Genomic DNA, 287,032 nt, shown 5'->3' on the forward strand with positions numbered 1-287,032 from the left:
ATTTTGCACAAGTGAGGTAGGCACTCTTTTTCAGTCTTGTTAACGTTTCCCCATCTATATTCATGCATGTTGTCAGTAGCCAATGGTTTAATACAGGCACAATGGTGAAGGGTGGGAATTTGAGTGTCTGACAGCTTGGGTTTGGACTAAACAACTCAGTTTTATCTCTTTTGCCAATCCACCAGTGGAATGGTTGCATTTCTGATCTTTTTTCCTTTCTGAGGTTGATGGTTGGGCTTCCCTAGCCAGTTTTTCTAACTTATCACTTGGGGAAATCTCCCTTCCGGACTGTGACAGAGGTTTGACTGCTGTTCGTTCCTTTTAAGGGTAGCATTCCTTGCAGAAATATGAGCAAGGTGATTTCCCTTAGCTTCCAGAGAGTCAAGGTTAGGATGCTCCAGAATCTTACTCACTAAAGCAGCAGGTAAAAGTACCGCATCCAATAATTTCTAAACGTAGGGACCATTTTAAATTATTTCCACTGGAAGTAAGGAAGTCACATTGCTTCCACGACATTCCAAAATCATGAGCTATTCAGAAAGCATGTCTACTGTCAGTGCCCTTGGCCAATGTACAAGCCCATGTAAGAGAGTATAATTCAGCCCATTGGACAGACGTAGCCATAGGTAAAGGTGCTTTCTCAGCCTTAACCAAATGGGCAGTGGAAGTAATGGCTCTAAGGCAAGGGGGATCATCTGGGTCACAGGGTCCCCTTGCTGTCTATAATATCCTGTGGTTTGATGGTGGTCCCTGTCTTTTTGGGTGAGTACCCCAAGGGCATTCCCTTTTCATATACAAAAAGGAAGAAAGAATCTTGACAATTGGGATACCCAAGAGTCTGTGAGTTCATCAAACCTATGTCATCCAGCTCTTTCCCATAAAATTCTGTAGGGGTGGTGATTCTTTAGTAAAATGTAGAGGTTTGGCCATAAGAGAAGTTTGGAATACAGTTTCAGCAATAACCAACTAACCCGAGAAAAACTTGCAGTTGATGCTTAGTTTTGGGTTTGGGAGAACTTAGATACAGACAGATTTCATGGCATCCTAAGTGCAGCTCTTGTTCTGATATCAGATGCCCTAAATGGCAAACTGCAATTCCAGTGAAACCGCCCCTGTTCTGAAAGGAATCAGGCTGAAGGCTAGTGCAGTTCCAGTTGGAACACCGTGATTTCAAGAGTCAGGTCGAAGTGCTAAATGAGTACTTGAGATACGGAAAGACTTAACCAGAAAGGATGAAGCCTCAAACTAGATCCTGAATAAAACCTGGAGAGCTTCAAAATGCAAACAGGGTGGAAGTTTGGATCCAGGAGAAAGACCTACCCTCAAACTGCAGGGCCAGCGAGAAAAGCAGCAAGCATCAATTGGGTTATTATGGGAACTGCACCTGTTTGTTCACCTGCCTCAGTGCCATCAAGGGTCTTCTCTGGATCCCTATATGGGCCATCAAAATGTTAACCTTAAATACACTGCCAGGTATCTCTCCAGAAAAATTGGGTCTACTCGGGATTGGCATAGAAGTGCCATTCGGGGTCTGCATCCCTGGCAAGCCACATGTAAGTCCCGTGCAACAAGGAAAGAACTCTTTTGTTGAGGGGAAAAGGAAGTTGGGAGGGTTATAGTAAACAGTCCATTGGAGGAATTGAGTGTCTTTTCATTGGCTGAGTTATGACAGTCTCTCATTGGCTGAGCTCTCGCCATACAAAAAGCGTTCATCCTGTTGGGTTCGAGTATCATTGTAGGGTATGAGATTCCTCTTCTGGTCTCCTAATTCTAATTGAGTTTTTTTTTGTTGTTGTTTTTGTTTTGTACTTACCAGTAGGAAGGGTCTAATTTTTCACATTATGGTCACCAACTTGGAAAGTCTACATGGTAGAGCTTTGCTTCTGGCCACCTGACAGAGTTCCTGCATCAAAACATCACCACTAAAGACCAAACACCACCTGTGGGTTTGCCTCTCTCTATATGTTCTCACTGTCACCTCCACATGGAGGTGGTCTTTACCTTGGTCACTTCCAAGCACTCCATGTGTCTGGAAGGTAGGACGTAGACGGTAGGTCTTAGGTCTATGCCCAGCCTTTCTTACCATGGTTTTGTCAAGGTTATGACATTCTAATCCAGGATGTAAAGGGAAAAACTTGACCCTTCTACTCAGTACTCTACTACAATAAGGTGACCCTTGAATAATACAGATTTGAACTATGCAGGTCCACTTATGCTTTTTTTAATGGTAAATAACTTGATACTACATGATCAATGGTTGGTTGTATCTGCAGATACCAAACCACTAATACGGAGGGGCCAAGTAGATGGAGAGCTAACTATAAGTTATATGTGGATTTTTTTTCAACTGCATGTAGGGTCAGTGCCCCTAACCCCTGAGTTGTTCAAGGGTCAATTGTTCTACTTCACCCAGATGTGTGGTTTTTCCACACATAAAGCAATTCTGCATCACCGTCTGGGTGTTCTATCATTTAACTCAATTCTGACACCATCTACCTGGAGAGAAGTATCAGATCCCCCATGGGTTCAGGTCTCAGTCCCACAGGACTGTTCACCTCCTACTTCAGACACCAATCATAATTCCAGGTTGTTACCTGTGCTTCTGATCGACTGGCTCTTAATCGGTGGTTCCCATGACCTCCTCCTTGGGGTCAGTAAACTTGCTAGAGCAGCTCACAGAACCTAGAAAAACACTTACTAGCTGGCTAATTTATTATAAAAGGATACAACTCAAATCTCCAGATGGAAGAGAGATATAGGGCAAGGCGTGTGGGGGAGGGGCAGAGAGCTTCCATGCCATCTCCAGGAGCATCGTCCTTCCAGCACACGCATGTGTTTACTGACACGGAAATTTCAGCCAGCGCTACCCATCACCTCCACCTCCAGGGAGGAGAAAGAGGCTGGAGATTGATTATATCATTGGTTCTTAGTCATCAGGTCAATCATGCCTACATAAGGAAGCCTCTATAAAAACCCAAAAGGATGGGGTTTGGAGACTTCCGACTCCCTAATCCTAAGGTTGGCTCCCCTGGCAACCAACCCCCATCTTAAGGGCTCTCCAAAAGTAACATCGTTAACATAACAGTGTGGTTGAAAGGGGCTTGTTATGAATAACAAGACACCCATTTTACCTCTATAGCTCTAGAACTATTTCAGGAACTGGGAACAAAACTAAATACTATAACAAGATGCTCCGACGGCTCTTGTAATTTCCTATAGAAGGGTTTCAGGGGCTGTGTGCCAGGATGAGGACTAAGACCAAATGCATATTTATATTACAATATCACAGGGGATAATCTGCAAGATAACCAATATAGACTCTTCAAAAAGTCATTGGCTCTTCCTTGCACACAGGGCTCAGCCACAATCCTTATAAAGAGGGACCCACATATCAGAGGCTGCGATGCTCTGTTGTACATTCTAGGCTTTGTCTTGGAAGAGCTTCTTGTTTTTGCTGTTGCTACTTTGTCCTTTACTGGCATCTGGCTCATCTGGCTCCATGGAGAAGCCTGGAGAGACCTCATGAGAAGAGCCAAGGATTAGCTTTTTCAGGCCACGTAAAGTAAAGCCTTCCCTTATGTTAGTGGGAATCAGGATTGGGGGCATCTCAAGCTGGAAACCAGAGAAGGTATAGTTGGTGATTCTCTCATGTCTTTAGTGCCGAGGACTTAGCGGTAGGATAAGGGGCCAACTCTGAAAGGGTGAGGATTTGACTGCAGTGGCAAATGAATCCTGTCGTAGCCTCACCTGTGTGCCCTTCTGGCTATTTGTACCTGGTTCTCTCCTTTATATCTTAGTTTTATCATTAAATCTGGTTTCTGAACACAAAGAACATGCTATACTGTCCTCTTAGTCTGAGGGTGGGGGATTGCATGTGGGTAACCTCTTCTAGAACAATCTATTTCCCTTGATGCTGGATTGGTGTAGTTACCTGATAATCAAGTTTTAGGTGAACTCAGCCATTGGTGTCTTCTGCAAAGGTCTCTATCATAACACATACCATCTTGGTCCAAATTCTTAAGTTAAAAACTCAGAAGGGGTAATAAAACTCACTGAGGCCACTGCTGTTAGGGTGTTTCGATCTTTCTCGTCTTAAAGGCAATGTCTTCAACGACTTTGGATTAAAGGGTTCCCCTCAACTCTAGAAGCCTGGTGGGAAGAAGGGCCCTAGTAAGAGCTTTTGTTGCTGTTCTAAGCCTTTCCAGAGGCATTGCCAAATGGCTCACCATTAAGGCTCTCCCTGAATGTGACTTTCTTGCCCATTGCTTATGGGGGAATCGCTCTGGGGGAGAGATGAGTGTACAGTCTCTACATAATGTCTCTATTTGATTCTATTAATCAAACGAAATTTCAAACACCACTTCCTTAGCTATTTAACATTTAATGAGCTACTTAATGTGTATATGTGGGCAGTACACAGCTGTGCAAGGGACTGAGTCTGTTATGAATTGTGACTTCCTTCTGTACTGCAATAAAAATACTGCAGATAAACAATGTGACAGTGCAAATAACACACGTTTCAAAGTGAAACTATGGGCTTAATAGGAAGTAGAATGGAGTCTATCTATCATCAGGATTTCTGTGCAGGTGGGTGAAGAACAAATGAATAGTCCATGACCAAGAGTCAACCATGCCTGAAGCCAAGGAATGAACGGACAGTCCTGTGGCCCAGAAGCAAATGAATGTGACCCACCATCTGAAGCCATAGATGTAGCAATAGGATGAAAAATTCAGAGGATGCCCATTTTGTCCTCTCTTTGCTTGCAGTTGAAAAGTTAAGAGACCCCATGTGCCCTTGCAAGTGAGTGACGATGACAAGAGCAGAGACATGACATTCAACCTGCAATCACTTGGCAGTTTTTTAAAACTTGGCCTTGAGTATCTGGCCTCTTTAATAATGAGTGTCGAGTTGAGTGAGTTCCTCGTTGGCGATTTCTTGGCTGTTGCTGAGGTGACTAGATTGAGTTAAATGTTGAATTAGTCAGCACCACTTGGAATTCTGCAGTCTTGGGAGTTCTTGTAGGAATGGCAGGATTTGCCAGAAGCAGAGGGACAGACCGCACTTCAAGAATGATAAGCTTTGACGTCTTGTTTTAATGGAGGAGATGGAGGAACAGAAGTGAGATAAACTTAGAAGGTACAAGGACTTCAGATTCTGGCTGATCCTGCATGAACGCAGTAGAGCAAGTTCTGCTGGAATATTCTGAGACCATAGACCCAAGTTCCCAGCAGTGGGGCCTTGCTAGGGATGCCCTTGACTTCAGAAGTGAGGTCAGGCTCCTTGGCAGAACCTAGGGAATCTCCTGTCCTATCCTGTGGGGTCCAGGATGGTCCTAGATGGGCCTGAAAATGGACTCTGCACTAAGTAAAGTACTCCTCTGGCTCTCTTCCTGGGGGCCTTCCCAGCGTGGATCAGGAGAATCAACTTGCCCTTGCAAAGGGACCTGAACTGGAACTCCTCCAGAGAGTCACCTCCCCCTAAAGAGGATAAGTCCCTTCTTAAGGGGATTCCCGCACTTCTTCAATGGATGGAATTCTTTCTCTTTGGGGAATCTCAGATTTCTGAACAATGCTTCTGTGTACCAAAGCTTGCATCCTGATTAATCTGGAAGAAGGACCCTTTGAGTTCCAGTTTCTTCATGAAGTTATGCCCTGTTCTTCATCCAAAGGTCTGCTGGTCTATGAGCTGACCCAGTCGTTGTAGGAATCAGCTCGCGTTGCGCACATCTCTTATCAGCCTGCACACTACATGCCTTGAATCCTGAAAACTAAATGCCCTTCTTCTCCATGAGGGTCCCAACCGGAGATAGAATCCATGTCGGATGACTACTCATAGGCATGGGCTGCATTGAGGGAACCAATGAGAGATGACATCCCTCTGCTAGTGTCTCAAGGCTTCATCACACCACTTCCCCTCCCAGAACTGAAAAGGCAGGGGAAATATCCAGGGTTCATTGGGCCCGATTGTGAGCTGGAGCCATGGAAGCTGAAGTCCGAAAGAGATGCAGCCAGTGGTTGGAGGAAGGGGACTAAATACCCCAACCTCTCTCCTCTTGTCTATCATCTGCTGGTAACTCTCACTGGGTCCATCAACTGGTTCTTTTGCCCTCTGTCTTCCAGATGAATATAAACAAATGATCCTCCCTCTCAGAGCACAGAACCAGGGGCAGGATGCTAGAAAGAGTGGATCTTTGGAGGCAAACGAAATCAGGCTGACAGCAGGATAGGAGTGGGTGTGCTATTTCTTGGTTTATGCTCAACTGTGAGGATTGACAGTTTCTGGTATATAGAGCAATGTATGGTTCTCTGCCGCTGGGGACCTTTGCACTGAGCTGGCTCCTGTAGATCTGGAGCCTTTTCACCTTTTTATTATAGTTCTCCTGCCTGACGCAGTCATAAGGAGATTCCCTCCAGGCTGCTCCCAATACACTGCCCTTTCTGCTCTATCGACCGCTGTCGCCGTCACAGCTACCCTTCCTGTTCCTACTCTTGCTTCCCTCAGGTTCCCACTGACACAGATCTCGCAGCTATGCCATCGGCTCCACACCTGCTGTCCCTGACAACAATGCAGATTAGAAATCAAGTGCCTGGTACGTTTTGCAGTAAAATTATCCCTGGTTCTTAGTTTTCACCAGAGCATTGTTCTTTGGCTGTGGTTCTCAGCACGATGAGAGCCACATGTAAGAGGGTGAGACTAATCCGTGGCTCAAAAGGCTGGCAAGGGTACAGGGATCTGGACTCTCAACCCCGAAATGGTCTCTTCATGAACTATAACAGGAATTATCTAGCGTCTCGGAAATGTCTATAGTCTCTGTGGTGTGTCCTAGTGTGGGGGGGAAGCAGATGTCCCGTGCAGTCTCTCTCCTGGCATCTCTTTGCCATTTTTGTGCCCAGTGGCTCCTGAAGCACTTCTAACAGCCAACACTGGCATCTTATTGTTAGAGGCCAGAACTCAAGGTGTGGTCAGTACAGACGTGAAGTATAAACACCTTATCCAATGACTGGTGGCTGCAGGGGTATAAATACTCCAGCTCCCTCACCACCATGAGGCCAACTTGGGATGATTTATGTGGTCTCCTGAGCTCGCCTGTAGAACTGAACGCGTTACCCTCTGTGGAACCAGGCTTGATACTAAGGCCTCAATGCTTTGCCTTCCTGGTCCCATTTCCTTGCTCCCTGACTGATGGGTCCGGAGGCCACTTTCTAATAAGGTCCCCTCCGAGATTCAGGCCAAAGTTAAGGCGGTAGGCTACCTAGGTTTCTCACGTGGTTGTTTTTGCTTGGAGTGTAGCACTTTGGAAATTGTCAGGAGTGGATGTAACTGCTAAACTCAGTTTCCTGAATTTTAATATGGGCCTAGCGCCTTTAAGACAGAGGCAGAGATGGGCTTTAAACTTGGAATTCCCTAGATCCTGGCATCAAACAACAAGTGTGACGGGGTTGAGAGGAAAACAGAAGTGAAGACAGCAAGAGGAGATGGCAAAATTGCCGACTAGAATACCAAATAATCCTAATTCCAAGGGACCCCAGGCTGTGACTGACTCCTTATGCTGGGGTCATCCCCTCACCAGGTAGCTAAAAAGCCTGTAAAGTAAGTTGAATAAACCAGGCGAGATTTTCTGCACGTAGGAAGGAAACCTATGGTAAATTCTACTGGAAAGCCGGTCTTTAAAAAGAACACTAAAAAACCAACAAACAAAAACACTCATCTCAACATATAAGGAGGACTTGCTTAATTACGGCCATACGCAAGTGCATTCACTCTGAAAATTCATCAAGCTCTATACTTATGATTTGTGCACTTTGCTGTATGTATGGGATAAAAATTTACTGTAAAGAAAAAACATAGACATAAAAATACTGACTTGGGAATTCTGCCCACAATCCTATTGCTGCTAAAATGAAAAAAATAGGGGCCAGGATTCAATCATGGGGAAGGGGGTAGGACCTCACGTGCCTCCTTCTCATGCCACTGGCCCATGCTTTGCCATGACTTTCCCTCTCTGTCCCCCTTTTCCAAGGTCAACTGACTTTGGGTAGAAATAAGGGGGATGCAGAAAAGACTTGTTTCTGCCTTAAATAGATAGCTTGGCTTGGCCTCTGTCCTTTCCCAGACACCAGCAAAGATTTCAACTTCGAAATCTCCTACTTGATGACAAAGCCTGTGGTCCCCCGGCCATTGGGGGAGGCTGCCATTTCTTTCTTTTGAAGCACCCTCCTCCCTGGTAACCAGACGCAGTGGCTGAGAACTAGCCGGGCATCTGTTCATGAGGCCATAAATCAGGAGGCCTCAGATGGGGTCAGGCCTGGTCAGATTGCTGATGGCATTAGGGTAACGAATGGGGAGTGGGGTGTTTATATTAGTTTTGGCTCTCGAGTTGAGGGGAAAATGCCAGCGTTTAGCTTCATGATAAACTCAGCCCCAACACATCCTGGGTCAGCAATTTATGTTTTAAAGATCCCTTGGGAGGAGCCGTGGCGGAAGCTCCCTGGGAAATCATGGCCACCTGAGCAGGGCTGCCCTGATGTGGGAGGAGGATGAGGCGAGACACGGATGGAGGGAGGGGGGCTGGACAGGGGACTGGAGCGGAGACTGGGCAAAGGTGCTTGTAGGGGGGGTGGGGGATGCCTGTGTGAAATAAAGGGAGAAGAAGCAGGAACAGGCAGGGAGAGCCTCAGATCCCAGTGCAGATCTGATAAGGGCTCAACTCCATAGGGCCTCCCGAGAAAAAACTGCCCATTCGGGAAGCTCCACGGGGATAGCAATGGCCAGGCCCTTGGACCACCCCCCGCCCAACTCTACTCAACCATCAGCTGGGGTGACCTGGGAAGACCATGGAGACATCATGGGTGCCGTGATGGGTTGCAAAAGCACTGCTGCTCTGTGCTCTCCTAGGACTGAACATCAGGTTCTTTCTTGAAGGGCGATGGACATCCGTGGCTGCCACATGGAGATCTCCTTACTTGCACTTCCCCTTCCAAGAATTCAAGTTCTTTGGAGAGTCTGGCTGATGCCTGCAGAACAAGTGCCCATCTTAATGTGACCCTTGTAGAACACGTGGTACCTGTAGCTCATTTACAACTGTGTCTGCAAGCCTAATGGCAGGTGTCGTTTGAGAGGTACCTTAATCACCTCACACAGCTGCAACCCCCTTATAACTCTTTGAAAAGCCAAAAGTCAAAGGGGCTGAAGCTCTGTATTTAGTAAACCTTAGTGTCTCCAAGCGCCTGCTTTGTCGACCCAAAAAGCATAAGAGGGGGGATGGGAAAGAGCCAGTAAGGTTACGTGTTGGTTGAGGTTGCCCTCAGAAGTGTCACATCCCCAGTGCTTTCAGGCTGGTGCTGAGTGCTGGCTTAGCCCAAAGCCAAGCAAGACGGAGAAAGGTAACAGGCAAAGAGGCAGAGACTCCAATGCTCACTGTGGCCAGCTGAACTGAACTGAAGACAGAGTGACAGATTGCATTTTCCAAAAATGATCACAGTATTTCCTGTCCACTTTGCCAAGCCCACTCAATGGCTGGGAGCTACATCCTCACCCCTGGAGCCTAAACCAGGCTTTGCGGCTGCCTCGACTGATCAAATATGGCAGAAATGACCCTGTGTCTTCCAAGACTACATCACAAAAGAGGACATAGCTTCCATCAGGCACTCTTTTAGGATGCTTGTTCTTGGAAACTGCAACCATGCTGTGAGGAAGCCCAAGCATCCCCGAGGAGAGGCCCATCTGGTAAGGAACCAATAACCAGCACCAACTCATCAGCCATTTGGGGTAGGGGGAAAGAATCCACTTCCAAGAGTGCTCAGTCAAGTTGTCCCAAGTGATGACATGGGGAAATGTTGTCCCCACCCCCATCCCATGTCCAAGCAGATCCATGGACAAAATCAATGGCTTCTCTTTGGTTATGGCATTCAGTCTGGGCAAAAGATACAAAGAGCATCCCAGCTCTGAAACACCAATTGTGAGATCTAGGAAAAGAATACCTAATTTTATAGATGAATAAAGGTTCTGAGAGGTGAAGTCATGTGCCCGAAGTCACAGAACTGGTAAGAGAACAACTATTCAAGCCCAGATCTGCCTGACCCTAAACCCTGTACTTCCCTATGCTACTAACTAATCTGATCATTGACTGTCTTCATGAGCTTTCCAAACAGAGGTCAGTCAACCCCACATTCAGCACACAAAGTACTTTTTGGCCTCTCGAAATCAAGGATTCTTAGGACATACAAGATATGAAAGATACTCTCCCTCTCTGCAGACTTCACGTTATGGAGAGGGGGCACCACCATCTCTAGTTGCTGAGTCTCAGAATCAGACACGGGGTTGCTGAGAAAAGCGTGTGTGCTTCATAGAACTGTAAATCAGGGACACTTTGTCTTCATGACAGAAGATAAGCAATGCCTGCCCATCTCCTAGCTGAGCCTCCGTTTTCTTGGCTGTAAAATGGGGATGAGGAACTTGCCCAAGTCTACGCATCCTGGAAGGACTAGTGGTTCAAATCCTGACCTCCTAATCCATTGCTCTCCCTACTACATCCGAGCTGCCCCCAACGCCAAGTAGAAAGGATATGCCAATAATCTGAAACTTATTTCTACCCTGAGCCCCAAAAGGCTCAGCCTATAGCTTGCTAGCAAATGCTGTGGACCCTTGTTGCTGGCTCAGACCCCAGAGCTGGTCCCCTTCTATCATACATTCAAGTCCCTACAAGCACAGGCACCTTGGTATCGTCAAGATGGAAGCTAGCCCACACGAATGCTGTGTGATGGTGAACAAGACACACTCCTTCTCTGGGATCCTGTAGTCTTTACAGATGAAGGTGTATTCATTCACCAAGGGACAGGACCTTTGCTGGTAACATACGGTGGTTATGGGCTCTGCACTGAGAAGCGCGGAAAGGAAACATAATCCACAAGCCAGGAAAACTCATAAGGATGGGACATGGGATGGTACCAAGGAAACTAGGTAATGGCTGATGACGTGCTGGTAGTGTCCATCCCAGGCTCACAGGTACCTTGGAGAGAAGCAGACCCAACTCTTGGGGTACCTTGGAGAGAAGGTACCTAGGAGAGAAGCAGACCCAGCTCTTGGGGGCCATGTAAGTGGGAGGCCAAGTCAGTGACCCATCCTGGGATCAGGAATGAGACAGAGATAGGCCAGCCAAGAAATAGGGAGCTGTGTTGATTAGTGCCTGAGGCCCCAGGTTTGGTGTCAGACCCTAGCTTGCCTCTTATCTGCTAGGAAACCTTGGGTGAGCTACTTGAGTCCTTTTCCCCCCAATCTATAAAATGGGGATAAGGTTACCCAACTCTGAGCACTTGATGACAATCTATGTAATCACACCAAGTCCTTATTAGTGCCTAGCATGCTGAGTGCTGAATAAACTCTCTTAATGAGACTGCAACTGTCTGCTTGTTCATGGCTGCTGCTACAATGGACTGTGACAAGGGCCACTGGAAGGTCACAGGCTGAATTTCCTAGGAAATGGACTGAAGTGAAGTTTAGAGAGTGACCTTGGGATCAACCCCTATGGAAGGGGGGAGAATTGATCTCCAGTGTGAACCCAACGACAATGTTGGCCAATCCTATGGGAGCCCTGGAATGACCCTTCTGAGGTATCCTGGGATGGTCTGGCCAGGCCTTGATACCCCTGCACAGGCATGTCACTGGTTGTGGGCTACACAGGGAAGAGCATGACCTTGGGTTAAGCAGCTCTCTGCAGCTGATGTGATCTATGAAAGGGGATCTGCGTGGTACCTCCCAGATATTTGGAGGTGGGGTGGAGCAGGGAAGGCTTCCTGGAGGAGGTGGCATCTGAGCTGAGCTCTTAAAGTTTCTGTGAATAGGAGTTGGCCAGGTGAAAGGTCTTGGAGGGAGAGTCTAGACAAAGACATCACAAGTGAAGAGTAGAGGGAAGGTGGGGGAAGAAAGCAGATACCAGTCCCATTGATGACCTTGGACATACAAAGCGTGTTCCTATTTCAAGCCTCTGCCCTGGGAACACACTTTTCCTAGACACCTGCGTGGCTCACTTCCTGTCTACATACAGGAAGGCTTCCTAAGGAGGCTGACGGCTCCCTAAAATGGCCCCTGCTGCAGTCCAAGCCTTACCCTGCTGGACTTCCCAGCTCTCGTTGTTCCGTGATAGGGAGGTAGTTCTGTCTTCTGTGATGCTCGTTTCTCCCCCCGGAATAGGAAACTTCCCAGGGACACTGCCTTGGGCACGCACTTTGTGTTTTCAGCATCCCCAGCACACACACTTGGCTGCAGGCAAGGGCTTTGCCCGAGTGAGGGAAGACATTGGAGAAAAGCAAGGGCCAGGTGGTAAGATGAGATGAAGTCATGTGCGGAGAACTTGGTGTGGAGGAGCTTGTTTAGAAAACAGTTCAATGTGATGCATTGCCAGGTGCGTTGAGAACTGGAATGGATGTCCTGGGGGGGACAGAGTGGCCTTCCTCCCAGAGTCCTGGAGAGACAGGGACTTGCGCTGCCGCTGACAAGGTCCATCTGCCTGTCTCCAGGCCAGATGGCACCTTAAGCCATCCCAGGTGTGGACCGTGCCAGACTCCCCAGAGAAGGCCCTTTCAGAGGTCTCTCATCAGCTTGCCTTGAAGTCTCACACCTTCCCGGGCAGGATGTTCCTTTATTGCAAACTCCCCAACTGATTGTTCTTAGGACCAAGCCCTTTGATGGTTTTATTGTCCCTAAATTCACACCAGGCCCCAATAACTTCAGAGCAGGTAGAGAATGCAGAGCAGGGAGGGTGCGGGAAGTGAATGGCCCAGGATCAAGGCAGGAGATTGCAACCTATAAATCTGCGGGCACAGACTTGCCTCTGAAGGCTTCCACGTGTGGGGCGGGGCAGCTCCTGCAGTCCCCGGCCCAGGATGCCAGGGCTAAGTGGATCAAGGTGGTCCTCCACCTTCCAGGGCTCCTGTGCGCACCTGCTTCAGCTGCATGGGAAACGGTAGGTCCATGCAGCCAATTGCTGCTCTGCCCAGCAATGACCAGCTCTAGAACCAAGTGTCACTGGAGGCTTGAATCGGCGAGGCTTTATATTGGGTCCCACACATCCAGCTCGTGCTGGGACCAGCTTAGCCAACTTGCTGACTCAGGGTCTGTCTGAGGGATTCCAGACTGAGAGAAGAATTTGGGTACAATCACGTTTGCTAATTTTCCTCCCTTCTCTGTCACATTTCCCCACTCCGTCATGCTTTCTGGGATGACCGCCCATTAAAGGGGCCTGTTAATAATGTGACCACCTTTGACATGTAAGGTTTATCCTATTGGGAACCTCTCAAGAAACTGCTTAGACCAAACCTCAGGATTGTTCCCTAAGAAGGAAGCTGGGGATATTTAACCACTAACCCCGATCTTTCATCGGCTGGGAGGATCACTCTGGGCATTAACTTATCAGCACTTCTGGATCGTTCATGATTATTGCGGCCAGAGAAAGCCCTCAGGCAGAGGTGCAAGAGCTTTAGAAGTTGGGGGGCAGGCATCAGCATGAAGGCCACAGGATGAGAGCGGTCCACTGATGTTGCAGGTAAATTTCAGGATGGGCCAAGAGGGTGTAGGGAACGTGTTCTACATTCAGAAACTTGGGTTGATGAGGTCTTGCATAGAGTTCCAGCTCCGTGAACTCCAGCTTGGGCTTGGAGTTTAGCAGCCTTCATTTATTCAGCCAACAAATATTGAAGCAACTGCTATGTTCCAGCACTGTTCAAGGTACTGAGATTGTAGACCTAAAGAGTATAGGTGCTGGGCTTCCCTGGTGGTGCAGTGGTTGAGAGTCCGCCTGCCGATGCGGGGGACGCGGGTTCGTGCCCCGGTCCGGGAAGATCCCACATGCCGCGGAGCGGCTGGGCCCGTGAGCCATGGCCGCTGAGCCTGCGCGTCCGGAGCCTGTGCTCCGCAACGGGGGAGACCACAGCAGTGAGAGGCCCGCGTACCGTGAAAAAAAAAAAAAAGAATATAGGTGCTATCTCCTATCTTCAAGAAATAGCCCTAATTTTCCTCACCCAATATTATAGAGTCACGCTTCATCATATCGCCCTACTTTGCCTCCATGGATACTCAGACAAACAAGAAAATATCAAAGGTGGCCTGCAGCTGATTAGGCTGAGATCTGAAGAAGAGGAAGCCAGATAAGCCAACAGCAGGAGTGAAGAGCATTCCAGGTCAAGGGAGCAAAGAGGAGGGGAGGGTAAGATGCGACTGGGTTTGGCATCAAACTGCAGGAAAGCCAAATCTGGCCGGCGGAGGATGGGTAGGAGATGCCTTTGGAAAGGACAAAGGGAGCTGGATTGTGCAGGACTTTGTAGGTTAGTTAGAGAAGGGAGTTTAGCTTTTATTTTTAGGCCAGTGGGAAACTAGTAGAAGCATTAAGATGAGATTTTCAAACATCATCACCATAGATGAAGCCACCTGGTCTTCCTCCATTCTCTCTAGAATAGTCAGCAGGAAGGAAGTGGGTAGATTCTGGGTATATTTGAGAGTCTGTGACTTGCGGATGGATGGGATATGGGAAGAGAACTTTGTAAGCTAGGATTCTCGAATCTGTTAGTTTGGTCTTTCAGAAAGTAAGGGAGGGACGGAGTTCAAAGGGAAAGTGTCTTATTTAGGGCAATTCCCAGTGCTAAGCTGGGGCTGACATCACTTCTCAACTCTACGTTCAGTGATACCCAATGGATAGGCTGAAACTGGTTGGGGGTGGAAGTATTTACACCAAAGAATTTGGCAAATGCCGTAAATCAGGGCCAGTTGTTAACCACTTTCCAGAACACCACTGATATGCCTCCGAAAGACAAGGGTGGGAAGAAGAGTTGGCAGGGAGAGCCTCAGCCTCTGAAGCAGAGCTGACGAAGTATCAGTTAACCCCATAGGGAGCTCGAGCAAAGATTGTGAGACCCTTCTAGTAGGCAGAAAGGGCGAGACCCCAGTCCCCCTGCCTTGCTCCATCACTGCCAATGAGTGGCCCAGGAAGAGCACGATCTCAGCTTGAAAGCTGAGGCTGATCCCAAATCTGTCAGCTAAACCACGTTTGTGCAGCTGAACAAAAATCTCTTTTTTTTAAAGAGATCTGGGAGGTACATCTCCACGGCAGGTCTGCTCTGCATATGTGGGAGGGGGAATCGGTTTTTGTCAAGTGAGACGCACACGTACACAGACCTACTCACTAGGTCCTGCTGTGAGACAAATGGGTATCAATTCCCACTTCCGTATCTCCACGTCCTATCTGGACCAGACCTATTTCATTTCCTTCCCGTGCCAGTTACACTCTGTTCTTTTGCATCCTATGGAGTCCAGCCAGTGGACGCAGGAGCAGATCAGCATGTGACAGAGGTGGGGTCACTGACGGATTCCAACAGCAGAACTTCCGTACCTGCTCTTCCCTCTGCGGAGGCGTTTGCCCCAGATGTTAGCGTGGTTTATGCTTACTTCAAGCCTTTACGCGTGAGAACTTTCCTAGCGTATTTTAAATTGCCACCCTACCTGCATGCCCCTGCTCCGCCTCGACCCATGTTCCTGCTTTATTTTTCTTCATAGCTCTTATCACCAACTGAAGTTGCATATGTTTGGCTTACTTGTCTCCCCCAGTATGGGCAGTACGAGCTTGGAAGGTGAGCACTGAAAGGATGAGATTTCACTGTGTTCACTGCTGCGTCCCCAGCACCCAGAGCAATACCTGACGCAGAGCTCTGGCACTGAATAGGTCACAGCAGGCACTATGTGAGAGGTGCCCTGGATGTGTGCCTTGTATACCCGAATGGCCCAATAGGGTGGCCCCATCGGCAAGGTCCCAGGCAGGGGGGAAATGCCAGGGAATTTAATACAGAGAATCCCTTTCACAGCCCCTAAATGGTTGCTGGAGTACACAGGGTAAGGTGAGACAACCCAGGGATGAGCAATAGCTGGGGGCCCCTGCTGCGGAGGATGGAGGGCAGAAGAGGTGGCCTTAACCTCTTCCTTTGGTTGGAGCCATTGGGCTGAATCTGGAAAGGCACTGGATTTCCCCGGCGGTGGCTGGTGACCAGGGAGGGATGGAGTTGGTGTCGGGACCTGGAAATAAGAACAAGGCAGCACCTGAGGAAGAGAGGATGGGGTAGACATAGCCTGGTTCTCCTGCTCTCCTCTGCTGCCATTGGATGGACCCAAACCGAAGCCAGCTGCCAAGGAGCCTAGGGAAGTCTGCAGCTGTCTTTACAAGCTGAGCAGAGGGAGGGGTGAGGAATTGATGGAAAGGCAAACAGGTAATGACCAGCAAAGCAGTGCTGGCCTCGCACACAGTAGGTATTCAGGTATTTGAAGACTGGCACTTTCTATCCTCTCAAGGAGGAACAGAATGGAGCAGACCTCTAGGGATGGAGGGGAGAGGCCATGCGGGCACAGGGAGATGGAAAGTAGCCTCTGTTACTGACAGTCTTCTGACTCCTAGCAAGCCCAGACATCTCATTTCTTGTCCCTAGATTTTGAGAGCCACACCCTTTAAAAAAAAAAAAAAAAAGGCTTCCCTGGTGGCACAGTGGTTGAGAGTCCGCCTGCCAATGCAGGGGACACGGGTTCGTGCCCCGGTCCGGGAAGATCCCACATGCTGCGAAGCGGCTGGGACTGTGAGCCATGGCTGCTGAGCCTGCGGGTCCGGAGTCTGTGCTCCACAACGGGAGAGGTCACACCAGTGAGAGGCCCGCTTACCACAAAAAAAAAAAAAAAAACAAAAAAAAAAACACAAAAAAAACCTCTCTCCCTTCTACTTTTAAAAACTGTGAGCTGGCTTGAGTGAATGTTTCTAGTGCCCAAAAAAGTCTTGATTGGAACAGTTTCTGATTCCAGAAAGGCAGCACTTGGGAAGGGATACCCTCCTGCTCAATAATCTTCTATGGCTCACCACTACCTTCAAGATCAAGTCCATTCTTTTCTCTGAAAGGCCTCCAACGTGGCCTGTCGAGGTTCAACTCAGTGGTCTAAGATAAGTGTGTATGATTGCTACTGGGATTCGTCTAGGTGTGTATTTTGGTGTCAGCTGGGCTTGCTCATGCATCTCTCATCAGCTGGGGTTGCGTGGGCAGCTCTGGGCTTTCTCGTGTATTTGAGGATCAACTGGCTATAGGTTGACCTTGGCTGGGACAGCTGGTTCTCATGGTCACTCTCTAGCTTTAGGTTCATTCACATGGTGGTAGCATGGCTACTCCTTAGACTCCAGCTAAAGTAGTAGATGTCCTTAGTGTGCTACTCAGATCACCTCCCTCAGGACTGAAACAATCCCCCAAGTGCTGTGAGTTTGGGCTGCTAATGGCTCACAGATCAATTGTCCTCTGGGAACTGGCTTCTGGCCCTAGAGAGCCACTTTCCCCCAACATCTACCTTCTCAGGGGCAACCTACGTTCAATGCCTAGTCTGTGAAGGGCACAGAGCTCATCTCTTCTCCACTTTGAAACTGGAATGGCCTTTCAGACTTGCCCCAAGGCTCCCCATGGGGCCCACTGAGGCCTCCGCAGCAGCATGTCAGTTCAGATTCTCCCAGAAGAAGCCCAACCCTTCTTCCCTGGCTTCCACAGGTGCTACTGCTAAGGGTTCTCCCCAGGAAACCCACCTGCTTGCAAACCCCAGGAAACTCAACCTACAGCATGTGACTTTCTTACTAACAGGTCGAAGAGTTTGACACCCGTCCTTAACACTGACCAGACTACCACTAGTTACGCGTTAACAACCACCTCTCCCTGGGGAAAAGTTCTGATTTGCCAGTTTCCAATTTCCACGGTGTAAATACTCCCACCATGCCCAACTTCAGATTACCATCCTGAAGTCACCAAATGTGGAATTGGGACGAGAGGGGCAAGATGGGCTTATAGGTCCGTAGAGAGTCACCCCAGGACCCTGCATCCCCACACACGTGTGCGTATGTAATTAAACAAGTATCTTGGAGCAATACCTGCCCTTACTATACGGGGTGATGCTGATTTTTCTATCTTTTCACTTTTAATTTTAAAGCACGTCTCAAGTCACGGATTTAAGACCTCTAATGGGTCCTGACCGTGGTCTGAAATACGTGTGTTAGGAGTGTCCTGCTTGGCAGAGCAAGCAGCGGCTAAAGGCTGGAGGGAGGGAGTGTTTGGGGACGGGAATCTTCCTGCCCCTCCAGGGTGATCCAAGAGGTCTTAATTCAGGAGGTGGGGAGGGTAGGATGAGTGGAGAGTTGGTGTGTTTTGTTTCGTTTTCAAACATTGAAACGCTTACAAAGCGTCCTTACTTTTCTTGGTATAAGCCCCCCTACAGAACTGGTTTCCGCTGGACAACCTAATTCTCCCCACTTGCAAACACACTTCTCAGGGCTTTAGAAGACTGAAAGGTAGATTTAGTTCCCAAAAAGTACTCAAGACTCTCTCTCATCCAGTACCTCCTCCTTCCCCAGCTTCATAGAACCCTTGGGTTCTTCCAACACCACGGGTTAGGCCATCAAGCCAGGAGTTTGTTGGATAAATAAAGCCATATTCCGCCATGAATACTCTGGCGTTGATTGAAGTCACCTCCCTCAAGATGGTGTAAGGCTTTCGGTACCTCCAACAACTGGCCAGCTGGCTATAGCAGGGCTCAGTTCAGCTGGAGGCGTGTCAGTTGGCTTGTGCAAACTGGAGAAATTGGACACAAACCTGGAGATGGGCTTCTTGTGAGCAAAGTCTGGCAAGACTGGGTCTGTGCTCTTGCCTGGCCATGACCTAATGGCCTTAAACTGGAACTCTCTGCCCTGAAAACCCGGGTCCCAAGAGGGGGCAAGAGTTTGAGACCCCAAAAGAACAGGAGTGAACATTTGGTCATTACAGCCCTGGGGTAGATTGGAAACCAGCGCCTTTCCACGGCACGTGGCTGGATCTGAGTGCAACACCCAAGGGGCAATAGCTGACCTGAGCTAGGTAGGAATATAACTCGTTCCCAGCCCAAGGCAGTCCACCAACTACAGCCCTCACTTTAGCTGTTTGCACTTGGTTAGAAATGGTGCTGTCCCGGGGAAGTTTCTCTCTTCCCCGGGCAGCTGAGCCTCTTCTGTCTCTTTGAAGATTATGGGGCTTTAGCCTGCCTTTAAAGTGAATTTTTCCCCCTGTGTTTTATTATAATTAATGACCAGAAAACTCTTCTCTCTTTTCCCCCTCCTTTATCTCTTAAATATGTTGCTTTCCTCTTTAAAAACGCAATATTTCTTTTAACCCAGGATATGGATGAGCCTGTCCCTAGCAGGGCAGGCCAGGCTTCATCTGTCAACTTGATTATGCAAAGCCTCTGTCTTCAGCCGGCATCTGAGGTGGATTTCAAAGCCATGACTCACTTGCGCTTCCAGGCTTAGGACTGGAGAGCGACCTCCACAATGAGCTCTCCACACAGGTTTCCCTTCTTGAGAGGTTTCCTCCAAGGTCCCGGGTGGCTAAATGATTCAGACGACTCTCTGAGTACACACGCGTGTAGACACACAACCACACAGCGTACAGTTCTGCCGCCTGAGCTGCTTTTCTGTTAGTGGTGTTTCAGAGCCATCTCTCTTGGCTACAAGAGACACATCTGCAACAGCTCAGATGACTCGGGGATTCAGTGGGTAAATGTGCAAAGATGTAGGTAATAAGCACTAGATTATTTCCAGTTTTCTAAAATGCTCTATGGGACGTACATTCATCAGAACAACAGACAGATGTCCTCAATATTGAGTGCAAAATAGCAGAATTCAGAAGAGTAACAACATGCATGCCCACGTATGTGTGCACAGAATAGATCTAAACCAAAGTTTCTCAGTCTCAACAGTAGAGGTATTGGGGGCTGGATAAGTCTTTTGGGGGTGCTGTCCTGTATGTACGGTGTAGGATATTTCACAGCATCCCTGACCACTATCCGCTGACATCAGTAGCAACCTTCAGGTGTATCTCCAGGCATTGCTGAATGTAGGATAGAATAGTGGTTCTCAGCGGGGGTGATTTTTGCCCTGGAGACAAAGATACATACCAAGATATCAATCGTGAATTCTTCCGGGTAGCGGAATTGCGGGAGGAGGCTCTTTTACTAATTGACTTTTTAAAGTTGTATTCCTTTGGTTTGGGGAGGGGGGAGATGCTGAGACAAAGCTGACATACCCAATTTAATAAATATAATTTAAAAACTAAAGGCCAGGTATTTAAAATTCAGAAAGCCCGTGTACTTAAAGGTTCTTGCTGACACTATTCGTACCCAAGTGTATATATTACTTTGATTTAGGAACATGATTTACATACTGAGCCCTGTGCATAGATAGGGCCCGTGAAGTTTTTACTTAGGGCATAAGTGTTCTGAACATGAGGCAAAGTGTGTGTGCACATCCTTCGTTAGTCACACTGTGCACTTGACCAAAGCTTAATTTGGGTGGAGGAGCTTTTGCGAAGTTGGATCTTTTACATACTCTCTACAAAGTACCATCGTTTCATCTTCATTGTTTGTTCAGTAGGTGGGATGCGGTTTCCCATCAATACAGTGAAGAAAGTGACGTGTTTGCTGTGTCTCCAGCAGGACCCCTGAGTGTGAGGAGAGGTACAGGAATAACACCAGGCAGAGGCCCAGTCCACACAGCACACCCAAGGTATCTTTAAGGAGGCCTCTCTTCCCAAACCACTCCTTGAAAAGATTTCTGTAATCTCGGGAAATATATCCAGGATCATGCCTCAAACTGGCTTTGATCCATCATTTGAGAGACTGTAAAAATCCAGAGGCCAGAGCCCCACACCCGGGAACGATGATTTCACTGGGTCTGGAGCGGGGCCCAGGCCTCTGGACGCTTTGAAAGCATCCCAGGGGATTCTAATGTAACCATACCCGATTTCTTGTGGACCATTTTCTGCCTGAGCCCGTGGTTAGAGGCCCTCTGTGATAAATGAGGGGTGGAATTGAAACCACAATAAAATATTCTTCCACTATGACAAGCCACGTTGAGGATGCCCGGGTTGGAAGTTTTACAGGTGGGCCCCATGGCCTTTGGCCATCTCGGAAGATGGATCTAGGTTGAGGGGCCGACCCACGCATGCTGTGCAGTCAGCAACAGCAAACGTGCTTCTGGAGGGTTTGCAGACCCCGTATCTGAGCCATGTGGACGAATTGCCAGCTGAATTTGATCAGAAGCACAGAGATCTAGAGGTCCAAACCTTCCAGGCCCAGGGTTTCTCAGTTATTGAGTACTAAGTCTCTCTGGGCCTAAAATTGTGCTCCCTGGGAGGGAGGGCTGTGACAGACGGAGACACAGGAGGTCTCTGCTCAAAGCCAGTGATGAACCCCATGCCCTGCCCCCCACCATCCTGCCCATTCCTTAAGGCCCAGTTCTAATCTCATCATTAGAATTAATGATGGGCACCTTGTGAGCACATCGTTACATCAGCCGGTGAGAATACAAATGCAAGATCACTCAGCAAGGTCAGGTCACCGTCTGGCTTTGGACAGGCCTGGGTTGGTAAACAGAGTTCCCTGAGCCTCCTCCTCACCCATCCTTTGCAAAATGGAGCAAATACCTACAGACAGGAGTCTGATCCGTGGTAAGCAGTGACAAGGACAAGAGGGGAAACACTGCCGAAATCCAAATAGTCGGGGTTTCAGTTAATGGTAATAGACCAGTGCTAACGTTAGCTTTTATAAGTGCCCTGGGGACGTAAGACATTAACACTAGGGGAGGCTGGGTGAAGGGTATATGTATTTCTGTGCTATTTTTGCATGCCCGGTCACAGGGGAGGCACAGGCGGCTGGCATGGGTTAGGACCATGGGCTCCATGTGGGGTTCGTGTCCCAACTCTGCCACTGAAAGCTGGGATTTTTTTTTTTTTGAAGAAACAGAATGGGGAGGTTCCCTAACCCTTCACCTCAGTTTCTCCCTCTGTAAAATGGTGATGATAGAACCTACCTAGTGGAATCGCTTTGGATTAAATGGCATTACGTAAAGTGTTTGTACACTGCTGCCACACAACTGCTTTTTTAGAACCAACTACTGCTATTTCTTACTGTGTCATTGGTATTTGCCAATCAAACCATGTAATTCAGACCCCCAGATACTGGCTGGATGCCGTTTTCTAGTCTGGGTATCACAATGCTTTACCTGTGAGTGGCCAGATGGTGTCTCTGGCTCACGCCTCTCAACAGTGGCCTGAGACACACCTGACCTCTGGGCAGCCCCTGGCATCCTGCCCACACTGAGGCATGACTGAGCTTCTCTCCTGTGTCCATCTCACTGAGGGGTCATTGGCCTGAAACACCGTTCTGATGGTACAGAACTCTTCTGGGGGAGTCTCTCTTATTAGCTAAGGTCACTCTACTCTGAATTAAGTCAATTTAGAGTGCTCTTAGAAAACATAAGGGATATTCCTTGTAGCCTTTGTTGTAATAGGTTGTTCCCAATTTCCTCCTAAGTGCTCACGAAGAGGAGATGACTTATATGATGGTAACCCTCACTATGGGCCCCCATTTGCTGCCACCAAAATGAGGCAGATTAAATGTATACACTACTGTATATAAAACAGATAACCAACAAGGACCTACTGTACAGCACAGGGAACTCTCAATATCTTGTAATAAACGATAATGGAAAGGAATCTAAAAAAGAATAGATATATATGTATAACTGAATCACTTTGCTGTACACCTGAAACTAACACAGCACCGTAAATCAACTATATTTCAATAAAATATAGTTGAAAAAGGTACTGATGTGGAATGATGACTAAAACACATTAGGTAAAAATGTGATGTGCTGTGCAGCCTACAATCTTTATGTCAAAAATTAAAGGCGTGTATTTAAGCATATATTTGTAGGAAAGCACATAGAAAAAGATCCAGGACAGTGCTATATGATAGAACTTTAGGTAATAATAGAAATCTATATACACCTCTGCTGTCTGGTGCCATAGCCACTAGTAACACACACCGTTGAGCACTTGAAATGTGGCCAGTGTGGCTGAGGAATTAAGTAGAATTAACATTGAAATGGAAATTGCCTCCTTGGCTAATGGGTACCATATTGGATGGCAGAGGTCTAGAAGGTAGGGAGCAAACTTAATCATGGCATTGGGGCAGTAGAATAGGAGTCCCAGGGCTTTCCCTCTTTTTATCTGGCTTATTTAGGAAATATACTACAGTACTATATTACATAAATGAACATTCTTCTACATGTAGTGTGGTGCCCTGGATTGAACCCTGGGACAAAAAAAGGACAGCAGTGGAAACACTGAAAATTTGAATAAAGCCTGGAGTGAGTTACTATTAATGGACTCTCTTTTTAGTTCTGACAAATGTTCCATTGTGACGTAGAACATTAGGGGAAGCTAGGGGAAGCGTGTATGGGGTATGATTCTCTGGACTACCTTTGTAACATTTCTGTAATCCTAAAACTATCCCAAAATAAAGCTTATTTTAAATAATACTGATAAGTTTGGTGCTCAGTCTTTCCTAGATGTTAAAAAATCAGACACTTGCAACTTCTCTGATCAAGGAAAAGAACACACACTTGAACCTTTGTTGGTTCTGGGCTCAGGATGTTTTTGGAACCCTTGACTAATAGGGGGTAAGCTATTCAGCTGCTCAGGAGCACGATGGGAAGTGTGATACCTGCCTCTGCCTGGTGGCTGGTCTTACGCCCCTACAGTGGCTACCCAGAGATGAGGGTGAGAACCCAAGACACACCTGTCCTGTTGGCCACACCTCCATGAAAAGGTGCCACCAATGCTGGTGCTGCTTTGAGGTCCCTTTCAGCTCGTTCTGAATGTACCTCAAATTATGAAAAAGCCTCGGACATAGCACTCCACATTCATCACCTGTGCTCTTGACAGAGCCACCTACTGGTAGATGCAAAGCAGTTTCACTGTTTCCGTTTTAATGAAGAAATTGAACTGAACTCCCATCACCTCTCTGAGCTTCCAGATCCCAGGCCTGAGCTCTCCTGGGCCCGACACTGTCCTACAGTGCGGAAGACAGGCAAGGTCCCTGCCCTCATGGAGTCACAGAATCAAGAATTGTTGGATCCCAGGATGCACCCTCCACAGGGATGTAAAGATTTGGGGTGAGCCTGCCCCATGAGCTTCTGGGAGCCTCCGTTTTCTCGTATAATATGAATGATGACGCTCACGGCCACTGGGATAAGAATTTACTGTGCTTGAAATTAAAGCATCAATTTTAAAGACCTGATACATCATGACAGCTACCATTTCCGACATCCACCATATTCCCCTAAGTGGAAGGAGTCTTGAACCACATACTCTTCTGGAAAGTTCCCTGGTTGAGCTGGGAATAGGGGAGGAAAAAGGCTGTAACTCTTGATGACTTAATTTCTGGCTTGATCCTCAATAACGTAGCAATAATAAACCCAAAGCTGGAAAAGTCTGGAATCCGTTTTAGTTTTGTCTTTGGTAAAAGGTCCATAAGCATTCTGAGTGGGCTCTCCAGTCTGAAAGGCTAGAGATCAGTATTTTCCTGAGAGGAATAAGGACATCTTGTGATAAGCGTCTGTTTCAGTAGGGGCGTTGCAGGGATTTCATGAGGCCTTCCAGCCATGTCGGGATCATCGCACAAAGTAGAGGCAACATCAGGGCATCGCGACTTTCTGGGTTGGCAGGGCTGCCGGCTCCCAACCCAGCCTGTGGGTCACGTGACATCTGCCTTCCCCAGCATTGTTTCTGACGTGAGTAAATGATGGTTGTTTAATCAAAACCAGACCCTGCCTCTCACCCGGCAAGCACCTCACCCACCCCAGGCTTCCCCCCTCCGCCTGTGAGCTTTTGTGCCAAGGGTTTTTGTCCTTCAGGGAGTTGCTTCTCTCTCATTTCCTCTTAGCACAAGCCAGCCAGGCTGAGGGCAAGAGCGGGGAGGCAAGTTCCTGAGGGTCATCTGCCCGTCCCAGTTTCACAAAGTGGGCTACTGGCCACCTCTGGCCCTGCTTCTTCTGCAAGGATGATCCCAAGGCTGGATTAGATGATACAGGATGTGAGCAAGGATGTTTGAGATGCATTTGCTCCCACGCCTCGTGGAGTACCCTAATGGCAGAGGAGATCGAAGGCATACCCTTATGTTCAAAAATAATATCATTGGGGCTTCCCTGGTGGCGCAGTGGTTGAGGGTCCGCCTGCCGATGCAGGGGACGGGGGCTCATGCCCCGGTCTGGGAGGATCCCGCATACCGTGGAGCGGCTGGGCCCGTGAGCCATGGCCGCTGAGCCTGCGCGTCCGGAGCCTGTGCTCCACAACGGGAGAGGCCACAACAGTGAGAGGCCCGCGTACCACACACACACACACAAATAATAATAATATCATTGACTGCATGATGCTAAAATCCGCTGGCTTGATGCCAGTGGGCCCTGTTGTCCTGTTATTGGTGGCCGGGCCTGTAGGGGCAGCCGGGATGGTGTGAAGCAGGTCCCAACTCTAGGCCACTCAAACCAGAAATTCCAGCAACCCCTCTATCTCTGGGAAACCCCTTGCCCCATTCCCACGAGGTCCTGTAGAGTCTCTGGGAGCTGCTGGACCACTTTCCCTGCTGCCCCTGAGAGCCAAGAGCCCAGTACTAGACTTGCTTCTCCCCCAAGGAGCAGCCTGACCTCGCCTGTGTGTTCCCAAGGGAGCCCCACTTTCTCCTGGCTCTTGTGGGCCCCTGAGGTCCAACACCCAGAATCTGGCTGGTCCACAGCCCTTCCAACAGGACTTTGGTCCCTGCTGCTGCAGGAGAGGTGAAGTGGACAGCCTGGGTCACCTCTTCGCTGAGACTTGAGAATTTCCAACCCTCACCTCCCTGTCTGCAGTCTCCGGCCGAGGGCCTTGGCATCCTCCTACACCTCTTCCAGAAGAGTCATCTCTCTGCCTGTTTGTGCACCAAAGTACCCTGCCCAAGGGGTTATAGCATGAAGCAGCCCACGTATTGCAATTCTGAACCATTCTTGAAGACACGAACATGAGAAATCTTGTGTCCAACCTCTGTGTGCGCCCCTCTTGTGTGTCCTTGGCAGTGTTATTCTGTGTAACCTTATTCGTTTCTGAGCCTCAATTTCCTCATTTGTAAAATGAGGATAATAGCGCCCATCTCAGAGGCTTGTTCTTTTTTTTAAATTAATTTTTATCGGAGTATAGTTGCTTTACAATGTTGTGTTAGTGTCTACTGTACACAGCAAAATGAATCAGCTGTGCATGTACATATATCCCCCTTTTTTGGATTTCCTTCCCATTTAGGTCACCACAGTACATTAAGTAGAGTTGCCCGTGCTATACAGTATGTTCTCATTAGTTATCTATTTTATACATAGTGTCCATGCTGTATATGTGTCAATCCCAATCTCCCAATTCCTCCCACCCGCCGTTTCCCCCTTGGTGTCCATACATTTGTTCTCTACGTCTGTGTCTCTATTTCTGCTTTGCAGACAAAGATCATCTAGACCAGAGGCTTTTTCTAAGGATTAAATAAGCAAATATTTTATCAAGCAGTGAGGACAGTGCCTGGCACATCATGTTATATAAATGTTATTTAATAAAGAAACCCCCCGAGTCTTCACAGAAACCTCAGGGAGGAAGGGACAAGGGTCTCCCTCTTACCAATGAGGAAACCGTAAGCTGGGGTCTCTGTGCCTCCCGGGCCCCACAACCAGCCCACGGCAGCCTCCAAATTTTGAAGCTCGGCGGTCTGACTCTAGTCTTTGCCTCAACCCCCAGCTTCACATTGCAGTTAACTGATTTGGTGACTTGACGCCAGATGGCTTTTCTCCTTCAACGTGGGCATTTTGCATTCTGTAGCCTCAGTGTCCCTCAGTCTCAACACTATCCATTCAAACTACTGACTTTTTAAGTCCACAACTTCTCAGACTATTGTCCTATTAAAACAGATTATGGGGCTTCCCTGGTGGCGCAGTGGTTGAGAGTCCGCCTGCCGATGCAGGGGACACGGGTTCATGCCCCAGGTCTGGGAGGATCCCACATGCCGCGGAGCGGCTAGGCCCGTGAGCCGTGGCCGCTGAGCCTGCGCGTCCGGAGCCTGGGCTCTGCAGCGGGAGAGGCCACAACAGTGAGAAGCCCGCGTACTGCAAAAAAAACAAAACAACAACAACAAAAAAAACAGATTATGGGGCTTCCCTGGTGGCACAGTGGTTGAGAGTCCGCCTGCCGATGCAGGGGACAGGGGTTCGTGCCCCGGTCCGGGAGGATCCCACATGCCGCGGAGCAGCTGGGCCCGTGAGCCATGGCCGTTGAGCCTGCGCGTCCGGAGCCTGTGCTCCGCAACGGGAGAGGCCACAGCAGTGAGAGGCCCGGGTACAGCAAAAAAAAAAAAAAAAATCAGATTATGAAATCATGTCTTTAGCTGTCTACCAGTTAACTAAAATATGGGGGGCGTCGGGGTGGAGACAGCTGATGTTTAAGAGGGGCCACGGTAACCCCGTGTAGCCCTTAGCCAACTGCTGGTTTTCAAATAACGTTTATATTGGCCTTACTAGGTACTGAGCACTCATCTAAGTTCTCTGCATACGTTCACTTCTTTGAAGCGCAGTTTCTCCATCTGTAATGTGGGGAAGGAGAGTTGCTTTGAGGATTAGGTGAATTCACTTGCCCGTGATGGTTGCAAAAGCTAGTAAGAGAACTAGCACTGGAAGCCCGTGGTTCTGGTCCTGGTCTGTGCTCGTACCCAGCCCTCTTGAAAATGAGGGGGCCACGAGGATGCTCAGCTGGGCCCAAGGCTTCTCGGAAAGCCGAGTGCACCACGGGGCCCGGGGGAGATGGGCGTGCCTGGCCGTGGGCGGCGTGTGTGTTATTCCTGCCCCACGTTGTGGAACGAGGGCATTTGCTCTGTAGGGGACGTTGAGTAATAACCAGAGAAAGGGCCACTCTGGTTCCCAAATAAACAGCCTCATGAATGATGAGGGGACCCCCTCCCCGCCAACCGCCCCCGCCCCGCGCCCCTCGCCAGGGCAGCTGCCGCCGCCAGCACTGTGCACACGTTTCCTACACGAAAGCGAGTAAACACCACCAGGATCCACTTCAAAAGGCTCCGTGGGCAGCCGCGGCTGATGGAACCGACGTGCCTTTGGGGGGCTGGGGTGGCCTCCCGTAACAGACGGCCCCAAGATGTCCAAATACATCAGCGTGGAGGCCTCAAAGGCCCGGAGCCTGAGAGCAGGAAAAATAAATAATTTCGTTATCTCTGATGAAGTTTTGCCTTTGATCTCACACCCCCCTCACCTCCTTCCATCTCTCTTTCTCCCCACCCCCTCCCCTGATTTTTCTCTCCCCACTACCTTTTTTTAAAAAAAAAAAAAAAAAAAAAAAAACCTTTCCTCCTCGTGGTTTGATTTATGCCCCAAACAGCTCCGAGAGGCTGACGTCCCCTGATGAATCGATGGGGTTGTTCTGTTCCGAGACCCCGAGCAGGAGGCTGGGAGGGGGCAGGGGAAGAGTTGGCGGGTTCGTTTCAAATGGAAAGACCCGGCTCCAGTGAGGGGGTTGCTGTGTAGACACACGTGGGCACGCGTGGAGACCCATGTTCCATGGCACATCTGGGTACCTCGAGCTGAGGCAGTCTCTGCTCCCCCTTGTCTACGGGGTTTGAGCCAACCTAGGGGTGGGGAGAAAGATGCTTTCCTGCCTTCCCTTCCTCACTTGAGGGCTATTCATTCAGAAACCATTAAGTGCTTACTGCATGCAAAGCCCTAGGAATCGAGGGCTCAAGCAGGGCAAGACGGTGCCCAGATCTCAGGCTGTGGAGCCAGACTGCCCAGGTTCAAGTTCTCACTCTGCAATTCACTAGCTGAGTGACATTGAGAAAACTACTCCACCTCTCTGTGCCCCAGTTTTCTCACATGTAAAATAAGTAATAGGGTCCACATCATAGGATTAAATGAGTTAATACTGAAACCAGTGAACAGCAGCTACTGGGTGCTGAGCACATTTCTATGCCCTATTAGTGGGGGAAACGGCAGAAAAAGTGAATGATGCCAACCTGGTTTCCAAAGCAGTCTGGACACTCCTGCTCACCGTTCATGAGAACCGCTGACCCACACCTCGGCCAATGCTCATCTGCTTGGAAGCAACCCGTTCCTCTATCTCAGCAGGTCCTACACTTTTTTTGTGTTTTTTTTTTTTGCAGTACGCGGGCCTCTCACTGTTGTGGCCTCTCCCGTTGCGGAGCACAGGCTCCGGACGCGCAGGCTCAGCGGCCATGGCTCACGGGCCCAGCCGCTCCACGGCATGTGGGATCTTCCCGGACCGGGACACAAACCCGTGTCCCCTGCATCGGCAGGCGGACTCTCAACCACTGCACCACCAGGGAAGCCCCAGGTCCTACACTTTTGATACCCCTTCCGCACACCCCTGTAGCTACCTTCCTTTCGTGGTCTTCGTTTTATCCCCAAACCCATCCTCTAATGGAGGACTTAGTAGAATCCCTGTGTCAAGAACAAGCAAACTGAGGAGGAACCCAAGTCACACTGATGGGAAGGGGGCAGATCCGGATCTCATTTCCACCTCGCACTTAGTAACAATCATGACCTTCAAGAAATCACAGTCCCTCAACCGTATAAGGGCATCCTCTGTACCCCCTGGAATGTATAGCTCAATGGTCCCTTCCCCAGGTAGGCAATAACTTGCATGCTAGGAGCTTATCTCCATTCTAAAAGCTTGTGGTGGCATGCTGTTGTGGCTTCAGTGATTCCAGACCATCGCAAGGCTAGTCCCACACTTCGGGCTATTGGGCGGGCATCCAGAGGCTGTGAGAAACCCACCCTTTAGAATGAGACTGGGTGGGTAAGTGCTGCCCTCCATTAATGAGGGCCACGTGACCTTGGGCCAGTTCCTCAGCTTTGCTGAGCCTCCCATCTCCAACTAAAAGTGGATAGAGCCCCTTGCTGCTAGAGCCACGGTGCAGATTAGATACAACCTCGGTACGTTTGCAAATGTCAGACAATCTCACTTAGGACCTTGGGAACACGCAGTATACGCCACCACCACTTTAAAGAAAAGAGGGAAAAAAGCATATGTTTGAGAAAGTAACCTAGTTCCAGCAGTTAAAGTATAAATGCTGAGGAAGTTGTCTTCTTGATAACGCAGATCCCACAGCGTTTTGAAGTGTGTGTGTGTGTTTGGTGAGTTACCAAGAGCTGCTGGAAGGCAGCTGAAGGGCCACCTTGATTAGAGTGTGGAGTCTCCTTGCAGCGGTCACCTTATATCCACACTTCCTGCCTGCTACTCCGTCAACTAAGAATACAATTCTAAATGGATAACATTCCAAACAAAGGATAAAATCAACCCAATTAAAGAGGTGGATAAAAGTAGAAGAGGTTAGAATAACAGAATTAGTGTAAAATAACTCCCTTGAGTAGGTTAAGACCCCTGGCTGTCGGTCCTCAAAGCACCCACACTCCCCTGGCTAGAACGTCTCACAGTCATAAAGGACATATATTTGCTGACTACCCACACCCAGAAGAATGCCCGGGAGAGGGGAAACGTAGGGACAGTGGCTGCCGCCTTCAACGTTGTATCCCACACACATAGATTCTCACTAGGCATTTTCCCCTTTTTCCTGCCTGCAGTTTTATTTAGTGAGCCCCCCGGACCCAAAAATCTCCAATGAAAGGATAAGATAAAGCTTAGAAACTGACATAAGGCATAAGCTAAGATGATAAATGATGTAATCATGGTTTGAAATAAGGAAAATAGGTGAAACAATTCTAAAGTCAAGTTTAGAAGCCAAGAACTTAATCAGCTAAAAGGAAGCAATGGTGTCAGTCCTGAGCACTTTTTCCTTTGTGTGTTTAAGCTCCCAGGGGACCCTCTAGGTTCAGATGCCTGGATGTCTTCAGACCAAGGTAGCTTGACTCCAGAAGGGAGATACTTTAGCTCACCTGTCTTCCCAGGGTTGGAGTTGTCAGCAAGAGGCCATGGAAGCGCTGTCTCCTAACTTCTGGCTGAGCAGGACCCTACGCCACTCTCACCTCATGCCCCGGCGTGAGCCTGGGTGTCAAACTCTCAGGCTTGGCTTTTCCTGGCAAATCTCCCTCCATCAAAAAAAAAAAAGAAAGAAAAAACAGGTGTGTGCCCATAATTCCCAAGCATGGCTTCCTTCCTGCAGCTTCCCTTCTAGAAAATCTCTTGTCCTCCCTTCCTGACTTAGGTGGTGTAGCCTGCTACAGTTATTCCCTCTTTAAGGGATGTTTTCCCACTCAAACCAGTTTGCACTGGCCTCAAAATGTCCCTGTGGTTTCTAGGGGCATGTGTAGGGGTGTCTGGATGGGTCAGAGCAGAAAGGAAAAGGAAGGTAAGTTGGCATGTGATTCCATAGGGTCTGCTGCAGCTGGGCATCCAGAATTGTTCATCCATGAGCAACAGGTGACCCCACTGGAGAAAGACCTTGATGTTGGGGTCCTGCTGACCAGGGTCTGCATGGGAAGGAGAAGAGTGTGACAGTCACGGATGACATGGGCTTACAGTGTCAGGTGGCTCTGATTTCAGCCTGTGTTTACCACCCACCAGCAGTTTGCTGTTGGACATACTTTATATCCCTGAGCCTTCTTTTTCTCTCCTAAATACAATATTATTGTTATTTATTGTTATAAATAACAATAATAGTACCATGAAATAGTATTTCTTTTTTTTTTAATTAATTTATTTTATTTATATTTATTTTTGGCTGCATTGTGTCTTCGTTACTGCGCCTGGTTTTTCTCTAGTTGCGGCGAGCGGGGGCTACTCTTCATTGTGGTGCGCGGGCTTCTCATTGCGGTGGCTTCTCTTGTTGCGGAGCACAGGCTCCAGGCCTGTGGGCTTCAGTAGTTGCCACACGTGGGCTCAGTAGTTGTGACTCAGGGGCTCTAGAGCGCAGGCTCAGTAGTTGTGGCGCACGGGCTTAGTTGCTCTGCGGCATGTGGGATCTTCCCAGACCAGGGCTTGGACCCGTGTCCCCTACATTGGCAGGCAGGTTCTTAACCACTGCGCCACCAGACAAGTCCATGAGATAGTATTTCATGGGCTTCCCTGGTGGCGCAGTGGTTGAGAGTCCACCTGCCGATGCAGGGGACACGAGTTCGTGCCCCAGTCCGGGAAGATCCCACATGCCGCAGAGTGGCTGGGCCCGTGAGCCATGGCCGCTGAGCCTGTGCGTCCGGAGCCTGTGCTCCGCAAGGGGAGAGGCCACAACAGTGAGAGGCCCATGTAAAAAAAAAAAAAAAAAAAAAAAAAGTATTTCATGTGGCTGTTGGAATTAAATAAATCCATAGGTGGTAAAGGGTTTTGAACCGCCCTGTGCCAGACACTGTTTAGTGTTGTTATATTATTATTCCTCCTGTGCTTGACGTTTGCTGACTGTGTGACTTGAAAAATGAAAGTCGCATCCTGAAAATCATATAAAATGGAGGAGGGTCCATTCCTTCCCTGAGGCTACTGTGAGGATGAGGTGAAGTTTACTCAGACCTGCCTCATGCACAGACCTCGGAGTCTGTGGCGCTGTGTTTGGACCCTGGACCCTCCACACTACATGTAGCTTTGGGCAATGACTCTGCCTCTGTTTCCTCACCTGTAAAATGGGGATAACAGAACCCCAACGTGCGGCAGTAAGGATTAGCGGAGACAGCACTTGGTGCGTGAGAAAAGCTCTGCAAACATAAGCTACAGTTAAGTGCCGGGAAGGCCTTTTTCTGAAAGTGCAGTAATGAAGGTTTTCATGATGATGCGTCCAGCATTATAATCATTGAATGTGTGTTTGGCTTTTTCCTCTCTTCTCTATGGAGCTCTCCTCCACCCCATCCTATCCTATCATTGTCTTTCCTTTCTCTCCATTCCTTTCCGTTGAGAAAAAAAGGACACCGTCTGAGAAGCTCCCAGCCCATCTGTTTCAAAACTCAGGGAAAGATGCCAAGCAGCCTTCCCATCTGGGGACTGGCTCGCCTCTGATAAGGATGGAGAGAGGTGAATTCTGAAAATTAAACAAATCCCGGTGTCTTTGAAAGGTCACCCGGCTCTGAGGTTGACCATCCTGTCGGTGACAGACTGCAGGGCTGGCCAGCCGGAAGCGGGGGGCCTCGGGAGCAGATGAAACCAAAGTCTGGGGCGGCCACAGAGAGAGGAGGTCCCAGGATGTCACTCTCTGTAGGTGAGCCGCCCAGAGGATGGAGGGACCTTCCACGAAGCTGGACGTTTGCCAGCGCATGTGGAGCGCCTGCATCCAGGCACCGAGAGTGCAGGAATGACTCCATCACCCCCCCCTCCTGGAAGTGCTCACTTTCTGGCAGAAAGTCAGCGCTTTTCCACTGCCCGGTGGCAGACAAGAGTGCTGCGTCCAGAGGTGGGCTTCGGATCTCTCAACAGCAACCCAGAGGATGGTGCAGGGGCTTCCACTGAGCCCGCTGTCGCTGCCCCTTTTCCCAGGAACCTTCATGAGACTCACGATGCCCATTGCTTCCGTGGCAGTGGACGTGGCAGTGGGGATGTACTACGTTTCCCGGCAGCCTTGCCCCTGGGCACAGGATAGAGGGTCGGCTCTGAGGGACATGCTGTGCTCGGGGGGTGAGAATGGAGGACGGGCACCACACGGGCAGAGGAGGGAGCCCAGCTCTTGGCTACAAAGTATTGAAAACTTCCCATAGCCATAAGGAGGTGGCTAGAACCACACATTTCCTTCAAGAACTTTTCCTGCATAGTCACAACTTGGCCAACTGTCAGGCCAAAAGCTAGGCTTCTTGTGCCGGTCTTGGCTTTGGACATGCCTTCCTCACTAAGTTAATTGTTCCTTGCTTTCGATTTAAAGTGAGAGACGGGCAACTCTTCCTTTCACTTGAACACGTAGAGGTCACTGTATTAATTGGCCTAATTTCAATATTGTTGTGTCTCAGGGAATAAGGAGGTCCAAGGAGGGGGAGAGACTGGGAACGGCCGGTCGGTGGAGCCGTCAGAACACACGCAACGTTTACCGATTAGGTTCCCCATCTTATATGGGCGCGGATCATGGTGCCCCAAAACAAGTACAGTAGGAACATCAAAGATCACTGATCCCGGATCACCATAACAAATAGAATAATAATATAAAGGTTTGAAATATTGTGAGGATTACCAAAATGTGACACAGAGACAGGAAAATGAGTAGAAGCCGTTGGAAAAATGGTGCTGATGGGCTTTCTTGATATAGAGTTGCCACAAACCTTCAATTTGTAAAAAATGCACTCATCTGTGAAGTGCAGTAAAACAAGGTATGTGTATTATATACATATGTATGTTATGTGTGTGTATTATATATGTTATAGTCATGTATGCATATAATATTATACACAATACAATATAAAATATATGTGAATGTATATCCATACACATACATTCATATAGATGCATATGTATATATGAATACATGTATCTATTCACTTATGTGTATATTGTACATATGAACACATGTATTCATACATATATGTATATATATGAATGGATGAATGAGTGATATGGATTGTGTCCATCACATGGGATGCCATGAAGTTTTCTATCTTCCAGTGGTTCCTGGATCAGTGAAATAGTACCTTGTACAAGGTAAAGACATAATATGTGGTTTTGCCATCAGGAAATATTCAGTGGAGCTGGGGAGATAAAATTATACAAGTGTTTTATACACCTTTGTGGCCCACCATCTTATTTTCGTGTTTGTATTTAATAGGAAAGAAGGCAAATAAATGATACTGTGTATCACCTGCTGTTTCTATCACGGGGGACTCACGGGGCCAAGGAGAACAGGACATCACTGGGGGAAGGGCCTGGGTCATCCCAGGGTTAGAATCCCAACTTGGCTATGGTGTGACCTTGGATACATCACTTCCCTTCCCTCAGCGTCTCTAAAAAGATCATGAGGATAATGGCCATGTCACAGGTTGTCCTGAAGTTTTGAGATAAGGTACTTAGCAGGCGGACTGTCAGCTTTTATATTGTCTGCCGTGTGGCATGGTGGTGAGACGGGGACTGCAAGAGCTGGGTGGACAGGGCGCCAACTCAGTTCTGTCACTTGCTAGCTGTGGTGGACAGAGAGGTGAAGGGACCTGCCCAAGGTCAGTGTCCTCAACGGTAAAGATGAATGACAGGGTCTACTTCACAAGATGCCTGCGAGGTTTCAGTTAGTTGGACCACAGAACAGTGCCTGGTACATAACAAGTGTCGGCAGGCAGTTCTTCATAGGCATCTCATGGTTCTGCCTGTCTTGTGCATGAGGCACTCAGTGCCCTTTCACTCTGGGCTAACTTTTCAAGGATGTTTATAAAGCACACTGCCTTGGAAGAGAGAATTCGTATCTCGCTCCAGAGCAGGGAATAGTTTTGTTTGGTGTCCAATGTAATAAAGGTAATGTTTCATCTGGGGCAATTTCAGGCAGGTTTGCTTGCAGCCTGTTTTAAAAGAGTCAGCCTCCCTAAGCTTGGGGCTTCTCAACTGGGATGCCAACTCACTGAGTGTGCAGTGCTCACCTGGATCACTCCTTGAGGGATGAGGGGGACACCATGATAGTGTTGCTTGCAGTGCTGTGACCCAGGAGTCTCATGACCTCTTGACAATAAGTGTTCAAAGTATAGCTTTAAAATAGCCGTTATAATAGCTATCATTTGCTTCCCATTGCAGATAAGGCCAACCTGGGATCATTTTCATCCACAGAGATGGACAGGTGACGTTTAATTCATCCATCCCTTGTGGATTTCCTCTGTCTCAAAGGATGTTTTGAACCTACATGCTTCCAATTATCTGTCATCTGCCAAGAATCAAATTTATGCCTGTAAAATGGTGGCAAAGGGATCGTGTTAAGGTGGGGACAAAATTCTGTCCCTCTAGCTACTTGGGTCAATTGGTGGAAAAGGAAGACTTCAACAATCAAGTCATAGATCTGCATCTGGAATATTAACACAAAATGGGCTGTGAAGTCATGCCCGGTTACCAAACCCTAGCCCCACAACTAACTAGCTCTGTAACCTAAGTCATTTCACCTCACTCAGCCTCAGTTTCCTTATGTGTATCATGGTTATAATGCTTACATCATTTAATACTTGAAGCTAAACAATCATATAAACTTAGATATGTATCATCATAAAATATCCTTCCCACCACCACCTAAAAGTATACCCATACCTCAGCTGTGAGCAGCATTTCACTCATCCTCCAGACTTTTCTCTCTTTACTGTGTTTAATATTTATTGCTGAGTGTATCACTATCTGAAGTTACATGTCGAGAAAGATAGTCTCCAAAATTGGTCACCAACAACTCCGTCTCCCCCCCCCAGCACCGATGTATGCACCTGCCACTCCTCATAGTAAGAGGTGGAGTTCTTTTCTCCTCTTCTTGAGCGTGGACTGGCCTTGGGACTTGCTTTAATCAGTAGAGAGTGGAGGAAGTGATGTTCTGGGACTTCTGAGATTTTAAAAGGACTTGAGCTGCTGCTTTCCCTTCTTGAAGCCCAGCTTCCATGTTGTGAGAAAGTACAAGCTGGACCACTCAGTGATGAGAGGCCCCATGCAGAGAGACCTTGGAGGATGAGAGGTCATCTTGGCTTCCCATCCGAACCACCAGGTAAATGCAAACACACAGATGACTCCAGCTGACATCACCTAGGGCAGAAGAATCACCCAACTGAGCCCTGCCCAAATGCCAGACCCACAAAACAATGAGCAATCAGTATTTTTTGAAGCTACTAAGTTTGGGGATGTTTGTTACTCAGCAATCATGATTCCCCTCACCGAGATGTGAGCCCAAATGCTAGGATTTTGTCTTGCTTCTACTGTATCCCCGAGTCTAGCATGGTACTTGGTACTGGATAATTACTCAAGTGTTTTAATAGGTGGTTAAAGCCCTTCAAGTAGGTGCAGTGTCTCGTTCACCACTGTATCTCCAGTTCCTGGGCAAAAAAGGTTCCTGCCCTCTTATTGATTAGAGATGACTGTGTACATTCTTTATCTGGAATTACCTATTCCTGTTTAGTAAGGGCAGACAGACCATGGTATAAGGCAGACCCATGAGGCAGGACAATCTGGGAGTATCTTCACATTTAACCCAGGCTGCCAGCGCCTCACATGTCCCCTTTCCAAAGGGTATACTTCTCCCTAACATCTGATCCCAATTCTTTTAGTTGGTGGACTGCACCCCCTTTCTTCCTCTACCTTATAACAGAAAGGGACCCTTCTGCTTCCAATATGTGCTGAGGAGGTGTGCCCTCCATCTCAGCTCCCATGGCACTGGTTTTCACTAGAAAGAGGGTGTCTGAGTCTGTATTTCTCACTGGTTCATCACCTCTGGGTCCTAAGAATAGGAAGATCTGAAGAGAGGTGGTTTCTGCTCATCCTGCCCCTCATCTTCCAGCCCATGAGTGCTTTGGAGAAAGGCTGTGGACAAGAGGTGAGCAAGGGAAAGAGATGCCCAGCTTACTGTGGCAGCTGCCTCTCCCTTATCTGTCCCCCAGCATCAGATCACTGCGTCAGCTCCCCGAGCTGAGTCTGACAAGCTTGTACGTTAGCACATTTCAAAAGCAGTGTCCACTTTGGGAACGGTGCTGGGGCCCAAGAGCAGTCACTTCCTTTGACAAATGCCAGTGCTGACAGCTGGACGGTGTTTTACATACCCTGGACCCCTGCTGCTCCCCGGGTGGTGCCGGGTAGAACAGGAAGGAGCTCAGAGGCAAGTCATTCACCAAGGGGAGTGACACTTGAAAGGACATCCACTTGGTGGAAATATGTGCACACAGTGGAGGGGCAGTTAGGTCCGATGCCTGACAGTCCTCAGGCTGCCAGTTTCCTAGATGTGTCCCTTGGGCAAATTAGCTCACATCTCTGAACCTCACTGTCCTCACCTGTAAGACAGAGGCAGTTATCTTGCTGTGTAGTTATCTATTGCTGCTTACCAGATTATATCAAACCCAGCTTAAAGTAGCACATGTTTATTCTCTCAGTTTCTGTGGGGAATTGGTATACTGCTTGGCTGAGTCTTCTGAGACAGGGTCTCTAGTGAGACCACCAAACAAAGTGTCAGCCAAGGCTGGGGTCTCAGCTGAAGGCTCAACTGGGGAAGGATTGGCGCCCAAGCTCCTATGTTGTTGGCAGGACCCCATTTCTTGCAGGTTGTAGGATTGATGGCCTCCGTCCCTTGCTGGTTACTGGCGGGAGGCTGCCCTTGGTTCTTTGCCACGTGGGCCTTCCCAGCATGGCCGTTTGCTTCATCAGAGCCAGCAAGGGAGAAAGTCTGCTAGCAAGATGGAAGTTACAATCCATGTAACATATCACAGATGTGGCATCTCATCCCCTTTGCCATGTGCTGTTGCTTAGAAACAAGTCCCAGGTCTTATTTACACTCAAGGGGGTCAGGGTGGTAGTTTTACAAGGGCATAAATACCAGGAGGTAGGGATCATCGGGGACCAACTTAGAGCATGTCTGCCAGGCTTACCTCACTCACAGTGAGGGAATGAAAGAGCTGATGTATGTGAAGAACTTAGTGTAGGACCTGGATTGTCTTTTTAATTCTCCTAGCATTCAGGGTCCCAGCAGGACATGGATGGCACATTCAAATGATTAAACTTTCCCCCCAAAGGGGTGGAAAGGGAGCATAGAAAAAAAAAAGGAGGATGTGAAGTACCCTGGGGCTAGTAACAGCAGACACTGTTAATGCCCCTATACCTGAAGAGTATATACTTGTAGACTGAATATTTATATCCCCCCAAAATTCATGTGTTGAACCCTAACCCCCAAGGTGATCGTATTAGGAAGTGGGCCCTTTGGGAAGTGAATAGGCCATGAATTGGAGCCCTCATTAATGGGATTAGTGCCCTTATAAAAGAAACCCCAGAGAGCTCCCTCACCCGCTCTGTCATGTGAGGACACAGTGTGCAGATGGTAGCTGTGAACCAGGAAGGGGCTGGTTCCTGACACTGAAACTGCCAGCACCTTGATCTTGGACTTCCAGCTTCCAGAACAGTGAGAAACAAATGTCTGTTGTCTAAGCCCCCAGTCTGTGGTATTTTTGTTATAGCAGCCAGAACTGTCTAGGAAGGAGGGTGCAGTTCCTGGAACTGGAAGAAAAGAGCCATACGGGGAAGGCTGCCTGATGAGAGCTGTAGCCTTTGGTGAGGAAGCAGTGGATGGCCAAACCAGTGACCCAGCAGGGAGGGAGCCAGGGGGAAATACGCTGCCCTCTCTCCTCCTCTCCCTGATTCACGTTCCAAAGCAGAGCCCCACTGGAAGTCAGAGGGCAAGTGAGCCCAGGTGATCAGTGCTCCCTGGTCAGCCTCTCCAAAGAGATGCAGGGAGGATCTGGGGGTCAACAGAACATCCCCTGCAGTCGTTCACACCAGCCCATTTCCAAGACAACCAGTGAACGGAAGGAGAATGTGTGTTTCCTGTTTCCAAAGATTGGAACATCTGCTTGGTTTGAGGATCACGGAGATCCAAAGACCAGTACAGCATAGTTCATGATCTAGTGCAAGGTCAGCATACTACACCTTGTGGTCCAAATCTGGCCCACCGTGTATTTCTGCAAATAAAGTTTTATTGGAACCCAGCTGTGCTCATTCATTAACGTACAATGGCAACACTGAGTAGTTGTAATAGAGAATGTACGGCCCTCAAAGTCTAAAATATTTACCGCCTGGCCCTTCACAGAAGAAAAATTGCCAACCTCTGGTCTAGTGGAAAAAAACATATTATGGTTAGTAAAATAAGTTTAAGCTGTTTAGAGGACGGGGTAGGAAGAAGTTAAATGTAATCCCTGTTTTTAAAGGTAAGTATGTGGTTGGTGATTAATAGCGTCTGGTGTCTGAATTAGCTGCAACACATCATGAAAGCCTCCAAGTGACACTGCCTTTTATTTTATTTATTTATTTATTTATTTTTTGCGGTACGCGGGCCTCTCACTGTTGTGGCCTCTCCCGTTGTGGAGCACAGGCTCCGGACGTGCAGGCTCAGCGGCCATGGCTCACAGGCCCAGCTGCTCCGTGGCATGTGGGATCTTCCCAGACCGGGGCACAAACCCGTGTCCCCTGCATCGGCAGGCGGACTCTCAACCACTGCACCACCAGGGAAGCCCGACACTGCCTTTTATGGGAAAGAGTTCACATGCATTTCAGAGGTTTCTATTTTATTTTTATTTTTATTTTATGGCCGTGTGTCGCATCTTCCAGGATCTTAGTTCCCTGACCAGGGATTGCATCCGGGCCCCGGCAGTGAAAGCGCCGAGTCCTAACCACTGGACTGCCAGGGAATTCTGTGATTTCTATTTTAAAAGGTAAACGTGAAATGGCTTCATTCAAGGCACACTGAATCCTGGCATGTAGGTGGCCCATGTGTACATATAGCCCTGCGTGATCAGCGACAAACGTGGGAGACCCAGCAAAATCCAAGAAAGCCTTCTGAATTCGCCATGAACTTGATTTTACTCAAGCCACCACGTTTCTATTACCCAAGCTTCCTTGAATAGATTCCCCGTCTTGTCTTAGCAAACTCATTCTTATCCATCATTAAAATGGGAAAGAAAATAGTCCACAGTTTACTTACTCAACAAATATCTCAGCATCTTTTACATGGCAGGCACCAAGACAGGTGCTGGGGAGATTTGGAAGCTACAGTCATTCATTCCTCTCGGAGACCTTGATCTCAGAGATGATCCCCCCACCTCCATATGTCCCCTCAGTCCTGTTCCTTTCTTTTCCAGCCCACCTTCATGGCTGGTGGGTCAGAATGTTCCACAGCAGAGTCAGGATGGTCTCCTGGTCTCCGTGACTCTATTGAGTGTGCCATTGACTTACTAGGTGTGAGATTCAGGCTCAGTGACTCACGCCAACCCTCAGTTTCCTCATCTCTACAATGGGACTAACATTTCCTGCTCCATCTGGTTCAGAAGGCAGTCGTGAAGATGGAAAGAGATCCTGGAAGACAGATGCTGTGTGATTCCACTCATATGGGTTTCCTAGAGGGTCAAACTCAAGGACAAAAAGTAGAATGGTGGTTGCCAGGGGCTGGGGAGAGGGGAGAATGGGGAGTCATTGTTTAGTGGGTACAGAGTTCCAGCTTTGCAAGATGAAAAAGTTCTGGAGGTGGATGGTGGTGATGGTTGCACTACAGTGTGAAGGTATTGAATGCCACCCAACCGTACACTTAAAAAAAATTTTTTTAAGAGAGATAATGGCGTAGTTAAGCTTTTGTGAACACTGCTGCAGGAAGAGAGGTGCGCCTACTCTCTCGTGGCTGTTGGGCTTTGCTGCCACCCACAGTGGACTCTTGAACCCTGAGCCCTTTGCTCCTTGCAGCTGTCAAGCAGCCTTCCCCACCCCAGCTCATCCATCACTGGGTCCCTGCTCTCATCTGTCTCCTCAAGGCCATCCCAGACACCACACGCTCATCTATCAGTGATGCTGATACCATCCGCCTCTCTCCCACCTTCCCCAGCCCGCCAGCCCTCCTCCAACCTCAGGCTTGTCCCTGAGCCATCTTTCTGCTCCACCTAGCTCTCCCGCCTTACCTCCGTGACCCTCACTTCTGCCCTTCCTAATCGTCCTCCAGCTGAGCAAGATGCAGCAGGTGCGGCATTGATAGAGATGTGACCAACCCCTGCTTGGAGTTGATCTCCCTGCCCCGTTTCCGGAGACCCTGGGATCCTAAGACAGCACTTCTCAAGTGATGGACCTGTGCCGCAGTCACCTTGGGGGTGACTTGTTAAAATGCAGAGTCTGAATCAGGCAGTCTTGGTGGGGCCTGAGTCTCTGCAGATCTGACCAGCTCCCAGGTGATGCTGGTGCTGCTGGTCCAGGGGCCACAGTAGGAGAAGCCGCATCTAAGATGCTACCCAGTTCCCCTGCTGATGCCTGACCCCGGGAGGATTTCAGAGAACTCTGAGAAGGAGCTCAGGGGAGATTGGGGATCTTGCCTGAGAACTTTTGGGGAAACTCCAATCAATCAATCAAATTGAATGAAATTGGAGTGTGGGGTGGAGATCTTCAATTCATCAAGCATGCTGTTATCCATCTTGGAGAAAGATAGGTATTTTAGTGGAATTTGAGAAATTCTCTTTTTACAAAAGTGATTGATGAGGGAAGCGGGACGAACCTTCATTACAGGAGAAACCGAAGAGGAATAAGTAAACGCCTCCCTGTCCAGGAGGCGGGGCTTAACCCCTTCCCCTCGTCCCCCCACTCCCCACAAATAAGAGAATGTGGAAAGGAGGAAAATGCTAGCTTTACAGTGAAGACAGCGGCAGACATCACCTTGACCACGTGGTCAAGGTTACCCCCACCTGTGAGGGCAGGTGAGCAATGGTGTTCGCACGTCTGCGGTCTTCCTTCCAGTAACCCATCAACCCAGTCTCATCATGAGAACAACACCAGTGAAACCCCAGTTCAGGGACATTCTACAAAATGCCTGACCAGTAGTAGTCCTCAAATCCGTCAACGTCACGAACAACAAGAAAAGACTGAGAAGTTGCCATAGTTCGGAAGAAACAAGATGAGTAATTACAGTGTGGGATTCTGGATGAGACATTGGAACAAAGAAAAAGAAATACGATTGTGTAAAAGGTGGTGAAAGCTGAATAAAGTCTGAATAACATTTAGATAATTGTTATGTACTGAAGTTGGTTTCCCACTTTTTTTTTTTTTTTTTGCGGTACGCGGGCCTCTCACTGCTGTGGCCTCTCCCGTTGCGAAGCACAGGCTCTGGACATGCAGGCTCAGCGGCCATGGCTCACGGGTCCAGCCGCTCCATGGCATGTGGGATCCTCCCGGACCGGGACACGAACCCGTGTCCCCTGCATCGGCAGGCGGACTCTCAACCACTGCGCCACGAGGGAAGCCCTCTCACTTAAAAAAAAAATTTTTTTTTCAGCTGCGCGGCATGTGGGATCTTATTTCCCTGACCAGGGATCGAACCCTCACCCCCTGCAGTGGAAGCGCGGAGTGTAAACCACTGGACCGCCAGGGAAGTCCCAGGTTTCTTAGTTTCGATGAACGTTCCATGATGTTGGAAGATGCCAGCACAAGGGGCGAGGAGATATGGGAATTTTCTCTATTATCTGTGCAGTTGTGACATCAATCTAAAATTATTCCAACACTTTTAAAGTTGCTTTTAAAGAAAGTAATTAACCTCTTACATTGTAGGCAGAAATATAACTTGGAACCAGTATCGTACTGGGAGGGGTGGTATGTGCAACAGCAGAAAGGAATTATTTTTATCGTTGGTATTGTTTTAAATTTTACTGTCTCCTGCCAATTCTCCAAAATACTTGTGTGCCAATCGCTGGAACACTGTGGGGAGCTTAAGGGAGGGGCACCGTGAAGGAGCTGCCCCGGGCCATCAGAAGACACATTCATCTGTAAAGAAAAACAACAATAAAATGGACTAACGGTTGGTCTGCTTTCTATTATTGCTTGCTATATGCTGGCAGTTCTAAGCAGTCATACTTTTGACCCAAAAATTTACCTTGCAGGCATTGAAAACTGAAACCAACATCAATTTCTGTTCCTGTGTGAAACAATGCTGAGGCCAAGCAGAAACCAGCTGGTGGTTTTAGGTCATACTTGCCCCTTGAAGACAAGACTAGACAACTTATCAAGACCATTTGCTCATCAAGATTCACCCTAGGGCTTCCCTGGTGGCGCAGAGGTTGAGAGTCCGCTTGCCGATGCAGGGGACACGGGTTCGTGCCCTGGTCCGGGAGGATCCCACATGTCGCGGAGCGGCTGGGCCCATGAGCCATGGCCACTGAGCCTGCGCGTCCGGAGCCTGTGCTCCGCAACGGGAGAGGCCACAACAGTGAGGGGCCCACATACTGCACACACACACACACACACACACAAAGATTCACCCTAAAGCCTAGCCTCACTGTGTCCACCCATCCAGAGCCATCATGTCATAAGCTCTGCCAAATTCGAAACCGTTCCCTGCCCTGCAAGACCCACTTTAGAATCATCCAGCCCAACTTTTAAAACCCTGTCAATACTCTGCCTTACTTCCCTTTTGAGACACGGCTAATACTGTCCCTTACTGCAGTCAGTCTAATAATCTTAGCCTTCTTGGTTATCTATTTTAAACCAACAAGGACCTACTGTATAGCATAAAACAAAAACACAGACCTAGAGAATGAACTTATGGTTACCAGGAGGAAAGGGGGGTGGAGATAGATTAGGAGTTTGGGATTGACATGCACACACTGCTGTATTTAAAATAGACAACCAACAAGGACCTACTGTACAGCACAGGGAACTCTGCTCAATATTCTGTAATAACCTAAGTGGGAAAAGAATTTGAAAAAGAATAGATACATGTATATGTATAACTGAATCACTTTGCTGTACACCTGAAACTCACACAACATTGTTCATCAACTACACTCCAATGTAAAATAAAAATTAAAACAAAAAACTTAACCTTCTTGACCTACGGTTTTCTCTGTGGGGTCTTTAGGGGGAGTCAACAGATGTATCATACAGAAATACCACCACAGGTGCACAAAGATAAACAAGCACAAGATGTTCATGTGCAGAATGACTTCCAAAGGAGAAAGTAGGGAGTCACCTAGGTGTTCATCAAAGGGGGAACCGTTAAATGAATGCTGACTACCGAGTGGTATTTCATAGGACAAATTGCTAACGGAGCCATAGATATTGATGCTGAAATGTTCTACCCCATTCTGAGATGCATTACACAAAAATCACTAACTGGCAAAATAGGTAGAATAAAAGATCCTCTTTTTCAAAAAACATACTTTCCAGACTAGATGTACATTTATATTTGAAATATTAAAAAATGCATTGAAAGAAAGACTGGAGAGCTCCCCAAACTAGTTACAGTGGTAACATCTGGGGAGGGTCAACAGAGGCTTTTGTTTTCCTATATTTATTTGTTTGGCTTTCTTTTCTCTTTCATTAAAACTCTGCTGGGGCTTCCCGGGTGGTGCAGTGGTTGAGAGTCTGCCTGCCGATGCAGGGGACACGGGTTCGTGCCCTGGTCCGGGAAGATCCCACATGCCGCGGAGCGGCTGGGCCCGTGAGCCATGGCCGCTGAGCCTGCGCATCTGGAGCCTGTGCTCCGCAACGGGAGAGGCCACAAGAGTGAGAGGCCCGCGTACTGCAAAAAAACAAACAAACAAAAAACTCTGCTGAGTTTTTTCATAGATTGTCTGTTTTTCTCTCCTGGTCCTACTTCTGGTGTGTCACTAGGTTGCCCTCCTGTGCCCAGGTGATCATGAGCTATGACAGAGCTGGGAACTTAACTCCATGCAAGGCCATGGTCATGACTTTCCACTTCATGCTCATGACAGTCCTAGTGAGAGAAGTAGCTGTTTCTAGTCATAGAGGGGAAAACTGAGACTCAGATGTTATCACATGGAGAGTGAGTGGTGGGCTAACCATCTGACCCCACGTTTTCTTTCTGCTGAAACAAACACTGTAGAGACAAGCATGAACCTCCAGCCCAGACTACAGCTGAGCTCAAGCCTGGGAAAGCCCCAAGGTCATTCCAAGGTTACCCCAGTCATGTCCCCCACCCAGACTCTTCCGACATAGACCCCTGTCTGACCAGTTATGACTCCAGCATCTTGTAGATTTGTTAGAAATGCGGTAAAACATCTCCTGGAACCCAGACGGCGGTCTCAGTCAGCACTCAGCCTCTGACATTATAGTTGCTCAGGGCCAGGCAAGGGGGCTGCCAAGTTCTAGCATACTGCTGAGCAGAGGTCCTGACCAGAGCTCTAGGGATGACATAACCTGCTCCAGGACCCACTTCAAGCATTACTTGAAGTGGCAGCCTAGGAGGGCGTGGTTTTAAGTCAGCCAACAAGATCGCAGGTGAAAATCTAGTTCCAGCTCTAGAATGACCCAGGCCTAAGAGAGAGGGTCTGAGTCTAATAACTTCTCCCCCAGGGCCCACCACGGCTGTCTCCTGTGTCAGCCGAGCTGACCGTGAAGCGCTGCAACTTGGCCAGGTGTGTTCCAGACCCTGAGCCCCAAAGCCCTTGTGGGTTCCATTCAGGGACTCCTAGCGGCAAGCTTGGAGCCTCAGACCTGGAGCCGAAGGCCTTTCCAGTGTCCTGGGCTAGGTCATCACTTCCCCAAGATTCAGATCACATAGTTCATCAGCTTCAGAATCAGAGACTTGGTCCCAAGCCCTGGAATTTTCATCCCCACGGTCATTAGTCCAGCACGTGGATGAGTAAGGTTTCATGGATTGGAGGACCAGTGCATTCTATAATATGTGCTCCCAAAATGAATGTTTTAAAGCTATCAGTGTCATGAATGATTAAGAGCATGGACTCTAGAGCCAGTCTTCCAGGGTTCAAATCCCAGATCTGCCTCTTGCCAGCTGGGTGACCTGGAGCAAGTTGCTGAGCCTCTCTGTGCCTCCTCTTCCCATCTTTGAAATGAGGATGATGACAGTAGTTACCTCACAGAGTTGTTGAAAAGATGAAATGATTGAATGTTTCTAAAGAACTTAGAACACTTACCATGGGCCGGGCCCTGTGTCATCACCTGGGTAACTCCTGCTGACACTGGGGTTATACACTTTCTGATGGTCTTTTTATTTTTAAGACTGTCAGTACAGGGGCTTCCCTGGTGGCGCAGTGGTTGGGAGTCCGCCTGCCGATGCAGGGGACACGGGTTCATGCCCCGGTCTGGGAAGATCCCACATGCCGTGGTGTGGCTGGGCCCGTGAGCCATGGTCTCTGAGCCTGCGCGTCCAGAGCCTGTGCTCCACAACGGGAGAGGCCACAGCAGTGAGAGGCCCGTGTACCGCAAAAAAAGAAAAAGACTCAGTACGAAAGGGAAGGAAATCCAAAGGAAAAGTCCTCCCTATCTAATCACCACCACCCACCTCTCCTGTTTCCCCAAAATAACCAATGCTAAGAGTCCTTTATATTCTTCCAGGAAAAAAAAATTCTACTTAATAATATGCCATCATATTATTATGATGGCATTTAATAAGAAATTGCCATGACAGTTTATTAATCCCTGAGTTTGGGAAACATAAATGCCCACCATGCTGTGAGCAGGATATACAACAGCATTTATTGAGCATTTACTCTTTACTCAGGCCCTGGGATGTAAGCGATGAAATGCATTATCTTATTTAATTCTCACCGGTTCATGATATAGTCACTATTACTATTCCATTTCACCGATGAGGAAACTGAGGGTTATAAAGAATGAGCAAATTGTACAAGGTTACCCAGTTGGCAGATGGTGGGCTGAGTGACAGCTCTTTTTTCAGGCTGCATTCTTAGATGTAGAATGACAAGTGCAAGAAGGATACAGTCTTCAGGCTTCCTGGTTCACACTGTCAGACTCGCTTTGGGAGGCTGACTTTACCTGCTCTGCAGCAGCGTGTGGGAGTTTGACATCTGGAGTTTGGATGATGGCTGAATGAAGACAATGTTCCCAACAGAGGGCTTCGCGGTATTGCCAGCATTCCGGTGCCTCAGGTCTGCATAGCCCGAGACAGGACTTGTGTGCAAGGTATTTATTAATGGGTTGCCCCCAGGAGAAACCTGTAAGGCAGAGGGAGAGGCAGGAGAGAGGGTTCACCAAGGATGCAATTTCGGGCAAAGTCTCAACCTGATCCCAGAGGGCACTCTGGAGTGTGAACTACACCTCTGAATTTGTCCCAACTCAGGCGAGGGACCTGAGCTTCTCTACCACCCACCAATCCATCACAGCCTAAGGGCTGCCCCAGAAAAACATGGAGTCCTAGATTCTTCAATCTGCCTGGCAACGAAGGCAAAGCAACTCCAGTGCCCCGGGCGCCATCTCCCTGAGTGAGGTCTAGATTCGGGCCAATAGAAGCACAAGGGCACAGACGCTGGTGGTGATGGGGACTCAGGCAGAGTAAATGGCACCCCAGGGACCTGGGGGGCAAGCCAGTGGAGTCTTTTCCACCTGAAGATTCTCACTCCTTCCATCCTGGGCACTTCATCCCACCCTTTGGATCATCAAGTTGACGGCAACGTGCACCTGAGTCCCCACCTCCACCCCCATCCCAGGCTGCGTCGTCCCTTCTTCTGGACACCACTGTCCTAGTCGCAGGGCCAAGCCATTCCCTTTCAGATTGCAATCTCCTTTGTGAAACAAGGCTGTAGTGTGACTAGAATACTATGATTTTTATTTTCTTCTCCCTTTAAAAATGGCAGAAGAACATTTGCTTACGAAGGCATGTGACATAAAAGTCTTAAATATAATTTTGTTTTCAGTTTTCATCTAGAAGATTCATTGATCCTTGATATCCTCTCTCTCTCTCTCTCTCTCTCTCTCTCTCTCTCTTTCTCTCTCTCTCTAACGCACACACACACACACACACAGAGATAACACTCAGGCTGTATAGAAACAAACACTTCAGCGGACCAAGTGTAAATTGCCAGAGCCCTTTCAGCAAGCAGTCTGATAAAAATCGACTACAATTCAAAAATTCTGTGGCCTCTGACACACTTCTGGACCTCTAGAAGTAGCAGTGAGGGCTGAAGGAACACGGGCAAGGGTTTCGATCGTAGCACGTTTTATAACATGAAAAAAAGCTGGCGTGACCTTCCTGTCCATCAGCAGGGAAATGGCTGAGTAATGACGCAGACGCAGTGTGGAATATTACGCGACGCCTAAAAAAGAACGAGGCAGACCCATGAATTTTAACTTGAAAAATGTCCAGGACCTATCAGTGAAAAAGTCATGCCACAGAATAACAGTTTGGTGTGACCTAATGTTTGCAAAAGGGGGGAAACCCTATGTGTCTATATGTTTCTTATCTGGAGGAGGAAGAAGTTTGGAAAGGTCACACGTCCAGCAATTCTTGTTGTTTAGCTCAGGGTGATAGGATGGTACACCCCCTCTGCATTTCGCATTGTTCCTTAAAGAGAGATCATGAGCGCTATTCACAGTTACAAAATGAAGTACTAAAACCTTGAAGAGTGGCTGGTCGAAGAGGGAGCACTGGGGAGGGGGCAGCACTGGCCTCCCGCCTGCCCCCCCGTCCTCAGTCTGCTGTCCCAGGCTGGAGGGTGGATTGCAGGGCATGGTCCCCCCCACCTCTCTGCCGCCCCCTGGGCCCTCCCCAGCGGTCCTCCTGGGATGTCTCACGTTGACAGGCTCCATGCTGCCCAGCCCTCCAGCCCTCAGCAGGCCTGCTGCCCCGGCCCTGACCCCAGCCCTCCCAGAGGTTGAAAGGCCACAGTGAGATAACCCAGCTCCACGCCCCCACCCCGCAGAAGGTCAGTTAAAAAGCATCAGCCTGGAGGAACCCCCTCGGCTGCCTCTCTGGGCTCTTCAGAGCCTCCTAGGAAAACAGCCACCAGGCACTGAGCCCTTTAACGCTCAGTGCCAGGCACTGCACGGACCCCTTTAATGCTTTACCGTGTCACAGCCTCCTCAGCAGAGGGCACGGTTAAGAGCATGGACTCTGAAGACAGGCACCTGATATCTCTGGGACTTTGTTTGCTCATCTGTGAAATGGGGATGAGGATAATAGTACCTTCCGCAGCGGGTTGTTGAGAGGATCAAAAGATTGTGTGTGGGTGTGTAAGATTATATGTGTACATGTATGTATTCATATATTCTTTCATCTAACCTCTTAGCTATATCCTTATAGATATAGATATACATATATTTATATATATTCTCTTATCTATGTTTATGTACATATATATGTTTTATACATATTATATAGCATATAATATTGGCTCTGTTCTTATTACAGATAAGAACAGAGCCAATATTTATTAAGTGCTTACTCTTTCCAGTAACTTCTCTTTCAAATAGTATTTAAGAGCTCTGGTGTTGAGCTCAGACTGGACCTGGTTTCAAACCCCAGCTCCATAGATAACTAAGTCTCCCCAGACGATTGCCAGGGAGAGGCTGGGAAAGCATCCCTCTATTACTACCCCTTGGAGAGTTGGTGTCAGGTGGGAAGTGTCCCTGCAAAATGAGGGACCACTTGGATGAATTTCCCCAACGAGAGAAGACGGTGTGGGCAGGACTGTTGAAGGGGCTTCTGTGCTGCAGGGTGGGTACTTGGTCTTTTGGGGAGACGGGCGAGAAGCTGGGTCATTTTGCTGCAAAGCTGCGGGGGAGGATGCCACTTATACTTCACGCTGGGGGGCCTCTCTGTGACCTTGGGGCAGCTGCTGCTCTTGGGGCAGCCAACACGGCAGTACTATCAGGACATTTTTAGTAGCTGCCACTGGGCAGTGAGCAGAGGATGAGGGGGGGAAGGGGGATCATTTCCTAGGCCCCCAGAAAGCTCACTGCCCCTTCTGACCTCCTGTCAAAGGCTCCTTTCTTCTTCTGTAAATGGGGACAGCAGCAGACAAGGACCTTACAATAATAAAACCCACAAAATTATTTATTAATGGTTAAAAAGTTAACAATTCAATCAACTGAAACTCTTGGCTTGGTACATTATGTGTACTATCTCATTTAATCCTGCCTACGACCCCCATGATCTGGGGACTCTTCTAATGCCCATTTTCCAGGAACTAGGCAGCAGAACTGAGCACATTATAAGGAGCTGTCACTTACCCAGTACCCGCCATGCACTGGGCACCACGCCAAATGCTTTCCTTTCAAGGTGGCTATGACGCTTCGATAATGTGGTTCAAGGGAGTGTTCTCCCCAGTCCTCAGACAGGAAAACTGAGACGCATAGAGGTTGAATCCCTTGTCCAAAGCCTCGGAGAGAGCGAGTGTCAGAGCTGAGCTGCAAACCAGAGTTTCTCAGGCACCAAATCCCTTTCTACTCGGAACAAAGGGTTGCTTCCGCCTAAAGAGTATGGAGGACCCCTTGTGGCAAAATTCTGCCTCACCTGAAAACAACTGCAACAGAAAAGGGCACGATTGAAGGGGAAAAGGAGAGGGACATTTTTCCCCCTGTGTGGAGAGAAAAGAGAGGCTCCCATGAATGCAACTCAGCTATTCCATCCCAGCATCTATAAGAAGGTGAAAAATTAAAACAACACAAATGTGCCACAACAAGAGATTGGTTCAATTGATTCATTTATGTGATGCAATTCAAGAGGCCATTCAACCTGATGTCACAGCTCTTTGAAGGATTTGGAAAAAGAGTCCGTTGAAAAAGTTCATGAAAAATTGGGCGGGAAACAATCATGGACAGCCGATCCATCTCTAATAGACACAATCTACATGTTACGTCCTTTGAGTCATATATTAAATCAACGTTGCATGGTTATACCTGAATGGTAAGATTCATTATAGGCAATTTTTAATATCCTTCTTATTTGCATTTTCCACATTTGATAAGCCTAAATGCTTTAGTTTTCCTCTGGAGAAAAACACTGTCCTACAAAAAGATTAAAAATTCTTTTTATCATACTATTACAGAAGAAAGCCTCCCCTGGGGGGCCTCAGTCTACACACCTATAAAATGAGGTTGGACTAGATGAGCTTCAGAGGACTCAGTTGTGTCCGACAGAAGGCGAGTCACTGCACTCTGGTTCCTCAAAGTCCGTTCATGACCTGCCGCTAAAACTCCTCAAAAGTGGGGACTTTGCAGCCCCCGCTGGAAGTGGAAGGGCAAGATCGTCTGGGGACAGCTTTCCGGGGGTTGGGTCAGTTCTCTGATCTGGGCCAGTGGCTGCCAACGTGACAAGGATTTCAATCCTGTAGACACAACACGCCTCGATGTTGCTTTCTGTTAAATGGGACAACAACTTGCCTCTTGAATCCTGCCCACTGGAGGTGAAGGGAACAGGCAAAAATTACACTGTATGTGGCTCATCCAGGGACCTGTCCTTCCTCTAAGCCTGTCCTCAGCATCTGTGTGGAATGTGGTAAGGGTGAAATCTGGAGAAGGGGTGGGAACTTTGAAAGCCCCTAGGGGAAACACCCATATGCATTTTAGAATGTCCCCCACATGGGATGCTGTCACACCCACTGCCTGACACTTGGGAGGTGCCCTGCAGGTGTTTCAAGAAATCCAGCCCTGCCTCACACTCCGTCAGCAGCCCCATCCTCAGGCAAGCGGTTGGCCACTTGCTGTAACCAGCAAGCCCCTGCCCACTCTGGCATCTTCTTCCTTCCAGACCATTAGGTAGGCTTTCTACTAATCTAGCCTGCCACCTCTTCCTGCAGGAGCATTTTTAAACCCATCCAACAATCAACTGACTGATATTTCATAGGACAGTAGGAACCTACCTACAGAGCTGGTAAAAGTTGTGCATGGGTGTTAGAAGGCTGGCCCTCACCCTGGCTCTGCCCTTGCTGTTTGTGAGACCTTGGGCACTTCCTTTCCCCTATCTTACCTGGGAAGACACTGAGGTTCAGAGAGAGGCAGTAATTCCACCAAAGTTCACACAGCTGCTAAGCGGAGGACTGAGGGTTTGAAGCCAAGTCTGTCTGGATTCAAAGCCTGCCCTCCTCCCGTTCTGCCACCTCTGCCCTGCATCCTAACACAGGACCACACCTTCAATGTAAAAAGAGGGCATTCCAGGTTAGAGTAGGGCGTCTGGGTGGCAGGACCCTGGCATAATTTGAGAGATACAGGGGTGTCCCGGTCCTACCACCTCCCCAGTCTCTCTGCCAACAGTCACCCACTGGAAGCTAGTACTGGATTTGAGATGCTGCCCCAGCCCTTGGTCGCAAAGGCTGGTGTGTGGACCATGGAGCAGAGTCCTTGGTCTCACTCAGTCCAGCCCTCCTGAATCCAAATCCTGATGAGAACAAGATATCAGGGGATCTTGCGTGCTGCCCTAGACACCCCGTGAAATGCAGGTGTAATTATTTTTACCTCTGCACCCCACTGATGTTTGTTATAAGCCCCTTGACTTCTCCATGGAGGAGGGAGGGGGAGACATGAGGCATCCTAAAATTAAACCAGGTGTTAATTTTTGAGCCAAGCACTCACCTGATTTATCGAGCACTTACTACATAGTACGAGGCACTGTGCTTGACGCGCCACATGATTCACATCAAACTCTCCAGCCTGATAACGAAAGAGAGGCACAGTTAGCTGAATAGCTCTCCCCAAATCCATGCCGTAATCGGCAAAGCCAGGACTCAAACTCCCACACTTTTTCTAGAGTCTATTCCTCTGGGGCTGTTGTGCGCCTTCTGTGAACACTTGGGCCCCTGAACCCTCATGCTCCCAGTCATGGGCCCTAGACGCCCCTTCCAAGGAAGAAAGATAAATTGAACCGCTTTTGCCCACACTTAGCCAAAAAGCAACAAGTTCTTCCCAATCAGTGTCTATCTGTCTCTGTCTCTTAGATAGATAGACGATGGATGGATGGATGGGCAGGTGGATAGACGGCTAGATGTCTATGTCTTCTCTCCCTCCCCCATCCATCCATCTCTCTCTCTCTCTCCATGCTCCCCACATACACATAAATCTTAGCCTTCAATTCTTCAACTGTACAGTGGAGGTACTAAAACTCCATACCTCATAGGTGTGTTGAGGATTAAAGGAGTTGATACAAGTAAAGCACTTAGAAGGCATTCATCCATCATCATAAGCACTTAAAGCCCCTCATCACCATCCTTATTATCCTTAAGCACTCAACAATGATGCTGGCAGACTAAGCCAGAGCCAGTCCTCAAACCCAAGCCCTCTGATCCCAGGTATAATGCCCCTCCAGTCACTGGATTCCCTGATTTTTTATGACTTCGTTTCTGATGATAGGGCGTCAGCACAGAGGTGGGCTGGCATGCTGGAGAGATTTGGGAGGGGGATGAAAAGAGCTTCCCAGAGGCCTCTGAAGCCCCTTGGGGAGATGACCACAGCCCCCTGCCCTCAGCACCCTCCAGCTTCCGTGTACTCATCTCCGTCCTTTCTTGGCTGCTGAAGGTTTCTGTTTCCCTGATTCCGGGGTCCTGTTTCTGCCTGAGCAGCCCAGATCTCTATGCTTGCATTCCTAGCTGCCTGAGAGAGGACCAGGAGGGCATAGAGAGCTTTTACTTCTGAGAATAACTCAGAAGTGACAGCAAGGGCAAGAGGAAAAGGAGGAGGCTTCCAATAGGACACGATGCCCAGCTCCCACTCTGTTCCCCCAAGACTCCTGAGGAGGATTCTCATCATCGGGAAAAGATGGGGGAGGGAGGAGAGCTCAGACCGCTCTCTGCCTAGCCGGCCAGAAGTTTAAACCATAACTCCACCCACCAGGGGTTTGCTACCTAAACTGGGGCTACACCGAGGACACCCATGTGCAGGGCTGAATTTAAATGCTACAAGATCCATGGAACACAGAGAAGTGGAATACAGAGTGTGAGCTCAGAACGGACTTAGAGAACATGACACCTGTGTGATGGTTTAAGGATGGCTGCTCCATGGAGAGATGGAGTCTTATATTCCTCGCCTTGAATCTGGGCTGGCCTTAGGGACTGATTTGATCAGGATAGTCAAAGCTATCATAAGAGGTCATAAGAGGCCTTGCACCTGCTCCCTGGGTCTCCAGAACACTTGCTACAAGTCGCTGCCCGCATGCTGCGAGGAAGCCCAAGCTACACGCGGAGGCCCTGGAGAATAAGACAGCACATGGAGAGTGGGGTAGGCCACAGAGCTCTGAGGCTCCAGATATGAACAAAGAGTCATCCTGCTGTCCCAGCCCCCCCAGCAGACCCAAGTGGATCAAAGAGAAAATGCCCAGCTCATCCCTTCCTGAATCTCTGACCCACAAAAACATGAGCAAAATAAAATGCTGTTCTAAGCCACCAAATTTGGGAGTAGATTGTTATACAGCTGTAGATAAAACAAACGGTCATTTGTCTACCATTTTAATAATTTTGTCACACCAAATTATTTACGTATGATCTTCCTCCTTTAAATGGACTGACCTTTTTTACTTTATTTTTTTAATTTTTTTTACCATGCCGCGTGGCATGTGGGATCTTATTTTCCTGACAAGGGATTGAACCCATGCCCCTTGCATTGGAAGCGCAGAGCCTTAACCACTGGGCCGCCAGGGAAGTCCCTACTTTATTTTTTAAATACTTAATTTTGGGAATTCCCTGGCAGTCCAGTGGTTAGGACTCCACCCGTTCACTGCCGAGGGCACAGGTTCAATCCCTGGTCGGGGAACTAAGATCCCGCAAGCCATGCTGTGCAGCCAAAATAATAATTATAATAATAATAAATACTTAATTTTTTATCAGTACAATAAAATGGAAAACCAGTATTATTAGTCACAAACAAAAGGTAAAAATGAAACTTTTTCCTTTGTTGTATTTTTATTATGCCTCCCGTGGTAAGTATACCACACTTTGGGAAAAACTATGTATTCTCATCTCTCCCTTGGGCTGTCTGGGAGATCTGAAAATCATAATTACACATGCGATACTCCCTGTGTCTGCACTGTCCCTTCTCTTCTTTGTCCCTGAGTATTTTGCATTTGTCCTCCAAGATTTATCTTCAATGTCACCACCTCTGTGAAGCCTTCCAGGGTTCCCCTTTCCAAACATCTGGCAATGGCTCCTGTCTCCAAGCCCCCATACTATGTTGTACCAATTTCTTCTTTACACTCAGACCCCTGTCATACAATGACATTTCAGCACCCTGGTCCAGGAGATGTGTCCCCACATGGAACTGTGTCTAATCCAACTCAGAGTCTATTCCTTGTGCACTAATTCATTCAACTGCTACTCTGTCTACAAAAACAGGTCTGACTCCTTGATTCTTTTTTTTTTTTTTTTTTTTTTTTTTTTTTTTTTTTTTTTTTTTTTTTTTTTTTTTTGTGGTACGCGGGCCTCTCACTGTTGTGGCCTCTCCCGTTGCGGAGCACAGGCTCCGGATGCACAGGCTCAGCAGCCATGGCTCACGGGCCCAGCCGCTCCGCGGTATATGGGATCCTCCCAGACCGGGGCACGAACCCGTATCCCCTGCATCGGCAGGCGGACTCTCAACCACTGCGCCACCAGGGAGGCCCTGACTCCTTGATTCTTTTGCTCACAGGCGAATAAACATTCCCTGATGTGCAGCCCACCAGAGAGTTTAGGGGAAAGGATTTTTTTCCTAATTGAATGGTGCACAAAATGGGGTCCATTTGCCCCAACGGGTGGAATCTTGACACAGAGGTGGTTGGTGAGGATGGGAGCCACTGGGCATTATGTAACTACAAGCCTCCATGGCGGGTGGCCCCATGCTACATATGCACAAGTTACATAGTCTATACAGGTGTGTGAGTCTCGTGTAAATCCCAAAAGCACACTTGAACATAATCAGTAAGAACAATTTCCTGTAGAGACTCAATGTCAAAATGCTTCCCATCAATGAACTCATTTGAATATCACAACAACACGGTGAGGTTTATCCCATCCAGACTCCATCACTGTCTTTTTCCTATTTCATCTTATTATATGCACACAACCATTATTATTAATAGTCACTAGAAAGGTATGTGATGAGAGTTAGACTTTTACTCAATAGTACACCAGATTATCTCTGATTTGATTGTGCAAAAAACAAAAAGAAAAAAGTCTTTGCAAAAAGTGTTGGCTTTTAACCACTGTCCTGTCCATGTATATATCGAGTCTCTATCCCGAGCTGGGATCCAAGTCCAGGTGCCCCTCCCCTCAGCTTCCACAACATTGCATAGGATTCCCCGGTTGCTCCAGGTTATCCCCCCGCACCAGGCACCTGGGAAGAGTTTGCTCATGTTCTTCTTCTAGAACAGAAGTTCTTAACCTGAGCCTGTGGACCCCAAGGGGCTTCCCTGAACCCCCTGAAACTGAATGCAAAGTGTACATGTGTACACATGCCTATGAGATGCTCATCTGGGCAGAAGCTACTAACTTTCATTCAATTCCCAATGGGACCTGTGACTCCCTCCACCCCCAACCAATGTTTATAATCCCTAAACTTCTCAGCTTTGAAACTATGGACATTTGGGGCTGGAATAGTTCTCTTTTTTTGCCAAGTGATCATTCATTAATTCATGTATTTACTCGTTCTGCAAGCATTTATTTATCACACACTGTGTATTGAAAGAAAACTAACCATCACTGAATATTTACCACGTGTCAAGTAATTGACTATGTCATTTGAGAAACGTCATCACATTCAATACTCACCCTAGCCCTCTGTGGAATACATTATTCCCATTTTCAATCGAGAAAACCGTGGCTTAGTGGGCATGAATAATGTGTGCACTGTCCAGAAGCTAATAGCTGAGCCAGTGGCTGAGATGGGCTTTGAGTCCAGGACTGAACGACTCCAGAAGCAGGACTGTAATGTGTGGGGCGGGGAGTTGATCCAGGCACTGCAGAAGGGGACAGCAGTCCCAGGAAAGGGTACAACAGAGTTTGGGACCACAGAGAGCTTTACTATCTGGTTAAAGAGATACGAAAACAACAAATATCAGTCTCATAGTAAAGAGAATGTGGTATACATCATAACTGAGATGCAATATCTAGATCTTCAAAGGAGGGAGAGATTACTTCCAGCTATGATAATTAAAGAAAGTTTCTGGGAAAAAAAAGTTAAGTAAAGATCTGAAGAATACCATGTAAACTAAAACCCATGATCATGTGTTCATACAACAGGGCCTGGATAAGTCTTGGTGATGGGGGCTGTCCCAGGCATTGGAGGATGTGTAGCAGCATCCCTGGCCTCTGGATGCCAGTCATATTCATTTTCTATTGCTGCTGTAACAAATCACCACCAACACAGCAGCTTAAACCACACACATTTATTATCTCACAGTTGTTTAGATCAGATGTCTGACAAGGGTCTGACTGGGTGAAGGTCAAGGTGTCAGCGGGGCTGCATTCCTTTCTGGAAGCTCGAGGGGGGCATCCATTGTCTTGCCTCTTCCTGCTCTGAGAGGCCACCCACATTCCTTGGCTCTGCCTTCAAACCAGCGACAGCGCGTATCTCTGACTTCTGGCCCATGGTCACATTTCTTCTGACTCTCTTCTGCTGCCTCTCTTCCCCATTTAAGGACCCTTGTGATTCCATTTGCCCAACCAGATAATCCAAAATAATCTCTCTATTTTAAGGTCAGCCAACTGGCCACCTTAATGGCATCTGGAATCCTTCATTCCCCTTTGCCATGTAACATATTCACAGGTTTCTAGGGATTAATAGATGGACATCTTTGGGGCAGGGCGGAGGGGCATTATTCTGCCTACCACCCTTGTAGCTACCCCACCCCGAGTTGTGACAACCAAATATGGCTCCAGACATTGTCAGATGTCCCCAGGTCACCAGGGGCAGGGGTGGTGGTGGATCACCCCAAGTTGAGAACCACTGATTCAGAAGATTCTCAAACATCTTAAAGCCCTGCTTCTGAGAGTCATGCTATTTTTTAGTGAGCTCATAAGAATTGCAGAGTCCGAGGGAGAAAAGCATGTGTCCAGCAAATAGTAAGTCTCAAATCGTGGAAACTTCCCAAGACCCCCGTGAAGTCATTGACACCAGATGAGCAAGTGACTTAACCCTTCTGAACCGTCACTTCCTCATCTGTACCGAGGGGAAAATAAGAACTACCTTAGGATCATGGAGAAAACGAAAGGCTCCCACGGTGCCTGAGAACAGAAAGCCTCATCGGTCAGATGCTGAGGAAGACTGTGAAATAGATAAACAGTATTAATTTTCTTACTGGAGGTGCCCTCAAGCCAGAGCCCAAGATGAAGGTTATTTTGGGAAGTGATCCCAGGTAGTTGGAGCAGCAGGTGGTGTGGGGAGGGACCGGATGGGTGAAATACAGATGAGGAAAAGCCAACTCAAAGGTGCATTATTGAGCTGGGTGCCCTAAAGACACCTGGGCTCAGTCCCACCTGGGCCCCCTTTGAGGAACCACGTAGAACACACCTCAAATGTTTCCACCCAAGTCACAGGAGGAGGGTATGGGGAGTATTAATCCACCAGCTTTTGACCCCGTGAGTCAAGGGTTTTCCCAGAGAATGTTAACTCCTGGATTTTCCAAGTATGTGTAGGTGCCCACAGGGTAGAAGGATTTCTTGCTGTGGGCAGAGAAGCCCAGAGAAGAAAGCAAAAGATGAGAAAGACAGATGAGGTGAGGTTCTGTCTGGCTATGGCTGCATGAAGCTGGTTTCCATGGCAGTGGGATGCTGGAGCAGAAAGGGAGATGGAAAGGAAAAGAGATGGGGCTAAGAAGTTGCATTCTGTACAGCATAGGTTAGTGAGTCACCGTGCCATAGGAAGCCCTAGGTTCAAACCGCAGCTTCGCCTCTGGATGGCCATGTCACCTTGAGTAAGACACATCACCTCTTTCTGCCTCATCTGTTAAATGGGGATGTTGATGGTGCCCATTTCATGAAGTTGTTGCAAAGATGAGATGGCCTCGTGTATATTAAGTGCCTAGCAGCATGCATTTAATGGAAGGAAGTTCATGATATGGAAGCAACTCGAATACGCATGTTGAACCCAGTATCTGGAAAAGGACCTCCACTTGCTCTTCTTTTTGGAAATATCTGCAGAATGGATCTGAGTCTCCTTCTCTGTAAAATGGAAATAAAAATAAAACTTACCCTCTAGGGTTATAGTGAGGGGCAAGTGAGATAAAGCACGGACACAGTGAAATGTGTACCCAGCACATAACAAGTGCCAGGCCTTGGCACTAGTTAATTACACTAAGGATCAGCTTCAGGGAGCTAAGGTACTGGGACTGGGTTTTGTGTGTGAACCCAAAGTAAGCCAAAAGCAGAGAAAGGTTCTGCCCCAGACTCTGAGGTGACGGGGACATGTTGGAGGGGGCCAGCACAGAGCTGATGCCCTCTCATCTCACATCTCTAGGGGAAGCTGGAAACCCAGGCAGTACCTACGGTAGGGTTCAGCTGCGTATAGAAAGGAAATATGGGGGACCCACAGGGATGCCTCTGTCACTGAAAGACCAGAGTCCCAGTCCCTGCTCTGCCCTGCCCTCGTTGTGTGACCTTGGGGGAGTCTCTTCCCCTCTCTGGTTCAGCATTCCCATCTGAACAGTGAGACTGCAGAACAGCCCAAGATTCTCCAACCAGACACTTCAGGATCTGTTTTCTTCTCTCTCTTCCCTGCCGTCCATCTCTCCTTCTTCCATGGATGCTAGCCTGATCCTGGGTGGTCTCGGACACCAGGAACCTCTGGACTATCAGGTCCCTGGCAGGGTTTGCCCGTTTTGTGACTGTCACCTGGCCACCTAGTCTTCTCCACCTGTCTGTCTGATTGGATGTGGTGCTCCTTGGTCATCTGTGTCTCTCTGCTCTTGATTTCCTTCCTTTCCCTTTCCCCAGCCCTTGGCTGGCTCTGGTCTCTGGGGAACAAGTGCCACCTGGGGACATTAGCAACTCCATGACCACTTTTACGATAGGTGGAATTTAACCAGACCTCCACCTGGCCTGGGGGGAGGTCACCCTGCCTTCCCTCTTCCTCTCTGCAAGGTTGCTGCAAGGCAGGTGTATTAATCACATTTTTTCATTTGCTATATTTTCTGATGTTTTGATGTTGGGAAGCCATACTTATTCTGGAGAGACCGTCCTGCCCAGGGCTAGCTGATTCCTAGAGACAGTAAAGGACTTGCCTGCAAGTGTATCTATGCAAACCAAACAATCCAGAACCCACACACCAACCTTCTCCTTTACTGGGCTCTCACACTCCAGGTGACTCTCCCCCGGCCCTAATCACCCCCAGGGCCAGGTTCCAGGCAACTAGGGACAGTCCCTATGCCCCAGAACCTGCTGAAATTACTCAAACTAGCCAATCTTGAGCCTCCTTACTGTGCCTTGTCTTGCCTTGAAATCACAGGAAAGGCTCTTGCCCACGTTTTCTGCTCACTGACTCTGCCTCCTGACAGACCCTGCTGCATACCCATGGCCCCGCAGTGCCATGCCATGCCTCCTGCTTCTCGGATGTTCTGAGTATAAATGCTTTCCTTCATGGTAGTCAATGGCTGTGTCTGCGTGTCTTATGAGACCTGATTAAACCAAAACCCAGGTACATTTTAAACTATATGTGCATCGTCTCCCACGGGGGATTCAGGAAGGGATATATTGCATGGGCACAGCATCAAATAACATTGGGAAAGTCAATTCCACGTTCACTAGCTCATTCGTTTATTCCCATTCCATCTTTTGGATTACCTGGACGGGAGAGTCTCAGCTTGGTGCTGGTGTGTCATGAATACCTCTTGATCACCTGTTCATCTCTGGTTAAACACACAAATAAGCTTCAAGACTTTGGCTGAAGAGCATACGGTTAAAAACATATCACATTATTTTCATGGCTTTCATGAAGGAGGAAACTTCAGTCACCCCAAGACAACCTCCCAGGGAGGGAGCCACACAAGTCAATACCCCGATTTCATTCTCCCTTTTCTTTTCTCCTGGCAAGGCTCCATTATGGCCAGAATCATCCAAAAGCCAAATGTAGGGGGACCCCTTGATGATTCATATAGGTCAGCCTTGCAGGACACAGAACAGAATGGAGAAGGAGGGCAAGACGGTGTGGAGAGGTGGAGAGTAGGGGGAACAGAGAGATCATATAGAGAAGCGGAGGGGTGGGGGGGCAATGGGACCAACTTACACGGAAACCACATTACTGCTGGTGCCTGGGTAGAGGGCAAAGAATCCCTCCCCACCCTGGGAATAAAACCCCCAAAATCCCTTAAGGAAGAGTCATTTGCATTATATACGAATTATCACAGAGTCTCTTTATGACGGGAGCCTTCTCAATTCTTCGACTTTGAACCACAAAGTATTATTGGGGGACACATTGGCCTAAAAAAGGTGTTTCTCAAGCTTTGGCAGTACACTGGAATCACCTGGGAAGCTTTGAAAAATTCTGATGCCCGGGTCCCACCTGCAGAGAATCTGATGCAATTGGTCAGGGGTGGAGCCTGGGCACCGGGATTATTCAGAGTTCCCCCCGTGACGCTTACATGTGTCTGAGTCTGAGAGCTATGGATTTATGACAATCTCAGTCCCTGCAGACGATGCTCGTGGAAGCCACCGGGCATTTGTTCCTCCTCCTTCACCTAAACCCCTAATTCCAACAGGGATTCAGTAACTATTCGCAGGATGATGGCCTCAGCATGGCATATGCTGGATGTCACAGACCAGAAGTCTCTTTTTAAAAAAATTTTTATTGGAGTATAGTTGATTTACAATGTTGTGTTCCTTTCTGCTGTACAGCAAAGTGAATCAGTTACACATACATCCACTCTTTTTTAGATTCTTTTCCCATATAGGTCATTACAGAGTATTGAGAAGAGTTCCCTGTGCTATACAGTAGGTCAAGTCTCTTAATGAAATACAGTAAATGGCTGCATTGTAGAGGATAAATATACCCCCAGGGATGAACTGGTTGGTAACTCAACCATCCTAATATTGGGTAAAAGGGTTCCTACAGTTTGCAATCCAATTGCCAGTGTCAACGTCTGTTATGGGTGGAATTGTGTCCCCTCGAAATTTATATGTTAAGCTCCCAACCCCCAGGACCTCAGAATGCTCTGGCATTTGGAGACAGGGTCTTTAAAGAGGTAATTAAGTAAAAGGAGTTCATTAGGGTGGGCTCTAATCCAATATGACTGGTGTCCTCATAAGAAAAGGAAATTTAGACAGACATACACAGAGGGCAGCTGATATGAAGACACCAAGAGGAGACGGCCGTCTGCAAGCCAAGGAGAGAGGCCTCAGAAGACTCCAACCTGTCGAGACCTTGATCTTAGACTTCCAGAACTGTGAGAAAATTCATTTCTGTTTAAGGACTTTGTTATGGCAGCTGGAGCAAACTAACAATGTCATACACGTATTCAAACAACGCTGCATTTCAGACAACCTAGTTTTGTTTTTAAGCACAGGGCTGCCCAGTCACCAAACCGAGGCTTTTTCCACTGGGAAAGGAGAGTGAAAGGCAGGGATTCTGGAGCCTCAGGCCCGATTCCCTCTCTGACCAGTTGCATCTTCCCCATCTCAATGCCCTCCCCTCTGCCCAGGGCTTCCTGGCATCACCTCCCAAACATACTTTCACTTGATTCCTTGGCTCAGGGTCTGCTTCTGGGGGCATCCAGCCCAAGACACCTCCTAGCCCAGGAACCTGAGTCTTTGATCTGTCCTGACTGGGGGCTGAGGTCACTTTTATGTGTGTGATGCACTTGGCCCGGTTGCCTCAGCCACAGCAGCTAATATTAGGAGAGGACGGTTTCCCAAGTGATATTTGGAGCTGCTCAATTTCACCACTTTCCTCTGCAGCAGAAGGCAGCCTCCCCTGCTCCTGTCTCATCTCACACAGGCAAAGCGCCTGCCGTTCTGGACATCACAGACTCAGGTGTAGGCTCTCAGCCTTCACACCTCACCCATCCTCAACATGCTACATTTGCTGTGACAGGTTCCTACTCAAATTCCATTCAAAAGGGAGGGACCATAAGCCGACAGAGTCTTACGGAGGAGAGGGGATAAACTGGGATATTCCCAGGATCTACAGACCTGGGAGATCACTAAAGTGACAGAGAAAGACAAATATCATATGATATCGCTTATATGTGGAATCTTAAAAAAAATGATACAAGTGAACTCATTTACAAAACAGAAGCAGACTCAAAGACATAGAAGGCAAACTTACGGTTACCAAAGGGGAAGGGGGAGGGAGGGATAAATTAGGAGGTTGGGATAAACAGATACTACTAGGTATAAAGTAGATAACGAACAAGGACCTACTGTACAGCACAGGGAACTATATTCAATTATCTTGTAATAATCTATAATAGAAAAGAATGTGAAAACAAATAGATTTATATATATATATATATGTAAAACTGAATCACTTTGCTGTAAACCTGAAACTAACACAACATTGTAAATCAACTATACTTTAATGAAAGAAAGAAGGAAAGAAAGGAGAAATAAAAACTTCCCTAAAAGTTGAGAACGGAAAACCAAGTTGCTGTCAACTTTCTCAAAACACTAGGCAGAGGGGACTATAATATTTAGAATGGATAAACAGCAAGGTCCTACTTGCTGTGTATAGCACAGGGAACTATACCTAATCTCCTGGGATAAACCATAACGGAAAAGAGTATTTTTTTAAAAGAATGTATATATGTGTAGAACGGAGTCACATTGCTGTGCAGCAGAGATTGACACAACATTGTAAATCAACTACACTTCAATTAGAAAAAAAAACAAAACACTAGGCAGAAGGGAGAAAAAATCTCTCTTCATCAGCTTGCCCATACATGGGCGGTCCCCAACCAAGATGCATTTTCTTTGGCTGTGAGAGTGTTTTAGTGGGCTCTTTTTGGAAAAGAAGTCAAATAAGGTTTTTGAAAATTGTCATCAGGTGCTTCCAAGAAAACTCAGAACTCTAACCAGAGTGGGAGGCAGGAGCCACCCAGGAGCCTGGGAGAGTCAGGCCAGCTTTGGCCGGAGCTAGCTGAGCCCAGGGCAGAGGAGGTCACTCTCTTGGACGTGCCAATGGACCTCCCCAGGCAGGGCTGCCCTGTAGGACTCACAGGCGGCTCATTCTCTCCGAGACAGCTGGGCACCAGGCTCGGGAGGAAAGGTGGTGACTGTGTATCTTGGCAAAGCAGGGAAGAGGGTCTGGGAGATAGTTCACAAGATGGGCATTTGCATCTCCTGTCTATGTAGGAGGAGCTGATTCAAGGCTGGAGCCACTGGTGGAGCAGAAATTTGAAACCTTCAGGATCTAAGTCGGTCAGTCTCTCTTTTTAGAGAGAGAGAGAGAGAGAGAGAGAGAGAGAGAGAGAGATTCTGGGGTTAAAAAAAAAAAAGGGATATGTGGGAAGTCTGAATTCCAGGATCCCTCTAACTTCCAGACCGCAGTTAGAGAGCAGATGCATGAGGAGGGGCCTTTCACTTGTGGGCCATGTGACTTGGGCACTGGAGACCTTAGGACTTCGTAAATATCTTCCCACCTTCAAAACAGGGGCTTGAATTAACCACCACCAAACTACCATCTTCTGATGTCTTTAGGAGGAAATTTAGGTCATGTCTGGAAAATGCTTCCCGCTGGTCGGTTTATCACCACATAAATACTAGAAATAGACTTTGTAAAGGCATGTCACCTGCATGCAGTCTGTAGGTAAAGCATATTTTATTATAATCCTATGTATTAGGTGCCTTGTCAATTTTCACTAACAGGGTGACTACTGCCTGGGACCCTCCTGGTTAGCACTGAAAGTCCTACATCCTGGGAAACCCCTCAATCTTGGGAAAAGCAGCTGGGTTGCTTAGGCAACCCAAACACACACACTCCTAGGCCACCCCTGATCTTTTCAAGGATTTTGGCGGTTCACTTGCAAAAACTAGCCCCACACCCCTTTGGACCTGTTAGACACCACTTGGAGCCCTATGTACATTCCATAAACGTGATAGATGGAGCTGAAGCCCCGCCCACATCCCCTTTATCCCTGATGCACCCGCCCCTGAGCTTCTCCGAGTGCTTCAGGAGGCTCACAACCATGCAACCTTCCCTGGGAAATTGACCTGGACTGAATCAAGCCACTTCGCCCAGAGATGGACACCCCTGGGAGGCTGTGCCCCACCTACTGGGAGCAGCTAATAATTGACTGAACTGGGGGGCAACTCTGTAATGCAAATTATGCTCCAGAGTCCCCCGAGGGTGAGGTCGAGGCCAGACTTCACCTGAGGCCACACCCTGACTCGGCCCCCATCCCTGTCCCTTCCTGCTTGCCTCACTCCCTCTCCCTGACACAGCAGTCTCCAGCAATCAATCAAGTTCTCCTGAATCCCTTCCTCAGACTCTGCTTCTAGAAATCCTGACCTAGGACAATGCATATGGCCGGGTGCACTCCCTTCGATGTCACCTTTCCCGCCACAGTATCTCTCTTTTTTTTTTTTTTTTTTTGCCGTACGCGGGCCTCTCACTGTTGTGGCCTCTCCCGTTGCGGAGCACAGGCTCTGGATGCGCAGGCTCAGCAGCCATGGCTCATGGGCCTAGCCGCTCCGCGGCATGTGGGATCTTCCCAGACCGGGGCACGAACCCGTGTCCCCTGCATCGGCAGGCGGACTCCCAACCACTGCTTCACCAGGGAAGCCCCGCCACAGTATCTCTTGAAGCTCTACCCTTCTTTCTATGGCCACCACCAGCATTGAGGCCACCAGCATCCCTCACGGCCCGCTCCCTGGCCTCCCTGCCTCCACTCGGGCCTCCTGCAGGCTACTCTCCTCTAAACGGCCAGTGGAGGCTTTTCAAAGTAAAGGTCAGCTCAAGGCGCTCCTCTGCAAATCCTTCTGGAATAGAACACTTTTGTGAGGTAAAAAAAAAGCAAACTTCCTCAACCTGATTACAAGAAACCCTCAGCAAGCAACAGGCTTAATGATGAAAGACTAATTAAAAGCATTTCCCACTCTCCCTAAGATCAGGAGCAAGACAGGATGGCCACTCCTGCTGTGTTTATTCAACACTGTACTGGAGGTTGCAGCCAGGGAATTAGGCAAAAAAGAAAGAAGGAAGGAAGGGAGGGAGGGAGGGAGGGAAAAAGAAAAGAAAAGAAAAGTAAAGAAAAGGAAAGGAAAGAAAAGAAAAGGCAACCAGATTAGAAAGGAAGATGTAAAACTGTTTCTGGTTGCAGATAACATGATCTCATGGGGCACATGGTGGGGGAAGTCCTGATGTGCAATATTTACTGATTTCTGTGGCTGATTTCAAAACATCAGTATGACGTTCCTGAGTCTGGAGCTGGGAAGGACAATTTCATACACGGAGGTGACCTCACCACTCATTGTGATTCTTCCTCTGAAAGCCCTCCTCTGAGTTTCACTTACATGGTGTCTGGCATGGAGTAGACATTCAATAATTATACATCGAATTAGGGAGAAAACACTTCTGTGGCTTTCCATTGCTTTTAAGTTAAAATCTAAAGTCTTTGCTGCTCAAGCCCCTGCGTGATCTGGCCCCTGACCCCCCTTCCCAGCTTCATCTTGGACCATCTCTTCACTCACTCACTGCTCTCAGCCACATTAACCTACCTTCTCTTCCTCCAGTGATCCGAGTTCTTCCCACCTCAGGGACTTTGCACAGGCTGTTTCCTCTGTGTAGAACGCTGCTTTCATTGACCTAAGTCTTAGTCAGCGCTCAGGTCTTGGTTTAATACAGTGGTTCTCAACTGGAGGGCATCTGCCAATGTTTGGTGGTCACAACTGGTCACTAACATCTAGTGAGAAGGGGCCAAGGATGCTGCTCAATACCCTCCAATGCCCAGGACAGCCCCCTGCCACAAAGGATCACCCAAGCCCAAATGTTAATAAGTGCCAAGATGGAGAAACTCTGGCTTATTGTCAGACCTCTTGCCTTGATCACCTTAGAATGGAAGGAAGTTTTCCCTAATAATAAAAGTTTTCTCATAATAATATCTCCTGCTATTCTTTCTCCTCTTATCACTTAAGCACAGTCTGGGTCAGGCCCACAGGAGACAGTCCAGGATATTTGAGAAGATATTTGGGGTCCTCTGAATGGACTAAACCGTCCCACTTATGTCAGACTCGCAGAAGCAGGAACGGACACTAGGAGTCTTCTGCATGTGATTTATTAAGGAAATGCTCCACGAGGAAGCAACAGGTGATGGGGGAAGCAGAAGGGGGACAGGGAAGAAGCCAAGCCAGGGTGAGGTTTCCACGAAGCCTCAGATTAGCCTGATCCTGTGGGGAGCTTGGGAGCGTAAATTATACCTCAGAGCTCCTCTCAACTCATCGAGGCAAAGAAGCCGAGCTTTCATGCTTCTGGACCAGTCCTGTCATCAGCTAAGGATGGTGCCCGGGGTGTAGTCTATCTCCTGGCACCTCAGGCCTCTGGGTTTGCAGGCAGGGCAGCCGGTAGCCTGGGAGCAGACCTCCAAAGACAGCTCCAGGTGCAGATGCCAGGAGCAAAAGTTCACAGAAGCTAGAGGATGTTCGCACAGATATGCAGAAAAATAAAAAAGCAGGGTGGGGGGGGTGGGGGAGGGAATCTGGATGGAGCACTGACGGTGCAAATCTGCTGAAAATCTGGGTAATCTGGTTAAAATGAACAGCTCCATGTAACTTTTTCTGGTCTGCAAGTGCCAGATCCTGCTTACATGTCTCCCTTTCCTGGGGGCCAGCAGAAAGGGACCAGCATTGGTGGGCCCCTCTTGGGAGCCGGAAGCTGTGACATGACTCAAGGGGCATTATTTGTGCCACCCCTTACCCACAGTTCTTGCCGTTCACACTCCTTCCATCGTGAAAGGTTCTGGGCTTCTCTCCCTTCTCATGATTTATGTTCCAACAAAGGTTGTTCATACAAAGAACATCTGTATATCAAATCCACTTGACTTAATCAGCTCAGAGATGCTTCCTCGTGTCTGCCTGAAACTGCTCTGAGCAGTTACATGTCTCCAGAATGTCTTTTAAGACATGGATGGGTTTGAGGATATTTGGGGACTGCCCAAAGTTGTTTCCAAAATCCTCCGAGCACATGAGATCTTTGTAGAGAGGGTCTGTTGTTTTGTTTGATGATGCGGCTCGCCCATGACCCAAAACACACCTGAAGAGAAGCTCCTCTCCTTGGCAGCACTGAATTTTTCTACTTTAGGATGTTTATTAGTTTGCTAAGGCTGCTGTAACCAAGTACCACAAACGGGGTGGCTGACACAATAGAAATTTATTCTCACGGTTCTGGAGGCTGGAAGTCCAAGATCAAGCTGTCGGCAAGGGTGGTCCCTTCTGAAACTAGGAGGGAGGATCTGTTTGCTCCTTGCCTCTCCCCTAGCTTCTGGTGGGTTGACTGGCAATATTCAACATTCCTTGGCTTGGACATATTTCACCTGGATCACTGCCTTCATCTTCATGTGGTGTTCGCCCTGCGTGCATGTCTGTGTCCAAATTTACCCTTTGTAGAAGGAAAACAGTCATGTTGGATTGGGGGCCCATGCTACCCCGGCATGACCTCATCTTAACTAATTATATCTGCAATGACCCTATATCCAAATAAGGTCACATTCTGAGGCACTAGGGTTTAGAACTTCAACATGGGAATATTTGGGATACACGATTTAAGGAGGTCCTAAAGTCAGGCAGGTGCCATCCTGTGCTGTCAGAGGCGGTATGGAGGGAGTATGTTCGCTAGGTTAGAGGATGGGAGGAGGAAGGACTGATACGAGTGGGGTTGACCAGTTGGCTACGGAGAGCATGAGCCAGCCCCAGCCCATGGACTCTGAGAAGAGTGGCATCCAGGGTTTCAGGCCTTCTGTGAACCTCCTATATCTACTCAACCCCCCCTCTTACCCCTGCCACTGATGTGGGGACCGGTTCACCAATGTACAACCTAGAAGTCGGTGGCAGTTAACAGTCATGAGGTCCCTTTGACCAATGCGGGGTAGGAGCCGATGGAGGAACGCTTCCCTTCTTTAGGCCATGGGTGGATGCTTCTGAGATGCATTTCATGAGGCTTCCTAGGTCCTGCAGAATCCACACCAGTTGCCTGTAGTCATAGCCAAATCAGTAACACATGCCCACACTGGCTCTCCTTCCTTCCCTGTCCCTCATTCCTGCTCCTTGGGATCAATTCCCAAGTCAAATGCCTGCACATGAATCCTTGCCTCAAGCTCTGCTTTCAGACCCAGGCTAAGGTATTCTGTAGGCTAAAACTACAGGGAAAGGGGAGTGGGCTTCTCCCTGGTGCGTCGGCCTGTCCCCTCTATGAACTGATGAAGCTCTTGGAGGAAAAAATTGGTGAGAGGAGAGAGGTCCAGGGGCTGCATCCAGTCCCTCAGAGCAGGCCACTGGCCACTGCTTACTGGGAACTCAGGAGCATCCCTAAAAGCCCACAGGGCCACTGAACAGCTCTATTTCCTAAAAGCCCTGATGCATCCCACAACTATTGTACGTAAGCTTGCTTCTTCCCTAACACCCCTTCTCCTCCAAAAATTAAAAACGCTCTCCCTACTGACCCACTTCCAAGAGGCATCATCCCTATAACAGCAAGAGCTCACAGTCCTGCAGCCAGGGCTTAAAGTTTTGAAGCCTCACTGACCAGTGTGTGACCTTGGGCAATTTTGTTAGACTCTTTGTGCCTCTGTCTTCTCATCTGTAAAATAGGGATTTTTAACAGGGCTGGCCTCAGAGTGTTGTTGCAAGGTTTAGGTGAGGCCAGTGCCTACCAGGCCATTTCCTGTCCCTCCTCGTTCCTGGTGAGCATGCAATACATAAAAACAACTTAAGCAGTTCCCATGGAGAGGGTAGTGACTGGAAGGGCTCACGTGGGAGTTTCGGGAGTTGGGGAAGGGGGCAGCTGGGTATGTTCTGCTTCTCCATTTGGCCGCTGGTTCCATGGGTGTGTTTGGTTTGGGATAATTCAGTGTGGTGATATGTGCATTCCCCTGTGTGTATGTTATACTTTAATAAGAAATCAAAAGCCTAAAATAAAATAAAATAAAATTATAACCTGCTGCTGTTGGTAGTAATGTTATTGAACCCAGCCTGTAGGAGATGATGGGAGAATTCTTGGCTTGAGCAAAAAAAACCAGTGACTCAGCATTGGGCCCACCAAGCAGCAGCCCAACCCTCCAATTAGGGCCAGCTCCCAGGTGGTGAAACACTGGGCTGGTTCCTGGTTGCATGACTTCCCATCTCGAGACCTCGGTTTCTCCATGAGTCAAATGGAAAGCAATAATCCTTACTGAATTCCAACATCTTGTGTGGTTCTCCGTTTTACTGATGGGGAAACCGAGGCTCAAAATAGATCATTACAGATTAGTAGGCACTACAGCTTTGGGGACTATGCAGACTTTATCATTCCCACCCAGACCTGGCTCTAGGAATAAGAAGAGCCCTAATAGCACGGCAACAACAGCCGGCATTTATGAGCTCAAACTGGGATCCAGGCTTCTGTTCTAAGTGCTCTTTCTTTTTTGAACTCATTTTGTCCTCACGTTATTATCCCCATTTTGCAGAGGAGGAAACTGAGGCACCGGGAGTCAAGGTCAAGAAGCAAAGCCCATGCTCCTAACTGCCCCCGCCGCCAAGCCCCTGCGGTTGGGTGGGTTGCTCCTCGCTCCCGCCCCCCAGCTCCCTCTGTCTTTCCTTCCCCTCCCCCACCAGTGCATTTAGCCGGGCTGGGTCCTTGCCAAGTCTCCGCTGTCACAGCGTTCCCATCTTTGATCACCAGTCAGCGTTCTTGAAGTGCCGAGTCTCCCAGATGTTGGGCTGATCAAAGGCAGCTGCTGCCCGGACCCTCCCCAGAGCACAAGATTATAGACGCACGTAGGGTAGAGGCGGGAGGGTGGGAGGGACGCGCACGTGACCGATGGAGCACGGCAGCCCTAGGGGCGGGGCTCGGCGGGGCGATGGGGACGCCCCCCCTCCCCCGGCCGGGGTGCTGGTCCTGTCAGTGCAGGTCTCAGAAGGACCGGGGTCCACCGGCGCTGCGCAGCTTAGATATGCAATGAGCTGAACTTTGAAAACGCAGGAGCTTCAGGGGCCCGAACCTTCGAAGGAGATCAGAGGCGAAATCTCAGAGATTAATGTAGAGGTTGCCAGTTGCTTTTATAATGACAATAATTCCCTGCAGTTACATGATTCGCCCCATTGACTCCATCTTTTCTTGCAGGTCGTCAAGAGCTGAATTTTATGTTTACAATTAATTAAGTAAAAAGCAGAGCATGAAACAGCATGTACAAGATAATCGTGGGAGTTTTGGTTTTGGGTTTTTTTTGTGTGTGTGTTTGTTTGTTTTTAATACAGTTATGGGAACAGGGTAGAGGTGCGTACACCAGAAAACCTACAGTAGTCGTATCTGGGCTGAGAGAAAACATTTACTTTTCATCTTCTTTTATCAGTTCAACAAAATGTATGAGCATGTTCTCAAATAATAGTACCTAAGTTTAGTAAATGTTTGCTGGATTCCAGAACTGGCTTATCTCTATTTTGCAGACTTAGTATATGCTATTTTTGTAATAAGAATTTTGAAATTTAGGCAAAATATAAAATGGTGTAGATACTTGGATATCAATTTTCTAGATGATATAACTATATAAATGATAGGTAGATAGATGATAGATACATAGATAGATACATAGATAGATAGACAAGATATAAGGCTGGAAAAATTGAGCTGAAGTACACAGGGAGCCCCCAGCACCTGTCATCCGACTGGCAGTGGCAAACCCATCTCCCTGCCTTGTTCCAGTTTCTGTTTCCCATGGGAGAAATGGAAACATATGGTGTGCTAGAAAAGCTGTGTCCCAATCCTCAGAAACCCCAAGGCCACAAACTCTAACTGAACCTCAGATAATGACAGCTCCGATTTTTGAGTGTCTGTTCTGTGCCTCGCCCTGTGCATACATTTTCTCTAACCCTCACAACTACTGTCATCAGTGGTATCATCCTGGCTTTACCAGCTGCAGAAGCTAACACACAAAAGGGCCAGGGACAGAGGTGTGCTGGAGCTGGCCACACCCACTCTTGAGAGCTGATTGTTCGATTTTCAGGAACTTTTGTGAGTTGTTAAACACGGCCATCATTCAAAATTAAATTATAGAAATTTATAATTAAGTAAACTATGTTACAAACAAAGGCAAGTACTCCAAACTCATCCCTTCCTAATTGTCTTATGACATTTCGCCATTATCTTTGCTCTTGTGGTTACTTCTGGCTGGTAGAAATTTTATACAGTGGGGCGTTACTGTGTATCTCTTCCCAACTCCACATCAGTGACATGGGTAGAAATCAGCCACAATGGAAGTTACACCATGGTAACTGGCAAATGCTACATGTCAGGATTTTGTTTCTTCCAGAGAACCATTATGGAACATTTACCAGCACATACTATAGGCAGTGGTAGAATCAGGATTTGAAATATCAGTATATAAGCACAGAACCTGTGCTCTTAATGTCTGCACTGAATTGCAGTCACCCCAGCCCCGATCAGAGTTCCACACTGTCCTCTAAGCCTGGCCTCAGAGCCACCAGGATGCCTCGTCTTCCAGGTACCTAAAGAAATAAAATGCAAGTTTCATGTAAGCAGAGAGAAATTGTTCTATGGGGAATAAAAAGTACATGATTTGAATCCTGTTCTATTGATGCTACAAGCTTTAAACGAAGGTCTCAGCCCCGACTCCAGCCCTGATGGGGGGGATGGATGGTGACCTCACTGGGCAGACAGCTGAGAACTACCCAATGTTGACGAGAATCATGGCTCCCTTTATTGAGCACTGACTGTATGCCAGGGTGTGTGCAGAGCCCTTTAAGGGAATTATCTCATAGATTCTCCAGGACGCACATTTTTCCATTCAAATATGTTTAGGAAAACCCAGCCACTTCATTTTTCTTTCCCCTGATCAAGGCCCAAACATCACATGAATCCTGAGCCTTGGCAATAGAAGGGCGAGCTGAAGCACACACCCTAATTGTGATTCCTCACTAGGTGCTGTATCTGCCTTCAGTCCCCAGATATTTCCTAAGACACAAGAGTAGTGGTAGAGAAGTCACTGCTGTATAGTTTGGAACCTGAGAACCGTGTCCTGAAGCAAGGAGCTGACTTCACATGGTCCTGGGAACTGTACACGGTCAAGGCGGTTGAAATTAGCTCTACCATACCCTCCCCTGCCCCAAATTTTGATGGGGTAACCCAGAGCTCTTGGGTGAATGTCCAAACGCCCTAGCAAGGTCAAGGTCCACTCTGGACCTGCATCTATGTGTCCAGTGTGATCTTTCAAGCACACCAAGGATCTCAGGACCTCGAATGCCTCCTTCATCCACACCTCTGCTCTACACACACGGGTTGTTCACCCTCCCTAGAGGTTTATCTTCACTGAGCAGCTTAGAGAGGTAAGGGCCTCCTCTGTGCCCTCCAAGCATTCATAGAAACCACCAAGAGTGAGTGATATTCGAAATATCTAACCAACTGGTCAGAATGGCCATCACCAGTCTACAAATAAGAAATGCTGGAGAGAGTATGGAGAAGAGGGAACCCTCCTCCACTGTTGGTAGGAATGTAAATTGGTCCAACCACTATGGAAAACAGTATGGATGTTCCTCAAAAAACTAAAAATAGAATTACCATATGATCCTGCAGCCCCACTCCTGGGCATATATCTGGAGAAAACTCTGCATGCACCCCAATGTTCATAGCAGCACTATTTACAATAGCCAAGACATGGAAGCACCCTAAATGTCCATCAACAGATGAATGGATAAAGAAGATGTGATATATACACACACACACACACACACACACACACACAATGGGATGCTACTCAGCTATAAAAAAGAATGAAATAATGCCATTTGCAGCAACACGGACGGACCTAGAGATTATCATATGAAGTGAAGTAAGTCAGATAAAGACAAATATCATGATATCACTTATATGTGTAATCTAAAAAAATGATACAAATGAACTTCTTCACCAAACTGAAATAGACTCACGAACATAGAAAACAAACGTATGGTTACCAAAGGGGACAGGGGAGGGGAGAGATACATTTGGAATTTGGGATTAACAAATATACACTATAAAATAGATAAACCAGAAGGACCTACTGTGTAGCACAGGGAACTATATTCAATATCTTGTGATAATCTGTAATGGAAAAGAGTCTGAAAAAGAATAGATATATATATATATGTATAACTGAATCACTTTGCTGTACACCTGAAACATTTTAAATCAACAATATTTCATAAAAAATTTAAAATTAAAAAAAAAGTCTAACCAGTAAGCCTGGGATAAAAACCCATCAAAACTGACTTTGACTCAATCAGACAGGAGTATTTCTAGTATAAACAACTGGTCTACCCATACTGAGCATCCTCTCTGCCTAGCCCTGTCTTAATACTCATCACGCTGGATCACAGGGTCTCTTTCTTTCTGTCACCCCCTGAGGAATGTGAACAACTGGAGGATAGGAACTGTGTCCCATAATCTTGCTCAATCAATATTTGCTGAGTGCTAAGTGGAATCCAGCCTCCCTGGTTAATAGCTCTGTGCTCTTAGCCTCGTCTGTAAAATGGGTCAATAAAGATACATGCCTTGTGATTTGGCTTAAATGCATTTAAAGTGCTTAGCGTGATTAGCATAATCCATCAGTAAATGGTAGTTTTTCATTATTATTTTGTGAGTGTTGGTTTTATGGGCTTGTCGGCTGAAAGGGGAGTTTTCTAGAGGCTGGAGAAAGTGTGACGGTGCCAGCTTGGTAGCCCACTGCTCTGCCTTGATGCTCCAGAGCTGGAGTCTGCCCACCCCTCCATCCTGGCCCCTGAGAGCATGAGACCAAAGAGGGAGCTGATCAATCACCAGGACTTGAAAGGCCAGTCGGCTTTCATACACCGTGTCCTCCCAGTGTTTCTCTTAGCTACATGCTAACACCCGTTTGTTTAGAACTCGCAGCAAATACATCTCGGAGAGGACTTTGATCCCTGGCAGCTGTGTGAGTGAGTCTGGGTCCCAGGGGCAGACAGAGTCTGGAAAGGAGGCAGGCTGGACTTGCCTCTCTCATGCCCTCTGGGCTTGGCACTTAATTTCCCAAGCCCTGCCCCAGTGTGCTGTCCTTGTAGACAGAATCAAAAGCAAAAGCCCAAGCTCCAAAGTCAGAGGGTCTCCGGTTCACATTCGTCTCTACCACCTTCCAGCTGCATGACTATGGGAAAGTCACTCTACCTCTCTGGGCATCACTTTCTTCATGTGTAAAATGGGTATAAGAATAGTTCTTGAAGCCAGTAGTTCGCACAGCAATAAGTAAGATCGCACATGGAAAGCACTTGGGATGAGCTAGGAACTTAACAAGTATTTGAATGGGCAAATACTTTGCCTCTGCTTGTGAGAAAGGCAGTACAACATTGTAATTAAAAGCACAGGATCTGGGCTTCCCTGGTGGCGCAGTGGTTGGGAGTCCGCCTGCCGATGCAGGGGACACGGGTTCGTGCCCCGGTCCGAGAGGATCCCACATGCCGCGGAGCAGCTGGGCCCGTGAGCCATGGCCGCTGAGCCTGCGCGTCCGGAGCCTGTGCTCCGCAACGGGAGAGGCCACAACAGCGAGAGGCCTGCGTACCGCAAAAAAAAAAAAAAAAAAAGCACAGGATCAAGTGCCAGATGGCACCACCACTGTCTAGCTGTGTGACCTCAGGCAAGTCACTTCCCCTTTTCATCCATAAAGTGGAAATCACAATAGTACCTCCCTTATAGGGAAGGTTAATATGAAAATGAACCAAGGCATCACCTTAAAGTGCTGCGAACAGTCCTCAGCACGTTGTAGTCAATAAACATGACTGTTATCTTCATGATGTGCAGTAGTAGTGTCCTGCTATGCTGTGTGACCCCAGGCATTGCTCCCACCTCTCTGAGCAGATTCCTATCACAAAAGGATAATAATAATAATAATAACAAAGAACTCACATAGCTGGGGAGAGCACTGCATTAAGGCAATCCCATGAGAACAGACGGTGTGATGGGTCATGGGGTCATTTAGGGTTAATTTCTTTTAAGATCAGGAGAAAAAAATGAAGATAATAATAATGAATATAAAGTAGTGAATCCAGCCTGGATTATATTTATCTTTATATCAACGCAGTCATAAAATAGGTATATGACTACTGCAATAGTTATATGACTATAATGTTACACATCCTATATGTATAACATATATATGTTATGTAGTATATACACATATATGTTATATAGCATGTGTTATACTTTTGTGTATATATAAAAATATTGCTATATGTATCTATGAATATATGTGAAGTTATATTTATATATATAGATATATAATGTATGTATAACATAGTTATACATACATGCACAAAATATATGTATCTTTTATTATGCACAGGACATATACATATATGTATACACATGTATATAGCGATACATGTATATATACACACAAACACACACATACTTATATATATAATTTTACGAATTGGGGAAGAAGTCCTCCAAATGTGTCCAGGGCCCAGAGGAGTCATGAGTCCCGATGTGGTCCTGGTGCTGCTGTGGACAGTGGCTGCTCAGCCCAGTTGGAAGTGTCTGGGAGACTACATAGATCACACCTCAGAGACGTCCCCTCTCACCGAGGGACAGGGAATCTGGGACATTTATCCATCCACTTCAGCAGGTGAGAATGATTGCAAGAGCCTGCCTGGTGCAAGGTTGTGTAGGGCCTGCACTTGTAGAAAGCCCTCCGAGGGGAGACACAGGGCTGCAGAAGCAAGCTGTTGGGATGTCAGTGCCGAGGGAGTGTGGACGCCCTCTGTTATAAATGTCACCGTTGCCAGTTTCTTAGGCATCTTCCCAGAAGTAGTCTATGCATAGATAAGCATAAATGTGTGTATTTGATATATTTTTACACAAATGGTCCCCTCATAAAAAATGGATACATTTATGAAGTCATCATCAAGACACTTGTTACAGTAAAAATAAAAGTGTACTGCACGGTCTTGAAACCAAAATGGAATTACACTCTACATAATGTTTGGAACAAGGCTCTCTTCCTCCGTTAATATGTGTCAAACGTCTCTTCATGGCATTCCTTTCAGGAATTCGGTGAATTTCACTGTGTAGCTAAACCAGAGTTTTAAAATTTCTTCTTAAAGTATTAAAGTATAAAGTTCTTGACGGTTGGACATTTCTAGAGCTTTGATTTTTCACTATTGTGTACAACACATACTCAAAGCTTTCATGCATGGGTTAAATAACTTCCTAAAATAAACTCCAAGAAATGCAACTGTTGTGAAAAAGTCTCCTATGTGGTTTTCAAATCATGTTCCCCCCAAAATGTAACAATTTTGCACAACTTTTTTTCAGAATATTACAGAATGTCCATTTCCCAACACCATCACCAATACTGATTATTATATTCTTTTTTTATTTTTACCAAATCAGAAAAGATAAGTTAATCATTAAAGATAACTTCAAGAAGGTGTTCCAGAAGCATCGCACTGTGGGGTATATATGTTGTCCTGTGAAAGAAAGGAAAATCCACCAAAATATGGGGCTGTCCTGGGAATGGGAGATCTTCGCTGTGAGCACAGAGCTGGCGCGCTGGTTATGGTCCATTGACCCCCAGGTCCCACCCTTATCCATCCTTCACCCGCCTGTTGGGCTCAGCCAATGGGAGGCACCATCAGGCAATCGGAGGCGGGAGAAAAGGCAGTTCGGTCCCGCCCACGCCCAGCTTGGACCGTGTCATGAGGCAGTGGCTGAGTCTCACTGTGCCCATAGCTCCTCTCTAAGTGGCCCCCCGTCGCCCCCCTCCCTCCCTCTTCCTCTTCAGTCCTGGAGTAGCAATGTCTCTGTATCAGTCTCTTGTGACTGCTGTAACAGATCACCACAAACTTGAGGGTTTAAAACAGTACGCGCTTATTCTCTCAGTTCCGGAGGCCGGAAGTCCGAAATCCGGTTCACTGGGCAGACACTGAGGTGTCAGTGCGGCCAAGCTGCCTCTGGAGGCTCTGGGGAGACTCCGTCCCTTCCCTCCTCCAGCCTCGCGTGTCTGCCAACATTGTCTGGCTTGTGGCTGCCTCGCTCCCATCTTCAAGGCTGTGCCTTGAAATCTCCCTCCTCCCCATCTCGCATCGCTCATCTTCTCTGTGGGACTCAAACCTCCGTCTGCCTCCCTCTTCTAGGTACACACAGAAATCTCAAAATAATCACATCTGCAAAGACACTTTTATTTCCTGTTCTTTTTCTTTCTCTCTTTTCTTTTCTTTTTGCCACGTAAGGGAGTATTCTCAGTTTGCAGGGATTAGGGCGTGGCTATCTCGTGGGGGGCCATTTCTCAGCCTGTCGCGTGCATATCCGGTGCCTTTGATCCTTGGCATCTCCTAACCCTGCCCATGACTCTGTAGATGGTCCCTACCTCACACTATCTTCAAGACCTCCATGGTCTTTTCCCTGCTTGCTACCCCGACCAGCAGTGTCCTTGCCTTCCTTCCCAGACAGAACTCTCCCTCTTGCTTTCTGCAGTTAGACAGCTTTCTTGCACTTCCTCTGGGTTCAAATCCACTTGTTTATCCAGAAATATTTACTGACAAACTCTAGCCAGGCGCTCCGTTGAGCAGGGTTCTGCTGGCAAGGATGCAGGGCTCTGTCTCCCTAACGGGGTGAAATCAGGAATAAGCCCCATCCATTGTGACCAGGTTAGGCCCGTATGTCTGGGGGTCCTTCCGCCCAGTGGATAGGGTCCTTGAAACCTTCCGCTCTGCGGAGTCAGGTTCACAGGGACTTTCCCCTTGTTTCCGCTGCTCTGAACGTGTTTATACATGATCCTCTGGCGCTATCTGCTGGCCAGTCTCTAGAACTGCAGACAGGCTTTCTAAATGGGCAGTGCGAAGACCCATTGAGTAAAGAAGCCTCTTACCCCATAAAGAAAAGCAGGAAAAGGATGGGGGTGGGTGGGACATGATGGACATTGACAAGAGCACTGATCTTGGGAGCAGGGGGAACCTGGGAAGGGAAGGAAGCAGGAGTGCGCAGAAGGAGAAGTCAGGCTGTGCTGCGGTGTCACAAGAGGCTTCGGCTGACCTTCCAGAGAATTCTGAAGATGGGCTGAGACTTCAGGGTTGCCCCTAGTTGGACAAGGAGGCTGGGCTTCTATAACCACTCCCACACACACATCCAGCAGTCAGTGGACCAGGGCCACGCAGGACGGGGTGAGGCAGCCTCCTGCCATGGAGGAGGAGTCCTACAAACCATCCTGAATTCATGGAAGGAGAGCTGGGAGGCCCTTCACATCACCCACCCGAGCAAGCAGAGGCAGAGGCAGCCCCTGCCCAGTGAGGCTTCTGTCTGGGGGCAACAGGCATTAAAAATGTGGACAAGCGAATATCTATGGGATGACAAATGGCTGAGGGAGGTGGAGGGTGCTTTCAGAGGCCAAATCAGCGTGGCCCTAACGTAGATTGTGGTGCCCTCTCTGGGGATGGGGCATCTAAGCTGAGGCCCCAGGGATGAGCTGGACTTGGGCAGATGAAGAGTTGAAGGGGGAGCCCAGGATATGCAAAGGCCCTGGGGTGATGTGTCTGTCTCCGAGGGCTGCTGTAACAAATCACCACAATCTGGGTGGCTTAGAACAACAGAAATGTATCCTCTCAGAGTTCTGGAGACTACAAGTCTGAAATCAAGGTGTGGGCAGGGTCATGCTCCCGCTGAAGGCTCTGAGGGAGAATCTATTCCTGGCCTCTTCTACTCTGATGGTTGCTGGCAATTCTCATCCTGTGGCTGTATGATCCAGGTTCTGCCTCTGTCACCATGCAGAACTCTCCCCGTGTGTGTTTCCACATGGCCTCCTTGTAAGGACACCGGCCATTGGAATGAGGGCCCACCCTAAATCTAAAATGACCTCAAATGACCTCATCTCCAGAACCTTCGCTTAATTACATCTACAAAGACCTCATTTCCAAATAAGGTCACATTTACAGGTTCCAAGGACTTTGGGGGGGGGGACACAATTCAACCCATGGCAGGTGAGAGCAAGGTTTGCACATCTGAGACGCAGAAAGTGGCTGGTATGGCCAGAGCTGAGTGGAACGGGAGCAGAGGTCAGCAGATGGACCTCGTAGGACCTTGAGGCTGAAGTCAAGAAGTGAACTGTCTTTTCAAACCAGATCCTCTTTGGTTATCGGGTAGCTGTCACCGGGGGCAGTGGAGTGACCAGGCCATGTGTCTCTCTTCCTGCAGGTTGACCTGGCCTTGTCCTCAGGGTGTGTGGGGCTCCCAGAGAGCGTGGCAGCACACGGGCCCCACGTCGTCAAGGCTCAGATGTGGTACCGCTGCTTCTGCCTCATTCTGTTGCTTAGTACCACTCTCCCAGCGGGTCCTGATGCAAGAAGGGGAAACGGGCTCTCTCCCAATGGGAAGAACTCTGAGGCTCCATGCCAAGGATGTGGAGAAAGGGAGGGAACAACAGAGGTCATCCTAGCACTCGCTCCGTCAGAGCTGGATTGGAATCGTGGCTGTATGACTTCTGAGCCGTGACATGTACATTCCCCTTTCCTCCTCTCAACAAACAAACGTGGGTACTAGCTAGTTTACAACACTGTTGCCACGTGGATCAGGGACCACGTCCAACAAAATGTGGAGTCCCAACTCTTCCTCCCCAACTTAATCACATCATTGCCTTAAGCCCCTTCTCCGCATAACCCTCCAAACAAGTCAATTGCCAGCTTTCAAGGCTCACCGCCTCCAGGAAGCCTTCCCTGATAGCACGCCGACCCACCATGACCAGAGCACTACCTTTGGAAAGCCTTTCTAAACAGTCAAATAAGTGAAGCCTAAAATGCTTTGGGGCGTTACCTTTTCCACTTAAAATGTCTCAAGCCCCCAACCCATGCGCCCCAAAGAGCCCAGCTTCTGCATTTGGTAAATGAATTAGATTTTTTAAAAAATAGATCAAACACTCACCCCTTCCCCCAGCCATCCTCTTTGTCTTCCTAGAGGAAATCACTGTTACCAATTTCTTGTCTATTCCCCCAGAGATAGCCAAGCACAGGATCAGCAAACATTTTCTATAAAGGGCCAGGCAGTCAATAGATTCGGTTTTGCAGGCATATGGCCTTGGTCGCAACGACTCACCTCTGCTGTCTCCAAAAGCAGCCACAGACAAGACATAAGTGAACATGTGTGACTTGGTTCCAATAAAATTTTATTGATGGACAGGGAAATGAGAATTTCATATCATTTTCATGAGTCATGCAACATGATTCTTCTTTTGATATTTTTTTCAACCACTTAAAAATGTGCAAACCCTTATTAGCTGTGAGGCCATGACAAAAACGGCGACAGGCCACATCTGGCCCAGGACACGGTTTGCTGCGCAGCGTACAGAAGCAGGCGTGCAGAGAGACCCCCGGGCCTTTCTTTTCTACACCAAAGGGAATATCCTTGTGCACTGTGCTTTTTGCCCCTTTATAATATGCTTTGGCAATTACTCCACCTCTATAAGTACTGACCTCCTTCATCCTTCTCTTTTAAATCTTCAAAAATGTCTTTTTAAAGAGATAGTTAATAAACTCTTTATTTTAGAATTGCTTTCAATGTACAGAAAAGTTGTGAGGATACTCGCGTTCCCATGTACCCTGCAGCCAGTTTCTCCTACTGTGAACATTGCTGTGGTACCTTTGTCACAAGGAACGAACCCATATTGATATGTTATTACTAATGGAAGTCCATGCTTTGTTTGGATTTCCTCAGCTTTCCCCTGATGTCCTTTTTCTTTTCCAGAATCTCATCTGGGATCCCACATTCCATTGGGTCATCCTGCGTCCTGAGGCAGCTACTGGTTGTGACAATTTCCCAGACGTCTCCACAATTTTGAAGAGTTCCAGTCAGGGATTTTTGTAGGATGTCTCCCCTCCCACCCTATTGGAGTTTGTCTGACATTTTTTCATAATTAGACGCCTCATGTGGAGGAAATCAAGGGTCCAACTTTCTCTCCTCTCTCCATCCTCTAACCCTTCCAAGATCTCTCCCCACGGCTGGCCTTTCCCTGGTGGGACATTAATTACTGCAGAGCCTAGACAGACTTCTCATTGCCTCAGTACATTTGTGAAGGCAGCCGTGATTGATTGGAGCTAGTTTAGATTTTAGATTTACCTGCTTTTTTTTTTTTTTTTTTTAATCCCCATGTCTAATCAGAGAGCCCAGCCTGGTGGGGGCCAGGTGCCCCTGGATAATCTTTGGTAAGAGAGAAAAGGAGGCCGGAGACAAAACGGGAAGGCAAGAAAGCAGGAAGGCTAATAATAATGTTACAACCTAGCTGTTTATTAAAAGCCCAGGGATATACAGCCCAGGAACGGTTCTTCCTTTCCTCGACATGTGGGGACCATATTTTCTTGGCCCAGAGTTGGGTCGAGCGATTAGCCGAGAGCATTCCATTTTCTTTTAATACCTTTGAAAGGCCTTCTGATTTGTGAATTTCTTTAGGGAAGGCTACATTTAGTTGCACATTTTAATAAAGGCAGTTCCTGAAAATAATAAAAGAAAAGTACGTGAAACCAGGCCTGGCTGGGCAGCCCACACTTGCCCTCTCATAAAAGGCTAAGATCTCAGCGCTGCCTCGTAAAGCTTGCTCCGGCCTGTTCTGACCAGGGTTGCGGTGTGCAGAAAACAACCCCCTAATTATCATTTAATTAAAGAGCACTTTCATACATATCAATAAATAGCTGTTGAATAAATGAATGACTTGGAAACACAGTGACCCCTTGTCACCTACTCTAGGCTTGAGGGTACATTTTTACATGGGTGTGTGCATTTTCTTTGAATAGACAGTTTACGTAAGATGTGGACAGGGCGAAGTCTGACCTTCAGAGTAACCTACTACCAAGCAAGTAAACCCTCAAGTAATAGGTTGAAGAGACACGCCCACATCCTTCCCCTGGAACCTGTGAACATGACCTTACTTGGAAAAGGGTCTTTAGAGACATCAAGTTAAGGATCTGGAGATGAGACCATCCTGGATTTAAGATGGGCCCTACACCCAATAGCAGGTGTCCTAATGAGAGAACAGAGAGGGAGATAGATTGATTCAGGCACCAGAGGAGGGAAGACCACATGGAGACGGAGGCAGAGATCAGCGTGTTGCAGCCACAAAGCCAAGGCTCCCCTGGAGCCCCCAGAAGCTAGGAGGAAGGGTCCTCCCTCAGAGACTCCGGGGGCAGCTCAGCCCTGCTGCCACTTTGATTTTGGATTTCTGGCCTCCAGAACTGTGAGATAATACATTTCTGTTGTTTTAAGCCACTAAGTCTCTGGAAACTTGTAGTAGGTGGTAGGGAACCAATACACCCCATAATCCTATGTCGACTGAAAAAAAAAAGCACAATCTAAAAACTGAGAATTGTGTTTTATTCGGCAGACTTACTGAGGACTTAAGCCCAGGAGGATACAGCTTCACAGATAGCTCTGAGGGACTGTTCCAAAGAGGTAAGGGAGATGACAGGATATATGACTTTTTCCGCTGGGGGGAAGAAAATGTAGTTGAATATCAAAAGATGACTGCTAATCACAAAAACAGACATCTCGAGTTAATGATTTGAGCACTTTTAGTATGTGAAGATGCAAGAGCCTAGGCGCATTGAAATTATTCCTTTGATTGCATCTTAACTATCTTGGGCCAGGATCCTGTTTAAATACAGGAAGTGGCTAAAACGATTTCCGAGCCTAAGCAGAGCTAAAACGCTGTTCTGCCTACGGGCAATCCCCCGCCAATGTTAGGGACCAGCGCCCCCTGGCGGCCTGGCCACTACGTTGGTCTCTCCAGGCACCGCCCAACAGCCTGCGCCTGCGCAGAATGCAAGCGCTCAGGCCCACCCCTTGTAGGGTGTAACTTCCTTGGGTTGCTCCCTTTGGCCGCGCCTACTTCCGTAAGGGCGGGCTACGCCTGGAGCACGTGACTTGGTTCCGGCTTGCGGAAGATGGCGGCGCCCAGAGCGGTAGCGTGAAATTTGGAGGTGGTAGTCGCAGGCCATTCGTGCCGGAATCAAAACAGTGGGACCGTGCGCCATGTCGCGACTGATCGTGAAGAACCTCCCAGATGGGGTGAGTGCAGAGCCTGGACTTGAGAATCTGAAATTGGGACCAGCTGGGAGCTGGAGGTTGGGAGGGAGGTGTCTGGGGAGAACTGAGCGGTTTTCGATCTTGGGAAGGATTCCCGGAGGATTCAGAAAGGGGCAGGCTTCCCGGCACATTCCCCGTTGACATTTGGGAGAGAGGGACAGTGCCTGCTCAGGGTTTCACAGCCGGCCCGATGGTACGTGATCCCAGCCAGACACCTCCTTCCCCGGGACATGCCAGCCCCCACGCTGTGTCGAATGCCTTGCTCCCACAGCCCTCTTGTCAGTCGCTTTTTTTTTTTTTTTTTTTTTTTGCGGTACGCGGGCCTCTCACTGTTGTGGCCTCTCCCGTTGCGGAGCACAGGCTCCGGACGCGCAGGCTCAGCGGCCATGGCTGACGGGCCCAGCCGCTCCGCGGCATGTGGGATCCTCCCAGACCGGGGCACGAACCCGTGTCCCCTGCATCGGCAGGCGGACTCTCAACCAGTGCGCCACCAGGGAAGCCCTTGTCAGTCGCTTTTTGGGGTTGACTCGTGACTGGGTCAGACACTGCGCCTGTATCCCTCTCCCACTCGGGACACTGGGAGGAAAGTGGGGAGCAATAGACTGAGGACCTGCGTTCCAGTTCCCACTCCCGCCTTTAGGGAAGGTAGGAATAAATAGTCTAAGAAAACTGAGTGAGCGTGCAGGGCTTTAAACAACTTATCCAGTAAGTGGGGAGGGGTGCCCCAGTCATACTTGTCTCCGCCTAGAGTCCGCACAGAACGCGGCACGTGGTAGGTATCCAGTAAATACATGATGAATAAATGAGTGAAGAAATAGTTGAATGTGTAGTGTCAGACGGTTAGCGCATTGTGCCCAAGTGAATATGACTTTTCTTGGATAGAGAGGCCCCTACACGACTGGTATGGCCAGTATACTCATTCCCAAAATACAAAATGTGCCGTTTGGATGGCATGAGATTGTGTACTCCTTAGAAAGAGTGAGAACATAAAACCGTTTCTGTTTCATTGTTGTGGTTTTTTAATTTTACCTTTTTCCCGCCCCCTGGCGGATGCGGGGGGGCGGGCACCTATCATACGATTTTTAAAATTCAGTATAAAACGAGAAGCACAGTCCTTTGTTCCATCCTATCCTCCATCTCTCTCCAGGAGTAACCATCCTTACAGCTTGCATCTCTTGACAAGTTCCTCATCTCAAAACCCTTACTGTAATTACATAGTAAGCTCTCAAAGCGTTAGCTACTACTACTACTGTTATTAAGTCTTGCATTCATCAAAGACATGCAATGGTAAGAGACGCAGCCATACTGAGAAGCAAAATGAGACAGTAGCTGAGAGGCGAAGGAAGGGTAGCCATGCTAAAATCCTCATCCATCAGAGTGAGGCATCAAGAGACGCTACCTAAAGCTGATGGATGGATCAATAATAGATACTTTTTAAGTGTACTATTTAGGATAAATGATGGAAAAATTAAAAACAATAAATAACAGGGTGAAGGGAAGGGATAGTTAGGGAGTTTAGGGTTGACATGTACACACTGCTATATTTAAAACAGATGACCAACAAGGGCCTACCGTATAGCCCCGGGAACTCTGCTTAGTGATATGTGGCAGCCTGGATGGGAGGGGAGTTTGGGGGAGAATGGATACATGCATATGTATGGCTGAGTCCTTTTGCTGTGCACCTGAGCCTATCACAACATTGTTAGTTGGCTATACTCCTATATAAAATAAAAGGTTTAAGAAAACCAATAAATAACAGAGACTGGAAGGGAGGAATAGATGATGTAGGTTTCTTATTTTTCATAGTGGAAGTCAGCAGATAGCCATTGGGTAAATAAGCCAAGAAATGAAAGTGAGAGCTCAGTATAGGGACATAGAGCCATGCTTATGAGGAGTCCTAAAAGCAAGCTCTAAAGATGGATACTCCTCTCTACGACAATTAGCAGGCACTGTGTAGTTTACCATTTCCTTAGTTCACACATCATTGTGACAGGCATTTATTAGGTGTCTACTATGCAGCAGCCATGATGCTGGGCTGCTTGTACAATAGGTCTCCTTAGCCTCCTAGCAGCCCATGGGATAGGAAGATTTCTGTGCAGTCATTCTGAGTCTTGATTTCCTCATCAATGAAGTGGGGAAGGGCCTTGCTCAAGGTCACACAGCGAGTAAGTGTTGGAGCCAGAGCTGGAACCGGGTCCAGCTGCAAAGCATGCTCTGCCACCGCCCCTTCTAAGGTCACCTCCGGGGAATCCCAGGGCCTCAGGGTCCCAGCCCTTTTTGTCCCTTTGGCTCTGAGGGCTCCCCGGCTCCCCACCCCCCATCATCCCCCTTCCATCCTAGATGAAGGAGGAGCGTTTCCGGCAGCTGTTCACCGCCTTTGGCACACTGACGGACTGCAGCCTCAAGTTCACCAAAGATGGCAAGTTCCGCAAGTTCGGCTTCATCGGCTTCAAGTCCGAGGAAGAGGCCCAAACAGCGCTGAACCATTTCAACAAGAGTTTTATCGACATGTCCCGGATCACGGTGAGTGGGTGTGAATCTCGCCCTCTCCTGCCTGTCAACAGTGACCCACTGCCTCTTTCTCTCCACGCTCAAGTCCAAAGCCTGTCCCCTTCCAGACCGTGACATCTTTGGTCTTCCTCACTGTTCTCAAGCTCCCATGCTTGTGAATCCCCTGCAGCGTTTGCGGAAACAGTTTCCCCAGAGTTTCTGATTATGCTGGGGAAGGGGATCCAGGAATTTGCACGTCTCACAGGCTTAACAGGTGATGGTGATGCTGCTGGTCCCAGGATGAGAAGCACTGGTCTACATTATGCATCCACTTGCCCAGTAGTCCGTGGCTGAATTGCCTGTGCCGGGCGTGGTGGCAGGTGTCATCATCCCCCTCTCTGTCCCTCGCAGGTGGAGTTCTGCAAGTCGTTTGGTGACCCGACAAAGCCCCGAGCCTGGAGCAAGCATGCCCAGAAAACAAGCCAGTCCAAGCCACCTCCGAAAGACAAAGACTCCATCTCCCCAGAAACTAAGAAGGTGCATGGGTGGTCACTCCTGGCCGCCTCCGGGTGTCAGCAGGGTGGTCACCCCGGGAAGGCAGGGGAGGGGGAAGGACCTGAGACTCCCTCTCGGATGGTTTCCGAAAGCAGCCCTCCCCGGGCAGTGCGTTTCCATCTCCTTTCATCGTGACCCTCACCACCTGTGCCTTCTGTTTTTAGGATGACAAGAAGAAAAAGGTAGCAGGTGAACTGGAGAAGGTGAGTCTGTCGTGGTGACAAGCGGAGGGCGGGCAGCAAGGGCGGGCCCAGCAGGCAGCGCCTTGCCATGGCTGTGGCTCCTTCGTCTTTCTGTCTGATGAAGAGTCCACGCCGCCCTCCCTGGGACTGACCCAGCTGGCCCCAGGGGTCCTCTAGAGACTGGGGGAAATGGCCTCGGAAGATGTGCTTACCCTCCGAAGAGTTAGCAAGGGTGAGCCCTGCCTGAGCCTCCTCTGCCTGTTCTCCCTTCTTCCCGCTTCCCTGCCGCCCGGCGCCTGCAGCTGAGGGAAGATAACGAGTTCCAGGAGTTCCTGTCGGTTCACCAGAAGCGGACGCAGGTGGCCACCTGGGCGAACGATGCCCTGGACGGTGAGCCCTCGAAAGGGAAGAACAACTTGGCCAACGACTACCTGAACTTCGACTCCGACTCCGACTCCGGGCAGGAGAGCGAGGAGGAGGGAGCCGGGGAGGCCCCGGAAGGTAAGGGTGGGCCCCCTGCCCGAGTGCGCGCCCTGCAGCACCCGGGCCTGTGCGCATGTGACTTGGGGCCCCTCTGCGCCGGGCCCAGGAGACAGCGAGTCAGGCGCTGCCCCGTGGAGCAGTGATTATCTGGCCTGCGGGTACGTCGGCTTTGACCGATCTTGGTTCCTTATTCAGTCAGTTGATTACTCACTTAGATATTGATTGAGCACCAGCTATATGCCAGGCGCTGCTTCAGGCAATGGGGATATAGAAGTGAGCAAAAGACAGGGAATCCTGCCCCCGTGGAGGTGTCGCCCTGGTTGGGGAGAGAAACAATAAAGACATTGGTCTCCTATTTAGTGTATGATATGAACATGAGTGCTGCAGGGAGAAAGCAGGAGAGGGAGGAAAGTAGGAAAGGGGGATAGGAGAGTCACCAGGGAAGGCCTCCGAGGAGGTGGCCCTTGAGCAGGGGAGGTGAGGGAGTGAATCTCTGTCCTCAGAAGGGGGTCACGGTGTCGTGGGGGGGCCCGTATGGACCTGTGAGCGATTGTAGCTCAGAATGGTGAGTGCCGTGGTTGTGGGGTGGGAATCGACTCTGGTTAAAAGGTGAGGGAATGAATTTAACGTGAGTTTTACGGCTGGTAAAGTCTCTGTGCAAAGCTGGGATCCGAAGGACTCACTGGGAGTTGGTGTGACTCAGAAGGGATGGGGAGAGAGAAGGGGTTCCAGGCAGAGGGAACAGCATGGCAAAGGCGCAGAGGGAAGGAAAAACAGGAACTTGGAGGGGGGGTTCCACATGGCTCGGGTGGCTGCAGCAGGGGGAGCCGGCGGAGAAGCCAGTGAGCTCACCGGGCCCGACGAGGAGTTTGGGTTTCACCCTGAGAGAATCTGGGAGCCCCTGGTGTGTTTTTTGTTTTGTTTTGTTTTGTTTTTTTGCGGTACGCGGGCCTCTCGTCGCTGTGGCCCCTCCCGTCTCAGAGCACAGGCTCCGGACGCGCAGGCCCAGCGGCCACGGCCCACGGGCCCATCCGCTCCGCGGCATGTGGGATCTTCCCGGACCGGGGCATGAACCCGCGTCCCCCGCACCGGCAGGCGGACTCCCAACCACTGCTCCACCAGCCCCCCCTGTTGTGTTTTGATCAAGGAGTGAGTCCTCTCTGTAAGCTCGAAAAAGTCACGCAGCCTCGCAGCTGGCGAGGCTGGAGAGGGAACCCCGAAGTTCTCAGTGTGTAGCACAGAAACTGTCAAAACTCCATCAGTTTCTCCCCACTTGGCGGTATTTATTCAAGGACCTACTGGGGACTGGCTGCTTGGCATGGGGCCCCTGGTCACCTCAGGCTTGGCACCTTACGTGCCACCCACCGGTCACACCCCCACGCTGTCTGCCCTCCAGCCCTCTCGTTTGCTCACAGCCATCACCGGCTCCCACCCTCTCCGTTTTTCCAGAGGAGGACAGCGGCCTCGAACCCAAGGCAGCCGTACGGAAGGAGCTGTCGGACATGGATTACCTGAAATCCAAGGTGGTGGAGGCCGAGTCGCCATCCTCAGAGGAGAGTGAAGATGAAGCCGTGAACTGCGAGGAAGGGAGCGAGGCCGAGGAAGAGGGTTCCTGCGCCCCCGCCGCCCAGCAGGACAGGGAGGCGGCCCGAGCCGAGGTGCGTGTGCATCGGGGTGAGCTTGGGAGCCTGGGGAGGGAGGAGGTCTGCTTGGCTCTCGCCCACGTTCCCTGCAGCCCCCTTGTCGGGGCCTGTAACGTCGGGGAAGGACAGCTCAGCGGCCCAGAGACCTGCCTTCAGGTCTCGGTACTGCTGCTTGCTTGCTGTGTGACCCTGGGCAAGCATCTGCCCTCTCTGAATTTATTTCCTGTCGCTAACGCAGAGACTGCCTGCCCCTCTTGACTTGGCGGGGAGGGGGACGTAAATGAGCTGAAAAAGTATCCCAAGCATGTTGTACTTCGTAGTTAACTAGCAAGGTAGACAGGTGTGAGCCCGTAATCAACAATAATGGATGAAATTAATTGAGCACTTACTACATGTGAGGTTCAGTACCTGGCGTGTCATTTGTCATTGAATCTCACGGGAATCTTGGGGGCTAGGGATTCTTGTCCCCTTTTACAGGTGAGGAAACTGAGGCCCAGAGAAAGGAAGTGACTTGCTCAAGGTTTCGGCTGGGAAGCGGTGGGGTCAGCACCCAGACCCAGGTCTGCTGGGCTCTGGAGTCTAGATCATACACGTGGGTGCTTCCTCTGGGGTTGGCCGCCCCATCTTCCACCTGGGGGTCCTCTCTGCTTAGGGCAGCTTCACACATCCTTTGGGTCTTCATTCCTTCATCTCCCTCCTCCTCTTTCTCCTTGCCCCCTCCCTCTGTTCATTCCCTTTCCCTTCTAATTGCCACCTCCTGTCCTTTTCTCCTAGAGATTCTAAAGAGGTAGTCGAGTGTGGCTAAGCCAGGGAGCCATGGGTTCAAATCCCAGCCCTGATGTGGAGTAGCCATGGGATGGGGTGAGGTGCTTCGGGCCTCTGATCTTCATCTAAGGTGATGCTCAGCAGAGCACTGGTCTCTGTCCAGTTTCCAAAACCCCTGCACCTGGGTGTGCGCTGGAAATCAGAAGTTCCAGATTCCAGGGAGATACCCCATAACTTATACAGGGCAGCACCCCATAAAAGCACATGACTGTTTCTGCAGTGAAGCTAGAAATGATCGCTCATCTACTTGGGATAGACATAAACCCTAAGTTGTGACGTGACAGCCCAGAGCAGGCTTTGCCGGCAAACGAGTCTAAGTCAGGGCAGGTTTTGTTACCAAACGAATTAACCAAGAGATGAGGTTTTTCAAAAGCTGTTTCGATTCTAAAACGACAGAAGACTTCCCAAACCCTGTAAGATTGTTTTAAAGATTCAAGAGGACAGCTGTGTCTGCAAAGCGCTTTGCGCAACGTCTGGCACAGAATACGCCCTAAATAAGTGGCAGCAAATGTCACCGTACCTCAGGGCTCCTTCCCAGGCTCTGCCCCTCCGTGTGGCCTGGCGCCCCTGCGAGCAGACCCCCAGCGAGCCGGCCTATGGTTCCTGCCCTCATCTCGGGCACATGGAGGCTTGGCACCTCCTACCGCAGGCTCTGGCCAGACTCCATGTCCTTGGCAGGCACAATGCTTCCGGCGTTGCCAGCTGGCCCTGGCGCCAGGGGCCTTGCAGCGTTCACTGCGACGCCCGGGTTGGCACCTCCTGCGGCTGCACCAGGGAGCTCACTGTGGCCGTTTCTGTTCTTTGCCATCACTCAGACCGAGAAACCAGCCAACCAGAAGGAACGCGCCACCACCCACACCGTGAAGCTGCGGGGAGCCCCGTTCAGTGTCACAGAGGTACGCGCCAGTAACAGGACGGGGTGATGAGCCCCCGGGGAGCGGGAGACAAGGGTGAGGGTCCCAGGAGCCTCTGCTGCACGGGAGCTTCAGGATCAGTTGAGGACTTCAGCTGGAGGGAACTGGGGGCCAGAAAGACGGATACATAGGATCTTGGGCATCGTCAAGGTCGGGAAACAGGGCCGGCTATATTGAGACCGAGAAGGACTGGTCTCACTCACCAGTCACCTATGCTAGGGGTGGGCATACTTTTTCTGCTAAAAAATTTAAAAAGGACCAGCTAGTAAATACTCAAGGCTTTGTGATCAGTATGGTCTCTGTTACGACTACTCAACCCTGCTGTAGTAGCACAGAGGCAGCCCAAGGTGAGAGGTGGCCAAATAGGCCTGGCTGTGTGCCAATAAAACTTTATTTACAGAAGCAGGCAGTGGGCCACGTTTGGCCTGCGTACTGTAGTTTGCTGACTCTGGGTCTACACAGGAGAGAACACTTTGTCAATTTCCCTCAGGAAAGTAGTAGAAGTTCAGCATAGGAAATGTTTTTTAATGTAGCTAAATAACAAGAAGTAAAAATTACCTATTACTCTATAAATTGTCAACCAAACTGTGTTGAGAGAGAAGTGCTAACCAGATGGGGTGCCAGGATGCAGAGCTAATTACCTACCGGTCTGATTACTATAGGAGTAAAGACTGTCCCAGGCAAACTGGAGCAAGCTCCCCTCAGTCCCCCACGTCTATATCCCATACACTGACAACCAGTAATAAATTCTGAGTATATCTTCTTAGACATCTTTTTCTTTGTATAGAAACGTTGACCTGTGTTTTTTGGTTTTTTTTTTAAATTAATTAATTTATTTATTTTTGGTTGTGTTGGGTCTTCATTGCTGCGCCTGGGCTTTCTCTAGTTGCGACGAGAGGGGGCTACTCTTTGTGGCAGTGCATGGGCTTCTCATTGTGGTGGCTTCTCTTGTTGTGGAGCACGGGCTCTAGGCACGTGGACTTCAGTAGTTGTGGCATGCGGGCTTAATAGTCGTGACTCGCGGGCTCTAGAGCGCAGGCTCAGTAGTTGTAGCGCACAGGCTTAGTTGCTCTGCAGCATGTAGGATCTTCCCGGACCAGGGCTTGACCTGTGTTCCCTACGTTGGCAGGCAGATCCTTAATCACTGCACCACCAGGGAACTCCTGTGTCTTTTCTTTTTAAAAAGCAATCCTACAGTGATGTGCCTGATGTAGAAAATACTTGTGTTAGATAAGCTTTGTTTGGGTGTGAGTTATAGTGCTGTCTACTGTAAATTCAGAGTTAAGGAATCAATTATATATTACATAAGATATTTTTAAATAGAAAAAAAAAGCAATCCTACTACAGTAGGAACTATTTTGAAACTCTTTTCCTCCCTCATCACATTATGTCATAAATATCTTTGAATATTGAATATTCTGCTACAGCATCATTTTTCACGTTGCATGCTATTCTTTACTCTGGACACACTGTGTTACGCTCACCCAACCTCCTAAATTGAGACACGGGGATTGTTTCCAGTCTTCTGCTGATTTGAATAATAATGCAGTCAGTGCATTTCTTGAGATCAGAGGTCAACAGATGTCTTTCTATCAACATCATTTAGTGCATATTTTAGGCTTTGTGAGCTATATGGTCTCCATTGCACTTTTTTTTTTTTTTTTTTTTGATAATCCTTGGAAAATGTAAAAACTACTCTTAGCTTGCAGGCCGTGGGCAATATTTAGCCTGTGGGCTATCGTTTGCCAACCCTTGCTCCAGATAAGTACTGTATACAAGCACGTGCATGTATTCAGTACATTTTAAAGTCTTGGATACAGAGTGCCAGTTGCCCTCTGGAAGCCTGGCCAGTTTATACTCCCTCAGCAGAGAGTGAGAGTGCACACTTTTGTGAACCCTGAGTATTAATCTTTATTAACGTGACAGGTCAAAATGGCATCTCATTTTGATTGATATTTTAAATTATTAGTGAGATCAGTCATTCTTTCACATTTGTATATCATGTGTGTATCCTCTTTTGGAAAGTGCCTGATTATATTTTATGCTCTTTTTTTCTCAAAGTACTCACCTTTTTTGAGTCTGTATATTTGCTAATTATTTTTTTAAATAAAACTTAATCGGATTTCGGAGTAACAAGCATTTGGGTTCTGCTGGACTATCTGAATTGTCTGCTGATTTAGAGTCAGAGTTCTGTCAGAACCAACCATGCAGAAAATCATGTGCTTCAGTGGGGACGGGGGACATTAGACGGACTTTTGCAAATAAATACACAAAAAATGATCACTTCTTTCCTCTCCACAAACAGTAACAGAAAATGTAATGGAAAAAAAGATTACTTTTATGAAAGAGAAAGAAAAAAAGGAAGGAAGGAAGGAAAGGAAGGGAAGGAAGAAACGAAAAGACAGTCTACTTCTAGATATTCTAATGAAAATTGTGTATTGGGGGCTTTATAGGTATTCTAATAAAATATAGGTTCTAGATAAAGAAAATGTTCCATTCCACTGAGGGATTTAAAAGAATGCTTACATAAATGTAAAGCCATACATTCTTAGAAAGTAAAAATGCCAGTTCCTCCCTAATTAGTGACTAAATGAATAAATTCAGCGGGATCACAGAGTTTCGTCAGGATTGGGGGGGTGGGGGTGGGATCCCGGAGAACAACTGGGAACATCCTGTGGGAATAGACCCTTCCCCTGCAAGATGTTGAAACATGTTCTGAAGCTACAGTAATTAAAACAGTTTGGTTCAGTTGAAGCTGTTGACAGGTTAATGGAATAGAATCGAATTCAGAAATAGACTCACATATGTATAAGCATCTAATTTAGGATAGGGTGTCTCATATCAATGAAGAGAAGAGAGATTTTTCTATAAATAGTCGTGGGACAACCAGTTAACTTTTGTGAAGAAAAAAAAAAAAAGGTGGAGCCCCGCCTTACTCCTCATAACAAGCTAAATTTCAGATGGATCAAGGATTTAAGATTAAAAACTGAGACAATAAAGGTTCCAGGAGAAAGCACTGAATTTACTTGTAATCTTGGAATGAAGAATGCCTTTCTGTATTCCGTATCCTGTAATAAACCATAATGGAAAAGAATATGAAAAGTATATGTATACATACACATATATACATGTATGTACACACATTATATGCGTATACGCATACGTATATATATACACACATAACTGAATTGCTTTTCTGTACACCAGAAACTAACACAACATTGTAAATCAACTACTTCAATTAAAAAAAAAAAAGAATGCCTTTCTAAGCAGTTTGCAGAACTTGGTAGTCATAAGGAAAAGATGGATTAATTGACTAGATAACATTTAAAACTTCTCTAAGGCAACTTTTTGTCATAAAGTCAAAAGACAAACAACAGACATGTATAACACAAACAACAGACAAAACCTGCTTCTTTAATTTACAAATAGGTAAGTAGATATTGGGACCTACGTATGACCCAATAGAAAAGTGGACAAAAGATAGGAGGAGGTCTTCTAAGAGAAAGAATTCAAATGGCTGGGAAATATGCCCGAGTTCACTCATAATTAAAGAAATACAGATCAAAACAGGAAGGTTACATTTTTGCAGAAATTTTTTAAGTTCAGTAATAAATTGTTTCACGCACTCTTGGGGGAAGTGTGCGGTGAAGCCTTTTGGAAGGCAGTCTGGAAGCATCAGTCAGAATTTAAAATATACGTACGTACCTTTGACCTAGCAATTACCTTGCTGGGAATTTGCACTACAGGCGAATCAGCCAGGTACACCAAGAGGTCAGTGCAAGAATGTTCATTGCCGCATTTTCTAATTCTTATTTTATTTATAAATTAATGTATTAATTTGTGTCATTTTATTTATAAAAACAAAAAACTGGAAACAACCTCTACGCTGTATCACTAGAGAAGTGGTTGAATTAGTGGGTCTCAGCTGGGGACGGTCCCCCCCACCCCCATCAGGGAACACTTGGCCCTGTCTGGAGTGCCAACAAGAGTGATCTGGGCCTTGCAGTTAGGACCGTTTTTGTTTTCTTCTTGGGGCCTTTCAGTATTTGCTAAATTTTGTACTCTGTGTGTTTGTGCATTTTTTAAAAAGTTTAAATCACCCTCACGTCCAAAAAATAGAGAAGTAGTTAAGAAAATCGGGAACCATCTACAACAGTACTCTATGTGTATCATCCCCATGAAGTAACGTGGACAAATAATCATGCTTTGATGAGACATGACAAAAGCTGGATTTAACCCCAGTTAAGTAAAAAGGTACTTAGGAAAAAAGAGATCAGAAGCAATACCTTAAAATACTAATGGTGCCATTACTATTCTGTATTTATATTCCTTGTTTCTTCTCCAACTTAAGATTTCTTTTCCAAGGCGGTTTTAATTTACGATGGAGAAAACGTGTATAACTTAGAGGAAAGAGAGAGACTACAAAAGATCAAACACTTTGGTGTCCTTTCTGAATTCAGAAATTTGACTCACGTTTCTTTATTCGGTTTGCGCTTTTGGGAAAAAACTTTTCTTCTGCTCACAGAAAAATGTCATGGAATTCCTGGCACCCCTGAAACCGGTGGCCATTCGAATAGTGAGAAATGCCCATGGAAACAAAACAGGTAAGGTCTGGGCTGTTTCGAGGGGGCTGGAGAGGCAGATGCTTGAGCTGGAAGGTTGGGGCAGTTGAACTGTGGAGGTGTTTGGAGGGCAGCTACTTTTTTTCCTATTTGTGGTCCCCACTTCTGTGGATGTGGTGAAAGTGCTCAGGACAGGGGTCTGCCTCTTGTCCCCTGCCGCTGGCAGCCTAGTATGAGGTTTTCACCTGTGCAGGCCGGGCCCAGCCCCCAGGCCTGGGGGCTCAGTAATGACTGCGGCCTTCAGCCCAGATGCAGGGGCCCACCGGGGGCTCAAAGCAAGGGGAGGCCGTGATCAGATTCAGGATGGTCCCCTAGCTGGTGAGGGAAGGGTCCAGGGGCAGGGCCCAAGGACAGGTGGGCTGGGTGGGGGCTTTTGCAGTCCCCCAGGGGAGGGTCTTGTGATAGAGACCAAAACCCGTGGGCTTTGGTGCAGGTTACGGCACTGCCACGCGTTAGCTGTGTGTCCGCACGCACGTCACTTAACTCCTCTAGAAAAGTGGGGAGGCGAGGTCTCTCGTGTTTAGGGAAGACTCCACGTGCTCGTCTGTGCAAGTCAGGGCCGCGGGCACTGACGGGCAGTCACTGTGGAGGTGGCCTCTTGGTGCCGAGCTGGGTTGCAGCACTGCAACCACAGGCATTTGTCCAGAGAAGGTCAAAGAGCAGGCACTGGTCAGGACAGGGTGAGGCTGGGAGGCAGGCCAAGGCCCTCCCGTTTCCGAACGCTGCCTACAAAGGGAAATTTGCCTGGGGGCATCAGGGAGTGTCTGTATTTTGGAGATTGGGCAAACAGTACAGGTTTCCCCCCCCACTTTCTGCTCAGATTCCCCCAAACACCTAGCGCGGTGTGGGTGTTCCTCCGTGACTCCCACGATTGTCTGCAGGGCCTGCAGACCTTACCTCTGTCGTGGTCCTTTCACAGGGTACGTCTTTGTGGATTTCAGCAGTGAAGAGGAAGTGAGGAAAGCTCTGAAATGCAACAGGGAATACATGGGTAAGGATGCCAGGCGGTCCCACGCCGCATGGTGGCCGGGGTTCATTCATGCAGTTGCTCTGTAAGGTTATATTGAGGGCCTGCTGCGTGCCTGCCGGGCACTGCCCTGGGCACGGAGGATACAGCCATGAGCAGAACAGACCAAAGCCCCCGCCCTCCTGGGGCAGAGATTAGGCTAAGTTTCCTTTAGAGGAAACTGACATCGAGAGGGGAGAGAGGTGGTAACCAGAGGGCCCGTGCTGTGGGCAGGTGCAGGAGAGGGCCGGGATTGGAGGAGGCGCATTTTAAACAGGATCGTGTCAGCTTGGACCACACTGAGCTGGCGACACTTGAACAAAAGCCAGAGGGGTAAAGGGAGCCAGCTCTGGCTTTGTGGGGCGGGGCCGTTCCAGTACAGGGAACAGCAAGTACAGGGTCTGGAGCTGGGAGGTCACCTGCACAAGATATCCAAAGACGTGCTCTTTGGCCTGTCCGTGGTATGGACAGGTGATTCAGGTCCAGCCATTGACCCCTTGTGAAGACACAAGTTCTGTTAGGGAAGAGGAGAAACCTAAGCAGTCTTGCTAGCAAGTCAGGTGGTAGGTGTTTCCTGAGCACCTACTGTGTGCATGTGGAGGTGATGGTGGTGGTCGTGGTCTAATCAGGTGCCCGGGGCAATGCATGGACACAGCTCAGCAGCAGCACAGGGTGGCTCTTCAGGGTTGGGCTGTCACATGAGATGATTCCCAGGGCAGTGCCAGGGGCCATGCCCTGAAATTGGGAAGATACAGCCCCATGGACCAGGCGGCCCAGGCAAGCTCCCCCCCTGAGCTAAAGCCGAGCTCGCAGGATGAGTGAGATTGAGGCCTGGCTTTGGCTGGGGCCTCTACCCTGGTTAACAGAGCCTGGTGTCTGGCGCTGTCACCAGCCACCTTCACCGTGGCTTCCAGAGGCAGCCACAAAGTCTGGAAGCTGGCAGGTTCTGGGCCTCCCGCGGGGCCCTGACTGCTTCTCCTTGTGCAGGTGGACGCTACATTGAGGTGTTTAGGGAAAAGAACCGCCCCACAGCCAAGGTGCCCCCAGAGAATAGCGCCAAACCCTGGCAAGGCCGGACACTCGGGGAGCATGAAGAGGAAGAGGACCTGGCCGACTCTGGGAGGCTCTTTGTGCGAAACCTGCCCTACACCAGCTCTGAGGAAGACCTGGAGAAGCTCTTCTCCAAATACGGTAGGGGCGTGGCCTCCGGCTCACCACAGGCACCTGCAGCGGGTGGTCCGAGTCCCCACATGCCTCCTGCAGCTCTTGACCTTGGGCGAATGACGTCCCCCTCTGGCCTCAGTTTTCTCATCCATAAAATGGACCTCACCATCTCTGAGCCGCTGTGAAGGTTCAAACAGTATGTAGACAGCGGAACTCGAAGTCCTAGATGGCATCACAGGCACCTTTTGTGGTCTGAACCCAGACTCCCTTAGCTTTCACTCACTAAACTCAGAACTGACGGGGTTTGGGTACAGTTTTCTGAGATGTCCCTGGTATCCGAACCCTTGCTCTGGTCTTGGAAGCCCACTCACTGTGTGTGTTGATACGAAGTGCTCCCTAGTCTGAACTCTGCTGTCTAAATAGTCTTGCTCTCCAGACCAAGCATCCAAGTGCGTTTGCTAGCAAGGGCCATTTTCATTGCTTTCGTGGTTGCTAGCATTATTTTGCAGGACACGGACTTGAAGGCCTGCAGTTCACCTTGGCACATGGGGCTGTGCTTGTTTGTAAGGTCGTGGTTGTTGAAGGGAAGGAAGTTAGGGCTCAGAATGGCGGGGCGAGGTCTAGATGCTTTTAAGATCCCCTGGAGCGTGTCCCCGCTTCTCTTCGGAGACCAGTTGTGGGTTGCAGGGGATCCGAGCTTGGTCGAGTGCTTGTCTTCCGGACAAGGAGGCCCTGAGTAGGATTCTGCGATCAGGCAAATTGGTGTCACCTCCTGGCCTGTGTCCTGCTGTCCTGCCGCCAGATCTTCCCGCACAGGCTGGTGCCCTGGTTTATGTGGCAGGGCCGGGCAGCACTGGAGAGGGGGTTGTCAGTAGACTCGAAGTATCCATCCGGGAAGATAAAGCCCGGGAAGGAGGACTTAGTCACACCCTGGTGTTCACAGTGGAAGGTGTGTACTTTAATGTGAGCATCGTAATAATATCCCAGCAGACACTTCTGTGGCCCTACGTCACCAGCAGGCACTGTTTAGTACATGACACGTATTAGTGCGTTTAACTCTCCCCGCTGTCCTCTGAGCTGGGTATTCTTTTTCTTTTTTTTTTTTTTTTTTTTTTTTGCGGTACGCGGGCCTCTCACTGTTGTGGCCTCTCCCGTTGCGGAGCACAGGCTCCGGACGTGCAGGCTCAGTGGCCGTGGCTCACGGGCCCAGCCGCTCCGCGGCATGTGGGATCTTCCCGGGCTGGGGCACGAACCCGTGTCCCCTGCATCGGCAGGCAGACTCTCAACCACTGTGCCAACAGGGAAGCCCCGAGCTGGGTATTCTTAACGATACCATTTTACAGGTGAGAAGCCTGAGGTCCGTAAAGCCCTGTGGCTTGCCCGAGGCCACACATATAGTATGTGATGAAGGCAGGGTCCAGGCCAGACACCTCTGCTCTCAGAATAGACACACGAAGGGTTGTGGAAGGACACCCAGACCCATGAGGGGGTCTCACGGCAGCCCCTTGCCACCTTCTGTCCTGGGCCAAGTGGCAGCAGCAGCTCCACGCTCTCCCTGGTTAAAACCCATCGCTTGACAAGTGCCCAGAATTTTCTCACCTAGCTCTGGCCTGCAGGACACTGACACCCTTCCTACCCTCAGGTCCCCTGTCGGAGCTGCATTACCCCATCGACAGCCTGACCAAGAAGCCCAAGGGCTTTGCCTTCGTCACCTTCATGTTCCCGGAGCACGCCGTGAAGGCCTACGCGGAGGTGGACGGGCAGGTGTTCCAGGTGATGGCCCGCGGGGTGGCGGGCGGCTGCCGGGCCCAGGCGATGGGGAGAGGCTGTGGGTATGTGTGCGTGCGTGCAGGCACGAAACCGCACCCGTGCTTCTAGGGAAGCACACCTGATGCACGTGAAGCCGCCTCTTGATCCGAGCTGCCTCCATGGGGCAGGGTCTGCTCTGTCCTGTTCACTGGTCTGTCGTTAGCCCGTAGAGGAGCACCTGGCCCATAGTGGGCCCTTAAAAAGTGTCTGTGGATTAAAAGAACACGCTCTCTCAAAATACCACTTGGAAGAGGAAGGAGTAAGGAAACAGAGAGTTTTGACCCAGGCATTGAAATGGCCACAGCAGAATGTAAGAAACGCTTCTTTCTGACAAATAACATGCTGAGCACACAAGCCAAAGCCCCAGGCTGCCTCGCCTCCCTTTCCTGTTCGTTCATTCATTCATTCATTCGTGATTTATTGATCCCCTGTGACTGCAGGCTGAACCTGGCTCCTGCCCGTGTGGAGCTCACACTCTCACAGGGACAGGGTCGGGTGGGGAGCCCTGCAGGTATTACTTACAAACCGATCAGCGTCCTCTATGAAGCTTTGTCAGGTGGCCCCCGTCACAAAGTCAGGCCCCTGTGCCACATGGCCAGGCCCCCGTTCTGGGTTCAGGGCGGCCTCATGGGCATCCTGCCCGAGGCCCCCATCTTGCGACAAGGGTCTCAATGCTGGGTCCAGCCCCCTCGTGGAGAGGCCGACGTACCCGGGGCAGGATGTAGAAGCGCCTGCCCCCTTCCTGTCTTTACCCCCTTCCCCTCGTCCTCCTCCAGGGCAGGATGCTCCACGTGTTACCATCCACCATCAAGAAGGAGGCCAGCGAGGACGCAGACGCCCCAGGATCATCGTCTTACAAGAAGAAGAAAGAGTCAAAAGACAAAGCCAACAGCTCCAGGTCCATACCTGCCTCTGACCCAGGCTTTGGCTGCCCTCGCCCCTCCTTTCCTAGCCGCCAGGGTACCCTGACTCCTCGCGGTGGCTTTAGCCCCTCATCCATAACTTTGCTGAGCCTCAGTTTCCTCACCTGCAAAATGGGAAGAATCAGTGGTGCCTCACTTTTGTGGTGTCATAAGGATTGAGTCAATGTAAGCAAAGTGCTTGGTCCCTGGTGCTGAGTAAGCGCCTGACAGACGTTAGGGCTTATTAATATCATCATGGCTCTTGTTGTCTTCAGGCCCTGGTACTTGGCCCATGCCAAGTAAGATGGGGGAGGAGGAGGCTTCGGGGACTTAGGAAGGCAGGCCCACAAGCTCATTTCTCTCTTTTTTTTTTTTTTTTGCTGTACGCGGGCCCCTCACTGTTGTGGCCTCTCCCGTTGCGGAGCACAGGCTCTGGATGCGCGGGCTCAGCGGCCATGGCGCACGGGCCCAGCCGCTCCGCAGCATGTAGGATCTTCCCGGACCGGGGCACGAACCTGTGTCCCCTGCGTCAACAGGCGGACTCTCAACCACTGCGCCACCGGGGAAGCCCAAGCTCACTTCTTACAGGCTTTGCATCTGAAAAAAATTGCCCCATTCAGCCATGGTCTGACCTCTCTGTTCTGCCTCTGACTCAGCTCTCACAACTGGAACACGCTGTTCATGGGCCCGAATGCAGTGGCCGACGCCATCGCCCAGAAGTACAGCGCCACCAAGAGTCAAGTGTTTGACCATGTGAGTGGGCGCCCTGTCTGATGTGCCCCCGGCTCTGGGCAGGGGAGGGGGTGGGATCGGGCTGGGGTTATCCACCAGCTTGTCCTCTGGGGCCTCCCCCATGGAAGCATCCACCCTGCCCTGGCTTCTCGTGGGTGAGTGTGGAGCCACGTGGAGAAAGCAACTGACGGTGAGCACTTACCACGCGGTGCTCCTCTCGCCCCACTTCCCAGATGAAGAAATCGAGGCCCAGGGACACAAAGGCACTTGCCCAGGGCACACACCTGGAAACAGGCGGAGGTGGGGTGACCCCAGGTCAACGCGAATCCACTGCCCTCGCTCTGAATCACTCCCCAAAGGTGGTCCCACCCACTTCCTGGGCTCAGCCAGCCCAGGTCTTTGAGACAAGCACAGGGTAGGTCGTAGGTCTCTGACCCTCCCCCTGTCCCAGGTCTAACCTTGTTCCTTCCGACCTTCCCCCTCCGTCCATTTGGCTTCTCCAGATCACATACCTTCCTTTAAATGCTGTGTCTCCAGTTAGCCTGTGGCCAAGTTCATCTTTGGCAAAACCTGGGAGTGTGTTTTCCAGCCAGCAGGCAAAGGACATCCATAGATTTGATCCATAAACTCGCTGGCCATCGTCATTTACTGCCCCTGCCCCCTGCGGAAGGTCAGCGCTGTCCCCCAGAAGTAGAATGCGAGCCCCACACAGAACTGTAAATGTCCAAGTGGCCACATTTTTAAAAAGCAAAAAGGAACAGGCAAAGTTAATGTTCAAAGTTAATTTTTCAGAATAGAATCTATTCTATTAATTCGATACGACCAAGATATTATTAGTTCATTATTCACAATATAAAAAAATGACAAGCTGTCTTGCATTGCTTTCTTTCCCCTGACTGAGTGTTTAAAATTCAGCGCGTGTCTTACACTGGGTTCGGACGTGCCGCGTTTCAGGTGCCCAGTGGCTGAGCTCGTGGGCACCGTGTTGGCCGCACAGCTCCGGACCTCAGCCAGTCGGGAGGGGCTGCAGCTGGTTCAGATCCCATCAGTGCTCTGAGCACTGGGAAGAGAGCAGGGCCCTAAAGGGAAGCAGTCCTGCTCTTCTAGAGCCTTCCAGCAGAGGAAGACACTAGCTCATTAACAAAGATGCCGCATGTTGGTGTGATGGCTTGAAGGAGGCTTAAGCTGAGTAAGGGGACAGGGTGTGAGAGCGAGGCAGGCTGCTCAGGGGTGCGACATTCTAGCAGAAATTGAATGGAGGGCAGAGGTGAGCACACAGAAGCCCTCAGGTGGGAATGAACTTGGCATGAAACCCTTACATACGACTGGAGGGGAGGGAGCAGGCAGGAGATGGGGGAGGGGAAGCTGGAGGTGAGGCGTGGGGTTCTTGATTCACCCTGACAGATGTGGAACCCAGAGCCATCAAGCCAGAGTGGGTGTCCACGGTGGGAGCATCCGCGGGGGCCATCCACGGGGTCCGGCTCCGTGCAAGCCTCCTCCTCAGGCTGTTGGGAGATGGGACAGCCGACCCGTCACCTGCCCGACAGCCGACAGGGCATCTTCCCTTTCCCTCCCGCAGGAGACCAAGGGCAGCGTGGCCGTGCGCGTGGCCCTGGGAGAGACCCAGCTCGTCCAAGAGGTGCGGCGCTTCCTCCTCGACAATGGGGTCAGTCTGGACTCCTTCAGCCAGGTGAGTGCCCACTGCCCAGCCCAGCGAGCCGCTCAGGGCTCGGGCTCCCCCGCCCGTGGAGAGCTGGGGGCGGAGTCTTATATCAGTGGACATGTGGATGGGTGGAAGGGTCAGGCCTTTCAAAGATGATTATCATTAACTTTGCAACTGTCGCTTAAGAAAGAAAGAAAGATCATCAGCTCAGACTCGTGGCCCAGTGGCCCATCGGACCTGGATGGTGTCCCTTGGGGGCCATAAGCAAGAGTTTCTCCACACAGGTCGGGAGGGCGCTAAGCATCCTGTTCCCCCACCTAGCACCTTACTAAGAGCACCTGTTATCTGCTTCGGGATCGAGACCTTTCTTGAGTCACATAGGGGAAGGTTCCTCCATGTGCTTTTTCCTTACCAGGTAGAAGTTCTTAGGTGTCTGGATGATGAAGTCTTGGAGGGCCCGCTGAGAACACCTGACATCCTCCCCTGTGTTTTACAGACTGGGAACCTGAGGCCCAGAGAGTGGGGAGGGGACTTAAAGATCGGACAGTGAGTCTGTGGCAGGGGCCTGGACTCAATCTCAGGGCTTCTGACCCCAAACTGCTGTTTCCTCAGCCTCACCAAACCTTAAGAGTTTCACCTTAAAAGGACGGTTAGGATGCATGCACCCCAATGTTCATTGCAGCACTATTTACAATAGCCAAGACACGGAAGCAACCCAAGTGGCCATCGACAGAGGAATGGATAAAGAAGATGTGGTACATATTAACAATGGAATATTACTCAGCCATAAAAAAGAATGAAATAATGCCATTTGCAGCAATATGGATGGACCTAGAGATTATCATATGAAGTGAAGTAAGTCAGATAGAGAAAGACAAATATCATATGATATCACTTACATGTGGAATCTAAAAAAGAAAAAACTTACTTACAAAACAGAAACAGACTCACAGACTTTGAAAACAAACTTATGGTTACCAAAGGTTAAATGTGAGGGAGAGGGATAAATTAGGAGTTTGGGATTAACAAATACACATCACTATATATAAAATAGACAGTCAGCAAGGACCTACTGTATAGCACAGGGAACTCCACTCAATATTCTGTAGTAACCTATGTGGGAAAAGAATGTGAAAAAGAATGGGTATAGGTATATGTATAAATGAATCACTGCTGAACACCTGAAACTAACACAACACTGTAAATTAACTATACTCCAACGTAAAATAAAATTTGAAAGAAAGAAAACTGAGGCCCAGAGGGAAAGCACTCGACCCAAGGTTTCAAATTAGATTGGTGGCCAGGTGGAGACTCGTACCCAGACATGCCCTATGCCTGGAATTCTCCCGTTGATTTTTTTTTTGGCTCTTTTATGCTCCATCCAGCATGCTTTAATAATAAAGTAATTGCTGATGTTAGCAATTGCTAAGCAGCATGCTTACGTCAACCCTTTTGATTGACTCCTTTCCTGGGACGACCCATGAAATCGGTGCCATGTCCTCATGTCAGGTGAGGGGGCTGAATACATTTCAAGTGCATTTCTCAAGGCAGTACATCTGGTGTCTTGGTTTGGGTTCTTCCAAAAGCCGACTGAGAGAAAGATTCAAGCGCAAGTAGTTCACTGGACAGAAAACACTGGCGAGAAGGGACAAGGGGAGGGAGGAGACCAGCAAAGGGCGCGCTTGTCCCAGTGCCACTGGTAGAACAGTGGGCTGGCGCCTTCCCCGGGGGACACCGCCCAACTCGGAGTTGTCCCACCCAAAGGACAGGGGACACGCCAACTCCTGAGAGCCACGGGCAGCTCCCACGGGGTGTTAACTTCTCACTTGTGGCGTCAGGTGTTCTGCAGAGCTGGGAAAAGACCCCTAGCACAGAGATGCAGATCCCGGCCCTGGGCTGGAGTGTCCTGGAAGGTCCAGCGAGGGCTGTGGTCGGGCGCCGTCAGAATTTGCCTCGGCTCAGTAGTGGGGGGGCCGGGATTTGACCTGGGGGGTCCAGTTCCAGAGCCCTCTCCCTCATCCACTCCTCGGGGCCGCCTCTCATCCACAGGGTGGCACGACCGAGAGGGTGGGGTCTCCTGGACCTGCTTCCTGAGGGCCTGGTACCCGAGGTCCCACGTGGCCATGTGGTCCAGAGTCACCCACCGATCAGTACTGGCTTCGGGGGTCAATGACCCTCCTTTCCGTCGTCCCACGTGGGCTGTCCCCTCCCTGCAGGCCGCCGCTGAGCGAAGCAAGACCGTGATCCTGGTGAAGAACCTCCCGGCCGGCACCCTGGCGGCCGAGCTGCAGGAGACCTTTGGCCGCTTCGGCAGCCTGGGCCGCGTGCTGCTGCCAGAGGGCGGCGTCACGGCCATCGTGGAGTTCCTGGAGCCGCTGGAGGCCCGCAAGGCCTTCCGACACCTGGCCTACTCCAAGGTAGGGCCACCCGAGCCCCGCTTCAGGGAGAGGACGGAGGGAGCTGACGGGCGGACAGTCTTGGCAGAGACCTGGCACGTGCGAGCACTTGCTGGAAACCAGCCATGTCTGTCGGGATGGTGAATGCCATCCCGCCCCTGGGAGCACCTCTGGACGGGGCAGTGTGAGGGGCAGGCTCAAGGCATCCTCCGGAAAGGCTGCCTCGGTTCCCTGCCGACTCCGGCTTTCCTCAGCTTTCTAGTCCCCCAGGACTGAACCACCATCCTCGGCGCTTTGCATATCTTATACCTACAGTTAGTTGAAAGTCAGTTCTGTAGGTGGGCTACCTCCTGATTTTTGGTCATAAGGAAGAAAAAGTTATATGTGTTAGTGTATTCCTTTCTGTGGCTGCCATAACACGTTACCACCCACTTAGTGGCTTAAAAGGAGAGAAATGTATTCTCTCACAGCTCTGGGGGCCTGAAGTCTAAAATCCAGGTGTCCAAGGGCCATTCTCCCTTGGAAGGCTTTTGTGGGTGGGGGGAGGGATCTTTCCGTGCCTCTTCCGGTGTCTGGTGGCTCCAGGTGTCCCTTGGCCTGTGGCCACATCATTCCAGTTTCTGCCTCTGTCCACATGGCCGTCTTTTCTCCATCTCAAATCTTCCCTCTGCTTTTCTCTTAACATGGACGCTTGTCACTGGATTTAGGGCCCACCCAGATAATCCAGAATGATCTCATCTCAGGATCTTTTATTTAATGACATTTGCAGAGGCCTTTTTTCCAAATAAGGCCACATTCACAGCTTCTGGGAGTTGGGACGCGGACATACCATTTGAGGGGCCACCATTCAGCCCACTGCAAGTAGCTTCTCTTTATCAAGGACTTGAATGCTTTGCTGTTTTTCAGTGTCTTGTTTATCCTTCTTTTAAAAAAAAACTCTCTGCACATACGTACGTATGTGTATACTCACTGCCTGTGAGTGTACGAATGTGGAGGGAGAGAAAGCATGGTTGGTGTCCGGCGACCCTGTTGCACTTCCTCCAGGAGGGCTGCCCTGTATCAGTGATTCTGCTCCCCCGTCCCACTCCCTGTTCACACTCTTGATTAGAGAAAGTACAGGGGGATGCAGACGTATTCAATGACAGCAGATGCTCCACCCTCTCACCTGAACCGTGAGCTGCAGCAAGGGGATCAGGCGGCACATAGAGTTCTATACTCTGAGCCTCAGGCTCTTCGTCTGTGTCGTGGACTGAGTCCCTCCCCCGCCCCTGTCTCTGCAGTTCCACCACGTCCCCCTGTATCTGGAGTGGGCTCCGGTGGGCGTCTTTTCCAGCCCAGCCCCACAGAAGAAAGAACTCCAAAATGCACCAGCAGAGCCGGCCGGAAAGGACAGGATGGAGCCAGAAACAGGTAAGAGCTGGGTCTGAGATCAGGATGTCCTGGGGCAGCAGGCAGGGGAAGGATGCAGGGCTAGGGGGCAGCACTAAATTGTTTATCAGGTATTTCTTTTAAAGCTCTGTATTCATCCTGAGACTGGTGGGTCCCCGTCTCTTGAATTTTATAGGCACGTAAAATGTCCTTTAAAAAAATAGAGCATAAAAATTCTGGATACAGCATAAGGTAGCCGACTATCTTGGCTTATCAGGTATAGGTTGTGAAAGGAAAAATTTAAAAACCCACTAGAATCTATTAATAGGGATTCGGAACGGAGCAAGAGAAAATAGCCTTCCGGTTTGTATTGATACATCCGCCAGGGTGGATGAGCAGGGCTGTTGGAGAGGTTTATTCTCCGGGGTCCCTGGGATGGTATGGCGCCCTCTGGTGCCCAGTGACTGCAAAGGCAGGAAAGGGAAGGGAGGCGGGGACCCAACCCTCAGCTGATGGCTTCACACTCGGGTGAGGAGGGGGCCCTCCTGGCACTCACGGCAGCGCAGTTCTTCCCTGTCGGGGCTGTTCTGCAAATGGTAAGACATTTTGCTGACCCTGCCCACTGAATGTCAGGAGTGCCTCTGTAATTGTGGCAATCTAAAATACCCCTTCCCTGTATGCCAGATGCCCTCTAGGGGGCAGTGCAGCCCTCAACTGAGAACCACTTAGGGGACCATGACTCCATCCTAGAAGCGAAGACTTTTAGAAAAGCTTTGAAGAACACCCTTACCCAGACATTAAGATCTTGCCCATCGGTAATATCCCTCCTCCGTACCTTCATCTCACCGTAGGGTTGCCAGTTGATTAAAATAAGGATTAAAAGAAATACATCTCCCGTATACCCTCTCCATCGTCCTCATAAAAGAATGGGGGTGGGGATGCGGAATTTTCAGATTAAAGAACAGTCCTTTAATTGAATAGACCTCACCGTCCATAAAACTCCCTAGGCTGTCTGTGTTTCCCAGTTCATCTTGGATCGGTAAAACCTCCTTCACGACTGGCCCAAGTCCCTACAAGGCATTTGGGAACGCCTGCTCCAGAAGCCTTGTTTCAGTCAGGAAGGAAAATTCTTCAGTCTCTGCTTTCCGAGGCCCCCGAAAGCATCCCTCAGCCATTGGGGTTACCTACTGACCATTGATAGAAATCTTTCAAAAGCCCCTCACTAGCCCCTATTGATGAGTTAATTTTGTCCACAGATTGGATTAGCATTCTCTTCCACTGTGCTTATGCTTCCATCAAAAAGAATTCTCTTTATATAGTCACGGTTTCTTCTTAACTAGCCATCACCCCCAAATTATCAGCGACTTTGGTTTCAACTTCAGTTATTAAACTTGGACATGACTAATGTTTTTCGGCCAAAAGCAAGTCCTCCTTTAAAGCACAGATTTGCCAGGAGCGAGGGCCCTGCAAACAGATCCAGCAGAGGCCTCTCCTGGCTTTGGCAGAACCACTAAGTAAGGCGCCTCCCCGGGGGGCCGCTGCCCTGTGGCCACTCTCCTTTGCAGGTGTCCTGGTGCTTCCCTCCCTTCTCTCTGTTGTTTTCTTCTGTGACACTCGTCACAGTTTGTATTTATCCTGTTTATTCGTTTGTTTTACTTGTTTAACCTCCGTAGCTGCCAGACAGTGAACCACGAGGGCAGGGAGTGGCCGTCTTGCTCACTGCTGGGCGCAAGCATCCCGTAGGGCCCGGGGCATGGGGTAGCTCAGGAATGTGAGTTGAGGGAGTGAAGGAATGCAGGAAGAAGGGTTTCTGTGCCTCTCTGTCTCTCTTTACCTGTGAAGAGTAGGGGCTGGGCCATCCTCATCCTTGTGTCCCAAGCCCCGGCACGTAGTAGAGCTTGGTGACATTGGCACGTTTGTTCTCCATCGTTAGTTAAGCATCAGAATGTGGCCCCATCCATCGCATAATCGCCGTGGCTCCCTTCATGGGTACTGATTTATACCCATCGCCTCCCCTTACCCTTAAACTTTGTTTTAAAGGCTTATTGCTTCCCAGAAGTGTGTCATTGTGGGTTCCCTTCCTCAGTGTCTGTCTGACTCCCTCACTATACGTCCATCCCGCAGGGCAGGTACCTCGTCTGCTTGTGCACTGCTGTGCCCCGGCACCCAGGAAGGTGCCCGGCTTCTGGTGGGAGAGCAGTCAGTAGGTGCTGAGTGAATCCACAGGCAAAAGCAGCATTTCCTCCATGCCAGACTCTGCACTAAGCACTATGGGTCCTCCGTATGTGAGGCTTACAGCTCCTGGGGGAGTCACTGTCTCCTTGTCCTCTCCTAGCCCTGTGACTGGGCAAGCCACCAGCCTTCTCCGATGCTGTTTCTGCATCTGTAAAATAGGCAGAAGGCCTTTGTGAGAGTTCACTGAGAAGCCGCCCGAGTCACCATTACTCTGACCCTCGTCCTAACTCAGCAACATAAAGGGAAGTGGATGGTCTCTAACTCAGCCCTGAGCACCAGCTGGATGCCAGCCACTGAGCTGGGGCCGCCAAGATGGGCCCAACACTTAACACTTCCCCAGAAGCTCCCGGGCTGCTAGGAGGGCCGGTGGGGCTGTTTGGGGGTAGCTGAGATGTCACAGTAATAGAAGTGGGCCCTGGGTGCAGAATGATCTGGAGCACAGCCAGGGGAGGCTTTGCAGAGATACGTGCCCTGGTCGGAAGGTAGAGGGCTGCCCCTGCCTGCCCCCAGTGTCCCCTGGGTGCCCGGGCCTAGGTTCCGGTATTGAGAGCATCCCAGACAGACTGTCCCCAGCAGGCCCTGCCTCTTAGGGGGCTGCTGTCCAGGGTCCTGCCGTCCCTCACACAGATGAGGCCTCGGAGCTAGGAGGAGGGAGCCAGTAGTTGCAGCAAATAAATCGGATCGGGGGCCAAGAAGCTGTGCACGCCTGTGCTGATTTCACACCCCGCTGGATCCTGTGTCGTCAGGCAGATCCCCACAGAGCTCATATCCCGAGCCTCCTTTGGCCCTTTTTTGTTCCTTTTCTTACCTGTATCACATACACGGTCCCCTCCCTGGTCCCCGAGCTGTTCCTTTTCACCTGCTCCTCCCCCACGCCCGCCCCTCTGCACACGGTTCCTGAAGCTTCCCCAGCTCCCGATCCCCACTGCGGGGGACTCAGCCGGCCCCCAAGCCCTGGATTTTCTCAGGCTCCGCAGGAAGGCGAGCAGGAGGGAAGTGGACAGAGAGGGTTTTTTTGTTCACCAGCCCCCCCCAACCTTTCTTTTCGGCAAAGCCCTCCGTTCCCTGTACCGTTCTCGAGGGAGGGGGACAGTGTGTTTTATCTCCCCACAACCAAGACCCTCACCTCCAGATAAAGGGCTCCAAGTCGGGGGAGGTCCTGAAAAGCTGCTTGCAACTGATAACAGTCTCTGCTGTCAGCCCTCCGCGCAGGGAGCCGGAAGGGGGAGGGAGCGACCGTAAATTCTGCGGCCTGATTATAATAAAGCCCCATGTGCTGATGCGTGACTGGATTTTATTGTGCCAACTACAGATGGACGCATATTCCCCCCTGCCTCTCCCAGCCCCCTCCAGCCCACCTTGCTTCCAAGCCTTCCTCGCACCCGCCCCCGCCCCCTGCTCTTCTTCCCACTTTTCCTGGTTCCTGGTGAGGTCGTTGGCAAACATCTGTTCGTTTTGTGATACCTCCTTTTTCCTCCCTAGTCTTCCTGTCGTCACCCCACTTGAGGCCAGGGGCAGAAGCGCTTTTCTTTCTTTCTTTCTTTCTTTCTTTTTTTTAAAATTTTTTAAATTTTTTAAAATTTAAAAATTTTAAAATTTAAATTTTAATATAATTTTAATTTTAAATAAATTTTTTAAATTTATTTTTTTTAAATTTATTTTCTTTATTTTATTTCTGGCTGCGTTGGGTCTTCGTTGGCGCGCGCAGGCTTTCCCTAGTTGCGGCGAGCGGGGGCTACTCTTCGTTGTGGAGCGCAGGCTTCTCATTGCGGTGGCTTCTCTTGTTGTGGAGCATGGGCTCTAGGCGCGCGGGCTTCAGTAGTTGTGGCACGTGGGCTCAGTAGTTGTGGCTCACGGGCTCTAGAGCACAGGCTCAGTAGTTGTGGCGCACGGGCTTAGTTGCTCCGCAGCACGTGGGATCTTCCCGGACCAGGGCTCGAACCCATGTCCCCTGCATTGGCAGGCGGATTCTTAACCGCTGGGCCACCAGGGAAGCCTGGCAGAAAAGCACTTTTAACAGTGACCTTTGGCTTCGTCCTTGGCCCTTGGCCGTTTCCACACCTCTCTGGACATGGGCATGGGTCGTAGCAGGGCCTGGCCACTTGAGCGGGGCAGAAGCTCTTCCCAGGGATGTGGCCCACAGAGACACAGTCTCCTGCACTCAGACCTGCGGCGCTGGCTGTTCTTCTCAAAAGCCTGCAGCCGGCTGGCCTGCCTCTTCCGGCAATGGGCCTGCGGAGGTAGGGATTCCTGACATTTTCCCCTGGCCCAGACACTGTTTTATCTGGGTTTCTGTGCATTAATTCTCATAGTTGTCTTGCAAGTGGACCCTGTGATTGTTTTCCTCCTTTTTTGAATGGAAAGAAGGAAGCATAGAGAGGTTGAGTGACTTATGCAGAGTCACACATCTGGAAAGAGCTGGGCTGTGCCCAGAGCCACCAGCTCCCAGGTCTGTGCTCTTAGCTGTGACGCCACAGCTCCTGTAGGTCACACTCAGTGCCACTTGTGTAGCAAATCATCATCCACCAATAGTTTTGGAGCATCTGCTCTGGGCCCAGTGCTGGGGATGCAGAAGTTACTGAGTCAGATGTGGTCTCATCCTCAGAGAGCTCCCCTTGTAGTTGGGGGACACAGAGAAGTGAACCGATAAGGTGATTCCAGAAAGGGGTAAGGCCTCTGAAGGAAAGGTACCCAGGGGACTCTGATGGCAAGTGGCCAGGCCTGTGCTGGGGACAACTGCACAGGAGGAGCTCTGAGGGGAGGACGTTTGAGCTGAGACCTGACAAGAAGCCAGGCCTGGGAAAACGGGATGAGCAGAACAGGGAGAGGAGACAGATGGCAAGTGCAAAGGCCCTGTGGCAGGGGTGGGTTTTGGCAGGCTCAGAGGTCAGAATAGAGGCTGGTGCAGCTGGAATGGAGAAGGTGAGGAGACAGAATGGGAGAAGCTGGCAGGCCAGGGACAGGTGCCGACGGGAGACCAGTGAGGAGAACACCCGATCATCCAGACAAGAGGCAACGGTGCCCCGGACCGGGGACCCAGCGTGCGGATGGAGTAGCAGACATTCGAATTTCCAAAGAAGCCAGCAGAGAAAAAGGGGGCCAGGGCACACAGCTAGTGAGTGGTGGCCTCACCGCGACCCTGACCCAGACCACTCTCATTTCTAAGGCCATGCGCTTTCACAGCTCTGTACTGCCTCCTGACTGCGGTCTGTGGGCCCCCTTCTCGTTTTCTTCAGGCCCCCTTTTTTCAACAGATCTCGAGACTGGGATGCCCTTGTCTTGTTAGCTCTTCCAGCATCCCAGGGGGAGTTGCAGACTGGGGGAGGTGGTGGCTGGGTACACAAAGGTTTGGAGAAACAACGGACATCTCTGTGCTGTTGGAGCAAAGCCAGGCTGCATTTAATCGTGTCTTATTTCAAGCTGGATGTTCTCCCGGATGTTGGGGGTCAGGGGTGTTGGCTGACTTAATAGAAGTGGGAGGAGCCAGGCCAGCTGCCCCCCTGGGTAGGTGATAGGTCCTGGCCGTCCTCGCAGTCCCCTCTTGTTCCCCCTGGGCTGGGACTGAGGGCAGCTCACCCACCGGGGAAGGGATCTGTCTGTTCCTGGGGTGCCAACCCTGACTGCAAGCTCATCTCAGCTCTGTCACGAAATCCAAACATCACACTTCCTGGCCAGGGGCCTGTGACCTTTGAAATAAGTGCTTTGAAGCAGACCAGCCCTTGCTCCTGGGGCAGGGAGGCAGGAAGGAGTGGACTCTGGCCCTGCTCACAGGCCCTGGGCTCCCCGGAGCTGTTGTCCTTGTGAGGCTTCAAATCCCTGGAATGCCACACTGGGAACTGGCTGGATTCCAGGCCCTTGGGAGAGGCAGAGGGAAGGGTCGTTGGGGTTTGCCAGGCTGGAAGTGGGCAGCAGAGCACAAAGGCGCATAAGCTGGTTTAAATCAATCTGTTGACCACTGCCTGGTACAGAAGCCACATGCCGCTGAGTTAGTTGCCAAGAGTTTTAAAATGTGGGTTTTCCCATGAAAACTGAATTTTCAGCTTCTCATGAAAGCTCTGAACACCTGACCACACTTGGGTTGATCTGCCCCCATGGCAGCAATCGGCCGGTGCCGCGAACGGGCTGCCCCTTAAACCGGCACGGCGCTCTCCCAGTCAGCATCATCCCCCCCATTCTTTTCTCTACAAAAACATTTTTTCAGTCTCCCATGAACCTCTCTCCCAACCTGAAGATGCCTGAGGTTTAGAGTTCAGATGCAGCGAACTCCAGAACTTTCCATGGACCACCGGTTTACTGTGATGCAGCTGCTATGGTCGGCGGTGAGATAGCATCCTCGCAGGCCTAGCCCAGTCCCCGCACACAGTGGGGCATCTGATTGGCATCCCTTCCTCTCTCCTTTTATCTCCGAGACGTCAGACGTGAGGCGAGCCCGTGGGGTGGGTGTCCTTCACAGCTGAGGGGCATGGTCTTCCTTTCCATTGAAGTTCTCATTCAGAACCTGGGGTCTTAGCCTGTCTGCTTAGCTTTGCTTCCCCATCATTAGTAATACTTTTTCTACCCTGCTTTGCTTTGAAAGTTGGGTTTTGAGGACAAATGGCCACACCACGGAGTCCCCTGTTGGGTAAATTGCGTTCGTTTCTTGGGTGGGGGAAGGAGCCTTTATGTAGATTTCTTCTTTTTTGTCCTGGAGCGAGAGTCTGGATTCTGGGTTCACCTCCGAGGGAGTGTGAAGGGTGAAGGCTGCCCGTTCAACTGATGTGAAACGGGCAACCTCCTCACTGTGGCTCTTTTCCATTCGGGCTTGAAAGGGTTGTTTTATGACAAAGCGGTTGAAGTTCAGTTAGGACTGGCCAGCAGTAGGCTTGCATCAGAAAGGGCCGGGGCAATGGAGAGGGCTCTCGTGCTCGGCGTGAGAGCGTGGGGGATGGGTTTGAAACCCCAGAAGCTCCCTTGGCCTTGAACTACTTGCATGCAAGTGGGCACGAGAGAATGGAGCGTCCCCGTCTGCTCCAGGTTGGCACGTGCAGGGCTCAGACCTGAGGGGAGGGTCGGGGCCACATGCTCAGAACCACGAGGGTGGGAGCCGGCAGGCATCTTGGAGAATGGCTGAGGTGGAGTTTGATTTCCCCACGGGGGTACGGGAGGAGCTTCCAGAGCTTGAACGTGGGGGAAAAGATGATTGTCCCCAGGCCCTGATCGTGTGAAAAACTGGGGAGGTTGACCCAAACGGAACACATTTTTCCAGCAGCGGAACTTCTCAAGAGGTCACGATGCCACCTCCAACCTCGTGAGGCTTCCGGCACCCTCAGGTGACATCCACGTTCTCCACCAGGGCTCCATCCTGAGCTGCAGCCACACGCCCGCCCTGCTAACTCACAACCTCACGATTGTCCTTCCCTCCTGCAATGCTGTTTCTTCAGAGTAGGCATGTCACAGGGGTGGGAGTGACAGGATGGAGCCCTTTGTAATTACAGTCTCCAGACATAACCAGGAGCACGTTATTTTCTCTTCTCGTGTATGTGTCTCGTAAGCTCTGGGTACAGAACGTGACTGGGGTCACGTTGTATGTTGTTTTGCACCTTCATCTTTCTCTTAATTTTTCTGTCACGAGCATCGTTCCACGTCTTTAAACATTCTTCGGAAACATCATCTTTAACTACATATTAGTCTAGCCTTTGGTGGCAGTATAACTCTCCAGATCTCTTGTTTATGAATATAGTGGGTTTTTGTCTTTTTTTCAGTTTTTTGCTGTTACGTGTAACTCTGAATTGAATATATTTTGTGGGGATGAAAACATACTCTTATGTGTATGCTTCCTGAAGTAATGTATATTGGGGATTTTAAATGAACGTAACATCCCTTAGGTTCAAGGGGTATTTAGAACGTTCTGAGTTTTGCTCCCATTCTGTAATTTTTGCAGTTTTAAGTTGCATTTTATTTTGAAAGTTCGCTAAGTGCTGGTTTTTGAGGAAAAAGAACATGTCGCTTACGTTTGCAGCTCACAGTAATTTATTTTGAGGTTCAAATTATATGGGTTATATAATGTGGGTCAGTCTAAGTGAAGGCTCCTGGGTTTTGGTCTGTGCTTCATACTCTTTTCTCTTTAAAACAGAGGCAGGAAGCACGGCGGTCTCTCCCCTCCCTCAGCCCACCCCCCAAGAGTTGCTAAAACCCAGCACAAGCTGTCCCTTCCTGACGCTGCCCACTCGGAGACAGAACACCCTGGGTCTGGCAGGTTCTGTGCGTTAGGTCCCAGGGCTTAGGGAGATAAGGCATCATGTAACAGATTTGTTTTGGTCAGGGGGTGCCCATGCAGACGGCAAGACCCCAGAAGGTGAAAAGCAGACAGAGGGAGAAGTACACGACACTTCAGCAAAGATGGAGGAGGAAGAGGAGGAGGAGAGCCTTCCCGGGTGCACGCTGTTTATCAAAAATCTCCACTTCGACACAACCGAGGAGACGCTGAAGGGGGTGAGTGACCGCTTGGCCTGGAGGGAGCCGGCGGGGGTGGGCGGGGCGGGAGACCCAGTCTGCTGATGTGGTCACTGTGTTTATCCTGCCTGGACGAGTGACTCGTGGCAGCGTGTAGATTAACAGCCAACAGCCACCGCATTGACACCTGCACCGAGCTGTCCAGTAGACATCTCACCCGGAGATCGGAGCCCTGGCCAGACCAGTCGGGGCTGGCAGGGGCGCCCGCGTGCACTTGAAGGGGACCTGTAGGGATGTGGTGTGAGAGCTGTAGTCAGAAAACAAAGCCCCTCCTCAGATGGTGTCTGCGAGGGTAACCACCCAGAAGTAAACGCCAGCACACCCTCCTGGCCTGGTGGGAACATGCAGAAGACACAGCACTGAGTGAATCTGGAGGAGGGCCAGTCCTGCCTGGAGTCCCTGATGGGCTGAGAGTTTTGCACTCATAGGAAGGGGGCGGAGGGGAAAAGGATGGGGAACTCCAAGTACGCGTTGGGAAAATGCCAAGTGATAGGTGCTGGGGGGCTTCTAGAAGGAATTGGACCAGAGATCTGGAAATGGGGACTCTAGTGCCAAAGGACTGGGGTCTGCAAGCTCCCCCACTGGACTGAGAACTGTCCATGGGGAGAGTCTCCATTTCTTTAAACTGGGTTTGGCACAGAATAAATGCTCGATGCCTTTTTTTTTTTTTTTTTTTTTTTTTTTTTTAATGCATGAATTGGTGATTGGCAGCCTGACAGCCATGAACTGGTTCTGGAAAGGAAGAAGGCCGTGAGGATTGAACTGATTGGTTTCTGCAAATTCTTTTGAGCTCTGAAATCCTAGAGCTGGATTCAAGAGGGGAGACGGGGTCCACTGAGTCCTAGAGGCAGGAAGGTGGTGGTTGGGTGGAGAGGAGGCCAGCCTGCATTGGGCGGGAAAGCCCAGGGTGTCAAGGTGAAGCAGGGGGTCAGAGCCTGCACGCTGGGACCCTCTGGCTACATCTCCGATGTGACTGTCACTTGCCAGTTAGAAAAGCCACCATGGAAGCAGAGGTGCCTGGCAAAAGCAGCAGCATTTTAAGGGCAGAGGTCCACCCTCTGGGGCAATGGGAAACCCACCCTTGGACTTTTCCTGAATCCGTTTTGGTCTGGTTTGAGTTTGCTTTTACAAACAGGCACACACTAGTAGTGTCCAAAGGCTAGATAGCTTTGAAGAGGTCAAACCAGCTTGCAGAGGGTTTGTTTTTTATTTCTGCTGTGCTGGCCCCCCTGTATCTGGTACGGGGATGTCGTCAATGGGAACCATTTTTTTCCTGGAAGATGTGCCCAAGCTTCAGCCTAAGAGCATCCTTGGAATTAAAGAACTCTGGAGCTGGAAGGTACAGCCAAAATGATCTAGTCCAGGTTCTTCATATTACAGATGTGAAGACTGAGGTTCAGAGAAGTCAGTTCACCCACCTAGGGTCACACAGCCCATTCGAGACACTGTGGGGCACAGCGTCCAGCTCACAGGGCTCCTGTTAACAGCATCCTGAGCGGAGAGTTGTGCTTAAGGGTCAGTCTGCCTGGACTTGGGTCCCAGCCTCCCTCCTTACTGACAGTGTGACCCTGGGCTGGTCCTTTAGCCTTTCTGTGCTTCAGTTTCCCCATTTGTAAAAAGGGGGTGTTACTAGAATCTTCTCTGGAGCTGTTTGGAAGATCTGATTAGAATGAATGAGATAATTCAAGTAAAGCGTCTGACAGTCGGAATAAGAGAGTCAGTGGATGTCGGCTGCGTGCGGTTCTTGTTTGCTGGTCCAGATCCCCCCTCCCCGCTGCTTCCCCTTCACTCAGTCGGTGAACAGTGACCGGCACCTGCCTCTCCCTGGGCCCTGTGTGTGCCGTGGAAGACACCACAGTGAACCAGAAGGACAGGAATTCGCACTGGTCAAATTCTAGCAAGAGAGACAAAAAAAGTAAAGGGGAAAATAGAGCAGAATGGGATTTTTGAAAGTTTTACACATTAGTTGGCGTTAGGTGCAGGGGCAGTGAGAGGGTCAGGACTGGGGTCAGTGGACTCCAAGCTTCTAAATGTAGGCCCAGCTTCCCCACTGCATGACCCTCGGTGATTCCCTGGAGCGTTCAGTGTCCCAGGTCCTTCTTGGACACTGGGAGCCAGGACCCAGCCCAGCGGCCCTTACGGGGAACCCTAAGGGACCGTCCAAGCTACTTAAAGTAGGCCATGATCCAGTGCCTCCAGATATTTTGGGGACCCCCGAGATGATATTAGGGGAAATTTGGCGAGCCTAGTGTCTGACCAGCACCCCCACCTGCACAGTGTTTAGAACCTGGGCTCTGGCGCCTGGATCCAAATATCAGCTCCGGGGCTTCCCAGCTTTGTGACCCTGGGTGTGCATCTCTAACCCCTTGGGGCCTCAGTTTTGTCATCTGAAAAATGGGTCAGTCTACCAGGTAGTAACACCTACCTGGTAGAATCACTGCAAGGGCTGGCTGAGTTCACGCAGGCAGAGGGCTCGGGCCAGGACCCGGCCACGGAAGCGCATCCAGGGGTTTAGCTCTGCTCTTACTCTTGCCCTCTCCATGCCTGCAGTTGCCTGGTCCCCTGTGTCTTTCAAGACACGCCTACACCAGGTTGCGGGATTCGCCCAGAAACTCTGATAATACATGTCGACGTTCTCTTCCAGGTGTTTTCCAAAGTGGGTGTGGTGAAGAGCTGCTCCATTTCCAAGAAGAAGAACAAAGAAGGTATTTTGCAGGAGATCTCAGTCAGATAGAAACAGTTCTGAAAGAAACAGTGTCGCTCTGGGTAGGGGGTAAGGGTACCTCTCTCTCGCTTATTCTGAGGGTCTTCTTTCAATCTGAAGCATTGGCAGCCCCACGCTCTCTCGTTTGGCTCGTCTAAAATGGTCCTCCTTTCTGGGTCCCTGGAGACTCCTGGTTTCCGGTGGGAGCAGCCATGCATGTCAGATCCTTCTGAACCTAGACCCTTTGCCACCCTGGACTGTCGGGTGGTTTCAGAGCAGTGCGATTAGAGGGCTGGCAGGGTTGACACTGTTCCGTGGCAGAAGCCTCTCCCTGCCCCCGGCATCTCTGTGCTCTGGAAATCTCCCAGAGAAGAGCAAGAACAGACCCGTCTTGGGCTTTCCCTCTTCCCTTCCAAGAGAAATGACCCCGATGTAGAACATCCGGAACATTCCACTGAGTCATCAGCCATGCACCTCACTGGCCCCTGGGTGCCTGGGCCACGCAGACCCCACCCTCATCTCTCCTGTCAGCCTCAGGCGTTGCCACGAGTCCCTTGGCGTCTCTCTGTTTCTTCTCCAGCCCTGGCTTCCTGTACACGATAGGCCATTGTTGCTTGCTTTCTCACAGCTGTGCGGTCCCCATCCCTTCAATTTGGCGGGACTTGTAGGGAGGCCACGTGGGCTGTCCCATGGCTGTGTCCTGAGAGACTAATGAGCTAGTGGTTACAGCACAGAGCAACAAGGGGTCTGGTAGAGGGGGCCCTGGCTGGACAGGAGCCCAGGCCAGGAGTCTCCACGTCAGACCGCGACTTGCAGTCATCTGGTGGGAGCGGGGTGTGGGTGACGGAGGCGGGAGAGAGCGTAGTAGCAGGTCGGGAATGTTTGAAGAGGCAGAAGAGGCACCTAGAAAGGTAGGCTGAGTCCAGATCACAGAATGGCTTTCTGCCAGGCAGAGGAGTCTGGGCTTTTTGCCAGAGGAGCCTTGGAGGGTCTGAAGCAGACGGGTGGCATAGAATTTGGGGAGTTCCTTGTATTCGTTTGCTAGGGGTGCTATAATAAAGCACCACAAACTAGGTGGCTTCCACCACAGAAGTTTATTACCCCACAGTTCTGGGAGCCAGAAGTCCAGGATCAAGGTGTGGGCAGGGTTGGTTCGTTCTGAGTGCTTGTGAGGGAAGGATCTGTTCCAGCCTCTCTCCTTGGCCTGTAAGTGATTGTCTTCATGTTCACATGGCATTCTCCCGTGTGCACCTGTCCTGTGTTCAGAGTTCACCACCACCCCTTTTCTTTTTTGTAAGGATGCCGATCATACTGGATTAGCGCTTAACATCATGACCTCATTTTGGCCTTGATTACCTCTGTAAAGGATCTGTCTCCAAATACGGTCACATTCTGAGATGTGCGGGTTAGGACTTTAACGCACACTGGGGGGCTGGGCACAGTTCAAACCATAACATCCCTGTTCACCAGGAACCGCAGATGTAGTTTGGGCTACGAGGAAAGGCAGCTAAGCACCTAGTGAACGACATGAAGGCCCAGTTTGGGGGGGCTGGGGACGGAGTTCAGGAAAAGAGGTGACCCCTGAAGTCTGGGGGGTGAGACAGGCTGGCAGAGGGGTCGCCAGCTCCATCCAGGGCTGTCCCTGCAGGTTGTAGTGTCACCGTGCCCCTCTCCACAATCAGACGCTCCGTGGAGCCTGCCTCTCGGCCCTCGGGAGCGCTCTTCAGGGTGCTTTAGAACAGTTATCTGATTTTTCAGTGTCATGGGCAGCTCTTGAAGCTACACTGTCTTTTTTAAGAGCCTGTATTTGAGAGCCCTGCTCTCTGGGGCTCATCCATCACAGCTTGGGGGGAATCTAGATGGTGTCTGTTATCAGCGAGGGTCTCAGCAGGAACCAGAGAGCACGCTCAGCGGGGGTTGTCACAGAGATGTTTGTAGTGAGGGGGCCAAGTGCCCAGGTGTGGGCTGGGCTGAGGGGACCCACAGGGGAATGTCGAGGCAGTGGATCATGTGGGAGAACGCCCCTCCCCTGCGGAGCCCAGAGGCCGCGGGGAGGGAGTGGTGTGACCAGAGCCACAGAAGAAGGGCCCCAGCAGAGGCAAGGGTGTGGGTTGGACACTGGCGCTGCCAGAACCACGCCAAAGCGGGGAGGCGATGGGGCGTGTGGAAAGAACCGGGGCCCCAACTCTCGCTCCTCCACCCGCCTGTGTCAGATCGGACCTTTCCATTGGGTAAACCGAACAGGAAACCAGAAGGCTGGGGAGCCCAAGTCATGCTGTCTATGGACATCAGCGTTCCAGGGCAGGAGAAGAGCAGAATGGATCTGCACAGCGACAGTGAATCGGCAATGAACTTGACTCTGTAGTTGCCTTTAACACCATCTTAATGAGCTTTTTAAATATCCTACGGGCACAGACCCTCCAGCCTTGGCCCTCAGAACAGTTTTCACATATCCACTGGAAAACACTGAAAGTCACCACGGGGTGGCGCTACCCACCAGCCATCCGTTCTGTCTGAATCTCCTTCCTGTCGCCCGCAGAACCATGTCTGGTCTGTTTGTGCAATTTCTTCCTGCTTTGGGCCCTCGGGGGTTTTTTTTGTTTTTTTGTTTTTTTTGCGGTACGCGGGCCTCTCACTGCCGTGGCCTCTCCCGTTGCGGAGCGCAGGCTCCGGACGCGCAGGCTCAGCGGCCATGGCTCACGGGCCCAGCCGCTCCGCGGCATGTGGGATCCTCCCGGACCGGGGCACAAACCCGTGTCCCCTGCATCGGCAGGCGGACTCTCAACCACTGCGCCACCAGGGAAGCCCTGGGCCCTCGTTTTATAACACATAGTTGTGAGCAGAAATGCAAACAAGCAGGGGCACAGCCTCACAAACGATACAGACAAAGATGAGGACTGCTGGGTCAACAGTGGTGAACTCTGAGCCTCATTTGGGCCCATCAGCCTTGAGCCGACCCTCTTTTGAGTTCAACTGTGAAAAAAAATAGTAAATCAGCATGAGCCGCGGGGGCGGAGGCATGCATCACATTTGTGTCAAAGAGCAAGGTGTAATTAGAGACCTTATTCTTGTGTGCCCCCAGTTATACATATTTACAGTCAGGAAGCAGAGTTCTCTATAAATTTTGGAGATACCCCTGGCTATCTGAACTCTTGCTACTCACGACCCAGCAATAGGGAACCAGAGGAGTTCTAACGAGGTGGTCACAGCCTCCCTGTCCCAACCTTATGTCTGAAGCCCAGGAACCAGGTGTAACTGGGTGGTCAGAAATACTTTGTAAAGAGTAAGCCCTTGGCATGCTTGACTTTGATGCATGTGTTCCTATTATGCATTATGTATGAAAGCAGGGGACTGCCCGGGTAGAGGTTTTACCGCCTGTCGTGGCCATGGTCATCCCTCCCTCCCAAAGGCGGAATTCTATTATGAAGTTAATTATCACGTCGATCATCTGTTAATTAATAGTCAACTGGGCCTCAGGTGGCGGCTATATAACCTCGCTGGCTGATTCTTCAAGACGACTGGTAATAAATGGCCAGCCGGGAGCTGGGATCTTTTTGGGAACAAAGAGGGGCATGAAGAAATGAGAATGTCGAGGGGCTGTCCAGGGGCCCCTTGGAGCCTTTGAACTTGGTCTGGTGCACCTTCTTTGTTTTCCTCCCTGCCTGACGCCCCAGTACGATTCCCACCTCTCTCTCTTTCAGGAGCGCTGCTGTCCATGGGGTTTGGATTCGTGGAATACAGGAAACCGGAGCAGGCCCAGAAAGCTCTCAAACAGCTCCAGGTAAGTGGGGATTCTCAGCCGAGGTCCACGGGGGCACGAGGCAGGTGGGGCGGTATCCCGTCAATCTTCTGAAATTGAGTGGGAATGCAGATCAGCCCACATCTTCCCAGGCCCATTGCTTTCTCCAGTTCCCTAGGGGACCGTGGCCCACGGCCTTGAACCTTCCTCAGCCCCCCACAGTCACTACAAGGCATTCCTTCAGTCTGCAACTCTTGATCAAGAGCCTGGTTTGTGCCAGACCTCAGGGAGATGGGTGAAGCAGACCTCTGAAGAAATACGCCAAGACCAGGTCATGAGAAGTGCTCGGAGGCAGATAAAGCAGACACTGTGGTGAGAGGAAGGCTCCTTTAGATCGCGTGGTCAGGAGAGGCCCTCTCTGAGGACGTGACAGTTGAGCTGACACCTAATTGACAAGGAGGAGTCAACTACACAGAGATCTCGGAACAATACGTGCAAAGGGTCTGGGGTAGGGGCTCTGAGGCAGCAGTGAGCTTACTGTGTCTGAGGAGCAGAAAGAGGCCCGTGTGGCAGGGACAGGGGACAGGGCGGGAGGTATGTGGAGCTGGATCTTGCAGACCTTTTTTATGGACCGTGGAATTCAACATAGAGGCAGTGTGATCCCATCAGAGGGCTTGGAGCACTTTGGGGAAGGATCTGATTTCTGCTGCAGAGCAATCTCTCCAGCTGCTGTGTGGAGGGTGCATCATAGGAGGGCAGGTTGGAGACCGTTGAGTCCTCCAGGCACAGGTCAGGGTGGACGCAGTGAAAGTGGGGAGAAGGGGGCTGAACGCAGAGGTGTTTGGGACACAGACTTATGTCCTACTGAGAAAGGAGCGATGCCCTCCTGCTAGGTCGAAGTGCAGGAACAGATCAGGGCCCTGGATGGCAGGAAGGGAGCTGAGGTTACAGGGAGCAGAACAGAGCCCCAAAGTGGGCCAGGCCTCAGCTTAAGACAGTGTCCTCAGCACCTTCCCTGACACCCCACGTCCCCAGGCCCTTCGATAGCAGGAAGGGGACAAGGAACAATGCTTTCTCACGAGCCTCTTTCTTTCTGGAGGCCCGCTTGCTCCAGGGGGTCCAGGATCCCTTTTAAACCCTATTCAGGATGTCAGCGTGTCTGTACAGGCCATCCAGGCAGCGGCAACATAAGATGGAGTTGACCAGGGCCAAGTTTACAAGCGAGTGCGTAGCAAGCTGCACGCCCTCCCAGCTCCCATTCTCTCTGAGACGTGTGCTTGGGCCTGCACAGCTGGGCTGGATACCGGGTGAAAAGGGCACCCATACCGGCCCACCTCCCTGTGAAGCCTGGCTTTATAGGGACCCTCCAGGTGATGGAGTCTGTCCCAGTAGAGCTTGCTAGTCAAGCGAAAGGCCTTGGGGATTATAGGAAATGTAACTGGGCACTTAGCCGATATGATCGTTTTTGTAGAATTTTGATGACCCTCCCCTTGGCCCAAAGCAACTCCAGGGAGGGCTGAATTGGGTTTGGGTGGGGTGATGGGGAGGCATGGCCTCTGGGGCCTCTGCTCTCACTTGGAAAGTCTCTCTGCTCTCCACCTCACATGCCCATGGGGCCAGGCTAGCTGTAAACTAGCGACGGGGCCAGCATCACCCAGAACAGAACCTGGGCACCTGCGCCCCTTCTAACGGGGCAGCCACTTCTTGGCCTCAGCCAGTTACTGCCTGACGGGCAGGTGGGCCCCAGCCATACCAGATCTTCTCTGGTTTTTTGTTTTGTTTGTTATTTTTTCAAGAGACACTAGAAATCCAACTTTGTCATTAGATGCTGTGTACTCATTTAACTGGATTTCAGCTCTGCACGCCCAGTGGTCTGTCTTTCTCTTCCGTGTAATTCAGGAGCCTGTCAGATTCTACCTTGCACACATTAGAGTTATGTTCTGTGCCTCACTGTGTGCTACATACGGGCATATTGTCGCAAAGAACTGTTTATACGAAGCTACGTGTGCTGTATTTTATGGGAGACTTTAAAGGATTTTCAAGGGTAATTTTGCTAATACACCAGTTTTGCCTTAAGGGACCAGAGCCTAGCTTTAGATGCATCTCTGCTGTGATTTAGATTTTTTTTTTTTTTAACAGCATACAATCCAAACCAAACTCTCTCTCTGCAAGCCAGACCAAAGGGGCTTACTTTGCCTGAAAATGCTTATAAACAATGGAAAATTCTGTGCCCCTTGAATGGCTTAAAGGTCAAGGCCCACTCGTGGCTCCAGAGGACTTGGAAGGCTGGGTCTCCGTAAGCACCAGCTGCTGCCCGGGCTCAGCGGGAACCACTTCCAGGAAAAGCCCTCCTCTGTCCTTGACTCCAGCGGGCTTGTCTCCTGGGAACAGTCAGTGCCCCCTCGAAGTTCTCTCTCCCCTCACTCAGCCGAAGCCCTCTCCGGTGAAGGACAGGGCTACGGGTGAGTGCTTCTAAGAGGACAGAGGGACAGGCTGTGTTGTCTCATCTCTCAGGGTCACGTCATGGACGGCCACAAGTTGGAAGTCAGGATCTCAGAACGAGCCACCGAGTGAGTCTCCCCTGCCCCCTCTTCCTTGGGTTGAGTCCGTCCCTTTTGTGTTGGTGCCACTGCCCTGGAGGGTGTCTCATGGTCTTTGAACATCCTCCCCGACCCAACCCCCCCTCACTCTGGGACCCCTTCCTAATTAAGCAGGTGTCCCGCATGCCAGCTCCGATACCCATTTCCCTGGTAAACTGGGACCACGCCAGTCCCCGGAGTAAACGTGTTAGTACACATCTATTATAGCAAAAGGAACACAGGTGGGAGAAGCTAGCAAAACCCACTTATCTTGGCCCTATAAATAAACCCAGGGAGACTTGCAAGTTGCTGGAGCCTCGGACGAACCAGAAGCAGTGAGCAAACCTAGACGTCTCGCATTATGGGGCTTGCTTTCTTGGAGCTGGACAACGGTGCCCAGAGACAGCCTCCACTTAATTTGAAAGAGGTTCAGTAGATGTTAGAGATGGAGACAGACCACTGGACCCAATGACCAGTTTCCTAAAGTAGTGGAGGTCTCTTGGGGGTTTTAGTTTTGCCCCTACATCTTCACCCTTGCAAGTCCTAATTGAACTAATACACTGGAGGTGCTTTGAACAGTGCCCGGCATGTAACGTGTACCTGGGGTCAGCCTTTATCATTGTTGTCATTGTCAATCCCATCTGTCCGCCTCAGGTGATGAAATGACTGCCTCTAACAATCCTTGGGCTGGTTTAAGATGTTTATTTGATGGTTTTCAGCAAGTCGGTCATTTGTTGTGGTCGTTGAGCAGATTAGCTGCCAGTGAGCTGACCTGAAGCTGCCGCTATCTCTTCCTTCTCTCTCTGTTTTTTAATGCTAACCTGTGAAGCCAGCCTCGGCCACCTCTGGTGGTGTCCACCCATCCCAGTCCATTCCATGCTGAGCATCCTTAGCCAGAAGAAGGCTTGGTGTGGGAGCCCCCAGAAGCTAACGGGCGTTCTTGAACCATGAATTAAGAGTGGGGAGGGGCGTCCAAGCTTTGTGCCCTGCAGCTTTGGGTTCTAATCCAGAGGCTGTGTGACCTTGGGCAGCTGATTTTGCCCGTAAAGTAAAATGTGAAAACTGGAGGTTGTGCATGAAGCATCTAGCACATGGCCAGCACGTGATCACTCAGCCAGTGGTGCTGGTCTGTCTTCTCAGTCCCCTGACTCCAGGGAGTCAGGCTGAAGTCACCTTGCAGGCTCTCAATTCCTAGGCAGTGTTCATTTAGTCTTTCTTTTATTCAACAAAAAATTACAGAAAGCCTACTGGGCACCAGACACTTTTCCCAGGAGCTGGGGAGGGAGATTCCTCGTGGGGTTGACATTCTAGGGCAGCGCTATTTGATAGAAGTTTCTGCGATGATGAAAACATCCTATAATGTTCTACATCTGCACTGCCCAGCGTGGTAGCCCCTTGCCACACATGGCATTTGAGCTCTTGAAACGTGGCAGCTACCACTGTGTTAATTATCTATCGCTACCTAACCAAGTATCCCAAAACTTAACAGCTTAAAACAGCAAACATTTATAATCTCACAGTTCCTGAGGGTCAGGAATTCAGGAGCAGCTTAGCTGGGAAGTTCCGTCTTCGTATCTCTTATGAGGTTGCAGTCAAGACGTTGGCCAGGGCTGCAGTCTCATCTGAAGGCTCAACTGGGGTTGATGGCTTCACTTGCAAAATGGCACATTCACATGGCTGTTGGCAGGAGGCCACAGTTCCTCACCACGTTGGCCTCTCCCTAGGCTTGCACAAGTGTCCTTACAGCCTGGCAGCTGGTTTCCCCCAGAGCGAGTGATCCAAGAGAGAAGAGGGAGGAAGCGGCAGTGTCTTTTATGACCCAGTCTCAGAGCAGGAGAGGAGTACACAAGGGGCATGAATACCAAGAGGCAGAGACCATTGGGAACCATCTTGGAGGCTGGCTAGCCCAGCAACCGAGGAGTTGAATTTTTAATTTTGTGTCATTTTAATATCGATTTAACTGTTAGCCACGTGCAGCTGGTGGCTGCTGTGTCGGATAGCACAGCCCTAGAGGACAGACCGTAAAGAGAAACATGACTGAATATGTAATATGCTCTTGGATAGTGATGAGTGCCAGGAACATGGAGCCAGGGGTGGGAGTGGGAGTGGGCTGCTATTTTAGTGGAGACAGTTAGAGCAGACTTAAATGAAGTGAGTCATAACCGTCCTCATAATCACAGCTACCGTTTATGGAACGCTTACCCTGTGCTAGGCACAGTGCAGAGTGTTTCGACGTGTCTTTCATGAAATCCTCAAACAATCCGATGAGGTTGGCACTATTATTAGGCCTGTTTTACAGTTGAGAGGCCCAGAGAGGCCAAGTAATAACTTGTCCAAGGTCACACAAATCCTAAGTGGCCGACGCGGTATTCACACCCATATTGTCAACTCATGGCTGTGCTCGTGACCCTCCCCTGCTTCCATGGAGTGGAGGGTTTCCCTGGAAGAGCAGGGGGACAGGTTAGGGATGGCCTTGAACCTCAGGTAGAGAGAGTTTTGTCTCACAGCCCTGACCCCCCTCCGTGGTTAGAAACTGCTCCAGGCCCCTGGATGCTGCGCTTCGGGTTCGTGAGGAAATGTCTCCAACAAGACCTTGGGACAGCTGGCGTCTTTCTGGGCACCTGCAAAGAAAGAGACAGAGGAGACTGGGTTTAGGGAGAGACTGCCCCCACCCCCCATCAGAGTTCTTAAGTCCCTGCTAGTCCCTGAGTGTCTCAGATGAAAGGCAGCAGACACCCCAGGTCAGGATGTGCCGACGGGACATCCACAGCTGCTGGAGAGAGAAGATAATTAGGCTGTGTGCCACCCAGGGGGGCCCGCCTCCTTCCCCTTTCCTCTCAGCCGCGTCCACGCAGAGCCCTCGAGTCCCTCACCTGAACAGAGGACAAGAGCGTCGGTGCTGGTGGGGGGAGGGTGGCCGGTGGAGTCAGCAGAGGGCAGCAGCTGCCGAGGCCCCGAATAACCTGAAGCCTTTCCGCCGACCCTCCAGGCCGGCCCTGACCTCCGCTCGGAAGAAACAAGTGCCCAGAAAGCAGACAACCTCCAAGATCCTGGTGCGGAACATCCCCTTCCAGGCTGACAGCCGCGAGATCCGCGAGCTCTTCAGGTGAGAGGCGCTGGTCCGGTCCGCGGGGCCGTCGTGTCGCGGGGAGCTGCTGAGCCTTCGGGTTCTCGATGGTCTGCCAGAGGCCAGCGCGGTGGCCTCTCAGAGGTCATCTTCTGGCTGCCTTTGATGTATCTCCCTTAGTCTCAGACATCGCCCTCCAGACCGCTGGGCAGAAACATGTCCAAACAGGGCAGTCAGTCTTCTTCATCCCCACCAGCGGCCTGCAGGCGGGGCAGGGACCCAGGCGGCTGACGCCCAGCTCTGCCCATGGTCTGCCTGAAATCCTGCCGCCCGAGGCATCCTTTGCTTTAAGCCGGTGGCCCACTACCTTCTCCGCACCTTTGAATCACCTGGTGACTTTTATAAATACACCTTTGCTCAGGCTCCGCCCCCAGAAAGGTGCATTCAGTTGATCAGGGGTGGAGCCCAGATGTTGGTATTTGGATCAGAGCGCCCCAGGGGATTCTGATATCCAGCCAGGGCTGGGCAGCGCTGGTCTGCACTGCTGTCTATGGAAAGCCTACTTTGAAATGAGGGGGGACCACCTGCCTAAATAATGCAGTCCACCAGCAGACGCTATAGCACAGGAGTCAAAACTCAGAGATCTCTTGGGGGCCAGGCAGCAAACAGCCTGGCAGAGCAGACTGGGTGGGAACTGACGGACTGGAGGGCCAGCGGTGATGCTGGGCAGGGACGCAGATGTCATAGGACCAGTTCTTCCCGCGTTTTGGAAGAGAAACTGGCAATCTGGATTCTTGAGTGGGCAACTAATTCACTTTCTAAAAACACTCTGTGTGGGACGTCTACCTGAGGGCTGGATATAACCCAGGGCCACGGGTTTGCAACCCCTGTGCCAGTACATTACACTGTTCGGTTTTTCAGATAAGTTAGGTATCACCCAGCACCAAGCCTTGGATGAAACGTCTTTAGAGAGAGGGTATAAGGGGGAAACGTTTATAAAGCCAGGGCACTCTCCAGGCGTGTGCTGTGTGGCACAGAGAACAGACCCTTCTAGCTGTCAGAACCTAAGGCAGATGACATTGGCCCCAACCAAGCAGATCATGTAAGCTCGGCTGCAATCTAAGAGTATTCTGGGGACCTACAGCTCTGTGGCCTGCACAAGGGTGAACATTTAGAATTCTGTGTACTAGACCTTGTTTGTTTAACCTGCATTTGTCCAGTTCTGGCGTGAAGATCAGGAGAGCTAGATCCCGATTAGGATTAGCAATTAGCATTTGCCAGGTCAGCTGTGGTTGCAAAATGTAAGTCCTAGATTTTGGAGACTGGGAAGCGTGTATTATCTTTGCGTGAAATCTACCCTCTTTGCTCCTGCTCCGTGGTGTGAAGAATGGGGAACCACTCGAAGGGTCTGCTGTAAAAATCCCTGTCGTCCTCCCCCCCCATTCTAAATCATACACTGGCACCCAATTCATTAACAGACATGAGCCTAGTGCTGATGCAAAGACGGGGACCCTGTCGACTTCTTAGTAGCAGGGTCTTAGCTATGATCCCAGGGTCCCCTGCGTGGTAGTATCAGCCTGGTAAGGTGGGGTCACCATCTGCAGGAGGCTGTTTTCCATCTCCCAGCATCTGGGGAGACGAGTCAAGAGGAGTGGGTCGCCGTCACGAGAAGGTATGTATCCCGAGCCTTGCACGGCTGCTGGTTTCAACCATGCTCCTGCTTTTTAAAGAGTCCAATTTAAGAACTGCCAGATCAAAACGGGATTGCCCTGAGCAGCACATGTTGAGCAGGAAACAGCATCCTGCCAAAATGACAGTTTCACTTGGTTCCGCAGCCTGTTGAGGATGACACTTACCCAGGGAAACAAAAGACCGCAAGGCAAAGGGAAAAGCGCTTTGTCTGATCTCACGTTTTATGTTTATTTTGAGAAGACAGGGAATTAGTGTCCCCCGAACATCATTACCTGTGGTGTCTCTTCTTCCTGCCATTGTTCTGGTGGTAGTTTTCATCAACCCCTGGAAATCCAGAGCCTGCTCAGAGCCTGGCTTTGTTGGGTGTTCTGGCCGGGGGTTTGAGGCCGTTGCGAGCGCGGGCAGCAGGGGTCGCTGTGAACCTTCTCTGGGAGACGAGCTCCGCCAGGAAAGCACAGACCTAGTTTCAGACAAAGCCAGTGGCCAGCAAAGGTCAGAGCCAGGGGAAGATGTCAGGGTTTAGGGGAACCAGTCCGGTCCACTTTGCCAGGCAGTTTTCATGGAGTTATCCTACCAGGCATGATCAAAATCACCAGCTCACTGTGTGTTGGCCTCTGCTACACACCTTCCTATGCTGTATCTTTTATTAAGCAGCAGAGGAGGGTTGCTGTTATCCCTTAGTGGAACCACCATCCCGCACATGTGTCGTTTGTACCAGGCACTGTGCTAGGCGCCGGCACGTAGCCGTTTCAGGAGAGACAGGCTCCTCTCTCAAGGAATTCACTGTTTGTGAAGGACCAGGAAGGAAAGCGACAGTGACAGTTGCACAGTGACACACCCGGGGTGTGAGGGCATGAGTGCAGCGCCGTGGGAGGGCATGGTCTGGTTCTTGAGACAGCCCGCTGGGAGACAGCAGCTCACCCACCCTCCCCAGCCACTGGGGGCCCTGCCCATGCACTGGGGGCAGTGGTTTCTCAGCCGAGGCAGTGTTTGCCTGGGCCTTTCCTGGAGGCCACCAGCCTTCCACCCAGGCCTCACTGCACCACACCCCAACCCCTTAAACCCAGCCCGATGGGTGCCAAGAGGCCCTGCAGATCCATGCCTCTGCGGGATCGTCCTCTGGGACAATTCGAGGCTCGCCCTTTAGAAAAATCAGAGAGTAGACACAGCAGTGAATTAGGAGACAGCAGTTCTCTCTCTGCCGCCCCCTTTCTGGGCCTCAGTTTCCCCTGGCATAAATCAGTAGTCATAATACTGGCGATGACATGTGCTACGAATTTTGATAATGATGCTAGTATCTATCATTATCATGAAGTAGATTTTTCGAGCGCGACCTCTGTGCCAGGCACCGTGGGCTGAAGCGCTTTGCCTGATTACAGCCCCACGGAGTGGTTGTCGTCGGCTCCAATTCCCAGTGAAGAAACCAGCTCCAGAGCCCAAATTTCCTACCCACTGGGTTGTCAGATGGCTCGGGCTGGCACCCAGCTCCCTCACCATGTGGCTGCCTCAAGGGCTGTTAAAAGGATTAAGTGAGATTATGCATGTGGGGCACTTAATACAGCACCTGGTATGGAGTGGGTAGTTAACTAGCATTAGCTGTGGTTATTAAACAGCACAAAGCCAGCGGCTCCAGGCTTTGAACCCAGGGCAGGTCTGACTCTAGACAGAGCCCGTGTCACAGTAGTGCTGAATCCTTGGAAGTTCTCTGCAGCATATCCTTTTTTTTTTTTTTTTTCCTCTTTTCCCTAATTATCTCCCTCCCTCCCAGCTCCCCGGGCCCTCCACTGTAGTCCTGTCCCCCTCCAGCTAGGTTCTAGGGCAGAGAGGGTCAGTAAGGAATGTGAGACACAGGGCGAAGCCGAGCTGCTCCTCCTCAGTCCCTGAAAGGACATGTGGAGGACAAACCGGGGTTCCCCAGACTGTGCAAGGGTACACATGGATGCGGGGAGCAAACGCCTCAGCCCACAACCAGAGCAAGGATGGGAATGGTCCTTGGCTCACCCAGCAGGTGCCCACAGTCTTAAGTCAGTATCGATTCCAAAAGAAGAAAGATGTAAAGTGGGCATCCCCCTGCTCTCTGGATTGACTGTGGGTTAGGTGTGCGCATGTGCATGCCTGTGCTAAGTTGTTTTGCTCAGTTGTTTTTTGTTTCACATCTTTTTTTTTTGCGGTACGCGGGCCTCTCACTGTTGTGGCCTCTCCCGTTGCGGAGCACAGGCTCTGGACGCGCAGGCTCAGCGGCCATGGCTCACGGGCCCAGCCTCTCCGCGGCATGTGGGATCTTCCCAGACCAGGGCACGAACCCGTGTCCCCTGCATCGGCAGGCAGACTCTCAGCCACTGTGCCACCAGGGAAGCCCTATGTTTCACATCTTTATTGGAGTATAATTGCTGTACAATGTTGTGTTAGTTTCTGGTGTACAACAAAGTGAATCAGCTATATGTACACACATATCCCCATATTCCCTTCCTCTTAAGCCTCCCTCCCACCCTCCCTAAGCTGTTTTCTTTATTCTTTTCCCGCCTCCATCCGAAAGGCTGGGTTTGAAAGACCCCAGGGCAGAAATGTGGTTCAGAGAACAGCCCCTCGGATGCTTCCACGGAGCCTCAGTCTGTTCGCTCAGTGGAAGCCTCTGCATTCAGGGCCTCCCGTCCTGACGCACAAGTGCGTGTGTGCGGAGCCAAAGCATTTGATGGAAGGGTCTCATTCCCACCCACATGTCAAGCAATGGCCCTGAGATAGCAGAGACCCCTTGGGAACCAGGTGGCTAGTGCCCGCGAGCACTTAGGAGGCCTCGGACACTGAGCTGGCCACATCCTGGGCACTCATGGTATCAGTGTATCTTCAGAACAGCCCACCCTGGTGGAACTATTGTTGTGTCCATCTTCTAGATGAGGAAACTGAGGCACAGAGAGGTCAAGGGGCTGTTGCTAGCAGGACCCTCAGCTTGCCCATTTCTTTTGTACTCCAGGGGCAGCCTTGATTTGAGGCACCTGGTTTCTGGAAGGCAGTGATCTTCCAAGAAAGAGGTTCTCCAGACAGGTCCAGCCTCGTGAACATCTGACCCGTGTAGCCCCTCAAGGCCTCACACTTGCCTTCATGCTCTCCTGTCGCCATCTTGAAATTCTTAATTTTCCAACATGGGGCCCTCAATTCTCACTTTACACTGGGCCCAGCAAACTATGTAGCCAGTCCTGCCCGCAAACCAATGGAAAGATCAGGAGATTCGGAGCCAGAGTGTAGCTTGGCAGTCGGCCAGCCTCCGCTTCCTCATCTGCAGGAGGGGATTGACAGACATGCCCACTTATCCTGCCTCCCCAGGCAGTGAAAGGCTCACCTAAGAAGCAGGTACTGCCGTGGATTCAGTGCCTCTCTCCTCACTGCCTCTCTCCTTATAGCAAAGGTTGCAAATTAGCAGGGTGGATGCGGCCCCCGGTGTGGCTTACTTGGGCCCACACAGTGTTGGGGACAGGGTGGTGGGGACGAGTTGGTGTCCCATATTCGCAAAGCATGGGGTTTCACATCCAACCCTGGTTTCTGACCTGGGAACAAACATGGAAAGGTCTGACTCCATCAGGCCCGGGTTCCTCCGGGGCTGTTCCGCTGTTGCCCTTTGTAGCGGCTGCTCACACCTGCTCTTGAACTTCCCACCCGGCCCTCTTCACTCTTCCTTACCCACCAGCCTGGTAGACACAGAGTTTATGATCCCTGGCTGAGCGTCACAGCGGATGTGGGGACTAGACAGCCCCTCTCTGGCCCCTCCCCTTCCTCCGACTTCACTTACAAGTGCCCCGAGTAATGTATCGCATTCAGCCATCCTGCCCCTTAAAGGCTGGCCTCGGTTTGAAAAATGTCCACAGCACGGAGGCATCCTTCTTAGGTGATGATGATGGTATAGCTTAAGTCTACAGTGCAGTCAGATAAAGACATGCAGCTTGGGTCCAGCCCGCCTGGGTTCATGTGCCACCTCCACCACTTCCTAGCTGTGTGACCTTGGGCGAGTCACTTACCCTCTCTGTGTCTCTGTTTCCTCATCTGGAAAATGGGCGTAGACCTCCAAATGACACATAACCTCAGCAGGCAGTTATAAGGAGCTATAAGGATTGGTTTTGGGAACAGTTCCTGGCACAGAGCAAGCAGAGTTAGCTGGAATTCTTGCTGTTGAAAAATGAGGCCTTCAGCTCACCCCTCCGCTGGCTCACTCCCGACCCCCCAGCCAGGGTAGCTTGGCCTGTCCTCTTCTCCCACAGCCCCCATTCCCGTTCCACCCAGCCTGCCTCACAGCTCCCCTTGGAGTGCTGTCCATGTGGCTGTTTCATGTCCCTCACCCCCCACCCCCAGACACGCTGTCTGGTTTGCTGCAGTGGCCACAGGCCCCTGGTACGTAGATGGTTCTCAGTTAACGTGTGCGGATCACATAGATTTCACTGTGCAAAGCCATGCCCTATGGAATCTGATACAGATAGGGCGTGTGAGACACAGAGAGGCTGAGGAGCTTGCCCAGGGTCACACAGCTCTGAAGCGGCACAGCCAGCTCTTTCTCACTCTGGGGCCCCTCACCTCCGCCCCTGGGGTACTGTCCCCGGAGGTCAGGGATGTCAGGTGGGAGCCGCTGGCGGAAACGCCGCCACCTCTGGCGGGCTAGGCCTTCGGCTGCAGGCTACAGGTGGAGAGCTTTTCATCTGAGCCTTTTTTTTCCCCCTTCCTCAGAGGTGTGAACCACCTGCCAGGGGTGTGAATGGGTGAGCTCACAACAGGTGTCTGGAGGCCTTAATTACTGGGTTTGCATCTCCTGTCCCCGGTGCACCTGTTGTGCCCACTTTGTGGGCAGCGTCCGTCCGTCCCAGGCCTCCTTTCCTTCTCATTTCCTCTCGCAGTGACCGCGACCGTGGAGGAAGGGCTGAAGACAGCTTGCCTGCCGAGTTCCTCTCACGCGCTCCCCCCTTGTCCCCCGCCCAGTGGCAGGGTCACTGCCCGTTTAACTCCTGGTTGTCAGCAGCACTTTTCCAAAAGCTGCAAGCCCTGTAACCTGCTCTCCGCGGGCGGCCCGGGACGCATGGGGCCACTCCCCCGTTCATTAGGGAGAAGCTCTGCAAAAAACAGGCTCGGGCAGTTCACAAGAGCCAGCCTGGACCATTCCAGAAGGGGGGGTTGGGGTTGGGGGGGTGGCGGAGAAAACCCTCAGCCAGGTTCTGAAAGGGGGCTGGGTTAAGGAGGGCACAGCTGTCCCCAGGTGCCCCCCCACCCCCGCTCCTCTCCCGCCAAGTGTACCCCCGCAGAGCGACCCTAAAAAGAAGGCACTGCATCCACTGATCAGACCCAGCCATGCTCATTCATTGTCCTATTGTCCCTGGCTGCTTTTAGGCTGCAGCAGCAGAGTTGGGTAGTTACAACAAAGACCAGAGGATCCACAAGGTTATAAAATACTATCTGGCCCTTTATGGGGGAAAGTTTGCTGACCCCTGGACTAAATTAAACCCAGGGCCTGCAGGGAGATGGGGCATGCCCTAAGGGGTTTTGGTTCTGTCTTCTAGTTTTAATTACACACATAAGGTATTTTTTTCGTCCCCCTTTTATGAAACATACAAACATCACAGGTAAAGCTATAGCCCCACTGACCCTGCTGAAGATAAGGTCTCAGCTCAGAGAACTGCTGTGTTCATTTCTGCAAACCACGTCCCCACTCTGATTCGTTTTTCTCATTAGAGGTATCCCTGCTCCTCTGACTTTGCTGGGGTTTTTTTTGGTTTGTTTTGTTGTAGGACTGTTTTCTACAAGCAGTTTTAGGTTTACAGCAAAATTGAGAGGAAGATATAGAGATTTCCCACATGCCTCCTTGCCCCCGTGTGTACGTAGCCTCCCTATCAATCAGCATCCCCACCAGAGTGGGACATTTGGACTCACTGAATGTGTAGTTTGCAGCATTTTGTCTTTTTTGAATAACACATGCTCCTGGGAACATTCTTGTGTATGTCTGTTGGTGGCCATGTGCATGCTTTTCTATAGGGTGTACCTGTAGGAGTGGAATTGCCGGGTCATGGGGTGTGCGTGTTTCAGCTTCCGTAAATATTGCCAAGCAGGTTTCCAAAGTAGTTGTATCAGTTTGCCCTTCCTCCATGAGTGTTCTGGTTGCCCCTTTTCCTCGCCAGCACTTGGTAGTGTATGTCTTTCTCTTTCTAGGTGTGTCTGATGAGTATACACTGGCATCATCACGTAATGTGAATTTGTGCTTCCCTGATGGCTAAGGAAATCAAATGCTTTTTCATACATTTATCATGATTTGGCTGTACTCTTTTGTAGAATGCCTATTCAGGTCTTCTCGCCCATTTTTTAACATTGGATTGTCTTTGTTTCTTATTAACCTTCTTCATTACTTTGTATATGATCTTATATATTCTGGGTTCAAGTCCTTTGGTGGATATATGATTGCATCCCCTCCCTCTCCCATTCTGTGGGTAGCTTAGTGGCGTCCTTGGATGAACTGAGTCTCTTAATTTTAAATATTGTCAAGTTGTCATTTTTTCGCTTCCTGGTTAGAACCTTTTGTGTCCTATTTAAGAAATCTTTGCCTCCTCCAAGCTCATGAAGACAGTCTCCTATGTTTTCCTCTAAAATCTTTGACCTTTCGCAGGTAGGTATGTAATCCATCTGGAACTGATTTCTGTGTACGGCGTGAGGTAGAGATCAAGGGACATGTTTTTTTCCCACATGGAGATTCAGTTGGTCCAACATCATTTATTGCAAAGACCATTCTTTCCCCTCTGCTCTGCAGTTTTGATTGTGTCATAAATCAGGTGACTGTGTATGTGAGGGTCTGTTTCTGGACTCTCTCATCTGTTCCACGGGTCTGTTTGTCTACCCTTGTGCTAATACGCGCTGTCTTAAGTACTGTGGCTTTGTAATAGCTTGCTCTGTGGTGTCTCTGTTCTTCAAGACTGCCTTGGCTGTTCTCGGCCCTGTGCTCTTCAGGTCTTTGGGTTTTATTCCTCAGCAGCTGGAGGTTCTGAGCAGAGGGAGTGGTGGGATCTGACTTCTATCTGTGAAATATCTCTTGAGGAGACCCGAAGGGAGGTTTTTGCAGTCCCCTGGGCCAGGGGTGATCATGGCTTGGACCAGGTGTCAGCCGTGGAAGTGGGGCGTCAGATCGGTGCCGGGGGGTGCATTTTCAGAATCCTGCTGATGGCTTTAGTGAGGACTCTGATGCAAACAGGAGTCAAGAATCACCCCTATATTTAGGTCCTAAGCAACGAGCTGGATGATCTGGGGTCAGGGCAGTCCGAGGGAGGCATCAGCTCCACTCTCCACGCCCACCCTTTCCTCACCCTCGATGCATCACACATAACAGGGGCCACAGCGTGGTGCCAGAGTTGCGCTTCTCAGTTGATCTGTCCACGTGTGTGCATGTGTTTGGGGGCTCGGCAACACCTCCGGTTCAGGGCCGCCCGTTAGCTGCGTGGACGTCAGCTGTAGCAGCGGCATCGCTCTGTCAGTATCCCTCATGGGCGTGTTCTCTGCCGTGAGAGGGAGGACTGTTGACAATACTCCCGGATGTTTGCACAGCCCTTACCAGCGGGCCCTGCCGGGGCCTGAAGTGCCTTTGTGCTCATGATTTCATTTGTTTCTTCCCCCACAAGCCTGGGGAACAGCCGCTGATGAGGCAGATGGCTGCACAGCCATAAAACCCCGAGCAAGTGGCAGAGTCGGATTCATGCTCCCAGTCACTCCCTTTCTCTGCTGCTGTTCCCGTGGCAGATTCAAGGGATAGAGACGTGCCTTTTCTCACGTATCCATGTAGCTCATATCTATTAAGTGCTTGGAATATGCCTGTGATTTTCCATGTCTATGATGCTTATCAAGACCAATCTATAAATACGTAACATGTGCTCACTGTGCGCTAAGTACTGTGCCCGTTTCAAAGTGCCCGCTTCTGCCTCTGGGATCACTACATTCTAAGAAAATGAGGGGCCCACCTGGGAAGATGATTATAGTTACGAGGCAGAAACAAAACAATGCGGCGGAATCAATTCTTCCATTAAGGGACCGTCCCAAAGACAGAATGCAGGAGTCGTTGCCTAACCTCTTTTTATTTGGGAAAAAGACCTGGGGTTCTGAATGGACTCCAGGGTTCCCACGAGCCAGCTGTAGGATGCAGCTCAAATGACTTACATGGTCCAAATCCCAGAGGTCCCATCCCCACCCTGTGGTGTGACCACATCTTGGATCCAGCTTTTAATGTAGGGGTCCCTTGGTTTAGAGGGGAGAGGTGTGAACTAACCAGGCTGTAGCAGATTAGAGGAGCCTGCGGGGCGGAGACGCACAGCAGATGTTACTGGGAATCAGATTTCTGCTCAGAGGAAAAACATGCAGATACACACTCCTATCAGAATAGCTAAAGAATAAAAACAAGAGTAACACAGAATGCCGGCGAGGATGCAGAGAAACTGGATCCCTCGCGCATTGCTGGTGGGAATGTAAAATGGTACAGCTCCCCTGCAAACGAGTGTGGGCAGTTTCGGGCAGACAAGACAGGCACTTAGCACATGACCCAGCAGTTGCCCTCTTGGGCATCTATTCCAGAGAAATGGAAACTTGTGTTCATACAGAAACCGATACACGGGAATTCCCTGGCAGTCCAGTGGTGAGGATTGCACGCTTTCACTGCCCAAGGGCCCGAGTTCAATCCCTGGTTGGGGAACTAAAATCCCAAAAGCCGTGCAGCGTGGCCAAAAAAAAAACCCTATACAGATGTCCAACCACTGATGAGTGGGTAAACCAAATGTGGTCTATCCATACACTATTCTGCCATACATAGGAGTGAAGTACTGATAGCTGCTGCACCATGGATGAACCCCGAAGACGTTAAGTGAAAGAAGCCAGATACAAAAGACCACATATTATATGATTTTATTTATATGCAACATCCAGAATAGACAAATATAGAGAGAAAGAAAGTAAATTAATGGTTGTTTAGGGATGGGGAAGGGGTTGGGGGTGACAGCTAAAGGATATGAAGGCTGATGACATTTTCTAAAATGGCTATGGTGGTGATTGTACAACTCTGAATACACTAAAAGCTGTGGAATTGTACACTTTGGGCGAACTGTATGGTACATGAATTGCATCTCAGTAAAGCTGTCGGAAGGAAGGAAGCAGCACACAAATGTTCATAGCAGCTTTATTCATAATGTCCTTCCGTGGGCATGTAGTTAAACTGTGATGCATCCATACAATGGAATATGACTCAGCAATAAAGAGGAACAAACCACTGATACATGCAGCAACGTGGATAAATCTCTAGAGAATTATGCTGAGAGGACAAAGCTAATCCCCAGAGGTTGCATACCGCATGATTCCATTTATATAGCATTCTTCAAATGACAGAATTACAGAGATGGAGGGCAGATTAGTGGCTGCCTGGGATTAGGTAGGCAAGAAGGGAGGGAGGTGTGGCCATAAAAGGGTAGCACGAGGGATCCTGTGATGAAACCATTCTGTGTCTTGACTGTCATGGTCACAAGAGCGTACATGTGATAAAATTGCATAAACTAAATACGCACACAGATGAATACATGCAAAACTGGTGACATCTGAGGAAGGTCAGTGATAGTATTACTGTCAGTTTTCTGGCTGTGATCTGTACTATGGTTTTACGAGACGTTACCATTAGGGGAAACTGGGTGAAGGGTATATAGGCTCTCTCTGATTATTTCTTACAACTGCATGTGAGTCTGTAATTATCTTAAAATAAAAAGTTTTTTGAGGGCTTCCCTGGTGGCGCAGTGGTTAAGAGCCCGCCTGCCAATGCAGGGGACATGGGTTTGAGCCCTGGTCCAGGAAGACCCCACATGCCGCGGAGCAACTAAGCCCAGGTGCCACAACTACTGAGCTTGCGCTCTAGAGCCTGCGAGCCACAACTACTGAGCCTGCATGGCACACCTACCGAAGCCCGTGCGCCTAGAGCCCGTGATCCGCAATGAGAAGCCACCACAATGAGAAGCCCGCGCACTGCAGTGAAGAGTAGCCCCCGCTCGCCGCAACTAGAGAAAGGCTGCGCACAGCAACAAAGACCCAATGGAGCCAAAGATAAATAAAATAAATTAATTTTAAAAAAAGCTTTTTGAAAACGAATATCCCAATCCATAACGGTTTAAAAAAGGCCACTTCTTGAATTAGTGAATTGCCCGTTACAAGGCGTAAGCAAATGAAGGCTAAGGTGACTGTTTGTTAAGGATGCTATGAAAGGGATTTCTGATGGAATGGGAGGCCAGGCTCACTCCCTTTGAGACACTTCCACCCTTAAGTATGTCAGCAGTAGAGTCCGTTCTGCCAGAGAAAGGAAAATCCTCTGGGCTGTGGTGTCTGCGGAAGGTGGTCTGATTCTGTGGTTAGAAGGAAATGAATGCTCAGCAGCCTCACAGTTAATAGCCGGGGTGGAAGGGAAATGGGAGAAGAGAAATTATCCCAACTCGTATAAAGATTGTATCCTTGTGACTTAAATCTAGGCTAATTGAACCCCAGGAAATGAAAAGACTGGTCTAGTAAGTATATTTCACCTCCTAGGATCTATTTTCATTTCGTAGGTTTAGGCACGAACCTGGCTATAGAAAACTATTAAGCTTCAGTTGTTTGCCGTGTGAGGCTGAAGTGTTTCTGCACCCTTTTCAGAGAGCCAGGGGAACCCAGGTAACCCCCCCATCTTGTCCATCTGGGCGGCTCCAGGTTCTCTGTCCTGCAGGCTGGGCACAGAGTGCTGTCTCTCAGAGCAGGCCTCCCCCCATTTAAGATCCTGGGAACATAGCCCCGAGGAATCTGGTAGAGATGTGTTCTGGGTGATTCTTTCTTCATTTCGGAAGCCTGCTTTGCAGAAAACCCCACACCAAACTCTTTGCTTCCCTCTTTGAATGGTCCTGCTCCCTGCCTACCAGTATGTCCACCCAGGGCTGGCCAGAGGATGTAAAAGTGACTGCAGCACAAACCAGGACAAAGCAGCACTTGCCCAGGTGAGGTACTCAGGTTACCTGAGTTCTCCTCTTCCATGCTGTCTTGTCCCCCGGTCATCAGAAGTCGGCTGTCAGCTCGGAAAGGAGCCAGTGTGATTTTCCAAGTGAGACCACCTGGCCAGGGAGTCAGGAGACCTGAATTCTGGCCCAGCTCTGCCTGGCACCCGCTACATAACCTTGGGCACTTGGTGACTTCTCAGAGCCTCTGTTTGTTGAGTAAATCAGTGATGGGGTTGGGTGAGGCCAGCCAGAGCAGATAGCTTCCCCCTCGCAAGCCGGTGCAAACCCATTGGTCATGGCTGCTAGAGTTCTGTCTTGGAGAATTGTGAGGCCGCCTGGGCTCCGCAGGAAATGGCACTGTAATTGATTAGCGATGTCTGCCAGGGACACGGGCGCAGCGTCTGTGATAGGCAAGCAGCTGCAGGTATTCGCCGAAGATTCTGGTATTTATCGCATGTCGCTAGAGCTTTTACGTTTCTGTCTGCCAGACTGACTGGTAGAGCAGTCCCAAACCACAGCCCCTGTGGAAGTGGACTTAGCTTTCCTCTTTAAAAAAAAATAAAAATAAACTGAAAGTCGAGAGGATATTTCTTTTCGTTGTTTTCTTCCTTCCTTTGCAATTCCATAGATATGGTCTTCCATCACAGCTGACATTTCCTTTCGCCCCAGGCCTAGAGTGATTGCAGAGTAGTTGACAAAGCCCAGACGGTGGAAAGGGGCACCCTGGGGAGAACGTGCGGTTCCCAGGGGAGGGTGGGAGGGTGAACAGGAAGGGTGCTTTGTGCCTGATTCCCACCACAGCCGCCTGCTCTCACATCCTCTCTCTGCACTCTCTCTGTAACCTTTCAGTTACAAGGTCTCCGCGCTTTGTCTGGGCTTGTTGGGAGGGCGGCCGTCAGCTCGTTGTAGCCACCCGTAATTGTGCTGTGTGTCACCAGCACCCTGGTGTTGAAAGGCAGCGGGGAGGGAGCCCCAGGAAATCTTGGGAGGCTTCTGAGTAAGAACAGGTTCTGAATCCTCTCCTGTCTCAGAGCTTTCCATGGAAAAGGGGTCTTGCCACACTGCTTTTTAGTTAAGAAATAACCCGTGGGTTTAGCAAATATTTACGAAGCATCTCTAATGAGGCAGGGGCTTTGCCAGGTGCTGGGTTACAGAAACAAACGTGAACTCCCAGAAGGGAAGGGACTGTCTTGGTTTAAGGAGAAGTGGATACAAGGTTCACTCCATTAAAACCCTCACAGCAGAGGCCAGGTCATACACGTCGTTGGTCTGGTGACAGCTTCTCCAAGACTCAGTGTTCGTCTTTGTAGAATGGCAAGATTAACAACTGTATCCAGTTTGCCGTAAGGACAAGGTCAACGATATTGGTAAAGTGCTTGGCCCTTTTCCAGTCCAGAGGATGTTGTATCTGGTACCCAGAACTCCTAGAATACACTAGGAGGGCACCGCTTACTCCCAGCCCTGCTACTAACTAGCCGAATGCTCTTAGGAAGCTTACCTTATCTTTCTGGTCCTCCCCAAGGACGCTCTGAAGTGATGGAGCTTAACAACAGGAAGGTCTCTGGAAGGGTCTTATTTTCAAGGAGCATTTCATAAAATCATGGGCCATGACCGTATTTCTCAAACTTGAGAAATGTATAAAGAGCCCTCCATTTAAAGAAAAAGAAAAATCTCGTGGTCCTTCCCCACACAGCGATGATGTAAATATTTTTATTATTATGTTACTTAACTATGTACAGATGTAAAACCCAGAATAAACCTACAACTTATGCTTATGGTTCTCTTAGGACCATAAAACCAAAACACATTTTCAAATTAAATACAAACAAAATTTAAAATCAATAAAATTCAAATTAACAACATTATTTTAGTGTGATGGATGACGTTGTTTTACGGAAACCAAATTCAGAATGTGGGTTTTAATATTAGAAAGTTGTAGCCTCAAGTCCAGATCTATAATCGGTTTTGCTACTTTTACGTCAGTCATACTAATGCAGAGGATGCTTATTTGCATAAGTCAGTATGTGCAGGACGGGAACACCGGTTTGAAGGCTTTATTTGCCAGTTCAGAATAATCAGACCTCTCACTTGTCTAAATCTCAGCCAGTCATCAGACACCCCTTTTCAGGCAGTGTCGCTGAGTGGTTCTGTAAAGCCATCTTGATCACTTAAAAATAAAAATTAGCATTATAGTGTCATTGAAAATATCAGTGAATGGATAACCAATTTCTTTCAGACTTGAGGACAGAAAAGTGTTTCACTGTTCATTCTGGCTAATCGATCTCTTCTTGCAGGTCAGTACATGTAAAGATAAGTTCCGCACGATACAGCATCTGCTCTTACCCTGAGTGCTGTCTACTCCAGTTACAGGTCTTTTGAGGTCAGCATGCTTGTACCAAGACTCTTCACAGCCCTGTTACAATGCACATATATATGCACATATATTAAAAATTACATTATCTAAATACAAACAGAAAATCTTAAGATTATCTTACAAAAGCAGCTAATCCTCTCCACATCCCTGCCCCTACCCTCGTACACGTACCCAAATCGATCTGAGAGGCAGCAGACCTTATGATGAGAAACTCTGTTCTATTAAGTAGGCTCTTACCATAGTACAAGTTTTGAGTCTGGGGTACTTGTGGGGTCCACTTAGACCTGTAGATCTTTTTCCCTGCCAAGCCTACTTATGGTTGAAATGCCACTGGTTTTTATGCAGTTCATGCTTGTAGGGGTCACTCATTTGGCTACTTGGTCACCCAAAGTTAAATGAAGCTTTTGGAGCTCTTGAGCTTGCCCTCCCCATCTGAATTTGCTGGGGAAAGGCTGGGGGCCGAGGTGATCATAGAAGGCAAAGCAAAAGGCTGCTCAGTGTGGGGGCTTTGTGCTAAATCCAGCATCACCCGTTAGCTTCATGATTCAGAGCACCAGCACTGTAGTCTGTGACACCCTCCAGAATTGTGCAGTATTCAACCTGTACAGCTGAATGTGGTGGCCCTGGGAGTCCATCAGATCGGTGTTTCAATGTTGGCTCCTCCATCACCCGCTATCAGACTTGGACAAGTCATTTAAATACCCCGCGTCTCAGTATCTGCATCTGTAAAATGGGGACCATAGTACATACCTGTCAGGGTTATTGGGAGAATTCAATGAGGGGATGAAAGTAAAGCAGTTAGCCCAGTGACGTGGTTTCCAAACTGCACCGAGGCACCTTGGGGTGCCTCAGTGAACACACAGGTGCACTGCGGGCTATTTTAGATTTTCAAGAAAAACACAGCAACATCATCAGCCATGGTGCCAACCACTACTATTTAGTTGTTTAGACCTGTTAATGGTTTAGACTATCAAGCTGTTATAACCAAACTGTTAGGTGTTTCTTTTGGCCTAGAAATGCCGTGAGAAAATTACTGAGGCATCAGGGCACGGTGCATGAACCAAGAAAGTTTGGGAACCTGTGGCCTAGTGTTTGGTACACATCACAGCTCGATAAAGAGTAGGGATTGTTTTATAATAATATAACCAGAAAGGCTATGCTGGCCACAAGGTTCCGTTTCAGCTCTTGAGACGTCACACTTGTGGGATTGGTACCCAAGATGACTAGGCTGCACCTCCCGCCTCCCCTCGTTTCACTTCTGTTCGCTGGTAAAATGCCTTTCACAACATTGATTTCCCAGCTCAGATTTTGGAACAACCCCAGGCTGCCCGCAGTCATCTCAGAGGGGTGTCGTGAAGCATCCAAAACATAAAAAAGTCTTAGAAGGAAATTAATTCACTTGAGTATCCATACCTCACAGAGTTCCTGGCAAGGGCCAGCACCCGCAGTCTGGACCCCGGCGTGACCGCCCTAAGCCTTTGAGGTGTACGCGGCCCCCAGCTGAGAAATCCCTCTGAGCTCTCGCAAGGTCATATGTGATGGGCTGCAGCGCGGGAGGATTTGCCCGGCTTTCCCTGCACTGGCGAACAAAGCACATTGCAGGGAAGATATGTGAGCCCAGGGCCCAGGGTTTTATGTGTGTGGTTTGGTGTGGTTTGTTTTAATTCCCTTCCTCCTTCTAGCTGCCTCTGGCCGTCTGGCGGGATTGGAGGGTACGCCTTAGCCTGCAGATACTAGGTTAAACTGTATGAGCATGCCAGTATGTGGTCAACTTTGACCTGCAAAACACTTTTACTTAGTTCAGCCCAGTGGTAATTGTTCACCCTTAATTGAATCCCTTCCACGCAACCATCAGTTCCTCGTGTGTGCACTCTCTCTTTTTATTAATCTTTTTCTTTAAAAAAAAAAATAAAATTTAGTTGCATAACTAAAACAGAAATATGTTTTTCTTGTTGAAAGAAAGATTGAAGGCCAAAACCCTTGTTCATCAACTGCCACCCCTGGTCGGTGCCACCCTCCTCCCCAGAGAAACTTACATTATCCGTTTGGCAACCCTCCTAGATCCTTCCTTGTGCATTCCATATATATGCGAACCTGAAGACAGCATACACAATTGCGTTGGGTCCATTTAGACCAAAATGGTGCCACGTTTCATGCATCGTTAAGCGTTTTTCCCTCCTCTGGAATGTATCTTGGTGATCTTTCCGATTTAGTCCCTGTAGCTCTACCTGGTTCTTAATGTCCTGCATTATCTCTTTGCTCTGAGGGAATCATGCAGCCCATTTTACAGATGAGGAAAGTGGAGTTCAGAGTGGGGAAGGTCACAGAGCTGGGAGGTGGCAAAGCCACTTCTGAGTCCCAGCCCAGGCTGAATTTTCTCCCCGCAGCAGCCTTCCCCTGTTCCCAAGCCTCTGGCAACCTGCCCCGTCATCCTTTACAGACTGATGTATTATAACTCCCTCCAAGCCAAGCCAAGTTGAGGGATGGGGCTTCCTGGCAGACCCACCATGCAGGTTAATGGAGAGTTACCATCAATACCATGGATGGCCAATCCAATTTCCAAGGAATTAGAATAGAGCAGAATCTACTTAAGGTTGGAACTCGGTGGAGAGTAATTGAATGTTTGACGATCAGGGCCTGCAGGGCCCCAGGTCATCATTACAAGTATCAGTTACCACTGCGCGAGCCGGGCAGAAGCCTTGGTTAATGGGGCGTCCTGGCTGCTGGCCTGAGCGACTCTCATTGCGTATGGCATCCCCTGGGACAGGCCTTGTCCTCTGGCCAGAAAAGCAGGCTTAGAGAAAGGGGCAGTCCTTATCCAGTATCGGAAAGCTCAGGGACATCTGGGGGTGCATCGCGTGACTTTAACATCGTCCCACTAGGTGCATCCCACTTGAGCTTCTGCAAAACACTTTTGGCCAGAGTTTGGACTCTGCAGTCAGGCAGCAGTGGCCTGAGTCATAGCCCAGACCTTCCCTTGTTTGAAGGAATAGGTGTACAGTTTCTTCCCTTTTCAGGAAAAGGAACCTCTGAGAGCTGAAGGAACTTCAAGGTGCCAGCAACTTGCCTAGGAATCTGTATAGGAACCTTGTCTTTTTACCTCTACTTGCAAGTAGGTTCTTCACCTACTTTCAGAAGGAACAAGACCTCAATTCAGTCAGTATAGAAGTTTAAGAAAAATGTCAGTTGGAAGAAAATTATGTTACAACTCCCAGGCTGAGAAGTCCTTCAGTAAAGCAGTACTTAAGTCTGAGCTCCCTAGCAACCAAAGCAAGAAGGGGAAAAAAGCACCAGCGCCTGCTAATTCTTAAGCTACCACCCAGCCCTCTAAAGAGATTCTGCTCCCATGGAGGGCTCCCAGGGGCCTGACAGGATGAATTTTTTTTTAATGTTTTTGCACAAATTTACAGCCCTGTTGTGGAATAGAATGCAAAGTTTACCCGAAATGTTAAAATGAGTACAAGATAAGTTTGCCTTATACTCACTGAGTCTTTAGAAGTGGGCATTTATTCTCATCTGCCCTTTGGGATAAGGTGCATCTCTGAGAAGTTTTGAGAAGTCTTAAGTCATAAGTGGAGAGAAGAGAATAGAAAGAGGGAAAGAAAGAAGGAAGATAGTGCCAGGTCAGGAAAAGGTGGAAGGCCCAGTGCCAGTCACGAGTGCCAAGCTTGTGATACGGCGCTAGCCCCCGCTGTGAGTGTGTAGTGCATGCCAGGGGCAGCACAGTCCTGTGGAACTCTCTGCAACAATGGAAACGTGTCCAATATGGCAGCCATTAACCCGTGTGGCCATTGAGCACTTGCAGCATGGCTTGTGCAGCTGAGGAACTGAATTTCAGTGCTGTTTAATTGAACCTTAAATAGCAAATTCAGTGTTTTTCCTTTTAATTCGAAACAGTCACGCATAGTGGTAGCTGCCATATTGGACAGCACTGTATGACAGTGTTCATACCTTTTGATCTAGTGATTCTGTCTCTATAGAGTTTTACCCTAAAGAAATGATTGGACGTGTCAACAAGCTTGCTGTGCGGGGATCTTCCAGGAAGAGTTGTTTAGGGCAGGGGAAAATTGGAAATGTTACTATTCAGCGGTGAGAGAGGATGGGTTAAGCAAATTATGAATGGAATGCCAGAAAGAAGACATCAACAGCATTCATGAAGAGTGTCGCTGAGAGGGGAAATGCTTTTGTCCGGCAGTTAGGTGAAGGAAGCAGGAAATCCAAATAGGGTACCATGTGATCTCCGAGTAAACATGCGTAGAAAAAAGACTGGAAGGAAATGCACCAAAATAACAGTTAACACGCGTAGAAAAGAGACTGGAAGGAAATGCACCAAAATAACAGTTAACACGCGTAGAAAAGAGACTGGAAGGAAATGCACCAAAGTAACAGTTAACACGCGTAGAAAAGAGACTGGAAGGAAATGCACCAAAGTAACAGTTAACACGCGTAGAAAAAAGACTGGAAGGAAATGCACCAAAGTAACAGTTAACGCGCGTAGAAAAAAGACTGGAAGGAAATGCACCAAAGTAACAGTTAACGCGCGTAGAAAAAAGACTGGAAGGAAATGCACCAAAGTAACAGTTAACGCGCGTAGAAAAAAGACTGGAAGGAAATGCACCAAAGTAACAGTTAACGCGCGTAGAAAAAAGACTGGAAGGAAATGCACCAAAGTAACAGTTAACACGCGTAGATGAAAGACTGGAAGGAAATGCACCAAAATAACAGTTAACACACGTAGAAAAAAGACTGGAAGGAAATGCACCAAAATAACAGTCGCTGTTGGTAAATTTAATGGCACTGCTTACTTCCTTCTCTGTATTACTGTGTATTTGGCAGATCGCCTACGTGAGCATGAAGATTGCTTTAGATTCAGAAGGAAAAGTACTTCTTCAAAATAAGACAGCTGTCCGTTGCTCTATCACAGTTTCAGGGGCCAGCGGGTCGTGGTGCGTGGAGGGTGTTTCCTGAAATATTCTGGTCAAACTCCAGACCCAGTTCACTTGTAATAAACCCTCTGAGTAGTTCTTAGTTTTCTCTCTCTTCCCCATCTCTGTTCCATATTGCCCTTGAACTCCAAAGCCAACCCGTTAAAAAAATCTAATTGCATTGAACGGAGACAGGACAATATACCACTTTAGTGGGGTTCTTTTGCTCAGCACTCTATAGAATTTCAAAACTCTGTCATATACGGAACTCTCTTGAATCTTTCTTTGTTATTAGCAAGGCAGAGTTTTACTCTTTTTCAAATTCTCTCTTCCGATTAGCAAAGTAACCTCATTCCAGAGTCTTTGGGAAATTGAGCAGAAGCCAGAGAAAACCGCCCATCTCCCCACCACAAGACACAGCAGTCCCCTTTGTGGGTGCCTTCCCTCATCCTCTTTCATATGCCTCTGCAGGCAGGGCAGGTATTAATATCACCATTTCACAGATGAGGAGACAGCGGGTCAGAGAGGTTAAGTGCCTCGCCTGAGGTCTCGTGGCTGGTTAAGTGGCAGAACGGAGGCCCGAGCCTGAGTTCTAGTCTGCGTTCTTCCCCCAGCCCTATAGGTGAGGTTTGACGTAACCCCCAAATAGCCTCCTCACCTATTCATGGGATGCTGAGAGCCTCTTGTCCTTCCGAGTGTAGCACTTAAAAGCCTTCTATAATGGCTCAGCTCACAGAGTAAGTTACACTGGGCTGATCCTTTCTTTATGGGAGTTTACTCTTTAAAGTAGGCACGGGTGACACAGGCGGGGTTATTCAAGATGTGCATTGTCGCACACAAAACGGAGTAAGCTAAATGTTTACCCGACACATGGACGGAGGAATAAAGGCTTTCTGCAGGGAAATGAGTGGGAAGAAAGAGTCATGTGGAAGAGGTTTTAATCCAGGCAGCATGATTGCACTTCCCTGGGACAATTATCTTCTGCCTACCTTGAATTTAAATAAGGTCCCTTTCTTTAGTGGCTTGTTGCAAAAGCGCTCTTTTTCGCCGGAGCCTAAGCCATCACCTTGGCTTCTCTGAATATAGCCGAGCTCAACCCAGAAGGGTTTTTTAAAAAAACACAAAACAGGGCTTCCCTGGTGGCGCAGTGGTTGAGAGTCCGCCTGCCGATGCAGGGGACACGGGTTCGTGCCCCGGTCTGGGAAGATCCCACATGCCGCGGAGCGGCTTAGGCCCGTGAGCCATGGCTGCTGGGCCTGCGCGTCCAGAGCCTGTGCTCCGCAACGGGAGAGGCCACAGCAGTGAGAAGCCCACGTAATGCAAAAAAAAAAAAAAAAACAAAAACCACAAAACAGTGGATTTCTACGGGCCTCCTGAGTATGGCATGTACTCTGGAATTTTCAGAGGCATTCTGTATCCTCAAGTAAATAAAGGTTACAGCCCCTGCCTCCTCTCCCACCTGGATGATCCTGGCCTGCCTTAGATCCCAGGCAAGGGCTGGCCCTGGCAAAACGAGAAGGAAGTTTCAGATCCGCCTGCCCCTCTTGCTGCCCTAAGCCCCCTCCGTCCTAGGAAACACGGAGAAGTGCTGACCACACGCTTTGTGTTCCCTGGGGCTTATTTGTGCTTTTCTAAACAAGTTGTGCTCATGTTGGCCTCCCCAGGGGAGGGACAGCTCAAGTTTGAAGGAAAAAGTTGGCTTGATAATAAAAACACAGCCCAGAGGCCTGGCTGTGGACGGCGGGGAAAGGGGGCAGGGCGGGGAGTGAGGTATCCTGGGAAGGAGCCCCTCTCCCTGGGGCTCCTGATACAGCCTCCCTGGATGGGTGGACAGAAAAGACCCCCGCGGGTTGTTTCCACTCAGAAGATTCCATCAGCACATCCAGCTGCATCTCGGAGTGTGTAGCATCCCTTCGGGGAAGGATGTCGGACCCATTTTAAAGGCCTGTGGGATCCCCTTTAAGGGGAATGGAATGGGGACAGTCTTCCATGTCTAGCTGGCTTGGGATTTTTTTCCTAACCCATCTGTCCTCCACCGTGGCCAGTGCTCATCCCTAGCATCTCTGAGCGTTCCCCCCCATGCTCGGAAGCCAGTGGGGTGGGGGGGGACAGTGGCTCGTCCCCGCTCACGAAGTCACTCATTTGTCTCATTTTCGAGTTATTATCGAGCCGCCGGTCGTGAGGGTGTTTTGACAGCAGCTGTCAGCAAGGTGCAGGCAGCTGCCATCGCCTCCGATTGGCTGAAGACACCTATGGCAGCGTGTCGAGTAACATCCCAGCCTGCCCCGCCCCCTCCCCGGCCAGGAGCAGGGGGGACCAGGGCACCAAGGGACAAAAAGCAAACAGAAGAGCGGAGAAGGCAGACCACCCCAGCTACTTCAGGCCCCAAGGCAGCCCCGCAGCCTCCGGAATCCTTAGCATTTTTCCGACTCCCGCTAGAGAAGGCGGCCGTAAAAGACTCAGATTGTGTCTCGTGTTTTGTTTAATTTATTTTATTTGAGGTTTTGGGCAGCGAGGGAGGGGGAATGAGAGGCGATGCATCCCCCTAAACAACCATTTAGACGTGTCAGAGTTCATTTATTGAATTAGGGAGGTTACCACTCTCGGGGTCCCAGCTGCCATCCAGCAAAGCGGGGGTGGATGCAGCCCCTGAGCCGGGAGCCGGGGGGTGGGGGGGCGCGCCAAGCAGAGAACCAGGCGCTCTAAGCTCTGATCAATTATGGTTACTTCTTTTCTCCCTCTGCTCGACTGAAGTGCAGAGGAATGCGTGCGTTTTCCCTTCTCCCTTGAAGAGTCTCCCCTCTTCATAATATCAGTCACTCCACGTGTTTCTTTCTAAGCGCTGTGCATCCAGGCAGAGGAATAAATAATACTTTGTATTCACTGCCTTTTACCTAAGCCATTTAAAGTTCATTCTTTTCTCTTCCTTTTTTTTTTTTTTTTAAGTATGGGGGGAAAATGTCAGTGACATCAGAAAGCAGATGTTTTGTGATCAGGAAGCGAGCACACTTCTGCCTTAAATTGAAGGCCTGCGGGGCTAATCTCAAAGGCACAGTGACTGCAAGAGAATGTAATCTCTGTGTACCCGACAAGGGAGACCATGTGTCATTCTTGTTCCCTACCCATAAAATTCCCAGATCAACTCAAACTTCCACAATGGGGGTCTCTCACTTTGGGTTTCGGCTGCTGCAGTCAGACTTGGGGCTAAGATGGTTTGGGTGTTATAGACGTGCACCCACCTCATCCCTACTGATTTCCCTTGCCCGTTGGTACCAAAGAGCTGAAAAGAGCTACATCCTCATGATGCATCTATTTATTTATAGCAGGAGTATTCAACCAGGGGCATTGGTGCCCATCAGGGGACACTTGGCAATGTGTCTGGAGTCACTTTTGGTTGTCACAACGTGGAGGGTGCTAGTGGCCTCTAGTGGGTAGGCGCCAGGGACGCTGCCACACATCCTACAGGGCACAGCAACAAATTATCCCACCCAAGATGTCAGTGGTGCAGAGGTGGAGAAACCCTGGACTGTAGGGAAAGGGACCTTTTGCAGAGGAAACAGCAGAGGAGCTGTGAGTGTCCCAGTGATTCTAAATAGGGGTGCTGTTGGCATGCGAAGGGGGGTGGCTATCTCGTGCCTAAAGAGCATTTCACCTGTATAGCTGCCACTTGGTCAATACCAGCGATGACCCCCTTCATTGTGACAACCAAAAACAGCCCCCACAGATCCCTCAGTGGGGAAGGTGCCTCTTCCCTTAAAAATCCCTGCCTTTAATTTTGTTTTTAGTGATGACCACGTGTCCAGTGCCAACGTAAGTTCTCACACATCCCTTTTCATACTTAATCTTCACAGCAGTCCCAGGAGGTCAATGTTTTTACCTCCATTTTAAAGATAAGGAAGAGCACTGAAGCTTAGAGAGGTGACATCCCTTACTTGCAGCTAAGAACCAGGGAAGCCAAGAGTTAAAACCCAGACCTGTCAGAGGCCAAACCACTCAACCACTCTGCTCACTGATCCTCTTAGAGCCTCAGTTTCCTAATCTGTTAAATGGAGGGAAATGATAACTGTCCTCCCACCTCAGATGTTTTTCTTGGGACTCTTAAGAGAGAATGCACATAAAGGACCTTTGAAAAAGTACAGAATACAAATATAAGGAAATTTCAGTGATTGTTGTACCTGCCAAGAATCTAAAACCACGGGAATAGTGAAAAGCATTCTTCATGAACCCGTGTCGTCAGCTGAGTCAGTGACCATTGGAATGTGGACTTAGAAGGTCAGGTTTAAAGCCAGACTAGGTTGGGGCCAAAATGTGCAAAGTGGCTGCAAAGCAAATACCCTTTGGTTGATGTGCTGTTGGTTTCTTGAGGATTGTTTACATGCTATGTCATTAAACAGACTGGTTATATAATGGCATTTCAAAGGGGATGTTTTTAAAGCATTGAGTTTTTACAAAAAGCATCACAGGCCTAGTGGTAAAGTCCCCCAGCTCAGAATCTCAGTAGAGCAACATTCTGTGCCGTCTCTCTCTCTCCCCAACTTGGATGGATGACGGTGGGGGGGGCGGGGCTGCAAGTCGGGGGGACCAACCGCAGATCTGGTTGCACATCCAGCTCACCTTGGAAGCTGTAGGGAAGCCTGAGCCCCACCCCAGACCAATTAAAGCGGAACCTCTGGGTACTGGCTTTTTTTTCTTAAACACCTAAATATTTAATAGTGTATTCCTTCAAAAACAAGATTCTCTTTATCATTGTGGTGCAGTTCTCAAAATCAGGAAATTAACTTAGATATAGCCGTCTTATCTAATCTGCAGACCTTATTCAGATTTTTTCAATTGTCCTAATAATGTCCTTTGTAGAAAAAAAAAGTCTGATTCAAGATCCAACCCCGGATCACGTGTTGCATTTCGTTTTCACGTGTCTTTAGTTTCCTCTAATTTTGGAACCATTGCCTGGCATTTCTCTTGTCCTTCATGCCCCTGACAGTATTGAAGTCTACTGGCCGGTTGTTTTGGCTTGGGTCCCCCAGTTGGGTGTGTGGGATTAGATTGGATTAGATTAGATTGGATTGCGGCTCTTGGGGATTAGACTGGATTGCGGCAGAAGGGGCGTCCTCCACAGTGCCTAGTGTCAGGATCATCCCATCGTCCCGCTGCTGGCAATGTTATCTTTGATCACTTGGATAAAGTAGTTTCTGCCAGCTTTCTCCACTGTTAACCTGTTTCTGTTCCCTTTGCAATTAATAAATATCTTGGGGGATGCTTTGGGGCTCTACAAATATCCTGTGTCTGAGCTCGCTGTACTGCTTTTAGCGTCCACTGACGGTGCATGCCTGAATTATTCATTACCAAGCTGGCTACCAAATGGTGGTTTTGTAATTCATTCTTTCCTCACGTTTATTAGTTGATATTCTCCTCCTGGGAAGGGCTCTTCGACCTGTTCCCCCCACCCTATATTTATTTATTATTTTTTTAAATCAGTGTGGACTCGGGTTATTCAATGAGTCATAACCCATGATGATCATTATTTATTGAGTTATTGAAATTGTCCCCAGTTAGACCAGTGGGAACCCCTTCAAGCATGGTTGTATCCTTTTGACATGTCCCTATCTTTTTTTCTTTTTCTTTTTTTGAGTACTTCCTTATTTTCTGGCCTAGCAAGATATTGCAGACTCATCTTGTACTCTCTCAGCTCCAGCCCTGGAATCAGCCATTTCTCCAAGGAGCCCCATTTCTTCTCAGTGGGTGGTGGTATTTAGATACCAAGATCTGGGTGCCAGGTGTGCTCAGGGGTCTCATGGCCTCTGGGCCAGGGTTTTAGCACATTTGGGGCCGGATAATTTTTTGTGATAGAGGCTGTCCTGCACCTTGTGGGAAGTTTAGCAGCATCCCTGTCCTTTACCTGCTAGATGTCGGGAATCTTAGTGTCTGGAAGCAGTGGGGGCTCCAGAATTTCTTCAGTGGGGGAGGTAGGGTGTTTGCAGGCACTCATCTGGGAGCTGCATTCACATGGTAATGAAGCACATGTCTTACTTAGAGAATGGGTGGTTGACCAGTGGAAGTCCTGAAGACTAAGGTACCCCCAGGCCACTCCTTGGAGCCGTCCCTGGTCTTGGTCCCGCTCCCCTCCCCATAACTCTCTGAGCCCTCCCTCTCCCTCTGGCTAGAGCTCTCATTTAAAATTCACCCCAGGTCCAGAACCTTCTCTCATTCCTCCTGGTACTAAGTAGGCTTTGTCTTGCAACTCTTTTTAGTACGACCTTTGAGCGCTTTTAAAGTAAAATATGCTGGTCCTTTACCCCGGAGGGGGAAGAGTATTGCTAGAACACAGAATTATGTCAGATTGGGATAAGGCTTTACAGTTTGCAGAGCCCTTCCATGAACCCCTGTGGAGGTGACCCAGCCTTTGAGGCCAGTTCACACATGGGGTCAGTGACTTGTTCCAGGTCCCAGAGCCCCATGGGCCAGGTTGCCGATGTCCCTAAACGACTGGTTAAAACGCAGAGAACCAGGCAGCCTGTTAATCTGTCCATTCCAAGATGAGTGAGGTTTTCTTTTCACCTTGAGCCAGGGGTGCCTCTCCTCCTGTATTACTGCCATCCAGTGTCTGGCACCCCGACTTCCAGCATTTTCTCACCTGAGAGCGGAAGACACATCCGCAGACAGGTCCAAGCTGGACCTCGCAGAGAACAGAGGCCGCCAGGACCCTGCCTGCTAATGGGGCCTGGAGGTTTCATGGCGGATTTTTGAGTATGAGAGGGTCAGCGACCCCGGGTGCTGGCCGGGTGCACAGTCAGTAAGGTGCAGTCCTGGACACAGCCCCGGGGGACGCAGGGTGTGTGCATCACCTGTGTGATGGGGTGGGGTTGGCTTCCATCCAGAGGGGTAATTGGCCACCTGCAGAGCCATTCCCCGTCCCCTGTTATCTCAAGAGTCAGTGGTGTAAGGAAGCAACAGTGGTTTGTAGAATGAGGGGTTTTCTCCAGCTCCTAGAAGCCACCTCCTCTCAAGTCAGGGAGACAGGAGGTCACGGGGCCACAAACGTGGCTCCATTTCTTGTCCACACCCACTGTCCAAACTGCTACTTAGCACAGCATCTTGCCATCCTGTCCTCTCCTGTTCCCAGCTTCCTCTTCCTTTATGCCACGGGCCCCTGAAGGAGGGAGGAAGCCACTCAGAGGCTTTGACAAGCAGTGGCTTTAAAGAAAGACCCTCCAGGGCTTCCCTCGTGGTGCAGTGGTTGAGAGCCCGCCTGCCGATGCAGGGGACACGGATTCGTGCCCCAGTCGAGGAGGATCCCACACGCCGCGGACCGGCTAGGCCCGTGAGCCATGGCCGCTGAGCCTGCGCGTCCGGAGCCTGTGCTCCAAAACGGGAGAGGCCACAACAGTGAGAGGCCCACGTACCACAAAAAAAAAAAAAAAAAAAAAAAGAAAGACCCTCCAGGCTCTGGATATAAAAGGAACGTAACTGGCAGCCAGGGGAAGGCACAGTTAGGAGTAGATGTCCCTACGATTTTTCTAATTCACTAGTTTCTCTCCTGCAAAGATAGCTAGGTAAGGCATGCCCACCTGGGTCCTTGTAAGAAATGTTCTCACCCTCCCATCTTTCCAACCGGGGACCTTCTCTGGCTGCGGGAACTTCGATTATTTTTGGGAGGTGGGGACATCAGGCCACACGACACTCATCCTCCTTCCTCCCTTCCCATGACAGATCGTTAAATTATTCCAAGGGAGCCAGAGCTCAGGCTAAATGACTGCAATGACCATATTATGGCAACTGTACCTGCCTCTGGTTCTTTCACTTTCTTCCACCGAGAAACTTGGTCGAGAAAAGCCATTATCGGGGCCAGGCAGAGAATCCAAGACAATAAGTGTCTGAAAGCTCCCTCCCATGTCCACACACCCATTAGGTTGCCTGTGTAACAAAGCAAATTGGGAGGATGGGGCATTTGGGGGTGACTCGTAGGTGTCTAAGTTGACAGGCCAAAAACTAAAGGGCATTTGCAGGCTAAGTGAAATTTGATGACAGCAGTGTTTTCAGGAAGAGGGGAAGGCAGAGAGGGTCCCTTTCCTTTTGCAGTTCTGATTTTTACCCTCATTCATTGGCTTCTCGAAATATGGAGTGCATGGTAGGGCCATGGAGGGTACGTAGGTGGCCAAGACCAGTGAGATTCCCACCCTGGCAGAGCTGATGGACACGTGGGGAAATGGACAACAAACAGGGGACATCAGACAGTGATACACGAAAGGCTGACTCGTTTTGGGGTGATGGGGTTGGTCGTGCCTGGGAGCATAGCTCATGTGGTCGAGGAAGTCTTCCTTGAAGAGGTGACTGTGACCTGAGACTCGAAGGATGAGAAAAACCTAACCTTACAGAGACGGAGGCAGCAGAGCTCCAGGCCTGAGTCAGTGCAGCTCTAACTCAGAGTCTAACCAGGCGTGGCAGCTACATCATCCTGCGCCCAAAGAATTTGAAGCCACTTGAAAGAGGACCCTCGTTCGGACAAGACTAACAGAACAAAAACCTTCTTATCTGCCAGGGTGCCAACTGGGAACGGAACTCATGCCTCTGCTTTAGGTACTCCAGTGAACTCATTCCTTACAGGTGTGGGCAGGATTCTGGAACCCACAAGGAACCGGTGGGGGGTGAGGGAGGAGGCACCCAAAGATCAACAGCAGAAATCTGTCGCACAGGGGTGTCAGAGGTAGCAAGTGAAAGTACAGGATGCCCAGTGTCATTTGAGTTTCAGATTTAAAAAAATTTGTTTAATAAGGTGGGTCTTTAAAAGTGTAAGTATGTTGCATGCAGTATTGGAGACATACTTATCCCGAACAGTTATTTGTTCTTTATTTGAAATTCTTGTTTAACCGAGTGTCCAGTGTTTTATCTGGCAGCCCTCATCACTACCTCTGGGGCCAGAGTGACAGGATGGGGAGCCAGTCTGTGGTCCAGTGTGGAGGAGGGGCTGCCTGGGGGGGCTGTCGTAGTAGCAGAACTGCTGCCAGAGAAGGGCCTGCAAAGCACAAGGACGCTGGGAAGAAATACTCTAACCCCTCCCTCCAACCTGCCCACAGGGGAGTTAGGTGATGCCCTCCATAGCACATCTGAGAAGGGCAAATGGAGGAGTCTGTGCAAGTGAGGGCAGTATTGGGGCCAGAAAACCTTGGCCTCTGGAGGGTTCGTGCAGTGGAATATTGGATGTAGCCTGAGCTCCCTGGCAGCCTAGGGAATAAGGGAAACAAGTGGTCCCACTGGGCTTCTTGAATACGTGGATCAAAGGGAGAACATTATTTTCTTAGCACTAAACTCTCAAGAGGAAGAAATGAAGTAGCAATCCAAGAATGGTTGAAGGGATCAATATTTGAGGTGTCAGTGGGTCTCCTTTCTCCCCTTTAGAAAAATATGTACAGGGAATTCCCTGGCAGTCCAGTGGTTAGGACTCTGCGCTTCCACTGCAAGGAGCACAGGTTCAATCCCTGGTCAGGGAACTAAGATTCACAAGCCACGTGACGTGGCCCAAAATATATATATATGTGTATATATACGCATATGTATGAGCATATGTATATATATGTGTATATATACACATAAATTGTATATATGTATATATAATTGTATATATTGTATATATTACATATACATATGGTACATATAAATATGTATTATGTTTATACATATGTATGATTATTTTTATAGAACATGCACATAGTATAACAGCTATAAAAAGGGATAGAATAAACGGCAAGTACTTATCTTCATTTGGTTCTCCCCACGCCAGAAGCTTGGAGAAGGATTTAGGTACAGAGGGTGTATTGGCAGGTGACCCGGGGAGGTCGGGGAAGAAGCAGCCATACACAGGGGTGTGACCGAGGCCACTGCTCTGAGTACCAGGGCCTGATCCCACGGAGACTCCTGAGAACAGCACAGAAGGCCTTTCCAGAACAGTCCGCCTGAGAGCCTGTGTCCTGCTAGCTGAGCACTGCCCCCCGGGGCTGGGGTTGCCCTGCACTTGGGATTGAGCAAGCACCTGGGGCAGATAGGAGGCCGCTGGAGGTGGGACACTGGCAGGGAGGGGGAATCTGAGCGCTCATGAGGACCGGCCACCATAGCTTCAGCCAAACGCCAGCATGGGGCAGGGGAGGTGACACAGGGTCTGGTCCCTTGTGCTGCTCCCCACAGGCAGCCACTGCAGCTGATGTCTTACGTTTCTCTCCAGAAGTAATACTGTGTGCACATATACACACCTGTGTACTGCCTTCTTCCCGCCACTTTTCGTTTTAACTCTCTGGCACTTGTTGTTTTTTTGTTTTTCTTGTTTTGTTTTGTTTTCCACTTGATCACCTGTCTTGGCGAGGATCTAGTTAGGGGAGCAGTTTTCTAACATTAGAACTAGATGACCCCGGACTGCCTTCCTGCCGCCTGGGAGGTCACTGTCCGTGGGAGGTCACTGTCCATGGTGCGCTGGCTGGGTGAAGGTCAGGCTGAGGGTGTTTGCGTGGCGGGGAGGTGTGGGGAGCACCCCGTTCTTCCGAGCACTGCGTCTCGTCGCTCCCGGGGCAGAGTGACCGGCTGGGTCTTCCCTTCTCCTGGTCCTGTGGAGAAAAGCTGGGTGCGGGGCTGCTGGGGTGACGCCAGGCCCAGCCGTCTGCGATGACAGGCTCCCGGGAAACCGTCCCTCATTAGGCCCCCTTGGGCAAATGATGCCTTGGGAGGGCCCAATGGAGAGGCCTAGGGATGCTTTCTGCAAACCTCGCTAATTACCAGCTGCCTTGTGTTTTCTCACGGCCTCTAATAGTGCCCCATGAGCATACAGGCAGACCTCGGAGATACTGCGGGTTGGGTTCCAGACCACCTCAATAAACAGTATCACAATAAAGCGAGTCACACACATTTTTTGGTTTCCCAGCGCATGTAAAAGTTATGCTTTCACTCTGTTGTAGTCTATTAAGTGTGCAATGGCACTGTGTCTAAAACAACAATTAAAAAGTACGTTATTGGGACTTCCCTGGTGGTCCAGTGGTTAGGACGCGGCACGTTCACTGCCGAGGGCCCGGGTTCAACCCCTGGTCGGGGAACTAAGATCCCACAAGCCCCGCGGTGTGACCTAAATAAAGCAATGTATAAAAAGTGCTGTATTGCTTAAAAATGCCAAAATGGTTACAATCATCACATCAAAGATCACACTGATCACAGATCACCATGACAAATATAACGATGCAAAAGTTTGAAATATGGCGAGAATTACCAAAATGTGACACAGAGACACAAAGTGAGCAAATACTGTTGGAAAAATGGTGCCGATAGACTTGCTCAATGCAGGGTTACCACAAACCGTCAATTTGCTAAAAAACAAAATGCAGTATCTGCAAAGCGTAAGAAGACGAGGTCTGCCTGTAAATACCTGATCAGGGAAAACACCATCGGCTCCCCTAGTTCTCAGACTCTTGGACTTGGCCCGGAACTAGCTTTCCTGGGCCCCCAGCTTGCAGGTTGCAGATTGTGGGGCTTCTCAGCCTCCATAAGCGTGTGAGCCAGTCCCTCTTAGGAAATCTCTTTCTGTATATCTATATATAACCTATTGGTTCTGTTTCTCTGAAGAACCCTGATACAGAGCCAGAAAGTAAATATTTTCAGCTTTGTGGGCTGCGTGGTCTCCATCACAGGTACTCAGCTCCGTGCAGCTCGGAAGCACCCCTAGATAAGACATAAGCACATAGGCATAGCTGTGCTCCAGCACAACCTATGGACCCAAACAGGTAATAGGGCAGGTTTGGCTCCTGGGCCATAGATTGCCAGCCACTGGTTTAAAAGAACCAGTCACTTTTTCCTCATTGTCATTGAAAATCGGAATAGCCATGGATACCGGAGAGCAAGTGACATCTCTGCCACAGTAACTGACCTCCCCACCCCCCCCCGCCCATCCACCTTCAGTCAGTGACCCTGGAACACAGCAGTGGTGCTGGTGGAGAGGAGGGGGTTCTCCCCACAAAGGAAATCGCTCCCCCAGAATCATGAAGTGCAAACCATACCTTCACGGAGCTTCCCAGTTTCGAGTTGGAGAGGATGAGACGGAGCATCTCCATGGCCCCAGGACAGCCCATTGGGTGAATAGGGCATCAGTCTGTGGGTTCCAGTCCCATCTCTGCCACTTGGCCTTTTAAAGGGAGGCAGGGCCAGGGGCCTTCCCCTTTCCTCATCTGTGAAGTGGGAGTCCAGTTCTGGCCCAGGACCCCTCACCGCTGGCTCAGGACAGGAGAGAACCCAAATACCAGAACACTTCCCAGGGAGGATTATCCTTACCGGCCTCACTTGATCCCCTTTATTGACTCTGTCATTCACGCCTGCATTTGTTCCTTCTGCTTCTTAGCACGCACTAGGTGCCCAGCTCTGTGTGAAGCGCTTCAGATATAATGTCTCTTCTAAGCCCTACCACAGCTCTATTGGGTGGGGGGGCGGTTATCCCCATTTTACAGATGAGCAAGCCAAGGTAGAGAGTGGGGGAGGCAGCTTGACCCCCAGGCTTGTGCTCGTAATCCCTGTGTATCCCTTGTAGCACCGTCTATGCCTTCTGACCTCTGACCTCTCCCAGTTTGAGTGGGGGCCGTCCCAAATATGGGGTGCTTTATCTCCCAGCTGCCTTGGTGCGCAGGAGAGGGGCTGGGGGTGTGAATCTTGGCTGTGCCTCCCTCACCTTCCCCGCTCCCCCGGAAGACGGGGAAATGTGGCTGCAGCTTCTTCTGAGGCAGTAGGCCTGTGGCAACGCACAAAGCCAGAGACAGGATAACTTACCCTTCCCTCCTCTTGAATTTTGCAAATGATGCCCTTTAACTCGCTGGTGAGATAAACAGTGCTTGTTGCAGAGGGGACCTTGCCCTACTGACTGCTGATTTTTCCCCTCTTTCTCCTCCCCTCTGCCTGGGCCTCCTTGGTTTTCTTACACCCCAAATCCTGTCTGGCCCTGATTGGGTTTCTTATCTCGGAAAGAGCCCCCCACACACACCTGCACGCACCAAGATATGCCCCACGGCGGGACCCGTCATGGCCCTCACGTCCACACACCTCAGACTCATTCCCTCTCCTCCCGGGGCCGCTGGAACCAGCCCTCCGGAGCCCATTTCTCTCTGTCCCAGACTCCAGACCATGCAGAGCCCAAGTCAGGCCCCTTTGGCTCTCGGCCCCTGATGTCTCATCAGATTCTTTTTTTGCTTTAAACATCTCTATTGGAGTATAATTGCTTTACAATGGTGTGTTAGTTTCTGCTATATAACAAAGTGAATCAGCTATACGTATACACATATCCCCATATCTCCTCCCTCTTGCGTCTCCCTCCCACCCTCCCCATCCCACCCCTCTAGGTGGTCACAAAGCACCGAGCTGATCTGGCCCATCTTCGTCTTCTCAACTAAATTCCTCTTCCCTCCTGTAATTGAATCGAGCTCCACATTGGTTTATTTGGCCCCAAACAAATGGCTCTCCCTCACAAATCCATTTTCCACCTCTCCCTGTCTCTGAAAACTCGCCAGCCAGCCTGAGCTCAGGTTGTTTTATTGTTGTTTTCTTTCCCAGGCTTTTAAAAATCATGTCTGTCCCAGCCGGAGTGAGCACCTCCCCTCCCCCTCGGCGCTGGCAGGCTCACCAGCGTGAATCACCATCCTCCACTCCGTCTCCCACAGGCCCCTGGAAGGGCCTCCAGGGCCTTCCATCGAAGGCCCATGCTGTGGATTTACCTCTCTGGATTTACCTCTCGCATCTTCTGCAAGGGTGTGTCAGCTGTTATCCCCTGGTGACGACAGGCAGGCTTTCTTCGCAGGCTCCAGTGCTGAGGCTGGTTATCTGAGGAACACTCCAGTCTGAGCCCCACTGGACCAGAAAAGTGGTCCCCTCCCAACTGTGACTTGTCGGTCTGGGGCCTCCTGGGGAGACACAGTGACTGCACTGTCTGCCTCTTTCCAGCCATGAGTAGGGCTAGATGGATGCTCGGGACTCTTGCCAAGGGGGTGGAGAGCTTTCTAATGCTGTGGGGGTCTGGAGTGTTCTTCCTAATGGCAGGTGTCAGAAGCTTCTAGAATGCTGAGCTCTTCAGAAGCTGCCTTCCGTATCTGTCAACATCTCCTTGGCCTCTTTTTCTCTTTCCTCCATCATTTGCCTGACGGCTTCCCAGTGGCTGGCGGGCTCCAGCGAGAACCTGAGGCATAGGCTGGCAGGCAGAAGTTACTCCACGTGGCATGGGGACATAGCACAGCAAAGGAGGAAGTCGGGGAACTCCACGTCCGTGGTCAGACAGCCCTGGACGCAGCCCTTTGAGCTCAGACAGACGCCCCCTCGGTGTCACATGCACCCTGGGAGTGCAGCCACCCCGGGCCTTGCTCTGAGCAGTGAGTTAGAGCATCCGACAAGGCATCAGGTACCTGGTCCCCTCCCCACTCTCTGTTTCCTGTTTCTGAAATTGAGGACCTGGGTCATAAGAGGGACCACATGCGGTTTGTGCTGAGCACCTACTGCACGCCAGGCACTGTTAGCCCCATCCTGGGCGCTGGCCAGTCCAGCAAGGAAGAAGGACCATACGCAAACAGAGAACAAAATGCACAGTAGGACGTAACGTCGATGACATCCAGGAAGAGGAGTGAGTCGGGTGATGGCAAACGCAAGGCCGGTACAGGTCGGCAGACCAGGCGGGAAGCCCTCGGCATCCTCCACCCCCGCAGTCTGTCCCTCTGCCCCTTTGCGGGGCAGCGACCAGGCTTGTGGGTCTGTATGTTTGCCTCAGTGACGCTGAGCCCAGGCCGCACTACACAGGGCCAGATCGGGGCTGCGTAGGTGCGTCTGCTGTTTGCCCAGCACCTGGTAGCCCCGGGCTGCTGTGCTTGTCCAGTTATTTTAATAGCACGTTTTGGTTTTTTGGACTAATGTAGGGGTCAGCAAACTAAGGCTCACACGCCAGCCCCGTCTTTGTAAATGAAGTTTCACTGGCATGCAACCATGCCCGCTCGTTTGCGCGTTGTCTGCGGCTGCTTGCACGCTGCAGTGGCAGAGCTGAGTAGCTGCAAAGCCAAAAATATTTACTATCTGACCCTTTACAGGGGAAGTGCGCATGGCCCTGGTCTAATCTGACCGTCAGCCCTCCCTTCTTGAGGCCTTTTAGGAACCTGCCCCTATTAACCCCTTTGCCCTTCTCAGCTGCTCTGGGACAAGAAATTAAACAAGTTTGTAAAGTAAAAGTTAAATAGGCTTTCAGTGGGAGGGGCCAGGGTCAAGGGCTTTCCCATGGGTGACAGGCAGAAGCTTAGTGCATGGGCTTCCTGGCGTCATTCTGTTTTGCCCGGGGGGTTCTTTTCTTCCTTCTGGATTCTCTGTAGAACGAATGCGCACAGCATCTCCTTGTTCAGGCCGCAGGAGCTGCATGGCGTTGCTGACACGCGACTTGCTGTGCTCTGAGCCCCCTGCTCTCCGAGTCTCTGTCCTTGGCCCCTAAGTGGTGGCATTGGCTCACATCCCATTCGTGCTCTGGTTCCTGAACCCATACAGGGGGCTGCTGCCACCATCCCGCCCCTTTTCCTAGAGATGCTGTCGGGGTACCAGGGACTTGTCTGGATGTTGAGTTGCCACCTTGTGCTTCTCCAGAGAGATGGGAAGAGACGGGGCCCTGCGGCCGTGATGCAGGCATGCGCATTGCTGCACCCTGACAGCCCCGAGCTGCTCTGTGGTCCATCTCCAATCTCCCTGGGATAGCTTCCTCTTGATGAGTCAGAAGTGGAAGGCAGTGTTGGTGGCTGTGGGCTGCTGCTTGGCACTTATAATAGGGGGGCCATCAGTGGAGAGTTTCTAAACCCCCGGCGACCAGAACCTTCTGCCTATCCACATGTGCCCCTTAAGATCCCTGCAGAACCTTACAAGCTCACTGGAAGTTCTCCCCATATTTGAAAGACCTGGCTTCTCCTTTTGCCTTCACGTCCTCCTTATTCCCGTCCACCTGCCCTCCACAGCCTCCAGTTAGGGCCACTTAGGTCACTGGAAGACTTGTGCCCTTAGCTTGAGATGTTAGAACAGGCCGTGTTAGTTTGGGAGAATGGTGTGGGCCTGATGAGAATCAACCGGAGATGATCTGGGTTCATGACATGCAGTCCTCCTTAGAGTTCTGAGCGGTAAAACGGATCCAAAAGAAATGACACTGAGGGACTTCCCTGGCAATCCAGCGGTTAAGACTCGGCGCTTCCAATGCAGGGGACGCGGGTTCGATACCTGGTTGGGAAACTAAGCTCCCACATGCCATGCGGCGTGGCAAAAAAAAAAAAAAATGACATTGAAGGGGCCCTTTCTGTGTATGTGTAGATGTGGCAGAGGAGGGGGCAGCCGCTGAGTGGAGGTGGTGAGGGCTGAGAAGTGGAGGGGCCACCCTTCATTCAGCCTTCTCAGGAGGCCTGGCCGTGACCTGGCGGCGGGCGGCATGAGGGGTGTGGCGAGGGGTATCTCCCTGCCCAGCACCCCGCACCCACCCTGGACAGGGGGTCTAGCTACCTGCCCCGTTTTTCATGGGAGCTAACCCCACCCTCTCCTGCCTCATAGAGACCTCAGGGATGTACAATCTAATCCAGTATCAGAGGGTTCCCAGTGTGGTGCTTAAGTGGAGGCCTGGGAGTGGCCCTTCTCTGAGTGGCAGCAGCAATGGGCGGAGCAAAAGGTATCAAGTTATAGACAAGTTTAACCCTGCCTGCAGACTTCCTGGATTCTCTCCACCTCCTCTCATATTTTCTGGAGTTACTATGGCGATATTGGGTACCGCGGAGATAATTGCAAGAAGCAAGACATGTGGCAGATGAATTCTTCTTTTTTTTTTTGCGGCACGCGGGTCTCTCACTGTTGTGGCCTCTCCAGTCGCGGAGCACAGGCTCCGGACGTGCAGGCTCAGCGGCCATGGCTCACGGGCCCAGCCACTCCGCGGCATGTGGGATCTTCCCGGACCGGGGCACGAACCCCTGTCCCCTGCATCGGCAGGCGGACTCTCAACCACTGCACCACCAGGAAAGCCCAGATTAATTCTTTAATCAGATTTAAGCCCACCAGAAAGAGGCTGGGTCTGGGAGAGTTTGGTTTTTTTTTTTTCTTTCTAATTTTTTTTCCTTCCTCTCAAACATTTCCTGTACTGAGAATAACGACACCAAAGGGTGTTAAATTCATTCTGAAGGTCCACCTCTGGCTGGCCACATTCTTGTAACGATTTCATTAGCCTGAATTATCCACTTTATTTTCTTGTAACGGGATTAGCTGTACTTGAGACCAGAGAGGGAAAAGGTGGCGGAGAGCGTCCACTGTGTATTCTATTAACTTACCCTGGCAGAGGCGTGGAACCAACCAGAATGAACGCCCCAGGCCAGAGGTTGCGTCTTGATGCTCTCCTTCCGAAAGGAAGAGGGAACGCGAGCTGTTCCACTGGGCTCGCTCGGCCCGAGGGAAGACACAGAGGCCTGGGTCTGGCTGACGGATGCCTCCTTGGGGACGATTTCTTCTAATTATCTTGCAACACTCGTAGTAGGACACATGGATAAGATGGAGAACTGCTTCTTTTCTCGGGGCTCCAAGAATCACAAAATCACGTCTGGCCCTCTTACTGGATCTCTTTGCTGGAAACCCCTGGGGTGCCCCCAGGAGAGGCAGCCCAGCCCAGCCTGCTCCTTGTCAGCTTCGACTTGACACATCGTAAGGGCTCGGAAGGTGTCACTCACTTGGCGCCAGTACAGATCCATATAAAGGACAAGGGCATTCCTGATAACAACTTCTACATGCCAGGAACCGTGGCATCAGCAGCCTTGTATGGCGGGCCGATTATTCCCATTTTACAGGTGACAGCACTGAGCCTCAGAAAGGTGACGTCAGGTGCAGGGCTGGGATCTGAACTCACATCTGACTCCAAACTTAGGTTCTTTCAGTAACATGTGACTTGACCCCCACTGTCAAAACTAGACTCCTGCAGCATTTCCCCACTTTGCATGGTCCCTGGCGAATTCGAGGTTTCACCTGAGTGTTCAAGGCAAAGGCCTTTCACCTTGAGGTGTGTGACTGTCTGTCTTCTTTTTCTCTTCCAAATTGTATTTTCCAACTGTGTTCCGTGGAATAACAGTGTCTTAGGAGGTGCTGGTAGGTTTTCTTGTTTGAGGGGAGGAGGGGTGCAGTGGCTGGATGAGTTTGAGAAATGCTGTGTCTTCCCTCTCGCTGTTCCAGGTAAATCCTCCCTGCATCAAATATCTTAAAGGGATTGACAAGGTCTGCAGCGGAGAAGCTTACTGAGATCTGTTTAGGCAGATGTCTCCCAAATTTATTTAATTTCAGAATGCTTTTTACATAGAATACCGAATAACATCTTTCAGGACAAGTTTGAGAAATGTTTTTTAAAAGTTACCTCTGGGGCTTCCCTGGTGGCGCAGTGGTTGAGAGTCTGCCTGCCGATGCAGGGGACGTGGGTTCGTGCCCCGGTCCGGGAAGATCCCACGTGCTGCGGAGCGGCTGGGCCTGTGAGCCATGGCCGCTGAGCCTGCGCGTCCGGAGCCTGTGCTCCGCAACGGGAGAGGCCACAGCAGCGAGAGGCCCGTGTACCACCAAAAAAAAAAAAAAAAAAAAAGTTACCTCTGATTTCAAAAATTTTTTTTCTGACGTGACCTGCCTGAGGAGTATACTTAGATTCAGCAGGCAGTGTTCAGCCTTCAGTTCTCCTGAAGCCCTGCAGCTGTGCACGGATGGCCCCCGTCTACTGTAGAGCAACAGTTAAGAGCACAGGCTTTAGAACTTCTTCAGGCCTAGGTTTGAGTTTTGGCTAATCCCTTAAACAGCTGGAGCCTCAGTTTCCCCATATGTAAATGTGTGCATGATCCATGCCTCACAGGACTGCTGAGGACGGCATGAGGTTACACATGAAATATACTTAGGACAATACCTGATCCGCTGAGTGCCTTCAAAGGGTGGGACTCTAAAACGTGCCTCCGACTGTCAGATGGGGAAGCAGTAGGAAATCATTACAGTTTCCGTTTCTATTTGTTTTATCTCATTCTTTTAAATGTTTTAAATATCTAAGGATGAACATATACAGTGAAACAGCAGTACATATGCACGTCACTTATCAATTAAAAGTGTACATATATTGGAGATGAATGCTCAAAACTGTTTTACTGAGGATGTGCACCAACCCTAGGGGGTTGAAAAATGAAAACCACCGGCTTATAATCAACAAGAAAGAGGCTGTGCCCCATGGAGGCCCGGGCACGTCTGGCCCGCCGTTCTTTCCCAGCACAGAGCACAGTGCCCACACATGGGACATGGTCAGGAAATAGTCGCCAAGTGAACGCAGGATCCATAATACCCGAATGACAAGGCACATTAAAATTCCTACCATGCTTCATGTCTGGGGCTGGGTCCTGGAGAATGGTGAGGGGCAATTCATTCAGTGCACGTGTAGCCAGCCACGAAGGTGTCCACGCCTGGTTAGACGCTGCAGGGCAAATGTGATGGGAGAACCCTCTCTGTCCTCAAGGAGCTTAGAATCCCACATTCCGTGAACATAGACAACCAAGGGGGCCGACAGGCTGCAGGGGGCCAGGAAGGAGAGGGCGGGGCCCCAATCTGGGGTAATAAGGAGGGGAGGAAATTCCATCACTTTGGAAGTAGACCAGCCCTTCTGATCTCTTAGAATTGAATCAGAACGGAACTTGCATGTGCAGATGCTACAGGCGAGTCATCTGGTATCTTTGGCAACACAGTGTTGAAAATGTTTTGACTTTGGTACCAATATTTAAAATCCCGTTTCTTAAAAGAATCTGGATTGCAGGGCTTTCTTTAGAGGAAAGATCTGCCAGCCCTGGGCCTAGCTGGCTGTTCAGGCTGGGCCTGAGGGGTCCCTGCCTGCTCGAGTGGAACAGTGGTCCTCAGCCTGGGGCAGGATCACCGTCACCTGTTACAGGTGAGCTTGTTACCACATGGACTGCTGGGTCTCCCCCAGAGCTTCCGATTCAGAAAGAGGGGAGTGGGCTGAGACTTTGCATTTCTGACAAGCTCCTGGATGACACTGATGCTACAGGTCCAAGAAGCGCCCAGAGCTGGGGGCATTTCTGCCAACTTGGCCCCAGCTCTCTTGGTTCCCTCCTATCATGTGTCTGGCCCCAGAGGTCTTTACTTGGGGACCAGTGTTTTGTCCCCTGCATTATCCTGGCTCTGGCACGTCTCAAGATGTTTTTGTACGGCTTCCTCCCTCCCTCCCCCTCTCTCTCTCAATCTCTCTCTCTCTCTCTCTCTCTCTCTCATCAGTCCAGCCTGGAAATGACTCAGCCAGGGTCACACGGCAGGTGAGGGCAGCGCCACTACAGGAAGCCTCTATTTTCCAGCGCCAGGTCCCCTCCCCGCCGAGCCTCTCAGGCGAGTCTGGGCTCTGCCTGGAGCTCGGGCCCAGACTCTGATTCAGAGATAACATTTAACTGCTCATCCCCGGGACTCCTCATCTAGAAAACAAGAGGGTCACGCTTGCCTGCAGAGGACCCTATGAAAGGCTATTGAGAAAAGCTAAGCACTGTCCTCCACACCTCCTCTCTCCCTTTCGTGGAAACCAGGCCATTCTTCAGCCTCCAAGAGGCAAAAATGAAAGGAATAGTGCGCCAGTGGTGATAAGGTAACCTTTCTACATCCAGTTCTCACCGTGATGAGCCGTGCGTAATTGGAAAAGTTCAATCTGAAAGGTACTCTGTAAAAAGCGAGAGAGAACAAAAGAGGAAGAAACTCTGAGCTTAAATATACCTCCATGAAAGGGCTCCCAAAGCCACCGTCCCCTCCCCACGTCCCCCGGGCGGAGTAGAGACGCGATCCGGGGTCAATGCACAGCTCACTTGTGTAACCTTCTGGGGGAGCAGCTGCCACAGGGGGAGCCTCGCTGAGACTCCCCACTCCTGTCTGCAGCTCCGCCAGGGCTGTCTGGAGGGAAGATGTCTTTTCTCTCCTACGCAGCAGGGCAGGAGTCTGAACCCCGTTGTCTCGGCGCTAGTTCCTTGGTGAGTAATCCAGCCGGCCCCCTTTTGGCTGGCTCTTACTCTGCCTGCGATTGAAGGAATCGTTGCAGGTACTTTGGAAGGAGCCCCTGGGGGCCAAACACTCCTTGTAATAGCGTGTGGTTGTAGAACATGAGACAGTGTCCTGAGGACAGAAGGACTGGGTGTTCCGGCCCCGGACGTGCCGGTGCCATCGCCATAGCGTATGCATCGTGTGAGACGATTCGGGTGAAGGACGGAGACCTGGCGCTTCGGGAGGACTCGGGCAATGTCAAGTGCGTGTTTCCATGAATGTTTGTAGAGTGTTTTCTGTGGGCTAGGCACAGGCCTAGGGTCTGCAGACACAACAGAGACTAGACTCTGCCGTCTTAGAGTGTTCTTTGTGTCTCTAGAAGAGGGAGGGAAAGACAAATAAGTAAACAAGCCATTCCAGACGGTGCTCAGATGTGACAGCGTGGCTGGTGGCGCGGGGAAGCGACGTTAGATAAGGTGGCAGTGGAAGGCCTCCTTGAGAAGGTGGCATTCGAGCTGAGATTGAATGACAAGAGGGCCTGTGGTGGGAACGGCTAGGCATGGAGAGTTCTGGATTACGGGAAGAGCAAGGTCATAGGTCCTGGCCTACGTTGGGTGGCTTCATGAGCAGGAGGAGAGCCAGTGTGGTTGGATTAGCCTCCGTCTCCCCGTTTGTGAGGCTGGAGGATGGGACGAGGCAGCCTTGACCAAAGCTTTTGCTTTGTATACATTCCAGGAGTGGGAGGTTTGGATGATGGGTCCTGTTGCCCAGCCTCCCCGCGCTGCAGAAACCACCTGTCGTCGATGGAGGGGTGGGTTTGTCTCTAGGTGTCCTTTTGTCTGTGGGGCAGCAGGGGGCTCACTACCTGCCTGTAGCTCTTCCCTACCAGCCAAGGGTCCCTAAAGACAAAGCTGATGTCTGGCCCACCGTTGCCTCCCCTAAGCACCTTGCACACAGATCCCTTTGGCCAATTATTAATAGACAAGACAGACCACACAAACTTCCAGTGAGCAAAGCACAAGTTCAGGGACAAACTGCCCACTTGGAGTCCAGCTTGGCTCATTCCCACCTGTGGGGCCTTGGACAAGTCACTTCACCCCCGTCGTAGGTAATGACTCGGGGTGACCTTGGAGAAATCACATAACTTCTTTGAGCCTCAGTTTTCTCCATCTATAAAATGGGAATAGCATGCCTAGGTCATAAGGCTGTTGTAAGATCATGTATAGCCGATTTTTTTTTTTTTTTTTGCGGCACGCGGGCCTCTCACTGTTGTGGCCTCTCCCGTTGCGGAGCACAGGCTCCGGACGCGCAGGCTCATGGCCATGGCTCACGGGCCCAGCCGCTTCATGGCATGTGGGATCTTCCTGGACCAGGGCACGAACCCATGTCCCCTGCATCGGCAGGCAGACTCTCAACCACTGTGCCACCAGGGAAGCCCGTAGCCAATATTTAACACACCGTGGGGCACGTGGCACTGAGAAGGACGGAGGGGATAATGGATATTACGTGTGTGTGTGTGTGTGTTAGAAAATTGGTGGTGGTATATGGGAAAGGCTTTTTGATGCCAAGAGATTTAGCCCTTTTTTCTTACTCCAGAAGGAACAGAAAGAAGCCTGTAGTTTATTCTTATCACAAAACCACCCCTTTATCTCATTGTTCACACCACACTGTTATGGCAGCTGATTTTTTTTTTTCCCCCTTAGCAGTGCCTTGAGTGCAGGTGTAGAGAAGTCAGGCCAACAGACTTCCCCACGTGACTCAGCACTTCTGCTGGGACTCTGGTTCCTCCAGCGGATCCAAATAGAGTGATAAGGACTTGTGTCCAGGGAGCAGGGGGCCCTAGGCTCCTTGGGGTGGGCCCGACCCCTACTTGGTGTCAGCGTGCGGGCTAGAAGGTTAGGCCGACCTCCCAGCCTGCCCATTAAACCCCCAAACCCAGGCATCAGCACAGCTGCACAATCATCAGGTTCGGCATCTCTGGAGGCCTCTCTCTTGTCTCCCCCTCACTTCCTCGTCCCCACCGCACCCCACCCCATCCCATCACTTCAGTCAAGGAGGAGAGAGAGGATGGTTCATCCCTTTCAGTAGCAGAGCCAACCCCCCCACCCCGCCATCCAGCAGCTGCCATCCAGGGCTGTGGCAGGTCCAGTCAGAGGGCGCCAGGGGAGGGGATCCCCTCACGCACGCAAGACACACACACACACGTATTGTGTCTGCGATCAGGCCTGTGTGCCAACGTGATTTGCATGCCTGGACTTGTTTAGGAGGCCCAGGCATAATTGGCTTGCCTCGCTCCACACCTTGGTGTGCCCTCCCCACCTCCTCTTCCTCTTCCCCCTCCCACCCCCACTGCACCTCGAAAGAAATTAAAAATGTGACAACAAACTCCAGTTGTCAAACACCCACGGATCCCCACCAGTCACGTGCTCCTGGCGCGGCGGAGCGGGGTGGGGCTGCAGCGTGGAGGAGTAATTGGTGAACCCGAGGTGAATGAAATAATTGGAAAAGTGAGGTGTGAGTTTGTCACTGAAGTGTGAGCATAGTGGGGGAGGGAAGGAGGGCCATGTTTAAAAGCCCCGTATGTCCTCTTTATTCACAGCTTCTGATACAGTAATTGCTATTTTGTGGTTTCTATTATCTACACAGTGGGGAGCATCCGTGTCTCCTTCCCAAGTGGTAGAGTCTGGCTGGCGGGGGGGTGTGTTGGTTCCTGGGTGCCATGTCATCTTCCTCCCTCTCCAGTCCCTGGCGGCTCTGCCCAGCCATGCCCAGGCCTCTTCTCCCAGGTGACACGCAGAACTTCCTGCAAAAGCCGCTCTTAAAAATGGCTCCGTGGGCTTCCCTAGTGGAGCAGTGGTTGAGAGTCCGCCTGCCGATGCAGGGGACACGGGTTCGTGCCCCGGTCCGGGAAGATCCCACATGCCGCGGAGCGGCTGGGCCCGTGAGCCATGGCCGCTGAGCCTGCACATCCGGAGCCTGTGCTCCGCAACAGGAGAGGCCACAACAGTGAGAGGCCCGCGTACCACAAAAAAAAAAAAGAAAAGAAAAGAAATGGCTCCGTGGGCTTTGCTGTCAGATGAGAACTTCAATAATGGCTGGTATTTATATATCGCTTATCTCCAAGGAGCTAAAGGTACTTCATCGATTGCCCCGCCCCAACCTTTTTTTTTCTTTTTAATTCTCTTTTGATATCTCTCTGAGATCATTAGTATCGGCTTTATTTTCTCCCACACAGTAGTTACACAAGCAACGGAAGCCGTCCTTCCTGAGCCGGGAGGGAAAGCTCACCTGAGTTTCGAGTCCCGGGCCGTGGGGCTTGGGCAGGTCACTTGGCCTCTTCAGCCCTTGGTTTTCTCATCTGTAAAAATAGGAGGCAGTGACTCTTACCCCACAATTGTTGTACCTAGAGACGGTATATTTAAAAGGCCTAGCACGCCACAGGCACTCTGTCATTGGTCACTGGGGTGACAGCCACAGTGACGGTCTTAAAGCTCCAGCCATTCATTCCGAGGCTTCACGGGAATCGGGAAGTTCTTTCTAAGGTCTAACCCTAATCTTCAGCTGCTCTGGAAGCCCTCGCTCTCTCGTGTCTGGAGGAATGGTGGGATTTTTTAAGCTCCTAGGGTCTTGGGACACAGCATTTCCTTGGCCATGCAGATGTCTGTCTGGACACCCCAGATGGGCAGTGACCTCCCCCACGGCCCCCCAGCTCCCTGGTCCCCACCCTCACTCCCTCGTGGATCAAGGATGCCCCTCCATCCTGGCTTTTCCCTGCCAAGCCCCCAAATGCCACTTCTCCAGGCCACGTAAGCATGGCTCCTCAGCTTCTCTCATCAGCTTTTTTTCTCCACCTTTTAATTATTTTCCTCGCCTTTCTCCGGACCCTCAGCTGCTTACCATGCATAGAGCGTCCACAGCTTGCAGCGTGCTGCAGAGAGGGAGGAATTAACCTCACCAGTCTCTCCCTCTCTCGGTCTCTCATGCGTACACATACGGGTGAGGTCCCCAGAAATGAGCCACGGCTAAGAAGAACTGGGCAGCATCAAGGGACGGCATCTGCCCCTGTGGGCAGAGGCAGGGGGTTTGCACCCGGTGCAGGCAGGAGGGACCGGGTCTGAGTCGGCCTCCCTTGCCCTGGGATCTCGGGCAAGTCACTGGACCCCTCAGAGCCTGCACAGCGCAATCCTCTCCATCCCCGTACATGGCCTGCCTTCTTCAGGCCAGACAGGGCCAAGCCTCAGAATGAAAGCCCCGCTCCGGAAAGTGGCTGGTCCCCTCCAGATAACTGAAGCGGGTGAAACATCCTGCAGCGCAGAGAGAGCTCCTCCGGCTTCGCATCAGACACTCCCAGGTTCACACTCTGGCCCTGCCACCTACTCGCAAGAACCGCTACCTCCCTGAGCCTCAGTTTCCTCATCTGAAAATGGGGGCGGTGAGACCAATAATACTTAACATTTGTGCTCTTCGTATGTACTCCGTGGTCTGGTTCGTGGAATCCTCATCACCACCCTCTGAGCGTAGGTGTGATATCCCAATGGTCGTGTCCCCCTTCCAGGGCTGCTGTTTCTTCGTTCCAGAACTACCTCCAGGCGTCCACTCTAAACCAGGCCTGGGGCACCTTGCTGCAGATCCTGTGATGGGCAAGATAGATGTGGTTTCCACTCTCGCAGAGCTGACTTCCAGCCCCAGGGGAAGGCAGAGCGTTACCCAGGCGTCCACACCACAGCGCCCTGAAGCACGGTGGGCCCTGACTGCGGGGGGGGACATGCATCCCCACCCAGAGCAGATCAGCCAAGGCTGCTCACGGAAGCCGAGGCCTGAGAGCCTGGAGGCTGGGGCAGGGGTGGAGAGTCAGGCGGAGAGACCGGCACACCCCATAGGTTGTCTGTGGCCGTGTCTGTCCAGCACCCAGCATGACCCAGACACACAGCGGGTGCTCGGCAAGGCCTCCCTGTGCCCTTCAGCCTCCTCAGACCAGGTCTGAATCCGTCAGATACACTGTCCTCACAGTCCCCGTGACTCTCTGAAGAACTTGGTGCCAAAGCGCCATTTATGTTTACCCGAAGGAGGCTGCAAGAAAATACATGCGTCCCCTGCCCTCCGTGTCCAAGGCCAGCCTTGACAGAGGCTGCGGGGCTTCGCTGAAAAAAGAGGCAGCGTGTCTGTCATGGGGCGTGTCGGCCTTTAGGTGGCAGAATAAAGCAGGGTTTGTGAGCAGGACTCCGTTGGGTTCTCCCACCTCACCTTCGTGCTTGTCCCCACCTGCCCAGCCTTTGGGCCGCTCCAGGTGGGCCACGAGCCTCAGCCGGGGGCTGGGATGACTGACAGGCCTCCACTGCCCATCCTCTGCAGCCCCTCCCCTCCCGGGAGGCTGGCCGTGGCTCCAGCAGCCCGGTTTCCGTGGCTTGCTCAGAGAGGCTCCAGGAGCGGGAGCGGAGCTGCCGGGGAGAGTGCCGAGGAGACGTGCAGATTCATTTTGAGGCTTCATAATGCCGCATTTACACACCGCCCTGCCTCCAGAAATTGGGCTGGCAGATGCCTGGTCATGCTGGCAGGGTTGCGGGTTAACTCCACAGATTTAGCTTAGATCATTTCACGAGAGCTCACGGCCTTTACCGTGCCTTTTGCCCTATCGGTCTCTGGCCCCGAGGCATCCTGCACCATCGTGTGTAGGTGCGTGTGCCCGGGTGCCCGCAAGTGTGCGTAGATTTTCAAATAAAGTAATACCTCTTTTCAGATGCCGCGCACATTAAATATTTATCGGCAGCAATTTGTGCGTATATGTTTGATAAATGGACCTGAGGGTGGGCTGGGGGCAGGGGCGTGAGACAGGAAAGCAAGGGAGGCCCGATCCTTTTGTCCGGGAATTTCTCAAAGGTTTATCCACGGGGAGAGGGGTCACTGGGGAGATGGTTGGAGGCCGTGTTTACCTGTTTGATCCCTGTTGGCGGGGAGGGGGAACACCTGACTTTTCTCCTCCAAAGTCAGCTTTGCCTGACTTTGGCTTAGCAGGTATCAAAACCCTGAGGCAGGAGGAGTGGGGTTTAGAGGGCGCGGCTGTGTGGCATTCAAGCGCCAAGCGCTGAAGAACCATCCCAGGTCCCAGATCTGGGAGAAGGGACTCACCCTGCTTACTCAGTCAGATTCGTGGGGGTCCGTGGGGAGTCTGTGCTAACCCCGAGTCCGGGGCCCTGGCCTGGCCAGTGCCTCCCCAGCCCAGCCCTGCGTGCACGGGGCTGCATCCGCCTTGCTGAATATTCATTCACCCCACGCCCTCACCCCCGGGAGGACCGGTGTGCCTGCCCGCCCGAAAGAGAGGAACGGAGAATTCTCCGTCCCCAGAGGAACGGCATCCCCAGTCTGATGGTTCCCTCCCTGCCGGCGTGATGGCCAGGCCCGGAGGGAGAAGGCCACCCACGCCCCCAGGACACGTGCTGTCCAGTGGGGAGCTGACACTGACATGAGTGTTCGTGCACGTGGCTGTGCACACATACCCCCCATGTGCATCTGCGGGCACTCCTCTCTTCTAACTGGAAAGGGTTAGCGGGTGAGAATCGGTCCTGCCTCCCGCCGCCCCCTTTGCAGGCCTCGATTCTGAAACTCCTGTGTTTTTATTCCCAGCACCTTCGGGGAGCTGAAGACAGTCCGCCTGCCGAAGAAGATGACGGGGATGGGCACGCACAGAGGGTTCGGCTTCGTCGACTTCCTCACCAAGCAGGACGCGAAGGTGAGACCAGGGCCCGTCCCTCCCGGCCTCTCCTTTCTGGGTCCTTTGTGGGAGAAGCAGCACGGCCTCTTCACAGACGTGGGCGCGTCCCCCGCTCCCCATTCAGGTTTTCTCTCCCCTCCTCTCTCAGCCCTGCTAATTTGCACAGCGTCCTTCTAAGAAAAGACCACGGGCCTTGTGTTTGGAGGAAGGGGCAGTTCTGTGTCCCGGGCCGCTCCAGGTCAGACAGAAAGCGTGGGAGATGCTGTGCAGAGTGGAGGGGAACCAGGGGACAGCGCTCGGAGGGGAGGCCGCCAGGCACCCCAGTGGGAACCCGCGGGGACAGCTCTTTCCCCTCTCCTTCCTGCTGGTGCCTGGGGCTTCTGTTCTGTGCTGATTTCAGGTATGCTCAGGCCAGGCAAGCGCTGCTGTGTGTAAGCACGTGTACGGAATTCCTTGGAGACAGAACCACCGTTTATTTTTGAAGCAAGGCAGCCTCTCCGGGTGTGGGCTTGGTGCAGTAGGTCCTGGGTCCTCGTCCTCCGCGGCAGCAGACAAGGGGCAGAGGCTGTGTGACTGGGGTTCTGGTTGCGTCCGTGGTTGTTGCTCTCACAGTCCCAGGTCAGGATCCTGGGGGGAGGGGGCCATGGCGCTGTCTTCGTGGGCTCCCTCCGAGAGCCTGTGCCACAGGCAGCCTTCCCCCGTCCTGGCCTGTCTTCCCTTGAGGGTGCAGTGAAGCAAGGGGCACGTGTCACTAATGGCTGGGATCCCCTCCGCCTCTGAGGAGGCATCTTCAGAAAAGCGGAGTATTTGTTGGAATCATACTCTTGGCCTGCAGCAAATTGGCGTTGCCAGAGGCCCTGTGGGTGGAGCTGAAGGTGTCATCTCAGGGACACAGCTGTGGCCTTTGTGGGCCCTGGGAACACGCACAGGCAGAGAGGGTGCCCCAGGACTTCAGCAGGCCTGCCAGCCACCTTTGTCTCAGCGTCTTGAACTCAAGTGCATGCTTTGTTGACACGTGGCCATGTCTGTCCAGACATCTGCGCCTCTTTCTTCTCGGCTGGCAGTCTTCCCCTCGCCTCCTGTCAGGACAGGAGGGACCGCAACCCCTGCGTGCAGCCGGCCCACGGCCTTGACGCTCACCAGCAAGGCAGGCACCTGCGGGGGTCCCCCCCCGCCACTGGCTGAGAGAGAAGCCAGGGAACAGCCGTCCAGAGCACTGCACTTACTGCTGGCTGCTTGGCTTTCCCAGCCCTGCCCTGTGCCTCAGTCTCCTCATCTGTAAAATGGGAATGATGACAGGTCCCACGCCCACAGGGTGAAGGCAGATGGTGACACGGGTCCTGGCACACGGTGCTCGAGATGAGTGAGCTATTTCCTCCTCGTTCCCACCAGCCCAGGTCCCTTCAGAGCCCCCAGCCCTCCATCTGTGGACAGAGAAGAGAGGGGTGCAGGCAGCGCTTTCTCCACTGCGTCCGTCTAGCCCTGAGCTTCTGTGAGTGTGTAGGACCATTGTCATCTGTTTTATGTCAGGGTTCCTGTGTGAGACTGCGAATAGGGGATAAATGAAGGGGGATTCATTCCCTGCCCCAAGAAACATCTCTTATTAAGGGCCAGTTCAAGGGCTAGCTGTTAGAGCACAGACTCTGCAGCCAGAATCCTAGCACTTACCTGCTATGTGACCTTGGGCAGGTGACTTACTTTCTACGTGCCTCAGTTTCCCCCCTTATAAAACGGTAATAGAATTTCCCTCACCGAATCGTTGTGAGGCTGGGATGAGATGATAGTCTTAGAACGGGATCTGGCCTCCGTGAGCTCCATCTGTTAGCTGTGACGAGGAGGATGGTGATGGTGGTGATCTAAGAAAAAGGGAAGGAGCAGAGAGAAAAGTTGTCCACGCCCCTCCAACTAGAAGCTTCTTCCACGCGGCAGCCTCCCTCCAGAGCTTGAAGTCAGAATTAACGTGGCTCTCGGGACCCAGAGGGCTGGACCAGGCATGGACTGCCAGCCTTGAAATTCCACGCTCCCATTGCCAGGATGCAGTCAATATAGCTTTGGTTCCCTGGGGTCACTGGAACGGGGCGTGGGGGGGTAGATTCTCAGGTAGCCGGGCAGTGCCAGTGCCTGCTTGGCTAGCGCCTGGCACCGGAGGCCAGGCTGCAAATGTTCTTTGCAGAGCCTAGCACAGCCTTCTGCTGACTGGTGGAGGTGGCTCCTCCCCTCCGTCCCTTCCATCCTGGGCTCCAGGAAGAGAAAGGGCAGCCGAGGACAGCGAGGGCTCGACCCACACCCCCTCCGGGACTGGCTCTTGCGGCCCCTCGCCTCCGACAGGCGGCAGCCTGGCTCCGGAGCTGTCCCGGCCCCGCCATCCCCGCCTCTCACCGCACCAGGACGGGCCCTTTGTGCCGCCGCTGAGCGAGCTGGTCTCCCATGAAGTCTGAGCCCACCGGGAGCGCACCTCTCCTGCAAAGATCCCTTTGCTCTTTTTGCTTCCCGGAGAAGCTGCCGTGACTTCTCCTTCTCCTTCTCCCTGTCTGTCTGAAGAACTTTATTGTCCCCCGAGTGGAACATTTAGCGCTCTCCACTGAGCCATAGAGCCGTGCGCGCTGCATGTTGGTGAATAGAATTCTGAATATTGTAAATATCTGGTTAGCTCGAGGGCGGGCGTGAGTTTGAAGAGGGAAAGCAATGCTGGAAGGAGACATTGAGTTAGAAACCCCCAGAGACCTTTTTTTCATTTCGAAAGAAGGAACTCGTGGGAATCCCAGGGCTGGTAGGGGAACCTCCAGGACCCCCAGTTTCTCAGGACAAGCGCCGCCCACCCCCAGCGGTTCTCCCTTTGAAACGCTTCAGGAAAGAAGACCTGCTTTAGAAATCCTTCCCGGGGCTTGACTGAACCCTGACCACTCGGCTCCCTCACCGAGGGCTTCACCCCCGTTTCCTGCCGTGGGGCGTCCTCCAGGAAGATAGTGGTCAGTAAGTCTTGTGGCATCAGCAGCGCTGGAACCTGGAGGTGTAAGCCTCCTGTGCCCCGGGGTGCCAGGCGGTCCTCAAGAGGGTAGAAGAGGAGACAGGGAGGAAAAGATGAGGGGAATGGACACATATTAGGGGGAGGAGGCAGGGAGGGAGCACAGGCTGATTGTAGAACCTTGGGTCTGGAAAGCAGTGGAGAAACTAGCAGTTTCCAGGCTGGGCTGTGAACCCGGGGATGTGACTCACAGCACGGTACTCTTTCCTGGGCACCAACCAGTCCACTTTGCCAGCTGGCTGAGGAGAGAATTAGGCACCCTGGTTGGTCCCTGGAGGCATCTGCTCAGCACCCCCATCTCTCTCTGGGCCCCAAGCATGGGTCATCTGCGTCCTCCCCGCCCCCAGGGACCCTGAGTCTTCCGACCTTGCTCCATGACCCCGTGTTCCACCCCGCACATCCTCGGGAACTCCGTCATCCGTCAGGCCCCTCTGGGTCAAGCACACACCCCAAACAGGGAAGAGAATCCTAGCGCAAGGCTCCACGAAGAGCTCAGGGTAACCAGGCAACTGATGACAATAGCCAGAGGCTCCCGCGACCGGCCGAGCTGGCTTTGTGTGTGACATGTACACCGTACACGCATTGTCTCGTCCCAACCTGCAGCAGCCCCGGACTCAGCTGGAGATTTGCATAACTCCCTCCCCGGTTTCTCCAGGCGCTTGTTAAGCTCCGTGTGTGCAGGGTCCTGGGAACCAATGGGAAGCCGGGACCTGGCTCTGTTGCTGAGATGCTAAACCAGGGGTGGGACCTGGCCGTCAGCCCCTGTCATGGGCTCCGTGAGCTGGCATGTTCTCCCAACCTAGGGCGTTTCATCAGCCCCCGATGTCCCAGGCATGAATGGCAGTCCCTCTGAAAGGGCTGCTGTTATTATTATCTAAACCTCCAAGTGTGACGAGCCCACATTTCTCAAAGAACCTTCTCCCACGTGCTGGAGGGAAGCAGGGACAAAGGTCGATGAGGGCAGACAGGAAGTCCCAGATGCGGTGGTCTTCCCCGGTGGCCTGGGTCTGCGCTTGTGTGTAGGGATGTTTGTAGTGTCTTAGGTGCCACGTGGTTCTCTGGGCCCTGATGATGTTTCTGGAAGGGCAGCCTCTTGGCATCAGTAAAAAACCATCAACTTCTAAAAGCCCGTCTTCGGCAGGGGCGGCGCTGGGCATTTGTACCATCAGTGGTAGGAAGCCATTTGACAGATGGGTAAACTGAGGTTCGAAGGGATGGCGCCACTTGCCAGAGCTGGGAAACCCCACGTGTCGATCTGATCCCAAAGTCCACGGATTAGCACTTCCTCCCTTCATTCACGTATTCACTTAAACTGAGTGCCAGCTGCGGCCAAACCGTGCGCCAGCCCCCTTCTCTCTACACCACACCCCTCACCTCTCACCCATCCCCAGCAACTCACCAATTAGACATTTTGGAGGAAGGCCAAGAGGTTGGCCCTTAAAACATCTCCTGGGAACAAGCCCAGGATGAAATCAGCTCCTCTGGGGCCCCCAGAGGAGGAGTGGGCATTCCTTTAGGGGCCTCCGGAGCCGCACACTGTCTCCTGCCAACCCTCCCAAGCCTTGGAGGCAGCAGCTTTCTACCTGGGCAGGTGACCTGGGATTCCCAACCAGCTGTGCCCGTGCCCATTGGCCAAGAGGCCACCAGTAGTCATTGGGATTCCATTTAGAAGCCACCACCTCCTCTGTCTTTACTTGGACTGGCTGGTCACGGAGGAAGAAGGGAAAGAAGGCAAAGAGCAGACTTGCAGCCCGGAAACCAGAACATTCTTCCCCCTCCCCATGAATGTGCCTTTAATTTCTCCCTTCCCCGAGCCCACCGAGCCTTTGTACTTTTGCAGTTGCAGCTGTTTTTATTTGCCGCCGCTGCTGTTGTTTTAAAAGGTCTGTTTTCACATGGAATGTTATCCAATTAGCAGAGCAATGTGTTGGCTTAAATAAACACTTGGGGGGAGCCGGCAGTAGGGAGATGGGATGGCGGTCGGCGTTGGCAGGCAGCGCTCTTCTCACTGGTAAACAACCGCAGCTTTTAACTGGGGAGTCGTGCCAGTTAACGGCTCCGTTCTCGCTTCTCACTTTTGTATGGTGCCGGGGCAGAGGGGGGCGTGGACGCAGCCCCAGGCCCACCCCGGTTGGGGTAATGCTGAGAGTTTCGTAGGGGGGTCCCATCAGGCCTCTCCGCACCCATGGCCTTCGCCTTGCAGATTCCGCTGAAACAAGACCAGTGGTGGGAAGAGGTGACGATGAGCAAGACAGAGCTTCTTAAGGCAGGGACAGCCGCCTCCTCGCTGGGTGCCCAGCCGCGGTGCAGGCGCCATAAACGGCGATCGCCATCAGACTAGCGACGGACGGCGTGCACTCTCCACACACAGACACACACACACGTTTGCTTATCTGAGTGCAAGGAGGGCATAGAGTACAGCCTCCCCGGGGGCCCCGAGGGTGTGCAGCCAGGGTCTGAAGGGGACACGGCCCCATGGAAATGAAGACTCCGTGGGCTGTGTTCTCCCTAGACAGCCCGTGTTCTAGAAAGGCAGGGCGGCACAGTGGTTAGCAGCATGGCCCGTGGAGTCAGAGCCGCCTCCTTCCGTCTGCGTGAACGTGGGCAAGGCGCTTCATGTCCCCACACCCCAGGCTGCTCAGGCCCACAACCGGAAATGATCTGCGCTTTGAGGCAGCCATGAAGATTAAGTGGAAAGCTGCGTGCCAAGCCCTCACCACAGGCCGCGGCACAGGGCACCAAAGGAGCAGAGGCAGGGGAGTGTCCCGGGCCCCGCGGGGCAGAGGCGCTCTGCTTTGAAGCCGAGGTATCAGTTGCTTTTTGTCTCCTGAAATGTTAACTGGACACAAATGCAGGAATTGGGGCGCTATCCCCACTTGTCTGTGTTAGGGGTGTGCACTCGTGCTTGTGTTTTAATTGCAGGTTTTGCATAGTTCCTATCATCAGGGCCCAGGGGTAAAGGGAAACGTGTTTGAATCCTGAGCCTTGCATTTCAAGGCATGGATTCGGGCTCAGCCAACACATTTATGGGCTGAGAACCCGGGATCAGGACAAGCCACCCTCCTCAGGCTAGCAGATGTGCCCCCCTCATCTCTGGGGTATGAGCAGCCCCGCAGTGTGCCCATCTGCTGGCTGCATCCCTCTCTCCCTCCGTGTGCCCTGAGGCCTGCCCAGCCCCTGTGGGGTCAGAGTGGGAGGCCACGGAGCTCCACTGCTCTGAGAAGGCCTCAGGTTCAGATGTCCTCGTTTCAGATTTATTCAGCAATCAGGACCAGTTCCCCAGGAAAAGGTAACCAGCCCAGCTGAGCTGGACAGCCTTCCTCCTTCCCAGCAGCACTAAGTAATCAGCATTTTAAAACTTAACTACTGGGAATTCCCTGGCGGTCCAGTGGTTAGATCTCCACGCTTTCACTGCCAAGGGCCCGGGTTCAATCCCTGGTCAGGGAACTAAGATCCCACAAGACGTGCAGTGCGGCCAAAAAAATAAATACATAAACTAAACTACCAAGGACAACATCACAGGTCCCGGGAATCAGGCCCTGCCCGCCTGCCGGGCGCTGGGTTAAATGAATAGTCATTATCTTATGTATTCTCAGCACCAAGAAGGTTGAAGCACCTCCACTTTGTAGTTGAGAAAGTGAATACTCAAAAGGGTCTCGCCAGATCAAAGCCAGAAAGCACACGACTGTGCTTTGCAACCCCCTGTGGAGCCCAAGGCCATTACTGGGCCCCACGGCCTCTTTGCCTTGTCACTTCTGGCCCTTGGCTACCTGGGTTGGCCCTCTTTTCCTAGTAGTTCTTTACTCTCTCCCCGAGATCAGAGGTGGTACGTCACCTTCCTGTCCCCTAGTTTAGTCCCCTCATTTTGGCCCATAGTAGGTCCTCCAGGGATGTTGAGTTGAATTGGATTGAGCTGAGTGGATGGATGAGTGCAAGGAAAAGACATCTATTCATCTGAAAGCTTTTAGACACCACAGCCCGGAAAACCAGTCCCTGGGTGTTTCTCTTAGAAACTTGCCCTCAGCTCCACGGCATCGTAAGTCGGAGGGGCCCAAGGTGCTGAGTGGAGGCCCACAGTTGAAGTTATCGGTATTGTGCAAAGAGCCCCACTTTTTCTGAGGACCAGCTCTTCCCCAGTGTAGGCCAGAGGTGGCTGGAAGGTTTGCTGGGAGCTCACTTACAGGAGTCCGGGAGCATTGGTACAGGGACAAAAGTGATCCCCCGCTCAGAGCACAGCATGCTGTCCACAGGGAGACGATACAAAACATCCCAGGGCAGCAGACTGTCCTCCCAGAAATCATAGGCCTCTGTTTTTCAACCCCCTCGGCAGAGAAGGAGCCGAGCCCCCAGCAGGCCCAGCTGGACCAGTGCTCCCTTACCCTGGGCTTGGCTGCTGTGCTCTGAGCCACGTGGTCGTTCTTGGCCACACTTCCTCCAGGATTCAGGGGCACAGATGGTTTAGGACAGGTTGGCGTCGTCCGTGTTCAGGTGGATTTGGCATCTCCCGAGAGATGCAGCCCTCCCACTCGGCAAGAGACAGCAGAGGGGCTGAGAGATGCCCTGGACGTCTCAGGACAGGAGGCCTGGCCTTAGCCCGGCCCGGGAGCCATGGCCCTTGGGACGGGAGTCCTGCCAAGGGCATCAAATGGGCTTTTGTTGCCAGGAGGCAGAAGCCCGTCTTCCAGGGAGAGCCGCAGAAAGGTCAGGCCCGGCACTGAGCTGGCAGCCTTCCGGTGCCTTCCCTGTTCTGGAAGGGTGGCTGCCAGGCCTGGTCACAGTCTAGCCGGCTCTCGGTGCCCACAGTTGGTGGCTTAGGTCAGAGGAGATGAAAGAGGTGTGTTTCCAAGACAGCTGAGGCAGAGAACCGGGTGATGGGGCAGCTCCAGACTCCGGCTAGACCTGCTCAGAGCAGCCCTTGTCGGGCCTCACGTTGTCTAAGACCTGCTCTCTGAAGGGGGCAGTCCATCTGCCGCGGGTCAAGGCAGAGGGACTTCAGGCGACCATCTGTGTCGGCAAACAGAACCTAACCCCAGATGGTTCAAGTGAGGAGCGATTCATGGAGGGGCAAGAAGGGCTCGGGGGGGCTCGCCAGGGATGTGACCCACCCCCACCAGGGCCAGTGGCAGTGGGAGCTGTCGCCCCCTTAGGCTAAGGGACCTTGAAGGGACAGGTGAGAGCCTGAGCTGTCAAGCAGGGGCCACCGGCAGGAGCTGTGGTCCTGGAGGGAGGGATCCAGGGAGTCCCCCGGCCTCTCTGCCTCTCCCTCCAACCTCTCACCGGCGCCTCCCATTTGCTCGTCCTAAATGGAACCCAAGGCCAGCGAGCCCTGGTTATGCCCTCCAGGGGAGTCAGCTCTGAAAGCCCGGAGAGGGGGTGCAGGGGGGGATCAGGAATAACCAGCACGGGCCCATCGGATGATGAAGGAAGTGGCCCTGAAGTAGCCGGCGGGGGGCGTGGCCTCGTCTTCTACAGCATCCTCCTCTTTGCCAACCCAGTGCGCCCTTAAGAGTTTTGTTCTAGACCTTCAGGCTTCGGCAGTGACCCAGCTGGGCGATCGGGTATTAGAGGCACAGGTGACTCTTCCCATCCCGAGGTCCCAAAGTCATGCATGTTGGGAGCGGGGCCTCCTGTCCGTCTCTGTGCCGCACCCAGGACTGTGTATGTGTCAGCTCTTGTCCTGACCGAAGGCAGAGCCTCCCACTCATACAGGACAGGACAGTCGTGGGCGAGACGTGCTCCTTTCCCTGCTGCCCTCGTGGGCTGAATCTCAGGGGTTGGAGGAGCCAGGGCAGGACATCTAAACCAGCCCTCCGTCTCCAGCCGGGACCAACCTCAGCGGCCCTCCCGGTCTGGAGACGTGCTTTCACGACCCTCGGTGAAGGTCTTGCTCCATGGTTCGCCCTGCAGGTATTTACCGAGCACGCTTTGTCCCGAGCTCTGTGCCAAGGGTAGCCAGGATAGAGGCCTCCCTCCGAGGTTCAAGGTCAAGCCAGGGAGCCCGGCACACAAGCAGGCATTAACGGGGCAGGTGCTCTTAAGGAGGCTGGGGGCGCAGGGCACACAGAGGGCACCTGGCTGCAGTCTACGAGGGGAGCCCTTCCGAGGCTGAGGGGGATGTTACGAAGGCCCAGGGATGGAACACATAGAGGCTGAAAGGAAAAGTAAGGAGGAACTTGACCTGCATACCAACCTTGGCCTCAGTTTTCCTTTCCTTGAAATGGGAGAATGGTGTCTGTTCTCATGAGAAGGTTGAGGTCAAGTGCTTAGAGTTCTCTGGAACCCAGGACATCTCTAATCCATGGTATGAAGGCCCTCGGATGGCAAGGGAGGAACACAGGCAACAGAAGCAGGATTCGGAGAGAAGCAAAGGGCTGGGAACAGCTAACTTTCCACTTCCTCCATTGCAGCGCCCAGCACTCCGCGGAACCCTGGGCACCCCAAGGTGACCGCAGCCCTAGAGCTGAGGTTCGGGAAGTCTCCGGGGAGAAGGTGGTGTGGGTTTCGGTGGAGTCTAGTGTAGGCACAGAGACCTGGGAGGAAGCTGCTAGAGGAGGGCAGGCCAGAGAGGCCGGGGCTGTGCCTGAAACCTTCCCCTGCACTGGCCCGAAAGCCCCAAGGCCCTGGGGCTGTGTCTCCCCGTCCCCCTCCCCGGGTCTCACATATAACAGGCTCCTTGCATGAAGCACAATTACTCACTCGGAATTATCCAAGGCCAATTTTAGCCAGGAATCACTGTCCTCCTGCCTGCGATAGTTTGGGGCCACCACATTCCAACCACTAGGGCTGGAAACACAACCTGATTTCCTGTTAACCTGAGGGGACTAGAACCGGGAAGGGTAATTCTGCTATTTTTGGAGATTCACACATTGTGCTCTAACCTCAAATACAAAAGAGCTTTTGTACCCTACTTAGCATTCTTCCTGCTCTTTAGCGTGACAATGGGAAGTTGAGGGCATACATCCTAATAATAACAACAGCCAACATTTAGGTGAGAATTACCATGTGCCAGGCAGTGTGGCAGTCAGACTTAATAGTTCATTGAATCTGCGCATCCATTCTTTGCTGCTGCCTCTCATTTTACACATGGGGAATCTCAAGCTCAGAGAGGTTAAGCAGCTTGCCCAAGATCACACAGCTTGTAAGTGATGAAGCAGGGATTTGAACCATAGTAGCCCAGGTCCAGAGCCCCCAGTCTTAATTGCCGTGCCCCCTCACCTCTTAGAGTGAAAAGTCCTTCCAAAGAGGAGTTGAGAATTTGCAAGGGGTGATATCAGAGAGAGGCTGGGATAGGGAATTTTTAGCAACTCCTATAATGAACAGAGACTGCTCCAGGCTTTGCGTGGCACAGGAATGGAGAGTGGGTTTCCAAGGGTAAGAAGGAAACACAGATATGACGGCTGGAGTTGGGGCATCTCGCCTGGACTCACCTGCCGGGCTCCAGTACCCCCTTGTTCTGACTCTGACTTAGTTCCTACCAGATGCCACCTCTTGGCCGCCCCCATCCGACCGTGTCCCCGGAACCGCAGCTCCTCAGGGACCCTGGCACCAGGATGGAGTACCCGCCATGCCAGACTCCCGACCAATTTCCCTCCCCCCTCTTAAAACCCCAGCTCCCCCAGTCAGGCTGCTTCTCTGCCTCACCAGCTGAGAACGCGTGTGTTTTAAAGCTCTGAATGGGCCATTCTGGCTTGGAATCCAGATGCATTTTTATATCCGCATGGAAAAAAAAAATGCAGAGGCTCTGCTGGCAGTCAGAAAGAGTTTTTTAAATTAACGTTAAAAAAAAAAAAAAAGGAAAGAAAAAGTTTCCTGCACCTGGCCCTTCTCAGAAAAGCACGAAGGAGAACAAAAGCATTTCTTTAATTTGGCCCCATGTCTAATTTTTAAAAGATGCATGTCCCACCCACCTCGCACCGGTGCTTTTCAGATACAGCCGTCTATCAAATACCTACTCTCTGCCACCCTCGGGGCTGATGGTGTGTAAGTCTCACAGTTAGCCCCATTTTACAGGTGAGGAAACTGAAGCTCATGGTGGGGGGCAGTTGGCTTACCCAAGGTCACTGTTGCCTTCCTAGGCTGCTGTAAGAGACTGGGTGGCTTAAAACAACAGAAGTGTCTTCTCTCACAGTTCTAGAGGCCAAAAGTCCAAGATCAGCTTGTCAGCAGTATTGGTTCCTTCTCAGGGAAAACCTATTCCATGCCTCTCTCCTAGCTTCCGGTGACAGCCTGCATTCCCTGCTGTAGATATCGCTCCAGCCTCCTTTGTCACTTGCGTTCACCCCGTCTGTGTCTTCACATGGCCATCTCTTGTAAGGACACCAGTCACACTAGATCAGGGGCCCACCGTACTCCAGGATGTCCTCATCTTAATTTAACTGCATCTGCAAAGACCCTGTTTGCAGATAAGGTCACAACCTGGGGTGCCAGGTTAGGATTTCCACATCTCTTCTTTTGGGGGACCCAGTCCAACCTCTGACAGTCACAGTGCAGATGAGGCCAGAGAGGGACTGGTTCCAATCAGACCCCTGGTTATACACTGCCTCTTCACAGCATCAAAGAAGCAAGAGGGACAAACCCCATGGCTCCTCTTCTCATAGCAGATGGCGCTGCCTGCAACCCAGAAGCAGAGACCAAGACGCCACCACCGGCCACTGCTGCTCCCTGGTGCTGACAGTGCCTGGGAGCCCGCCCCTTCAACCTAGCACTAACCCGAGGCCCCTGTGCCGAGAGAAATTGCAAATGTCTGTGGTGGCAACACCACCTTCACGAGAACTAGCATCTATTGAGCACTTACTGTGCACCCCCAGAGTGTTCTGGGCACTTTGCATGTTAACTCTTTGTCTTCTTCTGTAGAACCCTAGAGGATAGTGCCGTTAACATTCCCATTTTACAGATGAGGAAACTGAGGCTAGGGAGATTCATTTAACTTGCCCAAGGCCTTGAAGCTAGGAAGTGCAGGACCTGCCCTGCCCAGGCAGGGTGGCCTCAGAGCCCAAGCTGCTGGCTGCCAAGTGCAGTGGCCTCTGTGTACCTCAGGGGTGTTTTGGGAAGAGCCCCAGCACAGAGCCAATTTAGCTCTAGACCTGGTGATGTTTAAGAGGGAACTCGCTGGTGCCATATGAATCCAGTTGTAGGAAGTGTCCAGTATAGGCAAATCCACAGAGACAGAAAGTAGACTAGTGCTTGCTGGGGGGCAGGGGGAATAGGGAGTGGCTGCAAATGGGTACAGGGTTTTTTTTACAGTGATGATGATGAAAATGTTCTAAAATAAGGGGCTTCCCTGGTGGCCCAGTGGTTGAGAGTCCGCCTGCCGATGCAGGGGACATGGGTTCGTGCCCCGGTCCGGGAGGATCCCACATGCCACGGAGTGGCTGGGCCCGTGAGCCATGGCCACTGAGCCTGTGCGTCCGGAGCCTGTGCTCCGCAACGGGAGAGGCCACAGCAGTGAGTGGCCCGCGTACCGCAAAAAAAAAAAAAAGAAAATGTTCTAAAATAGGTATGGTGGTGGTCACACGACTCTGTGAATAGACTAAAAGCCATTGAATTGTAGACGGGTGACTTCTATGATAGTGACTTGTATGTATGGTGAGTTATATCCCAATAAAGCTGTTACAAAACAAAAGTCAAAAAGACTTTTGGGAAGTAGGCAGGGTGCGGGGGGAGGTCAGGAAGAGCGAAGGCGGGAGGCAAGAGCATGTGCAGGTCCCAGGCCACTGAGCCGGGGCGGAAGCTAGTGGCTTGGGGGGCCATGGCAGTGCAGTGGCCAAGGGAGCCTCAGCAGAGGGCAGCAGAGAGAGATGGGGGACAGAATCCCCAGGACCGGCGGAGGACGGTGCCACCCAGTGACAGTGAAGGGCCCGTGTGGTTGTCATCGAGGGGCCGGGTGGGCTCGGCTTCCTCGGAGGCACTGCCCCTGGGAGCCGGGTGGGAGGCCAGCCATCTCATGGGGTCACCGTCCCCAGATGGGATGGAACACGGGAGGAAAGCCGGCTGCCCGGCCCAGGCACCAGTCACAGCCCGCACAGCGGATGTATTGAGCTCACGGCCACTTGCAACACTGTCCCTGGGCACGTAACCCACTAATGGAATAGAAGTGCCCATCAGCTCCCTACACCCGCCCCAGGAAGCAGGTGTCGTGGGGCCAGAGCTGGCCTTTAGGTTTGTGGTGCTGGCGGGTAGAAGAGCAGGCTGTAGCATCTGCCAGTGGGTCTTTGCTCACACACTGTGTTTTGTTCCAGAGGGCCTTCAACGCCCTGTGTCACAGCACCCACTTGTACGGCCGGAGGCTGGTGCTGGAGTGGGCCGACTCCGAGGAGAGCCTGCAGGCCCTGCGGCGGAAGACGGCCGAGCACTTCCACGGTAAGAGAACTGCCGTCCTCCGGCCGGGCTGCGGGGGCCAGGTTCCTGGACCTCCCTCCGCCTCCTTCACATTTACCCTCCGCCATCCATACGCTTCTCTGTGCCAGTGGGAGGTGCTGACCCGAGTGGGTGGCATTGGTGGCCTCCATGCCCTTTTGGTTTCCCAGTCAGGTCAGGTCAGTGGGAGGCCTGGCAGGAATCGGGGAGAGGAATAGCCTGGGTCAGGGTGGTTATGCCCCCGCCCCCACTCACTTCCTGCCTGGTTGCTGCCGGCTGGCTGTCATTGCCCCCAGAGGCCACAGCTCACATCCGGTGGCTCTCTGCACCCAGCACTCTCTGTCCAGGGTCCGGTGGTGACCCAGGGACCACTTGCCCCGATTTCCCTGCGCCTGCTACCTGTTTACTGGACCCTCCTCAGTTATCCAGTTTGAGTGCCTTCCGCTTCCTGCCCGGGCCCCGATGGTCACAGGACCTAGCTCCACCTCTTATACACCTTGGTGGCGTCACACAGCCTCACCAGTGATGCAGTCCATCCCCAGAAAATACTTAGCCTCTGCCATGTCCCAGTGCGAGGAGTGCAGCGGTGACCTCGGGGGGCTTTGGGTCCAGGTGGAAGGGGCTAGGTCCAGAAAGGCCTCCCCGCAGTGGTGACGTTTGTGCCCACAGGAGGGTTGCCCAGGGTTGGCATGAGTGTGACACATCGAGAAACGGGGCGGCCAGTGTGGCTGGAGAGGGCAGCCAGAGGCCTCACACGGGCCTTGCCTTCTCTAGCACATTGTCTAGAAACAGCATGGAAGCCCTTTGACTCTAACTCCACCTGCCAAACCCTTCAGAACACACCCCCATGCCCACCCCAGTGGCCTTTCCTGCCTAATCCTTCCCCACCACACCTCTCGTGGAGGTCACTGTCTCCAAACGCCAGGCAGGACTCTGTGTCTTTGCATATGCCGTTCCCTCTGCTCAGAATGCCTTGCCTCTCAGTTTTGTTTTTCATTTTTTTTCCAACCTGGCAAGTGCCTATCCAGACTTTAAGGCCCAGCTCAAATGACACCTCCTCCAAGAAGCCTTCCCTTTCCCCACCCTCCACCCCCAGGTGTCAGTAATGGCTCCATCCTTTGCTCTCCCACCTGTGTGCCTAAACCTCCTTACCACGTCGTCAGGTATTTCTTTTTTTTTTTTTAATTTTATTTATTTATTTGGTTGCACCAGGTCTTAGTTGTGGCGGGAGGGCTCCTTAGTTGCGGCATGCACATGGAATCTAGTTCCCTGATCAGAGATCGAACCTGGGCCCCCTGTATTGGGAGTGTGGAGTCTGAACCACTGCTCCACCAGGGAAGTCGCCATCCTGTATTTCTTAACGGTTCTTCTCGCTGGACTGGCGCCTCCCCCAGGGTGGAGAGCGTGCCGTCCTGTGCCGTCATGTCACCTCTGTCACTGATTGGTTCATCTCCGGGCCGCCGTGCCAGCCTGGGCCAGTCCGAGGCTGGAGAATACATAAGCAAAGGCAAACGAGAAAGCAGAGCCATCAGGGCTAAGTACACAGTCGCAAGCACACAACTCAATAATTCCCCAAATCCTTCTGTGCAGGAGGAAAGCCTATCCTTATCGACAGCCATTGACCGGCCTAAATGCACCCATCGGCAAATGTTTGTGTAAGGGACTCTCCCGTCCCCCTGCCCCCCACCCACCCACCCCGCGGGGGACTGCAGACTCAGCAGTCCTGCCCTGCCTTGGAGAGCAGCCCCCTTCAATAAACTGAGCTCCAAAGACAGCATTTACTGCCTTACCCCAGCAGAAAGCCTTGGCTGGAAGCGTTTCTGTGGGATTGGCTATCTCCCCCTATCAGCTGCAGGCCGAGGCCCAGACAGGGGCAGATACAATAATAATATCAGGAAAGACAGCAGGTTATTTGCATACATCTTCCCATTAATGCCCCAACAGCCCCGTGAGGTGGGCCTGATTAGCCCCGTTTTGCAGATGACAGACCTGAGACCAGCCGAGCATTAAAGGGACTCATGAAAGCTACTGTTTATTAAAGGCTTCCTCTGTGCCGGGCCATCCTCTGTATGTGACGCGCGTTGTCTCTTTCATCCTCACGGCAACCCTTCCAGCCATGGGCACGGCTGTCTACATTTAACAGACAGAGACAGAGGTTCAGCCGTGTGCCCAAGACATGAGAAAGCCTGGAAAGTGCACAGCTGAGATTTGAACTCTAGACCAGCTCTAGAGCCCTCCGCCCCGCCCTGCCACAACCCCACGCATGGCATTATACTAGCAGATGCCACTTGTAAAAGCCTTGGACCTCCGTTAGATCTAGGGTGTGTGTGTGTACCGCACGGCTCCCTTCCTCCTGAATCATCCAGACCCTGAACCCAGAATGCACAGGGTCCCTTCCAGAAATGGAGGGGATGAATACCAAATCATAGTGGGAAACATAGGTGGCCCTTTAGAATTGACACCCTGCGATGTGCGTGTTACCTTGTCCCCATTTACAGATGAGGAGACCGAGGTGCAGAGGTGAGAAAAGGCCCCACCAAGGCCAGCACTGGGTGTCAGAGCCCAGCCATGTGTTTGCACTTCTTTTGAGTCCCCTTGAGGGGACATTCCCCCCGTCCCCCAGGTTCTGGAAGGGGCCCCCGGCTCTGAACTAACCAAGTGTGCAGAAAGGGAGCCCTGAGAGACCCTCCCCAGCACCGTGGGTGGATGTCAGGGTGCCAGCAGGGAACAGAACTCACCCCAAGCCTGCCATGCAGAGGTGGGGGCAGGGTGCAGAGGTGAAGGGGCATCAGGAGGAAGTGATGCCCCTGGGGTCCAGGGAGAGCAGGGCCCTTGGGGATGGCCGGCTGGTCCCCAAGTTTGGAGGGATGCAGCCAGCGCCAGGGCCCTGAACCAAAGCAGGGAGGGAGCCAGGCAAGAAATGCCTGCATCCCTCTCACCCCCCTCTCTGTTCTGCTCTCCTCCCGGGTCTCGGGTCTCGCGTTGGCCCATCCGCCAGCCAGAGGGCCAGGCTCCCCAGTGACGACTCCTTCCAGGGGATGGAGTTGGACAGGGGAGGGATTGGGAGCGCCAAACAGAATATCCAGCGTCTGTGGTGACCCGCAAAGGTCAGGGCATAGGGTGGAGGTGGGGGGGCTGTTTTCTGGGGGGCAGGACCAGCAGTGCCTGGCTTGGCAGGGATGTGTTCCATCCAGAAGGGTCACTGGCAAACATGGCCAAGTGTCAGACCTCTAGCTGGCCTCACCTGTCTGGGGCGTGAAAAGGCAGCAAAGAGGTAGCCTGAAAGTTCGGGGCCCGAAGAGTCTGAAACAATTACCTATCATATTTGTACAGCGCTCTTTCCAAACAAATATACGATAATCCTTAGAAAACAAAAGGACACTCTCCAGAACACAGCAAGATATGAGACAGGGATTTTTAACCCAGAATCCATGAAACCTTGTCTTCATGGGCCCTAGTCTAGGGCTGGCCTCAGAGGGGCTGTGAACACCCAGAAACGTTATCACCTGGTGTGTGTATGTATGTGTGTGTTTACTTACCTCTCTGGCAAGAGGATCTTTGTTGTCATCAGATTTTCTATCAGGTCAAGGTCCCCAAAAAGTTAGTTTCAGGAGGAAGAGCATCAACGTTGGAATCATCAAGTCCTGGATTCTATAGCCTCCCAGCTGAGTGTCCCAGGACAAGTCACTGTGCCCCTGGGGCTTCTGTTTCCCATTTTACAAGTGGGGATACAAGGGTGCTGCCTTATGGAGTACTGGTGAAGATGACCAGGGCAATAACAAGAGCAGCACGCGCTGCCCGTTTTTTTTTTTTTACCCACACAACACCCCGAGGAGGTAGATGCCCTTAATCACCCCGTTTTACAGATGCAGGGACTGAGGCACGCAGAGGTGAAGTAGCTGACCCAGGGTCACACAGGCAGTAAGTGGTAGAAGCAGGGATTGAACTCGGCCAGTCTGGCTGCAGCGTTCCATCCTTGGGGTGACTGCTCCCTACACCCTTCCCAAGTAAGCAGGACACCGCGGGGGGGAAACAGGGTAGACGAGTCGGCTGAGAACAGGTGCTGTGCAAATGTCAGCCCTCTTACCCACCCACCCCATTGTCTGCTTGATGTCTTTGGAAACGGGGTACCCACGGCAGCCCTGAATACTCAGCATAGGGCTGCTGGCCTCCTGCCCTCCTGACTGGACCCTTTTCCCTGCTCTGCCCTTTCCCTGTGGTGAAAAATACCCAGCTTGTTTGTGTTAAAATCTGCATTGTTCAGAGCATCCAGGGCCCTGGCCGACTCCGAGGGCAGGTGGGACCCATGCCCAGTTCCCTCCCCCGGCCCTGATCTGTGCCAGGAAGGCACTCAGAACTCAGGTGGAGGCCCCGAGCCCCATTTGCCCAGCCTGAGCACCGAGGCCACGACAAAGGGCTCCCTGCGGAAGGTGGGCCTCGGAATGAACGGCAGGCGTCTTAACCATTGGGCGGGACCCAGCAGGAAGCTTGCTGGCGACACCGTGGCCTCTGAGCTGCTCTCGGGGACAGAGTGGGGGTGGCCAGAGAAATGGAGAGGAGCTTTGGCCCTACTGTGGCCGGTACAGTCAGAGTTCACCTCTGCCTCTGGGATCCAGCTCCCCTGGGGGAGGCTGTGGGGATGGGGTGCTGGTGGGCCGAGAGCTGCCCAGGCCCTGTGACCAGCCCTTCTCTCCTCCATTGGTCCCTGACAAGCCTAGGTCAAGGCACACAGCTCCATGTGCAGTTCAGGCCAGGTAATACTAATTACTATTATTATTACCATGACAACTTTCCTCTGTTAAGCCTCACTCCATGCCAGGTACTATCTATGGGCTTTCACAGGTATTAATCCTGCAGAATCCTGGGAGGTAGATACCGTCATTATCCTCAGTTTCACAGACGAGAAAATTGAGGCACAGAGAGGGCAGATGATTTCCCCAGGGGCGCCCAGCTTACTAGTGGCCGAGTCAGAAGTCAGACCTGGGCTTTTAGCCGTCCTGCTGGCTTCATATGAGCAGCTATGCACCGCTACCCCTTAACGTTTCACCCTAGTGTGCGTCCTCGTGTCTGTTCTGTTACCTCAGGGAAGTCACTCGGCCTCAGCTTTGTCATCTGTACAGTGGGCCTAGGGTGCCTCCCTCATAGGGGAATTGGGGGCTTACGGGAGATGATGCCTCTAAAGCTCACGGTGAGAAAACAGCAAGTATTACTTATCCTCCCCTCCCCTGCAAGGCGCTAACGCTTCTTCCTTCTCTGGGCCACCAAGAACACTCCCTGTTTTCCTTGCATTCCGGTGGAGCCAGGCCGAGGGAGGATGCTCTCTGGGTGGAGGAATGAGACATAAAGAAAACCCCCAGTTTTTAGAAGCCCGGACAATAAGGAACGTGTGAGAGAGAGAGGGAGGGAGGGAGAATGAATGAGAATGAATAGCCCATCGCCTGGGCAGTGCTCAGGACGGTACGTTTGCATCTGTAGATGCCACCTGTCCCCATGCCTGGCACGTGGTAGGCTCTTAATTAGTACACAGTAACAGCAAGGGGAGGAGGGGGATTCCTCGCTGGTAAAAGTGAGTGATGTCTTGCTTTCCGATGCAGTTGTGGGAACTAAACACACTCAGCACCCAGTCTGGACGTCGCCACTTATCTAGGCTCCCTATCCGCAGCCAAAAAAAGCTCTTTTCAAAGCCCCCGTCCCGGCACCCACTCCCCAAGCAGGAGGGTCTTCATTTCACCCACTGCCCCTGTATCATGGCAGGGCATTAGATAGTCCCTTGCACGTTGATGCTTACGAAATACCCATCAAATGAAACAGCTGAGGGCAGCTCTTTGAAAGTTGTTCAAAAAGCTGCCCTGGATAGGCAAAGCCCTTGACCCCAGACAGCGGTGCTTGGGCCGAGGGAAGAGCGAGACGGCCCTCTTCCGCAGAGCCGCCCTCCCCTCTTCCCTGTCCTCTCCCTGCCTTCCTTCCCGGCCCCCGGAATCAGCCTTCTCAGCTGCAGCTCGGCAGCCCCCGGCAGGTGAAGTGCTATTCTTCAGTGCCTCGGTGCGGGCCGGTGAAAAGAGAGAACGCAGAGGGGAGAAAGAGGAAGGTCGGCCACTGGCTGTGTCCTTTTCTCCCCGAGCGTGTTACAAACCAGCAGGGTCGCGGCATCGCGGCATCGAGAAGCTTTCAGGGCCCCGGCAGGCCGCAGTACCTGCGAGCGCCGCCCACAGAATATAATGGTACGGAAGCAATCCGCCCGCACAGCCCTCTGTTTTCCAGCGGGCACAGCCAGGGAGGCCTGGGCAAACAGGCTTTTATTGGGCCGGGAGCATGGCTCTGCTTCCCGGCGTTGTCTTATTCCAGCTGGGAGGACTGATGGGCTGTGGTTAGCGGCTGCACCTTTCACCTCCGGAGCTGGGAGCGCAGACATGACCGGCATGGCAAGTGGCTGGCAGCGCCGCCGTCACCCGCCTGCTCCGCCGCCCGCCCCCACCCTCGGCCGAACCAGGCCAGCCTGGGATGCGAGATCTGCCATCTTCAGGCCCAGACGATGGGCACCTGTCCCATCGGTCACTGACCTCCAGCACAGTGGCCCTCCTAGCCAGGAAGGAGGGAGCCCGACTCCTGGGGCCTTTGCCCCATCGGCCTGGCCCCCAGCCCCCCCGTGATTCAGATCTCAGCCAAAGCGTCAGAGATTCTGCTTTTCCCTGAAAGTTCCCTTGTGGCACCGCGTACCTCGTTTCCCTTGAACTTTGTGTTCACGTGTGTGGTGGTTTCACCTCTTTACTCCCCGAGAGGCTTTATCCTCCAGGGGACAAGGCCCTCTCAATGTCCACTGCCTTGACCCCACATCTAGCACAGAGTAGGTGCTCACTGACAATCGGTGGGGTGAATAAACGAACAGAGATAAATGTCCTGATCGTCAGAAGGGCCCGTTCTAATGGAGCGTCTAATATGTACTGGGCACTGCAAGAGGGGCCCTGCGTGGCCTGCAGCCAGGTGGCCCTAACCTTGACCCTCGAAACACCACTGGTCTGAAAGAGGCAATTGTGTGCCTTCTTTTTAAAGATGAAGTCAGGAGAAAAAGAAAACAGGAGAGAGCTTGGTCGAGGACGTACTGTGTGCAAGGGACACTGCCAGGTGGTTTCATGCACTCTCATTTTAGCCTTGCAGCTCCTTAGAAGAGGTGCTGTTCCCATTTTTCTGAGGTGCAAACTGAGCCCCAGAGGGGTCTAGTAACTTGCCTGAGGGCACACAGCTTTGCACTTTACAGAACAGCTCACCATATTTTGCCACTCCCTAGATCCCCAGCAGTTCCTAAATTTCAAATTATCCCCCCTTTTATTGGATCTGGGCTCCACAGTCCAGGTAGGGCCGTGATTACAAACTACAGCCCCACAGCCAGATTCAGCCTGCAGCTTACTTTTGTAAATAAAGCTTTTGGGGGGAACACAGCCATGCCCATTTTTCATGTAGCGTCTCTAGCTATGTCTTCGCACTGTGAGGACAGAGCTGAGTAGTTGTGACAGACCCACTGTGGCCTGCAAAGCCTTAAAATAGTTACTATCTCCCCTTTTACAGAAAAAGTTTACAGCCCCTGGGGCTTGTGAGATGGCCGCCCTTCTTTTGTCTAAAGCCACGGGTGGCTAATTCCTCCCACATAACCCCCCTTTCTCAGAGAAGGTACAATTCTAGAGGCATCATAACCCCACCCTCATCCTCCCAGCTAGAGTCCTCTGCTTAAGAATCCCCAACTAGGGCTTCCCTGGTGGCGCAGTGGTTAAGAATCCGCCTGCCAATGCGGGGGACACAGGTTCGAGCCCCGGTCCGGGAAGATCCCACATGCCGCAGAGCAACTAGGCCTGTGCGCCACAACTACTGAGCCTGCTCTCTAGAGCCCACGAGCCACAACTACTGAGCCCATGTGCCACAACGAGAAGCCCATGCACCGCAACGAAGAGTGGCCCCCACTCGCCGCAACTAGAGAAAGCCCATGTGCAGCAACAAAGACCCATTGCGGCCAAAAATAAATAAATAAATTTATTTAAGAAAAAGAATCCCTAGCTCTTCCTGGAACAGAGGCCGCAGTGCCTTGCTTCCCACTTCATTCATTCACTCACTCAGTTCTCCATTGATCATCTAATTATCCAGCTTTACTCAGTATTGAAGACAAAGCAGCAAACAAAAGAGAAGGTGCCCTGCCCTCATGGAGCCAGTATTTGAGTGGGAGAGATGAATGATTAAAAAAAAAAAGGTAATAATGAGAAAGTTATGATGATCGCAAGCCCTGTGGAGGAAATGCAAAAAGATAATATCCACTCGGGGGTGTGAAGAGGGAGGAGAGATTCCAAGTGTGGTGGTTGGAAAAAGTCTTTCCGAGGAGTCAGTGTTTTTGTGTGATTCAAAGAAGCCAGCCAGCCCAGGATCTGGGAGGAAATCATTCCAAGCAGAGGGAGCCGCAGGTGCAAAGGCCCTGGGGCAGAAGCATGCTCATAGCAGGCCATTGTGACTAGAGAATGAGTCCAGGGTGGAGAGTGGTTGGAAACAAAGCTGCAGAGGCCAGAAGGGCTCCCTGGTGGGATCTTGTGGGGTGGGGCAGGGAGCCTGGTGTTTATTCAAGATACAGTGGGAAATCCCTCGAAGATTTAAAAAGAGGAGTGCCATGGCCTGATTTACACTCCGTACCTCATCCCCGCTGCTACATGGGGCGTGCATTGTAGAGGAGCAAGAATATGGAATAGGTGTCCCACTATAGTCGTCCCTGCAAGCCAAGGCGGTAGTCTGAGCAGGGACAGAGACAGGAAGGGTGGAAAGAAGCCAGTGGATTAAGCATATGTGGTAAAAGTAGAGCTGGCCAGACTTCTGGGAGGCAGGAGGGAAATTAAGGCCAGTACAGGGATTTTTGCTCAGAGCGAGCCACTCGAAGGATGGTGGTGCTGCGTGATGATGAGGCCCTGGAAGCTGGGAAGAGTGGGTGGGGGTGGGAGTGACCCGGCCACATGGGGCTTGAGACACCTATTAGGACTCCCCGTGGGATGTCAAGCAGATAGATCTGTGAGTTGGGAGCTCGGGAGTGAAGTCTGGGCTGAGATATAAATTTGGAAGTCATCAGCATACAGATGATATTTAAAGCCTGCAACAGTTCACCAACCCCCCCCCCCATAACTTAATCATTCACAGGACGGCACATTTTCAAAAGACTGGGGACCAGGAGAGCCCATTATCCCCATGCCAGCCCTTGCAAATATGCCTCACTGATCTTGGCCCTGAAAACATAATCATCGGGCTTTAAAAAATCACACTCGGGAAAGTTCAAGCAAGTGTGTGAAGTCACAGAGTTTATTATTCAGAATATCCCTCTGCCCTGGATCTTTCCAGCTACCTGGAGACAGAAGGTTCCTATAGGCTCCCCTCACCTCGTTTTTATTCCTCCATTTGGGTGCCTCGCATTCCCTCCTTAAGGCTTTACTGTGGCAGCCCTTCCCCCAGAGGTGTCAGAGGCTCCAGCAGAAGGCAGGTGAGGGAGGACTGTCCCGCATTGCCACAAAGGGTCCTGACAGAGGAAAGGTCACTATGGGCACCCGGGGCCACCCAGGAGGTGTTGCACCCCTGCCCCCTTGGAAGTGGGTGCCCGCCCCTGTCCAGGGTGCTGAATTTGTTCTTCCTTCTGCTCCCAGCCCTGTTGGTGGGCAGCAGCAGGGAGAGAGGTTGAAACTGGCCGGGAGACCCACTCTTTCTCACATGCCCCAGGCCACCCCCGCTGATGCAGGCAGAATCGAGAGAAGAAAAATCAAGAAGCCAGAGCCAAGGTGGCTCCTCGGTGGCGACTGCTAGCAATGGTGCAAATGGCTGAGCTGTGGCCAGGGAGCCAGGTTCAGAGAGCCGAATGGTTCTCCCTGCAGAGGTGCTAGGGAGGCTGGGGGGGCCTGGAGCAAGCCGGAGCAGGTGTCCTCGTCCTCCAGGTCCCCCCCGCTCCTCCCTCCTTCCACCCCCCACTCCCCGAGCCTCTTTGAGTGGTGTTTTGGAAATATTTCCAAGCGCTTCGGCAATATCCTGCACACTCTCTCCCCCTTCCCCCGGGAGCGGCTGTCCGTGCGGGGAAGATACTTGCTCCCAATCCCGCTAAATTGTTATTGACTTGTGTTCTCTGCGTTCTGCAAACATTTCACTCGGCTGTCGCCAGTGAGGCCAGGAATCCCTGCTAGGGCTAACGGGGAAACCAGCTGTGCCGGGCCATTTCTCCTGCTCTTCCTCATCGATCATGGAATTAAACTGACAGAAGGAGAATTTCAGAGCAACTTGGGAGGGGAAGGGGCTGGGCCCGGATTGGATGAGGGTTCGGGGACCTGGGGACCAGAGTGCTGGAAATAGGGTCAGGAGGAGGGTGGACTTGCCTCCAGGGTTGTGGCTGGTGACAGGGGGTGGCCGGGTTTGTTTCTGAACTGTAGGCTGGCCCAGGCCTGAGAAACCCAAGGAAAACACACAGACGAGGAGGTTGTTATTACTGCTTCATGACCACAAGTGAAACTAGTGGGGTTTTGTAGACAGAGAGGAGAGAGAAAGTAAATCAGAGGCTGCACTGGTGAGCTGTCGGCTGAGATCACAGATCTTTATTTTGCCTAGAAGATAAGGGGGAGAAAAAGTGTTTTGGTTTTGTTTTAATTAATTGTCCCTATTTTGCTATCAGAGGATTTGACCTGAAAGTCAAGATTCTGACCTCTCTTGAAAAATCAGGTCTGACCACCCCAGGTCCTACATTCACATAGAGCAGCTGGGGTCGAGTTACATGGGCTTCTTTTTTTCTTCTTCTTTTGCCACAGTCCGCAGCCCTCCCTATAGTCACCCACCCAGACCGTTTAACTCCATCACATTTGCACTTACAGACCCTAGTGCAGACAGCATCCCACCTTGGCCCCTCGAGACGACGTTACTGATTCTTTCTTTTTAGCCTCGACTCCCAACCCAGGGCCTTTGCCAAGAGGAAAGGGACAGGTAGTTAATGTCAACCAAGCCCCTAGAAATGGGAAGATCCCTCCAGGCCCGAGACAGGAGAGTGGGGCGGGGAGCGGTGGGGGGCGCCTTCCAGCCTCTCCTGGTTTCTTTTTCTTTTGTCCTCTGCAATGAGTCACCTTCTCCTGGACACTCCCCTGCCTCCCCGGCCCACACAGGCCGCTCCAGCATCTGTAACTAATGCAGACACATGCAGCACCAAGCCCCAGATCCCCCAGGCTTAGTGGCCCCACGGCCCTCCCGGGGCTGAATCCACAATAATCGAGGCCGGGCACCTTCACCAGCCCTGGTGGATGGAGAGCCGCCAGCCCGGCTGCCTGGAACTCCTGTGTGCCCTGGATGCCCAGAGCACAGAGCAGGATCAACCCGCCGGGCTGCACCGGGGCTTCCTGCTTCACAGGAGCCAGAGTACTTAGCACTGTGATTCATAATGGCTGTAGTCGCGGCCGTCTCAATAGCCAATGCCCACCCCAGGCCATTTGCATCAGAACCTCTGGGGGTAGGGTCCAGGTATCTGAGGTTTTCCAGACATTTGTATCAGGCCGTGGGTTGGGAACCAGTAGCTTCTTGAAAAAATGGCTGATGCAGGCACTGGGCCGCTGCCATGCGGCCTGAGTCTGTTTCACACCTTCCCTGTTGAGAAGTTCCTTCTGAGGAGTCTGGGCTGGCGTCTCCCCCTGCAGGGCGGGCAGCTGAGCCACGGGACCACAGGCATCGCTGTGGGGTGACGGGAAGACCCTGGGACCAGCCTGATCTGTGCTCAAGGCCCCATTCGGGGGAGTCTTCCCCAAGCCCTAGAACAGCTGCTTATGTATCTGGAAAATGGGGCAGTAATATCACCCGGCTCATGGGAGACCTGTGAGTCCACACCCAGCCCATGCCTGAAGCCCAAAGAAGCTGGGCTCAAAGCCCGAGGATGCAGGGTTCTCTGCCTTCATGTACGGTCGGCCCCGGCTCAGCCTGCTAGGTTCCCAGTTTCCTGAGTACCGCCCGCTCTCTGGGTGTCCTTGGACGACACCTGCGTTGTTACTTTTAACATGACTCAACAGCTCTGTGTGCCTGGCGCTGGGCTGTGTGCATCCAAGCCTTACCTGTTGACTCTTCTTGTGGCGGGCACTACTGCCATGCCCTTTCTACAGATAGCAACTCGAGTAGATCAGACGGCCTGGGACCAGGGAGTGACAGAGCTCAGAGCCCAGCTCTGCCCGCCCTGGGACCCCAGCATGGCCTCCGTGGCTGCTGGTCCAGTTTCTCCTTTGGCGGCTGTATCCCTAGCACCAGGCCTGGCACATAGTATATATTCCATGACTGTTTGCTGTGAATAACTGAAGGCTGGAACCCTCAAGGCCTGAGATCAGGAGAGCGGGCACTGTCCCCAGTTAACAGACAGGAACACTGAGGAATGGAGTTAAGAGGCTCCCTGAAATCCTTGAGGTGGCAGAGGTGGGCCTGGGGCCCAGTCTCCCATCTGCCAGCCCTGAGCAGTGGCTTTCGGATCATGCCTGGTTCTTGAGGGACGAGCTATGTTCTGCAAAGGCACATCCATGAAACAGCCTCCTGGTACCAAGAAAGGACCACTCGTTTGGTCTTAGGAGCCAGGCTGATCCTCTCTAAAGAGTGCCCTTTATTCTGTGATCATCTAGTGTGCGCCTGCTGTAAACAGAGCCCTGGGAGGCAGACCCATCGGGGTATCTGAGGGTTTTGCCCATGGGGGCTGCCAGTCTGGAGGCTGGGAGGCAGGGGGACCCAGGAGCAGGCAGCCTCACACGCCAGGCCAGCCCTCAGGGTGCCGGCCCCTCGCAAGACCCACATCCTGTGTCTCCAGCACCATAATGTCCCCAAGGGTGGGGACTGCAGGTTGCCTGTGCCCCCCGATGGCCTGGGGCAGCAGGCCACTGAGTCCGAAGGCTGTGGTGCCTTGTCCCAACCTGGAATCCCGCCCTCCCCTCCCAACCCTAACCTCCTTCCTCTCCTCCCCTCGAGGGACAGACCGGAGAGTGGGGCGCACCTGCTCTCCCTCCCCCCACCCAGCCTGTTGGAGTCGCCTCAGGTACGGTTTTAACAGGGGAAACCTGCTACACGGGCCTGCACTTTACAGTTTGCCAAGGCCTCGCCTGCCCTTTGTCTCGGGGAGTAAGTAGCAAGCTCGGGACCTCCAGGAACAGGCAGAAAACACCCAAATAAACGAGACCTCCCATCTGCAGGGGCAACTGGCACACACCCCATGGGTTATCCTTAGGTGGGGACATGGGCCCAGTGTGGCCGGATCAGCCAGTTTCAAGAGAAACTAGAAATGGAGGTTCTTGTGTAGCCTTTCTTGTGTTTACATATTAGTAACGAAGTTTTTTTTTAACGTTCCGTGATGTCAGCAAACCCAGGTGCCCTTCCCTGGGCCTGCCGGATGAGGTCCTGCTTCATCCCGTTTAGTCACCTGTAGACAATGGTGTCTTAGCTTGCGTTCCCTGGAAGCAGCCCCTGACCAGCTAGCAGGGGAGCCAGTCTGGGGGATGCAGTGAGCAGGCCCCGCCGTACAGGCCACAGGGACCCCTGAGAGCCGTGTGGCACCTGCCTCAGAACTGTCCCCCGGAGTCGAGGGAGCTGGGACATTTCTCCAGGGGGCTTAAATCTCCAACACTTCCAGCCTACCCTGTGCCAGGGCCACGCGTGCCCCTGTGTCCAGAGAAAGCTCCTGGCCCTCCAGGCGGGGAGCCATGAATATGTCCCAGAGCCGCCCGCTAATGCTGTAAGTGACCGTCAGGAGGGGGCACCCACCGCGGCCACTGCATCTGTCGAGGGCTGGTACTGCCATCCCCATTTTATGGAGGAGGGAAGTGACCCGCCCACGCGCTCTCAGTAACAGTACCCATTAACCACAGTAAGGGCGGTCACCTTTCCCCCGTGGCTCCCGCGTGCCGGGCGCTGCTGTAAAGGCCTTCAGCATCTGTGCCCTTCTGATGCTCTTCAGTACCCCAGGAGCTGGGTGCTCCTCGGTAACTGCCGAGACTGAGCACAGAGAGGGGAGGCCGCGGCCCCAGGTGGCTCAGCCGGGGGGCAGCAGGCTTCCCTCCGGTCCGGGCAGCCTGGCTACAGCCGGCAACGCCATCAACTCCAAGCCTGGCCACCCCGGCCGGTCACAGCTGCCTCCTCTCAGGGTTCCTTTCAGGATTCCCTCCTCCCCGACCAGCCCTGAAGCTTTGCCCCGTGCTCCCAACAGCCCCCCGCCCGCCTGCCTGCCCGTGCCTTGCACGCAGGGCGCCAGCGCCAGCCAGGGACGGGAGAGAGACGCGGGCTGGCGTTCTGTCAAGGAATTAATTGAAAAATAAAATCATTAGATGGGAACTCCGGAAATGCAAAATGGTGGCTGGAGAGTGGGGAGGGGGACGGGGGCAGGACTGGGGGGTTGCTGGGGGACGGCTGAGCTTTTTGTCAAGTTAATTTCTTGGGTGTTGATGTTTGGTGACATTCACTTGTTGTTTATCTCCGGGTGCAGCTGTAATACTGAAAGAGAACGCACAGCTTGTTTCGTTTATTTATTTTACACCTTTCTCCGGTTCTGCATTATGTTTGTTCGGTGAAAACCCACTGAGGCTTTTGATGTTGGGGAAATGGGATTTCAGCAGCTGTTCCCAGCAAGCAGGGCGCTCCGCCTGCGGATGGGGCCTGGTGGGGGGGTGGGGAGTGCTGGGTGTTGCCTGGTGGGGACTCGGGGCCCGACGTGTCCTCTGGGGGGCGGGGCGGCACTGGGGGCCCGGCCTGAGCTAGATACACCAGGCCCCAGGGTACCAAGCCCTTGGGGCGCCAGGCTCCGTGCGTGAACTCCGCGTCTCCACCCGCAATGTACAGACAGGCAGCCGAGACCCAGAGAGTACAAGTGACCTGCCCAAGGTCACCGAGCGTTAAGTGGCAGAGCTGGGACCTCGGACCGTCTGACTTGCGGGGGTCGTGGAGTCAGCTGGTCGCTAACGACTTGCCTGCCCCTCACCCCCCAGCCGCCAGTGGACACCCCTGTGCCTCTGGTTTCCAGCTGGAGGAGGGGGAACCGTACCTGCTTTGGCCTTGACCAGCCAGATCATTACTGGACAACTATTTATTGCTCACCTACTGTGTACCGGCCTTCCTGTGACAGCCCCTGCCCTGCTGGCGCTCCCTGGCCTAATGGCAGAGGGACACATTAAATCAACACCTCTGACATGAGCAGTAGTAGCAAAGATGGTGGTCTCAGCACCGTCATGGAGCCCTAACCACGTGCTGGCATTGCTCTTTTCTCTCTTCAGTGCTCACCACAGCCCCAGGAGGTAGGCATTCCTAGTGGCCCCATATTACAGATGAGGAAACTGAGGCCCAGAAGGGCTAAGTCTGCTGCTTACAGCCTCACAGCCAGTCCATGCTTGGGCTGTGGGGTCAGTGCCCACTGTTCCTGAGCACAGTCACAATAGGTGCTGGGGACACGTCAGGGGGCTCTGAAGGGCTTTTGCAGGAAGAAGGAGCCCTCACCTCCCGGGGAGTCAGGACGGCAGCAGAAGGCAGCCACAGAGCAGGGAGGGGTGGCAGAACAGCCTCGTCCCCCCACGTTATACATGAGGGGTTGAATTTCGGGCGGGGCACGTGCCCTGCCCAAGGTCACCCAGCTCGGGAACGGTCAAAGCCAGACGCAGTGGCCACACGCCCTATCACCACAGGGTCCTGCGTGATCTTGGCCCTGCCCCCACGCAGGGCCCCTCGGGAGATGCCACAGAGCACAACACAGAGCATGCATGGGTTGCAAACTAGACCGTCTGCAAACTAGACCCACTTCACGGGCCTGGGAGGGGCCGGCCCAGGCAGTGCCTCGAGATGACCACGCAGAGCTCCCGGAGTCGGGCAGGAGGGCCTGTCCTGGAAGGATCCCTCGGGCTGCTGTGGGGGCGGAATAGGTGGCCCTGAGGGTGAGGGCGGAAGCAGAGTCCGCTGAGAAGGTGCGAGTGCCCGGGTCAGGCAGGCAGCCGTGGAGAAGAGGAGAAGGGTCAGTGTCCGGGCCAGGTTCTTAGGAATGAGATGGAGAAATAGCCTCAAAGAGGTCAAGTCACTTGTCCAAGACCACCTGGAAGAGACCCGAGATGCTCCACCTCGAAGGCGAGCGTTGGGCTGGGCTCTGGGGAGACCCGCTGCCTGCAGGAGCCCCAGACCCAGTGGGGAGCTGGCAGCTAAGGATCGCGGTGGCAATTTGTCCCACCCGGAGGACTTCACAGAGGAGGTGTTGTTTGAACCAGGGAAGGAGAGGCTATTGGGACAGCATCCAACAGCTGCCTCAAAACAAGCCCAGCGTTATCTGGGGATGAGGCTGACCATGAAAGAGTGGTTAGACTAGCAGAGGGACTGACAGAGTCAATCTAAGCCCAGAGCCTTCCCCCTCCCACCCCCCACCCCATTCCCTTCCTGGAGGGCCAAGAGGACCAGCACACCTCTCCCCTCCACCCTTTGTCTCCCTGGCAGTCTCTGGGCAGCACCTGAGACTTCTATGAAAAGAGGAAAGACGATGGGCTTTGGTGTGTCTTGGGTCCTGGTTTCACCACTTCCTAGCTGAGTGACCTTAGACTTACCTGTCTTTGCTTCAGTGCTCTCACCTGTGAGAGGTAATAATAATACCTACCCGTGGGATTGTTGAGAAGATAAGAGCCATGGCACAGAGTAGATAACCAATCGTGGTTGGCACCCCGGGGACATGTATTTTGCCGAGCCCACCATGCCCTTTCGCACTGTGCATCTACCTCCGCTTCCCCGTCTCCTCACAGAGAACTCCTCTGCATTCTTCAAAGCCCAGGTCAAATAGCCCCTCTTCTCTAAAGCCACCTCTAATTGTTTTTCCCTCCATGCCTCATCTGGAGTCCTTGAGCATCTAGTCACCCAGCATTTACTAAACACCTACCGTATGCCAGCCACCTACTATACCATTAAGAGCCTGCGACTCCAAGAGAACAGGAACTTGTTTCCCAAGCCCTGCCCTCGCTTGACTTGGCCTCTCTGGAGGTTTTGGCTCCCCCTACATCAGGCAGAGATTCGCTAACCTCTGACCTGCCGGGAAGGGCCTTCCTCCCTTCTTTCCTCGGTGGGTGGGAGATGGGCAGGGGTGGCCGACAGGGCTGGGAGGGAGGCTGCCCCCTGGTGAGGTAGAGACTAAGCCTCCGTCCGTGTTTCTCTGCCTCCCGCTCTGTGCTCTCTTCCCCTTCCTCATACCTCCTTTGGTGCTCCTTCCCCCGCTTCTCGTCTTTGCTGATTTCTTCCATCTCGTCTCCCCCCACCCCCGGGTCTGTACCTGCTCTCCTACCCCCCACCCCTTCCCTCTGTCCCCTCCTGAATCCCCTCCCCGCCCCCTGTGTGCTCTCCCCTTCCCCTCCCCCTCTGTCATCTCGCTCTTCCTGACTCCCAACCCTCTCGGCTGTTCTTTTCTCCTCTCTTGCCATCTGGGCTCCCGCAGAACCCCCGAAGAAAAAGCGGTCTGTGGTGTTGGACGAGATCCTAGAGCAGCTGGAAGACAGTGAGGACGGCGGCGACGAGCGGACCCTTCAGCCGTGAGCTGGCGCCGAGGGTACGTGGCTCCAGAGCCCTGGGGACGGGGCACAGCCGCTCCGGCTCTGCGCCCCCTACCACGGGGGCCGGGCGGGCCGCACCGCCCGGTGGGGCAGCAGCAGCAGGCAGCCCCGCCCTCCACTGGTCCAAGGTCGGAGGGGACGATGGCCTCAGCCCACTGCCCGGGCATCCCGGGCCCCAGGCACTGACTGCGCCTGCTCTGTGCCTGGCACTGCAGGGCCAGAGAACAGGCGCAGGATGCCACCGCGCCGGGCAGTCCCTCGTGGCAGCACGAGGATCTGGAAGTGGCAAAAACCACCGAGCCCTGCGTCCAGCCCAGCCATTGGCGGTTCCCGCACGAGTTCCCCCTCTTGCTTCTCCTCCCAGCAACCCTGAGATGCAGACAGGGCCCCACCGTGCTGGCGCGAAGGCCGGGTTGCAGAGGGACTTCGGGGCTTGCACTGGGGTGCGCAGCTACGTGGGCGCAAGGACCCTCGGGCCCCACTGCCCACGAGCCCGGAACACTCACCAGGCTGAAGGCAGCTCTCTGGAGTTGGGCTGTTTGGGCATGAAACCCCACTCCACGCAGCACAGACTGGGGACCCCTGCCAAGTCAGCTCACCTCCCTGGGCCCAGCCTCCTCCTCACGAACTGGTTCCCACCTCAGAGGGCGTTAGCGAGAAAGAAATGTAATAATCGTGAAGAACGCCAGGAACAGTGCTGAGTGTGTAAGGCGGGCTCCAGAAGCTTCTGTTCTTGCTCCCCCCTCCAGGGCTGCTAAGCTGGAGTTCCCGCCTCCGTCTCTCCAAGGGATTGCTCACAGCCTGGGACGTGGCCTCTGTCCTTCCCCTTCCTCGCCACTTGGGACCATGAGCCCTGGTTTAGTCACCAGAGCGTCTTCCGTCTGCGCTGACCGTGGGGCCACTCACGAAGCACCAAGCTCCAAACCCAGACACTGGCTCATTGGTTGAGCCCGGCTGTGTCACTAACGGCAGACGCCCTCTACTCACAGGCTGGGGACCCTGTGAAATGCAAACAGGTCCCCAGCCCTGGCAAGCAGTGTCCCAAGGCTCATCCCAGACCTGGGGTGCCCACACCTACTCCCGCCTGGAGCTTCACACCCAGCACACACCAGGAGGGGGATGGTAGAGAGGAAAGAGCTATAACCCGTCTGCCCTGGGTCTGAACCCCCGCTGTGTGACTTTGGACCGGCGAGGTCCCCTCTGACCCTCAGCTTCTCTTTCTATAAAATGGGGGTGATCTTGTACCTACCTCAGAGACGGTGCTCGGACTACATCAGTCAATCCAAGTAAAGCCCAGAGCAAGCACTCGTCGGCGTTTTTGTTTCCTTCTTCATTTGGGGCAGCTGGGAGCCCTGAGTGAGAGCCCAGGGATCTTCTGACTTGCTGTGTAAAATTTGGTCTGTGTATTTTTCTGGGAGGAGGTTTCAGTCCACATTAAGCAGTTTTCGGAGTGGCCTGGAATCCAAGGAAGACCACACAGCGCCGACAGTCCTGCGAGGCTGAGCGTGTCCCCAGTTCCCTGGGCGGCAGGTGTTTCCTAATCCATCCTAGGTTATCCCTGGGACATAATGGAAGCAAAAGACACAGACCCGGCGTGGCTCATTCCCAGCTTTTATAGTGAGGTGTCTCCCCGACATCAGACCATAGAGCCTGCGTGGGGTCCCTCGGGTGACCAGGCTCCCAAGTTTCCATGGGTCCCAGGGATGACAGGGCTGAGGTCCACCCCCTCCCTCCCCACTGCTTGTCCCGTTAAGGGCCATGTGGATCCTTCTGGTTAAATAAGATTGCAGACCCGTGGGCCTGACACGGGAGGAGGCGACATTGGCACCGACCTCACTGAAGGTACTAGATTGTCAGCAGATCAGAATTCACCACCTCCTGGTGTTGCCATGCCAGCTTGGGCTCTGCATTCAGACCATTCTGGGTTCCTGGTAACATCCACCACTCACCAGCCTTGTGAGCGTGGGCCAGTGACTTAACCTTCGATTCCTCAGTCTCCTCATCTTTAAAATGGGATGGTGCTAACGGCGCCTCCATATACCAGGGGTATTGTGGGGCCCAGAGAGCCTCAGGCGCCTGCAGGAGGTGAATCTGACCCCAGGGCCTCGGGTCTTTCTTGACCTTCATGCTTTACTGTCTTTCCTGTGTCCAAAAGAAAAAGCAAGCAAGCCCCAGCCCGAGCCCAGAGAAAGCTCAGGACCAGCAGAGGAGCGAGGGGGTCATGAAGCTGATGGCCTGAGGGAGCAGCAGGCAGGAAAGCCACCAGCCACTCAGCCAGCTGCCCGCAGGGAGACTGTGGCCCCTTCGCTCCTGCCTGCCCGTCCCAGCCTGGCGTCTGTACCCCCAACCCTGGGGGCTTAATGTCTGGGAGGGAAGGGCCCCCCCATAAGCAAATAGAAGCAGTCACTTCAACTTCCCTAGAGATCTCGGCGGGGGTACCCAGTCACCCCACCTTCGTGCCACACCTGGCCCTCACGAACGCCCATAGCAGGCTCCACCCTCCCCCAGGAGCACTGCATTCCCCACACGCAGCCATGAGCTGGATCATGGGAAATGTAGTTTTAAACCCTTCGGCCCTGCCCCCATGTGCACACTTGGAGTAAAACCACACCCTTCACCAGGACAAGCAAGAAGGCCCTGCCTCCCCTGCCCCTGCCCCCCACTTGCTGCTCTCTGGCCTTTACAGCACAGCCCCACCCCAGGGCCTTTGCACTTGCTCTTTCCTCTGCCTGGGACACCCTTCCCCCGCTTTCTTCCTGTTTCCTTCCCCCACCTCCACCAGCCACTCTGAGATCTTAGTTTAAGCTTCCCTCCCTTCCTCAGGGAGACAGCCCCGACCACCTTATCGAAAGTAGCCGCATTCCGTTCCTCTCCATGCCCAGCCCCTGCCCCCATGTCCTCCTCAGCCGATCCTGTCCCTGTTCCTTTCAGTCACAGCACCTGGCACCTGGAGGTTGAACAAGTGTCTCAGTAATCCTGAGCCCTGTCCCCACCCCTTTGAAAGTAACTCTTTAAACAGGAACTAGTAAAGTTCTCATCATTTTTATTATCATAATCATCATCGTCATTATTGGTATTCTGGAATAAAAAGTATAGCTAGGTAATAATAAAATAAAGCCAGGTCTTTAGCCTGGCCCAGAGGAGGGCCTGTCTTTCCCCCTTTGAGGGAGAGGGACTGCGTGAAAGCGTTTCAGAAGAAAAGCATCCACCCAGTGTGTGCCGGGTGAACTGGGGAGACTCCGGGCCTTGGAGCCAAGGCCCTGGGGAGATTGACGGTCACTGTTGTCACCAGAGCAGTGGGGCACGGGGGGAGCTTTCAGGGAGGGGGCTTCAGGTGAGTTTGAATGATGATGGGACATCAGAGGTCCCAAACCACCAGAAGACGTAGGAGAGAAATTCCAGAAATAAAGCACGGAGGTCACACCTGAGGAAAGCTGAGCATTCTGAGGTGGGTCGTGGTGGAAAGGAGCCTGTGTATCCAGGAAGGCAGCCTGGAGGGAGTGACCTCTGCCCGGCAGCCCCCGAGCAGGCCAAGCAGAGACGTGGTTTACCCAGTTGCTCCTCATACAAAGCCAAAGCCAGACTCAGGATGGGCCCACGGTTGCTGTGGTGCAGTTGGGAAATAAGTGAGCCCCTCCCCCAGAAATGACCGGTGTTGCTGTGCTTATTCCTAACCCTTTCCATCCTGGGGGTTACCCGTGGGCACCAATGCCATTGCCACAGTAAACTGGAAGCCAGGCTCGGGCCCTTGTGTCAGCGCTTGTAGGCCATTCCACAGACCCTCGGCCATGGGGTGATCCCAGAGTGTGAGGTCTGCCCCCTTCCTCCTGGGAAACGCGAGCTGGCATCCTCCGGCCAGTTTGCACGCTCTGCAGGGGCTGGTGTGGAGGATCACAGGACTGGAGTGAGCCCAGGTCCCAGCGGAAGCACCTTGACCCTGGGAAGGCGCCAGGCATCTTGCGGTGTCTCAGAAAGGAAAGGGGAAACGGCACAGGCCAGAGGCAGAGCGAGGGTGGCGGAGTTAAGTCCTCAAAGCCAACAGCTAATCCTCACCCCCAATCATTCATTCATTCATCCATCGAACACTAGGCATCCCTCTGCACTTGGCACTGTGCTGGGGGCCAGGAATACAGGGACAGAAACCCTGGATCCACACGGGAGTTTGTCTCCTGGGCTTGAAGACCCGAGAACCAGGCAGAAGACAATTTCCAGCGGCCTTTGCCCCCGTGTTTTTCCTCCTTCCCTTTTACCGCCTCCTTGGGCTCTTTTGTCTTTTGTGGCAGGGCCCGTCCCTCCCAGCGCCTGTCTGTGCTCTGCAGCATCTAGGAAAGGATTAGTGCAAGCCGAGCATGCAGGCTTTGGTGAACACAGCCGAGTTTGGTTTCAACATCTAATTCAATTTGTTCTGCCGAGATTGAAATATGAAATGGTTGCCAGTCAAACGTTCAAAGGACGGCGAAGGGAGAGTGAACGCCTGCTGAAATTTGAATTTTAATGAAAATGACTTTAACCCTTTGGTACACCTTGCAGAAATGAAACGCGCTCCCCTCCCACGAAAAAGCCTCTCTGGTTCTCTTTGCTGAGCTTCACTAATAATATGCGATCATTTTTTTCAATAGTATTAATAATAACAGATGAATAGAGTCCTGGCTTAATAATAAATTTGTTCTCCCATCTTGCCCCAGCCACTGAAATAGGCACCTTCCCCTAGCTGACTTTTCCAAACCCTACGCCAGACAAGCCAGGCCCCCCTGTTGGATGCCCTCGTAACACCTAAGCGCCTCCCTGGCCCCTGTCACAGCTGTAAATGGTTGTCTGTGTCGTGGTTTCGTGTCTGTCGTCCCTCCTGGGGTTGTCAGCCCCAGGAGGGCAGGGTCCGTGCCTGTTCCGTGTGCACCGCATCTCCTGTGCCTCTCGGGTAGGAAGTGCTTGGTAAATATGTGATGAAGGAACGAACGCCAACTTTGTCCTCCCAGCAGCTGTGGGAGGTAAGTTTACGAGAGGTACAGAAGTGGAGCCTCCAAGGGGCAGGCGACATTCCCAGGTGACACGGCACAAGGGGCTGCCCCCGGGACTCACGCCCAGCTCCAGGTAGCGGGAAGCCCGAGTTCCAACCCTCCTCGAGCTCTCCTGCCCCGGGCGGTGGGGCAGCACGTGCTCGCAGGAGAGCCTGGCCCCACTCGGGGCCTTAATGCACACCCTCCTCTGCTCACCCCTGCGCCGTGGGCTGCGCTGCTGACCCATTTTACAGATGAGGAGCTTGAGGCTCAGGAAGGAAGGCCAGCGTGTGCCGGAACTCAAAATCTAACCTCAGGGCGGCTTGAATGAAAGGCATCCAGTCATTTTTCCCCTGATGAGTCTCTTCCTGCTCAGCACCTACTTACCATGAACTCCTAACATGCTGTTTGATTTTGTTTTGAATACCATCGCATGCCGTCAATCCCCAGTGCACGGGCGCATGTTGGGGCTCAGTGGGGCTGTGGAGGGCACCAAGGCAGAGCGTGGGGGTGATGGGGTACCCCCGAGACCCCCGGAGGACGGTCACCTCCCGAAGGCAGAGCCCGTGGCCTCATCCCCGGGGGCTCCTGTTGCAGAGCCCAAGGAGAGGTCTGAACCTGAAGCACCTGGGCGCGTGCATCCCAAGATGTTTGCTCAGGCTGCTGTGTACCAGGCCTAGCCCTGGGTGCTGGGAGGGACACTCCCGGGTCCCCAGGAGCTGACTGGACTATGGGGAGACAGACAGCAAGCAGATGTTTTCTCCTCTGGTGCTCCTGAGGCTGCTTTCTGTACGGGGTGTCTGGAGGGACCGAGGGAGGACTCCCCAAGGAGGTGGCGTGAGAGCAGAGCGGGAAGGAAGGGACGGCAGTGGGACTGGGAAGACCACTGCGCAGGCTCAGCTGGGCTGCCGAGCCCCGGGGGGACCCGGGGAGGAGGGCAGGGCCCCTGCGGTAATCCAGGGGAGGCGTGGCGGTTTCAACCAGCGGAGGAGGTGACAGGCGGCCGGGTCCCAGATGTTTTGAAGGTGGAACCCAGCGGACAGACTAGAGGTCTGGCTGTGGGCTGCGCGGCGCCATGGTTTGGGCCCTTAGCCCCGTGAAGACGGAAGTCAGCGTGTGCTGAGACAGGCCACATGCAGGAGCTGGCCCAGAGGGGAGCCAAGCGTTGGGTTTTTAACGCGTTCAGTTGGAGAGAGCCGTCGGGTGGAGATGGAGAGCTTCCCGGAGGATGCATGTCTCCAGTTCAGGAGAGAGGGCTGGACCAAAGGTGCAACAGGAAATCATCTATTTTTCTTTAGGAAATCTAAGAAGCAGCGTGGAGGCTCACAGCCCCATGCAGGCAGAGCTGGGATGTCCTCGCTCAAAGCTCACCAGTTCCCAGTTCATTTTGAAGCCACTTTTAGGCGGTTCCAAACTCTCTTGACCACAGGACCCCTTTTTCCAAGCAAAAGTCTTAGAAAAACCAAGAACCCCAATGTAGAAAACAGTAGAACCGCTCTATTCAAAGTCAGGGTGTAAGGCCCCCCACGTGTTCATCCTCCCATCAGGAGTTGGTTGGAAAACCACTGATGTAAACATGTCTCATGAAGCATGGAGTGCAGGCTTCCGTGGTACACGAGATGATTTTAGGCAGCCCATAAACTTTATTTTTTTTTTGATTTTTAACTTATGGGTTTATTTTCACATGTATGTTACAATTGGAAATAGACAGCTAGCTCATCAAGCCAATGGTTTTGCCAAGCCCTAAGGAGGAGGTAAAAAAATAGTGAATTTGTATAAAGAAAATTATTAAGAACATGAATGTGATACAAAGAAGTGGTAAAGGGGGCTTCCCTGGTGGCACAGTGGTTGAGAGTCTGCCTGCCGATGCAGGGGACACGGGTTCGTGCCCCAGTCTGGGAAGATCCCACATGCCGCAGAGTGGCTGGGCCCATGAGCCATGGCCACTGAGCCCGCGCGTCCGGAGCCTGTGCTCCGCAACGGGAGAGGCCACAACAGTGAGAGGCCCACGTACCACGAAAAAAAAAAGAAGTGGTAAAGGGAATTCCCTGGCTGTCCAGTGGTTAGGACCCCATGCTTTCACTGCCAAGGGCCTGAGTTCAATCCCTGGTCAGGGAACTAAGATCCTGCAAGCCACACAGCTTGGCCAAAAAAAAAAAAAAGTGGTAAAGAAGGGACATGAGTGATCTAAACTGGGGGCTGGTAGGCTGCGGGCCTGTGGACCAGGTCCAGCTGCTGCCTGTTTGTAAAAATTAAGTTTTATTGGCACACAGCCATGCCCATTGGTTTACAGATGGTCTAGGCTGCCCTGCTGCAGCAGCAGAGCTGAGTAGTTAAAACAGAGTCTGTATGGCCTGCAGAGCCCAAAATATTTACCGTCTTGCCCTTAACATCAAGTTTGCCAATCCCTGATCTAAAGCAAGCCCCTCTAATCTTATAGCTCAGAAAGCCAGAGCCAGAGAGGGCAGGTGGCTTCCCCAAGGTCACACCGTGGCACTGCTCCCCATTCTGTGCCCTTCCCATCCTGCCACCTCTGCCCAGACCCAGCCAGGCTCCCTGGGCCAGAATCCCAGCTCTGCCACTTACCTGCAGCGTGACCTTGAGCTTGCTCCTTGACCTCTCTGTGCCTCGGTGTCCTCATCTGTGAACTGAGAACAGCAGCCATACGCTTCCTGGAGTTGTGAGGATCAAGTGAGTACAGTATGCTCCCTGCCATGCAGCAAGCACTGTACAAGTGTTCACCATAGTAACCCCATTCCCCAGCGTAAGGCGGGCCCCCCGGGCCCCGGCAGGCTCTCGCCATCACCCACCACCCAGCACAAGCCCTGAGCCCAGGGCCTTCTGGCTCAGCAGCAAAATAAGAGGGGCCCTGCGATCTAATTAGAACATCGCCAGAAGCCAGGGCTGCGTCCCCTCCAGCTTCTTTAATAGACCCCACTTCCCCTTAATTGCAGCTTTCATGAAAACGATCCACTGGGGCTGTAGTGCCCCATCCTTGGGCTCAGGCCAACAGCAAACATTTCTCTGTAGTCATGCAGATTTCTGGATGGCAGCTGCTCCTGCCTTCCCTAGGAATTGTCTGGAGCCCTCCCTTCTCCTGGACCCCCAAAAAAGATTCCAGGCGATAATATCACCGCCATCTTGCATGTCTGTGTGTCGCCCCGTGGTTTACAAGGCGCTCTCGCAGGGTTGAGTCTCGGCTGCGACAAGGCAGAGGCTGTCGCTCTCATTGCCCAGGTGAGGAAGCTGAGGCTTGAGGACTGCAGTGAGCCGTGCACGGCTAATACTCCAGGAAGATGCTGGAACAAGGCAGGCCCCCTTGCCTCCAGGCATCTTCACTGGCCACCTCCCCACAAAGTTTTGGCTGCTTGGGAGAAGGAAGGACGCTGGAGGAGTGGTGGGCCACATAAGACATAGCCTAAAACACTGGTTCCTTTAATGATTCTCAAACTCTATTTCCCAGAGGAGCTGGGATGTGGGTCCAGAGCCCTTAAGCCCCTCCCCCTCCAGTATTTCTTTCTTTTTTTTTTTTTTAATTAATTAATTTATTTTTGGCTGTGTTGGGTCTTCACCTCTGTGCGAGGGCTTTCTCCAGCTGCGGCGAGTGGGGGCCACTCTTCATCGCGGTGTGCAGGCCTCTCACCGTCGTGGCCTCTCGTGGAGCACAGGGTCCAGACGCGCAGGCTCAGCAGTTGTGGCTCACGGGCCTAGTTGCTCTGCGGCATGTGGGATCCTCCCAGACCAGGGCCCAAACCCGTGTCCCCTGCATTGGCAGGCAGATTCTCAACCACTGCACCACCAGGGAAGCGCCCCCCTCCAGTATTTCTATTCTTGGGTTCAGTTGCCCAGGCCTCATAGAATAAGCATCTCAGCGCAACAGTTTTGAGCTGGGAGATCTTTTGTACACTCTGAAATGCTAGCCAGCTTCTTTACCTGGTGCTCAACCAAAGAACAGCAGCCAGCTAGAGATACAGCCAACTGTGGTGGCCTTGCAGACAGACGGTGTATTAGAGTGTGTTTCCCCTGCTGTGACAGACCCAAAAATCAGTGGTTTCAAGAAGATGGAGGCTGACTTCTCCCACGTGACATTGGGAAGGTGAGCACGCTCACTCTGACAGGGCACTGCATAGTGGCAGGGACCCGGCTGCCTCTGAATCACACGGCCAGGAGGGCTCTCTCTGTGCAGGACCCGGCCAGCAGGAGGACACAGCCTGGGCCACCTCATGTCACTTCTGCCCGCATCTCTTTGGCCAGGACAGAGTCACATGGTCAAACCTACCTTCAAGGAACACTGGGAAATAGTCTTTCTCCTGGGTGGCCATCGGCCCATTAAGACATGGAGGTCCTGGTGCTGCAGGAAGCAGGAGAGGGAGTGTGGGAATGGCTAGCAGCATCTGCCATGGATGCAGCCAGGATGCTGCCCGGCGTCTTCATGGGGCATTGTCAAGATCAATTTCATTGTCCCCGATTTTCACCTTTTGAGCTGACTTTAGAACTCAACCCCACAGGAGCACCATTCAAAGATCCAAAAATATGATGCTTCCATGGCTTCTTTTTTTTAATTTTTATTGGAGTATAGTTGCTTTACAATCTTGTGTTCGTTTCTACTGTACAGAAAAGTGAATCAGCTATACGTATACATATATGCCCTCTTTTTTGGATTCCCTTCCCATTTAGGTCACAGCATTGAGTAGAGTTCCCTGTGCTATACAGTAGGTTCTCATTAGTTATCTATTTTATACATAGTATCAATAGTATATGTATGTCAATCCCAATCTCCCAATTCATCCCACCCTCCTCCTTTCCCCCTTGGCATCCATACATTTGTTCTCTATGTCTGTGTCTCTATTTCTGCTTTGTAAATAAGATCGTCTATACCATTTTTTTCAGATTCCACATATATGCGTTAATGTACAATGTTTGTTTTTCTGACTTACTTCACTCTGTATGACAGTCTCTAGGTCCATCCACGTCTCTACAAACGACCCAATTTCGTTCCTTTTTGTGGCTCAGTAATACTCCATTGCACACACATACCACATCTTTCCATGGATTCTTTTTTTTTCTTTTTTTTTTTTAATTTATTTTTGGCTTTGTTGGGTCTTCGTTTCTGTGCGAGGGCTTTCTCTAGTTGCGGCAAGTGGGGGCCACTCTTCATGGCAATGCGCGGGACTCTCACTATTGCAGCCTCTCTTGTTGCGGAGCACAGGCTCCAGATGCGCAGGCTCAGTAGTTGTGGCTCACGGGCCTAGTTGCTCTGCAGCATGTGGGATCTTCCCAGACCAGGGCTCGAACCCATGTCCCCTGCATTGGCAGGCAGATTCTCAACCACTGCACCACCAAGGAAGCCCAATTTCCATGGATTCTTATTGCAAGAATTTGGATAACAGGTTTAAGGCCCAAGCGCTAGGTGTCAATGAGAAACCCTAGAGAAGCGTGTGGCTTTTGTTGCTTACACGCAGCTTACACGCGAAGACAGGTTTGCTCACTGCCCCGTTGGCCAAAGCAAGTCACGTGGCGGAGCTCAAAGTCAGCAAGGGAGGGGACTAGCAAAATGCATGGACATGGCAGTGGAGGGGGTGGAAATCAGGCCAAGAGTGCAGTCAGGGTCCCACACACAACTTAGCGTACCCTGCACCCATCCCTTCCCTTGGGGACCATCTTGGTGGCAGCGCCCATGTGTGGCCTGGATGACTGGGACACCTCGTCTCCCACTTGCCCCCACCGTTTCCCACCTGCTCATCCTTCGTGTCTTGACACCACTGGCTCTGAGCAGTCCCCCCCTGGCCACCCAAGACTCGGGTGCCCTCCCTCTGAGCTTCTCAGGGTTGTCACTGCCACGGTGCTTCCTCATGGCGCAGAGTGTGTGTTCTCTGTCTCCAAAGGAAGCCTTCGAGGGCTTGTCCACAAGTGGAGGGGAGGGGCTCCCACTAAGCATTTGCTGGAACCCAGGTCGCCCCTAGTCCGACCTCTGGAGAAGCAGGCCATCCAGAGGCTCTTTACTGCCAAACCCAGGAACGTTCTAGCCAGGCAGGTGAGCCCAGCCTCCGAGATGAATCCTCTCTCTTCTGGAGCGTTCACGCTGCCAAGGGACCCAGAGGGTGCTCATCAAGCCCCGGGGTGTCACTGGGCCAGCGAGTTAATATCCTCCTGCTGGAAGTTTCTGTGCTCTTTGCCCTCTGATCGTCACAGTCACGTGGGCCCCAGAGCTGCCCAGGGGTCACTGACAGATTCCCTCCAGCCGGGCAGCCTCAACCCCAATCCTCCTCGAGGAAGAGGAGCCGGCCCCTCCCCACAGTGCCCTGAGCACCCAGTACGTGGGACGTGGTTCCCATCCCCGCCCCACCCCCTTTTTAAATAAGCCCTCGGGTTTCAAAACAAAAAACAAAAAGAAACCCATTCCTTCTGGTTCCCAAGACTCAGTCCGTTCCAACCTTGTTTTCTTTGGGAAACGTTTGAATTTCGAAATCGGAGTTTGGATTTAGCCTCATTTCTCTGCATACTGACCCCTCTCCAATCCCTAGGCCTCCCTGCTGGGGAGGGAAGCTGGGAATCAGGGCTGGGCGCACCGCCCGTCTCGTTTTGCAGGGCTGGACTTGTGAAGCAGCCCTTCCTTTGTTCCTGCTTGGAGAGGCCAGCCTTGAACTTCCAAGCGTCTGGAAAGCAGTCCCAGTTTCCACATCTCTCTTCTGTTCAGCTGGGTATCTGATCTGCGAAGAAGCATATAGACAGATCTATGCTTTCAGCCCCCACTCAGCAAAGCAGTTTTTCAGAATGGAGAGGGATTTGCATGTTCTCTGAGCTGATCGTCAATATTTACTTTCACGGCATCTTGCCTGCAGCAAAAGCCCCCGGACCCTCAAGACATGGTACTTGCCAGAAACCCAAGCCCTTGGGGGTGAGAGGTTAAGTTCCTCCCTTTAACCCTGAAGCACAGGCTTGAGAATCACACCAGCCTAGGTTCTGCTTCCCAGGTTCCTGAATCTCTGCCACTGCTCCCTCTGCAAACAGAGAATATACACTGTCCCTCCCAGGGGGGTTTCAAGCCCAGGGGAGTTGTGGGCTGAGCCACAGCCCAGAGCCTCGTCCGGGGGAAGCACTTTACCATGCATCCCATCAAGTTTTACTGAACGCTACCCTGTGCCAGGCACCAGATAGTGAGCCAGGGGTACAAGACTAGGTCCCCATGGAACTCAACCCCAAACACCGGAAACAAGATTGCAGACCGGGATGCCCCTGCGGTGTGTGTGTGCGCGTGGGCATAGTGCGGTGCACCAGGAGAATAATGCTGGGGGGCCTGGCTCAGATGGGGGTGCTGGGGAGGCACCTCTCAGAAGTGATGTCCCAGCTGCGGGGGGAGGGGGTAGCTAGGCGGAGAGGAAGAGGAGGTCCGGGTGGGAGGAACGGCCGTGCAAAGGTGGAGCAGTGAGAAGTTGGGGGGCTGGCTGCTGGCCTCCCTCCGCCCCAGCCCCCGGCCCCTCCTGCCTGCCACCATCCGGACTGGAAAACCCTGCTGGCACCTCCCAGTCCCGGCCACTGCTGGGCATGGACGGCCGTCAGCCGGGGACCGCCGCTGTGTGCCGGGGCCACTCAGGTCCCCACGTCCTCAGAGCAGCCACCTCCCCAAGGCAGAGCCACGTGGCAGCTGACTGAGGTTTCAGATGTATCCACTCATGAATATCAATCAGGCCTGGTAATTCACAGTAAGTGGGCTCCAGATTGACTAATAAGCAAGGCTTTCACCCCAAACCAGGGCCGGGGAAGGAGAGTGGCAATGGCGTGCGGCGGCGGGCAGATGTGGGCACGATGTGACCGGAATTGGGAAACCTGAAGGCAGGGCTGCAGATGGCAAGGTGGCCCGTGGCCACTCGCTCTCACAAGGGGCTGCCAGACAGCTTGGGGAGCAGGGGTCCCCTCACAGCAGCCAGCACCCTCGGGGGAGCTGGGGGCAGGCTCTGGGCCCGGGACACAGAGCACATGGAAGGGGCTGGGAGAGGAGATGCAGCCTCTCAGGGATGCTGGCACCCACCCTGGCGTCTGGCTGGTATTGAGGGTTTGGGACCCCAAACCCGGCCCCTCTGAGGGAGAGGAGGTTAACCTCTCCCTCAGGGATCTCCTGACCGCAGTTACGGGGTCCAGCCAGAGACCCCAGGAGAGACCGGTTGCCTGGGGCAGACCATCCCAGGAGGACCAAGCCCCTCGTCACCAAGTGGGGCAGAGCTGGTCCTGGCCTGGGAGTTGCAAGCACTTCCCGTGGGTGACAAGCTCACTAACCCTCCCCACAGCCTGAGGTCAGGGAATCTGAATCATGCACAGCTGGGTGGGAAAAGCCAGACTGCTGGGTAGAAATCCCGGCTCCACTGCTTACGACAAGCTCTGTGACCTCAGGACCAAGTGGCCTGGCTTTCTGTGCCTCAGTCTCCTCTTCTGTAAAATGGGGATGACAGGAACGCCCACCTCAGAGGATTCAGTGAGTGGGCCTGGGTGGGTGATCACCCCACTGTGTGACTCAGGTTAGACACTGCACCTCTCGCAGCCAGGGCTCCATCCATAGGCTGAAAGAGACATAAAGCCCCTGGCACACTGTGGGCCTTGGTGGAGGGTCCTTCCTTCCTTCTCTTGGCATCCCCCATTGTGGGCTTGGTTCATCCACCATCCTAAGTGACCGTAATCACCACTGCTCTAACCACGGATTAATTTACTTAATCCTTCACCTCCCCGCGAGACGGGCGCCATTATCACCATACTCACCTCCACTGAGGAAGCAGAAACTCAGAGAGGTTAGGTGCTTTGCCCAAGACCACACAGCTCCAGGGTCAGCCAGGGTAGGAAGCAGGCGGCCAACTCTGGGCTGTGTTCTTCACCTCCAGGCTGCGTCCCCACTACTCCCCACCCCGTCCTGACCCTCCGTGTCTGCCTCTGCCTGGAAACACAGCCCCACCCATTTGAGAAAGCCTGGCAAGGCTCTGAACCACCCTTTCTGCCCGTTCCTGTGAGCTGGAAGCTTCCCTCCAGCCGGGTTGCTGGCAGCCAGAGCCTGTCCCTTTTCCTCTCGCATCTGGAGGAGTGTTTGGACTCTTAACCAGAGCTCGCGGGGCGTCTGCAGAGATTACATCCTACTGCATCCTTGACTTTCCTGGTGTGGTGCCAACTTGGTGCCACAGTCCCTAATGATTAGGACGAAACCCAGTCGGAGAAGCAGCATCCACCCTCCCACCCCGTCCTCCCTGTGGGTGTGGGAGCAGCATCAGTGTTCAGAAGCCCAGCGAGGACCCGTGCTATGTCTCCAAAGGCAGTCCCATTCTGTCAGGGATGGAGGTCAACCCAGAGTAAGGACTTGAGTAATCGGGGCCCACATTAGAAGACCCTGAGCCCTCCAGGCACACCTGTGACAGAGTCTCAGGGCTGGGGTCTGAGTCCTAATGACTCAGCCATCTTTCTCTGAGAGCTAAGTTCTGGCCCTGGGCATTCAGTGATAAAATGAAGTCCAGTGATCCATGACTGAAGACTCATCACAGCCCTGCAACCCACGGGCACTGCTCTTTCTCCCCATTTTTCAGTTGGGGAAACTGAGGCTCGAGGCTATTCCGGGGACATCCCCAGAGTCTCCCAGCTCCGGAGAGGCTGGGGTGTTCCTGCTGGGTCTCCCTGACGTTCATCCCCAAGCCCCAGACCGCCAGCCGAGGCCTTTGAGAGAGAGTGCGTGCATTGATTCATTCATCAGAATGTTGACCGGCACCTTCCCTGGGCCAGGTCCCGGGGTCCACGGGGAAGAGGGCAGACACAGCCCCTGCCCCTCGGGGCCCGCAGGCTGGGCAGGAACAGACGGCTCAGGCTGTGGTAGCCTGAGACTGCTGAGATGGGGGGGATGCTCCAGGGTCACTGGGGAGGTTCCCAGCTCCGATGAGACATGCATGTCTGTGTGTCCTTTGTGCAAAGGACAGGGGAGCCATGCACATGCAGCTCTGGGTCGTCCGGAGCTTAGCCTCGGCTTCAGAAGGCTATGTGACCAGCGCAAGCCACCACCTCTTTTGCCCAGACAGCAGCCAGGACACGCATTCAGTGTCCTCCAGTCCCCTCCCCACTACACCGGCTCTTTCTCTGATTCAGGGCAACAAACAGGTAGTTTAAAAACCACAGCCTCTGTGACCCAGGGAGGCAAAGAGGTCGGCTGCCTTCATCACAAACAAAGCGTGGGTCCGTCCTCGAGGTGCCTATAATATAATGTCAGGCAGAGAGAAGGGCTGGAAATCGGAGCACGGAGATGGCACTGGAAGTGGGGGCGGGGGGACACCTTCACATGGGCTCAGGGACGGTCCCACTGATGAGGGGACAGTCATCTACCATCCCTGGGTCCTCGTGAGGATCAGCTGATTCAAAGCTCACCAGGGGCCTCAGCTTAGCGCCTGGCATGCAGTAAGTGCTCAATAAATGGCAGCTCCGTGGGGGTGATCAGTATTGTTTGCCTTACGATTCTCCGTCCCACTGATTCTTAAGCAGATGCCGGGTCAGCTCCAAACTCCCCAGTAGAAACTACAAAGATGGATGATATTAACGAGGGGCCGTGGGGAATCGTTGAGCCAACTTGCTGCTGCTGCTAATTTTCATCTGCATCTCAAGTGGGCCTCCGGGTCTCTGAGCTGCAGGGGAGACTGGCATGGATTTGGTGGGTGCCACAGGCACCTGCCTCCTGGTCCAGGGGCTTCCAGTTATCCCTGCTCCATGGAGTGGTAAGGGTTGGCCATCGGAGCTCGGGAAGCCCAGCCCACTGCCCCCCATGAAACACTGGGTAGTTTCTCATTTTCCCCTTGAGCAGTTTCACAGCCCAGTTAAAGCTGCAGCAAAGGCTCGCTGGGATGGAGACCCAGGCCCAGGAAAGGAGGTGGGTGAGGGAAATAAATACACCCTGCATGGCGCCCTGCCCCTGCCAACAGCAAGTGAGAAATAACCAGGAAGAGCTCAAGGGAGAAAGTGGTTTACAGATCCCGGCCCGGGCCCCTCCCTGGACCCAGTATGAGCCAAATACATAAATATCCCCAGCATGTAGATTCCACTTTGGACATTTATTTTGCAAACCAGGCTGCAGGCTATACAAAGACACCCTGTTTCAGCTCTTTTAAAGCAGAGGTTTGCCCCCTGGCTTATACCCCTAAAGTGTGGTTCAGCCGCAGAATTCTTTTGCTAATTGGGATACTCTTTAAGCGGCCAGCCAGAGTCTGACCATCTTTCGTTTATCAGGGCTGTGTTGGAGTTGGAAGTGCTTCTGTTGAGAACCTCCCCTGAGCCAGATTCTTATGAATAACGCTTGTCTGTACTGTGTGAGCGGGGCTCATGTGCCCATTGTCCAGATGTGGAAACAGAGGTCCAGAGAGATGGAGTACCTTCTCCAGGGTTACACAGCTCAGAAACAGCAGAGTCAGCCTTCAGGGGCCAGGATCTGTCTGGTTCCAAAGCCAGTGCTTTTTCCAAAAAATACCCTGATGGGCAGGGGCAGTGAAGGAGACAGGGGTCGCTCTGCACTCATCATCTCGTAAAGGGTCTTCTTTTCAGGTTGGTCTGGGGTCCAGGCAGTTCCAGGCCAGCCGCCATCCTGATAGCATCATTTTACCTTCCGGCTCACTGTTCCCCTTTGTAGCTCGCTTTCAATCAGCGTGAGCAGCTGAAATGAGATCCCCCGGCAAGTGTCGGCCCAGGTCCACAGGCAGGCCGGACACCACATATGGGCATCTCCAGGTGCTTTCCCTCCCCTTAGGACCCAAATCAGATTTGAGCAGGGACTGTCCAGGCTGGGCTGCACTGAGCCCGGCTTCGTGGAGCCTCAAAGCATCCAAGGCTTAGGGGTCGCAGCCCCGCCGTATCCCTGCCTACCTTCGTCCCAGTCTCCAGCCTCCTGATAATTCTCAGAACAGAAACGTCCAGCTCGGGCCTCGGGGCTTGGCCTTGCAGGCCCTCTGGTGAGCATCCCTCGTTTCCTCCAAGAGGCCTTTCCTTCCATCACCGTATAAAGTAGGGTCCCCCGACATGCTCTAATCCTCCTGACTCTGTTTCATTTCCTTCCTAGCACTTAACAGCCTCTGACGTGCTTTCTGTTGATTTGTTTATTATCCGTTCCTCCTCCCCATCAACTAGAATGTTCCCTGGGGGCAGGTGTGTCCTCTTGGTCACTGCCCAGTCCTCAGAGCCCAGCACAGCTCCTGGGACAAAGGCGGGCAGATACCGAGCGAAGGAATCGGTTTGGCAGGTACAGAGTGGGTTCTTCCTCCTTCAGTAAGGACGGCCCTGCCAGGCGAGTCTCAGCCCCACTTCACAGATGAGAAGACTAGGCCCCGGAGCCTGTCCAGGTGCAGAGAGTCGCCATTTCAACCTTCAGTGGTGGCCGGCCACAGGGCGCTTTCCCCTCCATGAAGGAGGGATGTCCAACTCTTGGCAAGCTGCTGCTGCTTTCTGAAAGTGACAAAGGGGAATAAAATCAGTCAAGAAGTTGGAAAGTTGGGTCGGCCAATGTGGCTCTGAGCCCCGGGCGGGGCTGCAGCTGCCGTCTGCACCGGAGCCGGAGCGCCGCGGGGTCTTGGGGTTTGCTGGCAGACGGCGGCTGAAGGCTCGCGCCTCGACTTAGTTAGAATGCAGCCGTTAGATCGCTCCCTCCTCTCTGATGGCAGCGAATGATTGACACTTACAAATTACCCAGCCGAAAGTGTCGAGTCTTTGACCCCTGAGTAACATCTTTGGCAAGCCTGAGATTTGCCAGCATTTTGTCATCTAATTACTACAAATCCCTTGAAAATTCACTGGCTGGTGAATTTTTAATGCGGGGCAATTTCAATGTGATGCATTGCCCAGATGGGTTCTTGCGTTTCTCACCTCTCTCTCTCTCTCTCTCTTTCCCTCTCTCTCTTGGTCTTTCCTCTTCTCTCTCTCTGTCTCTCTCGTGCTCACGCTCCATCCCTCTTTGCTTAACTTTAATAATCTCACAAACTTCTGAATGAGCTTGTAGCAAGACCCTAGCCTGAGTCTGGGCAGAGCTGCTAGAGGATGTGCTGTCCGCCCATCTGATCATGTCTGTGCTCTGTTCTTTGGAAATGGGCACAAGACTGATCATCAGAAGAACACTTCATCCTTTGCCTCCCAGACAGCCTGTGCGTCTCTGCCTTCTCCCCCTCAATGTCCCCAACTAGCACAAAAGACTACGCTGCACAAATAAACCAGCCTCCCTTATGACACGCCGTGCAAGTGGTTACTTTCCCCGCGCAAAGGGGTTGGTGACTGCAGGGTCGGTTATGTTCACACTAAATCCTTGGGCAAAGCAAGTATTTCAGCATATTATTTTATTTCATTTTTTCCCCTCGTTCTTTAGATCCTCGGAGGATGGCACTCACTGAGGCAGGGTAGAGATGCTGCCTTTTCAGAGCAGAGGAGAGAGTGTACCTTCCACTCTGGGTACCTGGACAGCCTCCTGCCTCCCCCGACCCCGAGGGGAAGCCCTCCTTTCTCCATCCAAGCACCACACTGACCCGCCCGTGCTGCAGAAGGAACTTGGAACTTCAGCCCCCAGGATGCCAGCACTTAGGGCTTGCTCCCCACAGGAGCAAAACTGTCCTCAAACCACGAGTGAGAAATGGCCCGTGAATGGGAAGTCCAGCTCCGTTCTCTCTCGGAGAGCCGCCCTCCCGTTCCTGCTCAGTTTTTAACTATTTCTTATTCTTTGTTTTTTCTTCACCTTTTCTCTGCATGTCAGATTCTTATTCTTAATACAAAAACAAGAGGCCTTTTAAACTTCATCCCCAGAACAGCCCTCGGTGTTAGGTTTTCCGAGTTGACAACACGGAGGGTGAAGACCGCGGTCGCATCTGTGTTCTGGCTGTTGACCTCGTGGAGATAAGTCCCTTCCAGCCACCCACCCGCTCTCCTTCCCCCTATTCAGGGAAACGAGGTTTCGCTTTTCAGCCCCATTTCTGGTTACATGTGTACACGGCTGATAAAATATTCCACTTCACCCCTTCTCCCCATGGGACCTGCCGTCTTACGGGAAGAGGGTTTGTATGACAGCGACCGCGACAGCCCGCGTGTCGCCTGGAAACCGCAGTTGGGGCGGGGAGGCAACTCTCTCCCTGCAGCTCCTCTTTATTCAGATTCCCTCTTCTGGCTCTGAGAATGGCCGTCGCTGGAGAAAACAAGCCCTAAGCCTCCTCCATGGGCTCCGGACAAGGCCCAGACGGTCACCCTGCCGTCCTTGAAAGGGGAGACATTTTGCCCAAGTCCCACCCGTTTGCGGCCACCTTCCCAGACACGCAGAGCGGTCGGCTCTGCCCGGCTGTGGCTGCTCAGGGCTTCAGTTCCCCTTCCCTGAACACCCTCGGACGTTGGGTCCAGAGCAGAATCCGGGTGGCAACAGGTCCCGAAGAAGCAAACTTGGCTGGACGGAGGGGACCCAGCAACCGGAGAAGGGGCTGGGCATTGTGCACGGGGACGGGAATGTCACGGCCAGCGGAGGTCGTCCAGCAAGGAAGGAGATGAAGAATGGTCTGGGAGTCCTCCCCAGAGGGCTCTGGATGGGATGTGACACCGCACTGAAGACACTTCCCTGCTCTTCCCTCCGCTCGCCGGCTTCTCTCACATCTCCCTTCACCTGTAACTCATGTTCTCAAATCCAGAACATTCCAGAGGCCAAAGCGGGGGCTGAGGGAGACGTCCCCAAGCTTCTTTCTAACCTCCTTTTTCAAAAAGCATCAGCTCCCTTTGCTCTGCGTACACGGGAGCGGGGACTTTGCACCCAGCGTTCTGAAAGCTGCCCCCGCAGGTCTGTGTCTGCAGAGCTCCTGCAGGCTGGATGCCGAGGGGCAAGAGCCACAGATCCTGTGCAAAAAAAGAGCTTCGAATAGGGTGTGGGGTTACTGGAGGGGCAGAGTCTTCCAACAGATTGGAAGAAGCTGGGGTTCCAATAAGAACACAACCAGCATTGAATAAGCACCCACTCGGCGCCAGGCACCAGGGTGGCAAAGATGAGAGACGTGGTCTTGGCATCGACGGGCTGAAGTTTAGTGGGAAAGACCTTTGCGTGCAGATTATCTCTTAGAAGGGGAGCATCAGGTGGGAGGTTGCCAGAGTGAAGGCAGGGCAGCTACAGTGGCCTTCATGGGCGAGGAACCACACGTGCCTTGAGACCCCTCTAAGGGGGGGCTTGGCAATTTTCAGGCAAGTCTTTTTCAAACAAAGGTGCCCACTTGCATTTTGTGTGAAATACAGCCCGGTGCCTCCACGCCGTGGTTCGATTAGCACAAACTAGCAACACTGGGACCACATAAAAAGAAATGCATTAGGGCTTAAAAATAAGAGAGCACTGCAAATGATTAATTCTGTTAATCTGCCCACTGATGCGGCCCATCGTCCCCTTTGTGGTCCTCAAGACAGGAATGAAGCAAAAAGGCTGATGGGAAGTATGAGGGTGTCTTTATTATGCCTCAAAATTCCTCTACTTTTTTCTTCTTGTTTTGTTTTATTTTGGAGTGTGTGTGTGGACGTGGATGTGTTTGCGTACACACATTTTACTCCTAACAAAACTGCTGTTATTTAAAGGTCTGGTTTTCTTTGAACCGTAGTCTCCACTTGACAGGATCTGCCAACAGTTCTGAGACTATCGACTTTTTTTCCCTCCTTTTCACTTATTCATTCAACAAATATTTCTTGGGAGCCTGGCACTGTGGTTTGCACAGTGACATACTGCTAGGACAGAAAGTTCCGATGTCCCTAAGTCTCATGGGGAAACAGATGATAAAGGCAAATTATACAAATACATGTATAATTTCACATAGGGATAAGGGCTAGTGTAAGGGCTGACTTTGGTCTGGGAAGGCCACTCCGAGGAAGTGACATTTAAGCCAAGACTTGAAGATTGAAAAGAAACCACCCATGCATGACGGAAATGGAGGTGGGATGAGCGGTATGTCGGGCAGAGAGACCAGTGAGTCCAAAGAAGCAGGGGCACCTTTCTTTGAGGACAGAAAGTTGGCCAGCATTCCTGGAACATAGTGGATGATGTCAAGAATGGACTCGAGAGATATTTAGAGGCAACCGCCAAGGACTCACCATTCATTCAAACAGGAAAGACATAAATGTTCCAACAGTGAAGCGTGGAAGGTGGGGTAGAAACAGGATGCAGCAGATGCAGTGGGATAAACGGTTGTTTCCAATCTCCTTCACCTGTGCTGCCTGCCACTTGCTTTCCCAACTCCCCCTGGCAGCTAGAGGCATCTAAGAGACAGTTCTAAGCAATGAGACTTAAGCAGAAATCTGCTAGAAGCTTTGCAGGAAAGCTTTTGTTTTCCGGATAAAGAGTGAAACTGCAAGCACCTGTCTTTTTGGCTTTAACTTGGATGTGATGCTTGGCACTGCAGCAGCCATTTTGCAATCTTGAGGGAAAGGCCAAGAGAATCACAAAGACAGGCAAGCCATTTAATCCACACTTCCCTCTAGATTTTTTCATTATATGAGAAGAATCGCCCCCATTCATTTAAGATATGGTTAGTTGGATTTTCTGTTATGTGTTGTCAAAAGCATCCCTGGGCTGGTACATGCAGTAAGGAATTGGGGCTGAAGAGATGTGAATAACAATACGGGTGAGTCTGAGTTCAAATCAGCAGCCTTGAGATTCTAACATGGAGCACCAGGTGTGGAAGAGCCCTGTTTGATGGTAAAATGAACCTACTGTTTCCTTGAGTATCTCTACCTCAAATTCCATATTTCTTGTGAAGGGCTAAGGGGAAATGAATCAAGATTGACACAGATCCTTTTTTTTTAAACAAGTGATCCTTATTTTAGCCAAAAGCAAGTTTGGTAGACAGATGTCACCACTTGAGAAAGACTGCTTTCTGGGATTTAATTCATGTGTTCATTGAACTTTGATGGAGAAAGAGCCAAAGGTGATAAAGAGTGAGCAAGAGTGAGAGAAAGAAGATTTTTCTGCACAAGCCCTGGAGAGGCCCTCGTGCTAGTCCCTGGGTTTCTGGGTTTGAGGTACATTGTGACAATAAATGTTGTGTGGAGCAAGAAAGAAAAATTATGAGAATGTGCAGATTCTTTACACGATGTTAGAAGAAGAAAAAAACCCAACATTTATTCAGTGTTTTGTGTTCTCTCAAGAGACCCACATAAATCTTTGTTAAGAAAGGTATGCATTGAAATAGAAATCATACAGTAGCCACAAACTTCAGATTACCTAGAGTTGAGGCCTCAGAAATGCAATGGTTGAAAACACAGATGACACAGATGGGATGAATGTGGAGCCCTGGTTCCTAGAATCTGGCATCAGGGCCATCCTGATTCTACTCCCTTAATCAGGTCCCAGCTGAGGTCAAGGGCCAACTGGACCAAGAGAAGCCATCGTGCCTCAGGGGAAGGAGCCAATGCTGCAGCTCAGACGCTGAACTCACAGCTCTCTGCCTAAACTTGGGGCACGTTGACATTCAATCAACAACACGTATTGAAGACCTACGATGTCCATACTGTCTTGGGTGCTGAAATTATCTGGGTGCAAAGGATTAGGAACGTAAAAGGTGGATGTCAAGGTAGCTGCCAGAACTGAGAATCAAGAACATCGTAACGGCCACGTTCTCTGCTAGGAAGAGCACTTTTAGCTGCCTCTCAAGCAGGATGTGATAATTCCATGCCTGAAGTGGCATGAATGCTGAAAATCATTTTAAGATACAGCAGTTTGGAGGAAGTATCCCAGGGCCTTGGTGTTATTGAAAATACAAAGATTTCAGGGAAGAAGCCAGGAGACGTGCAGAAAGCCCACATTCCTTGGACTCAGTTCTGTTTTCTGCCCTGCACTGCTGCAGCTCTGTCTTTTCTCCTGTTGCAGGGATGTGGCCACATCGTATCCTAACTTCCTCTTCTGAGCACAAATGAACTGTTGGTTCACGAACATGTACCATCAAAAATTAGATTTGGGGGGCTTCCCTGGTGGCGCAGTGGTTGAGAGTCCGCCTGCCGATGCAGGGGACACGGGTTCGTGCCCCGGTCTGGGAAGATCCCACATGCCGCAGAGCGGCTAGGCCCGTGAGCCATGGCCACTGAGCCTGTGCTCCGGAGCCTGTGCTCCGCAAGGGGAGAGGCCACAACAGTGAGAGGCCCGCCTACCGCAAAAAAAAAAAAAAAAAAAAAAAAATTAGATTTGGGGGTGTAAGGTGAAGGAAGAAAGGAATAAAATACCATTTAACTCAGGACATAGACACAAAAACATCTGTATAAGAATGCTCAGAGCAGCTTTGATTGCAGTAGCTAAAGACTGGAAACAACCCAAATGTCAATCAACAGTACAATGGGTAAATAAACTGTGGCATGTTCACACAACTGAATACTTGTCAGCAATGAAGAAGAAACAAATGATGTACCCAACAGCACAGATAGTGTTTCACTGAGTGAAAGAGCCCAGACACAAAACGGCTGTTACTCCATTGGTCCAGAGTTCAAGGAGAGGCCAAACTAACGACTACTGATAGAAATCAGAACAGTGGCTCCCCTGGGGAGTGGGCGAGTGATGGAGGGGCTCGAGGGAGGCTGCCACGGGCTGGAGATGTTCTATATCTTGATCTGGGTGGTGGTTCCGTGGGTGTTTACCTAGGTAAAAATTCATGGAAATGTGCATTTTAAGTTATATGTGCATTTTAATTTTTTTAGGAAAGGAAGACTATAGATTCACATGTGTGTCATCCAATTATAAAGCCTGTTATGTGATTCATCCTGCCCCTGCCTACCTATTAGGATTCCCTGGGGAGTTTCTTAAAAACACATGCCTTGACCCCACCCCCAGGGATTCTGAAATAACTCATCTGGGGCACTGGTGATGTTTCAAAGCTCCCCAGGTAATGTTGATGAGAAACCAGGGTTGAGAACTGCTGCTCTGGTGAGCCAATCCACAGCCACACATGGAGCTTCCAACCTGGCCCCGGGACTTCCGTCTCAAGAACAGCCCTAGCCTCCCTCCGTCCAGATGTTTTCCATCTGTTCCAAGAGATAAGATTTCAGAAATGATTGAAAGTTGGGATTGTCTCTAGTTCCAAAAAATCTCAAACAAGACGTTGGCACAGACCTCGTGGAAGAAAAGGCTTTGTGGAAAAGATGGATCTCAAGTTAGATGGGTCAAACAAAAGCAGATGGAGAGTGGAAGGATAAGCATTCCAGAGTGGAATGGCATGAACGGGAGGCACAGAGGCAGACCAGCCTCAGTGTGAAGAGCGCTACCCAGCTCTCAGGGCCTAGTCCAGCTGGGAATCCTCTCCCTAGCCTCTCCTCTGCCTTCTCCTACCCTCCCATGACCTCTGTACCTCCCTCGACTCACCTGCCTGCAGGGTGACTGTCCATTTTGCAAGCCTAGCTCCTTCTTAAACCACAAGCCCCCCAAATACCATGATGGACATATCCACTTTTGAACCACACACTTTCTGACCCAATTTCTTGGACAGAGAGGGAGAGAGTTATGGATAAAGTTTCCAACAGGGAGCTGGGAAGTCAGGCTGAAAATGGTGTCAAATAGATCTGACCCAAAATCGCTCAGCTTGTAAGTGGTAAAAATTAACTCAGGATCAGATGCCGGACACCATCCGTTTGCCCAGATCTACTCTCCTCTGTTCTCCACCTGCTGTGTGCGTGGGAGGCTGGCATCAGTGGACCCCCTTTCAGGCTCCCAGGTGTGTGTGGCCAGCAGGAGGCCCTGGAAGAAGATGAGAAGCAGAAGGGGAAAGAGATTGGGGTACAGATTCGCCAGCCCCCCTGCTGTGGGGTCACCATGACTGTCTCCCTCTGCCGGGGGCCACAGCTCCTGACCCACGCTTCTGTCCATCAGCTACAGCAAGGTTTCTCAGCCTTTGTTTTTTATCTTCCTTCTCAGGAGACTTATTAGACAATTTTTCCCCCTAATCACTTCCCCTCCTCCCCCACGAGACTGTAATACCACAGATACACTGTAGGTCTGTTTCTATGTGCTGTGTGTGTGTTTGTGCTTAGTAAATCGAGTAAGATTTCTCCATAAGAAGAGCAATAATAATACCCTCATAGAGTCCCAGAGCTCCATGTACATAATTTGAAAACTGAAATAATAGATAATGTTTATGGAACACATCCTAAATGCATGGCACTGTTCTAAGCACATGACATTTATTGATTCATTAAATTTTCCCTGCCATGTACAACCCAAAACTGTGCCCATTTTACAGATGAGCAAACAAATTCAGAGAGGTTAGGTAACTTACCTAAGGCCACACAGTAAGTGGCAGTGCTAGGTGAAGAACTCAGGGAGTTCTCTGCATGTGTGTGTGCATGTATCTGTGTGTCCGTGTGTCTGTGTGTGTCTGTGTCTGTGTACATTCTTATAATCATGATGTTTGAATGGAAGAGTCTGGAAAGGGCACTAAACCATAGGCAGTGGTTACTTACAGGACTGAGAAAACAGATGGACCTTTACTTGTAATGCTTGAAATTTTCAATCAAAAAACAAATAGAGATTTTGAAAAACAAAGAAGTCAATAATACTTTTCTTGCTGACCCGTGAGCAGGCCCTGAGTATGTGACCTTGTGTGTGCCTATGCATGTGTGTGTGTTGGGGTGGGGAGAGAAACTTCCAGAAAGCCACAAGCTGGGGGGAAAGTTGCCCGGGTCCCCGGCAGCATTACACTGGATTGCTAGGTGATGCCGTGGTGCTCACAGGTGACCAAGGGCCATGCTGTGTCCCCCTGACTTCCTCGAGGTCTGTACCCACATGGGGGGTGGGCACTGGGGTGCCCCCAGAAAAATATGCACTTGCCTAAAGCCACTGGAACTTGCTGGAGCCATGGGCCTCACCCTCCAGGGTGCTCACAATCACCCTGTGAGTGTGAACACCCCCCCAAGTCCCCCAGAGTTCACAAGGCAGGAAATTCTCATTTTCACCCAGGAGACAGCCTGTCTGTCGGTTAGCTAGGAGCCTCCTTCTATTTTTTTTTTCCAGAATGATAATTTCCCCCCTTTTTTTGTAGCTAAAAATCACCCAGGCTTGTCCAGACGAGAGGGCAGAAAATTATGCAGTGAAAGAGAAGGGAAGATAATTTCTCTGGGTCACAGGCATTCTCACTTGTCATCCGTCTGCAGGAGAAGAAGTGGAGGGTGGGGGAACCAGCCGGGATGCGAGGCCAGGGGATGAAAATGAAGGCTGGTCCAAATCCATCACTGTCCTCCTCAGCGCTCCCTCGGGGGATGAGCCGGGGGAGGGTGCATGGGAGGGACAGGGGCTTTGGGCTCTGATCAAGGGGTCGGGAAGATGGGGAGGCTGCAGAGGGTGGGAGAGAGGGTAGCCTTGCTGTCCAAGCTGGACGGGCCCCCCTTCCCCTCCTCAGGCCTCAGTTTCCCCATCGAGAAAAGAGGGATAAGAACTCCCTCCTCCACTCACCACCTGCACCCCTCACCCACACCGGAGATAACAGATGGAACATTCTGGAGAATCTGGACCATAAAAACACAAGATATGGGAGGTAACAGCATTGATGTCCACCAAAGGCAGATGAAGCCTGCAGGCTGGGGGTGCGAGGGAGTGGGTTCAAATCCCAGCGCCGTCCCAAGGAGGGCTTGGGCAAATCGCACCCCTGTCTGAGCCTCAGTTGCCTCATCTGTCAAGTGGGGATAAGAACACGAGCCATCTCATACGGTTATTGAGAGGATGAAGTGAGACTTATATATAATGTGTCTGGCATATTGTAATCTCTCAATCATAATAACAACAGAAACGATAGAAAATTACAAGGGAACCACAAACAGTCGCCCGCATTAACAAGGGGTAATGGGTCTCGATTTCTCATGCATTTAAAAAAAAATGTCTCGGAAGCTTTTAAAGAGAAATACAGAATCTACAGTCAGACAGACTGGTTTTAGTTTTAGCTCTACCACCCACCGTGTGGCCCTGGGCAAGTCACTTTACTTCCATAGGCCTCAGTTTCCCCATCTGCAAAGAGCAGGTTGTGATACCTCTCGGGGTCACTGGGAAGATTAGAAATACTCAGTGGGACGTGCCTAGTATAATCACGACCACGGGTCTACAAAAGTGCTGGCTGGCCGTCATTTCACTTCATTTCCTCTCCTCCCGCTCCTCACTTCCCTCCTCCTCTCCCCGCCACCTCCTCTTTGATTTAAAAAAATCAAAACCCCCCTACTCTGACTTCTTTTCAAATCTTCAAGGTTATCGTGTTCCTCCTGTCTCAGGGTTTTGGCATCTGCTGATCCCCCTCCCTAAAATGCTCTTCCATGCCCTCTTCACCTAATCAATGCCTCCTCATCCTTCAGACCTCAGCTCAGATGTCAGAAAACCTTTCTGGACAGCCTGCATCTCCTGCCCTGATATTCTCCCTCCTAGCATGTAGAGTTTGTGATTTAGTATCATCACCTCCTCCACTGGGTGGTAAACCCCATGTTCATTTGTTGATTCATTCATACTATAGATATTGATTGAGGACCTACCATATGCCAGATTGAAATGGTTGGGAGGACCAGGAAGCAGGAAAAAGCTAGATTCTTACAAGGAAATAAGTGCAAGAAGGCAAACATGGCTGGATCGAAGTGAGGGAGGGAAGGAAAGAGCAGGAAGAGATGAGGTGCAGGGGGAGGTTGGATTTAATACAAAAGGCAAGGAGAAGTTGTATCAGTCAGCTACTGCTATAATAATGCTGCCAAACAAATTACCCCAACATTCAGTGGCTTGAAACAATAAGCATTAAGTATTGCTTCAAGAGTCTATGGGTCACCGTTCTGGCTTTTTCTGGGCTCTCTCATGCCTCTGTGGTCTGTGGTGGGTGCTGATGGAGGCTGGCCTCTCTTACATGTTTGAGGCTCAGCTGAGCTAGAATGGCTTCTGCTGGGAGAACTTGGCTCTCCCCCATATAGTCAGTAGCAGGTTAGCCTAGGCTCAGTCTCCAGGTAGAGGCAGGGCTGCGAGAGAGAGCTGAAGCTGCAAGGTCTCTTGAGGTCTAGGCTTGGAGCTGGTGTAGTATAACTTCTGCAGTAATCTCTTGGCCAAACCAAGCGTGGAAGCCAGTTTGGTCCACCATTTCTCTATCCCTGCAATAGCACAGTGCCAGGCATAGGTGAGGATCTCAGTCAATATGTGTGTGAGGGACGGACAGGTGGAGGGATGATGGATGGATGCTCTTGGCCTTTGGCTGGGTCAGAATTAATGATGGGGGTGGGGTATGGTGGTAAAATCCCTCATCCTGGACAATCAGGAGCCCCAGCTCCCCCTCCCCAGGGCTGCAAAGAGGAGAGGCGACTGCGTTCTTCCTCCCCAAGTTTAATTAAGTGATCTGCCTCCATGGGGCTAATCCTGTTATCGCTGCCCAGAGCTGACCACAGGGGCGGTGTAAAATGTCAGCTGTCTGGAGGGCCTGGTGGGACGCTGAAAGCCACTGGAATTTGGGGACAGGCAGGGGGTGGAGCGGAAGCCAGAGCCCCCACCGGGGCAGAACGTCCGCTTTCCAGACACACACAAAGGGGCTAAGCTCACTTTCAATCCCATCCCAGGAGGAGGCTCAGAGGAGGAGGAGGGAGTTGGCTAAGAAGCTTCTGACTTGGGTGGACTTTGCTGTGGCCCCTGCCTATCCCAGGCGCCACATTCCAGAGGGGAAGCTTCCGGCCTCACATCCCCTCCTCTCCTAAAGAAGTGGACACTCCCCTGTCCTGGACACACAGTTCTGGACCAGATGAGCTTAGGTTTGGATTCTGTGTCAGCCATTTCCTGTGTGGTCTTGGGCAAATTGCTTAACCTCTCTGAGCCTCCATTTTCTCATCTGTACAATGGGTGTGGTAATATCCATCTTCCAGGGTTAGTGAGAAGATTCAACGAAACACCTAGAACAGTGCCTTGCATGTAGTAGGTGCTCAGAAAATGCTGTGCAGAGGCTTCCTCCCACTGTTATGATCACACTTAACAAGATGCATGGTTGTCTTTTGTCTCCCCTACCTATCCGTGGGCTCCTTAGGAGCAAAGACTGTGTCTCAGACATACGGCCACCACCCTACTCCTTCAAGGCCACCTATCACCTTATAGCTTGTGACCAGCACCCCCTGGATGTGTGCAAAGCACAGGCTAAGTGACCTTACCAGGCAGCTCTGCTCATCACCCAACCCCAGCCCCTAGCCCAGGGCTTGACTCGCGTTGCCCCAGCTTTTCACATATGACTCATTCTTTCATTCATTCATTCATCAACAGATATTGGTTGATGCCATTTCCCTGACTTTAAAATGGAGCATGGGAACGGAGGGAGGGTCATTGGAAAAGACAGCTCCTTCTTGCTCTAACATGCAATGGTTTGGGGGGACTTAGGGCCCCTCCTTTTCCCTGAAAGTGATTCCCTAATCTAGTGCCTAAAATTCCCCCCAAAGGCAGAAGTCTTGCTGGTCCCCAGTCATGAGGACTCAGGACACCGGCCGAGGTGGGAGCAATTAAGAGCAGTTTCTATTTGGGAGACAGGAGCAAAGCTCCAGGGATGCAAGTGGGGAGGAGAAAGCAGAGCCTGGGGCAGTGAGGACTTTCACTAGTGTCCCAAAGTGACCCTGGAGTCACCTTTATAATAATCACCAGCTTGTCCCCAGAGCTTTCCATTCGTCATATGCTGTCCTAAGCATTTAAATTTCATCCTCCAACCAACCTATGAGGCAGGTACTGTTTTTACCCCCATCTTGCAGGTGAGGAAACTGAGGCTCAGAGAGGTGGCCAGAGTCACACAGCTTGTACGTGGGGAGCTAGGCTACCAACGCTCTCGGAATCTCTGTTTCCTCATCTGCAAAATGGGGATGAGTCACTGTGCCTGCCTCCCGGGGTGCTTGGGGGATGGCAGAGCTGTGTGTGTGCCTGGCACAGAGAGAGCGGGCCAGGGAGGCGCCCCCAGCACGTGGCTGCGATCTGTCCGGAGTCCCCGGGAGTCACCAGCCGGAGATGGGTGAAAAGGCACATCTGCCTCCTGCCACCGTGGTCTCCAGAAGTCACGCAGAAATGGCGGCCCCAAAGAACTCCATAAAATCCAAGTGGTAGTTAAGTTGGACTCCTGAATGAACAGGAGTAATTAATGCACTTCACACAGAGAGTGAAACCCAAATGTCAGACAATGCCAGGGCCATTAAAGCCGCCTCTGCTGCAGCTCCGGCCCGCCACTGGCTGGGTCTCCACCTGGCCGCTGACCTTCTTGAAGGCTGCGGACAGCACGGCAGGAGGGTAGCCAGGCTGGGGGACTGGAGTGTGGGACACGAGGTGGGTTCTGCAATCTGCTCAGCTCTGGGTTACCAACAGAGCCTCATCTTCTTCATCTGTTAAGTGGGCTGTTTCTGCCTCATAGGGCTGTAGGGAGAATTAGATTCAATCATGGGTCCCGAATGTTAGTCACATGACAGCTGCTCTCCAAGAAGTGGGTAAATACCGTGAGGGCAAATAGTGCCCGACACATCGTAGGTGTAGCAAATGCCGCTGGTAACCCACACACATCACCTTTCCCCAGCACCCATCCCCAACTCTTGAGGTGGCTGCTAAAGGCTTTCAGCTCCTTCCGTTTCCAGAGACACACCCTCTGCCAATGGGAGCCGCCGTTGAGTAGCGGGTTTTGGCACCCTGTCCACCACTTGCTTCAGGAGCTGGGGCAGCGCTGCGGTACCATTCACCCTCCCGAGCTGCCCATGGGACTCTAGCTAAAACGACATCTTCACCCAGCTCCTTCCCCTGCTCCATCCTGCTGCCCTCACCTCTCACAGATTTCTCCTGCAAATGCTCCTTCAGTAAAACACTTCCTGTGAATCCCCGTCCCAGGCTCTGCCTAGCAAGGGAGTCACTTAAGATCATAGGTGTTCAGTAAAGACTTGTGGAATCAAGGTATTGTCTGTTATTCTAAAAACACGGGACCAGGATTTGGGTGACGCAAGTGAGGTGCCTAGGGTGTAAAATTTAAGGAAGCCCTCACTCTTAGAGTCATGCAAATGCCTAGTGCTGCTAAAAAACTGGAAACCAGTGATGCATTGATCGATCAAGAACCAGCTATGTAAATCACGGGACATCCTCAAAGAGGGCCAAAGATCATGGCTATGAAATTGATCCTTGAGTCAGATGTAGATAGACCTGAGTTCAAATCCTGATTGTGCTACATTGTAACGGTGACCTTGGGCAAGTCACCTGACCTCTCTGAGCCTCCTTTTCCTCATCCCTAAAATGTACATGATAATATCTCTTTCACAGAGCTGTTGGATGATTTGATGAGATTATGTTAATGGACTTTGCACATCATGGGTGCTCAAGAAAGAGTAGCCATTGATCACAATGAGGGTGTGATCAATGGCTGCCTTTGAGAGCACTTGGAGCAACTTTGTGAAGGTGTCAGAGGTGGGATGTCTCCTTCCCACATCTGCCCTGTGGTTCCCTCCCAGATTGCTCTTGGACTTCTCAATTCTGATTCTCATGTACTGCATCATAGACTAAATTATTAATTTTTAATGTTGCATACATTCCCTCTGCCCACCAATGGGCATCTGGATCGATGTCTAAGGAATCTTTCAATCATAATTATGATAAAATGAGGTATGCATAAGTGCACCTCATTCCATGAATTGACCCCAGCAGCTAAAAGGAAGACCACAGCAAATGACACAGAAGCACCCCTCCGGAGGCGAGATGACAAAGCATGGGCTTTGAAGAACCATATCTGGCCATGTCTGGTTCCATTACTCACTGTGTGGCCTAAAGCAAGCTGTGTTTCCTTTCTCTGCCTCAGTTTATGTGTCTGCAAAACAGGCATCATAAAGCTCATACTGTTAGCTAACAGTGACAGAGCGTTAACTATGGACCCATGCACTGGGCTAAATTAATTTATTTACATGACCTCTAAAGTTTGTAACGGTGGTATTATAATGATCTCCAGTTTCCAGATGAGATGGATAAACTGTCCAGGGGGAGACTGGCAGCTTCCAAAGGTGGTGAGCATCTTAAATTCCAACAGAACCTGGCATGAAGCAGGGTGCAGGAAAGAATGGGAGACTAAACCACAAAAGCCTGGGAGATGATAGGATGCTGTGAAGGTCTGTGATCCTGCCTGATGAGCCATCATGAAGGGGCATATTAAATCATCTTTTTGAGTGTTCCCTGTGTAAAGTAAAACCCAGCTTGATTTTAAGGGGTGATGAAGGTCTTTTCTGTTGTGCTTCCTTTGGGGATCCAGCCATGGATTTTTTGCCTTTCAGGCATTCCCTTTTCTTCCGTAAATGCATCACCACTTTCTGCAACTCTAGGTCCACAGAGCTTGGGTGAGGCTGACCCACCTTCAGATCTAGGGTTGATCACATGACTCAGGACTGGTCAAAATACTTCATCCCCCGGGCCTCATTCATTGGTCTGGGAGGGGCATGTGACCCAGATTTGACCAATCAGAACATTTCAGTCCCCTAGCTACATTGATTGGTTCAGGGATGGGCATGTAAGCAAGTTGGTCCAATTGGAGCTAGTCCAGGAATGTTTTTCTGGAGTGGCTGAGAAAGAGGAGTCTCTCATTATTCCAGAACTGCAAACAGTGAGGAAGACGGAGAAGGGGACTACTAGTAGCTATCATGTGGAGCCTGAGAATGAAGTCAACACCCAGGAAGCAGAAACAGGGAAGAAGAGAGACACACACATCAAGCCCTGATGATTGTTTGAGCATCTGGATCCAGCTGAGCCTGAAGCCATCTATTCCTGGATTTTTGCTACATAAGACAAAAATGTTTGTCTTAAGTCAGTTTGAGTTGGGTTTTAACCATAGAAACCCAAAAAGCTGTTTGCATTATTTTTTCCCAGGGAAAGCTTTCCTCCCACCATCCCATGATGTCATTTCTAAGCGACAGTGTGGAACAGCAGAGAGAGCATCAAATTGGGCATCAAGACACACCTGGATTAAGATCAGAGCCCTGCACTTAGGCAAGACCCCCATTGTTCTAAGCCTCAGTTGTGCCTCTATAAGATGCGGCTATTAATATTCCCATCACAGTATAGATTTGATGGGAAAATGTATGTTAAACTTTTACATGAGCTATTCCTTCTACCCAGAATGCCCTTCCTTTCCCCCCTTGTGGACTTACCCTCTATCATCTTTCAGATTCTCAGCTCAATGGTCCTTTTGTCAGGGTTACCTCCCCTAATCCTGCTGGCCAAGTTCAGTTGGTCCATGAAATTGTCGTACGCTTGGTAGCTCTTGTCACAGTTTCAATGTGTCATTACAGGCATGGTTATTTGATTAATGTCCACTCCTCCACTAGAATGTAAGTTGTAGGTAGGCAGGGAAGTGTTGGATTCTGGTCACCACTATGTGCCCAGTGCCCAGTGCCCAGCACACAGCCGACCCTCGAGAAATGTTAGTTGTATGAACTGCTACTGAACCCAGTTTCCAATCATGTGAGGCAAGGGGTGTTTCTGAGCACTCAGCCTACATAAAGTGAGTGTCGGACAGCTACCAGGATGCCATGATTTCGGCAAGTGTCTACGTGGGTCCGTCTATCCTGAAACCAAGGGAGATGGGTGTTGGGGTCTATACGTGGTCAGTCTGAGCCATGTAGATGGCAGATCTGCATCCATTAGTCAATTAAATTTCACTATGCCTTTAGGACCAGGAAGGCAGGAACAGTGGCCACAAAAGTGGCCTTCAAAAAATCTATGGAAGGGATGAGCTTAAAAATAAGGAGACACTGGGCTCCCCTGGTGGCGCAGTGGTTGAGAGTCCGCCTGCCGATGCAGGGGACACGGGTTCGTGCCCCAGTCCGGGAGGATCCCACATGCCACGGAGCGGCTGGGCCCGTGAGCCTGCGCGTCCGGAGCCTGTGCTCCGCAACGGGAGAGGCCACAGCAGTGAGAGGCCCGCGTACCGCAAAAAATAAAAAAAATTAAAAATAAATAAATAATAATAATAAGGAGACACCATGCTATGGCAGACTCCGGAGGAGTCATACTTCTGGAGGGTTCGTAACTCAGCTCTGCCACTGACCGGCTAGCTGTGTGGATTTGGACAACTGTGATCCCTCTCTGATCCTCACTTTCCCCATTAATAAAAGGGAGATGGTCACCCCTGCCTCCCAGTATTGGAAAGAGGCAAACTGACTGGATCCAAGTCCCTGTCCTCCACTCAAGCTGTGCGACCCTGGACCCCTGATGTATCCATTTTGTGCCTCAGTTTCCTTGGCTGTAGCAAAAAAACCTAACTTACAAGGAGGTTGGAAAAATGAGACAATTTAATTAAGTGCCAGGAGCAAAGCCTGAATTTAATAGGCATCCAATGTATGTGGCTACTGCTATTTTCTGCTACTTCTGTATTACGATTATTAGTAGGAATATTAATATAATGTCAAGCACCCTACCCAGTGCCTGGGGGACCATCGGTCCCTTTCTTTTCTCCAGATGTGCATCCTGGCTGTGTCCACTGGCTGACCCACCCCAATTAGGTGACTCTCGTGTTAATATTGACACACAAAGGAGCCAGCTGGTGACCTCTGAACTCAGCTCATTTGGGATCACAGGCTGAGTTCGGCCCCAGCCCTCAGCTCTGAGAGCAGGACTCGTAATCTTCTTTGACGTCAAAAGGAGCTGGCCTCGCCCTGACCTTTGCTCCCCAGCTCCCTGATTCCTGGCGTTCCCAGGGCCTGACGGGAGTCGCACTGCCCATAGCACAGACGTGGCCTGGACCAAGTGAAGGGAGGGCCGCAAGAGCCAGCGTTTCCTGCTTGAAGAAGGGAGAACCTTCAACTCAAGAAAGCTCAGCTGGCTTCTGGGTAGAACGTGGATATGGGGGGAGCAGATTGCCAGCCAAGGAGCCAGTTAGGAGATCTTTGCCGTCATCCAGGAGGGAGATGCTGATGGCTGAATTTGGGTGCTAGTGGGAAATAAAGCATGGATAGGACAGAAACTGGAAAAGCGGAATCTTAGGGCTCACTGAGGGGTATTGGGAGGGGTGGTCTAGGAGGAAGGTCCCTTCCCAAGTGTACACACACAGGTTTGGGGTTTTTTAAAAATATTTATTTATTTATTTTGTCTGCACCAGGTCTGTGTTGCGGGACGCAGGATCCTCATTGCGGCATGCAGACTTCTTAGTTGCGACATGCATGTGGGATCTAGTTCCCTGACCAGGGATCAAACCTGGGCCCCCTGCGTTGGAAGCGTGACGTCTTACCCACTGGACCACAAGGGAAGTCCCACACACAGGTTTTTTTTTTCTCACAAGAGAGGAGTCCAGGCACCTCACCCACTGCCCTTGTCCCTGCCATGAGTGACTAGAACTTGGTAGTTAGAAATTACCGAGCATTAGAAATGGCCTTGTGTCTCTACCCTGCTGTCTCCACCCAAAACCAGCACTAGCCTCAGCCCTGCCTACCCCCAACACGGAGCCCATGAAACAGACCCAGAACCTGGTGATGCCCGGGAGGAGTTGTCACGGCAACAGGCGCGTCAGCACAGCAAGATGGGGAATCTTACTGACCCATACCCAGCCCACTGGCTGCCCTGTAGACAGAAGCATGAACCATCAACTCTCCTTGGAGCTGGCACTGGGGAACTTGGCTCTGGATGTCCCATCAAAGGAGAGGTTTGCCCATGGATGTGACTAGACGAAGAGCACCAGGCCAACCTGATGATGGAGCTCTCTGGGTCCTTCCAGGGCTTCCCTGGTGGTCCAGTGGTTAAGAATCCACACTTCCACTGCAGGGGGTGTGGGTTCGATCCCTGGTTGAGTAACTAAGATCCCGCATGCTGCGCGGTGCGGCAAAAAACAACAAAACCAAAAAAAAAAAAGGCTCTGGGTCCTTCCAGATCTTTCTATGATGCCTTTGATTATGGTCCCTTCTGGAAGACAGTCTGCTTCCATTTTCTCCTGGCAGCTCTCCCCTCCTGTGTTGATGGGAGCTGACGCCCCAAGCCCTGGATTGACTGACATTCAGCTGAAACTCCTCTCTGTGACGGACCTGGTGCACACGGGGGTGGAAGAGGATGAAAGAAGGGTCAAAAGAGTTCAGATTAAGGGTGTGGCCTCTGGAGCCAGACTGCGTGGGTTTGACGCTGGCTCTGTCACTCACTAGCTGTGTGACCTTGGGCCGGTAACTCCACATCTCTGGGCCTCATTTTCTCATCAGCAAACTGGGAGTGATCACTCCAGCACTCACTTTATTGGATTGCAGTGAAGATTAAGTGAGATGATACTGCACCGTGCCTGGCACAGTAAGTGTGTTCAGTTCTCATCAGGCTTTCCTTCTCTGAAATCACTTATTCTCAGGAGGAGGGGAACACATTTCTGGCCACAGAGCCACAAAGATGCAGAGGGTTAAATAAAATTGTAAAAGCATGAACAAGTCAGAACTGGATGTACTGAGAATTAAAAAGAAGGATGGTTTTAAAATATCATCTGAAAAAAATAAAATAAAATATTATCTGCACTAGACTGTAAGCTTCCAGGAGGTAGCAAGCAGGTCTGTCTGATTTATTCCAATCCTCCCAACACCCAGCACGGGGCACAAACTCTTATTTTCAGAGTCTGAAAATTCCATCAATTGTAAGAGGTGTCATTCATTGAATTACAGTGTTTCCCAAAAATAGATGTGGGTATTATATATGTAATAGAGCTCAATTTCAACATGTTAAAAAGAAAAAAAGAAACTTATCTTAAAATTGGAGAAATACAGTAATAGATCATCAATAAATGGTAACTGCCTATGTGAATGAATGAACGGTTGCAGAAACAATACAAAGGAGTATGGTTAAATACCGTGTGCCACCAATACTGGAAGATTTAGGAAGGGGATGCACCATCACAAGCAGAGCATATCTGGGAAGGCTTCCTGGAAGAGGTGGACCATGAGTAGGAATAAGCAAGAACTTATCTGACTTAGGAAGAGGAAGAAACAGTGGGGGAGGGACATCTTGATAAATCAGGAAACCATGTGACCATCATCTCCACCCCCTTGTCCCCCCGCCTTAGGCAATGGAAGATGGCAGAATTATCCAGGGAAGTGACTTCTATGTTAGCTCAGAGGAGTCAGGACCAAACCAGACATGAGTCCCAGGATATGGGCCTGCATCAGGCTAAAACTACATGGGACTTAAGATATGGGCACTGGAGGCAAAGAAGCCTGGGTTCGTATCCCAACTCTGCTTGCTCCTTAGCTGGGCAACTGCAGGATGATGACTTGGCCTCTCTGAGCACCGAGTCCCTCACCCAGGAATTGGGGAGACCAATAGGATGCTGAGGTCAGACATGCCCAGAATCAGGCATGTAGAAAGTGCCTCATAAACATTAATTTGAGAATAAATAGGATATGTTTTCTATTGGGGGGAAGGTTTTGAAAGTGAAAGGCCACCAGCCAGGAGGCACTCCTTCCAGCCCTGGAATTTGAGAGTCCCAAACTCCTCAGATGAGTTACCCCTCAAGCCACCAAGATTGTTGGCCTATTGATGGGTATAGGCAGCACCGGGTATTTTGCAGGGCCCAGTGCAAAATGAAAACGTGGGGTCCCTTGTTAAAAAATTATTAAGAATTTCAAAATGGGGACAACAGAGCATGAAACCAAGCATGGGGCCCTTCTAAGCACCGGGGTCTGTGCAATTACAGGATGCAAACCCATGACGTGGGCGCTGGGCAGAGAAATGTGCCCTCCAAGCTGCTTCTTTGGGCCTCTCAGCCTCCAGCCATAATCCTGGCAAACACTCGGAAAGGAACATTCTACAGGCCCCAGCATGGACTGGAACACACTTAATTTGAAAGCAGCCTTGTGAAGTAGGTAATATTGTTATCCCATGTTACAGATGAGGGAACTGAGGCACACAGGGAAGGACCACCAGGTAGGCCACCAAAGGGCACACAGCTGGGTGGTGGCTTTAACCCAGGTCTTTGGGAACCTGTACCCGCGGAATCTGGAGGCATCTCACTCACAATAGCTCACTCCTTCTAGAAGCTGAAATACACATTCCCTCCAATGCTGGCAGCCTCTGATGAGGTTTAACCCAAATGTGGGAGGCCACACGGCCAGAGGTTTAATCCCAGCCTCCGTGGGCACCTCCTGTCCATCGCACCCCCCCTCCTCCAGCAGGACAGAGTCCGGCGTCCGCCAACTTGCTCCCCGGGCCGAGGCCAAGAGTTAGCATCGGAAGGGAGGCGGGAGAGTGTGAGAGCGGAAGGACATGTCAAATCAATCATATTTAAACAAAAGCCTCTCCCGCCCAAGGGCCCTTTTAAAAGCTGCTTATTTAATTAAAAGTCCCATTTTCCATATTTATGGCCCTTATTCAGTTAAATATTAACCGCTGGGGCCAGGGCTGGTGTGTGCTTTGCGAGCGGCGTGTGGCGAGGTTCATTACCGAGGCCGGGATTTCTCCGATGGCCGCACGGCCACGGGATCAATGCGCTTCCTTGGACAAACACCCGCTCCTGCCCGCTCCGCCCGCTGCCTCGCTCCTCTCGGTCTCCCGCACTCCCACACGCTGTCTCTGCCTGGAGACAGAGACCAGGGGCAGTGAGAGACAGTGAGGGACCCAGAGAGACAGGGAGAGACCCACAGAGACAGAGAAATCCGAGAGACAGTAAGAGACCCAGAGAGACAATGAGAGACTCAGAGAGAGACCCAGAGAGATAGTGAAAGATCCAGAGAGACAGAGATCCACAGAGACTCAGAGAGACAGAAAGAGACAGTGAGAGATCCAGAGAGGCAGAGAGAGACCCAGAGAAGCAGTGAGACATAGAGACCCACAGACACAGTGAGGACCCGGAGAGACAAAGCATTGTTTTTCTCTGTGTCCACCTGTGTGTCAGTCAGGACCACGTGTCAATACACACTTTGTGGGGCCCAGTGAAAAATGAAAATGTCAAAAATCAAGACTTTCAAGACGGCCCTGCATGGCGGCACCAGGGGCGCGCCCTGGTCTCTGCCAGGATCGAAGTGTGTGCTGGGTCCAGGGTGGCAGAGGTGCCAGGCACCGGGGGTGGGTAGGAAAGGCCCACGCCGACCCCACTCACTGCTATTCCCAGTCCCCACTTCACTGGGAGATTGGCCAGAAGAAGAGGAGAAGGGGAAAACTGGCATCTCTTAAGGGTTTGATCCCCAAAAGCTCAGGGATAGGAGATCTCAGTTTCTGGAACTCCTTGGGGGGCAGTCCCTGGCCAAACGCAGCCATTAAAAAGAAACGAGGGCCTCCCTGGTGGCGCAGTGGTTGAGAGTCCGCCTGCCGATGCAGGGGATACGGGTTCGTGCCCCGGTCTGGGAGGATCCCGTGTGCCGCGGAGCGGCTGGGCCCGTGGGCCATGGCTGCTGGGCCTGTGCGTCCGGAGCCTGTGCTCCGCAACGGGAGAGGCCGCGGCAGTGAGAGGCCCGCGTACCACAAAAAAAAAAAAAAAAAAAAAAAAAAAAAGAAACGAAACATCGGGTGAGGAAGGTGTCTGGATCCCAGGAGGGTTCTCGTGGCTGCAGAATCATCATCACACAGCAAACCTTAACCAGGCTTCCCACGGGCCTGGCACCACCCCGGTGCTGTCCAAGGATTGACTCATGGAATTCTCACTTCCACCCTATAAGTTATTCCCACTTTACAGATGGGGAAATGGAGGCTTGGGAAGGTTAGGTAAGGAGCCCAGTGTCACAGAGCCAGTGAAGGGCAGAGCTGGGATTAGGCCCTTGTCTTCTGACTCCTAACCACACAACAGAAATCACCAGAGTCACTAAGACCAGGCTGAGGGCCACCGCTGCCCATTATAAGCCCTGGGACCTCACGCAAGTTCCTGACCACTCCTGCCTCAGTTTCCCCATCTGGGGAGGAGGAAGATTCTTGGGGTCATTTTGCATCTGATTTTTGGTTGCTGTAGCCCGGGTCCTACTCTCCATGCTACAGCTCCTGGTCACTGCAGTTGGCGGACACACTCAGTGGTGTCCAGAAATCACTGTCCCCACCCCCCACCTCTTCTAAGCCCTGCCTGTCCCTCCAGCTCTGGTTCTGCCCCATGACATGACCCTCTGGATGTTCGGGACAAAGGCGGGATGCTCCATCATCATGTATTCAGTGCTCAAAGGGGCAGGGCTTTCTCTGCCCCGCCCCACCACCACCACAGGAAACAGCAGGGTGAATGGAAAAGGGGCGCTTTGGGGCCACAGAGTCCTATGTTCGAATCCCACCTCTGCCAACTCGGGCTGTCTCACATCACCTCTCTGAGCCTCAGCTTCCCCATCTGCAAAATGGGGAATAATAATAGTACCTCCTATTAGTTGTTACAAGGATGAAAGGACATGATTCTTGTAGAGGGCTTGGTAGAGCCTGGCACCCAGGGAGCATCGCTGCAGGGCCTGGTGGGGCTGCTGCCCAAGCTGCTGGCCTGGGCCCCTCCTGAGAGCCATGGTACCGAAGGACAGTGGGGCTCCAGTTCCCACCTACACTTTGCCCGTCTCCCAGGGTCCCGACAGGGCAAGGCTCGGGCTGCAGTGCCACCTCTGGCCCTACTGGGACCTCAGTCTTCAATCACGCCACTGCTCCTTCTGGGGCCTCATTGTACCCATCTGTGGAATGGGGATTGTTGGGTGTAGAAAATCTCTCTGGGCCGTTTGCAGGGCTACTGCATCTTGACAGCAGACAGGGTAATGATGAACTTGACCTGAATATGAGAAACTTGGTAAAATGTGCCCATTTATGTTCTAGAAGGACCGTGTGAAAACAAGCAGTGCCCAGACTCTCAGAGGTGTTAGGTGCCAAAGCCAGGCTGTGAAGGGTGCCTTCTACATCACAGACACACGCAGGCATACACACAGACACACAGACACACAGCGCGTGCACCCACACACCACACCTTTGGCCCCATACTCTACCCCTGTGTTTGCATCCTGTTAGGAGCTTGGTTCCTTCCACTGCTACCCCCTCCCCCAAAAGAAAAAAAAAATCTGAAAAGCCAGATTAGAACTTCACACACACATCGCCGGGAAAAATCTATGTCTCATTTTCATATCTAGCAAAATAAAATGACACCAGAACACTCCAGCAAACCCCTAGAGGGGGGAGCGTGTCTGCCGAAGATGAGGGGTGGGGGAGACACCTTTCCCAAAGGGGGGAGGCTCCGGCGCCAGAAACACGGGAGGGGGCGTCGGGCCTGGTGAGAGGCTGGGGATGAAATCGATCAGGCCATTTTCTCCTGGGGCCGGAGGAAGGCTGGGGGTCCTGGGAAGAGCCTGGGGGTGGGGGGTTGAATAGAGGGTAGGGAGAGGGAGAGAGAGAGGAGGAATAAAATCCCGGGGATGGTGGTGTGAGTGAGGGAGCTGGGAGAGAGAGACACTAGGTTATCAGAGAAGTGTGAAGACAATAATACAATCTGACATTTCTGAAACAAGACCCCCCGGTTGCCATGGCAACGTCTCATGTGGGAGCAGCTCCCAGGAGACGGCTCCGAGATGTACTATAAATGATGTTTGATTAGAATTTAAATCATTTAGGCAGAGAGAAGATAGGCCTTTTGTCAGCAAGGGGACCTGGGGGTGGAGAGGGAGGGGAGCAGGAGTGGTGGCGGGGGAGGGGGCGCAGCCAAAGACCGCGGGGCTTCGGCTCCGCCAGCCTGGGTGTGGAGAGCGGGATCGGAGGTCAGTCAGGGGGTTGATTACTTTTGCCCTCGGCTTCATTCCCGTTTACAGTAACCTTTCCATGGTGGCCAGAGGGACTTGGAGGGCAGGAGAGGAGAGGCCTGGGGGGACGGGGGGCTGTGGGAGGGGAGTAAGTGAGAGTGGCAGAGATGGGGAGAGACAGAGATCATGAAAGTGCAGAGAGAGACGGATGGGGAGAGAAACAGGAAGAGACAGAGAGAGAGACACACACAGACATGTAAAGGGGCAGAGATTATGAGAGACAGAAAGAATACAGACCAAGAAATAGGCTGAGAGACATGGGAAGAACGGACAGAGAGAGATGAAAGAGACTGGGGAGAGACAAAGAGAGACAGAAAGACCAAGAAATAGAGAAAAAGAGATGCAGAGAGAGACAGAAGGGGTCCAAGCCAGAGCATTTGTTGCTAAAAGAGACGGAGACAGAGACAGAAAGAAACACTGAGACACAGAGGCAGAGAGACAAGAGACCAAAGTGAAAAAGAGGATAGCTGGATCCATGCACTGGGAATCACTCTCCAGCCTCTATAAAATGCATCAGGAATGTTGGAGCCCCAGATGAGCCCTGCACTTAGAAAAAGCCCCGCCACCACCTCTCACTCTGGTTTCCCCCACCCACAGGGAAATTTCCTGCGCCTGGAATTCCTGGGCTGGGGTTAGTGACCCAGAGAAGAGGCACTGCCTGCTTTCTGGTCTCAGGAAAATGGGTCAGGCTGACCCTTCCCATGAAATCTTAGGCAAATCACTTCTCCACTCTGACCCTCAGTTTCCTCATCTATAAAATGAGACGTGTGAGTCAGATCAGCATGTGGACAATGAGTTTTGTCTGCCTCATTCAGTTTTGATTTTTAGTCGCGTTTGTTGCCAACGTTTAAAAATTGGGAGACCTCATATAAATATTTGGATTTCTGGGGTCTTAAAAGAAAACAGGAAAGTCTATCCAAGCTGGGCCTGCACTTCTGCATGGCAGCCACTTGCTGGAGATGAGTAGCAGTCACCACCTTCAGTCTCCAGTTTGCCACAGTCCTCACCACTCCCTTTTTTGTCTGCATTTTACTCATTTCCAGGTCCAGAGGAAAGAATAATCCACTTCTGTTTCTGTTTCCATATCTTACTATTCCTGGATATTTTTACTGCTGGGAGGTTAGACCATGATTAGACGTGGGCACCTGAAGGGTGACTCCTGGAAAAGCCAAGAGGCAGGCAGAGCTGACAACCTGTGAGGCAGGGAGAGGTCATCCGATCATTTCTGAGAGTAGGTGGGTCATTCAACCTTGCCGTGCCAGTGAGCTGCACACCAAGAGGGGACCCTTGAACTGGAACCCCCATTAGATGGGAGGTCCTTGGGGGCCCAGGGGATTTGCATATCCTTTTGACTTGAATAGAGGCATAATCAAGATATTGCATGTGGCACACTTAGCACAGTGGCTGGCCCATGGGGACTGCTTGTGGCATCTGCCTCTGGTTCCTCCTGCCACATCCCCTCGGCCCACCTCTAATTAAGTGCAGGTCTGTGCAAGCAAGCTGAGATTCACATCTTTGTTGATAGCATCCTATCTTAAGAGTATCTTTGTGTGGGCTTCCCTGGTGGCGCAGTGCTTGGGCGTCCGTCTGCCAATGCAGGGGACACGGGTTCATGTCCCGGTCTGGGAAGATCCCACATGCCACGGAGCGGCTGGGCCTGTGAGCCATGGCCACTGAGCCTGTGCGTCCAGAGGCTGTGCTCCGCAACGGGAGAGGCCACAACAGTGAGAGGCCCACATACCGCCAAAAAAAAAAGAGTATCTTTGTGTGTCTTTCCTCCAGTCCCAGGTCTTGTCTGATGCCATGGGAACCCACTCAACTATACACAGGGTAGCCTGGACATTTAAGTTATGGCTTGTATTCGTTTCCTGTGACTGCTGTATCAAATTCCCATGCTGCTTTCAGGGGAACCCAAACTCAGACAGTGCTCGATAAATGTTAGCTATTGCACTGGTTGAGCTGGAGGTGATAGGTACAACCATAGTGGCTGGAAACAACACACACTTATATCTTACAGTTCTGGAGGTCAGAGGTCCAACATGAGTCTCACCGGGCCAAAATCAAGTGCTGCATTCCTTCTGGAGGCTCTGGGGGAGAATCACTTCCTTGCCTTTTCCAGCTCCTGAAAGCTGCCCCACATTCCTTGGCTCGTGGCCCCTTCCTCCATCTTCAAACTCAGCAACATTAGGCTGAGTCCTTCTCCCACTGTCATCTCTCTGGTTGTCCATCTTTTGAATCCCTCTTCCACTTACAAGAGCTCTTGCGATTACACTGGGTCTACCAGGATGATCCAGGATAATCTCCCTATCTTAAGGTCAGCTGATTAGCAACCTTAATTCCATCTGCAACCTTCATTCCCCTTTGCCATGTAGCTCAACATTTCACAGGTTCTGGGGTTCAGGACGTGGACAGCTTTAGGGGCTATTATTCTGCCTATCACGTCTCTCCTGGGGTCAGCCCTTGAGTGGAGGACAGAAGCCAGTGGATAATGCTTCAACCTCCTGCTGTTCAATAGATAATTCTGGAAGGCATTCTCTACACTCCTCAGGATGTCAGGGAGAAATTGAGTCCCAGTTGTCTGCACTAGTAAGTTCAGTAATGCACCTTTATGTTGACTCTCCTTCTTCCCTGAATCACTCTCCATTTTCCCTCACTCCTGTTCCAGAGATCACCTGCCAAATAAATCATCTGCACTCAAGTTCTCATCTCAAGCTCTACTTTTAGGGGAACCCAAACTAAGACAGGGCTCAATAAATGTTAGTTATTGCATTGATTGAGCTGGGGGGGTGATAGACACTCAGTTTATTACTATTATTTTTTGTTTGTCTGGTTTTTGGCCGTGCCACGTGGCATGCGGGATCTTAGTTCCCCAACCAGGTATCGTACCGGTCTCCCCTGCAGTGGAAGCGTGGAGTCCTAACCACTGGACCGCCAGGCAAGTCCCAGATAGACACCCAGATTAAAGTGGCTTAAGCAAAAACAATTTATTTTTCTCACTGACTGAAAAGTTTATAGTGATATCTATGACTTCAGGTACAGCTGGATCTAGGTCCTGAAACAATGTCATCAAGAATTTGTCTCTTTTTCATTTTGAAAGTTGTGCTTTCCTCTGAGTTGGCTTCGTCCTCAGGCAGCCTCTCCTCACAGCTTGGCAAAGATGGCCCCCAGCTGCTCCAGGCATCATGAACAGCAAAAATGAGAGCAACTTTTACCCAAGAGCACCAGCAAACATCAGGTATCCCTGTTCCTTAGCTCTGATTGGCTCATCTTGGGTCATGTGCCTCTGCCTGAACCAATCACTATGGGGAAAGGGGATGTGGTACTCTCACTGGCCTGCCTGGGATCACCTGCCTATCCCAGGACCTGGGGGTAGGGTCAGCCCTATAAAGGCCACCTGGCCTGAGAGCAAGCAAGCTGAGGCTCCTCTAAGAAAATTGGGGTGCCTTTAACATTAGGAGACGTACAGGGAAAAGCACAAACATCCTCTACTAATAAGATCATCACGTACTGTTAATTTTAGGTAAACCTCTGCTGAGGATGGGAGATGAGATACTGCCCAGCAGTGGGGGCCTGAAGCTGGGAGGAAGGGAAGCCAGGCATGGTGCCCGTCAGTGGTGCCAACCCGTCCTGGCTGGAGGGAATTCTCAGGATCAGAAATCTGCACTCTGAGAACTTGTCTATATTTTTGCAATTTCTATTTTCTTCACTACAGAGCTGAGGGAAAGCCAAAAGGAAATAAAGTTCCTTTCAGAAATGCCAGCCTATTTGTGCTGCACGAAATGACATATGAAGAGAGAAAGCACCTTTTGTGGAGGGCTGGGGAGAAAGAAAAGGGGGTCGGGGCCAGGGGTGCCAAGGGAAATGTATGGGAGGCCCCACCCCATGGGGAAGAGGCAAGCAGGGGTGGGGAGGAAGAAAAGGGTTCTTTCTGCACAAGCTGAGTCCAGGGGAAGTTTGAGTCCATTGATTGTTGGGAATCATACAGACCTGGATGTGAATCCCAACCCTACCACTGCCTAGTGGTATGACTTTGGGCTTCAGTTTTCCCATCTGTGAAATGGGGATGACTATAATACCTCCTATGCCTTTTGTGAAGATCAAATGAAATGATACATATGAAGCCATTAGCCTGATGTGCTTGAATCCATGATACACAAAATAACACAGTGTTAAATACATACAGGATCTGACTGTACTTTCTTTTATTTTTTATTTTTTTAAATTTTTGGCTGCATTGGGTCTTCGTTGCTGTGCAGAGGCTTTCTCTGGTTGTGGCGAGTGGGGCTACTCTTCGTTGCAGTGCACGGGCTTCTCATTGCAGTGGCTTCTCTTGCTGCGGAGCACAGGCTCTACATGTGCGGGCTCAGTAGTTGTGGCTCGTGGGCTTAGTTGCTCCACGGCATGTGGGATCCTCCTGGACCAGGGCTCGAACCCATGTCCCCTGCATGGGCAGGCGGATTCTTAACCACTGCACCACCAGGGAAGCCCTGACTGCACTTTTTTTGCCTCACCCTAATCCTGACCTGTTTGCGATTAGGCTGTGGGCCGGGGGCTGGCTGTCTCTGGACCACCTCGTGTGGGCACAGAACTGTCCAGAGTCTAAGAATGCAAGACTCAAAGCTGGTCTTCCGGTTTGTTATGACAGCATATTTGTCCAGGCCGGAGGATAGAACATATTTTATTTAAGAGTTTGTTTGCTCGATTTATAACTTTTAAATCTCAGACATATGGTATGTGGGCTTCCTTTTGTCTACTCACCTCTGGGTTTGCTGGGGTTCACAGCCAGCTGCCCTCTTCTGAGTCAGATGTATCCTGTGCTGTGAGCAGGACCCAGTTCCTTGCAGGCTAAAGGGGCAGAAACATCATGAGGGGAGATGCAGGGGCAAGAGCTGAGAGAGGAGAGGCAGAGAAAGGGAAGTAGAGAGTTTGCCAAGAAGAGACAGGGAGTGTGCAGGGTTGAAGTGTAGCCCCTCAAATTCGTGTCCATCCGGAACCTCAGAATGTAAACTTATTCGGAAAAGGGTCTTTGCAGATGTACTTAGTTAAGGATCTCAAGACGAGGGTGGGCCCTCCGTCCAATGCCTGGTGTCTTCATGAAAAGAAAAAAAAGGAAGGAGAGTTGAAACAGACACACAGAAGGGAATGCAACATGAAGACGGAGACGGAGACAGAGATTGGAGTCAAGCATCTATAAGCCAAGGCACGCCAAGGATCGTCAGCTGCCATCAGAAGCTAGAGAGGGATGTAGAACAGACGTTCCCTCAGAACTTCTAGAAGGAAACACCCTGGCCAACACCTTGATTTCAGACTTCTAGCCTCCAGATCTGTGCAAGGAAAAAATTCAGTTGTTCTAAGCCACCCAGTTTGTTGTCATTTGTTGCAGCAACCCCAGGAAACGAACACAGGGAAAAGAGGCACGCGGGGCAGGGGACAAGCCAGGACAAAGGCTTGGAGGTGCCAGGATGCTTCCTCTGCCTTCAACGAGGCTGGACATTCCCATCAGAGCTACTCAGAGGCACGTGCCTTTGTTTTATATGGTTACAGCACTAAGACATGTGTTGGTTTCCTAATATGTCACAATATTAGACTGTGAACCTTGGGAGGATGGGGAAGTCATATTCTTTAATGATTCCAATGCAAGCTTTGGGTTAACGAAAACCTATATTAATTACTAATAGCATATTGCATGCCCACTGAGCAACAAGCCCGGGTCAAGCATTTTATATACAGGATCTCTTTGAATCCTCACCTCTAAGGTAGGTACTGTGATTATCCCCACTTCCCAGGTAAAAACTCAAGCTCCCAAAGAATCGCTGCATTGAGGAAAATAAAACCAACAGCTCCCATGCAATAAAAACAGCGGCACTTCCACAACACTCAGACGTGCCCAAGAGCGGTCTAAGAGTTTTGCATATGTGTCAACCCGTTTCACCCTGACGGTAACCTCATAAGCGACTTACTATGATTCACCCCATTTTACAGATGAAGAAACAGAGGTTAGGAGACATTCAGGGCTTGCTCAAGGTGGGGCTGGAATTTTCACCCAGACAGCACCCCTCCAGCAAAACTCCTTCTTATTTATTGAAGGCCGGCCATGTGCCAGGCAGTATGCTGGGCATTCTACATGTTGAGTGCTCCCAACCACCCCTGGGTAAGTGCACAAGTAGTGATGACCGTTTCATATGGAATATTTGAATAATAAGCAGATGATAGCAGAATGCAAAGAGTCTGTGACATTGTGCTGCCTTTGGTCCTTGTTTTCCTACCCATCCCCTATCCTTCCCACAATACTCCCAGAGGGCACAGAACATTGATCCTTGGATCCCAGATACATGGCACAGTGCCTGGCACATAGTGGGCATGCATGTTTCCTGAGCTGCCCACCACCTACAGCCCCCACTGCATCTGGCATGGCCCAGAGAAGGGCAGGAGGCTAGTGAAGCTATTGGGCTGAATTTATGCCCTCCCTCCCTCCCTCCCTCCCTAGGGGCCAGTGAAGAGGAAGAGGAGGAGGAGAAGGCAGGATCCACTCCAGTGCCGCCTTGATGGGCCTATATATTACCCAGTATAAATGGATCCACTCTGAAACGTATCAAGCAGAGTGTGGCAAATGTGAGGGTAGCGGGCCTGCTCGTTCATGAGAGCTGCTACCGTTGCTGCCCCAGGGTGAGGCCACGACGGGGGCCCTCAAAGGTGCTCCATCAGGGCCCTCTGCCCCTAGCTGTCTGCTTGGCAGATGGGTGGGGGGTGATATCGCTTAGGGATAAGCGTCCTCTTGTGGCCCCAGCTGTCCAGACCCAAGCTGGAGAGGTGGTGGATAGATAGAAGGTGACAGCAGGACATTTACAGTTCCGATGGGCTGATAGGGAGCTGGGGCAGAGAAAGGTCAGTGCAGTTGATGATACTTAACGGCCACTAAGATCTAGAAGTGTGAATTTCAGATAGACAACAAATCAAAAGTTTTCGGTATAAGTATGTCCCAAATTTTGCATGGGATGTACTTTTACCAAAAAATTTATTTGTTGTCTACTTGAAACTTTAATTTTACTGGCCATCTGAGTTTTTATTTGCTAAATCTGGCAACCATATGCCCAGAGGATTCTGATGCCCAGAGAGATAGGAAAGCACTGGGGTAGATAACGTCCTTGTCAACGCGAAAAATCCAAAGATCTAAGTCTCATGGTACCAAGGGCTGGGGCTTCAGCATCCATGCTGTGGTTTGGGTTGATTTTCTCACCACTTTTATGGGTGTATCAAGGCATGAGGGGCTCAGAGACACCCAGGACAAGGAGGATCTGGGACCTGAACCTGACTGCCAACGTCCTGGCTTTGGTACACTGATTAGAGGCTCTTTGCAATGGTCGTGCTGCATGCTACATTCTTCTCCTAAATATCATTTACTGCAGTGTGCTATAAGCATAACCAGTCTTATTACAATTTGTAGGAGTTTAACTTATTTGCTTTTGGTCTAAATTCCACCAGGCCAGTGAGCAGGCCTGTCTTGTCCTCTGTGGTATCAACGCAACGCCTGGGCAATGAGAAATACCCAATGCCAATGGCCAAGATAAATAAATGATGAAGTTCTGGGAGTAGCGGCAGATCAATTTCCTGCTTTGTGTCCCTTCGATATATCAGTCAGTATATCTTTGCTACTCCCAGTGTGATCCAAGGACCAGCCCCATTGGCATCACCTGGGAGCTTGTTAGGAATGCAGAGTCTCAGGCCCTGCCCTGGACCTCCTGCATCCGCTGAATCTAGTTTACCACTCGCTTGTGGATCATTTCCTCCAAGTCTCCAAGTCGCAGTTTCCTCAGCTGAAATATGAAAGATAATAAGGTCCTTTACTGCCTCCTTCTTACCCTGTCGCCTATATCAGATGAGAGAATGCACTGGAAGGTGCAAAGTTGAATATGCTTCTTGCAAGGGTGGCATTCTTATGATGAGATTATAAAAGAGCCCCGTACGTCCCCATTTCCTTCCTAGCTCATCTCTCCCTCTCACGTCCCCAGTCCTAAATAAAACCCAGCTTCCCCTTCCCGCTTCTCCCCGCCCCTCTTCTCTGAGTTCCTAACCATAGGCAGAATCATCCAGGTGCTTGTCCGTTTGGGTGGCTTGAAACAAGCATTTTTACGCGTCTATCTGAAGGAGGTCAGGGTTGGGGGTGGCTGGGTTGTGAGCAGGACCAAGTCAAACACAATCTAGTCCCCTACACTCTGTTTTGTCTTGTTGCAAACGTGCTGTTTGATGCGGGCCTGATCAAACACGTCCCCGAACTGGGGGATGTGGGGGATGGTGGGAGGAATTTACATTTTTCTCTCTGAGGAGCCTGGCAGCATTCCGCCCCGGCCTACATTTGGGCCCCATGGGGATCGCATCCAATTATAGATGGACCTCCAAGTCCAGCGACTGCCTTCACATCCCGCACCAGGTTTGGAGGTTTTCAAAGGAGTGAGCTAACATCTATGAATGGTTTCAACGTGCCGGGCTGTGTGCTGGGTGCTTTACAAACATTTTTATGGGGTTACTGGGGGGATAAAATGAAACACAGGGTTAATGCATTTCCTGGAATGGAGAATTCCATCAACTGTAGCTTTGCCCCCTTGATTTAATAACAACCACATTAAATGTATAAGGCGACCACTTTCTGGCTACTCAGATGGTGGTCCATGGGCTGGCAGCATCCGCTGTCACCTGAGAACTCGGTAAAAATGCAGCATCTTGGTCCCACCCCAGACCTACTGAACCTAAATCTGCAATTTAACAAGATTCTGCAGGGAAACTGTGTGCATTCCAAAACCTATCTTGCTTTCAGACTCATTAAAATATGGGGGAAAAGACACATTTTAGAAGCAAGGACATAGGGAGATGTCCATTTCAGATGAGGAAATTGAGGCTCAGAGAGGCAAAGTTACTTGTCCAAGGTCACACAGCTTATAGATGACAAAGTCAGAATTTATAGCTCGGATCTCAAGGCCCATGTTGTCAGCAGCTTGAAATCAGGGGATTAGAAGTGGCAGCAGCAGGCGAAGAGATGGGGGATCCAGCCCCGTGACCTACCCACCTCACCACACTCTACTCCAACCCCCAAAATGGAGAATGTCATCGTCATCAGTGAGAATCAATACATGGTTTTTGATGTCAGCTCAAGATAGTTACCAAAGACCAGGCGTGTTTTTCCTGTCTCTTTGAGAGACCGACCTTGTCAACCACTCTGGGCCTGGCTCTGAATAATTCCAGATTTTAAAAAAAAGTTCTGCAGCGTTTAATGTTGACGATGTTGATGGCCATATTGTAATGATCAAATAGTGAGTGATTAGCCGCATGGAAGAGCTCTCTGCTTGCTGTCTAGGCGTCGTGTATGTGTCACCCGCCCAGAGAGGCCATCCTTGACCACGTGGTCTAAGTTAGGCCTCCATCCCTTTCTAGCACATTGAAATGTCCTAATTCTAAGTGTGGCCCTCATCATTGATGAGATGATCTTGCTTATTTATTGACTTGTTTATGATCTGTCTTTTCCCCAATGGAATATCAGCCCCATAAGGGCAGAGATCCCATTTGCATACTTTATCACTGGATCTTCATTGCCTAGAGAGGGCTTGGCACGTGGTAGGTGCTCAATGGATATCTAAGTTGATGAATGAATGAATGAATGAATGAATGCATTTTTAGGTGGATGGATTATTGTTTGGATGGACGAATGGGTGGATGGGTGGGTGAATGGGGCTATAGATGGGTGGGTGGATGGATAAGTGAATGGATGGAGAGAGGAATTTTAGACAGCCAGAGGATTTGAGAAGGCTTCAACTTTCCATTTTAGACTTTGAACCGTCAAAGGAAAGTCGCCAGTGAAAACCACTTAAAAACATTATTCCCATCAGAAGTGAAAGAAGGTAAGTTTCATTATGAAAGAAGAAAATTTTAAAAAAAATAAAGGGACTTCCCTGGCAGTCCAGTGGTTAGAACTCCACGCTTCCACTGCAGGGGGCACGGGATCGTTCCCTGGTAGGAGAACTAGGGTCCCACATGCTACGCCGTGCAGGGGGAAAAAAAAAAGAAGTATTTACCTGGCCCGACGGCTCTCCTCTTCAAGCAGCTGAGGATATGTAGAAAGTCAAAACAAAATGATAATCTTCCCCCTCCCCATTTTCTTCCTTTTCGTTTCTCTCCCCTATAATTCAGTGGGACTGAAACTAAGCCTTCTCCTTCTGGACTCTTGATAGCTTGCGGGCAGCCCCTGTTGGCCACCAGGTTCTCACTGCCTCTGAACCAGGACCTTCGCAAGCCCATATGGCACCTTGGTGAAAACTAGAAACAGACTTCCTTTCTTCCAGATGGGCATGGCTCTGGGCCATGGAAAATGGTTGGGTGAGCACCTTCTTGGCTTGGGACTTTTGTGCAGGGACCAGTCTGCCCAACTCTGAGCGGTGGCCTTGTCTGACCCCCAGGACTGGTTTCTTTCAGGCCCACAGGCTCCGAGCTGCCAGTGACCTTCCCGCATCTCCTGAGTCCCAGCCTGATCTCCTTAGGTTATTCTTTGGTCATTTCCTAAGCATAAGCCCACAGGGTGGGGAAGTCGTTCTTAGTCCCCATACGGCCCACAGAGGAATCTTTCAAAGGGCTCTCTTGGCCCAGAAAGTTCTCTCTCTCCCTCCTGTCTCCCCTGTTTTCCTCTGCAATGAATTGCTGTCGTCTTCAGTAATAACAGCATCCCCAAACTCCCAGCGATGTGGGCTCCACCAGGTGGCGGTCTGAATGATGATCTGCAGCCCCCTTCCCTCAGCTTTGAGGACAGCTGTGGATGGAGGGGCCGGCCCATGTCCCTGCTCACGTAAGGATGGTTCTGAGTCCCATGGCAAGACTCCAGACCTTCCAGGACAGGGTGGAGACTGTGACTTAGCAGTGAGGACCACAAACATAGGAATTAGAAAGAATTGGATTCAGGTCCGCCACATCTGCTTAGTAGATGTGAGTTCAGGCAAGCGACGTGACCTCCTGGAACCTCTGTTTCTTCTTCTGTGAAACAGGTATAAAGATCCCATGTTGCAGGGCTGTGACGATGAGATGTAAATGGCTAGGGTTGCTATTCCGGTGGGAGCTTTTGGAAAAGTCGGGGGTGGGGTGCAGGGAGATAGCCTCATCCAGTAACCCGGACATGTCATCCCAAGTGCCAGGAGCCCGAAGATGCTAGGAGAGAGGGAGGCATGGGGAGATGGGCCCACCCGGGGCTGGGGCATTTTTCCCATCAGTGGGTGGCAGGCTTGGTCCTCAGAGGTCGGAGGAACCTTTGGGCAATGTCTTGTCCTCTGTGGTTCCCTGGTCAGAAGGAGCTGGGAATTCGGATGAAGATTCGTGTGTTCTAGTCAAGGTCAGCTCACTGGGGCCTTTGGGCTGCTTGCTGTAGACTCAGTCTCCTCAGCTGCTGAAGGCTGATGCGGAGGCTCCTTAAAGGAAGGCTGATGAAAGGTGATGAGGGTGAGAACACTCTGCAAAGTCCTTTAAACCGGGAAGTGCTTCAAAATGTGGGCAGGTACTTTATAAACTGTAGATTGCTTTACAATGGAAAGGTACATTGTAAAATTAAAACCTATTAGCTCCAGTCCCTGCCTGGTCCAAGTCACCTGAAAAATCTCCTATTGGGGTGATGTGGATAGCTCTGAGGCTGGGATACACAACGGGTGGGGATCTTGGCAGTGGGAGACCAGATGGCCGTAAGGGCAGGGAAAGAACCTTGACTAAGAAACCGCTGGCTGGGGAGCTCCAGCCCTCACACTGGGGTGCATCTCAGCCTTGACCCTCGGTCCTGTGCATCTTTCTGTCCTGTCTGGAATCTTCCTCTCCTCTCTGAATTGGTGTCTCCTTCAGGGTTTGTTTGTTTTTTCTCTGATATGCAGATTCCTGGCCCTTCCCTGAATCACCTCCACTGAATCATCATCTCTGTGGGCTGGGCCCAGGAATCTGCATGTTAACAAGATCCCTGAGGGATCCTGGTGCCCTGTGATGGCTAAGAAACACCAGGTGAACCCCTGAGCCCCTGAGCCCCTGGCCATGGTGTTCCTAACACAGTGTCTGGTGCATAGCAGGCACCCAGCATATGCTTGTTGAATGGACACCTGAATAAATCAAACCTTTACAGGCCTCAGTGTCTTCATCTGTGAAATGGGAGGGATAATCATGCCTGCCTTGCCCACTGTCCTTTGAGGCATTTCAACAAACAGCAGTTCTTCCGAGGATGCAGTGAGGCAAGTGCATGTTAAAGGTTAAGAAATGCAATCCTAGATAATCCTTGAAGACCAGAGTGTCCTCCTTTTATTTTTCTTATATTCCAGGAGAGCATTTTCATGGTCCATGGCAAATGCTAAAAGTATAAAGCAAATAATAAATGCCTCTGGGTCAGAGACTGATTCCATGTGGCTGAAGTAGAGGCTATCTGCTTAGCCATGAACCAGATATGTGTGCACGGCTGGACGTGGCAGGCAGGGACTCTACATGTGGACGTGGTCACATTATTGGACATCTATTGAGCACCAGCACTATGCGATACATCGCAGTGGGCATAGATTTGTGAGTCTGCTGGGCAGTGACCCGAATTCAGTGCTGGGTCGAGTGCCGGGTGCATTGGGGGAGATCAATAAGCAATTATAATTATTATTACCATTAATAATAAATGCTACATGGTCTGGACAAAGAAGCTATGATGAAGTGGGTGCCTTGGAGCCCAGGCTTTGCATGTGTCGGCGAGCCGGCCCGATGTTGCTTCTGCTTTCAGCTCTGTGCAATTATAGAGCACCGCTCTGCAATGGGGAGGCTGGGAGGGGACTGTTCTTATAGTCTCTGCCCCCATGGTGTGCTTATTCACCATTTCCCTGGGAGGGTAGGAAAGAGTAAGGGCTCCACAAGGAAAGCAGGGAGGTCAGGAGAGACCCCTAGGGGTTGACTGTTTATGAAGGGATTACAGAAGATTCTGTTGGGTGGTCCGGCTCAATGGACCTCACTCCCACCCTGGCCTGGGCAGAGTCCATTTCTCATTCTCCCATCCATAGTCCTTCGCACACCCTCTCAGAGAGCACTGCTCACTTTGAATGCATGTGACAGCAAGGTAGAAGTGTTCCCCAATGGTTAGGCACACAAGCTCAACAGCTGGACCTCTTGGGTTCTAATTTAGGCTTCACCACCTATGAGCTGTGTGTCCTCAGGCAAGTCACTTAGCCTCTCTGGGTCTCAGTTCACTCCTTTGTAAAATGGTGATAACAATAGTGCCCATCTCATGGGGCTTTTGAGAGGATATGAATAATAAGTATAAAGTGCCTTGCACACAGTGACCACGCCAATGGTCATTGTCGGTATTTACCATCCTGTGTCTTGTTCATTACTCAAAGCCTGGTATCCGGCACAGAGAAGGAGCTTGGTGCACGTGGGTAAGTCACTGGCTCTGTGAATAATCACAGCCAGCATTTACTAACTGCTCACTCTTACCAAGCATTATTCTAAGCATCTGTTAACTAGTTCATCTTTGCACCAATTCTTAGAGGGAAGAACTTCTACTGTTTCCATTGAACAGATGCATTACTTACCTTGCCCTGCATTGTTCCGTTAGTAAGGGATGCGCTAGAATCTGAACAGCCAGTCTGGACCCAGAGCCCATGCTCCCAATCACTGCACTGCACTGCCTCTTGAAGGAAGGAAGGAAGGAGGATGGAAGGAAGGAAGGATGGGGAGAGGGAGAGACACATGAGATCACCAGATGGATAGTCAATAAATAAACTCATGGAGAGATGAAAGAGTGGGAATTGGCCTTAGAGAGTTACTATGAAGATTAAAATGAGTAAAGGCACTGGCCCTGGAACATAGTAGGTGCCCAATAAACGTCAGCAATGATGATGATAAATAAGTGGATAAATAATGGATGATATTGAATGGGAACAGTGGGTCGGCATTTGGAGCCTCTGATCAGCCAGATCTTTTGAGGAGCTAGCAAGAGAGACACACAGAAGCTTGGATTTCTCTTCCCATTCCCCGGATGGGTAATTTGAGCACTAAAAGTGGGAGGACTTTCCCAGGGTCACACTACTGATTCTGGAGTCAGGATTCCACTCCAGAGTAACCCCTGGGCACAGCCTCTGTCCTTTAGGGGTCCTGAACTGGCATCCGACTGTGTCAGAATGACAAGAATTTTCTAGAGGACTGAGGCAGAAGCAGAGGGAAAAGCTCATATTTTTCAGTTCACCAGGCATTTATTGAGTGCCTACCGTGGGCCTGGCCCCCTGTGAGGGGTTTTCTCATATGCCGATCCATGTTCTGTTCACCTGGCCCCGGCTTCTGGGCCCTGGGGCCCTGCAGTGGGGCAAAATCTTGGTGACTAGGAGTGGGCAGGATCCAGAGTGGCTGCCTTCAGAGGAGAAGAGGGTTCTGGTTGTATCAGTCAGGTGACACTATGATCCCCACTGATGATCACGGCACAGACCACAGGGAGGAGGAAGGGCCTGTGGCTGCAGCTGTGAGCTGTTCATTTGCTCCTCATGTGCACGAGAGAGACTGTGAGATACAGGCCAGGGGGAAGAGCCGTGTAACGCTGGGGGTGGGGCTCGGCCTATGGTTGGGATCAGGGTTCAGTCTGGGACCAATGTTAGGGCTCAGTCTGGGTCTAGAGTTGGGGTTTAGTCTGGGATTGAGGTCAGCAGTCCATCTTTGGGCAGGACCAAAGCTCTGTTTGTGACTGGGGTCGGGAATAATTTGTGACTGTGTTCAGGGCTCAGGCTATAAAAAGAGCTCAGGCTGTGGCAGGGATCAGGGCCCAGTCTGTGAGTAGGATCAGGGCTCAGTTTACAACCAGGATCAGGGCTCAGTCTGTGACTGGGATCAGGGCTCAGTTTACAACCAGGATCAGGGCTCAGTTTACAACCAGGATCAGGACTCAGTCTGGAGCAAGAATCAGGGCTTAACCTGGGGCCAGGATGAGGGTCCAGCCCTTGGCTAGGGTCAGAATTGCCCCACGGTCATCAGTATCCATGGATGTGCCAAAGGTGGAGTCTCACACCCCAGAACCACTGATCGGAGCATCAGTCTCAGCCCAATCCTCACACCCCAGGCCCCTTGCCCTGCCTCCACTTCCGCAGGATGAGTGTCCCAGAGTGGAGCTCCCCTCCTTCCCTTGCCCCAGCCTCAGGCCAGCCCGGCGTGGCCCGGCGTGGCCCGGCGTGGCCTCATCCCTGCCCAGCCTCCGTGTGCCTCCCTGCCGCCTCCCTCCCTCTGCCACCAGCTGCCGCCTCTGTCTGCTTGCTCTCTCCCCGTCTCCCCTTCTCTGCCTTAGAGACAGCTATAAGTCTCCCATGAAATATATACAGTGTAAATATATAAAAAGCTTGTGCCTGCCTGCTGCTTATGTATTCATGAAATAGTAAATAAATTTTATGGGATAATTTGAAGGCTGCCAGGAAGCCGGGAGATGAAAACGAGGGCCTAATGAGATGGAGTATCAGGGCGGCGCACGCACAATCGATCTGCAGCCGCCTGGGCCCAAGCGGGGCGAGTCCATCTCCTGTGGCCCAGGGCCTCGCCGCCAAGACACTTTGCAGGGGTTTCTGGGGGTCATAAACCACGGCTGGCTGCAGCTGGGGAGGCCCAGGCTTGGAGAAGTGGTGATGGGTGGTTGACATCCACTTTCTGGGAAACCCAGGGAGGGGGAGAGGTGGGCTGGGTCCTTTTCCTAGCTCTGCCTGGGACGTGCTGTGTGACCTTCAGCCAGTCACATCCCCTCCAGGTACCTTAGTTTCTCCATGTGGGTGATGAGTACCTTGAAGGAGAAGGTCCCCAGGCTGGGGCGTGTGGCCGTGACAGTCTCTCTCAGAGTCTTCCTGCTGTGTGCAGCACTGTATTATTTTATGCTTATTGGATGAATATCTGTCTCTCCGCTACACTTCTGCTCCATTTGGACAGGGGTCTGGGTCTGTTTTGCTTAATGTTCAGTATCCCGAGTGTCTGGCACAGAGGGGGATCTTCACAAATATTTATTATGAATAATGGAATAAATGAGAGAATGAATGAGCGTGTGACTGGAACATCCAGAACAGACCCAATCCCACCCACCACCCTTCACTGCAACCCCTGTGGTCCAAGCCGCCATCATCTCATGCTTGGACTAGTGCAATAGCCTCCTGTCCAGCCTCTGGCTTCCACCCTGCCTTCCTACTGTCTGTTCTCCCCACAGCCACCAGAGGTATCCTGCTAAACCTAATAAGTCAGATCGTGTCCCTCCTCTGCTCAAAACCCTCCGTGGCTCTCATCTCACTCAGAGAAACAGCCAAAGTCCTCCCCATGGCCCACAAGGGGATGTGTGACCTGCCGTTGGCCCCTCTGGCCACCCTCACCCCCTGCTACCTACTTCTCCTTCCCTCCCTCACTCCACTCCAGCCACTGGCTGCCTCTGCTCCTGGATCCCACCTCAGGGCCTTTGCACTGTCTGTTTCCCTCTGCCCAGAACATTCTTTGCCTGGAGAGCCTCATAGCAAACTCTCACCTTTTTCAAGTCTTTGCTGAAATCCTATTCCCTCTCTGATGCCACCCTGACCACCTTTCATAAAAGTGCATCCCAGACTTCTCCTGGCTCTCCCTGACCCCTGATCTCCCACCCCCCACCTCCCCTTGGGCTGGGCCTCAAGAGTGTCCTGAGGGGTGGGCAGTGTCCTGAGAGAGGGAGGAGAGAGAGGGGAGCAGGGAAGAAAGAGACCCCTGATGGCTTGGATGGGCATAGAGAGATGTGTGGCCTCAGGGGAGGGGACCAAGGAGGGGACAGGCCAGCCTGGAGCCTGGGCCTAGGAGGAAAGCAGGACCCTGATGGAGCTCTGTCATGGGCTGAATTGTGTCCCCCCCACCCCCAATTCATATGTTGGAGTCCTAACGCCCAGAACCTCCGAGTGTGACCTTACTTGGAAATAGGGTTGTTGTAGATGTAATTAGTCAAGATGAGGTCACTAGGATGGGTGCTACTCCCATATGACTGGTGTCCTTATACAAAGGGAAAGTTGGGGTGTAGCCACGCACACAGGGAGAATGCCATGCGGACACAAAGACAGAGATGATGTGCCTAGAAGGTGATGTGCCTAGAAGCCAAGGACACCAAAGATTGCCAGCAAACCACCAGAAGCCAGGAGACAGACAAGGAACAGAGTCTCCCTCATAGCCTCAGAAAAGGCTGGCTCTGCTGACACCTTGATCTTGGACATCCAGCCTCCAGAACTGTAAGACAGTACATCTGTGTTGTTTTAAGTCAACTAACTTGTGGCACTTGGCTACAGCAGTCCTAGCAAATTAACCCAAGCTCTGAGAGGCAAAGGGAGACTCATGGTCCTCTAAGTTCAATCCAGGCTGGAAGTGACCTCAAGAGGTCATGGGGGCCACCCCTCTGCCTCCAAGCAAGGACAGAGAGGAAAGTCTGATTCTTTCAGGGGTACCTCTGAAACTCCCCTCGGGCCCATGAGATTGTCAGGAAGTCCTTTCTAAAGCTGACTTAAATTCTGCATGCCTTAGTTTATATCTACCTCTTGTTCTCAAGAACCTACCCAGCCATCCTCCCACGTCTGGATGTGACACTTGACTAATTGCACTAGAGTCAGACAGACCTGGGTTCCAGCACTGGCTCTGCCACTTACAGGCTGGGCAGCCTTGGGCAAGTCCGAACCTCCGTTTTCTCATCTGCAAAATGGGAACAGCAAAGCTCGCTGATACCTCGTGGAATTATTGTAAGGATTAAATGAAGTCAGTCACAGGAAGCAACTAGTACAGTGCCAGGTAGGCAGCAAGAATGAACTGGATGCCAGACGTTCTTATTACTATGGGTTTGTTGTCAGGATTAAGTGAGATATGACGCATTAGGTGCTGAGGGGCTGCTCCAGCCAGCACACATGCCAACTTGAGCTTCCTCAGCAGATAGAGGGACAGATACATACACCTCAGATATATGAGAAACACAAGAGCCCGCAAATCGTGGGCTTCCCTGGTGGTACTAGTGGTTAAGAATCTGCCTGCCAATGCAGGGGACACAAGTTTGATCCCTGGCCCGGGAAGATCCCACATGCCGCGGAGCAACTGAGCCCGCGAGCCACAACTCCTCTGGGGAAAGTCGGCACGCAGCAACGAAGACCCAAAGCAGCCAAAAAAAAAAAAAAAAAAAAAGAGCCGGCAAACACCTAAATAAACAGAAGCCGTTAGTTTTTGAAAATAAAGCGCCAAGCATATAGTAAGCACTCAATTAGCTGAGGCAAGAATGATTATATCTTATAAGAATACGGACATTACCTCTGGCCCGTCTCTGTCCTCAGTCTGTGCATCTGTAAAAGGAAGTTGCAGGTCACACCTGCGGTTTCTAACTCGGTGTCCCTGGGCCACAAGGTGCGGTGGGGTCTTTGAGGAGTGTGTCGCTTGACATTTATACGACAGTCTCTGCGTGTGTACATTGTCTGTCCTTCCCGGAATGGGTGCGCCTGGGAAATCCAACATTTGCCACTGACGGGCTTTCTCCACCAAGCGGAGAAGTGCCCTGTCTCCCCTTGTCCCCTCCCCCATTCTCTCCTCCCTCTCCTCCCCTCCCCTCCTCCCCTCCCCTCCTCCCCTCCCCTCCTCCCCTCCCCCTCCTCCCCTTCCCTCCTCCCCTCCCCCATTCTCCCCTCCCCCTCCTCCCCTCCCCCCTCCTCCCCTCCCCCCTTCTCCTTGTCTTCCCCTTCCTGCTCCTCCTCCCCCTCCCCCTCTTTCCCCCATCTCTCCCTCAACCTCTTGCCCTCCTCCCTCTCCTCCCCCAGCCTCCAGCTCCTTTCCCACCTCCTCCCTCCTTCCGCCAACTCCCCTTACAGCAGTGAGCATGTGAGGACCTTGGCCCTCCCGAGGGGCTCTTGTTATCCTGGCAAAACTTTTCCCAGCAAGCCCTTAATCCGCTTCCTCCCACTAACCCTGCGTAGGCAGAACTAGCAGCAGCCAGGGTCGGCAAGGTCTGTGGGCCAGACCTCGGGCTCCTCTCCCCTCCCCCCTCCCCTCCCCCCCTTCTGGGGATGCTGGAGGAGGGAGGGGGACTGCGAAGGCTGGAGAGGAGGACCCCCGGGTCTCTGCTGTCCTGGTCTAACACCCTGCACACGGAACAAGAGGTCAAACAGAGAGGGCGAGCCACTTCTCCATGTCCTCCCGTGTCTGCTGGTGGTAGGGTCAGGATTTGAACCCATGGCCCAAGGGTCTACTGCTCAGACAATTATGCAAACTCCACACTAATAGTCATTGTTGTTATTAGGATTATTTTCTCATCCTCAACATTTTGCACTACTTGTCGAGAACTGTGTGCCCAGCCCCAAGCTAAAGAATTTATGAGCATCACCTCATATAATCCTCCAAGGGGGATTTACCGAGGCACTTCTGAAGCCTAATCTTCAGGGCTTCTTACTTGCACGGGCTCCTTTTAAAAAAAATATTCACTTCTGTAGCTAATTTTTTATTCATAATTAAATTTTTTCTTAATTAGATCCTCCAAAATTGTATACGCTTCAGGCCCCTCCAAACTTGGATGCACCCTGGAAGGGGGTACTCTTATTATGCTCATTCTGCCGAAGAGAGCTGCGGGGCTCAGAGAAGGTTCTTCATTTGCCCAAGGGCACACAGCCTGGAAGAGGCAGAGTGGGGACTTGACTCAGAGTCGCTGCCCTTGGCCGTCACGTCATGCAGGCTTCCTGTGGAAAAGAAAAGTTCCCACCCCATCCGGACTCCAAATCTTCTGCCCCTCCAGTGACAGAGCTGGTGGCACCAGGGCACTCGGTGGAATCACCCGGGCATTATAGGGTAGATGTAAGTGCGAGAAGCAAGGAACAAGCAGGAGAAAATGGTGGCTCGGGTGGAAAGACATGGCGGCCTGGACAGGAAGCTTGTGTGGCCAGCTGTCAAGTTCCAAGAAAGATGAGGTCAAAGCTGCAGAAGAAAGTGGCATAGGAGGTCCTACCCTCCTGGAATTTTCCAGCCACAAGTTATTATGTTTCTTTTCATAAGATGTTTTAAGCAAAGAGAATGAGTTCTAAAGGAAAGAGTCTGGGGGTGAATTCATGAATGAGAGTCCACACCGTCCGCTGCTACATCCCTAGTCAAGCCACCAACACAACCATCTCCTAATTAACTTGCCTCCCTGCTCCTGCCTTTGCCACTCTCTTCGTCCAACAGCATGGAAGCCATCATGCAATTCCCTGCTCAAGGCCTTCCAATGGCTTCCCATCTCAATCAGAAAATATCAACAATTAGAGTGGTTTCACACACACACACCCACATTACCTCTCTGACCTCACCTCCCACTCACTTTCCCCTTGTTCACTCACTCCAACAATGCAGCCCCCTCTATATCCTTCAAACTCTCCAAGTATATTCCAACCTCAGGGACTTTGCAATGGCTGTTCCATCTTCCTGGCACATTCCTTCTCCAGATAAGCACATGGTTTGCTCCTTCATCAAATGTCAATAGACAGGGGACTTCCCCGGTGGTCCAGTGGTAAAGAATCCACCTTCCAATGCAGGGGACGCGGGTTCGATCCCTGGTCAGGGAACTAAGATCCTACATGCTGCGGGGCAACTGAGCCCACGCACCACAACTACTGAGCTTACGCACCTCAATGAGAGAGCCCGCATGCCACAAACTACAGAGCCCACATGCCCTGGAGCCCACGCGCCACAACTAGAGGGAGAAAATCCGCACGCCACAACTAGAGAGAAGCCCACACGCCACAACAAAGAGCCCAGGCACCGCAACAAAAAAGATCCTGCATGCCTCAACAAAGATCCTGCGTGCCACAACTAAGACCCAATGCAGCCAAAAAAATAAAGAAAAAAAAATGTCAATATATAATATTGCAACCCTGCACCCACCGTCTCTTATCCTGTCCCTGATTTGTTTTTCTCCTTGACATTTACAACAATAACACATTACACATTTTATTTATTTATCTTGTTCATTATCTGTCTCCTTCCCTAGAGCATCAGTTCTATGAAAGCAGAGATTTCTGTCGGTCTTGACCGCTATCTCCCCAGCATCCAGACACTGGTGTCAGACACTGGCAGACCTGCTGAGTGACGTGGCATCTTCCTGCCTGTGGTAAATACTCTGAGCAGAGAAAATGTGGTCTGGGGGGAACTTTCAGGGTGTCCGGAGCTGAGCATCTCTATGAATGAAGCCTGGGAAAGGGAATCTATACAAACGGCTCAAGGAGCAAGCACGAGGCAGGAATGCAGAGATCAGTGTGCGCTGCTTGTGACACTGCTGGTCAGCCCCTCCACCTGTCCTTTCTGGGGCTGCCTCCTCAATGAAGTAGAGAAGGGCTTTTCTTCTTTTCCTTTCCTCCAAAGCCAATCTTTATATTGATTTCTCCACCTCTGGCCACAGTCAACAGGCATTGAGAGGGTCTGAGCGTGTTGGTTTTACTTAAGAGCCAGCATAGCCTCCAGCTGCCACATCAGGCTGCAGGGACCCTGGCTGCCTGGCACAGACACCCCTGGGGCTCTGGAGAGACACAAGCCAGCACCCAGTCGTGGGCAGGCTGGGTCAGTCATTTACGTCCTAAGGATTGTCTGGGCACCACATGTGTGCCAGGCTCGATGCCTAAGTTTGAATCACTGGGTGATTCATTCAGCTAACATTTAGTGAGCACCTACTATGCCAGCACTGTTCTAGGTCCTGGGATACAGCTGTGAGCCACAGAGATGAAGATCCCCTTTCCTTGAGAGTGTGGAGGAAAGGGAACCCTCCTACACTGTTGGTGGGAATGTAAATTGGTGCAGCCACTATGGAGAACAGTATAGAGGTTCCTCAAAAACATTAAAGAGACAGCTACCATATGACCCAGCAATCCTACTCCTCTGTGTATATCTCGAAAAGATGAAAACACTAGTTTGAAAAGATACATGCACCCCAATATTCATAGTAGCACTATTTACAATAGCCAAGACATGGAAACAACCCAAGTGCCCATAACAGACTATTGGTTTTAGAAGATGTGAAATACACACACACACACACACACACACACACACACACACACACACACACACACACACAGTGGACTATTACTCAGCCATGAAAAAGAATGAAATATTGTCTTTTGCAGCAACATGGATGGACCTAGAGAATATCATACTAAGTGAAGTAAGTCAGATGAAGACAAATATTATATATGATATCTCTTATATATGGAATCTAAAAATAATACAAATAAATCTATATACAAAACAGAAACAGACTCACAGACTTAGAAAATAAACATATGGTTACCAAGGAGGAAGACGGAGGGGATAAATTAGGAGTATGGGATTAACAGTATGGGTTGCAATATTATATAGACTTTTTTTTCCTTATTAACAGATACAGGGAACTATAGTCAATGCCTTATAATAACCTATAATGGAAAATAATCTGGATATATATTATATCTGGAAAAAAATTCCTCTCCTTGTAGAGCAGGAAACAAGGGAAAAATAAGAAAACTATCTAATATGTCAGATGGTGATAAATGCTCTGGGAAAAGTAATGTGGGTGTTCACTGAAAAATTCTTTCACCTTTAGGTTTGAAACTTCATAATGAAATGTTGGAGACAGGGACTTCCCTGGTGGCACAGTGGGTAAGACTCTGCGCTCGCAATGCAGGGGGCCTGGGTCCAATCCCTGATCGGGGAACTAGATTCCACATGCATGCCACAACTAAGAGTTCACGTGCCACAACGAAGGAGCTCGCGTGCCACAGCTAAGGAGCCTGCCTGCTGCAACTAAGACCCAGTGCAACCAAACAAATAAACAATTAATTAATTTTAAAAAAATGTCTCAGCTTATTAAAAAAAAATGTTGGAGACAAAAGGATTAATAAGACCTGTCTCACCAGGTTGATGTAAGCACCAAGCAGGATGAAGTCTGCATAGTGACCAGTCCAGAGAGGACACGATGCATGATAACAATTATTACCATCAATAGAGATGCTGCATGAAGCACAGCGAAAGGAGAGTGGGAGTGTGTGAGGTCTGCAAGACCCAAGTTGGTAAATCTTTCCTACTATTACTATTTTAACTTTTTATCTGTTTGAATTGGTAGTACTTGCACATGGTGCAAAATTCCAAAGCCACAGAAGTGTATACAGAATGAAAGCTTTTCCTCTTTCCCTTGTTCCCCAGCTACACAATCCTGTCCCCAGAGGCAAGTGATTCCAGTTTCTTACAATTCTTTTCAGGGATACTCTCTATATATACATAATTGCATATATATAGTTTCTTTTTGTCATAATAGCATGCTATACACTGTTCTAGCTTTTTTTTTTTTTTACTTAATATGTCCTGGCAATACTTCCATATCAATACATATAATCCATCCTTATTCTTTTATATGACTGCATAGTACTCCATCGGATGGATAGACCATGGTTTATTTCTTTGATCCCATATTGATGGGCATGTGGGTTGTTGCCACTGTTCGTTAAACCTTTTGAATGGTACCATTGTTTTAAAGACTTTGAATCTCGTATCTCTCAATAAATCAAAGAATTAGGGGGCTTCTCTGATCAAAACCCATAGCACATGATTAAGTCCTTGGGTTTCTTCACTCCAGCTTTTATTAAATTATCCCAATTTATCCTTTCAAATAGATGTCTTTTCTTAAGTAGTGATTTACCACAATTAAGCCCCCCAAAATTAAATTAAATGAATTACGTCTCTTACATTGGGTGTCTGCAAGAACCAAGGTTGGGCGCAGTAATGGTCCAGATGCTATTAAAAGCAAAGGCAGTAGGATGTGCGCTGGGTTAGAAGGGAAAATTCATAGCTCCACTGATACGCCATGATAAATAATTATGAGTTATTAATTTTAAATTACATCTTTAATGTGTTGCATGATTTTAATTCCCCCTACAGTATTAATATCGGACTGGCTTTGATTAATTTAAAGCAGAACAGAAAGGTGCCAATTAAGGGAACTAGCTGGGAACTTTGAGGTGTTTATATCTGTCTCTTGATAGCCCCCATGGTGGGGGGCAAGGTCATTGCTCAAGGGAAGCTAGTGATTATCCAGGAGAACACAGGGTGGGATGTGTCAAGAAGAGTGGGAGATGGATGTTAACCCTTTTCGTGTCTTTGAGTGCCAGGGAGGAGAACGATAAGGATGGGAAAGCAGGGGGGCTGTTCAGTGCTTTGAATGAGCCCAAAGCAGGTCAGAATAAGGCTGGGGATCCCGTGGCCACAGGGAGGACTCCAAGGACCAGGACTCCTGAGTTCCAGGGTTTGCCATGTCACTCCAGACCAGAGCTTTGAACTCCCTATGCCTTTATAGATCTCAAGACTTGGAAAACGGGGGTCACACTCAGTAAATAGGAAGCCATAAATCAAAAGAGTTTCCTAGTTAGCTAAATGGAAACAGAGTCATGCATGGGACAGCAGCTCACCATTAGTAAATGGCATTCTTAGAGACACGTTGGGGTGGCCGATGGGCATACATTTTATTTTATTTTACAGCTAAGTGTTCACTTTCATGTATGCGAGAAAGAAATACATAACCAGCCCACTGAATACATGATTTCATAAATAATATTACTTAGATTAAGGCTACATTTAAGGGGGAGGGAGAAAAAAGAACGATCCAAAACAAAATGAGTAATAGTTGTATTGGGCGTGTGGCTATGGCAAAAAAAGAATAATAATGATGATTATGATGGTGATACACAAGTAACTGAAGTTAGCACCATCAAATTAATGTCATTACAGCCACATAGGACAGCAAGCCCTAGGCTTGGGGAAAGGAGATAGCACTTAATAAATACGAAGCAATGAATCAAAGGGTTTTCTACTTAGCTGAATGGTGAGAGGGTAATGCCTGATATTAGATACTGTTAGGATATGGCACCCATGGGGATGCCCTTTTTTGGGGGGTGGGGGTGGATATTATTTCACTTAATAGCAAAGTGTTTAGCTGAACGTGTGCCAGCCCATCAAACTTTTGGTTTCACAAACAGTATCACTTAGGTTAAAGTTATATTTAAATTTTTTTAAATGTGGGATTCAGAACAAAATATGATATAAAGCATCATTTTATGGGGTACTTGACTATGGCAAGTCATAACAATTATGATGGTGATACACAAGTAACTGAGCTTGGTGAATATCAATGTCACTACAGCCCCATATGATAGAAATCCTAGTCAGGGCTCTAAATTAATGACCCTAGATGTGAGTGAGCTGAAAAAGAAGTCACCACAAGCCACCGTGTGAATTTATGACCCCTTCTTTTCCATGACAGATCAGCCTTGACATTGCAAAGCTCTTTCCCATTTGGTACATTTGATTCTTAAAATAATTCTAGAGATGCACCGTGCCAAGGAAAGTGCCCGAATCATGGTGGATGCCCAAATTATGATTATGGAAGGAGGGAAGGAGACAGGAGGAAGAGAGGCCAGGACAGAACGGAGGGAAAAATAATAGCAGGAATTCGTCGACACTAACATGATTATCCCATGCCAAGTGTCAGCCCAATTAATGCTCGCAGCAACCCCATAAAGCAGGCATTAGGTGTTCTCTTTGATCCTGATTCACAAAGGAGGTCACGGAGGCTCAGAGAGGTGAGGCGACTTGCTTGAGGTCATCCAGCTGGGAGGCCACAGAGCCAGGTTTTATGCCTATCCATATTTTAGGGTCTCAGAACCTGCACAGAGAGGTTAAGCAACCGGCCCAAGGGCACACAGACATTAAATGATGGAAAGCCAGGCAGTCCAGATCCAGAGCGTCAGCTCTCCAACACAGAACTACATGCCTTATAAAAGAGATACACAGTTGGTAGTTGGGGAAAACTGAGACCTAGCATGTGCTAGTCCTAAGGGCACCAACTCAGTGTAGGATTGAACCTGGGCATCGGGACTCCCTGCCCCAAGTTCTGGTCATCAAAGGCGACTATGTCTACATGACCCTGTTAACACTGAGGAAGGGTCTCTTCATGGGTGGGTCCTGCCAAGTACATAGGAGGTGCTTCCTCGTGGTCTCCTCCACCCTGGCTCTGCTCCGTCCAGGCTCAGTTCCTTAGCCTGCTGGTCTCCCGTAAGCATCCCCTGGGGCCTCCCCCCACCCTCCGCTCTAGGGGCATCTGGAAGGCCAGCCCGAAGTCCCAGGCTGAGGCTTCTCAGCAGAGCTGCAGAAGCGAGACAATCGCATTAGGTCCCTGGAGCGAATTTGGAAGACTCGTCACGCCCTTGAAAGACCAAGGATTGGCCTCTGGACAGCGGGAGCAGCCGGAACTGGCTTCTGTTCAAAGCTCCTTCCTTCAGCGGCATTACAGATGGGTTAAAATTCAGAGGGTTAGAGAAGGGCCACTGAAGCCAGCCCTCGTCCCAGATAAGATGGCCACGCGAGTGGGAGCTTCCCGTCAAGGGGCAGCCGGCATCCAGGGATAACAGCAACAGCCACAATAACAATAATTGTGAGCGCCTACCAGGGGCCAGTTCTGTGCTAAATGCTTTTGGTCATCTCGTTTTAACTCTCACGGTCCCCAAATGAGGAAACCAAGACACAGAGAGATCAGCTAACCAACCCAAGGCAACCCAGCCAGTTTCAGGGCTAAACTCAGACTCTGCCTTACGTCTGACACATTTCGTGTTTTCACTAGCCTGTCCCCCAGCTGTAACGAGTTAATTGTCTGCACAAGTCCCTGTCTTCCCTGCTGTTCCATAAGATCAAGGCCAAGGTCCCTGTCTGTTTCTCTCCCACCATATCTCCAGAGTCAAGCAGAGTACCTGGCGTTGAATGGGTGCACAATGCATTTTTGTTGAATAAATTTTGGAAAGAGGGACGGAGGGAGGGAGGAAACATATCCCAGGCCCCCCCCCACCCAGAATGCTTGACCTCAAATCTCTGCTTGCGCCCTCTGGAGGAAAGAGGACCCCAGGAGGAGGGGAGATACTGAGCAAAGACACAGAAGGGGGAAATGTGGATACGTATAAGGACCTTCACACTGTGCAGTGTGTGATTGCTGAGCCCTGGACCCAGAATGCAGAGACTCCAAGCTCTAGTCCCCACTCTGTGCTTGACTAGCCATGTGACCCCCAGTCAGGTCATTTTATTCATTAAAAGTGGTCCTGGGCTTCCCTGGTGGCGCAGTGGTTGAGAGTCCACCTGCCAATGCAGGGGACACGGGTTCGTGACCCGGTCTGGGAAGATCCCACATGCCGCGGAGCGGCTGGGCCCGTGAACCATGGCCGCTGAGCCTGCGTGTCCGGAGCCTGTGCTCCGCAACGGGAGAGGCCGCAACAGTGAGAGGCCCGCAAACCACAAAAAAATTTTAAAAATAAAATAAAATAAAATAAAATAAAAGTGGTCCTCAGTTTCCCCACGTCCCTGTCTCCCGGGACTGTTCTGAGGATGAGACTGGAATATGTGCTATTCACGCCCAGGCTGACCAATGAGAGCATTAGGCTCCCCTTCCAGCTGGCAAAGCAGATATAATAAAAGGAGGACAGTTTCCTGCAGCTTGGAGATGGGGTGCCCAATCGGGTGGGTGTGAGGGGCACAGCTGGGCAGCTGTGTGGTTGAATCTTAGCTCTGGGGTTTGCATGCTGTGTGACCTTGAGCTACTGGCTCCCTCTCTCTGGGTCTCAGTCTCCAAGCTATAACTTGTGGATAATGATAGGAGCACCTACCTTACAGGGTATAATGATGATTAAATGAGATGGCGTTCATAGCGTGCTTAGTGCAGTGCCTGGCCGTGGTCAGCACTAACTGTACATTCACTGCTCTCTATAATAATACTGTGTTTTAGAAGGATCAGCCTGGCAGCCATGCCGAGGGCTGTGGAGGTAAGGAGGGATTCCTGGAGAAGGTGGCGTTTAGAGGAAGAGTCAAGTGAGTTTGATTCTGAGGCTTAAATACAAGCCTCAAAGTCAGAATGGAAAAGATACACTTGAGGGGAACAGGAGAACCCTTATATTTCAGGGTCTCATAGGGCAGGAACTATGTATAAATTTAAACTTTAAATTGTATTTTTGGGCTTCCCTGGTGGCTCAGTGGTTGAGAGTCCACCTGCTGATGCAGGGGACACGGGTTCGTGCCCCGGTCCGGGAAGATCCCACATGCCGCAGAGCAGCTGGGCTCGTGAGCCATGGCCGCTGAGCCTGTGCGTCCGGAGCCTGTGCTCCGCAACGGGAGAGACCACAGCAGTGAGAGGCCTGTGTACCGCAAAAAAAAAAAAAAAAAAAAAAAATTGTATTTTTTTCCTCTCAGAAGAGGCAATGCACCTCCATGTGTATCAGCTATCGATGACCACAATAATGCTGGGTAACAAACCATCACAAAACCTCGGTGTGGTGGTCAGTATCCAGGCAGCTCTGCTAATCCTGACTGGGCTCATCTACACGTCTGGGCCTCGGCTGGCTGTCAGCTGATCTGGGAATAAATAGTGACTCAGCTCTGTTCCACATGGCTCTCATCCTCCAGCAAGTTAGCCAGGGCCTGTCCTCATGGCTCTGGGCAAAATCAGAGTGAGCCCAATCGGGCAAGTGATTCTTAGGGCTCTGCTTGTGTTGTATTTACTAACATCCCATTAGCCAAACAAGTGATGTGAATGAACCCAGAATCACAGTGGGTGAGGACTACAAAACCGCACGGCAGAAGGTGTGAATGGGGGGATGGATGAACACAGAGGGGCCAGTTTTGTCATCTACTGCACCATGGTTCAACAGTCAACAAGTGTAAAATGTGTGTAGTAAAAATCTCCCTTCTACTTCCGACTCATGGCAACCACTATTATCAGTCTCTTCTGTATCCATCCGGAGATATTTTCTGATCTTACAACATCTTTAATCATTTTTATGCCTCATTTTTCCAACCCATTCCTTACCATCCTTCTAAATTCAGCACCTGCCGACAGTGTAGAGGCTGTGATGTCAGTGCCACTTCGGATGGCTCCTGTGATGTCTCTACCACCTGCCGCCAGTGTGACCTTGGGCATATCATTTCCACTCTCTGAGCCTTATTTTCCTCCTCTGTGAGATGGGAATGATAGTGTGTCCCTTGCAGGGGTTATTATGAAGCACAAACAACATACATGCGAGGGTTGGATATGGTAATTGCTAAGTGCTTTGTCATTATTATTATTGTTATTGCTGTGGTTGTTAGCGCAGGAAGGCATGACTTACTTGCTCCAGTGGTCTCAAGGCCTCTGGGATTCCTAATGGGAAAGGACTTTCCTTCCCACGTCTCGGCCCTGGGAGCCAGCTGACCATCTGCCAGCAGGGCTTTCTGTTTAACAAGCTCTTGTAATCTTTGCTGTGATCACGACTCCCTTCCTGGTCTGGGCTCTCCTCTGGGACCTTGCCGCCTCTTAGGCTAAGCCTCTGCTGAACCTCTGAAGATCTGAGCACCTGACCCGCATTTCAATACTCCCAGCCTGTTCCTGAGCTTGTGTACTTCCTGGATATCTGCTCCAGGAAAGCTGTTGCACACTTTGTCCTTCCAGAAGCCCCCACCTCCCCAGCACAAGAAACGCTGATTCATCCCGGTCTTTCACTCAGTAAATATTTATTGAATCCTCCACTCTCTGCCAGGCCCTGTCCTAGACCCCATAGCAGTTGTCAGTAACATCTGACTGTCGTTTCTGAATCTCCAGTGTTGTCAGGGCTTCTTGAGAAGGCAGTTGAAATGCTTGGCCAAAAACAGGGTAATTAGACCCAATTTGTGGTTCAACAATCCATGAGTTTCCAAGAGTTTGTCTGAAGTCTCTGTCTTAGGGAACACTAGGCAAGTTCTCTAGAAGCAGACCTGTGATGGGGCTTCATAAGGAGCCAGTGATTGACTGAGAAAGCTCTCAGGGGAAACCTCGAGGGGACTGGGGGAGGAAGGACAGGGCAGGGGGGAGAAGCCAAGCAAAGGTGTGACATCTGGTCCCAACCTGATAACCAGGGGAGCTCTGGATTGTAAATTGCACTGCAGAGTCCGTCCCACCTTGAGGCAAGGGGATGGGGCTTTTGTACCCACATGAGTCAGTCGTTCGCTACAGGCTACCCCGGCTATCTTGGGGAGGCTCATGTGATTCCAAGGCACTTCCGGGAAGGCAGATCCAATCATCTGGGGCAATCCTCCCGGGAAAGCTGCAGGAGTGAATGCAGAGTGGCAGCCCTTGCAGCAGCTGAGGGATGGGCACACTGAACCGTAAAAAAGTCCCGTGGAAATGGACAGGGCTCTTCTCTGCCCCTTGGGATGAGATCAAGGCCGGGGAGTGGGGGCGGGGGGGACACCCTGCCTGGGCTCCTTCCCCTGTCCTTTCCTGTTCAGGTTTTGGCATCACGTCCCTACCCCAGGCTCCACTTCTAGGGGCCCCGACCCAGGAAGATCCTCAAAACAGACCTACATCATTGGTACCGTGACACTCCCCTTGACAGATGAGAAGCGAGGTCGCGTGCCCAGGGACATGCACGGCACAGGTGACCGAGCAGGATTTGGCCCTGGTGTGTCTTAGGAACACGCTCAGGCTTGGCTGGTCTCTGTGGGAGCCCACTGCAGCTGAACACCTGCCCAGGAGGCGGCAGACACGTGGGCGCTCCATCGGGGGTTGGGTGGACCTGGGTCACAGAGCCCTTCTCCAGCGAGGACACAGGACCTGCCCTTTGGGATGAGGCCACTGGGCAAGCAGGGAAACAAGAGATGGGGTGGGGGACAGGGAAAGAAGGAGGACAGCTGCTGTGTCCATCAGGAAGGGGGGCAGTGGACCACCCCATGCTCCAGATGGGCCAGGGTCCCAGGTGGCCGAGTTACCCAGCCCTGAGTCAGACGGGGCCAGCTTCCCCCTCCACTTCAGGGGCACTCGGCGTTCCAGCAGTAACTGAGGACACTGAGACCTGTCCTCGTCCGGGCTCGGGGCAGCTGCCGCTGAGATGGCGTAGCTGAGCCAAGGACGTCTGAAAATGGCCAAGAACGCACCACATACTATCAGAGGCTGCTGGCTTTAAAGGTCACATCCAGAGAGAAAGGCTTTCCTGCATGGCCTCATCTCCCAAACATGGACGCTCTGGACTTGAAGAAGGAACGCCAAAGGCCATTCTGTCTATATACCTGCCTCTCAATAGGGTCTGTGGCCCCAAACCCTGCATTAGGGGACAGGCTTTTCAGACATTTACTCACCACCCCTCCCAGACAAAGAATCCAGTCCTGGCTTGCTCTGCGGACTGGCAGACCGGTCCACCTCATCACACTGTCTCCCAGTGTCTGAACACGTCGGGTAATGGTTTTTCTTCTCCTTGCCTGGGTATGTAATAAGGGAGATGTCAACTCATTCATTCCACGCAAATGAATTGAGCACCTACTGTGTGCCAGGCTCTGTGGGATACAGCGATGCATAAGGCGGGCAGTTTAAGTGGGGGTGGAGGGATACAGACCACAAATAGTAAACACACAGCTAATGTGTGTCAGGCAGCTGATAACAGGATTAACCCTGCAGAGGCAGGGCACTTAATTAACTTTGGGGAGGAGAGGGGAAGGGAAGACAAGGTTCTTAAAGGGACAGGCCAACGGATCTCACCCCGGTCGGTGATCAGTCAGGACTCAACCAAGGGCATATAATCTCTCGTTCAACAAGTATTCATTGAGCATCTACTGTGTGCCCAGCACCGTGCTAGGCACTGGGTAGACAGGGATGAGTGAAACAGACAAAGATCCCTGCCCACATGGAGCTGGCACTCTTGTGGGGGAGATAGAAAACTGCTACAAATAAGTGCATATTATTAATAACAGTTGCTGACATGTATTAAGGCTTCACCTGTGCCAGGAAGTGTTAGGTGCAGACACGCAGGAGGATGCAAAACAGGAAGGACCCCTGCGCTAAGCCAGCAACTAAATGTACAAGTTCAATGTGTCAGGGGAGATATCGGGCTGAGAGGGCATAGTAAGTCTCAGGCATCTCCTCTGGAAAATGGGGACAGCAGTGGAACCTCTCCCCTATGATAAGAATTAACCTGATATAATATGTGGAAAATGCCCAGAACAGTACCAGGGCCTTGTAAGAACTGGGTCACTCTAAGCTAGCATTATTATTTAAGATCAAGGGACTCAGTTCTACCCTGGCAAGCCTCACAAGCTCCATTTCCTCATGAGGAATACCCCCTCATCGTGTCTTCACATCTTCCTTCACACCCCAGAGCATCCCAGAGGCCGTTTCCATAGTAACTGTGGAGCACCCCACACCCACGCCAACCTCACAGTCGACTAGTAGCCCACACCCACAACACCTGGCAAGACTGGGTTAACCACAAGCATTCCCATCAGTGTGTTCTCACCATCCTCACAATAGCTCAGGGCAGTTGGGTAGACTGTGCCCATTTTCTAGATGAGGAAACTGAGGCTCTCCTAGAGGGAGTTAGTAATGGAACTAGACTTTGAACCTCCAAGGAAAGTCAAGAATTCTCAGCCTCGTGACCTTTGTTCTTGCCCCATCTTCTCTGTCTAAAAGGCTTTTTCTTCCAGTCTTCACAGCTAGCTCCATCTCACCCTCCAGGTTCAAATGTCACCCCCTCCAAGAGAATCCTTCCCTGACAACCCCTAAACCAGCAACTTTCATGGACTTCTGCTTAATCATACTCGTAGCATCAATGACTCTGAAACAGTCTGTCTCTCCCTGCAACTAGAATATCATTTCAATGAGGGCAGCAAACTTCCCTGTCCTAGTCCTGTCCAGGCATCTACTATTGAATAGAGTTCAATAAATAGTTGTTGAATGAATGAATGAGATCAGGGAATATGAACTTGACACTTCCTCCCTTTCTCCTTAAAATAGCAAACACCTAGTTGCAATCAGCATGGGGAGTGCCAGGTTTGGTCATCTCTTGTTGCGTACTAAACATCTATTGGTTAAATGCAGTGGCTTGAAACAATGACAGCATTTATTTGGCTCACAAATCTGCAGTTTGAGGACAGCTCATCTCTGTTGCACTCTGCATCAGCTAGAAGACTTGAAGGCTGGGGCTGGAATCCTCTGAAGGGTGCTGCCTTAGTCTATCGGGGCTGCTGTAACAGAATACCATAGATTAGGTAGTTCATAAACAATAGAAATTTATTCCTCACAGTTCTGGAGGCTAGGAAATCCAAAATCTGCTGGGAACCAGATTTCCTAGTTCCTGATTCATAAATGGCTGTCTTCTCAATGTAACCTCACATGGCAGAAGGGGCAAGGGACCTCTCTTGGGGTCTCTTATAAGGGCACTAATCCCATTCATGAGGGATCCACCCTCATGACCTAATCACATCCCAGAGGCCCCACCTCCAAATACCATCACCTTGTGGGTGGGTTTCCACATATGAATTTGGGGAGGACACAAATATTCAATCCACGGCAGGTGGCTCACTCACCTGTCTGGAGGTTGATGCTGGCTGTTGGCTTGGGTTGTCAACCAGAACACCTATACATGGCCTCTCTGTGTAGCCTGGGCTTCCTTACAACATGGCTTCTGGGTTCCCAGGGTGAGTGTCCTGAGAGAGAGAGTCAAGTGGAAACCGTATATGACGTAGCCTTGGAAATCACACAGTGTCATTTTGCTCATTCTATTTGTTGACGCTAACACAAAGTCACACGGGTTGAAGGGCAGGAAAACAGACTCCACTGCTTGCTTGGGCGGTGGTGAGGTTCTCTGTGATAAGTGGGAACATGTGGGGTCAGAAATATGACCATGGCCATTTTTGGAAAATACACAGCACCCATCAGAGAAGGTTCCAGGAGGAGGTTAAGGCAGAGGGGTTTACAATCTAGGGGACGGTGTTGGTTGGTAGTAGAGGGTCCTGCTCACTAATGTCCCCTCTTGAATGTCCTCTCCCTAACAACCGCCCCCATCTCTTTCTGGGACACTCTGTGACACAGCAGCCTCAGACCCTTCTTGCTTTTCTTAGGGAGGACAGCATTCTCTGACTCAAAATAACACTCCAAGTTCAAGTCAATTCAGTTCTCTTCTTGCCTGTTTTTGTTCACATGGAGAAAGAACAGTGGTCATTATTTCTAAGCAGGATGGGAAAAGATGCTCGTTAACTAAAGACTCTACCCCTTGCCAGTTTCGGTGTTCCCCATGCCCAGAGACACTTCCCAGCCATTGCCTGATCCAACTAAGATTTAGACTTGATCTGTCTTCCACCCCTTTCTTGCCAAGACATAAATACCTGAGTCCGAGAGGACATCTCTTAGGTATCTGGTTCTGAGACTCTTTAGGTTGCAAATGGCAAAAACACAACTCAAACTCTCATAAATAATAAAAAGGGGGAGCATTTAGTGACTCATCTAACCGAAAAACCAGATGAAGCCAGGCAATTGAGAGGGCTGCCTCCAGGGCTCAGATAGTGTCAAGGACTCATCTCTTTCCCCTCAGTAGACTTCATTCTCAGGCTCAACCAGCCGAGCCCCACACTTACAGGTTTATATCCTCTTATGAGCTTCAAATCCAGTCAAAATCTCCTGACAAGTCCAACAAAGTTCAGGGACTGCATCTCATTGGCCTAGCCCAGGTCATGTGGTTGTCTTTGAGCCAATCAATGATCTGGGGATGGAATGCTTTAATTGGTCAAACCTGGGTCACATGACCAATCACAGCGACCAGGAGGGTGAGCCCCATTCAAGACATGTGACCTGAGCATGGGGGAGAGGAGAGTTCCAAAAAGGAAGGTCAAGCAAGATACTATTTCTTTAGGGCAAGACAGATTCACACAAGTGGAGGTGACATTTTGTGCTGTGATGGATGAAAGGGGGCAGACTGACACAGCCTCTCTTATCAAGGATTTTACCCTTTGATTGGAGTCAAAAATGCTCAGGAAACAATTCAGGGACAGGGGAAAAAGGAGAATGGGCCGAGTTAAAGAGATATGCGTTAAGACTATACATCTGAAAGGAGATAGTTCATAAGTAGCGCTCAGGGCTGCGATCACTGCCGTCCAATAGAAAGATGTGAACCACATATGTTATTCTGAATTTTCTACTGGCTTTATTAAAAAGAAAAAGTATAAAGAAACAGCTGAAATTAATTTTGAAAATATATTTTATTCAACCCAGTATGTCTAGGATATTATTTCAACATACAATCAATTAAAAAGTATTAACGAGATATTTTACATTTTTTTGCACTAAGTCTTTGAAGCCCACTGTGTGTTTTACACTTAGGGCACATCTCAATTTGGATACACCACGTGTCAGGTGCTCCATAGCCACGTGTGGTTGGTGGCCACCGTGCTGGGCATCCAGCTCTAGACCCTTGCTACTCAAAGTGTGGTCTGCAGACCTGGGGAGCTAGAAATGCAGAGTCTCGGGCTCCACCACAGACCTCCCGAAACTGAGTCTGCGTTTAACCCTGTTTATCTCACGTCATTCCTATGCAACGTTAAATTTGAGACATGCTGATCTAAACCAGCGCTGTCCAAAAGAGCTTTCTGCAATGATGAAAGTGTTTTATATCTGCGCTGCCTGACGTGGTAGCCACGAGCCTCATGTGGGTATTGAGTACTCAAAATGTGACTGTACGACAGGGAACCAAATTTTTCATTTTATTTCATTTTAATTTAAGCGGTCACAATGGTTATCTATTGGATAGTGCCGGCTTAAATCAATATAAGTGTTCCAAAATCTTAGCCATTATTATTATTGTTGTTGTTGTTATTGTTACCCTGCTGCTTGGCCAAGGGGAAGGAAGGAATAAAATAAAAATATATTCAGCAACATGGGCTCATTGTTTTGGGGATAGGTACGTAATTATCCTCATGGGGCAGATTTGGAAAGTGAGTTTCGGGACATAGTAAATAGTAATGATTATGCTAACATACATCATTGATCAAGCCCACCTGTATGTCAGGAACTCTATATACTTGGTTTTTAACCCCTGAACCAATGTGTAGGTACTATTACACCTACCATTTTACAAATAGGGAGATTTGGGAGGCTCAGAGAGGTGAGGTGACTTGTCCAGGGTCACACAGCATTGGGGTGGCAGAGTTGGGGTGTGGTCCCAGGCCTGTCTGTCTCCCCAGCTGGGGTTTCTCCCGAGGCAGTACCCATGATGTACTCCGAGTAGTTGGGGGGTCTTAGCTACACTTGAGGAGATCTGCAGTCTGAGGCACACAGTGGATACTCTCTATCTGGAAATGCTGCTCAGAAGTTGAGGGGGGCACCACAATGACCTCCGGAGGTCCCTCGCTGCCCTCCAGTGGGGCAGTGGCAGATGCCAGGCAAACACTGCAGCCCGCATGAACCTCCAGTCGCTGTCTGGAACGGTGCTGAGTCAGCCCAGGCTGCGGGCAGCAGGCACCAGGGAATGTGAGCTGCTTCCTGAGTAGCCACGCGGGCGGCTCTGGCCAGCGAGGTCCAAGGAAGCTGGCCGTCCGCCTCAGCCTCTTCTGTTTGCTTGTATTTAACGCCTCGCTCCATTTCCAAGCGAGCGTGGGTGCTGTGTGTTTGTTTGTCTAGCGACAGAAGGCAGCCTCGCAGGGAAAGCCACCCCCTCCCTCCCTGGCACCCCTCCACGCTCACACACCCCCGCCTAATGCTGCGTGGCGGGAACAGGCAGATGATTAGAAAGTGGGCTGAGAGCATCCAGAAATGGCAGCCCCTCCTGCCGTTGCCTTCCCCAAAGGGGCTCATCTAGACACGTGAGCCCCTCCAAAATGTTAAAGACCAGGCCATCCCCACATGGTGATGGGAACCTGAGCTGGGAACTTGGAGGTGATGGGTTCCAGTTCCCAACAGGTGGAGAAATAATAATGATAACAACAATGAAAATAGCAGGTGCCATTAGTGGACATTTACTAAACACCACACACTTCTACATTAATCCATACAGTAGCCCTATAAAGCAGGCTCTGCTATTATCCCCACTCTACAGAGAAGCAACAGAGCCTCAGAAAGGTATTTGGCCAAGGTCACACAGCAAGGATGTGATAAAGGCAGGATTTGAATACAGGTCTGCCTGGAAACCAGGAAACCGATTAGAACTGTGATGTATAGGAGAAAGCGTGGGTTTGGGAGTTTGAGCTCCAGTTCTGCAATGTCTGTATTGTGTGCCCTTGAGAATCTAAGTGGTTTGACCTTCTGAGCCTCGGTTTCCTCATCTGTACAGTGGGCACGATAAGCCCAAATGTACATGAAGAGTGGGAGAATTAAATGAGATGAGACACACGATGTTCAGGAAGGAATTGGCGGGGAAAAGAATGTTTGTCACAAATGGAGCACAGTGCTGGTATACAATAGGCACTTAATAAATGGTGTGAGTCCACACCATAGAAGGAGAAGTCCCTTCCCTTTTAAACCTCTGGGACCCACTGCCTGGAGCAACAAGGTCCTATCCGCAGGGAGAACTAAGCGTTTTGCTCACATTATCTCATTTAATCCTAACCACAACCCTCTGCGATTAACCCCATTTGATAGACCTGAAAACTGAGGCTTCAGAAAGTTTGATCATCTGATGGGGGGCTCACAGCTGCTAAGCATTTGAGCTAGGAAAGCAGTCAGGCTCCAGCAGAGTCACAGTGCCAACCAAATGCCCTGTGGCAGACCAGAGCCAGGCCTCCAGCCGGGGCCGCCTCCAGGGCGAGCTCCGAGGGTAGTAACTGTGATGTCTGCCCCTCACAGATGGAAAGCCAGAGGGGAGCTGGTACAGACTCACACAGAGCTGCTGCTGCTGCTGCTGCTGCTGCAACGTCCTTGCCCCACTGCTGGGGACGGCCATCACCATGGCAACCGTCAAAGGCCAGCCGGCCTCAGGTGTGAGGAGGGGCTATGGCACCTTGAGCCCTGGCCCTGGGGCCCTCTGACCACTCTTGGTGATGTGTCCAGTCTGGCAGCCTCCAGAAGTCACCAACTCTGATGGCTGGGTGGAGGGAGAGTCCCCGGAAATAGACCCTACTGACCACACCCCAACCCCTGCACCCAGGGTCCTCCTCCAGCCCCAAGGATGCTGCTGCCCTGAGAATCTGGGGTTCTTGTCCTGAGAAGGGCCGAAGGTCCCGGCTCTGTGGGCAGGAGCAGCTTAGCTGTCACAGCTCTGTGCTGCAAATATTAATTATATCCTAACGACTCTCCAGGCAGTCATTATATCTCAGCTGCTGGCAGCTGTTCCTAAAAACCTACGCAGGGCGTCTCTGGGCAGAAGGAACCTGCCCCAGTGGCTGGAGGGGTTAAACAGGCCCTGTAAGCATGTGGGGGCAGGACGACGCTGAGGGACTCTGGGAGGGAAGGGAACCTGCTGTCCTTCAGGGAGGAGGAGAATTAGGGAGCAGTGAGACAGGAAGGGGCCTGGGTGAGAAGAGAAGACTCTGGAAAGACAAAATTTTAAGGGTGTAGAAATGCTCAGTCTTTGCTGAAAATCACTTGCAATTATTGAGCATTTGTAACGTACCAAGTGCTTTAATGCTTGCTGCTCCGAGTGTGTCCACAGACCTGCAGCCTCAGCATCACTTGGGAGCTGGTTAGAAATGCACAGTCTCAAGTCCACCCCAGGTCTAGCGAATCAGAAGCTGCATTTTTAGAAGTCCCCAGTGATCCATGCAGAGGTTGAAGTTTAAGTCCAGCTTTAAGGCATTATCACTTTTAAACCTCCCACAAGGTGGTGGGGGAGGTACCATTATTATCGCCATTGTACAGAAGAGGGACTCAGGCTCAGCCAGATGAGCAACTGGCCCAAGGTCACACAGCTTAGCGAGGGGCAGAGCCCTGACTCATGGCTTTCTCCAGCAAATTCTCTCTGAGCACCAACTACACACCAGATGCTGTACTGGGTAC

At 51.1% G+C, this 287,032-nt stretch overlaps 1 protein-coding gene across 1 annotated transcript; it reads left to right on the plus strand.

Moving 5' to 3' along the window:
• Nucleotides 1-84,336: 84,336 nt before the first annotated feature.
• On the plus strand, nt 84,337-213,055 carry RBM19 (RNA binding motif protein 19; the record flags this gene model as incomplete). The annotated part of the gene is made up of 24 exons (XM_079717342.1): nt 84,337-84,372; nt 86,731-86,913; nt 87,292-87,417; nt 87,600-87,638; nt 87,920-88,118; nt 89,550-89,758; nt 91,384-91,464; nt 96,011-96,089; nt 97,027-97,098; nt 98,101-98,304; nt 99,920-100,050; nt 100,863-100,984; nt 101,645-101,741; nt 103,300-103,410; nt 105,600-105,800; nt 107,060-107,189; nt 115,684-115,853; nt 118,519-118,579; nt 122,280-122,359; nt 124,832-124,887; nt 127,886-128,002; nt 175,606-175,711; nt 188,957-189,077; nt 212,931-213,055. The coding sequence occupies 24 exons, from the start codon at nt 84,337-84,339 to the stop codon at nt 213,053-213,055; spliced, it is 2,856 nt and encodes a 951-aa protein (XP_079573468.1).
• Between the last annotated feature and the right edge of the window lie 73,977 nt (nt 213,056-287,032).

This window comes from Hyperoodon ampullatus, assembly GCF_949752795.1.
Source record: "Hyperoodon ampullatus genome assembly, chromosome: 13".
NCBI classification, from domain to species: domain Eukaryota; kingdom Metazoa; phylum Chordata; class Mammalia; order Artiodactyla; family Ziphiidae; genus Hyperoodon; species Hyperoodon ampullatus.